The sequence below is a fragment of the Colletes latitarsis genome, chromosome 10, assembly GCF_051014445.1.
Source record: "Colletes latitarsis isolate SP2378_abdomen chromosome 10, iyColLati1, whole genome shotgun sequence".
Lineage (NCBI taxonomy): Eukaryota > Metazoa > Arthropoda > Insecta > Hymenoptera > Colletidae > Colletes > Colletes latitarsis.
The window spans coordinates 10435273-10723630 of NC_135143.1; the positions used below are offsets into that span (position 1 = coordinate 10435273).

Genomic DNA, 288358 nt, shown 5'->3' on the forward strand with positions numbered 1-288358 from the left:
AGGAAAAGAGAGAGAACCTCGAGGGTGAGAAGGTAATTCACGGTCATTCCTGACTGTATTGACCCGGTATCGATCACCTTCGACTCGATTTTACGCGATTATACACGGTATGGAACGTGGGTACGGGAAAAGTCCCTCTTAACCGGTGTCATCGTCAAAACTTTCGGATTCATGACACTTTCGTTCCTTCCATCAATCGAATTCGTGGGGCAACATAGAAGGGCTGGATGACAAAAACACTTCCTATCGAAGGGAACGACAATTCCCTTTCTTTTTACACCAAAGATACGGTGTAATTTGGGGGTAGAGGAAAATAAAGATTTGGGGTTCGGTGTGTACCTGCGCGTGCCTGCGCTGGCGCAAAATTTAAATCGCTTTCATGGAGAAACGAATCGCTTAAATTTAATTCAAAATGAAAAGTTATACAAACATTGAAAACTAAGCTATACGACGTAAAAAATGGTACAAAAAAAGAAAAAGATAGCAAGAGGACTGTAAAACTAAATATTGTGTACTTTAACCACATATGGGTGACATGATTCTTCACCGAGGAGCTAAAACAATTAATTCTCAAGATTAGATGTTAAAGGAAATAATTATAGATAGGACTCTAGAATTTTAACGAGTCCGTAAAAATAAGTTCAATAACAAATTATGGGTATGCTAGTTTCCAGTTGTCACAGTTGTTAAAGGCTTAGTTTGTTATTGTTACTACCCTTTGTGTCTAAAATTTTTCGAAATTTCTCTCATCCAATTAGACGGGATATTCAACGCGCCGCGGTTAATAAATTTAATCGTTCGACGACACAGCCGGGGCTTTGGTTCCCGGAATGATCCGCGTGACGCAGCTCCTTCTCAAGATTCTCGGTTCCGATCGAAAGCGTAGAAAAGGGAGGGACATCCACGTCGAGCGAGGACAAAACGCAGAGAAAGAAGAGAGGCGTAGAGCGCGAGGCAGGGCACGATTACTAATCCGTTGCTTGTAACTTGAACATTACGGGTATCGTTGTTTGTACAGCCGCCTGCTGGCTGCCGCGAGAGGTGACAAGGAGGAGGCCACCGCGATCGATGCATTTATGCATGACGCGCGCGGATCGAGCAATAATATTTTCATTCTCCTTTCGCCTTCCGCGGGCACACACTCGTGCCGCCGCCAAGAAGCAACCAGGAGGAACGCCGTACAAACGCGGACACAATGGAAGCGTGTACAAATAGAAAGCAAACCGAGAGGGGGGTGAAAAAGATGGGTATTTTTTAAACGCAGGTCCACCGTCAGCGAGATTCGGGGATCGAACGCTTTAGAAGGATTCAATATGGTGTGTTATTGTTTGAACAAAAAAGCGTTGGAATCGATATTAGGTGTGACACGAAAGGTGTGACTTTCGTTCGTAAAAAAGTAACTAGATCCGATGGAGTCAAAGATTCGAAGAAATTGTACGCGATATAGTGCTTGAAAAGGTGCAGCTTCCGTTTCGTTGTTTCCCTTGTTACGGTGGCTGCATGATGTATGACGAGTAGACAGATTTGAAAGTTGGTTCGAAGAAGTTGCACGTGATACGACGCTTGAATTAATATCCATCGTAGCACGTAAATCTATGACTTCCGTCTCGTTATGCTGTTCGCGACATTGTCCGTCGTGTGTATATAGAAACTAGATCTGACGCGATCGAAGATTTGAAGAAGTTGTACGCGGTGCGGTGCTTGAATTTGTATTGGGTTAGGGCGCGAAAAGGTGCAACTTCCGTTTCATTGTTTCCATTGTTACGGTGGCTGCATGATGTATGACGAGTAGACAGATTTGAAAGTTGGTTTGAAGAAGTTGCACGTGGCATGGTGGTTGAATTGATATTAGATTGTCGCATGGAAATGCGTGGTTTCCGCCTTGTTATGCTGTTTTGTGACAGTGTCTGCGTGGTATATAGAAAGTAACATATTTAAACCTACGAAGAAGGTGTCAAAAAACACCCAGGCAGGTTTTGAAATCCATCGATAAACGGGGAACGGATTTCCAATCGGGGAAAGCAACCTAAAATGCAAAGGACCGAGGAGGAATCGATGCTTGAATTAGGCCCCGGTAAAAACCAGCGATAAACTTTCTATTCCTCATCGTCGATGTTGCAAAGAACCGTTGTAACAACGGCGACGTATCGGTCCGCGAAACGAAACCGAATCCGAATACCAGAGTGGAGGAGGGCGAGAGAAGGAAAGTCTCGCGCAGACACAGAGGGATATATTAACAGGGATGCGGCTGGAGAAAGAAAGAAAATACCAGGTCGAGCCCAGGAGCCTCCAGAAAGAAGACAAAGGGGTAGCAGAGAATTAAAAGTATCGTGGACAAAGCCGCGGGACAAGACGCGGGAGCTCATTTGGTGTCTCCCGGTGAATGGGCGTTCATTATGATGCCTCCCGGACTAACAATCGGGTTCATTTTGTCTCTCCTGCTCGTGGTAACAATACTCGGGTGGGTGGAGGAGGTGAAGGTTACCGTTGGAGAGGGAGGAGGCAGGAAGGGGGAGGAAACGGTGCTTCTGCTACCTCGGGATCCCTCCGCCATCTTGACTCCCGCCGCCGATGTTCTTTTGTCGACTTCTAAAGCAGCCCCGGGGAAGAAAAAGACGGCGGCTTCGAGGCCCTGGGTAAGGGGAGGAAGTTACGGCGAACCAGGGAAGAAAGAGGAGGGCCGATCCGAACGGCGGAGGTGTACTACTAGGCAGCGTCAGAAAGAGAAATCGCGTAGAGTGGAAAACTGGGAACAGCGAGACGGACAGAGGCCGCGATACGAGGGGTTGGAAGTACGGAAGAAACGAAGAAGAGAGGAAAAGTCAGAGAAGTGGAAGAGAGCCCAGGCGAACGAAACTCAAAGCTGCAGAGGGTGGAAAAAGAATTTGGAGGCTGAGAGGAGCTGGTCCGGCGAAGGATTCGGTGAAACAAAAACGGCGAACAAAGGTAGAATGAAAATACAGATTGGGAAAGGAAACGGGAATTGTTCGGGGAAACTTAAAGGACAAACAGGGGACCGGATGGTAGACGAAAAGCGTAGAACGGAGAAGTAGAACGGGCTGAAACAGTATCGCGAGTTTCGTCCCGTTGTTCGCGATAATCGACCCGAATTACTCGACACGCTAAATGTAGAACGGAACCGGTATATACGCATAAAACGATGCGACGCATGAAACGATGGTTCTCGTTAGCGTCGAAACATGTCTCGGTTTTCCGTCGACTGTGAAACTTCCTCTATTCGACTGATTTAGATTTGTGTTTAATCGAGTCTTGAATATAATTGAGATTCGAGGTGACTGAAATTACCTTAATGCAGTTTTTCGTTAATAGGATTGGTTGGCCGAATTCCAAAGCAACGCGTGTTCGTAAAAGAATGTTGAAGAAAATATCGCGGTCTGAGTTTTCATAATATACGAGGGTAGTCTGAAAAGTAATGCACACATACTTGTAGAACATGAACGAAATAATCTTCAGAAGCGTGCTAGGTGGCATGTGGAAGTAACATTCCCCCTCTATATGCATGCACAGTTTGAAGGCCTTGCGTTCATCTACTGTATTTTATCTCTTATCGAGAAAGTGACTCCTACTAAGATTCATCGTCGTGACGATGCTGTTGATAAGTCTACTGTAAATCGATGGGTAAACAAACTTCGTGCTCGTGAGCCTGGAAAAGCCATAATTATTGATGAAACAGGCAGTGGACGTCTGAAGAGGCTCTGCGAAACCTGAAGTTTGAACCGATTCCACACCCTCTCGATCTTGCGCCTTGCGATTTTTATTTTTTTCCTCTACTCAAGAAAGACCTTAAGGGCACTCATTACATCTCGGACAATGAGGTGAAAGCAGATATCAAGTCCTGGATTCGAGAAAAGTCGGAAGAATTTTTCAGTGACGGAATGAAAAAACATGTTACACGTTGGGAGAAATGTGTTAGTCTTAACAGTGACTATGTTGAAGAATAAATATATGATTTTGAAGCTTAAGAATTGTACTTCAATGTACTTTTGGCCCGATCTTACTACTTGTTTTGGATCGTGTTCTACAAGCATGTGTGCGTTACTTTTCAGCCTACCCTCGTATATAATAAGGTGAGTGCATCAGCTTTGTGTTAGCTCGATTATTTCTTCAAATATGAATATAGTATTCCATATCCAGAGCACTATGAGCCTAATATGGAAATTTCCTATAAATTGATAATATTTAAGTTTTGCAAGCAAGTGAAATATGTGTATAAAAAAAAGTATTCTATATTAGGGCGACTGGTATACGGTCGAGGCCGAGCAGACGTCGCTGGAGCAACTATGTTATAATTTTTGGACGGATTACAAAAAGTTTAATGGCCAAACGATGAAGGCGGAACGAAAATTGCAACCTGCTTCGATTCGATGATTTCGCAGTGCCCTTCTTCTTATCGTTAGAGGCATTGTGAGACCAATATGGCGACCACCGACCACGCGCAAGGAGAATCACTTGCCGCGCGTCCTTTGGCCATGCTGGGCGGTCGGCAACGGCCACTTTTCGTTTTGTTTCCGTCGTCTCTGCCGTCCAATCGGGGACTCGACCGAAACTGGCCCCCTGAATCGCTTTCCTCTCGGACGGAGAGACAAAAACTGCCCTTCCAGAGGCACTCGTTCGGAACAGAATGGCGGCTACGGTTCCAACATCGATACATCGGTTACTCGACGAGCGTTTAACTAACAATTTAAATTTATTTCGAAAACACGAGATCGATTTAATAATATTTTTGGTCAACGAACCAAAATTAATTTATTCGGTTTCGATACCTTTAATCCTTAAGTGGACTCTCAATCTTAACTGAATTATTTTACTTAATGTTAATTCTTACCAACTTGGTAAATCAACTTCCCTTTAAAGCATTTAAATAACAATGAACTAATGGAGGATTACATAAAATTTTCAAATAATTACATTGATATATGTCAAACAATTATTATTTTAACCCTTTCCCATACAATGACGAGTCTGATTCGTTATAAGTTTCTGATGCCAAGTTTCACATCTTTACATTCGCGAGATATTCGTAAAACAAATCTATTCTTCTATATGGCCATTTTCCTTGTACGAACAAATTTAAATAAAATTAAATAGTATACATTTAAACAATTATTTCGAATCGTACGTTAAGAGGTTAAGGAGGGCCACAACAGCCCCGCTAAGCCACTCTTAAAGTTTAAGCATGGCAAAGCGTTTTATTTGTGTCTTAGATCTAATAGCATAGTCTCTATCGTCCAGCACACACCGAACAAAGAGTCCTCCTCGTGGCCCCGGGCGTAGGATCGCACCGGATGCTCCACACTGCGCGCGGAATATCTGACGTCGAAGATTTACGAGCACCTCGAACGGAAAAGTCTGTCGTAAGACAGAGAGGGAGACGGCGGTTCGGGCAACGACACGACGACTTTGCACCAGGTCGTTGCGACTTTTTCCCCGGCATCTGGCCGACCGAGCATCGCCATTTTTCTCCCCCTTTTCTCTACGCAGATTGTTCAATGGAGCGACAATGCGCCGGGCCGGTCCGCCGGTGGTCAATTTGTTTGAATGGACAACGACAGGCCGGCCCGCGCACAATGGCCGCGTTAGCTGTCAGGGGCATAAATCAATTTCGAGAAAACGTTCGAAGGTGGCACACGGTTGCATTGGGAAACGCCGGCGCGCCGCGGTTTTCGCAGTTCACGTGCGCGCTCCGACACCCTTCGTAACCCCCCGCAACCACCCCACCTCGCCCCTCGTCCGGGCTGGAAACCCGGGGAAAAATACAATTCACACTTCGACGCGCGCGTTTACGAATCTCTCGTCCAGAAGACCAGCGCCCGCTTTTCTACCGGTCGCGAGAACCACGGGGGACAATCGAACTTACGAGAGTCTAAAACGACTGGAACTTACACCGAAATCGAGAGAATACCCCGATTTTATTTTTGTGACACACCCTTACAGGACACTCGAGAATTCAGAAATTTCCATTTTCTAGATACACCACTTATTAACCCAATGAAAACTTAAAATTATGGGGTCCTAGCAGACCCTGCCTGTTGGGAGTCGGTCGAGCGCTTGTGAGAAGAACGGTCCATCTGGTAGCGAGTACTGGAGTCGATGAACCCCACAAAACAAATAAAAAGAAAGAAAATCTATGAGAATTAACCAATTGTCAACGTGCGAATTCATCCATTTATCATATAAGGTGCTTGTTCAGCCATCTTCTTAAGATCATTCTGTACCCAGGTTCGTTCCGAATAATGGAAAACGAAAATATGGTCGGTGGATATCGAGTATCGAAATTTCGCGGCATCGACGACAGAAGGATCGTTTTTTTTAATTAGTGGCCGCACCGCAGCGTGAAATTCCAATACGTTTCGACCGTGTACGCGGAAAAATGTTTTCAGACCGATCCGCGACCGGTTTGCGTCGGTTGAATTATCTGTGTTTTTTGAATCGTCGCTTCGACAAATGCCCGTGAAACATTTTTCGACGTTCGAACGCGCCTCCATCCGATCGTTTAATCCCGACGCGTCATTGTTCCCTGGGCGTGTAATGAAATTCAATTAATATAACGAGCCAATTAACCGCGTCGACACACTAACACGGTGGTCTGACTCATTCTGGAAAATGAGAAAAAAAAGATCGCCATACGACTTGTAAGCTGATGGAATTGTGGTATAAGAATTAACGAACGAATGTCACCACAAACTTTGTAAGAATTTAAGATCGAGAAAGTCGAGACTAAAACGTTTCTCGTCTTTAATTTAGTTTTCTTTTTTCTATTGCCGCTATACGTTCTCGATCAAAAGTAATGTTTTTATAACAAAAATCCCAGCTTTGAAAAGAAATTTGCATTCATATTGTCGTGGTATCGATTAACCATTGGGATTTTTGTTATCAAACAAAGAGCAGCCTCTGCAAGCTCGAAATGCAAGTTTCGCATTACTTGGATATCACGGATTCTGAATTTGTATTATTTATTCACTGTTGGTAACCAAGGGTAGTTTGAAAACGTTTTTGTTGGTAAGGTTTAATATCTGTTCGTAAAATAGAACCCTGCAATAGTAGAATGCGACATTGCCAAACTAGAAAAGAGTAAGACTGCAGCGCAGTCTATATTTCTTTCGTTATTCTGCAGATTTTTTACGCAATCGGCATTTCAGTTTGTGTGAAACAAAGTCCCATTACAGACGAGGTGTACGAGCTTTTCACCACAGACGAGATATACATGTAGACTTTCCACCTTATGGACTTTCGTGGCCCAATCTGACTGCTATACCGACCGTCCACTTCTCATAGATGGCGGTCAGTTGGGAAACTATACACTGAATTAGTACTGATGGGGAGACAGCTTCAGTGTGTGGATTAATACAAAAGGCAACCCAGTATTATGAGACGGCAGACCAGGGGCAGAAATTTTTCGGCGAAAAAAATTTTTTCAAATCGTTTTAAAAAAATTATTTTTAGCTGCGGGGGTCAATTACAATAATTTTTGGTTAACAGACATATCCCCAAAATTCTACGCACTTTCGAGAACAAAATTACGATGTAAAGTCCACTCGTATACCTCGTCTGTGAGAAAAGTGCCTAGACGTGCCAACTAACGCATTTTTTAGGTCCATGGGGTTCTAGAGCCCCATTACCATGTAGGTATCACTTGCAACCTTACTAACGAGCTACAGAAAACGATCACAACAGTTAAAAAGGTAGAAAATAAAATTAGAGGAATTCTTTTCTTCTTCGACAAACTGAAGCTGTACGGACCAGAGTAGTGCATCAATTGCGATTGAAAATTTAGTAACCAGAATTAAGTCGCGGTTGAAAATTAGCAATAGCCGTCTCAGGCACCAGAGGAGTTCAGCTGATGCAGCTAAATGAGCTACTTTGTAATTGTTGGATGCTACCCTGGAAAGTAAACGCGAAAAAATAATTGCAACACTAAAAACAACCGCAATAAAATTCATGATATTATATTTACAACGCGAGTAATTTTTATATTTCGCAACGCTACTAGAAACCGCAATTAGTATTTGTACGCAACTCTACCCTGGAAAAGCAAACGCGAAAAATTCTCATTGTTCGCAACACTAAATGGAACTTTAATATTACAAGTAAATTATTTGCAACTGTAACTAGACAAAGAAACGCGAATAATTCATACTACGCAACACTGATAACAAACCGCTATCAAAATTCTAATTCGCAACACTATCCTGAAAAAAAACGCGAAAAATTTTCATCGTTCGCAACTCTAACTGTTATCGTGATATACTGATCTTAATCGCAACGCTATCCTGGAAGCAAACGCGATAATATTCATATACCGCGACACTAATAAAATCGCGTATTAAATAATGCGCAACGCTAATTTTACTAATGCGTACAGCCTTTCCAGACTGCTTCGTGATGCTGGAGAAGGTACCATCTGAAAAACTACAAGTACTACAACTACAGGCGACAACCGTGACATAATAGGAACATGGAATAACTCTCCATCCTCATCCGAAGATGAAGATGAAGAACCATTTGTTGCAGCCCACTCTTGCGACAGTTTGTCAGGGCCTCTTCGACTCCCGAGAGTCTCTTCTTTCTTCGGCGGTCCTGCCAGAGCCTGAAACTTAAACCTACGCTCGAGATTCCGTGCAATACACAGTCCTCCAACGATTCTACGAATCGTTATCGGAACAGGTATAGAGAAACTCGAGCGGGACGAACGTTTCGGGGATCCTACCGCGAACGAACACGACCGCGAAGAGCGACTGGAAAGTCGCGCGATTCCAAAAATCGAAAGTAAAACCAAAACAAACGGTACAATCCGTTTGGATCGGCTAACGTTTCTATTCTCCAAAATCGAACTACAGGCACAGGACTTGTGGTAGTCCTGCCCTGACCCTACCTACTTACATCTAACACACATACCAGAAAGCAAGTTACCTACCTACCTAACCCTATATTTAAAAAATTGCAAAACTCATTCTCGCAAATATACGCTCCACGGTCCTCACACATAATGTCCGGGCGCAAAAGCCTACACTAGAGAGGACGTCCCGGGGTTCCTCCGACACCCGAACATTCCACACAACATTCACACTCTAATGTTTACGTACCAATACCTGAAATCAACCGACAAAGACTAGCGATCATTGCGTATTTGAAGTAATTTTTAAATAATAGAAGCTTTGATAAAATGTTTTTCTGCATTCTGCTGTTTAAAATCAAGTAATTAATTGCATCTACGTTTCATTAAATATTTTATGTTATTGTCTTTGAACATGCAAAATGTATGAGCAAGATGAAATAGAATTTACATATGTAAATTATATTAAAGATTTTAAACGACGCAATTCCACAGCCTAACCACACACACACACACACACACACACATGTGAAATTGCGTCGCGCACGATACACTAACTCAATGTCAGTCGCACATAAATATTATTATTAGGAATTTTTAGAAACTAAATCATCGTGCTCGTTGCCTTCGCTCACGCAAGTAGCACCTGGGCACTTGGGTGAGTTTAGGCAATGAACACGGAAAGTTATCCTGAAAATCCTGAACTAGAAAAAATGGTTACTGTAAATACTAGCGCATAACGAAATAGTATTTATATATTCTTTCTTATTTTATTTCTTTTACTGGACTTTATATTTCTGATAAATAAAAAGCAAAATTTTAATATACAATAACAATGAAAAGTTGTATTAGTCAAGGAAATTATTCTGATTAGAATTGAATTTTCTAAGACGAATGGCTTTACAATAAAATAATTTACTTTCAAAATGTAAGGAAAAACTATGGAAGGAAACTGATGAAAATATGTAACCCTTGAGCAATTCTGTTGTCAAAGCGTATTTTTTAACAATGAAAGTAGTACATAATGCATGTTACTTTGACTCAAGAATTTACCCATCGCGAAACGTCTTTTTGTACATGAATCGAAACATCAAATTTTTGAATAAGAAAAGACTTTAATGCCTTCGATAATAAGTCATCAAATTATATTTTCATATGAAGCACAAACAATATAAAAAACAATCAATATTACAAGTCAAAGTATTTATTTTTATGTTCTGACAAATTTCACATTATATTAAAAATCGCGAAGCACAAAAAGACCCTAGCCTGATCTATAAAATAAAACAATATGCATATGTTCCTATTCACGGGTATAAAAAATACCCGTGGTCACTACTCGCCAAAAATACTACGTATACAACCGGGCACCCGTGTTGTTTCGGACCTTTCGCCCTACAACATGATTGGGGCCCGGAGGGACAAAAATCACATGCGACTCACCAATCGTTGACTACGACGACAATGATGCTGCCCAATGAAATATATCAGCCCAAGTTATCTGCATGGTCCTGCTGGTTTCCAGGATGTAAGGATGAAATCCATAGTCTGTAAAGCGCAAGAAAACAATCATAATCTACTGTACAAATTATAGGTATACATCTAATAAATTAATATAAAAGATACAACGTTCAAAACTAATTAAAGGTTTCTGATCATTTGAAAAATTTTAAATCGTTGGCAAAATTTGAAAATATTATTTTTTTCTAAGGGTGTCTAGAATAAAATAGGATGATATTTACGTTTTTTATTTGTAGACTTTCGCTCAATATAAATATATTTCTGTTTGGTGATGCAGTGATACTAACACCGGCGTCGAGTATTTTTAATTTTTAAAGGAAAGATGAAAAAAGAAAGATTAAAAAAATGATAAACTAACGCGATCGAAAATCAAAGTCGGCGAAGAAGAGGCTCTACTATCGCGATTTCGAAAGCAAAGAGCCACGACGCTCTGGAAAAAATATAAAAATGCGCAATATACACTGACTCGAGCTTCACGTGTGCCTAAAGTATAAACGAAACTCTACTTGAAGCAACTGTGCTTTGAACAACAATCAACTAATCTACACAACAAACACTGATTCTACCGACCGCATTGCGCACGGTCACTAAAATTTCTGAAAAAAATACTGAAATAAGAAATAAAAAATAATTAAGTAATCACTCAGACATGTCTATTTATAGATTTAGTATTAAATTTGACCGATAAAAACACAAAAATATGTAAACATATATAGGTACAAACTCACTTGTTGTAATGAAGTTGATTTCCCCAATATTCCATTTTCAATTCCTTCCATTTGCCATTTCCAAACATGGCGCCGATTGTATGCCGATAGCGTCTCTTCCAGTCGAACTCGACAGTCAAAATCTGTAACAGCGATAAAACACGTATTACGATTCAATGCGTTAAAATAAATGTACCTATAACTTAATTAAACGTCCACTGAAACCGAAATATGGTCCATGAATTGTTAATTATGTTTACAGACTTCATAATTGACGACAATTATGTATGGGAGGAGCACGTACGAATCAGATCAAACATTTTTCGCGATTCCGATTGATTTGAACGTCAGAAACGTGTTAATATTCAACGAAAGCACTAACGGATAGTAAAGGAAAGTACTAGGAGCGATTTGGAATATTAAGATGGCAATAACTAAAAATTACGTACCGCATTAGATGCGAAGCCTGTCACTGCATCTCATCACACGAGTTTCCAGAGGACGAATGACGGACAGGAACGGACGCGTCTCCCGCGGGGCCCAATGGGTTAGGAGCGGGGTGAGATTGTCACGTAGTCCAACGTCTCGACTCGAAAGAAAAAGTTAAACCTTACATCTCGAATAAATGAAAATAAACAAAGTAAATGAATATAATAAATACAAAAAGATACCAGACCAACGATTAATTAATGATTTATTGTCTTTATATCCTTGTGACGTCACAATGAGTAACAGCCAATCACAGACGCTGTTTCAAAATGTAATATCGATCCGTTAAGCGACTAGCAGGTAACTAGATCGATTGAAATATATTAATTATAACTATAGATACACATAACGCATAAATATTAACTTTTAATCAAAAGTGCAACCAGATTCTCATATAAATGTTGCTTTTGTATATAGTATAATTTAGAAAATTATTTATTTCAGTTTTCACTAGATTTACATAAAAATCTATCTTGATTCTGGGTCGATAACATTGAGCTGGTTTTATGGTAAGAAGTTGGTAGTACAGACATAAACGAAATGAGAAATAGATATCCCAGGCGAACATTTTTGCGTAACACACAAATTAAGGGCACAGACAATGCATAGTGGAGATGTGTAAAGCAACTTTTTTTTCGTGTCGCGCGGACAAGGAATTTCTTAGCCCAGCTGCAAGGTGAAGTCGAGTGGCCGGCGGCTGCGTATATAAACAGAATCTAACCAAGCGTTGAAAAAACAACAAACGTATCAGATGACAGACTCTGGCTGACGAATGCTAGCAACGGTAAGAATAAAATTACTTTTACAAAATAGTGGAGAATACAAAATAAATAGATATAGACAAGCAATAAAATTCGGCAGTATTTAGTGGAAGACAGAGTCCTATGACGCAAAGGAAAAACATCGTGAAAAATGAACGTCTTTCTATATTCTATATATATTATTTGTCTATTGTTGTGGTAAAATAGTGATAATTAATGTATTTCAATAGATCTAGTTATTTCTGTGTCGATTAACTAATCGATATTCGATGTTCAAGCAGCGCCAGTGATTGGCTGTTACTCATTTTGACGTCACAGGGATATAAAGACAATAAATCATTAATTAATTGTTAGTATGATATCTATTTGTATTTATTTTATTTATTAACTTTGTTTATTTTCAGTTTTTCAGTTCAGGTTTAACCTTTTCTTCTGAAAAATAGATCGAGAGTCGAGACGGACTACGTGACCATCTCACCCCGCTCCTAACCCATTGGGCCCCGCGGGAGACGCGTCCGTTCCTGTCCATCATTCGTCCTCTGGAAACTCGTGTGATGAGATGCAGTGACAGGCTTCGCATCTAATGCGGTACGTAATTTTTAGTTATTGCCATCTTAATATTCCAAATCGCTCCTAGTACTTTCCTTTACTATCCGTTAGTGCTTTCGTTGAATATTAAGACGTTTCTGACGTTCAAGTCAATCGGAATCGCGAAAAATGTTTCATCTGTCTCGCGCGTGCTCTCCTCGTACATAATCGTCGTCAATTATGAAGTCTGTAAACATAATTAAGAATTCACGGACCATATCTCGGTTTCAGTGGACGTTGTATTAAGTAATAGGTACATTTATTTTAACGCATTGAATCGTAATATGTGTTTTATTGCTGTTACAGATTTTGACTGTCGAGTTCGACTGGAAGAGACGCTATCGGCATACAATCGGCGCCATGTTTGGAAATGGCAAATGGAAGGAATTGAAAATGGAATATTGGGGAAATCAACTTCATTACAACAAGTGAGTTTGTACCTATATATGTTTACATATTTTTGTATTTTTATCGGTCAAATTTAATACTAAATCTATAAATAGACATGTCTGAGTGATTACTTAATTATTTCTTATTTCTTATTTCAGTATTTTTTTCAGAAATTTTAGTGACCGCGCGCAATGCGGTCGGTAGAATCAGTGTTTGTTGCGTAGATTAGTTGATTGTTTTTCGAAGCACAGTTGCTTCAAGTAGAGTTTCGTTTATACTTTAGGCACACGGGAAGCTCGAGTCAGTGTATATTGTGCATTTTTATATTTTTTCCAGAGCGTCGTGGCTCTTTGCTTTCGAAATCGCGATAGTAGAGCCTCTTCTTCGCCGACTTTGATTTTCGATCGCGTTAGTTTATCATTTTTTTAATATTTCTTTTTTTATCTTTCCTTTAAAAATTAAAATTACTCGACGCCGGTGTTAGTATCACTGCATCACCAAACAGAAATATATCTATATGTATATAGTGAAAGTCTACAAATAAAAAACGTAAATATCATCCTATTTTATTCTAGACACCTTTAGAAAAAAATAATATTTTCAAATTTTGCCAACGATTTAAAATTTTTCAAATGATCAGAAACCTTTAATTAGTTTTGAACGTTGTACTTTTATATTAATTTATTAGATGTATACCTATAATTTGTACAGTAGATTATGATTGTTTTCTTGCGCTTTACAGACTATGGATTTCATCCTTACATCCTGGAAACCAGCAGGACTATGCAGATAACTTGGGCTGATATATTTCATCGGGCAGCATCATTGTCGTCGTAGTCAACGATTGGTGAGTCGCATGTGATTTTTGTCCCTCCGGGCTCCAATCATGTTGTAGGGCGAAAGGTCCGAAACAACACGGGTGCCCGGTTGTATACGCAGTATTTTTGGCGAGTAGTGACCACAGGTATTTTTTATACCCGTGAATAGGAACATATGCATATTGTTTTATTTTATAGATCAGGCTAGGGTCTTTTTGTGCTTCGCGATTTTTAATATAATGTGAAATTTGTCAGAACATAAAAATAAATACTTTGACTTGTAATATTGATTGTTTTTTATATTGTTCGTGCTTCATATGAAAATATAATTTGATAACTTATTATCGAAGGCATTAAAGTCTTTTCTTATTCAAAAATTTGATGTTTCGATTCATGTACAAAAAGACGTTTCGCGATGGGTAAATTCTTGAGTCAAAGTAACATGCATTATGTACTACTTTCATCGTTAAAAAATACGCTTTGACAACAGAATTGCTCAAGGGTTAAATATTTTCATCAATTTGCTTCAATAATTTTTCCTTACATTTTGAAAGTAAATTATTTTATTGTAAAGCCATTCGTCTTAGAAAATTCAATTCTAATCAGATTAATTTCCTTGACTAATAATACTTTTCATTATTATTGTATATTAAAATTTTGCTTTTTATTTATCAGAAATATAAAGTCCAGTAAAAGAAATAAAATAAGAAAGAATATATAAATACTATTTCGTAATGCGCTAGTATTTACAGTAACCATTTTTTCTAGTTCAGGATTTTCAGGATACCTTTCCGTGTTCATTGCCTAAACTCACCCAAGTGCCCAGGTGCTACTTGCGTGAGCGAAGGCAACGAGCACGATGACTTAGTTTCTAAAAATTCCTAATAATAATATTTATGTGCGACTGACATTGAGTTAGTGTATCGTGCGCGACGCAATTTCACATGTGTGTGTGTGTGTGTGTGTGTGTGGTTAGGCTGTGGAATTGCGTCGTTTAAAATCTTTAATATAATTTACATATGTAAATTCTATTTCATCTTGCTCATACATTTTGCATGTTCAAAGACAATAACATAAAATATTTAATGAAACGTAGATGCAATTAATTACTTGATTTTAAACAGCAGAATGCAGAAAAACATTTTATCAAAGCTTCTATTATTTAAAAATTACTTCAAATACGCAATGATCGCTAGTCTTTGTCGGTTGATTTCAGGTATTGGTACGTAAACATTAGAGTGTGAATGTTGTGTGGAATGTTCGGGTGTCGGAGGAACCCCGGGACGTCCTCTCTAGTGTAGGCTTTTGCGCCCGGACATTATGTGTGAGGACCGTGGAGCGTATGTTTGCGAGAATGAGTTTTGCAATTTTTTAAATATAGGGTTAGGTAGGTAGGTAACTTGCTTTCTGGTATGTGTGTTAGATGTAAGTAGGTAGGGTCAGGGCAGGACTGCCACAAGTCCTGTACCTGTAGTTCGATTTGGAGAATCGAAACGTTAGCCAATCCAAACGGATTGTACCGTTTGTTCTGGTTTTATTTTCGATTTTTGGAATCGCGCGGCTTTACAGTCGCTCTTCGCGGTTGTGTTCGTTCGCGGTAGGATCCCCGAAACGTTCGTCCCGCTCGAGTTTCTCTATACCTGTTCCGATAACGATTCGTAGAATCGTTGGAGGACTGTGTATTGCACGGAATCTCGTGCGTAGGTTTTAGTTTCAGGCTCTGGCAGGACCACCGAAGAAAGAAGAGACTCTCGGAAGTCGAAGAGGCCCTGACAAACTGTCGCAAGAGTGGGCTGCAACAAATGGTTCTTCATCTTCATCTTCGGATGAGGATGGAGAGTTATTCCGTGTTCCTATTATGTCACTGTTGTCGCCTGTAGTTGTAGTACTTGTAGTTTTTCAGATGGTACCTTCTCCAGCATCACGAAGCAGTCTGGAACGGCTATATGCATTAGTAAAATTAGCGTTGCGCATTATTTAATACGCGATTTTATTAGTGTCGTGGTATATGAATATTATCGCGTTTGCTTCCAGGATAGCGTTGCGACTAAGATCAATATATCACGATAACAGTTAGAGTTGCGAACGATGAAAATTTTTCGCGTTTTTTTTCAGAGTAGTGTTGCGTATACGAACTAATTTCGGATTGCATTAGTAATTGGATTAGAAATGTAGATATTATCGTGTTGTAATTACAATGAACCGATTTTGATTACTTTTAGATTTTCGATCTGTTATATTCCTCGCGTATACTTTTGGTGTAGCGTTGCGTACAGTCACTGATCACGTTTGTTTGTAGAGTTGCGACGTATAGAATGCCTCAAGTATAACACTGGTAGTATGTGCATTAGCATCACGAAACTGCCTGATGTATTATAATTTAAAATAAAAAATAGAGGATTTGCGGTGTACTTGTCAATGAGGTACATCTTTAGGTATATTAATAATCTTGAAATTCTGAACTAATCTTAATCGATTGATTACTTGAATGAAATTAATCGATTGATGCTCAATTCTGGACCGTACAGCTTTCATTCCGTTAAAAAATACTAAAATTTATGTAATTTCCTTTTCCGTCTCACTTCCTCTTATGTTTATTTCTAAATCTGTTGGTAACTAGAGCCCCAGAAAACTGGGCCGAAAAAATACATTGGGTAATTTTGAAGGGATTAAAATTCATTTCTGAATTTGTCGGTAACGTTGCGAATGATATGAAAATAGTAATGGGGTTTCGAGACCCTATAAAAATAGGTCGAAAAAATACACCTGGATCTACTCGTATACCTCGTCCGAGACAATACTCCAGAATCTTTGATGAATCAATGAGAATCGAAACTAACCTAGTGAAGAAGGTCTATATTTACGATGACCTATGCAAGGCGGATCGCAGCCAATTTGCTAATATTATTTAGTTTTTAATTAATAATTGCATTACCCAGCTAAGAGTGATACGATTATTAATTAAACGCTAAATAATATTACCCAGGTCTCACCACGTGGAGGTTGCTGCGAGTGGAGACCCAAAGAGAGATGGATGGAATCCAAGTTCCATCTATCTCCCTTTTGTATTCTTAGTAAACTAGAGAGATAGGAGGAAGCAAAGTTCCTTCGATCTTCTAGTTTAGTTATGTCAAGCAATTATTTCGTTTAGAAGAGGGATGAAGCTAGATTGTGGGAAACGCGACGCGACGCGATACTGAACCGTGCAGCTGATTTTGGGATCGAACCTACTGCTCTTGCTAACTAGATCTCTATAGAAAAACGGATGCTGCAACCCTGAATCGAGGTCTCCATTTCCCCAACGCAACCCGCCGGGAGCCCGAAGGACCCGACTTAGGCTGTCTGACATAGAGAGAGTACCTGAGACAAGGTCGACTCCCGCTGGAAGGTGTGCGTTTCCGCAGAATACGGAAACTCCACACCTTCCAGCGAAGAACCATTTTCCCTCGATCGAGTTACCAAGGGAAGGCGATTAGATCTTTCGGACTAGCCACACGGCCGATCACATGTTTCAATCGATGAAACAGTGGTGACCGAAGCAAGAAACGAGATAACGGGAGAAGAAGCTACTTGTTTAATAATTGCTTGGTAGAGCGCGATAATATGTATAATAAAGAAATCTTCGACGTTAATTTTAAAGTTCGCGATGAAGCTTATTCTAATGTACTTGGAATTATATGTCCCTCGGCGGATGAATCCCTCGGCGGATGTGGCGTCTTCCCTCGATGTCCTTGGAATCGATCTGTAATAGATCTGAGCTGAAACAAAAACTAATACTTGTATTAGTATTATATTAAGGAGAATTTAATAAACCCTAACCAATTTATCTGTGATTTGACAAGTGGAGAAATAATTTGTTCAGCTGATGTATCGAACAAGCTAAAAAATTCTGAAATATTCCTACACAGAATAAATGTTTCTTGATGGGTAGACCTACCTAAAGAAATGTACAAAATTTACACGTGATAAGGAAGTGAAAATATTAATAAATTGAACAATGTCAGTCAAAATATATTAAATACGCTCAGTCCAAACGACAGAACATTTTCACAAATAAAGTCAAAATAAAAATTCAGATTAATTGATAGACAATGCTGGTGAACTTAGCTGGCCAGTACAAATATTCTACGAAATGAGGAATATCTTGCCAAGTCAGATTCAACTAATACCACAAGTAATGAAATCGACAAAGCAATTTCGAAAACAAAATCGAGATAAAAATTCAGATTAATCGACAAAGATAGATACGAGTTCAAGAAAGAATTGGAAACAGAAACAGTGAACGATCGAAGGAAATACCCCATACAGAATGATTTTCTTTCAGAGTCTTACATGATCAACGTAACGCAACAATTGCCGAAATAATAGAAGAACCAGTTAATAGAATATCTCATTGTATGTCAAAATGGTGGAAACATCCACAGTAACGAAACGAAAACCGATAAATGCAATAAACCGAATTTTTCATCAAACGATAGTCAAAAATGAACGAGCAAGCTTCAAATCAGAAAAATATGAAAGAGAGGGGATATTTAAGCAAGACTCACTACTGGTCAGCAACTGGTTATCGTATGCTCACCACTGGTCAGCACTGGTCAGCACTAGTCAGCACTGGTCAGTAGTGGTCAATCCTGGTCCCCCCTGGTCGCCACTGGTCATCCTAGGATGATCCCCGGATGCCCACCAAGCCAGGAGGTCCGCCACCCTCGGACTCCCCCGAGAGAGTGAGACATACAAGTCTCCACATGAGCCTTTAATGTAGTGACGGAGGAGTGGGGCGAGCACAGCGTGTGTCAGTCATCTTAACCCGTCCGGTGGACAAATTATTTCACGAAAAATTATTATTTACGCATCCTGATGGGCTCTCTCATTATTCATATACCACATATTGTTAAGAATTATTTAAACTATTGCGTTGGAATGTTAAACAATGCTAAGTTTTATTTATAATTGTTTAATTCACACCATCGTCGAGTAGGTACTCTGTATGGAGTTCATATGCAACAATTGGTATTCTCGTAAAAAATTATTTAAATATTTGTCAAGATTTCGTATCGCACGAATCAATGATTACTAGCATTACCATCGCGAAATCGCGTTTTACGAGCAAAAAGACAGATTTCTCTTGCATCGCGAACATCACTCAGGAGTCAATCTTTCCAGTTCCTCGCGATACGTCTCGAACGAAAGTGCATATCGCTATCAGAGTGTATTATGATGTGTACGTAGGACTCCTTATCGATGCTGTTCATCTGTCGAGGTTACCCTATGTAGAAATCGCAATTGTAAAAGAAATACAATTAACAGTCCCAGCTACCGTTTTTCTTTTGATGCCATGCGAAACACACACAAGATATACGAATAGACCTTTCACCTTATGGATTTTGATTACCCAATCTGATTACCATACCGAGTTATTTTTTAAATAAATGATGTATTACAATTTAAAATAAAAAATGGAGGATTTGCGGTGTATTTATCAATAAGGTACATCCTTACGTATTTTAATAATCTTGAAATCTTTAAGTAATCTTTATCGATTGGTTACTCCAATGAAATTAATCGATTGATGTTCAATTCTGGACCGTACAGCTTTCATTCCGTTAAAAAATACTAAAATTTATGTAATTTCATTTTCTGTCCCACTTCCTCTTATGTTTATTTCTAAATCTGTTGGTAACGTTGCGAGTGATACGGATATGGTAATGGGCCTCTAGAGCCCCATGAAAAATGAGCCGAAAAAATACATTGGATGAAGGGTCTACTTATATACTTTGTCTGTGGTGTAAGATCTACTCGTGTACCTCGTCTGTAGTCCCATATATATATCTGCACCTTTTTTTTGGTTTTTTATGAATATCATTGGTAAGTTTACGTTTGTTGGTAATGCAGAAAATTCTCAACCGATAAGGGGGGCACCTGACGAATCTGTACGATATTGACTGCCACAGAAGAGCTCAGAAGTGAGATACTTGTCGATACGGACGGAGTATTGAAGCGAAAAAAGGGTCGTTTGTGTTTCGAAGAGGATGGAGAGTTGACCATTGGTCGGACAATGGATACAAACAGGATTTAAGGATCTGGACGATATTGTACCCCACTTGGCAGATATAAACTGAATCGTATTAAGAGTAAATCTAAGTATAAAAGGGAGCATCCCTTTTCATCTCTACTTGAACGAAGCTTATACTCTTACGAATTTTCTACTTATCGCTTTCCTGCATTCCAAAGTTTGTCTAATCAAGTATTTCTCGCTACATTTTCATTTTCAAGACGCAAACTTTTCAAACAGCCCTCGTATATTGTTGTTGGTTCAAAATAATACTCGACTCCAACAATTTCAGTCGAGTGTACCCTACTCTAAAAAAAGCCCTTGTCCAGATCATAGGCTTCCCTTGTCAGATCGAGGACCCTATCGATCAAAAGACAGCTAATTCGCGAAGAGAAGCGGCGAAGGGAAGGAAAGCTCGGCGTAGACGTAAACGACTGTCTGGTAATTTCTAAACGTCTCGCTGTTAGATAGTGACTCTAATGTTCCTGTATGGTATCTGCCGATTTGCTTCATTTCCGCACTCACCACCGTTAGCTATACCGTAGCACGTTCTGCTGTGGCATTTATGCGCAGCCAGTTTCTCCTGTTCGATGCGCCAACTTTATCTATCGCCGTGCCGGTAACCCCCATACTCTTTCTTCTCGCCTTCCTCCCTTTTTTCTCTTCTTCTTTCACGTTCAATTCAGATGCTCTCGAATAATTTAGCAAGACAAGATATAGAAAGGCAGTTCCGCAGCTATTTACGATGATTTTCTCTCGCGTCTTTCTGCAGAAAACAAAATACAATCGTTGGTACACGCGTCGAAAACTATTAAAAAGTAGCGACTTTTGCGACTACAAATTGCATCAGTTCGCGGATACTCGAATTAAACGCAATAGTATTTTTCAAAGCAAGCATTATATAGCAAGAGTTATGAAAAGGTATGGAGAGGAGGCACTTCATACTGAGCCTGCTAGTAGATTTATCAATAAGACAATCTTAACAGGACCCGTCGGTTGAGCGCTTGCGAGAGAGCGGCACCTCTGGTGGCGAGTATGGGAGGTGACGCCACATATTGTATTCTTCTACAGTAAGAGATCGTATTTAATGAAATTACTTGCGTTTCTTTCGGTGCAATTATTACTCTAACATAGACATATTTATGTTTTGTAGAAAAAGATAGTTTATTTATTAAGTAGGTAGTAATTATTTACTTATACAGGGTGTTCGGCCATCCCTGGGAAAAATTTTAATGGGAGATTCTAGAGGCTAAAATAAGACGAAAATCAAGAATACCAATTTGTTGATGGAGGCTTCGTTAAAAAGTTATTAACAATTAAATTAAAAAATTTCAAATCGTTCGCGAAAAAATTATTTTTGATTGTGGGGGTCGATTACAATCAACTTTGGTGAATAGACATACCCCCGAAATCTTACGCATTTTCGAGAAAAAAATTCAGTAGATGGACAAATTTTTCGGCGAAAAAAAAAATTCCAAATCGTTTTGAAAAAATTATTTTCGGTTGTGGGGGTCGATTACAATCATTTTTGGTCATTAGACATACCCCCGAAATCCTACCCACTTTCGAGAAAAAAATTCGAGTAGGTGTCAAATTTTTCGACAAAATTAAAAAATTTTAAATCGTTCTGGAAAAATTATTTTCGGTTGCGGGGGTCAATTATAATCATTTTCGATGAATAGACATACTACCGAAATCTTACCCACTTTCGAGAAAAAAATTCAGTATTGGCGGAACTTTAAACGTTAATAACTTCTTAACGAAGCCATCATCAACAAAATGATATTCTTGATTTTCGTCTTATTTTGGTCTCTAGAATCTCCCATTAAAATTTTTCCCAGGGGTGGCCGAACACCCTGTATAGAACTTTCGAGTTGGAGCAATAGACCTATTAATTGTCGTATCAAAGTTGGAAAGGCAATTCAATAATGAATTTTTTCCGTGGATCTTGAGAGAACTCCGGACGCAATTATCGCTATCATAGATTTTAATAAGACTGATTCTTATACTTAAGCTCGTACGGCATTATCGTAAGTTAAGGTCTCACGAGGATAACGGAAATGGAACTGTCGTAGACGTTCGCTTTCGAGCGTTCTTCGGGGTTAATTGCGAATCACCTTATTCCGCAGATTGTTGAACGATTTCTTGGATTCATGAATACATTTTTAATTTCAAATTCGATATGAATCTAAACATATATTATAAAATAATTCTCTATGCAATGATTAACAGAGTTTTCTTAAAAAGAATGTAAGATAATTCGAACTAGATGTCGTTGGAAATATTTTTTATTGAATTCTAGAAATTTCAAACTATTAATTTATTGAAAGTATATACAGCAATCACGCAAAGAATTAATTTAAATATGTTTACAATTCTATTTCGATCAACATTTTTTTCGTCGTTTACGGGAGATAGTTGCAAAGTCATCGATAGACTCCGTTGCAAACTTGATTGATCATCTTATGCTCGGCAATAAAATCGATAATTAACCTTTTTCACTACGTATTCGTCAGAGAACTTATTAGCGAAGCTTGTGCACTCTGTTCAAAAAGAATCTATTTAAATTCATGAAATACAGTGCATAAATGTAAATTATATTTACGAAAAATCTATCGTGCTTAAATAGAGTTATCACGATATTAAAAAATAACTAAGAAGATTAATTAAGATACCTATCCAGAGATCTTAAAAGGGTGCATTCATCCCAGGGTTAGAAACCCCTGAGTTACATGTATTTATAATTCTATGCTGACTAATATTATGCTTCATCAATTACATTGAAATCAGTATTCGATTTTACGAGTATACTTGACGAGCCGTACTTGTTCCAAAGAATGTGAGAGCAAGACTAATGATTAATATACATACGTATGCTGATTATTCGCGTTGGGTCGATGCACAAATTTTAGCAGACACGGAATGCGTCTAGATGCTTCGATGAAATTAAGAACAAGTTGCATTAATAATTATATATAGTCTTAATAGTAAAAGATTTCTTATCAAAACAGTATTTTTGTTTTTTCTGACCAAATAACTTTTTCAAGAATTTCTTATACAATTTGAAATACTTCTGTCGAGTTAAAAGCATCATAAAATATATCATTGCACAGAATTCAGCTTAAAGACCTTATTTTAGTTTGGCCCAAAGTAAAACGAATCGCGATTGCAATTCGAACGATTTATTAAAGGGCAGATTAACAATGGCGACTAATTGGAGGATCGTGTCTAAATAATTCCAAATAAAAAGGAATCACAAAATATTAAGGAGGAAATAGGGGTATCCGGTTCCGTGGAAACTGCGATCCTCTAAATGAACTTTTAACCGAGTACTCGCGATAGTAGTTTCATTACTATAGGCACTTGTACGGCCAGATAATACGATAATCTTCGGAAGAGCCAATTTTCACGAGCTCCGGCTCCGCTGCGGAATATAATGCAATAATATAAAATTGTCTCCCCGTATTCTGGAAAAAGGGAGTCCCTCGGATAACGCCGGCGGCTTACTGCAGCGCAAAGAAACGCGTTATTCCCGGGGAAGAATGAAAGGCACGGATTCCAATGAGAATCGAGTAAGAAGATTTGCCGAAAGATTTGCAGAATCGACGCCGGAGAAACGGAACGACGGGCACGGAAAAGAAAGAGGAAAAAATAATGGAAAATGATGGGAACGAGTAACGATGGGCAAATTTAAAACCGTGGTACGACTTGAAAGAACGAACGACGAGAGACGAAGCCTTACGATTTCGACATTTTTTCAATTATCGGGGCCAGAAAGGAAACGTTTAAGGTACTTTATTCGATAAGAGGAGCCTGACTTAAGGCGAATCCGAACGATAGATTCCCTTTGCGTTGAATACGTAGACGAAGGGTTGAAAACGTCTCGAAAATAAGGGAACAAACTTTAGAAATTATTTAAAAGATAAAGCAAATATGTAAAATTAATATCAATGTTAAGTCGAATGCCAATGACTTATATTTGCTGCGATGTGAAAGAGTTTCGACGAACTAAATGCATATTAAAGTATTTGTAGTAAAAATAATATCGAGCTTAACCTCTTCAGAGGCACGATCGAGTCATGGTTGCGCGCCTTCGCATCCCCCGCTTCATTGTGCGCGCGTTAAAACGCGCCACTTTTGTGTAACTCTCAATTCCCGATTGTCAGACTGACGAAGGATAACGAATAGTCCTGACAGGAAGAGGGCACGCGTGCTTTTTCACCTTTTCACGGTCGCGAGGGAACTCGATCGCGATTGGCGGTCGAACCACGGTTGTTAGAACGATTGTTTACCTTCCGCTTCTGCTAACTAATATTAAAGATCCCCCTCGTTTGCGTGCATTCAGGATCGGTTCGAGGGCTGACCGTGATTAACAATACCTTTGCCAGACGAATGAAAAAGAAAACGCGGCTTTTAAAGGCTATTTGAAACTATTAGCCCTAATGAACGGGATACTCGCATACGATTCAACGAACCTTTAATAATCGACGAACGTGGTAATTCAATTCTGAAATCGATATAGTCACGCGAGCGAAGCACCGTACTTGACGATGCAATATTGTAGCGACGATTGGTTATTATATCGTTCAGCTGCGTCACTTTCCTTATATTATCGTTATTTTTCTTTATTTTGCGTAACATTTCCGTTACGCAAATCCAAAGGAACGGATACGGGAATATTAAAATGGACGCGAAATTTAATTTGTTCGCTAGCCTTTGTTAACCCTCTGTAACTCAAATTATATTTGGTTGTTAAAAACATTTGTATAGAATGATACATTTTAACATGTTCACTGCAATGTTCACTGAAATATTCGATAATTCTTACTTTCATACAAGGTATAGAATTAAAGAAGTTAGTAGAGAAAGTTTCGATTAACTCTTCGAAGCATGCAATTTTAAAAGAAAAAATAAACATATACATATGTCAGCTGTTTGAGGTAGGTTAGAAAATATCCAGTAAGATGTATATACGCGTAAAATCGAGCAGTGAACATTTTTAATGCTCTGTACAAACATCCCTTCATGGATTATCAGAATTTCGCGAATGGCGTCTAACTCGATCGTGTCTTGACTCGCTTAAAATGTCTTCGCTGAAATAACAGCTCGATTCACGATGATCGTCCTCCGCCACGGTGCTTTCTGTAAGGAAGAAAGACAAGCTGCTCGACCGTTTATCTTTCCCACAGAAGGACTCGCGATAACGTTTTACTTATCGGCACTTCCGCAAATCGATTACACAAGACCAAGGTGGAAGGAAGGAGAGTGGTCGGGGTGACGATTACGAGACAGAAAACGCGGTAGGAAGACGTTTCAAAAGTTCCTACCTACGTGACCGGTACCATTCACGCTGTTTCAAATTCTCAGAATATCGTGCATCAACGAAGTTAAATATTTTTCTTCGAGCCATAAATTTTGAACACGGTAGAAAAAGAAAACTGAAATTGAACAATTTCTAAAAACCAATAAAATACGCAAAAAAGAATTTGTATGATTATTCCAGTTCTTTGAAAGGTTTAAATTATTTTTGTTATTACCATTTCTGTTTTTCATTAATCCTGAATCGAAGTTCTAAGCATATTTGCAAACGGAAAATTAATATTACCGTTCATATCGCAGTGAAATAGGCAAATATGAAAAGAAGTATTATTTCGATTCATGTCATCAAGCACCTATAACACACACAGTTTTTTGTATTTCCATTTTAATTGGCTATTCAACCGCGTATCCATTGAATTCCTCCAATTGGAAAAACGTATTATATTCTCAACAATAAACAATGTACTGTGAATTTAACTTGGACTATATTGTTCTGGGGCTAACCGACGACCAATGAATATAAATTACATTGTAACGAATATTTTCGGGCATTGTGAATCCTTTTTTTTATGACCAGTCACAAGGAAAGGGCTGATCGAATCGATAATTGGAAAAAGGGCCGTTGTCACGACAAACCAGTCGCAGACACCCACTCGCGCTACACATACGTATACGTACAGGGTCACGCAGATAAAAGGCTTATTCATACCCTAGTCAAAAGATTTGCATCGAAAAATGAGCACGTGAGTATGTGTACTTAACGTATGAATGTATGTATACGAATACCGATGTTAGGGTCAACTAATTGACTGATCAAGTAAAACAAATATAATACCGATGGGGTGAAACCCATAATTTCGAACTTATTACTCAAACTATATTGATATTACACAGGGAATCTCAAAAGTATTTTTATCAAAGACTTAAAACATTTCTTGTCAGAAATAGTTCGAGTTAATATTATTATATAAAAGACTAAAAGGAGGTTTAGTTACTTTTTAATCGAATTGTCAATTGAAATTTATAAAACGTAACTTGTCAATATATTCTTCGTGGAACAAAGTATTTTTAAATGCAGCAATTTTAAGAACAGGATAATAACGCTGTATTTAATGGGTTAACTCGGCCAGCAACAGGGCTGGTCTTCGCGAAAAGCAAGCTTCTTCCGATCGTAGCTTGGAAAGAGCACGGAAAGAGAAGGGGGGGAGAAGGATCACGATATTGCAGCTTGTATACCCGAGGCAACAGGGCTCATATCAAACCCGCGACAATGTCCCCCATAATGCCGACAGTCCGGCATTGTTCGCTATTGGCGTACGGATATCTTTGCCGATCGCGTGCAAAACCCTGGCAATCTCGAGGCAGGGAACGTCTTGCGAGGCACGTCGATATTGATGGACATCGGACGGACGTTTAATCGTTCGCCTTGGCCGTTCTTTCCTCGGCGTCGTTTATTTTCCGAGGTGGCCCTCGTTGTTGTCGCGCGCCGTCAAAATTACAATGGCCGATGGTGGCCCTCCCCGTCGCCGGGGGCTGTCGAACGCGCTCGAGAGACACCTTCCATGAACATTACCTCCAAGGAATTCCGAGTCTTTCGGGATTCCTCGGCCAGCCATGGATTCACGGATAACGAGACGTTATTGTAATGTCTGACGGATGATAAGACGCGACGGGACTTCGGCGAACCGGAGGGCTTTCCGTTTGGGGCTCCGTGTAATTAGGAAACGTTACCTTACTGAAGGTCAAAAGCGTTTTTAATAACACTATTTTGTAAATGGATTGACACGAATTCTAATATACTGACTCGTTTATGTTTTAACTCTATGTATGTAAAAACGTACGTATGCTTATAGAGACTTATGAAGAGTGTGTAAAATTTATTTTCGAAAAAAGAAATCCGGAATGTTAACCCCTTGCACTTGAAGACTTTTCTTCGACTACTAACTCAACACACTTTCTTACGAAATAGATAGTAAGTATCATTTTAAGACAATAATATCGTTGTGTGTTCCTTAGAGAGTACATCGAAATTCTGTGTTCGGCCACCCCTGGGAACAATTTTAATGAGGGATTCTAGAGGCAAAAATAAGACGAAAATCGGGGACGCTAATTTGTTGATTGAGGCTTTGTTAAAAAGTTATAGAAACATTTCTGGCCACACAGTATATTTTCGGTAAAGAATTTTTTTCTCGAAAGTGCGTAGGATTTCGGAGGTATGTCTATTCACCAAAAATAATTTTTCCGTGAATGATTTGAAATTTTTTAATTTAATTTTAATAACTTCTTAATGAAACCTCTATCGACAAATTGATATTCTTGATTTTCGTCTTATTTTGGCCTCTAGAATCTCCCATTGAAATTTTTCCCAGGATTGGCCGAACACCCTGTATTGTTGGCACGTCTATGTTTTAATTTTATATATGTAAAAATGTATATATGCTTCTAAAGGCTTACGAAGAATATGCAACTTAAATAAATCGGAGGTATGCTTCCATAAAATAAATAAGTCAATAAAACATCAACGTAAACGCTTGCCAAATAACGATCGATTTTCTGCGCATTCTTACGAAACGTTTCGCGTTTCCAAACATTTTCTACGGTCCTATTATGCTCAAATTGGAATTTCCAATTCGCTCGACAATTCCATCGCGTTATTATCGCGCGGTAAGAGCGACTTCTCGAAGTCTAATATCGAACCGTGGTCGCACTTTGAGCATACATCGCCTGTCGAATCAGCGATCGGCGCGGCTCGACGCCCGGGACCATTCCTCACAATTAGCGGCGATTCAGGTGCCGTTTTACCAACCACACCGGCCTTCCATTCGTCCGTCCTCCACAGTACTCGTCGGCCACGGATAATTATTTTCCGATTATGATTGATAATCCGGCGGCACGATACGCGTCCCGCGGTTATCTATCACCGTGAACGTTGTCGGCGGAATGTTAGTCATTGAACGGACACGGTGAATAGAATTTCGTGACTCGGGATCGTATTGGGGATTGATGCAATTGGCTGATGATAAGACCAATCCTTGCGTACACAGTGTCGCGTGTACGTTTAAGAGAAGTCGAAGTCGTTTTCTTTTCAGCCAACACGATGTGTAACATGGCACCGTTGCTCCTTTTCGTACCTCGAGACCGGAAGCGTACTCTTAAACCGTCTTTGGCTCGATTTGAAATTTGTCATCGTTTGATTCTTAGTATTTTTAATCGTTGGTAGCTCGAATAATCAAATTATACTCGTAGGAGTGTATCAAAGTTTGATCCAAAACACGGGAAAAGACTAATGACTGATGTCGACTGGGAAATTTTGCACTCAAGAGTAAGACTCTCCAGTGGATACAGCGTTAAAAGTAAAAGAAACGTGAGAAACCATTTTGCTGGCTCGTACGAAGTAGCTCTTATTTTCGATATCGATTCTCAAATGTAAATTTTTCAAATGTATATCAGACATAAGAGCTTGGACATACTAGCGACTTTCCACAACATCCTGTTTCTATAACATACTTGTCGACTCAATAAAACAGTGAAAGTGACACTCGACTGCTAAAAGACTGAAGAATCCTGAACAATGATGGACTCAAACGTTCAGTCGATCAAAAAAATATTAATTTATATTTAAGTACGTCTTAATAATATCTGTAAAATTAACCCGTACGCGAGATCCACGGTACAGGGGATTCTCGAAGGGCGTCAAAAGGTTTCTCATCCCTGGCCTAGCCCAACTCACGACCGCAATTCCCAGTAATCAAACCGAACTCTCCGCGTCGTCCTCAAGAATATCAAAGAACACTTTGAAGGATCGGTTCTAGCCAAATGGCGAGATAAGTGTACGTGCGTGGCAGAATGTGGGGGGTGGTTCACCCCGTGGCAGCGTTTATGATACATTCGAGTCACATACGACGGTCCCCGATCCCCGCAGCCGGTCGATGTATTCATCGTATGTAACCCGAACGGGACTCCATAAAATACTACCCTTCCACGCGATTTTGTTCGGCCGAATAAGTTATTGTAGCGCGCTCTATTTTGATACGGCGACGCCTGGCCGACCGGCCGCACTCTGAATACCGAATGCCGTGTATATATTCGGGCCAAACAAAGTGGAATTCGATTTTACCGGGCCTCGAGGAGCGTTCGTTCGCGCGATACGGACAATCGAGTCTCGTTTACGGGGAACGCCCTTTCGCGGATCTCCCTTTTTATCTCTCAGACTCGCGGCACAGGGTCAGCCGTCAACGTTTCGTTTATGTCGATCGGAGGGCGGGCATCTTACTTTCACAAATCTTCTACTTGCTCGTTCAAGAGAAGATTGATACACACCTTGGGTAAAAGTCAATTTGAATTTTTTTAACGAGGTTGAAGGATCGTACCTCTGTGACTCAAAACTCAATCTCTTTTTCATTTCTCGAAAGTGCATATACCAGGTCGTCCCATAAGTTCGCGCCGTTCGATATTTTGAAATTTAATAGAAAATAAACAAAATTTGTCAGTTTAGGGGATTTAAAAAATTTTAAACATACTAACATCAACAATTCATAAAAATTTGAGACAAATAGGTATTGTGTCAAAGCTTGAAGTTTGGAACCCACACTGGCTTACAGAAAGAAATTTTCTTAATCGTGCTTGAGCCTGATTGCATGAATATTTTTATTAGTGGATAAACAATTTGAAAATGTCGACGTTTTAATGAATAACGTTGAACTACATTTTAATAAAAAATCAAAGAAGTTTTGTAGCGAATATGTAATGACTTTGCCAAGGGAAGAGGATGGAGTTGTCGAACAAGAAGACGTTTACTGTTTTTAACAAACTTAGATTATATGTTTAAAATATTGATTCAAATTGTAGTACAAAACCCAAATTTCAAAAACTATACGATCGATGGGAAGAAAAATGCCTCAACTACATTTAATTGCTCGCTTCAACTAGGCAAAAATTCTTACACGATAACTATACTCGATACGACGTAATGCTAAATGAAAATTTCAATTTTTTTGGAGACACAGGCTACTTCTATAGAATCCAGCGCATATATGCCATGAAGCTGACGCAAAATCCGACGGCGTCTGATCTCGCGTAATAATCCTCAGCCTCCCGCGTCTTCTCGTCGGTGGCAGCTCCGTCGTTAAAGTATTTTGGCGCTGTCTCGTCGTTTCCTTGAATTTCGCGCTGCAACCCTCTGGTATCCGGCTGGATGCAGCTGCAACCGGTCGACAGAACGGCGCGATAAAAGGACAACAAAACGCCACGGGGCGTCGCGATTAACTGAAACAACCGGCTCGACAATGGAGTAATCAGCGAGCTTTTCGACGCACCCATTCCCGCCCCCGCGCCCCTTTCGCGCGCCCCCCTGTGCCTCTTACCATTCGGCATCGCGGGCCGCCGTTGTTGTCGCTTCAGCAATCGCAACGATGATTCCTCGCGCTCTTTGTTCCGCGACATTGTTTTCGTCGCTGTGCAGACTGGCGACGTGTCGTGTACGAAGGACTGGTTTCACCCGACAAATAAATATAACACCGATTCTCGAAGAGTATATGTGTTTCGGGGTGAAGTTCAGCTGGTTCAAAAACAATTCTACGATCAAAGGGTCGTCGACCACGCCACGATGTATTCGCGTCTCCAAGCTTCTTGTATCGATTTGTATTAGGGGTGTCTATCGAATAGCCGAAAACTCTTTGACACAGAAACAAGGTGGTTGAGACATTCCGTCTAAATCTTTCTGTTAAAGGATTATTTTGTTTTTTACAACTATTCGAGATCTAAGAATTCCCTGTCCAGGGGGTTCATGGACGAAATCAGCATGGAAACAAATACAAACACTGGTAATTGATCGAAGAAGAAGGACTCGCGAGAAAGAGGGAGGCGCCCACGTCGCGGCATCCCGAAATTAAGGAGCCGTCGGCGACGGGTCGCCGGAAAGCTGGATTGTTTCATTGATGAGGGAGCATTCAAGGCCGTAGTAGGCAGCGAGACCAAAGTGGGCAACACTGGATGACGAAGGAAGGGCGAACAGAAAGGGGGGAGGGGGTACAGTGTGCTACGACGTTTACGAGTCCGCTTGCAACCCTCTTTTGGACCATGCCGCGCGATGAATGGTATAATCAGCGGTCGCGTGGCACCCCACCGCCCCTAAGAGCGACAAAGACGATAACGGAAGGTGAACCAAACGGAAAGAGAACGACGACTGATAGAGAAATTCCCTCCTCGGTCTCCCGTGACTTCGGTATCATCGAGATCGAGAGAGACGAGAGCGTGGAAAAATCACTTAACGTACCTTACCCCCTCGACTCTTTTTTCGCTTCTTTTCCATTCCACGGGAGTTGTTTCTCCTTTTTTCTTTAACAAAGTGCCGTTTAACCGTACCGGTTCGAAACTTCTGATTGTTCGACGGATTCTTTATAATAATTAGAGACGGTCAGATTTAGTTAAAGTGAGATCGTTTTCACAGTATTTGATGTGTACGTTTAATACGATAATCAAAAAGTCTCGAAATCTAGACGAAGGCCCTGTGTCAATATTTACTTGATCTGCAGCCAAACCTAACCACAGATATGTTGGAGATATTCTATCTTACTAGAACCGAATTCAAATAACACTATCGTGCATAATTCTACAATATTTAGAAAAGAACATTAACGTAACAGGGTGTCGTATGAAGTATAATTAAGATTTTATGTCCGTGTAGCAAGTTCCCCCGTATCTCGTACGAAACTATAAATTATTACTTACTTTCCTTTGTTCGAAATAATATAAGTCGAATTTACTATATAGTAATCACTTCGTCACTGACAGTGTCTTTTTGTTTCATAATAAAAATTATTTCTTGTGGAAATACCACGAGACATTCTTCCAATAAAAAATTCTAAATCGTAACACGGTTAAAGGAAAAAGTTAACCGTCCTTTTCGATTCGCGTTAGAAACGGTTTCGGAAAAAAGTTTAACGCGCGATAGACGGAAGCGAATCAATGGCTGAATAAAATAGGGGGACACGAGGGTTCGGCTATGCGGGGATTATCGAAGGCAATCAGCTATTTGTTCTGTTATTAACTCGATCATAAATTCGCCGCGCGGCAGTGTACGAGCGACCACGTTCGACTGTCGTTCTGTCAGCGTTCCTTTATCACCCCCTCGTTACACATTCCCCATCGCTCGTAGGGCGTGAACGCGATTTTTATCGGTCATCGACGAGAAGAAAAGGCACGATGGAGGGCAGCGGCTCTTTTCACACTCTCCTCGACGTTACACGAACCCCTTATCTGTATACTGACACTTTCAATTAGTCACTATCGCCGGCAAACATCGCGCCTTCTTTCGCGAATTTCACATCATTGAATTGTAGCAACTCCCTACTTCGCCAAATACGTACATTTGCCATAATCAAATTTCACGTTTCGTGTTAATTGGAAACGAAACACTCGAAATGGGTAAATAATAATTCGTACAAATAGGTTGTAAAAATATTGTGACAATATGAATTCACCCCATTAATTTCAAAGTAGGTCTGAAAATAAGAGAAACTATATAACTACAGTTTTGCTTGGATTTCCCTGCGCTGTACAAATGTACTGTTTTTTTAGGACAGTTGAATATTTCGAAGCTTTTCGGAGACTTAATGGCAGGACCATACAGTCATTTCTTTATGGAAGTTGGAATTCGCTGAGATGTTGCCACTAACACACAGCCCTCTTGTCTCGTTTTATACCTCCTCTCTTTATCGTCTTATCATTGGAGACGTCTTCAGCCCCAGCCATGCCCCTGCGATCCCCCTCGGTCGCTTCTTCCAGCAAGACATTGCTAACGCTGATAACATTTATTTCAAGCAGTGGCCCTGCACTCTCCGCTTGTACATCGCGCGAACAAAGCGGGAAGAAATTCCTGTGTGTCGCGGTGCGGCTACAATCAGAACGCGACGATATGCTAACGAATGCGACGATGACGACGGAATAAAATTCTTTATTACGTAGCTAATGATATCTAACGCGACGTCGAGATCAATATGAATTATGTACGATACAATTTTTGGTTTTGGAATGTTTCATACGATACGAATTACATTTTTCACGAAGCAAGGATAAAAAAATGAAAGATTAATAATCGGAAATTAAAATTCAATTAAATGCAAAGTATAAATCATTATAAAATCTTGTCTAAATTAATTTGAATGGACGTTAAATGCGATTGATTTCTTGAATATGTCAATTGATAATGACGTAACACGAGATTGAATGAATAATAATAATATGATAATAATTTTATGTTCTAATAAATCACGTGTTAATCTATTATAATACAACATGATATATACAAATGTAATATGTCCATTCAAAAATCGTGAAGATTCGTGAGACGAAACTCTGCAACAAATTTTTTAAAATGGTGGAAGTGAAGCTTGACTTGATAAGAAGCAGCGAAGAAGCAAACATTTATCATGATACACTTTTTCTGTAATCATATGTATACTATAATATTTGTCGACGGTAAATATTTTCCCACAAATAATTCTAGAATAACACAATTTTTAATATTTTATTCCCACATTAGCAATCATGCTTTTCCACTTTTCTAACCATTATTTTTAATCACCCTCTACCATAATTTCCAAATTACAACTATACTTAAACAACTCGTTAAGCAATCTATATGGTATATATATAAATTACAGATACAAATTTTATTGAAACTGTTCTAAAAGAGAAGTAAAGAAACCGCAACTACTTATGACTCAACCCAATATAATATACAGAGTGTGGCGGGACAGGTGGTGCAGCAGAGGGTGATTCTACAAAAATAAATAGAAAAGAAAGAATAACATTGTTCCGTCTGTGGCCTTGTTTTCGAGAAAATCAACTTTAAAGAATCATCGAGTGTACAATAGAGTACGACTTGGATTTCACCACGAATAGAAAAAGTGATTAATGATCAGACGCGCCAGCCAAATGGTATTCAATCGCGCACGTATCCAACTAATTTTCAAATTCAATTATATCGAAAGCAATCCCTCGAACAAAAAAATGTTATTCGTTCTTTTCAACTTATTTTTGCACGTAGAATCACCATCTGCTCGGGTTGCACCACACGTTCTGCCATAACAAACATAGACATTGCTAATCTATTCCAATACTGTATCTCTTACTGATTCCACTGAATTTTGTATTTTTGTTTTTAATTAAGCGTTAAATAATTTTTGTCTTGTCTGCATTCGTAGAATTTACTAACAAAGCACCTTAAATCTGGGGCATCCTATACAAAAAAGGTAATCAATTCTATAATTCTAAATGTTGCAAAATAAATTCGTATACATACCCCAAAAAATTTTGTTAACCCCTTGCCTTACAATGACGTGTCTGACTCGTCACAAATTTCACAATCATGAAGCTATTCACTCGTCATCATATATTAAAATCAACACATTTTTCATTCGAGAGGTATTCGTAAAACGAATTCTTTTTCATGTCCATTCCGCGTACGAACAAATTCAAATAAAATTAAATAATATTCGAAAAATTATTTGGGATTGAATCGTACGCTCGTTAATCGAGCCTCTTACTCCAGGACCTCATCGATCGCGGAATTAGATCGCGTCCGCGCTATGACGGACCTACTCCACTTAACTCTGCCGAATCAATCCTGGGCACATTGTCTCGTCGAGTCATCAGTGTCCCGGATACAGCCTGACCATCGGCGGCCAGAAAGGTCAGAAGAAAAAAAACGGTAGTACGATAATCTGCGTAACAGACACACTCGTGGCCCGACCGGGTGCCAGGGACGCCGTAGATGAGAAGAGACGAGAAACGCGATAAACGGAGACGAGGCACCTCCACCTGTTGAACGCGCCTATATTCTTCGTCCGCCATGTCGGCGAAGGAGCCAATCGTGGGTGTCCATTAGCCACGGACCATGGTGGGAGAGGAGGAACATTTCTGGTTGGCCGATCCTTGTTTCCATCGCGTCCCACGGGGCTCCAGCAACTCCGCGAGTCCCTCGATTCCTCCCTGGCTCGTCCCAGACACGACGTCGGAGAGGTCCTGGCCGATCCTTGCCAGTTCTTCGTCACGGTATCAATCAAACAGCTAGTCGGGGTCACGGGTATTTATTCACGATAAACTCCAGCACGCGAACCAAAGTACCTGACAGTCCGATTTGGACGAGACGTGAATCTGTGAGAGGGTTCTGTGAGTGGTCAACAGAGCCAGAACAATGGAATGTGTCGGTCGCGCGAGAGTTTTGAGGTCGTGATCGAGGGAGGTGTGTTGCAGATCGTCCTAGAGTGATCGACGATCGGAGACACTCAACCGATCGCTTAAAGTTAGGTCCGAGCAATCGATCGAACTGGTGGCAAAAGGTCGAAAGGAAGGATCGTGCGGTGGTGGAGATCGTCGAGCACGTGATTGGACGAGAAGGGTGCTGTGTTTCGTTGTTTACCACCGGTCCGGAGGTGATTCGACGGCTAACGAGCATGAGAACAGTGATAGTTTTCTGTCAATGGAACCGCGCGAAGCGATTATTCTGTCAGGAGAGAGCGATTAAATAGAGATTCGTGGCAGAGGACTGGTTAAAAGAGGATCAAGGGACAGTCTGTTAGAGATGTCGTCGAAAACGCTTCACAACGAGCACATCAAACGGCCGATGAACGCGTTCATGGTGTGGTCACGCGGACAGCGACGGAAAATGGCACAGGAGAACCCGAAGATGCACAACTCGGAGATCTCGAAAAGGCTCGGGGCCGAATGGAAGTTGCTCAGCGAAAGCGAAAAGCGACCTTTCATCGACGAGGCCAAACGGCTGAGGTGAGATTTAAAACTTTTGATCGACGCGCGACGAATCAAACTTCCGTTCCTAATTAATTCCATGGCGATTAGAAGCAAAGTTACGAGGATCTTAAAGAGATCTAAGCATCTTAAACATTTGATAGGTCAATTTTATTTCATCTTTAAAAGAGAAAATTATGTTTTCATTTTTGATACGTCTATAAATTAATTAAATCGATACTCGATCTGAACAATAAGTGTATCCGCAGATCTTACAAAATTTCTTCAGTGAACTTTGCAGTGATTCTTTTCCTTTAGATTATGCGATACAGAATTAAACGTATACCCGAATATTCCCATTTCTTGTGGAATTATTATTAATGTCAATATCTTGAATTTTTATTTAGTTACCAATCCCTTGCTAGATCAAATTGCTTCTAAACTTTCATAAAAAAAGAGATGTTGACAAATTGCAATCTCTGTTTAAATTCGATTACATTACTAAACCACGTTTATCACGCATGTATAATATTTACAATAACAACGTCTGTATTCCACCCTAAAACTAAAAACTATACCCGTACAATAGAATGAAGGATTTAAAGGAAAGTAAAATATGGACGGTTTTTTTGCTGCATTAAAATATGAAGAATAAACTGAATATTAAAATTTTTTTAAACATCGTTATCTGAAATTTCAGCAGAGTAAAAAATATCGAAGTTCGAAACGCCTGTATATTCTACGAACGTTTATTTTCAAGGTTTGCAGATTCGTTTGACAAAAATGGAAATAGCTTGATCGCGCCGTATCGCTTTGAATCGATGTCCAGGATTTTTCTTTGCGCGCTAATTGCTCTTTAGTCGCGACCGCTTGAATGAAATTATCGCATCGAGGCGTATCTGCAATAACCGAGGGGTAGGGGGATCGAAAACGAGAACAGGGAGCCCTGTAGTTCATAATACAGTACATTGTTGCTAAAGCTAAGGGCGTACTGCGCTAAGCTAAGGGGTGGAATAGGGTGAACGAAGTGGTATTTATGGAGGTGGAGGGGACAAGCCTTTTATTACCCAACCCTGAATATTTAATCATTGTTATGAGTTTATTTAGCCCGACGAGCGATATACAGGTCGAAGAGATTTCACGATCGAACGATATTTTTATCGTCCCTTTAATTATCTCGTTCATCGAGCGGAATTAATTCGAAGAGAATTGTTCGAACAAAAATTGAAAATCTAATATCCAGTGGCTCCCATTAAACAATTGCAACAAGCATTACTGTAAATCCTAGATCACCCTAAACGTTGTACTGTTTCAAACGATTCTCAAGTTTGAGACGAACATTATAACGTTTTTCAAAATAACCTTTAAAAATGGTGAAAAGCGAGTCGGTTGGGTTGCAACGGTGAATCGAAAACGAATAAAGAGAAGCCAAACGCGGTGGAATAAGAATTAATTTAAAAGTACGACGCGCGAGAACGACGACAGAGTCCGGCTTTATATCAACGGTTTTTCCAAAGCAAAAATTGCCGGGTATAGGCAATTGATAGGGACCGGACCAGGGTTGAATATAAACCCTCGCGGAATCACCCGCCGCGACGATGGAGCCTCGTAAAATAAATAACGGAATAATAAAGTCGTTTCTTCCAAAGCGCGTCATTGTCGATTTGTTTTCAATTGCCAAGTGTTCGTTTTACTCGGTGGATTCCGTTTTCGAAAAATAAAAAGAGACGGGCTTGCCGGTTAAATGGGCGCAATGTAACGTTGAATCCGCTTTTCTGTCGATGACCGTGATCGAAACTACAACAAAAAAAGAGAGAGAGGAGAATATTCAGCATTGACACCTGGCCAGTGCCAGTCGACGTTCATTTTTTTGATCCATAACATTTTGCATTGAAATTCTCGCACGGTTTTCATATGTTACTTTTTTCGATTGTTGCACGGAAAATATTGTTATATCTGAACGAGATCGTCGGGGCACGAACTAGAGCATTGTACACTTTTAAATCGTTCACTACCGTCGGATTCCTTTGTTTTTCACTTCGAAATCGGAAAATCCTTCTTTAAAATTTTTATTTCGATGTTTAGTGCATTTTCCTCTCAAGTACTTATTTTAGTTGTACTCCCAGGAAATTAAAAATGAATGTTATTAATTTCTTTTTTGGTAAAAGTCGTTCCATTCGTTAAGATATGACATCTGAGTATATTCAGAATTTTTTTGAATACATATCGATAATGTTTACAATAACAACACTACTAAGAATGTACTTTAGTGTGTACAAAATCTAAAATCTTAGGCGCTATGGAAAAGATCGAGTCCATCCATGTATGTTATATCAATAACATAGTTAAATTTAACATTTCACAAAAACGTATCAACAATATTCAAACGCAACAAAAAGAAGCTAAAAGAAATACATCAAAACGTAAGACAAAAATATCAGAGAAATACAGAAATAGTTTTCCATTAAAGAACTTGCAAAAAGAAAACTATCCCCAAGAAATCAATTAAGAGTGTCCGTACTATCCGAAGACTGTCTCAGAGTTTCGGTATACGTTTCGTCCGCGGAAACGTATCTCAGAGACTAGATCGGTGATCGTTGCAGCAACTGCGGAGGGGGTGGAGAGGGAAGGGGAGTTAAAATTTCGGGGCAGAAGCGTGTAACGGCGAATCCGCTTTTCTGGCGGATGGCAGCGTGGATGACGACTTTGGTAACGGCTTCGCGCGGCAGCCAAGGGGGTTGGAGAGGGCAGCGCGGACGGTCGTAAAATAAAGAGGAGAGGGCCCGATAAAAGTGGTTCCCCTGGAGCCACGTTCCTGGCAGGAACGGGTTCCCCTGGAGCCGAGCCGTCACTGGCCCGACGTAATCTGTCCGTTCGTTCACGGCGACTCACAATGTGGCCCCCGAGATAACAAATAAAGCCCCATTGTCGCAATTGTGTGGATTTAAAAGGATTTGCGCGGCTCCTCTGCCGGCCCCTACCCTTCCCTCCCGCCCCTGGATCTCTCACCCTCACGGCTGCTCGTTGGCTGTGCCGCTGCCACTGCTGCCGCCTGTCCGACGATTCCCTCCTCCGACCCTCTTTTCGACGGCTTCTCCGCGCCGTTGTCTCTCGTTCTCGTTTTCGTCCGGCTGCCGCGGAAACCGTGGAAAGGGGGTCGAAGGAAAACGGGGGAGAATTAATACGGTGTTGCGGAAATAGCGACCGCTTTGTCATTCGAGAGTCTAAAGTCATCTTGGACACGGACTTCCGCGAGATGCAAGATGTAGATGAGCGTTAAAAGGTGAGGGATAACTCGCGAAAGAAGGAACCTTGGAGATTTATCCTTTGGTCCTCGGGTTGAGTTCTGCTGCAGAGGTTACTCGATCGTTTCTTGGAAATTTAGGGGGGTAGTCATTAAGATGTGGATGAGAAGTGAGGGTGAATCACGAAAGGAAGAATCTTGGTTTTTGGTTTATGTTAATCCCTTGTCAAACAATAACGAGCCCGACTCGTTACAAGTTTCACAATCATGAGGCTACTCACTCGTCATCGAGTCTTACATATTAAAATCAACACATTTCTACATTCACGAGGTATTCGTAAACAAATCTATTCTTTTTCGTGGCCATTCCTTCTACGAACAAATTTAAACAAAATTAAATAGTATACGTTTAAGAAATTAAATTGTGTCTCAAGGGGTTAACGTTCATGAGGCCACAAGATGAGGATACAGGATAAGGAAAACTCGAGAATAGTAAAACCTTAATTGATATTAGGTTTCTGAGAGCCCAAGTTGTGGTCAGTTGCATTAATAATCGTTGGTCACCACTTTACCAGACTAGTAGTATACTTTCTTCTTAATAAAATTTTGATCGTCTTCACTCAATTCTATTCACTCTTATGGTCATCTAAAATTGCATACTTGGTTCTCGTAGACACAAACCTACCAACCCATGATAATACTGTTGAAATCGAGAATATTGGCCTACCCCATTGTTATTTTTGACTTATTCGTCCAATCTCGAGTCGTTGGATGATTCTTCGTGGGCTAATCCGACGCGTAACAGAACGTTGTCGATGAGGCGAAAGGGATAATTATCAAATGACAAAACTGTCAACGGTTCGCGAAAGTCCGCCGGTCGTTGCGGCACAATGACATTTATGACGAATCGTTACACTAATGACATTCGCGGAGCACCGGCGGACAATCGTGACTAATTGTTATTGTTTCTTGTTGCGGCGGCCGCGAGCGCAGCTACCGCGCGGCTTATGTCCACCGATATGATATAACGCGTTGTTTATCGCACAGTTGGAAGTGGTGATGCTGGGAACGCCGGCCCTGGCGCTGGTAGCAACGATGCCCGGCGATGGTGGTGGTGGAGGGTTCCCAGCGAATTGTAAAGATTACGCCCGATGTTTATGCATTTATGCTGAATTATTGTCGGCGGGGCTTTACCGATGTTTATGCTGATTTACGCTTTGTGCTATCTGCCGGGACACATTGTCCCGGAATTATTATTCCGCTGCGTCACTCTCGCGGCGAGGAACCGAAATTTCGGATTTCGTTCGCGAGTTGGAAAATTTTCGCTGCTCTGCCTACCCCCCGGGCACCCCCGTCCTGGTCATCCGTGGCACCGTTCCCATCGCGAGCCATCATTTCGCGCGTCTCCATGGCCATAACACACACCTTGAGACGAGGAATCTTTTTCACTTCAAGACTTTCCAATTCTTGATTGAAATATATAATTGCTCTCGAAATATCAGAATCGTGAATATTCTTTTAAGGGAGGGTTTTCCTCGTTGATGCTCGTGAGCAATAATGAATTGCGTGGAATCTTTTTATCATAATACGACGTTTTGGTCTTTAAATTGTTTATCAGATAAAGATACCTATTACCCTTTGTTTACATGAGGAGCTATCTCCAAATAGAAAATTCAATACGATGAAAATATGCACGTATCGCGGATACCTATATTGAAATTTAGAAAAATCGTTCCTATCGTTGAATTAATATTGAGTCAGTTTTCTATTGTAAACACGAAAGAGCCCTGTGAAAGACTCTCTACCTTCCTGGTTTACTTTAGTTTTCGATGTCATCTTAGATAAAAGTATGTAAACTTGTGTAACCGACAATTCTTATTCTTAATTCAATACTTTGGATCGTGCAATAATACAATGTTCGTATTTCTAAAAAATCTCTACAATTTAAAAAACAATAATTGATGCAAGTCGTTGCAGATCGAAACGTTCGAAACGTTGATGCAAAATCCCTCGGCGAGGTACGTGAAATAATTCGAGTACTCATTGTGGAAACGTTTCCGGGAGAGATCCCCGCGAAACACGTCGCATGGAAAGGAAAAAAAAAGAAAAAAAGAGTTCCCAGCCGTGAAACACCTATCTCTCTCGCTTTCTTTTATCTACACGAGGCGAAGCATAAATAAGGACTGCGTTTGTGCGCCTCTTGGATACATAATGGAGTATTATGTGACGGAGATACCACGGGGCTCTGACTCTTCCCTTCCTCCCCTCTCTTTTAGCAGCCCTCCGATGTGTCGACTGTGCCTCCAGCCGAGGTGTGTGTACAAGATATTTACTACAAATACCCATGGTGGCCCGTATCGTGTCCTAGCACCACGATAATACGTCCCTTTGTACGGATAACGGTGTCGAGAGCAAAGTTTACTGAATTCCGAAGTGTCTCGTCGTGCGATTCTTCGTGTGATAACGAACAAGCCCGGATTATCGAAGGTAGATACCGGTGAAATTGTCTAAACGTATGCAAGAACCCCTCCTTCGTGGTGGCCGAAAAATTTTTCAATAAGAACGATACAACTTTCAATTCAAATAAAATCTTGGCTACGAAAGGTGATCTGGTGCTCGTTATTTTATGTTGATGTACATTTCTCACGCTTGCTTTGAGATCCTCAACAGTGTGTGGTTAAACAAGAGACTCAAGATTGCCTCGCAAGAAAATACCAGGTGATCCTCTTAAGAGATCAAGTGGTTGATTAGTTTTCTTACAGAGAAACAGAGATTTTTATGAATGACAAATAGAACAATAAGTATCGAGTAAAGATATTTTCTACCATAAAATACGAAGCAATTGGTCAACCAAATGAAATTCGACAAGCAACCCAACAAAAAGTTTAAAGGGGAAATATTTTGTTTCAGAGCCCTCCACATGAAGGAGCATCCGGACTACAAGTACCGTCCTCGCAGGAAGCCGAAATCCTTGGTGAAGAAGGAAAACAAATTCGGTTTCTCGATATCGCCCCTGATGTCCTCAGGTGAAGCCCTAGGAAACATATCGAGAGGTTTGCTGCCACCTTTGGCGCCCCCGTCGCACCACGCGTTGATGAGCCACGAGGACCTCAAGATTCCCCGTTTTTTCCCGCCCTTTCCCTATCCTCTTTACCCGATCCAGCACAAGCTGGGAGAGGAGTTCAACGGCGGGAAATTAGCGGCGGATTTGGCCTTTCAGGCGCTTTACGGGGGTGGCACGTTCTACTCGAGCCACCAAACGATGTCTTGGCCGAATCTGTCGACGGCGGCGTGCCTCCAGCCGAACTGCGGCTGCCCCAGTCCGCCAAAAGACCCGAAGAGGTCGTACCTGGCTACCAAATTGGAGGAGAGACCGTTCCCCAGCCCGGGGAAGCCGGACGACGACGGTTTCCCATCGGACAGAGACTCCAGCAGGGAGGAATCGCGGTACAGGAAGCTGGAGGACGACGGATTATTGTCGTCCGTGGACAGACACCAGGAAGACAGGTCGCAGGACCGTTTCTCTTCCTCCTCCTCCTCCTCACCGACCGAGCAAACGGAGAAGGTCGCTAGCGCTGGCCCGACGACGACGACGACGACGTCGACGAAAGTGGAGAGCGCGTTCTCCGTTCAGAATCTGACCTCGTCCAGCTCGAACTTGGGCGCTCACCGCGGACACGTCATATGAAGACCGCTTCCGGTTCTTCCGGACTTAAATTTCCGGGGGAACCTGATACCAGCCGGGTGGCCGACCACGGACTGGTGGAGAGTGCCGCCGATGCTCTCGCCGATCCCCCAGGCCACCGTCACGAACCTGAACGCGCTGGCGAAGGACGACGACGTCCAGTTCCAGGAGGATCAACAGAGGAACCCCAGATCGAGGAACGCGCACATCGCCAACGTCCAGTGATCCTTGGCGTCGAAAGGAGTCCGGGGAATGGAACCTCCTTGTTCGGTTGGAAGCGTGTGAAGTATCAGGACCCGAAAATCGTGAATACAAGGGGAGCTTCCGGCAGTGGAAATCGCTTTTGAAACGGTAGTAGGTACGAGTTACAGTATATAACAGTATCGAAAAACCCTGAAGCATTTTTTCATAATGGATCTTCGTTTTCGAGATATTTTGATTTAAAGTTTTGTACGCATCTAGTAAATTAATTATTTAACACAGTTTGGCAGATCGAGTTGTGGGTAAATTGGTATAACGGTTGATTACGAATCTGGAGGTAGTAAATTTAAACAAAATATTTTATTTATTTTTGCATTTAATGTTAATCCTATATGACATCAATATTAATTGTAAAACAAAAAACATACATTTTTAAAATAGCAGCATGTGTTGCATATATTTTTGTGTATTAGTCATTATCAAGTGAATTCTGTACTATATACAGGGTGTTCGGCCACCCCTGGGAAAAATGTTAATGGGTGATTCTAGAGGCCAAAATAAGACAAAAATCAAGAATACCAATTTATTTATGGAGGCTTCTTTAAAAAGTTATCCACATTTAAACTTCCGCCCATGCTGAATTTTTTTCTCGAAAGTGAGTAGGATTGCGAGAGTATGCTTAACGACCAAATATGATTGTAATTGACCCCCACAACCGAAAATAATTTTTTCAGAACGATTTGAAACTTTTCAATTTCGCCGAAAAATTTAGGCACCGACCCCCTGTCGATTTTCCTTAAAAATTCGTTTTTGATTTTTGATAATTTTATTTGACACCCTACAGAAAACTTGTCTAATACTTTTTTGTAGGTACCCATGAGCTCTACTTCGGAAAAAAGTTTCATTGAAATATATTCACAATTGTAGGAGTTATGGCTGTTTGAAAATTGGACTATTTTTATGGGGTTTTTCTCATTTTGCGGGGTCAAGGACCAACTTTTCGAATATTTTTAGAATTTCTACATATTCTACACTAAAATACGTGTCGTTTGCTTTTTTAAACATTAAAATCGTCTAATCCGTTCAGAAGTTATGGTGTTTTAAAGATTCGCATGAAAATTCAGGGAAGCATTTCTGGCCTCAAATTAGATTTTCGGTAAGGAATCTTTTTTTTTTTACAGTGCGTAGGATTTCGAGGTTATGTCTATCCACCAAAAATGATTATGATCGACCCCCACAACTAAAAATAACTTTTTCAAAACGATTTGGAATTTTTTTTTTCGCCGAAGAATTTGTCCATCTACTGAATTTTTTTCTCGAAAATGCGTAGGATTTCGGGGGTATGTCTATTCACCAAAGATGAGTGTAATCGACCCCCACAACCGAAAATAATTTTTTCGCGAACGATTTGAAATTTTTTAATTTAATTTTAATAACTTTTTAACGAAGCCTCAATCAACAAATTGATATTCTTGATTTTCGTCTTATTTTGGCCTCTAGAATCTCCCATTAAAATTTTTCCCAGGTGTGGCCGAACACCCTGTGTATATTCTGTATTATAGGTGCGTATAAAGCTTGAAATCAAAATATCTGGACAACAAAGACCCATTTTGAAGAAAACCCCTTCAAGATTTTTTGATACTAAGTATGCACTATAACTTGCACCTACTACCGCTTCAAAAGCGATTTCCACTGCCGGAAGCTCCCCTTCCAAGAGCAAACGTAAAGTGTTTGGTCCTGGACCGGTCGAAGGAGGCGTAAGATTAATCCTGCGAAGCTTGGGAACTTAGCAATTCTTGAAAGAGTATTCTGAGAAAAACCTGTTGCGTTATGTGATAATTTTAACGCTGTGTTTGGCGTCATGTTTTCTACAGTTGCGTATGGCTAACGGTATAACGAAGACGCGCGTCGCGAACGAACCTATCCAGGAAAATTGACTAATTCGTTCGAAATGAAGGTTCCCCGGAGAAGGAGGAGGCGAAACGAGGTGCAATCGCCGTCGTTCTCGTCGCAAAGAATTCGTTATGCGAGCCGTCGGTGGATAGGAAAAGCCGAATCGATAACTCACCACGGCCGAAATCCCACAAAGAGAGGCGAAAGGGTCCTTTCTGGTAAAGCGTGTACAGAGGCGGCACACGGGATGCCAGAAGAGTCCAATTTTGATGAGATAACCAACCCTCTCGTGGCACATATTACCGCGCACGCGAGCCAAAGCGGGACAGACACATGGGGACAGAAAAGAGTCCAGGCTGGCTCGCTGGAGAGGGAGGAAAAAAAACCTCTTCCAGCGGAGGCAAATCTCTTCTTTGGGACGCGGCCATGCGAAATAAGCCAAACGTTCTGAATGCTAACGTAGATGCGACAGCGGACCTGTATACATGCTATATACTCCCCCAAAACCCACCCCCATCGCGAGATGATTTCATCGCGCCGCGGTGCCCGGCGTCGCGCATCGATACTGCAACTATCCAATATTTTCTGTTTCTTTATTTTATCATTCCACTTCTTGTTATCGCGTTTCCCCCTTGTAATTGCTTACGCGGACACGCGAGGATTACGAGGGATGGACGGCACGCGAATCGGTGGAACACCGAGTTACGAATTTTTGGCGATTTTTGCCAATATCGAGAAACGTTTGTGATACATTATCGTGTTATGTATAGCTTTTTGTACGTTAATTGCGTTGGAGATTAAATTGTTTTTCGGTTTTTTCCTTTTTGAATTGAAACTTCGAAGCGTTTGTTATACGTTTAGAAATAACGGTGAGATTAATAGTCGATGCAAGCTGTTTGTAAAACATACTGTTAATTCAATATTCTTCTTTTTATTACTTCACGAAGAAGAAACGACAGAGAATTTTGAACACTTTTTTCGTGTGTAATGTTTTAGAATTTATTTAGATCTTTTATAAATTGCTTGCATCGATCCTAATTTTAATGTTTTTTTTTTAAGGATGTTCATTGTGGTCAATGTTTCTACGAATTTGAACAGGTGCTGTTGTTATTAACGTCGCAACCAAGAGTTAATATACAGAGTGATTCGTATGAAACGATGGAACACGTGAAAAAACCACCCTGTATATTGTTTCCCAACAAAGTTGCAAAGATGTTATCCCGTTTTGAATTCACCGTGAAAAAGAAACGAGCAAGATCGATAACGGCTAGTGCTACTTAACAAAAAAAAATTAACGAAAAAACGTCTCGCTCTACGAACAGAATGCATGTACGCAGGCTCGTAATCCGCGACTACGGAACCTTGAATAATCGGCCAGCGGTAATAGAGCGTTCGATTCGAGCAAATTGTTTGCATTCTATCTGCAAATTGTTGAATTCGTCGCGAACGCGCCGGATATCCTCGCAGTTTTATTGCAGGCGATTTTTTCCCCGCGATCGACGAGCCACCCGTATTTCCGAAATTTTTTTCACGGTTGTTTTGCCCACGCGTCAACGTGTTTCCACAGAAATTTCGACACCGACACGTCGACGAACGACACGGGATTTGTCAGCAGACCGGAGCGGAGAGACTAATTCCCCGCGGACACTTTCACTATAGAGAATGTATACTAAATCGTAACGATCGTAGGAAATCGGCGTGTCCCGCGACGCGTTGCAGCAACGCGACGGGAACGCACGACAAGTATAATATAATGCATATCTAAGGAATAGAAACATATCTTTCCAGTATTTACGTAAGTTCCTCGGCCACCGTTCTTGCCGTAAATGAAAAAAAAAACATGAAGATTGTAGCGATCGTATAATCCGTCGAATTTTCCATTAATCTCAGAACGCGGCTGCGTTAAACCCCTCCCCCCCCCCCCCCCCTCCCGACCCTGAGACGACATACACGTAATTATTGTTAATTATTGCTGTAATATAACGCCACGTTTGTAAATAAATTGAAACTTAATCGAGGAGCTTCTCTTTTATTCGGTCGTATACCAGAATCCTTTTATAAGGCAACGAAAAATATTTTTAAAATTAATTACAACGATTGTGACTAAGTTACTTCGCATTTAACACCGACATCGCGTACTATAACAATAGTTTTATGGGTTTTACAAGCTGATTACTCGAAAGATTATTTTTCTAATCGTTCGAAGAAGACAACGATGATTAACGAGTTTTACTAACAGTGACGATTCGATGTTTCTGCTTATTTTTTGTAACTGTCTCAACTTCTACTATTGACCTTTATAAAATGTTTAATTCTATAATTCGAATTATATTTTTAATTCCACGTTTAAATAAGGATCTTATCTCCTATCTAAAGACTACTAATTACCATCGTATAAATTCGCGACACGGTTCGTGGAAATAAGTTCTCGTAAACGAGTCCTTGACACAGAACTTTGAAAGGAGCCAGGTCGATCGGGAAAAGTCAAGTATATCTGGTAGATACCTTTCGAATTCGTAGGTCTAATCGAGGAGGGGTACGTGTAGAAACCGGCTGCAAGGAAAATCTCGAGAACGAGAGGGAGGAACCTCCACGCCTCCCCTGTCGACCCTCGAACCACCCCTCCGTTGCGTCGTGTTTTATTTCTGATAGCGACGCCTCCGTCGCCGCGGCGAGGACATTATCGCCACCGCGAAGGACCCTTTCTTCCCCCATAAAGGCAATCACGCTTTCTTCGTGGCAAGATAACAGCAGAATGGAGAGCCAGAAACGTCTCCGTGCGCACGAGCGAATTTCAGAACGATTCTATAATTCTTCTTTCGCGCTGGGAACGAACGAACCGATTCTTTCCTCTCCCTCCTACACGACAAGATTTTTCGAAACTCAACAAACATTCTCGCTCGATGAATCACTACCATAAAATAATCAATCTTTCTTCGTAATTGTTATTGGACTTTCCAGAGCAACCAAGATATTATAAGTCGAGACAGATCAAATTTTTGTCATTGTAATATTTTCGAACTCGTTTTTCTATCAAATACGTAGTTAAATATTTCCAACATTGTATATTGCTATGCACTATTCGTCAACATGAACGGTCAAACACAAATCTGTTTATAAAAAATTATAAAGACGAAGTCTTAATTAATGTAATTGATCAAAAGCTTCGTTCGTTTAGTGTATTATGTTACGATGAAAAGGGATCGAGTCGTAAAAATGTGAACGCTAAAATAATTTATTACCCTCGTCCCCAGTCTCCCCTACACGTGTCTTTTCCCATAAGCGTTATATTTAACCCCATTTGCTCAATAAACCTCGACGATTCCTCACGTTTCCACTTACCTTCATGCACGTGAAAGCGTCGAAGAACGCAACGTCGACGCTCTGGCACGGTTCCCCTGTAAAAATCCATCGGGGTCGTAGTAATTCCCACCTAGAAATGGGGAAGGGGGAGGGGGTGGAACGTCTCCGTGCTACGAGAAGTTTTCCACAGTGCGCACAAAGGGTGAAAAGGGTGGTTGGGGCGTCGACTACTGGCTGGCCAAAGGAGTCTAGGCGCTCTCCATTAGTATGCGCGGAAGTGCTGCTCGCTCGATTGTGGGAGGCATTGTCGGGGAAGAATGTCCTCGTTGCCGAGCTCTGTACCAGCGGAGACTGCCTTTGGTAAGGAGGCACGATTCCAAGTCAAATGTAATCACTTTCGAATCGAAACACCCACCGCGCAATTCGCGTCCGCCATTCCGCAAAGATTTTAAACGCCATAGATATGCATTTGTTGCGTCGAGTTTCGTTTCATTCAACGACCTCGATGATAGAAGCACGATATAACGTTTACGAACGTGCGATTTGCGAATATTCGCTATAACTAACGTCGCGATCTTTCCATGAATAAAAAAAAGTATCGTCCTTCTCCTTCAATGACGACTTTTACCACGTACAGTGACTCACAGATTCGTGAATTCGAGGATACTATATTCTTTATGTTTTTAATTAGTTACAGAACTACGTAGACTATATATTCTCTGTTGTTAACACATTAACGACGGGACACTTTTATTAAAACTTTCCTATACGATGATTTTAAGGATATAGAATTCCTTCAATATGTGTATACTAAAAATGTGATAAGTATTTTTGTAATTAATTTACTGAGATTTTCAGGAGTTATATGTGGATAATATTAGAATTCTTTTCTTCTGTTGTCAGTAATGTGTTAACACTAGGTTTTCGGATACTCGTGCATATTTTTATCGCAATTCGCTCTGTTAACAATTACATTAAAATGCAGTTTTTCTTTTAATTAGAATATATATTCATATCATTACATCAATTATATTCAACATAAATTGCAAACAAATAAATTTTGTGGATTCTATTAACGTTAAGTTTAAAACCTGAATGCGTTACATTGACGCGTTCCGTAAACCTGGTGTTAAACATCGGAAACGTTTAATTTCTTCCTAATTATCTAGTAACTTGCAGATTCTGGATGTAAAAAACATTCGAAGGAACTTCTACATGTGATCGTCGTTATTTAACTTTTATCCATTTAAAGAAATGAATAAATCTCAGGCAATAAAGACAGCTCTCGTAAACAGACTTCACAGTCATAACTTTTTAACGCTCGCCTGGCGGGCTCCGGATCCATCTGGATCGGAATCGAATGCAAAGAAACGCTGTGGTTGAAAATAAGACGACACGCACCGTCGGTAGACATGTTAATTGCGTCGGTGCGCAATTATATAAGCGCTTTTGTTGGCGCGAGCGGCACCCGAGAGAGGACCGTTGCGCATCGCACGAATCGTTTGATTGCGGAAAATGACGGGCGACGATGGCGCGAGTGGAAGTTTTGAGTGGGCGTCGGTCCTGGCAGACAATGAGGCATTCAGGGGTGGCATTGTCGGGCCGACAACTGCGTTACCGTAGACAAACCCGAAATCACCGGCGCTATCACCGTCCCAGATCCGATTATGCGAATAATAAAATGCACTGAAACGGGGGTTGCAACGGAGGCGGCAGAAAGAGGGTGGCGAGAAGTTTGTTAATAACATCAGTGCCGCGTGATCGGGCTGCGTGTCTTTTTCTTCGTTTACTGACTCGTTTGCGCGAGTTACTGATTTCCTTTTTCCTTTTTGCAAACTAACATTGACCCGGTGAATCGCGACGGTGGGCGAATCTGGTTCTGGGATTTTAGTTATCGCTAAACGCGAACGATCTTATATTTGTTTCGAATCCAGAATTTTATCAACAGTGCTTTCGACTAGGTGAACTAAACTGTGAGAGACGTTAGTTTCATTAGCTTGAACGTTCCAAAATAAATTAGAAGTTTGCTAAGAATTCGCGCAATAATTGTTTTAGAAGGATACTGTGACTTTTGCGTTCGCCAACAGAGAGGCACGCTTGACCCATAGCCACCATAAAAAATCTTAATCATATAAATATACGTATGTAAAACTATAGATTCTAATATGTATAATATATCAAACAATATGACGGCAAATGTGGTACGGTTTTCAAACTAAAACCAAACCGTGTAGTCAGATTTCGACAAAAGAATTTCGCGTACGTAAATTGCCACAATCTAACGATTAATTGATCCTGAAAGATCTTGCCAGACGTCAGATTACACGTGTCCTCGGCGGTGAATCGGCTCGCGAAAGTGGGTCGCGCGAGTGCTCGTCTGGAAACTGGGTAACAAGGACGGGCTGAACGCGAACGAGGATCGTCCGAAGGGTAATCGCGAACGGAACGCCGGGTATAATTACGCATTAAGGGTCGTCAAAGTCCGGCTGAAGTTGGTGAACTTGGTTAATTAGGAACGGTAGTCAGACGTCTGCCCGGCATTGTCCGGTACTGTTGACTTCCGGCCTCTTCTCGCCGCCTCCAAACCGGGCGGAGGGGCGGCGCGGGTTGATTGTTTCATTGTTTCCGACCCCACTGTCAAATGCCACCGCGCTGAATGGGGTTATTGTTGTTTCAGGCCGCGTTGCAGACAATCCGAGGGTTTTCGAGATCCACGGCGCCTTGCTGTTCAATGTAGAGGCACGTCGACTTCGAAGTCGCAAACAAACGTGTTACCTTCTATCGCGAGCTCGTCGGAAATTACCCTCGACGATCGATTTTTGTGCATTTAACGCGTTGCATATGGTGGCCACCGGTGACTGGCGCTTGAAACTTAGGATGTGTTTTTTGTAGATTTATGGTAACAGTATTGCTATTAGGAATTTTCGAATATTTATATTTTGGATACTATAATTTGAACAAATGATAGATATATCTCTAAATATGGAAAACTGGAGTGATAATTTTAACCATTTATTATACGAGACCTTCAACCATTCTGTAATTGTGCAATATCTGAAAGAATGGGTTGAATCGAAGTCTAAATGGCGCGATACCTTACGTGGACCATAAACCATTCGATATACCTGAAACGTTTGTGCGACAGAGTCATGTTGAATGTGATTTTCAGTAATCTTGCGTCGAAACTTCAATGTGAAACGGTTAAGAGTAAAATTTCTAGTACAAATACAGTACTTAAGAAAAGTATTTAATAATGATGTTATCGATCGGAAGTAAAGTAAACAATTCCAAAATTATCGTAAAGAGACAAATACGTGAAACTTCGATCGTCTTTTCTTAATTGCATTGTTTATCATACGATGTATTATGTTTATTCTGAAATTTTCTTTTATGTATCATAATATTCACAATTCTTTTAATTTCAAAAATAATTTGAACACTTTCTAACGTAATTCCTAAATACCTTCCATACAACGTCGTGACTATTACGCTTTGGATACTCGGTCGAACCCGATGCAAAGGAGAATCTACGATAAAAATGTATCCAGGTCCAGCAAATCGTTCGTTGTATCTCCGCCCTCCGATCGGCGGCGATTCCTGGTAACAAATTACGTTTTAAGAGACTTTCCTTCAGGACGCGGCCAAACAGTTTATCTCCATTCGTTCCCGGCACTTTCACGGCCGGTGGCGACCGCTTTTCGGTAACGTCAGCTCCCCGAAAACTAGTAAAATACTAGCCGGGGCAACATTTCACGGACGGATCTCCATGACCCGGGCCGCGGCCGATAGGATCGTCGCATTTCCCGTGGACGCTCATATATAAGGTGAACTTATGCCGAGCGTAAATTTCCTGGTATTGGCCGCTGCTATCTTATCACGGCTACGCTTTTCCAAGGCGTCGATAGACCATGCCAGACATTATGCGAAATTGAAAAACCGAAAGCGACCAGCGGCCGCCGCCCGGCGAACTTCCGGTCAAGATGAGCAGCGGCCATCGCGAGTGAGATCTATAAAACGATAGGGATTAAGGCGCTGGTCGTGAAAGGAACGTCCCTTCGTTATTCGAAGAAATTAATTTGTAAATAATACTCTTTCGTTGAAAAGAATCGAAATGTGGTTTTTTTTATATTTATATCGCATCAAATTCAACTTATAATCTGTCCCACGAGAGCGTGTCGACGATAATGATAATCTAAACGTATAAAGTGGCCAGCCTGATCACTAGATCAGAATCCAATGAGAACATTTGGAGCATCGTTGTTCGGTAAATCTATGCTAGTAATAAACAGTATCAAAATATATCCGAACTAAGAAATGCAATTACAACAGCGTGGGGTGAGGTACAAAACACAACATGACGAAGTATGAAAAATCAACTGATTGAAATTCTTAAAGTAAGAGAGGTCCTACACGCTACTATATTATTTTTATAACTTAATTCAATTGTATTCTCAGCGCAATATTTGTATAATTTGTTTAATAAGTGGATACTTTTTATAAAGTGGATAATTTTTCTAGTGGATACAATTTATTCTTCTTTGGTAGAGTATCGTTTCTTAACAAAATTTTAAATTTTAGTGGTTTTATAGCTATGACATGTAGTCTACCGACCGTGACTGGAGCAATATAGAGTATTAGTGGTTCGGACGTGTATTCGATTTACATAAAGTTTTTCACAAATAAATTTATATTTACAGAGATATCGCCGACACGCTCTTGTGGGACAGACTGTACATCGAAATAACTGAACTCGAGGACCACGCGTAAAGAAGTCGATCGATTAAAAATTATTTCCACGCAGCATCGCGTGCACCAGACGCCCGAAAAAGAATCGGTCGAAGTAAAGGAGGGAAGAGAAAAAGGAAAGGGTCGGCAGAAGGGGCCATTCTCGGGGATACTTCGTCACGATTTAACGCCATAAAAGTCGAATAAGGCCCGGTGCCGATGATGCCCCGACACCTTCTCCCGCGGATTGGAAACAAAATGTCGTAAAATATCGGTCGCGTAGAACGGTTTGTATGTTCCTCTCGGTTCCACGCGTTGTACCGGGTGACCCGAGAACGACGGATATAAAATCGCGGGGTTGCTCGCGCGGCGGTAAATATAAATAAAAATGGAAAGCCGGCCATAATGGCCGGTGGAAAGTATGACGCATACCTATACCCGCGGCTGTTTCAAATTGATATTTCGAAAGTGCCTCCCTCCCCCCACCGACGCAGCAACGTACACACATTCTTTCTCCTATCCTCGTACTTTCGTCTCTGTTCCCGCCTAACCGGTGGTCGCCTCGCTCTTTCCGGGTTCTACGATGTCAGATACCGGTGACTCCCGCCACCCCCCTGGCGCCAAACGCGACACCCTTTCTCTACTTTTTTCCGCCCTCTTTTCTCCTTCTTTTTCTCGCCGGTATTTCTGCCCCATGGCCCGACCACGGAATTGATTTTATTTCCTTTCGCCGATTCTCGGCAGACCCGGCTTATCGCGGCGCCTCCGCGGACTCCTGACGGCCAATTTCTTTTCCAAACCAACGTGGAAGGATCAGAGCCACTGTTCTGCGCGCCACTTCCGGCTCCTCCTGACCGCGGGATAAGCAGGACTGTCTCGCGAGACAGGATTTCGATTTTGATTCTCGAGGAGAGCCGTTCCATTCGGTCACCGATCTTTCGGGGATCGTTGAAATTGAGCAGCGCGACGATCGATGCGATCGAAGGGCACTTTCCAGTACAGTTTTCCCTCCTTTTTAAACTTACAACAGCCGAAACATAAAAATTGCAAGCATCACAGTAGCTCACGAAAGTATTCGAACGCTCCAATCTACATCGTTAACAACTAGAATGCACACGTTAGGTTTAAGTTTTCAAAATAAAATTCTGAGTAAAGCTACGTAGTAGTCTCGAGAATGTATACGTAAAATTGCAAACACATCTCACAACAGGTACAGAATTTACAGTGCATTTAGTGTAAACATACCGTTTTCGGTTGTCACAAAAGTATTCGAACACATAGATAAGAAACGTATTTCTAACGAATGGAATGTAAACGTTATACTTTATTCTATTTGCTAACGATGTAGATTGAAAGCGTTGGAATGCGTTTGGATCGGTAGGTGTAGTTACGAAGAACGTTTACTCCGAATAACCATTACGTAGAACCGATATTTTTCAAAGAAAATATTTGGAAGTAAGTCTGCGTGGTCAAATTTCTGGGTCGAGTCTCCCAAGATTAGAATTCTAATCGATTTCAGGGGCAATAGCACCGGCAAATTGTCAACGCTATATCTAGCATCGGCTGGGAAAGCAGTGATCCAAGCAAATCGCCTGACAAATATAGAAACTCGCGCAGCCTCGCCGGTCATTATCGTTTCTGTGACGATCCACTTTTGATAACTCGTTCGTAAATATGCAAACGGTTGAACGCCGCCAATCGTTTACGAAGTCTATCACTGACAATTTTTCGAAACGACGAGAATTATTGTACGTATCGGGCTATACAAATTCTCGTGATACTTATTTAACTGCTTATGGAATAGAATATTAATCGATGGACGCTATTCTGGACTCTCTGAAAGATTTCTCGAGCTACAAAAAATGAAATCGTAATTTTTGACGCATCGTATCTTTAACATTTTGACTATCAGATCAAACCCCTGAAATGATAATAGAAAAAATTATTGTACAACCTCCTTTCACGAAGTTACAATAATTTAAATATTGTCAAGTGTCCTAATACCTGTAATCAGTGTATTTTTAATGTACGATATTATGGAATTAAAACAACTTCCATGAGAATAGGGAATTCATCCCTAATGAGCATTAACGAAAATAAAATAATACGCATCTAATACCATTTAATGGTCAAAGATTTCTTCATTCAACGTATTGTTTGGGATTAATATCGTAAAAAGTATTTTCATTGGCGAAATTTCAAGGGGTACTTCATCCCCCAAATCGTTAATTAGCAGAAACAAAATAACTACGCGTCTAATAGCTTTTAATACCGCACGATTCGTGCTGCATCGAACAATACGCAATTTCATTCTCGTTTCCCTCGACGGATCGAAACGAAAAGAATCGAAGACCGTTCTTCCGATCGAAATGGGGAAAAGTGCATTGCATTCCCGTCGACTCGAACTATTTTCGAGATCACAATTAAGTGCGCGAAATAATATTGAAAGCACGCGCTAGCATTGAAATTACCCGAACAATGCTGCCGGGTTTGAAAATTTATTCGGCGCGGTTCGTAGGAAGGAAAACGAAAAAGGGGTCCCGCGACGATGCGTCGCGAGTGCAAATTATTTTTCACGCGACAACCATCCCCCGATAGAAGCTCAGGAATCCATGCACCAATGGATATGCAGCTGAGGCAAAATATAATGCAACGTTCGCTTCTCTCTTCTCTCCGCTCTTCTATTTTCCGGGGGCCAACAAAGGAAGGATTTGTCGCGAAGCGAAGCTTTGCTGGCGACAAAACCTTACCCCCCCTTCGCCCACCCCCTCTTCACCTGTCTATTCGTATGCTTTGTAAAGCTTTTAGCCCATTACGAGAGCGTATGCGTTTGGCTCGTCGATTGATGTAATGCTATTCTTGCTTGCGAGCATATTTATGCTCGCGTCTATTACTTCGGGCTCGATACGCGCGTACTTTTAATATTCGTCACTTAGACAAACCGTTGTATAAGATTCTTCAATAACAGATATAGAAATTTCAATCGAAATAAAATGAAAACGAAAATAATCTAACGCTGGTTACTTTATTTTTATGCAAGAAAAACTCTAATGGCGTCGAGTGGTAAGATCTTGCGACCAGTCGACAGCAACGTTTCTCTCGATTAATAAGTACTCGATCAAATAATGGTACATGTATTTGTCTAAAACGACTATTTTCCGTGCGTTGATTAATCCTAACAACGGAAACAACAACGAGCAACGAGCAACAACAGACTCCATTAAACGTTCGAGCGAGAAAAGCCAAAAAAGGGGTACGGTAAGGCAGCCACGGATAAAGTGATTCGCGGCAATTAATCTCCCTGTAAATGATAGCGTTTTCATTTTCGCTGATGCCCTCCGCCACTCGGCCCGGAGAATAATAATCTATCTTAAATAACCCGCGGGGGTTGAACCGACGCTGAAGGAGCCTTCATCGCTCGGTGCTCCACTGCAAGATGCTCCGACTGAAGTAAATGGCGAAAGCTAAAGTAATCTCGGCCAAGAATTCAATTACTGGCGGTAAGTATGGCCCGAGATTTAAAAACAGAAATTATCCTGTCCTCGCTCGTATTAGTTATACGAGGAGCCCTTTTCCAAGCGATTTTCAGTCGGACCAACGGTTAAACCAGCGCAAACGGTAATTTTAAAAGACGATCTGCGAGGCTCTACTTTAATTCATAGTCTTTAAGAATAATTGTCTCAAGATTCACTTGTAAACATTGTAATATACTCGATGTTTAAATGAAAAAAAAAAACGATAAAGCAGTTTATTATATCCCTTTGCACTCCACTGGCACCGCTATAGCAACAAACATAATACGTACCATGGCTCGATTCAAATTTTATTTGTGATAACACAAGTTGAATGTAAGAAATATATGAATAAAATGTTAATTATTTATACATTTCTGTCGAAAAGAGAATATTTTCTTATTTTTAAAAGAAACGAAATTGCAATGGTATTCATATTAATAAAGACTCTCGGAATTCAAAGAGGTATATTAATCTGAAAGGACGTGAACAGATGACACGAGGAGGAAACGTTATCGTTGGTGTCAATGATAGAAGTGTTTAGGCTGAGATCAAATGCGTATCGATGAGCGAATATTTAGGTTTAGGTTGAAATGCATTCGGGGGTTCTCCGTGTCAGTAACCTTTTTTTTATGATACATAGATAGGAGTCGAGAGGGTTTGACTTCGAACTTTGATCGAGAGAAGTCGCTTATGTCTTCTATGTACCTTGTGTCAAATAGTTTATCGTAATGCTAAATAATATAGTTTACATAGTAACGTTTAAAGTGTTCAAATCATTGAATCTGACCACACGCCTGTAACCAACCCTGACATCCTTACAAAACAGTATAAAAATGATTCTCCGATTTTTGTCCACGGGGGAACGCACTGCGCGCGTATGGGTACCGCACACGTGGGTACGCGGCTTGTTACAAAAGCCCAAGTCCTCCCACTTATCCCCGGGAACGATTAGAAGCCAGTTCGTCCGGCGAAAACAAGCCACAACAGCCGTGTCCCCGTCTACGTCCGGTCCTCGATCCTCGATCGTCGAACACTCGTGGAGGGGCTCGAGGCCGGAATAGGATAGGACCGAAGCGTGAAGAGGCAGTTATTGTGGGCGCTGGCGCGCGTCATTTGATCGCGCACAGTGGAAGCCAAGGCCTGTGTGTGCACCATTTCCCTCCTGCCAGGCTTGTCGCCCAATCCAACCCCCTCTTTCCCCTGGAACCCCTTCCGAACCCACTGGTTTTCGCCCGCGCCCCGCGCCTCTCGTCGAAGTTGCGCAACCCAGCCCGCAGGAAGGGTAGGTAGGTGGGCCACCGAGGGTGGAATTTACCCCGCAGGCCGGCCAACCTAATGGAAACAAGAAATTGCGGCAAACAGCGTTACCCACGCCTCGACGCCCCGTAAATATCGCGACCGAGAGAGACGGTGTTGCCGACAGCGGCGCCCCGTCAACGGCCTCTGTCCTTGTCAAAGGATCCGCTGGATCCGCTGCCTTGCGGGGGGAGGGTGTCCTGTTCGATCGCCGGAAGGGTGACGGACCACTACGCGACGATCTTTCCGCCCGGTTGTTCCACGATGATTTCGTGAAGACTGCGCGCGGCTACGATGATCGATTTAGAAATTACATTGGAGTGATTTGTTCGCGGATGATTGCAAAAGGCCATTCGATTGCAGAAATGAGCGACTGCATGAACAATATTGAGGGAAAATGAAATATGTAGTCGGTCGAGTACTTGTGAGAGAGGTACAGGTTGAGCATAGCCCTCTACTGGCGAATTCGGGAAGCATCGCCATAAGTTCTATCGGTCATATGTATTAGGGCACTCGATCGTATGTCAATATTTGGATTATTCTAATTTCGTGAAAAGAAGTCACAATAATTGTCAATGACCTGGGGTCATTTTAACCAGTCAGTTTTATTTCGTTTTGCCCCTCCAAAGATTCTAAAGATATTAAAATTTACGAATATTATTGGAATCGTAGAACTATGGGTTCTATGATCAAATCAAACTTCAATATTTAACTGTATGAATATTTAGTGTTTATTCCAAACGCGAAGATATATTCTTCTTATGAAAATCTCCCTTAACCTTCGACCCCCTCAAAAGTTGATGTACAATTTTTTCGTCATTTTATAAGCAGTGTTGGCATTGAAACAATGATCATAAGTATTATCCTTTTCTTCTGAAACATTAGAACTACAATAATAGGGAAGAGTAATTACCAGATTTTAATAAGTTGTTTCGCGTCGACAAATTATTATTGCAATTCTTCGAACGATTACTTTGCATGCTCGAAGCTGGCGATTGTACTTGCTATAATTTCAATGACTCCACAAGTTGCGAAGTAACTGAACGATTGCAACAATAAGAACGATACCGGAAGATACATACGTCTGTAATGCAGCTTCCTGACATTCGGTGTGTTCGAGTGGCGAGCACTCATTCTCGGTTAAATCGCATTGGCCGCCGTCTATTTATCTGGGTCTCTGATAATCGAGTTATCGGTGCTTTCTTTTCATTCGATTCAACCGACACCGAGAGGTATCGCTGACACTTCCGAGGGATCGACTGCTTCGTTTCGAGTGCAATTTATCAGAGAAACTCGCAGGGATACCAGCACTCTCCCTCTCCCTCACCCCCGTAGACGGAATCTTCGGTGTTCACGGGAAACGTTTGTTCTCCAAGCACGATTTTAGACAGCGCGATTTTTCCTCCGTGACGCTTCGATATCAAAATAATCACGGAAGTATTTATTCGTTAACAATTCCACTTTCATGTCTGACGTAATTTTCATCGATATAAATTAACACTGTAACTACCAAAGCAGTAACCCATTTTTAATTTCTAATAAAACTTGTAAAACTCGACTAAATGTTTGAAAATTTACCGTAATTTTCTATGAGAAATTGAATAAACATTTCAAAACAAGTTATTTTTGTAAAATTTTATTTTAACTCCATTTTTGCGTTAAATGTACTTGTATATGGGCCAATAATATTTCCCACTATTTGTACGAACAAGTTTTATTACTAATTACACTAAGTGACATTTCACTGTATATTGCATTACAGAAATACTTATGTTCGACATCGGATGGAAATATCGTGTACTAAATTAAATTGAGCTAAACGTATCACATGGACCAATATTTTCCACTATTTGTACGAACGACTTGTATCACTTTAATTATTCCTATTAAGAACCTATTTAGGAATACTTGAAAAAACATTTGATTAATTCGTGTAATCGACACTTCACGGCATATTGCATTATAGGAATACTTATGTTCGACATTGTACGTCGCGAAACAATTCGCTGAACGAAAGAATCGAAGCATCGACAAGAAGGAGACGCGAGAACGAGAGAAGGCGGGACCGTCGTAGAAAAAGGTAAACCCAGAATGGAAGGGAAACGCTGAATGTCGAGTTTTCAATCTGCCATTCTATCATTGACAATTTCGCGCAAATGGGATCACGGTGCAAGGGCGTCGAGGCGTGATCTCGGCGCACATTGGCGTTAAATAAGAGTAACCCGGCCAACACGGCGCCACGGCATAATTGCCTGTGAAATCACTAGATGGATTTTGCCTCCTTGTTCTGCATTTCCATCCTGTATTTTTGCAACGCCGCCCCAGCCTCCATCCGGCGGCCGCGTAATTCCGGGATCGAATTGCGGCCAACGTCGCAAAATTGTTTCGCATCAAATGCCGCGAATGTGATTCGCTGCGTGCACACCGCGAAAATTTTTCAATCTTCTCGCCCGAGTTTCTTTAATTTCAACGTTCGACGAAAGGACAGGGAAACGCGGAACGTTTGAAGACGAAAAGAGGAAAGACACATTTCTATACTCGTTAAAACCCGCCTTTAAAGAAGAGTTTCATAGATTGCAAAAATTGTTTCGTATTTAACGTTTGTTCCATGTGCTTCAATTTTCGAGACGATCGACTGAGTATATAATCCACAATTTTGAGGATAGTTTTTAGCTTCTTAGATCGTATGATTTAAATAAAAAATAAAGTCAGTATCTTCTGAGAAAATAGTGTGTAACGCTTCGTTTGGATCATGGTATATCTAACGATAACAAAGAAGCGTTTTATTAAAATTCATTGCAAAATGCGGTTCGTGGTCCAATTTAATTTTGTTAAACGGGAATAATTGGAACACAGGAAATCCTTCGAGAATGTCCTTTTCTTCCAAGCGGCCTGCGCCACAAAGGTGGACTCGTACTTTGACCAGTGAAATGCATTTCCGCGATTCGGTAATCGCCTTACCGCGGCACCGACCGCCGTTACTGCCTTATCTTGCACCAACCGTGAGATAGGGAGAAACAGAACCGGAAAAAGTAGAGAAAGAGGGAGTCTGATCGAAATATACTACCGTCTCGAAAATAGATTCGTTAACAATACGCCGCATACCTTGGAAAGAAAAATTGAAACGATTCTGAGTCGAGTCTCGACTGAGGAATTAAACCCACTGGGATACCAGACGATAAATTGATGCAAGAATGTTACCAAAAAGTGCAACTTTTCGTCGAGAAATGAATATTGATATCATACGATTCTCTATACAGGGTGGGGCAGTAACTATTAGCACCTCAGATATCTTGGAAACTATAAGTTTCACAGAAATGTTTGCTAAAGTAAATTGCACAGTACAAAGGGCGCTATTGGGTGGCGATAATAGTTTTTTTGCAGGTGGAGGTACTTCGGACATTTGAAGGTCACTTCCATTTTTTTAAATGGATCGGTATGTTTTTGCTTCCGTATCACGATAGAGGATCTTAAAACGAGTTCAACGACCTATTACACAAGGTCATTGAAGGTCATAGAAAGTAGAGAAAGGCGATAATACTTACGGTTTTGGTAGTAAATGAAACATGTTTATAGTAGGTGTTCGAAATGATGACCATCACTGTCAATGCACCGTTGGATTCTTTTTACGATTGATTGACTTGCAAGTCTTACAGCGTCAGAACTTATTGATGCACAGGCTGCAATAATTCGCTGTTGCATATCGTGAGATGTAGTTGGTACTTCTTTGTACACTTTCTCTTTCAGTGTTCCCCACAGAAAAAAATCTAAAGGTGTTATGTCTGGTGAACGAGCTGGCCACGATATTGGACCGCCGCGTCCAATCCAACGATTTCGACATTTTTCATCGAGTTCCCTTCGCGCAATCGATGAATAATGTGCTGGACATCCATCATGTTGATACCACATGGTTTGTCGTGTAAATAAAGGTAACTCTTCTAGCAAAAGACCCAATGTATCCTTAATAAAATTAGCATAGACGTTGCCATTCAAATTTCCATTGATAAAATAAGGTCCAATAATTTGATCACCTATGATACCGCACCATACATTCACAGACCATTGTTTTTGATGTTCAACCTGTCGCAGCCAATGTGGATTTTCCGCTGCCCATAAATGCATGTTATGCAAATTAACATTCCCGTGATTTGTGAATGTTGCTTCATCAGTAAATAAGACGATATTAAAAAAAAGCTCATTGTTTTGAATCTGACGTATAGCCCATCGACAAAACTCAACGCGATTCATGAAGTCGTTCCCATGCAATTCTTGGTGAAGACTAACGTGATACGGATGAAATTTGTGACGGTGCAAAATGCGAAGTACGCTCCTCCTACTAATGCCAGATTCGCGTTCAATTTGTCGCGAACTAATATGAGAATTTCTAGACACACTAGCGAGCACACCGATTTCCATTTCTTCGTTAATTACTCGTTTCTGGCGTTCACTTTTACGAACACTTAAACTACCGGTTTGCCTAAGTTTATCATACACATTTTTAAATGTTTGACGCGAAGGCTGAGACCGATGTGGATATCGTTCAGCATACAAGTTTTTCGCCCTTATAGAATTTTGTTGGCATTCGCCATAAATAAGAAGCATATCAATCTGCTCTTCAAACGGATACATCGTGCCGGATTGACCGATTTATCGATACTAATCTTATGATGTTTATCTTACTCTGCAAACTATTAAAGTGTCCTTCAAGCAGTGTTTATTCTTAGTGAAGTAAACGGTAAGCATTACGCATTCCTCTACTGTTGACAATACGTATGTTTCATTTACTACCAAAACCGTAAGTATTATCGCCTTTCTCTACTTTCTATGACCTTCAATGACCTTGTGTAATAGGTCGTTGAACTCGTTTTAAGATCCTCTATCGTGATACGGAAAACATACCGATCCATTTAAAAAAATGGAAGTGACCTTCAAATGTCCGAAGTACCTCCACCTGCAAAAAAACTATTATCGCCACCCAATAGCGCCCTTTGTACTGTGCAATTTACTTTAGCAAACATTTCTGTGAAACTTATAGTTTCCAAGATATCTGAGGTGCTAATAGTTACTGCCCCACCCTGTATAGCATTTCTTCAGAGAACTCGAAACACGAGACATGTGTAATATAACCAGGAAAAGGGTGATTCTATGTGAAAAGATAAGTTGAAAATGTATATTAAAATTTTATCGTACAATGCTTCGTTTTCGAGATAATTAAATTAGAAAATTTGTCGAGCACAAGTGGAACTGAATACGATGTGTCTGACGCGTCTGACCATTACTCGACTATCTCTACTTGTACTGGTATTTAAATCTTTCTTTCCACGTATCCCTTTCGACAGTCTAATGGAGCTCATTATGGTCTATCTCGCGAAAAGCAACTTTGAACTGCTGAACACAAATATGATACTTGACTCGAACAAGCGAATGACAAATATGGCGTCTATGAAAATTGAAAATTTCGTTACTCTTGGATAACCCTATATTATTAAGTCCACTATCACAAAATGCGTCCTGAAAACGTGTTGTCGACCCAGTGACCAATGTCACGAAGTCTGAATTTAAGATAAGGGCTGCCATTGTCTCGAATAATCTTGGTGAAGTTCGAACGAACCGACTCGCGTTACGTTGGAAGAACAAAACCTGGACAATCAATCGGGAAGAAGAGTGGCTGGAAGAAAGGCAGAAACGAAAATGCCAGCAGCCGTAACAGCCGTGGGTCTGCTTAGCATAAAAATGGCCAATTATCCGGCTAACAAGCCAGCCAGAGCGACGAAAACCCCGGAGAAACGCGGGGCTGGCTGGTCCTAACTCCGTTAGCGCCTCGCCTCCTGAAGAAGATTAGTTAGCGTAAATGCCGTCGGTTGTAGCATTTTTATTCCTGATTACCGTTTCTCGTCCTGCTAATCTCGTTACTTTGACATTCGAAAACTTGACTGCGACGTCTCACCGACTCTCGTTCCGCCACTTTTCTTCGATGCAACGAAGGTGGAGAAACCTACAAGCAGGAGGGAACCAAGAAGCATCGGTCTTCGCGTTCCGAAGGATACGCAACAATGCCACCATGATTTCTACGGGACTGAATGCCATCCTAATTCTTCTGGGTAATAATCGCGAGCACAAGTTTGTTTGCTTCCACGTTTACCCGGTGGCCCTGGTTTCCTGTATTACGGTTCTTACGATTTCCCTCATCCAAGCATTTTTATTCGTGCGTTTCTTTAATAAATTAACGTGGCTACAAAAGGAGAAAGAAGTGTTAAAGCTTGCGAATAATCACTTTGACTTAGAGTTAACTGTGTTTAGCTCTCTTTCATATTTCACGTCGCATTGTTTTTAAAATCTCATTTCGAAATGGCGTCCTTTTGTTTGGATATGCAAGCTTGGCCGTCCACCGTAAATCTGTTCATTATTATGAACTCTTTGCACTCGTATTTATATTTGAGAAGGCTACCAATCTTTTATTTATTTATTTTATTTGATATATACACACACATTTAAGCAGAAACTAAAAGTTTTGTAACAAGGGTCCCTGCAATGAAATACTAATGTAAATATATGTGTCGGAGAAACAACTTCATCGGAGATTGCTCGCGGTAAAACGTATAATGTCGCCTGTACAAGTACAAAGGGTTAAAGTCGGTTAAGTTCGAGTTGCGTTTACAAAAAAAGTAGAGAAAAAAGTTGCTATCTTTTCTGAACAAAACATCTTTGTAAGATGAGAGTAGTCATTCTCTATATAATTACCAAAAGCTACTATCAGCTGTGCGTACAGAAAAAATTATTGAAAAACATCTCGTAACGTTTTGGACACCCTCAGAAAATGGGGGACGAGACGAACGTCGTTGCCCCGACGAAGATATAATTTCTTTAGAGTCTACTTATCCAACCCTCAAAACTATAAACCAGAAACACATGTCGACGGTGAGGGGTCGGGTGGGAGGCTGGTTAACCAAGCAGAGGCAGCCGAAAGCTAGAGGCGGATGTCGCGCCGGGGCAAAGTTAAATTAAATCACGGGCGAAGGCAGCTAATATTGTAGTTTATCTGGCGGGACATTAGCGCGGTGAAATATGCGCCTCCTTCGCCCGAACTTAAAATCAAGATCCACCGAAGTTCAGAGCTCGCTCGCTCTTCTCCTACCGTCCCCTTCCCCTCCCCCTTCCTCGTCGCGTCTCTCCTAACGTGGGCGCGAGCTCGCGTCCTTCCTGCTAAGTCGCGCATGAAAATACTAATTATTATACCGATTATTAATACGAAAAGTTCCGTGCCGCTGTGCTGTTAAGCTACGCCTGGCGTGGAACGACGCCGCGGAGGCTGAGTTTCTTGAGAGACGCAGGCATCCGGATTACGCTTATACTCGGCTAAACGAGGAAAAGTGGGGCCCCTTGAGTTTCACCGCGTCTAGAATACACGGCTACCGCGCACATGCCTAATAAAACGAATATGGGAATAACACACCGCGTTCTTCTTTCGTGCCGCCATTTTAGACGAGGATCGTCCACGATACAAAATTGTTTTGTTAGAAAAATGAGTACCTTTATTACCATTCACACAAAGAAAAGCGTACATCTCGAGTTCAAACTCATGCTAACGTGGCTTTTTGATTTTTCATTATGTCTTCCGTAAAATTATCGTTCCCTGCAAACCTGGTGTAACTGCAACAAAAACAACACCGATGAAGAACGTAGACCCCATTGAACGTCTCGATAAACACTTACATTCTTTTGTACTTTTCCTTCTCGACGGTGGACAACGAGGGCTGGGTGGACCGGACAGAGTCGACGAGATGCTTCTGGGAAACGACGATGTCCTTAGCTTCGATTTTTCCGTCCTGCGATCACATCGAAAAAGCAATTAATTTGCCGGTTTAAAGCGAAACATCGTGTGTGTAAGTCTGCCTATAAACGTTATCGCTTATAGCTGAGGAGACGTGTTTCTCGCCCGCTAATTAGACGCACAGTTTGGATATTCGTGTTCTTCCGGTAGCTAAGTGCCGACGTAACTTCGTTTTCTCCGTAGGAAGTTAATTAATAGCCTCCCTGCTGTCTCCACAAACGCGACGCTGTCACCGTGTGCGCGTCGGGCCGATTATGAAGCATCAAAACGCAGATAATTTATTTTACCGCAAATATATTAAATTCGTAGAGTTCCTCGCAATCGTTTGTTATAAGCGGATCATTTGAATCAAACCCATCACTGTTTAACCCTTTCGAGAGTCTTTATTGATATGAACAACTAGGAATACCAAATGCAATTTTCTGATATGACTTTTAAAAATAAAAAAATAATTTAATATTATAGATAAATGAAACTTTAATGGAGCTATGCAAAGGATTAAGAAGAGAAACCCTCAAAATAAAGAGAATTTCTGCACCCAAGACAAGTTTTAAATTATGGATTCTAAGGTAACGAGGGCACCCTTGTTGGTTGCCATTAACGTTTCAGCGTCGCCATAGAACGGAATAAAGAACAGTCGCGTTTTTGAAATGTCACGAGACATCTTGGTATCAGGGCGAGACTAAGGATAGTAGGGGAGTCTGCCTTTCGATTTTGCAGGACCGCTGCAGGCCCTAAACCGTGTATCATTATAACGCATAAGATAATAACCCCCTCGACGTTCAGCGAGGCGTAGGCCAGGATGAAGTGGAGCGAGATGGGGGATGGCTGGTGCTCTCGGCAGCATGCGCTAATAAACCTGGTCTACGTTTCCTCAGTTATATCGCGCCACCTACCCACCTACCTAGCTCGGCACTCTATATACATAGACGGGGTATACACCTAACGATATTATCATCATTACGCACTATCTTACTTCGGAAGCTCCCTACAAATGATTCTCGGCCGGAGTCGTGCTAAAATGCTTTTCATTATTGCACAAGAGAGAGAAAGAGAGAGATACGACAGGGGGTTGCAACAAAACGAAACGATCGTTAGGAACAGGGGAGCCGCTTTCTAGCCACGTTCAGCATTCATTTTTCTAATTTTCCGGAGTAACTCGATTAATACGTCGACCGCCATGTCAGTCGAAAGGACATTTCGATTTATTCTGACACGATGAGTTGATCTTGAAAGATGGTCCCACATTTTCGACAACAGAATTTGACCTCTATAAGAACATAATTATGTTCATTCTTTTCCGCTGTAGGGACCTGTGCAACTCGAAATATAAACTAGTTTAAAACTCGTTGCAAAGGGAAGATTTTTATCTTTAAATTTATGGTTGTTTTAAACCATCTTGGATGTTTTGAAAAGTGGTAACTAAAGTAGCTGACCCTGTTATTATATTGAACAGTGTGATTTTTTAAAGAGAATATAGAGGTTGAGGAATAGATTGCTTTTTATTTGGACAAAAATTGTTTGTTTACTCACGGGAGCTGTAGCAACTGCGTCTTCGTAAGCTGACAATCTGGCCTGTGTGATCACAGCATTCAAATCTGCACCGGTGAATCCAGGAGTAAAATCCGCCAATTCCTTTAAATCTAACTCAACTACGTCCACGTTTTGTGTTTTGCAGAGCGCGGCTAAAATTTCCTTTCTGTCCGTCTGCGCAATTTGAAAAATTACACGTTGTTTTAAAACTTCTGGACGTTTGAACGATTTCTTTGTTTCTCAATAATAGCTACGTCTTTATTTATGTTCTCATTTAAGAGGGATCTTCTAAATCAAGAGGAAACTCATCAAGCCTAGAGATTTGGATTTCAGCGCAAGTAGAAAAACAGATTAATGATCAGACGCGTCAGTCAAATCGCACTGTTCAAATTCAATTAACTCGAAAACAAAGTTTCAATAATTTGCACTGTTATTAAAAACAAAACTATGCATTATATATTTCTCATACTATATCTCTTTCTAAATAATTGACATATATATGTGCATAATGAAAACGTTGGATAAATAAAAGCAAATGAAAATCTAAAATTTTGCATGCATTAATATTTCCTCCAAAGATTACAATGGCTCGTATTTGCTTTATTTTCACTCTTGTCAAACTAGAACGACGGAAAATCGAAGCCAATTCATTCGATGTTCTAATTGCAAATTACTAATACAGTTTAAATCGTTTTCAGTGAAACAAAAGTAACGGTATGAATATATAAATCGTGTTAAAATCATGAAATTGTATATTTGAGAACTGTACCGTGTCTGGTATTGGGCAATACAACGCCTTGTCGAGGCGTCCAGGTCTTAAAAGAGCTGGATCCAACAAGTCCGGTCTCGAGGACGCTGCGACAACTGCTACTCCTTCTCTGTCCTCCACGCCATCCATTTGCGTTAATAGTTGGTTCACTACTCTATCGGTCACGCCAGTGCTATCGTGGCCTCGTCTGAAATTGATTACAAAAAAATACAGTAAAATTAGAACGATCTATAATTATCGAACTTCGTCGTTACTTCCAGAAATTGACTCACCTCGGGGCGAGACTGTCGAATTCGTCAAAAAACAGAACGCACGGTTTAGCACGGAGAGCTCTGAAAATTACAGAAAAATATTAGTTTTTAAATGAAAGTATGCAAAGTTCGGTATTTTTAACGTATACCTTTCGAACACGTTCCTAACAGACTCCTCGCTGACGCCGATATATTTCGATAGCAACTCCGGACCCTAAAACGCCATCATGGTAGTCATTTGTTGATATTGTGTATCATGTACATTAAAACAACGAGCACTAGATTATCTTTTGCAGTTTTCATTTTGCCTCGATTTAAAATTCTATATAAAATAATATTTAAAGAAATTATATTTTCAACGGATACCTTCACGCTAATTAAATTAACACCGCATTCGTTGGCGATCGCCTTGGCCAGCATCGTTTTCCCCGTACCAGGCATGCCGTATAACAAAACGCCGTTTTGTAGCTTGATCGGCGCGTTCTTAAATATTTCTGGATACTTCAACGGCCACTGTAGAATTTCTATGAGTGACTTTTTCACCTCCGCCAGTCCTCCGATATCCGACCAAAGGTGAGTCCCGCCTTTGTACAATTGTATGCCTTGCAAAGACATCGGCGTACAATTCTTCAGGCCAATCGACACGTCCTCTTCCGTGATAGCGACGGGCGGCCTCGACGTGCCTTTTATTCCCGGCAAATCAACAATGATACGATTGTCAACGCTCGCTTATTGCCAAGATAAAATTTCAATCGACTACTGTAACCTCGATTCGTACAAAAAGAACGCACGGCGTTCGGATAGAAATTCACAAGGTGTTACAAAGTATGCCTATGCGATTATCTCCATGGCTCGAGAACGTAAGAAGGAGAGGAAAAAGGGGCGTGTCAAGTTTGAGCGTTTTCTTATGAAAACAAAAATTTACTTAATGCCATCGATATGTCATATCGATTAATGGCATTGATATCTAAATACGTGCAAACAAAATGTAGTATTGTACGATAGGATCACTGAGAAACACCATTAATGAAATATATTAAATTATATACAGTCAAAAGGTTGTATGAGACATTTTAAAACTGTTGTGAATCGATTTAAATAATATAGAAAATGAATATGTGACTTCACAATCGAGAGGAATAAGGTAGCTGAAGATTCTGAATATTTTTCGATTCGTTATCAATATATGGTAATGGTTATCGTTGTGACAATACTCGATGAAAATGTTTAATGGTTATAAATTGAAAGCGACTGCAAGAAATTTCGTTACCGTGACGCTTCCAAGCGGCGAACGCAGCTTTCTCCGCCATATCAATCAAATCCTGAACCATCCATCCCTCAGTCTTGTTTCCATAGTAATCCCAATTCACGTCTCCAGGCACGTACAACTTGTCCCCGAGCATTAATTGCAAAATATCGATTCTGTCCACCTGATTAGAGAGCACAGGTTACACCGATAAACAGAAATCGTACAATAACGCAGACGCGTTGCGATACCCTAATCTGTCTAATAGTTCGCTCGATGGTTTCCTAACAGTCTGAGCTAGTCTGAGTCCAAGAGGGGTGAGTCGCCTGGCGTTAGAACATGAAATATTCTCGCTACGTTTCGCGAGGAAAGACATTTACTTCGAAGGACTAATTAACGCGACCAAAAGCATTATTTTCAACGGGGGAAAAAATGTAAGATACCGAGATCTCGATCAAGAAACTGTATAAATAATTTTTGTAGATATAAAACAAGCGTAAAAAATATTCCTTCATTATTTACATATTTTATTATCTTATTCTTTAGTAAATTTATTTCAAATTTGAGAATAGAGTTGGTTTTTCAATGGCTGCAAAATAATGTCAAGTATTTCTACAAAGAGTGATATTAATAATGATATTTGTAGAGGATATGTCTGACAAGGAACCTTCGCGAACGGTCCGGCTTCGATTTTGATGAAACTTCGTACACTTATAAAGCAGCCAAATATAATCGACACGTATTTTTTTTTAGCTGCGGTAACTCGAGTTTAAGGGGTGAAACCACCCCTAGAAAGTTTTGGCTCGAAATGGCTACCTCGAATACGGAAAGACATACGAAAAAATTGTTAATGGGAGAGGCTAATGGTTTCTTATTTACAATAACATGGTGTTAAAAAATTTAACAAAATACAATTTGTTTATAACAAAAAAAAAATGTTATTAACTTAATTTTTCATTTTATTCAAATGTTCATAATGACAAAAAATGACGAGCATTTTATTCCAAATTCATTAGTATGTAACATTTTAAAATTGCCTTTTACAGTTTTGCAGATTTTGATGATTTACATCTTGCGCGTACATCCACTATAGTAGTAGCCGTTCTAACTTTGATTTTAATGAAGCACTGTAGGCTTGCAGTGCATAAATTATACAGTAACAAGTAACAAGTAACAATAACAGTAACAAGTTTCTTAACGGCAATGAAAAGATTAATTGTTTCTATTACCCACCTATGACATCGTGGCAAAGGTGGAGTAATTTATAAATTATAAATACATACAGTGTGTATAGCAATTACTCTATGTAGTTTCGATAATAGTGGTACTCGTCGAAAAAATGTTTGAAACATAAAGATTTCTTACACCATACACATTTACTTATTGCCACGTCACCACAAACATGGCATCTTGGTTCATTTTTAACAAAATAGCAGTACTCAACAGGATTTTGGAATGCATTTGGTTTTTCATCTATACAGGGTATTCGGCCACCCCTAAGAAAAATTTTAATGAGAGATTCTAGAGGCCAAAATAAAACGGAAATCAAGAATACTAATTTGTTGATGGAGGCTTCGTTAAAAAGTTAACAAAATTAAATTAAAAAATTTCAAATCATTCTGAAAAAATTATTTTTGGTTGCGGGGCTCAATTACAATCATTTTTGGTGGATACACATACCCCTGAAATCCTACCCACTTTCGAGAAAAAAATTCGAGTAAGTATTGAAATTTTTAGATGAAAGTAAAAAATGTCAAATCATACTAAAAAAATTATATGTAGTTACAGGGGTCAATTACAAGCATTTTTGGTGAATAGACATACCTCAAAATCCTACGTACTTTCAAGAAAAAAATTCTTTATCGAAAATCTAATGTGAGGCTATAAATGCTTCCTTGAAATTTCATGCATATCTTTAAAACGTCATAACTTCTGAATGGATTGAAGGATTTTAATGTTTAAAAAAGCAATCAACGCGTATTTTAGTAGAGAATATGTAGAAATTCTAAAAATATTGGAAAAGTTGCTCCTTGATCCCGTAAAATGTGAAAAACCCTATAAAAGTGGTCCAATTTTTAAACGGTCATAACTCCTACAATAGTAAAGATATCTCATTGAAATTTTTTTCTGACGCAGAGCCCATGGGCACCTACAAAAAAGTATTATATAATTTTTCTGTAGGTTGTCAAACAAAATTATTAAAAATTAAAAACGAATTTTTAAGAAAAATCGACAGGGGGTAGGTGCCTAAATTTTTCGACGAAAAAAAAATTTTTAATTAATTCTAAAAAAATTATTTTTAGTCGCAGGGGTCAATTGCAAGCATTTTTGGTCAACAGACATACCCCCGAAATCCTACTCAGTTTCGAGAAAAAATTCGAGAAAGTGTGAAATTTTTCAACAAAATTAAAAAATTTCAAATCGTTCTGGAAAAATTATTTTCGGTTTAAAATTAAAAATTTAAGTTTAAAATTATATTGTATAATTTAGTGCATGCCTACAGTGCTTCATTAAAATCAAAGTTAAAACGGCTACTACTATAATGGATGTACGCGCAAGATGTAAATCATCAAAATCTGTAAAACTGTAAAAGGCAATTTTAAAATGTTACATACTAATGAATTTGGAATAAAATGCTCGTCATTTTTTGTCATTATGAAAATTTGAATAAAATGAAAAATTAAGTTAATAACATTTTTTTTTTGTTATAAACAAATTGTATTTTGTTAAATTTTTTAACACCATGTTATTGTACATAAGAAACCATTAACCTCTCCCATTAACAATTTTTTCGTATGTCTTTCCGTTTTCGAGATAGCCGTTTTGAACCAAAACTTCAAGGGGTGGTTTCACCCCTTAAACTCGAGTTACCGCAGCTAAAAAAAATACGTGTCGATTATTTTTGGCTGCTTTATAAGTGTACGAAGTTTCATCAAAATCGAAGCCGGACCGTTCGCAAATGTTCCTTGTGAGTAGAGCCTTTTATTGGGTCAGTTACTGCGATAATTGCACGAACCTCGATGCTTGCACAAATATTTAACCTCGTTTATTCACAACCATCGCGGCCCCGCTATAATTACGTAAATACCTTCTCAAGATTCCGGATCGATAAAAGTGTCCTGAAGAAATTAAATCCTCTCGCTGGCCTTAATTTCTGGCCTATCTTGTTAACGCCAGCACACGTCGCGATGACTGACACGTAATGAGTTCCCTGATACTGCTTCACCGTGTTAACTAGCAAATCCGTGATCCTAGTGACAGAAAATATATACGATTTCCGGTCTTTTTTCAGGCAACGATAAAAAAATGCAAATATGAATAATACCTGGAAGCATTTATAGCGTCCGGAGTATTCTCTTCGTCGTTCGTCGACGCGTTTGTGATTGATTCTAGATCGTCTAGAAACAATATAGAAGGTTCGTAGTAGGCACACTCGGTCAGCACGGTCGTCAAAATCTTTTGAAACATCTCAGCCTTTTTCCCTAACGGAACAAAGCTTTCGTAATTAAAAAAGTACACTGCTAATAGGTTTCGGTATTAATGCATTATTAATAAGTATCACCTTTCAACGATTTACAATCGATCACGTGCGTATGCACGAAATATGGTGCATTTTGCAAAAACTGAACGAGTATCTTGCAAATGGTCGATTTGCCCGAGCCAACATCTCCAGCAATTAAAATGTTCTCTCGATCGTATTCAAAACCCAATTGCGTACGCAAGCCTAGACTGAGATCGAGCGAAAGTTGACATTCCGACAAAATGTTTTTCAAATGTCTGAAACATAAAACATTTTGTCCCCCGTATAATACAAAAATAATTCGAAAATGTAGCCCATCGTTATCATGTCAACAGTAAAAGTATTCATCTTATTCTTAATTAAATGAGGGGGATTAATTTTATCAACTGACTTTGTTACAAGAAAAACAATAATTTTTGAAAAATTATTTTGATCCTGTTAAAATGTTAAGTAAGACCATCTTCGATTATTACCTTATGGAAACCTTTCCCAACTGAGGAACCTCCCGATCCAACCAATCAGGCATTCGCAGATGGCTCTTCTCGTTCACCGATCTCGAGTGTACCCGTAATCTCTTCAAAATGGCCTCGTTTATCGTGGCCACTGTGCAATTTTCCGGCGAAATTTTTACCACGCACCGATTGCCATCATCTAAAACGAGGGCAGCGCAAGAATTGATCAGCAGCCCCTGAGTCGTACGCATTTTGACATAATTCTCGAAACTTTCTATTGGCACCGAGTCTCTCCACGAAAACAGTTCGATGGCAGATGGAACGACTTCCTGAGAAGATTCCAGCTGCCACAGACTCATCTTTCCTCCTATTTTCAAATCCAGACTGATCCTCAGACTGTCCGACACGTAGACGCTTCTATAAAGCGAACTAACGTTGAAGTAGTTTCTATCCAAATTGGAAGATCTCTCTAATAGATCCTCGAGGATGAACAGTCTGACGGTCAATTGGGCGGCTAACTTTGGCACAGAGAATTCATCCGTCGCGAGAAAACTAGTGGTGGTCGTGTCCACGTGTTGTTTAGCCTCTGGCACCTTCCTCGCGCCACAGATCACGAAATCATTTGCAAATTTTGGCGCCTGGCTCCTAGGCACGAACACGTGATACGGACAGCCCGCGATCTCGTCGAAAGCGTTCTTGTCAACGGCAGTCATCCTTGGCATCGGATGAACGCGATATATAGCTGGTTTCTTCCTTTTTCGAAAGCTCTGCAGCAATTCGTAGTTCCTAGCCGCTTTGTCTTCTTGCGCCTCGGAGTCGATTGGATCGACTCCAAACGGCAGAAACTTTCTGAAAGCGTCGTGCAAATTTTCTACGATGCTTGGGAACTGTTTGCTGTTTTTCGTCGAAATCTCTGTCTCGGTATTCGCTACTGCCTCCCCCACGTGCACCTCTGTGAACTGCTCGAGCCTTCCGTACCTCAAACTTGGCTCCAACGATTCTGTGGGAAAAGGAAAGTTTACTTAGAAAAAAACAATAATTTTAAATCTATTTTGTATTAGTCTTAAACAAGCTGGTATATTCCAAGACCTCATATTCTCACTTGCCTACGATAAATGTCACAGAGGAGAACTTCGATACCCATGCGACGACCGGCTGTCCTATCGCCACCACGCGAATTTGATTGAGCAGGGTTGATTGCACCTTTTCCATCTGTACTTCCTGCACAATGGCCCCCGTTTGGATTAGATAAGTTCAAAATAATTGAAAGGAATTTGTACGATTTGGAGAAACTTTGCAAAACAATTGTTATTCGAAAATTTCTTTCCATTTTTTACATCGTGAAACTGAGTCTTACTAGAATTTCCCTGTCGTCCGAAGTCCGGGGTACAACGTTGACTCGCGTTACAAGTGGTAAATCTTTGACTGAAGACACGAATACTTCGTCCCCTTCATTGATATTCAGACTTCTGGCAAACGTGGTGCCAAGGCATAATGTATTGGTGGGATTTATCCCTGCATTGCAGGACGTGTAATACGTTTTATTTTTATGCTCTATTACAATTACATTTTCCTGTAATTGAGAGAGATTACAGAGAAGTATAAAAAAAATAATTATACCGTCCAAAGGTAAAGAAAATATCGAAAACATTATCGGTAAGGTAGTAACGGTAAATCGATTAACTTCTTTATCATGAGCGCCACTACCAGTATTATCGACTTAAGCTAGAATACGACCTCTGCACTCCTAGCGTTTGAAATTAAAATTAAACATTTTCACAGTAAACAAAATCAAATTAACAATCAAATACATGTGAAATACTACAGTAAAAGTTAGATATATGCCCGAAAATTGGGATTCCAACCACTTATGAGTCAATTCTAATTATAGAAACAGCCCGAGTCGACTGTTGAACGTAGAAAAGGACAGCGAATGGAAGAAAAGGTGGTCATTCTCGATTGTCGAGTTTTATGGTATGTCCAACTTGTATCTTATCTAATTTTTACTTTATTCAAATAATTACAGAAAAGGAAATTTTGTTATTTAGCAGCACAAGACAATACCTATAAAAATAAATGTGGGTTTGTTAAAAAGAAGGTATCATCCAATGGCATTGATGATACAGTGGCATTCGTGTATATTCTGTAAGAGAGATTTTCTACATTCTCTGATTTTGTCGATTTTTGTAGTTCAATTAAATATAATTTACAATTACTGTTCTTAAACAGAGAAATCGTTCCAAAATTATTAATATTTTATAAGATCAATATTTCAATTCGTGTGAAACCAGCTTCCATCGAGTAGTCAATCTGTTATATACATCATCTATGGTGAAATGTATACGTTAAAAAAGACATCTGGCGGGATATTATGATATCACTGGGTCTACAATAAGTTATAAACAGCTGATGCCCCGATTGGTAATCGGATTTTCTATCTATGTATTGTAATGTAATACCTGTTTTACAATATACGTGCACCGAATTACGTGAAACATTACATTAGCACCAACCTTAGTTTCTAATTTACGTATCCAGGTGTCCGGCAAATAAACAAAACAATTGTTCACTGTTACATACTTGACTACTAGACGTTCACTCTGCATTCTTAATTGTTTATACGAAACTACAAACAAATGAAACCGAAACTTGGATTGCAATACACGGCGACACACGCGTACGAAGAGAATTTAGAATAAAATATTCGGTACGTGATAAACTCTCACAATATGTGAACAAATATGTTTAGTTAGGTTAACGAACACCGACGAATCAAAACACTTTCCACAAAAAGTTTTATTATAATGCAGCTGCTTGCCTAACTTTCCATCTCAACTTTTAAACATGCTAGGCTTTCGATTGTAAATGAATGACTAAATACAGATCAAAGGTTAATTGTTTATTAAAAATGTTAAGTACTTGCCATTTATATGCAATTATTTACAAACAGTATAATTATGAAATTGAACGAATCAAATTCAAACAATTCCTTGCATCATATGCGTTACATGATAATTTTGAGAAACATAAACCTAATGTATAATTATTATATTACGTTTTATCTCATTTTGTAGATTAGTTAAGCAAATTAATCGACTTGATAATGTTATTGGTCCAAAATTTGATAGTGTGCATTTATAAATGATATTCTTAGATTTAATGTACGCACAAAATAATTGTCATTAATCATATAAATTGTTATAAAAACAGATATGTTTTGAATAAACGGAGTAATGCTTGATTAAAAATTTCGTCGATAGGTGGCAGACGAAAATTTTTCCAAGCTTTTTATTGGTGTTCACAAATTGGAACGGACCAATCAGAGGAGGCACTAATAGTAACTGTGATATTTTGAACCAGCGTCAACTTCAGTTGCTCTGGATGGCCCAAAAGGAAATTGTAGTAACGTACTAGTGGCATGAGAATTCCATAAATGAGAAATCTCAACGTACCAGAGCAAAAAGAATAACTATCAACGCCTGTAGGTAAGTCATAATAGTTCTTTGACGTCGGAAATTACGGGTTTTCATACTAATATTCGATCTACAATCAGAATAAATCAGTGAGCATTTTGGGTTGCTTTTGCAATTGACTTCATGATAGTAACGAAAAATTTTTGATTTCAAACTATTTTATTATTTCCTCGTGCCCAGAAATTTACTTTTAGTGATTGTATTGATGGTTTTTAACATTTGTGAAAAAACGTGTTTTCGTGTTTCTTCTAACGTGTCCTTGACTTACGTTCCCGCGTTTTTTCTCTGTGACTGTATATCGTGTCATGTATCAAGCCAACGAGTAGGTTCATGTACAAAGAAAAAAGGTAAATTTGTTCGATTTATCACAGAAAGTACTCTTGATTTTGTAACGATTCGATCGACCGTTTAATGACGCATAATAAGATTGCCCTAACTGAAAAAAAATTAACAAACTTTATTGAAATATTAATCCCGAAGAATCATCTTCATCGTTGTTAAGCGGCCACGTATACACGACATACGGGCGTAAAATGGTATATTCATTACAAAAATAATACATGTTTCACTGCAGGATATATTATAGATAGAGTAATGTTTAAATGTAGGGTATTACTACTAATATTAATAGTCATTAGTACTTTAAGAAAATTTTGATTAATTTCAGAAATTTATTTTGTTGGGCTTTAGAGATCATTTTACTGTTTTCAAGAATTCATATGTTTTTAATTTACAGTGCAATATTAACCCCTTGAGTGTTACAATTCATTATCGAAATTCTATTCCCAGGTGATATGAATTTTTCATCAGTAGCATATACGCGTATTATAATAGGTCATCCCATAAGTAATATTGTTTTCTGACACTGATTATGGGTACAAGAAATTAATACTTACATTTATTATCAATCATTGATGTTTTGACTATCGCTTTGTATGACTTCACCTTGTAATATCGTCAGCTATTTTTTAATAATATATATTTTTATTGTTATATTTTAATTTACCTTTTAGTATGATATATCTCAAAGTATGGAGCTGGTCAGAATCATGTTCTATAGTATCTGAATTCTGTGCAAATACCTATAATACACAGTACATTGTTTCTGAGTCTAATATAAAATTTGCTTCATATTTTTTTACCTCCAATTTTATTATAAGAAGCAGACAGCATTATTACTCAAAGACTGATTTCCATAGCAATTGATTTCAATTACATTATTCATATTGAATGCTATCATCAAATTAATTTAATTTTAAATTTATTAAAGTAATGATTATACTTTAGTGGTGTCAAATTAAAAGTATTTAAGTGATTAATACTTCACTTTTTTCCTTGCTTAGGGGAAAACCAGAATTTTGTAATTTTAATCATTTATGAGAATGGCACCACCAAAAATTTTAAATGCACAAAATAAACAACAGAGTAATATTAATGCAACTAAGAAAAAAGGAATAACAACAAGAAGTCAAAATTCTGTATTAAGTAATGTATTACTTAAACAGCCCATTCCTGGGAAAGATCCCCGTTTTAAAAGAAAGGCTGAGGCATCCCCGCCAAAAGAAAAAACAACAAAGAGATCTGCATTAGGGAATATTACTAATGTATGTGTCGCTTAAGCATTTTTCTTTTCTAAAATTGTTTTCATAATGATTTTAATATCTTGTATAACAACAGGCCATTGGAAAAACATTAGGGACACATTCACATGAACCAAAGAAAGGTATAAAAAAAACAGTTGTCACTCAGACAAAACCCTTTATTCAAACAAGTTCTGTTAGAACGCTTGACAAAGCTCCATCAAAACTAGAGGTCATACCTACAAAACCAAAGCCAACACTGCGTGCAAAACCAATAAAAAAAGATGATGAGAAAATCGAAATGCCTAGTAAAATTGTATGTATAAGACGTAGTTTAGACTTAGAAAAATCAGAGGATAGTTCTTTATATGTAAGTGCATTAGAGGATGTAGAAGATGACAATGTAAAGAAATCTCGGAGTGGCAATATTCAGGTGAACAATTTTTAATGTTATGGCATATTTTGTTACATTGATATCTTTGTATGTACTTTTTAAATACTTGAATGAATATTTGCACAGTCTGAGAAAACTGAAAAAACAGAGAATAAAAATGAAACTAGTGAACCTTTGGTGTCTACAAAAGTTGAAGAGAAATCAATTGCTGCCCGTTTGAATGCTGCACCTGAGAGAATATTGCCTGAAGGAGTTCAATGGGATTTTGACGTGGAGAATTGGTTGGACCCATTTCAGGTCTCTCACTATGCGATGGATATTTTCAATTATTTAAAGGATCGGGAACGTTTTTTTATTGTTGGAAACTATATGGAAAAACAAGTATGCCTTTCACAGTGGATGAGAGCCCTATTAATTGACTGGATGGTAGAAGTTCAAGAATCTTTTGAATTAAATCATGAAACTTTGTATTTGGCCGTGAAACTAGTTGACTTATACTTAACAAAAGTAACAGTTGGAAAAGAAACATTACAATTGTTAGGTGCTGCAAGCCTATTTATAGCAAGTAAATATGATGTTAGTATTCAAATTATCATTATTTTTTACATGTAACAAGACTTTCTTTGTTCAATATTATTATGATTTGTGTAGGAGAGAATACCTCCAATGATAGAAGATTTTTTGTATATATGTGATGGTGCTTATACACAAAGAGAATTAATTAGGATGGAAATGAGTGTTTTGAAAGTAGTCGATTTTGATCTTGGTATACCTCTTTCTTATAGGTTTCTTAGACGATACGCTAGGGTACGTTTTACCGATAAACTAATTTCTTTCTATTACTTCTTTTCTTTTATGTTGTTTTTATTATATTTTATCATATTATAATGTATTATTTTTAAACAGTGTGCAAAAGTTTCGATGCCAACGTTAACTCTAGCCAGATATATTTTGGAGTATTCTTTGATGGATTATTCAACAATAATGTTTAGTGATAGTAAAATTGCCGCTGCTGCGCTCCTTCTAGCATTGCAAATGAAAGATCTAGGAGGATGGACACCAACCTTAGAATATTATAGTGGTTACAAAGTTGATGATATAAGAGATATTATAAATGTTTTAAACCAAGGATTACATCGGAAGCATAAGGAAGCTCTGACTACAGTTCGCAACAAATACAGCCATAAGTAAGTCTAAAAACATATTATCTTATTTAAAATTATATTTATGTAGTTATAAGCAGTTTGTAGCAGGTTGCAGAAATTTCACAAATATTTTCCTATATTTTAGAATATTCTTCGAAGTAGCAAAGCTGCCATTAAAAGATACTTTAGATATATAAATAATTTAAGAAAAAAAAAAAACATAGGTATTAGAAAACATGGTTGACAATAATATATAGGATGCCTGATTATTGTTAAGTAGCCTATAATGAAATTTATAGTAATTAAGATGGTCGCCGAGCGTTAAAATGTAAACCACAATGATCTTAATTTCTTTAATAATGAAATCGTAATAAGAAAAAATTTTAATTATCAATTAGCCATAAAGCATATGAAATCAAATGACTGCAGCTCAGTTTAAACATTATACACATTCAAAAGGATGACAAAATGCTGGTTTTTTTTGTTTTTTATTTTTTTTTATTTTTTTTTCTAGTTATTTATACAATATTAATAATCTTTATACTATTCTACAATCCCAGTATTTATAAGTTATTTTAATTTTTTTTTTATTTTGTTGAAAAATTTATTTTAACGCCACGCTTTTATACTCCACAACAATTCTTATAAGACATTGGTGTATCGAAAACCTTTTTTTTTTAATGCATGAAAAAATTGAGATTAATCTTTGCTCTCTTTTTTTTTTGCTATATATATATATATACACATATACAATACTATGGTACAAACTTATTGCCATAGATTGAATTAGTACGTACATACATATATGAATGAATTAAAAATTATGCGGCATCTCTGTGTTTTATTAATAAGCCGCGAGGAGAGTGTGGCGTATTGTTATGCATTGTTGTTGCACTTTATAGACTGATGATAATCTGTATGCCCCTAAGATATTTACATTAGGTACCAGCGAGTACGATAACTTTTTTCTTATCACGCAGTATAAAATTACCGGAATAGAAAAAAAAATCGTTTCCCTTCATCATACAAATGAAGAAACTTAAGAAATTAATTTACGTGAACAAACCGCATGAAAATAATGAATTTAAACATGAAAATCTATAACTCAAACTTTCTATTCTATACAAAATTTTATTCATTATCTTTAATCAATTCGTTATGTATATAATCTGATTACAATGGCACATCCATTTTTCAGACCCAACTCATGCCATAGTTACTATATAGTTGTGATTATTAATAAACATGACATAGGTTTTTGTTTACTAAGAACCTGTAATATAAATATATTCAAAACTTCGAACAATCGAATGCGTAAAAATTTTCTCACATAGTATTTATGCAATTTATACGCTAACAAACAAGTTACGTTAGAACGTCTAGAACTTTTATAAAAAAATATATATATATATCAAATTGAGTGGATAGTTGTACATACTGATAACAGTTGTCGATGTGTACATATTTCTAAAAATCAGTAGGACAAATTTAAAGCGATTTATTTATAATGGAAATCATACGAATAAGACTACAGTTTTAAGACCTATTGAAATTAGTTGGTGTATATAATGTCATAATATATTTTTTTTACTATCAGTGAATGTAGTATTACCTAGTGTTTTGTAAGTCGTGTGTATGTGAACCATTGTAAACGAAATGTAATTTAATAAAATCAAAAAATGATTTTAAATCCTCTGTATATAATAAGTATTTTTTACTTTATTCATTAATTGGAATTTAGTGTTCCTAAATTAAAGAGTATTTCATAAATAAAAAGTCGTATTGAACGTACTAATGTACATAAATCAATGATTTTAGAACACGAAAGTATAAAGGTTTTCAGAACATTTTATTATAAACTTCGATTGCATTAACAATTTTTATAAATAAACAATACATTTAATTATGATGAGAACCAGGTACTATAGTTATGACTATGTTATAATGCATTTTTAGTGCAAAGGTAATACTTCTCTGACCTGTTGTACTCAAATGTTATTGTCATTTTACATTCAACATTTATGACATGCAATAATTTATACATTCTAATTTTTAATCTAAAAAAATGTATTAAATTAAAATTCATTATTAGAAAAATAAAAATTAAATGCAAAATACGCATGACATTCTAATTCATGGATGTAATTTATTCTTTTAAATATTGAAATAAATTATACTGTTAAATACACGATTTGCAAGTATATAATTTATTTCTACCATCTTTTTCTATAGTAACAATTACATGTTACTTACAAAAGACATGATTAAGGAATACTTTAGCAATAAACTTATACATTTTTTTAAATATCACATTTGTTCAGTCTTTTCTACATTTGAAATTCATATAGTTGCAATAAATTAATTTTTATTAATTAATTTTATTTTCTGAGATTATTATGCCCTGACATTTCAAGCAATTGAATGTTTCAGACTTGAGGAATCAATAAATATATTAAATTTCCAAATTAAAAGAATATAATCTGTTCACTCATATAAATACAATATACAGATCTCTGATTAGTTTAAATATGCTACAAATTTTAGGCTGAATACAATAAATATTGTAAAAACATAAATATATCTAAAATTCTAAAAAATATAGCTTTTCGATATCAACGACTTACGTCACATTTTTCATCTTTCAGAGTATGAATTCGATTTCTATAAACAAGCATGTAATATATGATAAATTCACCATATGTCAAAATGTTTCTTCTCTAGAAATTCGTCTATCGTGTAAACGAATACAGCGTGGGCAGTCTGCTTTATTAAATTTTTGCTTGCACTCATTGTGAAAACATGCACCACACATTTCGCACCTACTAACTTTTGACAATTCCCATGGAAATATAACATCTTTGGAATAACATAATTCGCATACAAATCCCCTAGCTTGACATAACTAAAATAAATAAAAATCTACTTTTATTAAACATATAGATAGATAATATATGTAGACACAGTATTAGCATATTACCTCACAGCCTATAATATGCATGTTGCATACTTGAACTAATTCTTGCAATTTTACAGGTAGAATACCATACTTAACGTGTATTAAATCTTGAATAGAATACACATGAGGATCGCTTATTATATAATTTGATTCCTTTTTCAACACTTCTTGAACGCTAGAAATGTAAAAATAGAAGTCCGTATTCAAAATCGCGGAAATCCCCCTTCGTTGATTTCATTCAAATTGTGCACATTTTATCTGTGTATTCGTCATTAATTCCCATTATTAATTTTCCCCTAAATCTAAATCTATAGAGAGTTGAGCAATAGAAAATAGATCGACTTTTTACATCGATCGTAAAAAGTAATCGATTTTCTCTAGAATGACCCTATAATGTTAACCTAAATTAATGGCCCTAAAAAGTATCACGACTTTTTCATTATCGGATAAATCGAAAAAATGAACATAGATTACTCAAAATAATGGTAAACGCACTTTTCGACACTTTTGCTCCGCTCCCTATATGTTTGAGGGAAAACTGATAACGATTATGTAGATCTACGAATGTGCAAAAATTGAAGACTCTTCACGGAGGAGAGGGATTAGATTGATTTTGAATAAGGTTTATTTAAAATATAGTTACAAACATTTAAAAAGGAGGATTTAAATTCATACCTTGATGCAAAACGGCACGTAAATAAAAAGTCTTTAAAGAAAAATAATTGGGTTCGTAATAATCTTGTTCTATCTAATTGCTTTATGCGCCTGTAAAGTAGCGGATTTAAATCATTCACTTGAAACAATGGGTCTAACATCATTTGATCTAACAATCTATACGAAAAATTTGATACAGGATATCTAAATGAAAGAATAGTAAAGAATTAGAACGATCATACGGTACTCGATATGTAATGCACGTTTACTGAAATATTTATACCTGTTGAAATCCCATTTAGATAAAATCTTTCCTGGTATTAATGTCACTTGATTAGTATGACAACCAGTACAGAAATATCTTCCTAAATATTCACAATAACGAAATTTATTTGCATATTTTATAGCAACTTTCATTCCACATCCAGCACATCTATAATTCTGTTTAGCTATAAGAGTTCTCCGTCTAAATATACAGATTTAATGACATTTAATCAAGTGCTCACGTATGTACCACTCGGGATATCGATTAAATTTGTAAACTTACACTGGTGGTGGATGTAGTGTGAAAATAATTTGAGGTCTTGGCGGAGCCCATTCTATAGTTCCGCGGAGTGGAATTGGCTGTTCTGCTTCGTCTGGGTTAATTGGCCAACTTTTGGGCATTGGTAACAAGCTCTGTGGTGCCTCTTTTTCAGAAACAAGCCACTGCAATTCGCTTGCTCTTGGTAATTGTTTTTCGCTAAACCTGCTAATAAGTGACAAAGCTACACCTTCTGCAGACATACTGCTCTCAGTTAATGTCAATTCTGTTCCATGTACAAGAGATGATTGAAACAAATCTGCATCCGAGTATAAAGATGCCATAGATATAGATATCCCAGTATTCCTTAACTTTAGCGCATTTCGCTCATCATCTATTTCTAGATCTTCCACATCATCTGTAGAAATATTTTCCGATGGAGTATCAGATGAAGTTGATAAAGGGCTAACACTTTGATCAGTAGTAGTTGTATCTGTTTTCCCATCGCTCAATAAATCACGATTCCACGTTTTCCCTTTGCATCGCTCCTCTTGTCGCTGACGGCGTCTTAACCGTATTCTTTGTTTTAAATTATTTATTTCTTCATCACTTTCCTCGACTGCTTCTTCCACGAGGCACCACTGTTTGTTACATTTTACTTGTTCAATAGCAGCTATCATGGCTTCAGAAACGCTGAAGTGTGCATTTTCTCTGTCTAATTCGGCATTTGTTCTAGAAAATTGTGCGGAAGCTAAAAAGCTTGTCAAGCTTTGACCTTTTATTGGACGCGGAAAATATCCGATCGCCATAGGTTGAACACTACTTCCTCCATCTTCCATAAAACTTTTTTTTGGTGTTCTTATATCTTTTTGACCCTCAATTTCTAAGCTCCACGAACCACTGAATTCAGGTGCTGATCCTGATAAAAAAGAAGATTTTTTTCTTGGTTTTTGAGATATCTTGATTTTTGCAGAATCTGTCACAGATCTGTTTATATTATTTTCATTTGATATGAGAGATGGAATACTATATTTTCTTACAGTATTTCCTAATGAGTCTTCATTATTTAATGAATCACTGAATTTCTTAGTAATTTGATTTTGTTTCGTTTTAACTTTGAGTTTTATTTTTCTTAAAGGAGTTCTTGGCCTTGTTAATGATGTACTATCCACAGCTACAGGCACAGGCTGTTTTACATCAGTATAATCTACGTTAATTATTTTTGATAATTCAACTGGACAGATTTGAGAATCACTACTTTTGTTTGAGCTAGTGTCTGCTACTGTCAATGAAGAAGTAGGTGAATTTGTTCCTGGAATTTTACAATTTTTAGTCAATGTAGAAAGGCTATTCCAAGTCTTTAAAGGTATATCATTAACTTCTTTAAAATTTATTTTATGATGATTTTCTTCAGATTTAATATCATTATGTTGAACAGTTGTATTATCTGATGATATTCTTAATGATTCTAATTGACATTTTTCAACGTGCATACTTCTATCTCTAGCCATGTTGAAATTTGCGGTAGGAAAATTAATCGGATACGACGAAGATCGCTGATGTCGTCTGGGACTTATTTTAGGAGAAACCCAAGAGGGTAAAAACTAAAAGCGAAAATACTTAGATGAAAGATTTAAACGAAAGTACAGATTAAATGTAACTTCATCTAAATAACTTACCAAAGATGGATCAATTTCTGTAAGTAGTACAGGTTGACTTCGTTCAACTGCTCTTAAACATAATAATGTGGCTTCAGCTAAATTTTCTTGGCACAAAAATGCCCATGGTTCAAAACATGAAAGTAAGTGTTCCTTATCAGACAAAAGCCAGGAAAGCTTATGTGACAAAGAATGACTCTCCAAGCTACATTATAATGTTATGTACATTTAAATACATAATACTTTGAAATAAAATTAATATTTTTAAAAATTTAGCTAATCTGGCAAATTTGGCCAACATTGAAAAATAATTTTTTTTTTTTTTTTTTAATTTTCTTTTATATAACTCGATATAATAATTTTATGAATGGAAAGATTTTTTGTTAAAAGTGAAAATCAGCTACTAAATTTGATTGATTATTTGAACAAATTAATAATCTCAAACACATGTAATAGTTATTATGTTGAGGATTCCAAGAATATCCGGAATTCCCGAGAATGTCTCGGATTCTCGAAAATTCCGCAGTTCCCGATATTTTCAGGTTTTTTGATACTTCCAATAATTTAAAAAATCTTAAAACTGGTATATATTCCTAAATAGATACTTAATGGCAAATTAGCAATCGTGTCCCGAGTGATCCGAAATAAGTTTCTCCTATCTCATTTTGTATATCGGAATTTTGGGGGTTTTTAATTTCCGCATACCACTAACTTTGGATTTTCTATTTTTAATACGTTTATATCGAAAATGTTAATTTATCTAGTTTGCATATATGTGCAATGGAAGAAAATTATAATGTTATGAATTGTAAAACATAGAGGAAACACAACACTTCCGGGATTCTGAACATTCGGGAGAATCCCGGATATTTTCGGGAATCCCGAATATTTTCAAGATCCCATACACCCTTAAAAATTACAACTTTACGAAAATGTTGAAAAAAATCATTTTTAAAATTTTGGCTATATTAAAATTTTCCAAAAACTTAACTTTTACTTAATTACTTAAATAATAAATTAATTTGTGTGTATACCTTTTATACAACCATAACATATCTTTTTGTGATGTTATTCGTGCTGGTAAATTTGACAGATAATCTTCAACTTCAGATAATACAGGGGATACTGCTAAAGAGGGTTGTAGCCAATTTAATCCTTGAATAAAGATCCAACAATCTGGTTCTCCCTTGTAAAAAATGTTAATATCTTTTACTACAGTCAATATCAATATTATATTATAATGTTCATTACACCATTACATTAGTTAATAACTTCACATATAAAAATGTAAATAACAAAACATCTTCAATAAGAACAGAAACAAAACAACATTACCAACAATGTAATGAAACACTTATAATCTGATAGAATGTTATATCATATTGTAAAATTTACATTTGTATATAATACAAAAATATGTACAAACAATATCAATTATTGTTATCGATATAAATGAATTTATTTTACGATATGCAATTTGTGCAATTAAAGATATACGAATAATAATATTATCTTACATTTCGATTAAATATTCGACAGCCATGTTTGAATATTCGTTCCATTACATTGTGAAGGCGATTTAAACCACCGTAAACATTCCATACGTTCAAAACACCATCAACTAATAAACACTCTACAGTAGTTCGAAGACATTGTAAAAGTTGCCATTGCTCTTTAATACGGGCGTCTTCACACATATTGAAGAACGAAAAACATTCACTTTCTATGTGAATTTGTACTTTAATAATATACCTTTTGTGCCCTTAATAAAATTTCTTTCTGAATTAGTGGTCGTTACCAGAGAATATTAACTTATGCTGCTGTGGATATCCATTGAATCTTCTATTACTTCATTTTGAAGTTACATTATGACGAAAAATTTTACTATATATATTCGTACGTTGTCATTTAATGCACGTGGAATAACGTAACTCTATTTCCCTACATAATGTTACTAACAAATCATATATAATTTGTGAAACGCTCAAAACTATGTAATGCATGAAAGTTGAGTAACACAAGTGACACTGATTAATGTTAGGTTAGAAATTAATGTATACGCCCAAGTACGTAAACCCCTATAAAGTCTAAATTGTCAGACACATGAGTTGCAGTGGCGGCATCGTACGGTGAATCGCAAAAAGTATCAAATTTAGAATAAAATCGATAGAAAGTTTCAAATAAAATTATTCTGTAATAGAATTGAATGAAATATACTTTTCAATCGATTGTAAGTTTTATCCAGAACTGCTGTTTAATTCATTACGTAAGATAAATTTAACGGAACAAAAAATTCTATATGCGAAACAAAAAATAAAGTTCTATAACTATAATATACTATATTCATGCTTAAAAATGAATTTTGCTATTTATAACATCGCAAAGGGTTGCAAAAATACTACGTTGTAATTACATACATGTATTTCAGATCTGTACCCACAATTCAGAACTCTTCCACAGATAAGACATGTAAACTTGTACAATGGAAAAGAAAATTATTTTCATTTTAATATCATTCGTACATGGAGTTTTAAATAGCAATGATGCTGCGTTAATATAATTGAAAGTATTCCTTACTCGTTCCATCTAACTTATCAAATTATCCATTAGATTTGATGTACATTCTAAAAAGTTGAGGCCTAGTAAATTACAATTCGAGTATATACAATTGAATGGAAACAGAGTTCTTTAAAACTTGTGAAGAGATTAAAAAGATCATTAAGCGATCAATGTACAGTCTGTGACTCGAAAATTGCATATGGTATATTTTTCATGATGTCTCATTAAATCTAACATGTGTTGATAAATAGGCAGGTCTTAAATGAAATCCATTTTCCCCATCATGGTGATCAGGCAAAACTGTGGGGAGGTGAAATATTTAGCAAAATTTCCATCGATTTCCACATTCATTGCACAACACAAATGTAGTCATTGGTTCATCGGCTGAACGCGTTTGTACTTGGTTGTAAGTGCAATTGCGTTTTTTGCATTTTCCACATTTTAATAAATCAGTTTTTGTTCCCTGAACTGTAGCAAGTTGTGCATCATTGATTGCTTCCTTTTTAAATTGTTCTCTTAACTGTTTTATCTCGTCACTAGCCATTTCTTCGGCAGTCATAACGGCAAGTCGAGCAGGCGTTATAGCACCGGCAATGAAATTAGTTCGTAGAGTTGGATTTTTCGCATCGCGTAAATTAGCAACCCGGCTACGCACCTAAAAAATTAAACAAGATGTGGAAAATTACATTACGCATTTAAACAAAAACACAAATATATACGAAAGTTAACAATTTTCCTACCCTGTTTTTGTATCTGTTATCTGTATTTTTAAATTCTGCATAAATTGCTTCTTCCAATTCTTCAGCCAATTCCTCTGGACTGGCACAGCCCTCCATAGCATTTCCATCCACTCTTAAAGCTGATACTAGAAGTTCTCTACATTTAAGCCTAACAGCATCTGTTGTAGTAGGAGCAGGGAATGTTGATTGTTTTCTTTGAAAATCTTTATGAGGTTTTTCTTCTTTCATTTTAACATCACTTCCATCCATATTATCTTTATCTTTCTTTTGATCTCCGTCATCTTTACTTTTCTCTGATTTGTCCTCCCTCTTTTTTGAACTACTTGAGGAAGTAGAATCTTTTTCTTTATTGGATCCTAAATGAAAATATATATTAATATATAATTTCAATTCAGTTAATCATTTTTATTTTGATAAATTTATTTCCTTACCAGATAAAAATTTCTTCCAGTTTTTTATAAGAGTTTTGGATAATGATATAACTTCTTCATCTTTGCTTGATTTTCTTAACGCATTTACAGTCATACCGATACGTGTTTTAGTCAAAAGTTCTAAGTCAACAGGTAACTTTTGTAATATTTTAAGTAGTTCCAATGCTTGTTCCTGACCCTGAAATAAAAATATTTTGTTAGTTAATGCAAAATTATGTATACTCTAATAGACATAAATCATTCACATTTTATAATGTAAATTATACATAATATCATTTGATATTAAATCAATATGAATGATTTAGCCTTAAATATAACTATTTAATTTCAGTTTATAGTTGTTTATTATGTAATTTAACATATTTTTACTATATGCTTTTATTTTTAAAATGTGTATAGTTAACTTTGTTCAGTAATACAATTTGCACTGACAATGGACGACTTTATCTAAACAATTTAAATATATAGTAGGATATTTTTAAAATGTTAACAACATAATTACAATAGAATATGCAATGTGTACTGAAATCAATTTTAAAACGAGAACATGATTTAACCTTTGCAAAATTTCATTAAGACGTTAAAATTAGAATACTAGATATTTAAGCTCTACAATACGTTGAGTACCTTAGATAATACAAACACTAAGTATACATATAAAATCATATAAATGAATATTATTGTTTTAAACAAAACTTTTTAACGATAATATGTTCGTACATGATGCGCGTTTAGACGATATCGCGGCAATCGTGTTTTAACTTGAAAAAGAGCTTCGTTCTTGGTGAGCACTCTGAATGTGCCGAGCGATACACAACTATCTTTATTTTACTCACTTACTCACCGTCCCGTCGCCGCTCGACATCTTGTGTAATTTCTTTTGAATCCGAAGTACTTCTTCCTCGGCACTCATTATGAAAATTTAGTAGGTTTTACTCAAAAAACCAATATAAACACATACAACACACGGAGCGAAGGAACAACAAACTCCTGATATAACCGTGACTTGTGATACAGAGTTCAATACTGGGTAGCAACTCGAAGCGCGTTAAGGTTTATCTGTCGCGTGCGGAGGCTCTTTTCGAGCTTACCTACTAGAGGGCTATAAACAGTAACACATTCTCACAAGTTCTTTATGGTCCCTATAATTACAAAAATATATCTATTCACACGAGGATTTAAATAATAGACCTAATTTTGTAATTCTTCTCTTCCGCTCCCTGACATTTACCACAAACAAGATATGAAATACCTGTCACTTAATGCATTTTCGTATCATATAGTTTGGGGGGCTACGTGGCACGTAGCCCTCTTACCATTTTTATATCACATGCAACGTTACCAATCCAAAAAAAAAATAAGACCTGAGCGCTAAAATAATATTTCTAGAATGATTTGAAATTTTTTAATTTCGCCGAAAAATTTTCCTGTCGGTATGGTAGTCAGATTGGACCATGAAAGTCCATAAGGTGTAAGCACAGACGAGGTATACGAGTAGATCTTTCACCTAATGGACTTTCGTGGCCCAATCTGACTGCCATACCGACCTGAAAATTCGTAGGTGATTTTAGCGTCCTCTTCTCATGGATGGCGGTCAGTTGACAAACTATTCAATGAATTAGTATTGATGGGCAGAAAGCTGTAGTGTGTGCGTAAATACATGTGAGTTGACTATGGGAGGGATTGAAAAAGACAGTGCAGTATTATCAGACGGCAAGCCTGTGCCCAAAAGAAACTGCCCCTCCACTTACACACACAATGCACAACCACCTTGTATATGAGTTCTTGCGTTTCGTATAGCTTCGGGGATTCGAGGAAGGCGGTGAATGTGGGTCTATCCTTTTTGCTCTCACACAGCTGAATTCGACCTCAGGCATTTTTTACTTTCCGACCTATGTATGCGCAATATAAGCAAAATACCATGAAAATATGCCATTCGAAGAAGAAAATGTAATTTTCATGCATGATCGAGACCCTAGGAACACTGCTAAAAGTGTGAAAAATTGGCTCAATACTAAAAAATTTTCTGTTTTGGATTGACCTGCACAGAGCCCCGATCTCAACCCCCTAGAGAATCTATGGGAGTTACTGAAAATACGACTTCGGGATTCATATGACTCCCAACCAACTTCAATCACAAATTTGCATAGCAGAATTCAAGAACAGTGGGGACAAATACCTCCAGATTATTGTAAAAAGTTAATAGAAAATATGCCAAAGAAAATCAGTGCAGTTTTACAAGCAAAAGGGTTATGGACGAAATATTAAAAATGAATAATATATTAAATATTGTCAAATATTGGACGTGGTGCAAAACTGAGTCAATCTATTGTTCGTATTATTCATAAACAACAAGATGTTAATTACTGAAAGACTTTCTTATATTACTTCTAACTGTGATAAAAATAATTATAATGTTTATTTTTTGTTATTCTTTTATATTCCTAGTAATAAATAATGATTTATGTAAAACTTGTAGTCACTTATGCTCCTTACTGTATGTCTTATTGTACCGATTATCCGCAATGTCCGATTAACATTTATTTTTTTATTTCCTAGTCTTGAGGTATACTCCTTCAAAATGGAGCAAAATGTTAAAAAGATCATGCATTAAATTTTAAGAGGATCCTTGTAAGAAGGCTTTAATCTTCGACTTGGTCGTGGTTTTAATGGGTCGTTGGTTATTCGCTGGTCAACAACGATTAGGTAATGGTCATCGATGATCAACAGTGAGGTTGACATCAAGATCAAGGGTCCAGTGAAGATCCAGAAATGGTCAAGAGGTAGGACCAATCGAAGTAATGTTGTTCTCTAGACCAAGCGGTTCTTAACTCTTCACGTTGACACTGTCTCCCCACTCTTCGACTTCCCCACTCGAAGACTACCGCTGGGCAAATTCTTCAGTACCCCTGGAGCATCCAGGGGAATCGGGTCTCGCGGGCCTAAGTCAGGCCATTCGAGGAGCGCTGACCACTGGGGACCAGGACTGACCAGGACTGACCAGGACTGACCAATGCTGACCAATGCTGACCAATGCCAGGCCGTGGTGAGTAACAGTCAGAATCGGTGAGTTGAATATGATTTTTATTCCTCCGGCTCCCATGTCGCAGGACGAAACGTCCTAACCGACATGGATGACTGGTTGTATACGTGTTCTCTTTGGCAAGTGTAATGATCGCGTGAGTAGTAACACATGTATATTGTTTTATCTTCGGATCTTTTGCTTAAAATTCGAATCTTCTTGCATACCGCGATTTTTGAGATGACAAATGTCATAGTAGATTCAATTATTTGAAATTTGACACTCATTTTAAAATGAATGTATAACGAGTACATACATCAGTTTCTCTCGTCCGCTCGTTCTCTGGTTCTCGCTTTCCGAGATTATGTCTCGACTGAAAGGACCAGAGAGTTTTGCTCGATCACCTCTGTTTAATGGAATGAAACACGTGATCACCTGTGTAGTAGGTCTGATAACTCTAACCGCTTCAACCCCGGTGCAGCTTGGTTCAGCTTAAGTGGGGCCTTGGCGGAGGGATTATTCTCCTCTTTATCCGGAAAAGAGCATAACCGACGTCGAGAGGTCTTGATTCAGGTCCTTTCTCAGTACTAAGTCGGGTCCTTTTGTAATCGTGTGTTCTCTAGGACCCGGCGGTGTACGTAGAGAAGTAGAGTGACCAGTTTCAACCGTGACTTGCTTTTCTGATAATCAAGGCCGGGGGGGATCAATTTGATACCCACACTCACTGCACGCTATGAGCACGCGTCGCGTCGCGTCGCGTTTTATTTAAGCGTGCGATGTTTTTGCACGCCGCGATTTTTAGTATGACAAATATCGTACCGTCGATCGAAAGTAGAGTCATGATTCTAATATCTTTTACTTGTAATTATATTCATCTTGAAATTAGTGTCAAATTTGTAGTTTCCGATTGTTCTTTATATTTTTCAGTAATTAAATTCACTTTCATGATTGATTTTACGACTTTGGGTATCTTCGATATCGAAGATACCCAAAGTCTTTCTTTACTTATTAAAATATATCATTAGATTTACGTGCAAGAAGATATTTCGCGACGAATATATTGTAGAATCAAAGTAACATATATTATGTACTATTTTCACTTTGTCACTGCACTTGCCTGTAGTTGTAGTATCTGTAGTTTTACGAATGTCAAAGTTTTGTTTGTTCTATTTCTAATCTATTAAATAAATTTCTGTTACAGGGCATATTCCTATAGAAGTTGTAGGTTTACAGAAGTAAGAATTAAGAATTGTTACAATTTTGTTTCATATTGTTTTGTTTGTGTTTCAGGAAATCATCGTGGGATAAACACAAGATATAACAGAAACATCAAAGAAGTACATATTTTAATGTATTTTGTTAAATAATCAGATAGGTAGGATGTATATTAATTTAGATTTATAGTTAGGCAGGAGTTTAGTTGTTTGTATTAACTATTCTATTAGGCAGGCTATATTTTACAGGCAAATTCTTTCTCAGAGAACTCTTTTGTTGGTTGCGTTTCCGTTTATTGCTTCTTCGATCAACGTTATCTGTATTAACTATTATGTCAGGCAGGGTTCTATTTGAATAGAAACTCTCGTTTTTGTTCAAATACTCTCTTCGTTAGTTGTGCACCTTTCATTGGTTGCACTTTCGTTTGTTTCTTCTTCGACCAACGATCGTTGGTCACAGAAGATCTTTATTAATGGAGGGTGGTTGGGAATCGGTTAGGGTGGGTCTCTATTCGCAGCAACCTCCACGTGGTGAGACCTGGGTAATATTATTTAGCGTTTAATTAATAATCGTATCATTCTTAGCTGGGTAATGCAATTATTAATTAAAAACTAAATAATATTAGCAAATTGGCTGCGATCCGCCTTGCATAGGTCATCATAAATATAGTTTCTTCGCTAGGTTAGTTTAGAATATAAAAACGGAAAAACGGTATAAACCACAGATGCCAGACGAAGCCCCGAGTGTACCGTGGACACGTCTCATGGGAGTTAAGAGAGGCAGGCTCACATTTGCCATCTCGCTCTTGAACAACTGAAATCCGACCTCACGTCAACGGCATACGATTCGGAATCTCGACTGCCCAGGTATTTTTACTTGCCTTTCCTAGAGTTCATTACTGAACTCTGCAAATTACTCCTGGTATCTATTTGCCTCTGATGGCCTCTGATGACCAGTGCTGACAAAAGTACAGAACTCCCGACAACTTTTGACACCATACAGCGACTGTTACAGACTGCTCCTGATTACTGCTTGCCTCTGCTGGACTCTGCTGACCATCGCTTATATTTCTGACAACCTATAACGATTACTACTGACTTCTGCTAACCTCTGTTGATCTTTGCTGATCTCTGTCAGCGTGTGCTTGTCTCTGCTGAACTTTCCTGGCCTCTGCCGAACGCTACTGACCACTGCAGGTATTTCTGATAATGTATAACGATTAATACTTACTACTGCATGCCCCTACAAGTCTCTGCTTGCCTTTGCAGGTTTCTGCTTGCCTGTGCATGCCTTTGCTGGCCTCTGCTGAACACTGCTGACCACCCCTAATGCTTCTGACATCGTATAACAATTACTACGTGCTACTGTTCGCCCCTGCTGATCTCTGTTTGCCACTGCATGTCTCTGCTGACCGCTGCTGACCACCTCTGATGCCTCTGACAACATATAACGCTTACTACTTGCTACTATTCGCCCCTGGTGATCTCTGCTTGCCACTGCTGGCCTTTGCTGACCACCGCTTATATTTCTGGCAACGTACAACGATTACTACGACTCCTGCCTTCCTCTGTTAACCTCTACCAGCGTCCCCTGGCTTAAGCTGACCTCTGCTGACCACTGCTGACCACCGTTTTTATTTCTGGCAACGTACAACGATTACTACAGGCTACTGCCACCCTCTGCTGACCTTTGCCAACATCTCCCGACGTCAGTTGACCATCGCTGACCATCGGTGACCACTGCTGACCGTTGCTGACAAATTGTGACACGATGTAATATAATATAATATGTTTATATGTATTAAAGTGTTGTATAATGTAAATTTATGGCAATAAATGATATAATTTCAAAGAATTCTATGTGTTCTCATCATTTTTACCCTTCTTTTCCTATCGAAATCATTCCCTTAGTTATAAGACACTCCGAATCTTTTAAAAGTTTCTAAGTTCCCCGGAAAGATTTCAAATTTCGCGCCGTCAGAAATTTTTGCGAATTCCTGGAAATGACGTCATTTCTAAGAATTCCTGAAATTACGTAATATTACGTAACATTACATAATTTTTGCCGAAAAATTCCGGCCGGAGAAATTTTAAAAAGCTATTACGTAATGTTACGTAATATTACATAATGTTACATAATATTACGTAATTTTGCCGAAAAATTCCGGCCGCGAAAAATTTTAAAGAGCTATTACGTAATATTATGTAACATTACGTAACATTACATAATCTTTGCCGAAAACTTCCGGCCGGAGAAATTTTAAAGAGCTATTACGTAATATTACATAATGTTACGTAATATTACGTAATCTTTGCCGAAAAATTCCGGCCGCGAAAAATTTTAAAGAGCTATTACGTAATATTACGTAATATTACATAATGTTACGTAATATTACGCAATCTTTGCCGAAAAATTCCGGCCGCGAAAAATTTTAAAGAGTTATTACGTAATGTTACGTAATATTACGTAATTTTCAGGAATTCTTAGAAATGTCGTCATTTCCAGGAATTCGCAAAAATTCCTAGCGGCGGGAAATTTGGAGCGGGAAAGAGGGGTAAAAAATGATGACAATACATAGAATTCTTTGAAATTATATCATTTATTGCCATAAATTTATATTATACAAAACTTTAATACATATAAATATATTATATTATATTACATCATGTCACAAGTTGTCAGCGACGGTCAGCAGTGGTCAGCGATGGTCAGCTGACGTCGGGAGATGTTGGCGGAGGCCAGCTTAGGTCGGGAGATGCTGGCAGAGGTCAGCAGAGGCTGGCAGTAATCAGTAGTAATCGTTGTACGTTGCCAGAAATATAAGCGGTGGTCAGCAGTGGTCAGCAGCGGTCAGCAGAGGCCAACGAAGGCCAGCAGAGGCATGCAGAGGCAAAGTAGAGTCCAGCAGGGCCAAGCAGTAACAAATAGTAATCGTTATACGTTGTCGGAAGCATCAGGGATGGTCAGCTGTGGTCAGCAGAGGCTAGCAGTGGCAAGCAGTGGCAAGCAGAGTCGAGCAGGGGCAGGCAGTAGCAAGTTGTAATCGTTATACGTTGACAGAAGTATCAGGAGTGGTCAGTAGCGGTCAGTAGAGTCCAGCGGAGGCAGGCAGAAGTCAGTAGTAATCGTTATACGTTGTCAGAAATATAAGCGGTGGTCAGCAGGGGCCAGCAGTGGCTGGGAGAGGCTAACAGTAGCCAGTCGTAATCGTTATACGTTGTCAGAAATTCCAGGAGTGGTCAGCAGCGGTCAGCAGAGGGTAGCCAGTCGTAATCGTTATACGTTGTTAGAAGTAACAGGAGTGGTCAGCAGCGGTCAGCAGAGGCCAGCGGAGGCTGGCAGACGTCAGTAGTAATCGTTATACGTTGTTAGAAGTAACAGGAGTGGTCAGCAGCGGTTAGCAGAGACCAGTGGAGACCTGTTGATGGGAGGTCGAATATTAGTTGTTCAAGAGCGAGAAGGGAAGTGTGAGTCTTTCTCTCTCGACTCCCAAGAGACGGTCCGAACTTACTTTGGGCAGCTTTGGTGATTGGAGAAAGAGGGCATATGTCATTTTGTCTTTGTCGACCCTCCGGGTTTTCGCCAGCAGAAGCCAACGAAGGCTGGCAGAAGTTAGTAGTAATCGTTATACGTTGTCAGAAATATAAGCGGTGGTCAGCAAAGGCCAGCAGAGGCTGGGAGAGGCTAACAGTAGCCAGTCGTAATCATTATACGTTGTCAGAAATTCCAGGAGTGGTCAGCAGCGGTCAGCAGAGGCCAGTGGAGATCTGTTGACGGGAGGTCGGATATTAGTTGTTCAAGAGCGAGAAGGGAAATGTCGTGGAATAGTTTTTTATTTTCAACGATAGATGGCGCTCATTTTTCGACCTCAAACCCTCTGGTGCTAAAACGCCCAAGTTTGTCGTGGAATAGTTCGTATCGTCTACGCTAGTTGGATTTCTCGACAAGCTTGGGCCTTTTAGCACCAGGGGGTTCGAGGTCGAAAATAAGCGCCATCTATCGTTTATAATAACAAACTATTCCTCGATAAATTTCGGCGGCTCTGTCGACTCCCACGAGGCGGTTCCAAATTACTTCGGGTAACTTTAGAGAATCAAGAAAGAGAGCATGTGTCAGTTTGCCGTTTCCCTGTCAGTTTTTTGGCCATACTGGTCTCTACGGGCTCCTGCATGCCACTGCTGACCACTACTGACCGTTGCTCACAACTTCTGACATGATATAATATAATATAATATATTAATATATATTAAAACATTGTATAATGTAAATCTATGGCAATAAATGATATAATTTCAAAGAATTCTATGTGTTCTCATCATTTCTACCTTCCTTTTTCTCTCCCCATTATTCCCTTAGCTATAAAATACATGACACCTCTTCGCAAGGCTGCCAGCATTTTGGAAATGTTCCGGACACTTTGGAAACCCGGATGGCAAAACGCCCAAGTTTGCCGTGAAATAGTTCGTATCGACCACGCTAGATGGATTTCTCGACAAGCTTGGGCGTTTTAGCACCAGAGGGTTTGAGGTCGAAAAGTAAGCGCCATCTAGCGTTGAAGTCAACGAACTATTCCACGACAAACTTGGGCGTTTTAGCACCAGGGGGTTTGAGGTCGAAAAATAAGCGCCATCTATCGTTGAAAATAACGAACTATTCCACGACAAACTTGGGCGTTTTGCCATCCGGATTTCTAAAGTGCCCGGAACATTTCGAAAATGCTGGCGGCCTTACGAAGAGGTGGCATGTATCTTATAGTTAAGGAAATAATGGAGAGATGAAAAGAAAGATAAAAATAATGAGAACACATAGAATTTGTTAAAATTATATCATTTATTATCATAGATTTACATTATTCAAAGCTTTAATAGATATATGAATATTTATTTTAAAATGACTGTCAAATTAAAAATAATTGAATCTACTATGACACTTGTCATCTTGAAAATCACATATGTGTATAAAACAATATACATATGTCACGGGTATGATTCATACTCGCGGTCACTACACTTGCCAAAGAAAGCATGTATAAAACCAGTCATCATTATATTATACAATGCTTGAGTAATACAACCCAGTTAGTTAAATACTTTACGAACAATTTGTACACCGATGATTTGAACAAGAGTGACGATAAAGGCACGCAAGGTCAAGTCGTGCAAGAGGTAGCTCAAGTAATTAAAGCATTCTGGCGAGGACAGTACAAGAGCATCTCTCCTCACGATCTGAAAGTATAAATTTTATCTAAGAAAAATGCCTGTCTGTCTAGCAGTATGAATTAGAAAATTGTGATTCTCATATTATTATTGTTAGATCGCTGTGGGGCAATATAAATTGCAATTCGAGAATTACGAGCAACAAAGATTCTCTGTAATTTCATTTTCTGTCTCACTTCCTCTTGTCTTCATTTGCGTAACCTGTTGATAATGTTGCGAGTGACACGAAAATGGTAATGGAGATATAGAGGAAATACATTGCATTTAAGGTCGATCATTAACAAGCGATATTTGTAACACTGTTGTTAAAAATTTTATTGTCTCAAACATCTGGTACTTTACGGTAGAAATAGCCTATAAAAAATTGCATAACATTGATATATCCAGTATGTTACAATTGTTTCAATCAGAAATTCGTCATTTCTGAATCTTACGAACTAATTACATTGTCAGAGATAGCACCAGTAAACATATAAAATATAATATTAAAAAGTATACCACCGACTGCAAACCCGTTCGTAATCAGGTTCGCGCGTAGTTAAGTTGTAAGTACATTTTACGTTTCGCGTTTTGTTTTTTTTTACAGTCGTTTCCGTCAAGTATCTCCAAACGAGTCGCGAAAATCTCCTTCGACGAGAACCGTGTCTATAACGTACGATCATCGGGGAAACCGTCCATAAAAATGATCGATCGCGTATCAATAGTTTGTCGATTAAAGATATTAGCACTTTCCCTTTCCGTGTTGTGTAAACAACGGTCACGTCTTTTTTATTGCGTTGATCGATTGCCAATACGGTGTAACCGCGTGCATAGTCTTATCACTTTTAACAGTAGCCGATCCCGTAATGTGTGAACTGTTAATCGTGGTCTGCCATTGGATTCCTTCTTTCGGAGTTCATTCATTATTTGTATTGGCTTTTTAGTTGCGCTCGCAGAATTTTCCCGCTGGCGTTCTTTGGTATGTCTTTCACGAACGTGACACCGCCTGAAACGATAAATTGATTATCAACCAGTCTCGAGCTTATTGATCATAATTGACACAGTAATGTCCGTCAACAGACCGAGGTGACTCATATTGCGGTTCAAACGCAATCAAACGATGTTATCTACCTGTCTGTACTTTATTTGATGACAGATATTAACCCACTGATTCTGAAAAATTCATAATTTTCACATCCCCATTCGATGATTCGACGTTTTTTTTTTTAAAAAATAACTAAGAAGGGCTGAAAATTGAATGTCTAGGTCGGGATATCCCCTTGGGAAAGACGTGATGCAAAATTGTTCACCTTGGAGTTCTTTGTAGTCTGAAACTTTTCCTTTCATGAAATTCTTAATGTTTTCTTCGGTCGATGTCGATCCTTTTCTGGTCAATATGTAAGCTTTCGGTACTTCGCCGCATCTCTCGTCTGGAACACCAACCACAGCTGCTTCCACCACGTCTGGATGCATTCTTAAGATTGCTTCCAGCTCCGCTGGTGGTACCTGATAGTTTGCAATCGAGGAAGAATCAATATTAGTAAACCGCAGATATTCGTGCAAGTTACATTCCATTGCATAGTGAATTTTAAAATTTATTTTTACAGGTTCCCAATGCTGGAACATATTTTTCAACACTCAGAGTTATTCTTTATAACTCTTGTCCTATTTTATACTAATACATCGTTATAGGAATAATGGGTGCGTCAATGCTAGAGCGACTCATTTGCATCGCGTCTATTGCCACTTACAAGAAGAATGTTTAACTTATATTCCACGATAGACGGATAAAAAATAAAATAGTTTTTGTTTTCATTAGAAATGATTGCATAACTGACAAAGAGAAACACTTATATCACTATTAGGAAGAGAAATACTGGAGTTTATATAACAGAGTTTTTGTTAGGATATCGTAGACTACGCGTTCGGTGTACAAAGCTATCAGTAAGCTGTATTTACAAGGAAAATGTGGTCACCACCGATTTTAATAATATTTTGCAGGCTTGTAGATAGAAAAGGACAGAGTTAAATGGAATTTCACCTGTTGTTTCAACATTCCGCATCTGTACACTACGTTAAATGCGCATTGTCGTCTGACTTCTAATAGAAAAACGGAAACCAAGCTATAATGCAGCGTTGCGTTGTTAAAACCAATCAACTAGTACAGCGTAAATAAATCGCAGTAGAATCCCATTTATCGGAACGAAATTTTGAATGAATTTCTATGACTGTATTTTACGTACGAAAATATGTACAAAACATATTTATATTCTGTTGTTAGATAATGAATTAGTCGTAACGAATTAGAATCGCAAGCAAATAAAATTAATGTTCAATGTTCGAAGGATTTGTTTATCATTTCCATGGTGAAATTAACGTATTTCAAATGTTTCTACGTATCGGCCTTTCAAGTAGATCAATCATTTGCTCACAATGTGCTAAATTTAGCGAAACTCATAGTTGCCAACCGGATCAACGCAAGAACTTGAACCGACCACGTTAACAAGTTCGAAATAATTCAATGCGCTTCTGCACCAAAAATCAAACGTTTATATAAAGAAACGAGAGACCGTTGGCGTAGGATTAATTTAATCGAACAACGCGTTAATCAGAACCGATATAAAGCTCACCTGGAATCCCTTGACTTTGATCAACTCTTTCAGTCTGTCCGTGACATAGAAATCCATGTCATCGTCGCAGTAAGCAATGTCTCCGGTCTTCAGCCAGCCACCTTCGACGATCATCTCGTTCGTGGCGGCCTCGTTGTTAAAGTAACCACTCATAACGTGAGGCCCTCTGACCCAGATCTCACCGGTCTGTCCAGGAACAGTGACGTCCTCGTTGGTGATCGGATCGACCAATCGTAGATCGCAACCGATCACGTTTTTCCCGACGCTACCTGTCTTTTGTCCGGTCACTTCCATGCAAATGGCGGGGGAGGTTTCCGTCAATCCGTATCCTGCGAGACGAACGCACGAAAATAACACAAAATTCGAACCTTGCAAAAAGTCGAAGCTCAGTCGACAGAAACGTTCGATTTACCTTGACAGAATTTCAGTTTGTCAGAGTCCATCTGAAACTTATCGTAGAATCTCTTGACGTCCGCTTCCGCCAATGGCGCCGCCCCTATGATAACGTGATGCATGTTCTTGAAAAATTCCTTCTTTACGTGCGGCGTGGCGTTAAGGAATAAAACTAGCGGGGGTACGACGCACAGACCAGTCACCTATAAATAATGTCCCAAATAACGCGTCCTCGACGTCGCTTCTCTCGTATGGTCGATCGTTCGAGACGAAATTTACCTTGTATTTTGCTAGAATGTGGATAAACTGTTCCGGAACGAATTTGGGAACACTGATTAGTTGCGCTCCGGTGGTTAGGCGCGGCAGCGCGACGCTGTTCATACCGAAAATGTGGAAGAATGGTAAAACTAGAGGCACTACTTCTTGGAAGTCATCTGCAAAGAGATCCGGTACAGTCATCTATCCGGTTCACACTCGACTCGATATCGAGGAAAGACAATATTCGAAAATTACTATTTTTGGTACTCCATCGAACAAGGACAAACGTGATATAGGTTGCCACAGCATAATCGATGCACTCTAATTTCTTTGGAAAGTATATTCATTAGGGAAACAATTTAACAGAATAATTAAAAATATGTATCGAGGATGAGTGGAGGAATGTGAGAGAAAAAGCAATTAAGAATCTCGTGCAGTTCCGGAGAAATTCAAGCAATATTTCCCTCTATATAAAAGCTTTTTTTTTTTATTTCGGGTTTTGCGTCGCATCGACCTATTTTAGTGACGATTAGGACCTGTTTCCTTCTTTTCTGTCCGGTCATATGCAGTGGTAAATGTTGATGTCCTTTAAGTAGTTTATTTTATATTTCTGTCTTTGGGTGTTGTATCTTCTGCATTCGAATAGTAGGTGATTGGTTATAATAATTTTCATGCAGACAGTGCACTGTGGTTCTGTTTTCTTAATTAGGCATTCATGTGTGAGTTTGCAATGACCAGTTCTAAGCCTGACCATGATTATCCTATCTTTCCTTCTCATATTGTTGCTAGGTATTATTTGGAAGAAGTCTTGGGTAACGTCGTGTGTTTTTATTTTCTTAGATGTGGTCCATATTTTATTCCATGTTTGTTGTTCGAAATGGCGTAATTCAACGATGAGGTCTTGGTGTGGGACTTGTCTGCCGATGTTATCTGGTGGAAGTGCTGTTGCTTCTTTGGCGGCTGTGTCAACTGCCTCGTTTCCTTTGATTCCTTGGTAAGATGGAACCCAGGCTAGGGTTATTTGTTTGCCGTTATTGATGAAGTCCGTATAGGTATATTGGATGTTTAGAATGACTTCATGTTTGGTTTCGCGATTTATGTTTGCTATTACCATGAGTATACTCATTGAGTCGGTGAAAATGATGGAAGGTTGGACATTGTGGTTACGTATGTAGTTAAGAGCTTCAAGTGGTGTCGCAGACGATGACAGCTCCTACTCCCTGGTCAGTCTTTGATGCATCAGTGTATATCGTTTGGTGGTTTGGGTATTTGTTGTATAGTTGTTGAAAGTGAAATCTGTGTTCTATGCTGCTTACTTGGTTTTTGGGAAGTTTTGCGAGGATCGACGTTGGTTTCTGGCGTTTTTAGGATCCAGGGAGCTGTTTTCTTGAATTTACATGGAATAGTCGGTGTTGATATAATCACAGTGAAATTATCGTATTTGGCAATTCTTCCATAAAATGGATTTGGAAGCTTGGGTTTTTTAGCTTGTAGGTGGGTATATCTGTTTGTAAATATGTTGTTGTATGTGGGATTATTTGGGCTTCTTTGTTCTAATGATGGTTATTTTGATCTAAACAATATGCTGTTTATTAGACTAGTCCTGTAGCTTCCAGTGGCTATTCTTAGAGCGGCGTTATGAATTGAGTCGATTGTTTTCAGGGTATTAGGTTTAGCCGAGTTATAAACTATTGACCCGTAGTCGAGTTTGGATCTGATTAAAGTCTGGTAGATTTGTATGATGATCTCTTGATCAGCTCCCCAGCTATAATTTGCCAAAGCTTTTATGATGTTTTTTTTTTGTGCATGTGGTTTTTAGATATTTCATACGTGGTCCCCACGTTAGCTTATGGTCAAAGAGGAGTCCAAGTATTCTAATGCTGTCTACTTTTTCGATTTCAGTATTTCGTATGTAGAGATTAGGGGGAAGTATGGTTGTCTTGCGTTTTCTAGAAAAGATGGTGTATTTTGTTTTTTGGGGGGAGAATTTAAGTCCTGACTTTTCGGACCATGACAGAAGGTCGTTGATGCTTTTCTGTAGAAGCGGAAACAAAAGTTATTTCGCCAACGTACGACAGGAAAATCAAAACAAGCTGTCTTCGGAGGATGATCTGTTTCTAAAGAATTCATTAAAGAAATCGTGTAGAAATGCAACTAGAAGAGTAGGTCTCAATTCCAAACACGTAAACGTGCACCGTCGCTCATAAATATGAGAACATTTGTTATAATTTCAAGAGAAGAAATCGTCCAGTGATCTTTAAAAGTTGAACCTTCTATTTTTACATTTCTAAGTTGAATTTTCATGGATATTCATTAGGATGTCTGTTATGGGAAAATAGTTTTCTTTTTCAACGAGTACCAACGATCGTCATTTTCAAATATTGTCCTTTAACGGTAACAAAAAAAATGTCCTCACTTGTCGCGTACCGGAACATCGTTCCGTTTGCAGTTTGGTCTGTCATCTCCATGTTGGAGACCAAATTTCTGTGTGTCAACATTACACCTTTTGGCAAACCTGTCGTTCCGCTCGAATATGGAAGGACCGCCATATCGTTCACAGATACATGCGTATGCTTTAAGGGAGGTAACGTTTTGCCTCGATCAACTAGATCCTGGAAGGATTACAATGATTTCAATTTAAACTTCAAGTCTGGAATCCCAAAACCTGAAATTTCTTATCGTCGAGTTTAATGTTTCTACCGTTATTTTTCATTTATAATTTAAACACGCTATCATTAAAGAAACTGTTTAAAACATATTTGTAAAAACTTTAAATTCAGCCTTCGATCGATCGAAACATCAATGAACGTTTGTTTAACTCTATAACGACCATTGTCGTGTGTGGGTAACTTCGTCGGCCAGACATTATCTGCCGCTGTCACGTGTACGCAATTGTACTGTTTCGGTCGCAATGTCATTTATTCAATTTATTGAGTTTGTTCAGGATAAAGTTCTGCGTTGTACGTTCGTTACAGTACGCGATAATTTATGGTTTCTTGCGAGTAATAACACTCCTATCATCTTTGTGCAGTGCACTTTAGTCCATGCAAGTCAGTCGGTTTAGAAAGTTGTCCTAAGCCGTTCGATTCAAATCGATTTATGCATCGTTGTAGTTACTAGTTCGTCGATTTAAATCCACGCGAGTAAACGGCAATTTTCGATTCACATAAATTCATAATTCCGAAATATAATAGCTTTTGGTGAAAGATTTCGGGAACAACGAAAAAGTATACAACGAAATATATAAATTAATAAAATTGATGTTTGCAGGGCTAATGTTAGAATGTTTATAAAATGTTGAATTTGAAAATTGCGGGATAAAAAGATAGCATTAAGATGTCTGTCTGATATACTGAATACTACTCACGCTATTTATTTCAACAGAATTTTAGGAACGTGAGCGTAAATATTGGCGTTCGCGAGCAGTTCAAAATGATAACACGAGCAGTCTATTTACGCTTATCAGTTGCGTGTAAGCCATTCGATAGCAAACTATCCATGTTTAAAACCTAAATTTGTAATGTTTCATAGAATTTTAAAGCTATCTGTTTGCCCCGTACTGTACTGCAACGTGTAGTACGGATAACTTTCAGGGCACACCTTAAATGGCACGGTGCCTTCCGGGACGGGTCCAGTACCATCCTCGATAACTACGACGGGTGCACCAGCTGGGAGAGTGGCTTTCGAAACTGCGAGTACATGCTGGGAGATTTCTGCGACCGTGACGATCGCCTTTGCTCCGGAAGACAGCAGTTGCCTTTTAATTTCGTCTGTGCAAAGCAGTCCGTACCATTCAATGGAAACCAGATATGTAAATGAGATTGTGCGATGCGATTTTGGAAAATAACTCTAACAGAACAGACGACGTAAGCGCAATACATCGTAAAATCCATTCCCATAACAGTCCCGTTTAATGGTTCGACTCACACGAGCATTCTAATCATATTTGTATCGAATAATAATATAATTGAGAGTAATTATCCAATCGTGATGAAATTGCAATAAAGTCAGATTTTTAACAATTTGTTTATAGAATATCGAAATGCAGAGTTCACTCACCGGGCGTGTAGAACGGATTGACAGTGGTAGCGATCAGATCGGCCTCCAAGATGCCGAGAAAGGCTAAAATAGATTCAGGATAATTTGGCACGATCAGGGCCACTATGTCGCCCTTTCTCAGACCCATGTTCAGTAAACTTCTCGCGATATAATTAGCAGTGTCCCTCGACTCGCTGTACGTGTACTTCTTTCCGGTCGCGGCGCATATCTGCAAAGGCATCATTGACTCCATTACAATAATGATCACTGGCAATCTTCCTTCGTGGTAATTGCGGCGAGACGATTCAGGTGACCGTCACACTTGTAGAATTTTTCAAATTACTACTTCCCGCGCTCGACACCCGCTACAATAACGGGTTCATCCCATAGGAAAATAATGTCGCGAAACAATACGTATAAGTAGACTGCGGATGTTTGCGCGCGTGAGATATGCAAAGAACGTGCGATATTTATGCAACTAAAATATGCACGCACAGTGGCGGACATATACCAGCGAATAATTACATTTTTATTTTCTCTACTGATGTTATATAAAATTGTATCAGCGACACGAAAACCTGAAGATACTTATTTTCAAATCTATACTTTGTGCATGCAATTGCATTAATTACTGGACAAAATTTGAACGTCTGGGTTTAAATTATTTTATTTTTTATTTCGTTAAATAATTCTAGTAACAACTACAAGGAATGATACTTGTTTTTTAAACTACATGGTTATTTTTAAAGTATATATTATTATGGGAAATTATACGTATTTATAGCTGAAACTTTTTCTTCCTAATTTTTGCAGTAATAGAGTGTACTAGATGATAGAAATGTACAAGTATCAAGAGTGCATATAGCTATCGTGTTTGAGCAATAAAGTCATTGCGTTTACGAGGTGTGCCACCTTTACGTCGTGGAGTGTAACGTCAATTGCTAGCCATATCGTGTCAGACATTTCAGTTAGCCTTCGAAAGGCCTGCAATTAAGTAAAATTACTCTATACTAACCACGTTACGTCTATTCCGGTTCTGATCTTTCTTACTTCTTGCAATAAATCATACAATTTACACTCTAAACTGAATTGACCGCGTAAATAGAGGACTCGTAAATACACTCTGATTGTATTTTTGTCCTAAGTTTAGGACGACGTGTACGCTGTAACTCGTTAAAATGTGTTTGTTCATTTTATTCTAAAAACGCATATCGAGTAACAAGATTCATATCACTTGGCATTCGTTTGTCTTATAAAAACGTGATTTTTATCGATTTTAAATAACATCCTCTTCGACAAAAGTTCTGTAATTATTTTGGCCAGTATATTACCACGAAAAACTCCATATTTTTCTATTTTTGTTGTTGTTATCTAATATGTGAGATTGCATAACAGTAATTGCTTTTGTGAAAACGTACCAAGGCAGTATGGTTCCCGTAAATATCAACGTTCTTCCATACGTATTCATGAATGAACATCTCCGGAGGCGTGAACTCGCACGGCGAGGCAAAAATTCTTTTTCCATTTACATCCTCGATGATCTTAGGCTGCAGCTGAGTGGAGGCGCATCTCACGGACCGGTTTAAAACCTTCGACGAGCACTCCGATGCCTGACCCAGTCTTCGTGCATAACGGAGGATTTGCCTGACGGTAGTCATGGTTCGAACCTTTCGATAGTTTCACCGATGTATTTTAAATAATTCGCAAGGGACAATTGCCAACTGGAATAAAAAAAAAAAGAAAACCGTGGAATTAGTACGCGTGAAAGTCACTTTCTAATGGCGGTTAGTGCATGTGGGATGCATGATAGTATGTAGGACAGCCAACCAGCAACGAGAAAAGAAAAATGTTTCCCGATAACGCGACGGGCGTGAATGTGCAAATGCACACGACTGTGCATATACTGGGTGCTTCGCACGAACAGGAGTAACTAAATATTAGGATCGATTGATCTTCTTCTGATTATATTTTTCGAGATTTAAAAGTTTCTTCTTTTTTTTATCATCAATAAGCAATAGTTAAAACGTATCTCGTTTGACAACTCCTTCCCATTTCCTCGACAAAGCCATTATAAAACGTCGATTTTTCATTGAAACTTTGGCCACTGAAGTTATATTATGAACCCAAATACCGTCTGTGTATGCTTTTTGAATTAATATCGAGATGAATTCAACGACCTGCAACTACGTGACTTCAAATGACCGCGAATGTAACGAAGTTAAACGATCGAAACGGATACCATAAATTGCTGATATCCGTTCGAAATGTTACGTTCCGTTGAAATAAATACAGGGTGTACTAGTTTTGCCCCACAGAACTTTACCAACGTATTCTACAAGCAAAATTACGAACACATGAGTCTTTTAGTTATAATAGAGCATGCAAGAGCCTATATTTATATAACATCATTTTTCTTAACTTTGCTTGCAGATCTGGGACACCCTGTATTTACTGAAAGCCAGTTCTAAGTAATTTTATGCACCATTAAGTTTGCTTCGATATCAGTTGGGGCTAGGCACAATGATTAGATTCGTTCGTGCAGTAGCTTTAACCTAATTCTAATTTATCAAGGGATTTAAAAATTTTGTTCGTTATTTGGAAATAAAATTTGTAAAACCGCCACGAATATTAACGATACTTATGAAATTTGACAATCCATCATCATCGACAGTATGGTAGGCCATTGTCCATCGATTAGGAGGTTGTCAATATCATCGAAAAAGATTCGAGTCTGACTAGGTGCGCTTTGGTTAAGCAAGATGAGGCTAAACCACGTAACATTTACCAAACGTTAAATTAAAAAATTTAAAATAAACTGATTAAAATCATTTGGCAAGAAACCTTCCTTACTGAACGTAGGGACCGGGAAGTTTAAAATAAAACTCGACTCGGAGAGTGCGCCAACCAAAGTCTTCATCGTCGTAAAATTAACTGGCCGTCCAAGACCATTGAGTTGCTACCCCCACTACCCACATTTCGTTCTGCCATCGTTCTAGTTTTCGTTTCTTCGCCCCGAAGTATGCGCGCGGTTGCTCCGCGTTAGAACAGAAAAAAAAGATGGCGCGTAAAAGTAGAGATCGCGTTTAGTCCGGTTAATAATGGGAAACTGCGGCCTTGGACGTCCGCTCGACGTCCATCCGACTATAGTATTCTTGCGAATAATAATGTCAAGGACGATTCACCCACGATAGATAGCGACGTGCTAACCGTAATCAGCTCAAACAAGAACGTAACGATCTTCCGTCCTATCGGGTTACCCTGGGATCGCCGACACTGTTTTCATCGACACGATTCGACTGACATCGACTTTCGACGTCGAATTTTTACTTGCTAATATACGTGTAGATACATCGTTATCATCGTAGAATACATAATGAAAAGAATTTGTAAAAATTTTTGTAGACAGATCAGTAATATTTACGTTTAGTCTGTTTGCGTGAGTTGTGTCTGAGATTTTCAAAAACATGATACTTTTAGCACTTCCAAAATTAACGAGGACTGCCTTTCAAAATGGCATACGGATTTATTCTTATAGATAAAAGTCGAGCGACATTAGATTGGACGATCTTGAAGTATGGATACATTGATAACACTCTCGTGCAGTAGCTCAGGTATTTCTATTGAAAAAGTCATGAATACTCTCGATTCGTAGATAATCAAAATACTTGAAAGTTGACGACCTCAGCTAGTAAACAGAGCTCGCGTAAACAGACTAAAATGTAAATATTACTAATTTATTTCTACATTGTTTCGAGAAAACTGGAAACGACCTATGTTTACATAACAGTTTTTTTTTAGTGCCATTGAATGTCGTCCGTGTGAATGCATTTTAAGCACATTTTTGCATCAGATAATGCAAAAAATATTATAAACTGGTTATACTGCGGCATATTCTTTCACACACATGATTCAAAGTCTCGAATGGAGCGACCATAGTGCTACATCACGCTCGTACCGTAACCGGTCACGCATGAACGTATCAGGTTTACCAGTCCAACGATTTGGTAGACTGGCAAAATTGACTTCGTCGATGCTCTTCGATTCTATTAGCCTAATTTTCTTTCTTAGAATATCTGTCGTTTTAATGCATCATCCATGGGAATGCATAATTCAATGGACTTTTCAGTCTTTGAAGTTGTATTCCTGACATTATTCTTGGGTTTTTCCAAACAATCGCAACAAGGCACTCCGATGGATGAAAGATAAAACTAAAAAATAGTTTCCAAAATAACAGAGTTATATGTCGTACTTAAAAATGCATATATTCTCGCACGATAGTTTGCTGTCTACTCTACTTGGACAAAGTGTGAACAGCGGAAGTAGAAATAGTGAGTAATGGACAGACGCGTGAGAAAAATCCTATTCGATCGCACGCGTATCCGAGAAATTTTCGAATTCAGTTATCGTGGAAACGAAGTATTATACGGACAAATTTTATTTTACATTTTCGACTTATTTTTTATATTGAGCTACACAAGTTACGTGGACCACCCTTCTTGACAATTTTCTTCATGTAAATGAAATTTAAGAAATAAAGTGAAATTACTCGTTAGCTATTAGATTTAGAGCTAATGAAGGTCAATACTTTTTACTCAAAATTCGATATTCTTCCATATTTTCATACAAAAAATACAATATTCTATTTAAAAAAACAAAGTTGACCTTTAAATCTCCGAAACGCCTACACCTATAAAAAAAATAAATGCACTACATAATGTACTCCTTTAAGCCATGCAACTTTTGTATGCAAAATTTTTTCGTGCAACGCATATTTTGGAAGTTATCGAGCTGCACAAGTTACGTGGACCACTCTGTATACAGGGTGTTAGGCCACCCCTGGGAAAAATTTTAATGGGGGATTCTAGAGGCCAAAATAAGATAAAAATTAAGAATACCAATTTGTTGATGAAGGCTTCGTTAAACAGTTATTAACGTTTAAAGTTCCGACCGTACCGAATTTTTTTCTCGAAAATGCGCACGATTTCGGGGGTATGTCTATTCACCAAAAATGATTGTAATTGACCCCCGCAACCGAAAATAATTTTTTCAGAATTAATTAAAAATTTTTTTTTTCGTCGAAAAATGTAGGCATCTACCCCCTGTCGATTTTTCTTAAAAATTCCTTTTTCATTTTTAGTAATTTTGTTTGACGCCCTACAGAAAAGTTGCCCAATACTTTTTTGTAGGTACCCATGTGCTCTACTTCAGAAAAAAGTTTCATTGAAATATATTCACAATTGTAGTAGTTATAGCTGTTTGAAAATTGGATCATTTTTATAGGGTTTTTCTCATTTTGTGAGGTGAAGGACCAACTTTTCGAATATTTTTGCGATTTGTACATATTCTCCACCAAAATACGCGTAGTTTGCTTTTTTAAACATTAAAATCGTCCAATCCGTTCAGAAGTTATGACGTTTTAAAAATTCGCATGAAAATTGGGGCAGACATTTCTGGCCAGAAATTATATTTTCGGTTAGGAATATTTTTCTCGAAACTGAGTAGGATTTCGGGGGTATGTCTGTTGACTAAAAATGCTTGCAATTGACCCCTGCAACTAAAAATAATTTTTCCAAGACGATTCGAAAGTCTTTTTTTTCACCCAAAACTTTCAGCACCTACTCGAATTTTTGTCTCGAAAGTGGGTAGAATTTCGGAAGTATGTGTATTCACCAAAAATGATTGTAATTGGCTCCTGCAACCGAAAATAATTTTTCCAGAACGATTTGAAATTGTTGAATTTAATTGTTAATAACTTTTTAACGAAGTCTCCATCAACAAATTGGTATTCTTGATTTTCGTCTTATTTTGGCCTTTAGAATCCCCCATTAAAATTTTTCCCAGGGGTGGCCGAACACCTTGTAGAATATATTATATTTAATTGCAATTAATTACTATGTATTATTATAGTATCATAACAACAGACTTAATTCAAATACAAATCTGTCGTTAAATCCAGATTGTCGAAGCATTTGTCGACGAAACGAGTTGTCAACAATCTCGGGTTAAGCCGTGGCATCGACGTAACATTTGCATCGAATTCGTGTATAGTAATCAACGGACAAATCGTCGGTCGTCAAACCGAGGTTCAAAGTACGCTCACGGTGTTCTTATCGAATTCGACGCACCTTAGTCATACGCACTGCTATCTCGTTGGACTTAAATATTTACGAACATCAATTCCGCTTTGTTATCAAAGAAGATGCGGGACACGAGTCATCTTTAATGACTTGCAATTATACGATGCGTAACGTTTTTCCATTTAACTCGGTTCCGCAATAAGTTGCGAGCTGTGACGCATCGCCTCTGCAATCAACACAATAATTCGTAACCACTGTTTCTTATTATTTTTAAAATTCCTGTCGCCAAAAACACTTATTCCGAAGCGGTGATTGCAAATGGAGAATTTTTTGCGCGCCAAAATAAGGAAAATCTGACAACAGATGTACCATGGCTCATTAATATTTAAATTTTCTTTGAAAATGTAGTCGGAGATGAGTGAGAACGATTCCATTTGTCATCAACTGACATAATCTTTGAAGATACGATTAATAGCGATGTTTGACAACTTAAATTTTCTTTGGTGGTAGCGAGTAATTTATTGCGTTACTATAACGGTTGATAACAGAGTGTCAGTGAAATGACTACATAAATTCACTTTTTGAATAGTAATTGTATTGATTTATTATTAGATCATGATGTTTCAAGATCTTACTACACCGATATTTGTAGATAAAATACTTTTGCGTATTTAGATACTGTTTAAATAGTTAATTTGAAACGAAAAGGGTTAAGAATCGTCGATCCAGTTTATTCATGCGTATAAAATTAACTATCAATTAGTCTGTATACGTTATCTTTGTTCCCTGTAATCAGTAAAGCAGGAAATTGATGTTAATTAGCTGTCGAGTAGTCTGCAACATAGAGAAAACTCACGACCGCTATCGCGGATGTTCGTTGGAGCGCCATGCAAGCCAGTCGTCTAATCGTGCCACGGTCTTAAATAACATTCCGCGTAAACACGTCTCTAGCGGAAGCGAATTAGAATGCTGAAGGAACGTTCGATATTCATAGAAGCATACTGAAATTGATTATCGATCGATACATAAGGTTAGCTAATTCTAACATTGTCGAGCCTATTTTCATCATAAAAGTTTTGGCTGTTTTCTCGCGATAAAAAAGTTTAATGCCAGTTGCAATCGCAGAGAAATAACGAAGATCATAAAATTCGATAATTGTTCAAACGATCGAATTAGATACTATTTTTTGAAAAAAGCGTACTTTTCGCTAATTTCTTATATATGAAAAAATTATAAGGTTCCGGACAGACAAATTTCATCGTAATTGGAAGAACGAAGTGCATATTAAATAAAAACGAACGTAACGCAAAACCACGATTTATGGACGATTGAAAATATCGATTTTCAGGAAGATTTAGGATCGAGTACCTTCGACTCTCACAATCAGTTACGGACGCGATCGAGCAGCGAAATGTACCGGCGTCGCGACGTCGACCTTATTCGATCGTTCCTGGCATCGATAGGCTTATCGTGGATGAAACAGTTTCATGGATCGCAATAAATTCGCGACGATACAGTTTGCGGTATCGTCGTCCGCGATAATCGTTCGATCCTCGTTGCACTTTATATTGGTCGCGGATAATTAAACGATCGAGGGCATCTGCCGTCGAGATGCAGACGTTTCTCAATACGTGACGTCTTATCGCGAAAAGAGGACAGCCCGACCGGATTTTGTGGAGAACAGAGTCCACAATTATCGCCCCCCTCCTTCTGCAGCTTGCTTCGGGAGGAATAACCTGTTGCACTCGCGGGAACGATGCGTTCGAAACGGATCTCAAGACCGAACACCTAACCGTGACCGGTCCGAAGGAAAAGGGAATGCTCGGACACAGAATAGGTACAGAATAGACCAGTGGTTCTTAATCATTTTTCTCCCCGGGCCCCTTCGAACGATCTAATAGAGCTCACGGGCCCTTTTTATGCAACGTTCCTCGGATCGACATTCTTAAATATTAGTCAAATCGATATTGAAAGTCCTGACTTGTCCAGAACAAGGATAAGCTTCTAACAAAGATCAGAATCCTTCAGAGCCTATTTTAGTTGTGATTCTAGAAAATTTTTGGTCTCTAAGGTCGACGAGTTTATTCTTGGCTAGGTCTGTGTCTTCTACAAAATTTATATCAGAGAATTGTAGATTTGCGTGCAATTTTTACGTCAATGAGACTTTTTCCAGACGTTTGGAAAATTTGTTTTTTTGCCAAAGCATGGAAAGTATAAAGTTGATATTTTTATGAAGCAAAAATAAATATTTAAAATTTCTATGTGCAATTCTCAGACTCCCAGATATCTATCTACGGGCCCCCTTGGGGTCAGCGGACGGCAGATTAAACACCATTGGAATAATCCTATCGTCCAATGCAGTGGTTCTTAGCTAGAGTAACCCAAGGGGGTCGTAAATTTATTTTTGGGGGTCCATGAACTTGCATATAGAAACATTTAATATTTATTCCCGTTGCATACGTTATTGGCATTACGATAGCTCGATTAATTCTCGTGATATTGGTTAGATTGACTAATTAGTTTTATTAATTAGGTTAGCTTTGCCTATTTTTCATTTCGTAACACTATACACATTTAGGTTGGGTACGCGGCTATGACACTCGTACAGGCGGTCATCAATTGAGATAAAAGTTGTTTAAAATCTCGTCTTTTGATTTTTTCAAACTCGATCAATATTTCTTTTTAACGTCCAAGTAGAGACTTTTATGAAAAATCCGGAAGAAGATGAACACATATAGGGCAAATCATTAAACTATTTACCGGAAACATTACAACGATAATGACGAAAAAATTAGTTTAAATACTTTATTGATAATAATCAAAACACTATTCAATGACGTGTGAACGAAGACCTGAGGATTTTCAAAGCTAAAAATGTTCATTTTGGATCTACACTCTCTCCCTGTAGCCAAATCTTGTCTCGATCGGCCAGTAGTGTTTAATTTTTGTTTCATTTTTTAATTCAGTGTTCATTCTGGTCGCATTTTAAAAAATTGACTACTACCAGAGCTATTACTAAATTCTTCTGAGCGCTAGGTGTCAGGTTATGCTCGCGATTCATGTCTCTTCAAACAAGTTAAGTGAAATATTAACATATCAGCTCATCGGAATACATTACTATTAATCAAGGCGATTATTATTTTAATAAACGGGCAGAAATTTAATTAGAAGAATTAAACTGCAATTTTCATATTTTGTATATATTTTTGATCCAAAAAAATGTTTGTTTAAGACCTCATTTAAAATAAGATATCAAATATACGATTTTAACAGGCACCGCACCATTCGCGGTTAAAAAAGTCAGAAAGACATTGCCCTAGACCAGAATCGAATAATCGAAACGATCGAACACGATTTCAGAGTCCTGTTCGATCTCTGACAATAAGCGATGCATTTATAAGAAATGGCAATCCTGCACATGCTTGTAGTGGCAACCCTGTAAACACCGTAAGAGGAGAGGCATGTACGCAATGATGGTTCGAAGTAGGAGCAAGGGAGTCGAAAAATTACGCGTATTTTCAGTTACGCAGTAGGTCTTTACGAATCGACTTTTTACGGTGGTAATTCAGTTCGCGCGACACGAAGGCCCATTAAACGATCTCTTCTATATCTCGTGAGTGACTCGTACAACGGTGTAAAAATTTTACCCTGTGCGAGACGTATGTATGTACTCTTGCAGTCCAGGTCCCCCAATTTGTATCGCGTCGTTGTCGTTCACTCGACGATCACGGTGAAACGTATCGAGAAATCTGAACGTGTTCGAAACGCACTGCGCAGATTCAACCGGTCGACGGATGCACTCCGTGTGACCCTTCGAATCGTCGTGTTTCTCCCGCGACTTGCTCGTCAAACACGGAATTCCACGACACTGGGACAGAAGAAACGTGCCAACCGTGCTGGTTCGCGTGTTTCGCGCTACTGTTTTCACTGGCAGACTAAGGGATACTCTGGCAAACCACTTAACTTCTACGCGCCTCTAGATACCAGACCCCCTCCACTGACCAACCAGCGCGCTTGCAAAAGAGGCGTATACAAGATGCTCGCAAAGAGTGGATTTTACATTCCCGAGGAGAGCTATTCGTGTACAACGAACCCCGCTAACGTATCCTGCATGCGAATGAAGATATTGCAATCGGGCCCCGCCAAGCCGACATGAACGCGCGGATTCCAACGACACGACGTTTATCTTTATTTGAAAAAAATATTGCGCACAATCGTAAGTCAACCGCCCTAGTTATCGACGTATGTTTTGTCATCGGCAATCTGAATGATTTACTCCATTAGACGGGGGAATCCTTCGTGGAGGCAAAGCCTCGACGCTCGATTCCGTCAATCGTATAATTGCCATTTATCATCTTTCCAGACGTCGATTTAACGCTAAAAATTGAAATCGACGCCTGGGAAAATAATTTTTAATCGATCCAGGACAACTGAATCGTGATACAACGTGTATCGAAATGAAACTCGATTCGAATTATCGTTATTATAAGGATTTGAATACTTTGTAAACAAGGAAACTGTTCGCGTAAAGTAATCGTGCCCGATTGCGTCGGTCCTATAATTAGAATTATTTATAATCTTATGGTAGAATTATTTATAATTTTTGTATCATGTGTGAATAAATATTACGTAAAAATGAAATCAGCAGAGTTTCAAAACCTGCGGTTCCTGTTTTGAGCTTTGTTGTACGAAGTTTGATACTATTCTAAGGGGTTGGGAGGTGGCAAGTCTCAACGTGATAATTTAATTTTATTTTTCAACCAGACAGCATTCCCATTTGTAAAGTCAAGGAAATTTTAGAAGTTTTCAATGATTCCGAAATAAAGCTGTTTTAAGTTCTTCCTCATTGACCAAAGAAATGGGTCGTATTTATTTTACACTTTACAAAAAATATTTAATAACACTAGAATCAGTAAGTAAATATTTTTTACGTAAGCATATAGTTTGGTACGATAAAACGTTGTCTACTTACTGTCTGTTAGGTAATTAATTCCTCCTTGACTAAATAAGACTGTAGAGACTCACCGCCGAGACCACGCTAATACATATTCTCTACTCGAATGAAAAACACGAGAATGCCAATTCGCGAAGTCGTGGTCGGATGCACAAACAAACACCATACTAACCGTAACCTCGCGACAACTTTTGATTTTGATTCCCAGAGTAAATAAACTTTTCGTCGATCGTGTGAAATGATAAACATGTATAAAAAGTACCGCGTAAATCGAAGAACCAATGTGTATAGAATGTACACTCTCACGCAAAACTTTTGAGACACTTGTTCATTTTAATAAATTTTTAAATATATATTTGTTAATTATTGTAATTATATTCCTTTATTCTTTCGTATATTTATTTAAATAATAAAAACATATTTAAACTGTTGAAAAATGGAGAAAATGAGGAAAAAATGCCCAAAGTCAGAAACAGAACTGTGGAATATTCTGTAAGATGAATGGAAGATATACACGAGAAAGAAATTTAATTTTCTTTACCAAATTCTAATTTTCCAAGACCTAAAACGAAAAGAAAACCTAATTACGAAATTGTAACCAATTATGTCGGTTAATCGCGTATCCTTCCTAAGTCATTAATAGTGTCTATTAATGACAACAATGACTAATAACTACTTTCAAGTTAAGTCGTTTACGATCAAATTGTAGTATGTTCTTTAGTCATTATGTCTATTAATTTGTTCAAGAGTTATACATATTTATTCTGTTATTTTATGTTTACCTTTGTATTTATAAACATTACTCTGTGTTCGTGGAATGTCAGATGACTATACAAAATTAAAGAATGTAAGATTGGATTTTACATGTGAAATTAGTATAGTTTCGTTTCGGTTTTGTCAAGAGAACTCGTTAATAAGATTTAGCAACGTGGACTAACAATTTAAGTACTACGGTGAAACAAGGTCCAAAGTTCACGGTCGCGTATTACTCATTGAATAAAGAGAAAAATCATAATAAAAATAAATTTAAATAATATTTGACTTGGGATTATCAAGCATTTCTTTTTATTACGTTTAGAGTTCAACATATTGAATTGCAATGCACGACTCACGCAAAAACACACCGCAATGACCTGTCTGAAAATTCTGAATCTGATGAGATTAAGAAAACAGAAACAAATAAAGCAATTTATTATCAAATTAGCTAGCTATTAGTGGCTATTATTCTACATATATACGTTTATATTCAGCAAAAAATTGTTTGGTCATGTTTTATGTATGAACATATTTTAATTCCTACGGAAAATGCAACATCTCTCATTTTACTACGTAATGGTAGATAGGTTTACTTTTTTAATCTAGAAGATTTATATCTCTAGACACATTTATTTTCACGTGACTTCACAAACATGCGATAAGAAATAACTTTTTAAGCATTGTATAAATATCGTAGACCAATAAAAAGAATCGATTTATCCAAAAAGAAAGTATTTCTTCGCGTATAGTAACATGAGGGACAATCGAGGGTTCAAATCAAAACATACGAAATCATTTGGAGCAAGTAAAAACATAAATGCATAATTTCGAGGAAACAAAACAGTCGTAAAATGCATCGACGAAATAATAATTTAATTTTACTCTGGTGGATACGATTATGCTTTGCACTTACGCGGGAAGATTACGTTTGAGAAACAGTGACATAATTGAAACACGCGAATATCGTTCCTCGGATTACACAATCGATACGTTATTTGCCGCAGGAAGAAGAACAAAACATTCGCGAAAATCTTGTAACGTCGATGAAGCAAAACAACCTACGTAATTGCTACGATTCCGTGCAATATGCAGTTATCGGGGTCGCCGCCCCACTTGCCATCTGGCGACGAAATTACCATCGGGGAAGAGCGTGGTCGCTTATCGTGCGTCGACAAAACGACAAACCCCACGCGGGTGGACCTCGACCGTTGCGATATTTATTTACGAACATCGCGGAAGAGAGTTCGATCGTCGATACGAAGGTCCGGAACTCGCGTTCACGACCCCGACAGTACGTTATGCGTCGATTCAAATCATATTTTTACATTTCTGCACGCCATTGCACTTTACTCCGACGATTTACAAAAAACATCATGACTGAAATATTATACTCGGAGTGAGAGACCCAATTAACGCGACCGTCCTCATTAGAGTGAATTCTAATGAAGAAACAGGAAACAATTCAATTATTCGAATTTAAGTCTTTTACTGCGTACCATTTAATAAAAAAAAATGAAGTTATAAATGATGATTGTTGTTTTCTATAATCGAAGATGACTAATTTAAACACATACAGCCGGGTTTTAAATCAACGGATATTAAAAAGTGTAATCTTGATGAGTAGTGTAGGCGTTCGATTAAATATCAGATTTTTTTTATAGATGGAGATATTTGTGTAAATTAACTTTTTGCCGTATTTGCAATTGCCACATTACGTCGACGCGTTTGCGCGTCATCGACGCCGACGCCGACGGCGACGTTCAACGTCGCTGCCAGGGCCGTACTTCTTTTCCTTGGTGGAGTCACAAATCCACAATTAAAATTATTTTTTAACTATTTTAATTCTCATGAAAGCTATAATCTGCTATGATATTTTTCTGCAAATACAGAATTAGAAATCGGTAGGTCTGATATACTTTTCGAACTAAAGATATAATCAATATCTAAATTTGTAATCCGTAGATCGGCTTGACCTCTTAAAAGTTCAACACAAATTCACTTAGTCTATTCTTTGGTGTCTGCTTGGATTTAGAAAAGGTCATGATATAATTACATTAATCACTGGTATAATAATCACAAATTTTATTACCTTATACAAAGGTTACTTATGTGCATGCCACCTTCGCGTGTTAAGATCTCAGACTTTATCCTCATTTTTTTTCAAAATCAATTTTTTGGAGCTGATAACCCTAACGATTTCGACACTAATAAATAACAATTCATAAAACTTAACGCGCAGACAATTAGCGAGATATCTCTTACCGCTTCTTTTTTATCAAAAAGATTGTGCTCCATTTTTTGTAACATTTTACTTAAATACTTAATCGTTTCGTTGTAATCTCTTCTATAGTTGTGCAGAGCGATTTTCAAATAAACGGGGTTCGTCATGCTGAAGCTAACTATGGGTTTCAGATACGTAGGATACAATTTCGTGGGATCGATGTATTAAAAATACTTATTTCGTGAACTTCGTTCGATTCCTCGTTTATTTAAATTATATTTTGTTTCAATTTATTTAAGTTTCATTTTTATTAAAAAAAAAAATTTGACTCCTGACATACAGAAAAAGTATTTGGATTTAGAGTTTCGAGGTTTTCGCGAAACTAAAAATCAATTTTCGATCCACCTCTGAGCAAAATTGCTTTAAGAAATCATTTCATAGAAAGATATAAAAATTCGAATCGCGCTCCGGCGCCCCGTGACGTATCAGCCCTGCGCACAAAGATGACGACGCCATGTCGACGTTCATCCCTGTAGTTCGTCCACACCGCAACCCCCGATACGTCTCCAGTTGACCGTGAATCGCGAGTGGTGTATTTCAGCAAAGAAACCTGGTAATTTTTCAGCGAGAACCGATTTCGTCGGAGCCGGTCGCTCTCGCGAGGTGAATCTGGGCTATGAATGAAGACCCAACCCTTCCATTTCGAGGTAATTAAGGGGGAACGTTTGACTAGCGGCTCGTATCGGCGAACGAGAATGGTCATTCTTCGTCACGTCAACGAGATTGCGTCATTACGAATCAATTTTTTGGTCGCCCCGTCGAGATTCGGACGGACGGCGACCGATCGATTTATCAAGGAGCCCCCCGTCAGAGCGGAAGTGAACGATGACTAAGATTATCAGAGTGCGTGAATATTCGTGGCTCGGTGTCCATGCGACATTGTATTACGACGTATACGCGACTCATTGTTTTTCACGTTCTTCCGTGCACCCACCGATTTTCTCGTTTAAAACTGGCACGATCGCACACACCTTCATGCACATTCATACATCGTTCGACGATCGAACGAACGATTAAAAGTGAACGTGTCTTTTACGTTTCGCAGGTTTTGATAGTGTTACTATTGTCCGTGATACCCTGGCCAGGACCAAGCGTGTTTAAAATATCATGCCCCCGCGATCGGGCGACCGTGGTGAGGAGGATCGTTCAGAAGGTAACGAGGCCATTTCCACGTACCATTTTGCACCGTAACATAATTTTCAAACGTGTTCTAGTTATCGAACGCCGTGTATAACCCAGTTTGTCGCGTGCGTCGAGAAAATAGATACGAATTGATCCGTGCACGCGGCTGGGCGACACGGTCTCTTAACCTCTGTCGAGATTTCAGAGATGGATGCCCATTCTGAAGAAGTATCAAGTAGAGCTGCCTCTGGAGTGCCCGTTCCACGAGAGCAGAGACATTTTTCGGCCGCAACAACGGGCGAAACACCAGCACAGACCGTCACAATGGACTTGTGGCCTTTGCGGCAAGTCTTTCTACGCGGAGAAACACCTGGATGCCCACTTCGATAACAGACACAAAAGTAACGTCAACACGGTGAGCCATCAATTATTGCATTTTTGCAGCCTACAAAATACAAGTTTTTAACATGACGTCAACGAGGAAAATCAAGTAACTGTCGTTTTATCGAATCGGTTGAAGAACCGGTTATTAATATGTACAGTGGGTCAAATGAGTCTCCGTGCATCTCGTATCTGCAGAAGTATCGTATTAAACAGAATTCCAGTCAAAAGTCTCTGTAAATAAAAATTAATTTAACTCAAACAGTCAAAGTTTTGCATTTCATTCGCATTTTGGTCTCGAGTACTTTCTTTATACATTTTTGAATCGATGCAACTAATTTTGCTGCCGATGCAAGTCGAATTTTGTTCCATTATTCTAATAATGCTTATTAGTTGTTCCTTGCTTTTAATTGTATGATTTCCAACGCGTCTGCCCAGTTCATTTCACGAATGATTAATCGGATTCATATCGGGCGATTGAGGGGGTGTATGAAGCTGATTGTACACATTATGTAACAACCATTTCTTGACAGACGTGAAAATTATCTCTTTAGTTGTTTAAACAAACGTATTGATCCATAGTGCATTCAATAAATTTTATATTTTCCGCTTCTATTATCTCAAAATAGTATTATTTGCCCCACTGTATGTACGATCGCTTATTAGCTTCAGTATCGTAACACATAACTCTATCTATTTCTTCTCGTTCGAACACTTTCGAATACCTTCATGCTTCTATTTCAGTAAATATGTAAAATACTATCGGATCCATTACTTTCAGAACTTAAGTTCAACACGTACATCTTCGTTGTTTAAACTTTTAGTATCGAGCGTTAGAATACATTCGTGAACCACTGATAAACCTCCAAGTCTAATTATAGTTGCAAGAGTTCGTTTACTAAATACTCTGGAAACGGTACGCGATACGTTTACAAAATTGAAAGAGCAAAAGTTCGTACTAAGGTAAAGAAAGATCGATCGGCGATCTCTACACAGTTGCGTTTCAACTCTCGAGCTTGTCGCGATACCAGTGACGTCACGCAAAGTTTCTGCATAGCGTCGCACGAACAGAAGCGTCGATATGCAGTGCCTTAGAATAGAGGAAAGATTATTATTACACTCTTTCGTAGTTCGAACAAAGTTTTTTTCCCCCGTTGGAAAGTTACTATCCGCGTCACGACCACGCGAGCAATTAACGTGCACTCGGCACATTTTCTGTGCCATCTTTCCTTTTTCAGTTACGTGCGATGTAGGATACTTCCTCCTTTGCCTTGCACGGATTCGTACGAATAAGGAAGATCAACGTGATCAATCTCCCACGCGGAACATACCGTTCAGAAATACTAAAAAAACCTTCAGTTTATATTTTTGATCGTGGAAGCATCCTTACAATTAACTTAGGAACCATAAAAAGGTTAAAAAAGAGCGATTTAAAAATATCCGATTTATCCAAACAGGACGTTCAAGGTAACCCGGTTATCGAACAATTATTTTCTTTTCTTCGTGCATAATTTCCCAGCGATTCTTATTCGTCGACTCATTTATTTCTCCACGTTAAGAAGGAGACGACACATGTGTTACGATACTGAATGTGCTCTGTGAAGAATGCCCATGGCGGTGGCCGACATGTAAGAAAAATAAAAGATCATATATTACCGTTGAAACGACTCGTTTACTGCTTTCCCTCGTCGATCTTCGATCAACGGTAACTAACCATTTTTCTAATATCGCCTCCAACGCTGTTAGGTTGTAACAGGTGAAATGTTGGTTGTTTTTTACGTTAAGTATATACTACTTCATAAACGGTACTCTTTGAGACTTCTGGGTACGCGTTGTGTATATTAGAAAAGCCATTCCAACGTATTGCAGAAAATTTCACTTGAAGCCGGATGATACAAACGCTGGTGTGTGTCTTGCGGTTCTTATCTATTAAGGTGTCTAATTTATTACGTGATAAATTAAAGCACGATGATCTACGGTTTTCTGTTATCGTTCTTGAAGTAATTGCATATTTGTACTACGCATCGTGCTGATTCTCTGGAAGCATAAAAACACGGATGTTGTCATAATCGTTGCATGAAAAAAATGATAATCGCACGGTGCAAAGACTGGGCTATATATTGGGTGGATTATAATTTCAATTATAGAATTATATTTTCGTTTCCAGCAAGCTTCGATTTTGTTCATTATTTATTTAAAAAATAATGTAAAGGATTAATGTAAATGCAAAGTATAAGTAGCAGTTTGATCTGTTGACTTCTAATTCGCGCGTGTTACGCTACATTAATGTCTTAATCATCGCAGTTCGCTCATCGCTCGTATAATTTTCTTCTTTGAAGATGTCTTCTTTACTATCATCCGTATTTGCATGTATTTCCTTCATTCTCACATCGATGAACGATCGTTTAACCATTATTGCTATATTTATAACTCATTGTAAACTCATGATAAAAATATGCTTCTTTACATTGTAATACTGGAATAGAACTGTGGTCTGATTCTGAATTTGCTAATTATAAGTTTCAGTTTAATATCGTGATGAATCACGTAACAAGGCAGCCCTTTTTTCTTCCCCCTGCTATCTCGCTCACTATAGAATACGTCTATACTAAACGAATGCATGTAGTCTCTCATCAAATACAGCCTCTCATCGTAGAATAATAGAACATATTGATTTGAGGTTCAGGGTAATATTGAAAAAGTACTGTCGCCTTTAATCAAGTGTCGCGGACTGTATATCGAGTTTCAGGTCACGTTTAAAAATTTCATCCATTGTACTGTGCGTTCGTAAGAAGTTGGCCTGCTGTTCGCTTGCTCCGCCTATCCCCCCCCCCACTTTCGTCGTTTCCACCAATAGCGACGATGCTGTAGCGGAGTGGGGATCCAGGCACCAATCAGATCCACATTCCTTTCGCTTGCCAACGTCTCGCGGACGCACAGTACTTGATTCGATCGAATCGATACGAATAAAAGTGATTTCAATTAAACTAAAGGCGGAGGACGCGGTGTGCCTCGCGGACTACTGCGACATCATGAGGTGCGACGTGCTTGGTAACCGTGATTTCGAGAGTTCGTTGGTGGACGACGAGGCTGGCCACCACAGCACGGACATTCAAGTGTGGAAGGAGAACACGGAACAACGTCCCACCTCCGTGATGCCGTGTAACACGCGGGGACTCTCCAGATCGTATCCGGTGGAGAAGTCCTGCACGATATCGGGCGGCGGGGCGGTTACGAACATCCAGCGTTACTGTCATCGCGAGGACAGCGGGGCCTTAGAGAATCATCGGTTACCCGGCACGGCGTACCACGTCGAGATCGCCGGACCCGACAACAAGAGCAACGCCTGCGAGAACGAGGACGAGGAGGAGGAGGAGGAGGACGAGGAGGAGGACGACGAGGAAAACCTCGTGGAGGCGGCTCTGCCCGCGGTGGACAAAAAGCAAAGACGCAGAGGGCTACACCTCAGGAAGCTCAAGTCCAACTGCAAGCCAGAGGAGCTGCAGAAGCTCAAGCTCCAGTGCGAAGTTAGTTGAAAATGCATGAATTTTTTTTGTCTTCTTGCATCGAAATACCAACGACGGGCAATCTTTTTTAGGAACAATACAATTTATTGTAAAAGGCAATAAATTCTTCTTTCAAGATCTTGTTACAAATTGATACATTTTAATAATTTTATGCACGTATGTTAGAGCGAGTTTCATTTTTTGCGCGTGCTAAAGATTTTGAAAGAATTTTGAAGAATCGATTGCTCTTTATAATAAATTACACCCACCAAAATTGTTTCTTTCTTTTTGGTCCAAATGTTTTAGCACGCTCTGTATGTGAATAATCGGAACCGGAGGTTCGCGTACAGTTGGGATAGGTCATGAATTCGTTCGAGGAACCCACTTTTTTATCTCGAGTTAAGACCCGTGACGTGTTCGACGAGGAAAGTGAGCAAGATACACAAAAAATTTGCGCAATAACGAGCGTATTTCGTATTACTGGCGCTGGGTCGTCGAACTTCAGAGATACGACTCACGTACATCCGCGTAACGACGATTAATGCAAACAAAAAATTTTGATATTTTTTAATAACCATCGCGAAAGTATTATCGGTAGATTGGTGAAGTTTTCCTTGAGGAAAGTCCAAGCGCGTTATTGTACGGTTTATATAGAGGTTTGGACGAGACTGTGTTCTCGGAGTAGGTTGAACTCTCAAACGGGCCTTTAATTACACAACTGCCGACGGAGTTGGGCAAATTTTCTCAATTAATCGTTGCCCGCGGCTTCGTGTGCGTCGAAGTTGTTTTTGTCGATTATTGCTTTCCTTTTTCTGTCTATCCTCGTCAGAATTATGACGGTTTAAACAAAATCGGTTTGGTAGTTTTTAAATCAACCCAAAAAATAAACAGAAAAATGTTTTACAAGAAGTTTCTATTCCAATAAACATTTACCAAGAACAATTCCAGGTTATTCCGTATCTTAGAAATTTTAATTCAGTAAATCTTTAATTGAGAGTTGAAAGAACGCAAAGAACAATGATGGCGATGATTTCGTAGTATTCTTAGCGCAACATGATGCAAGAAGCGAGATAGTACCGTATTTTTATCTGCGCGTACTCGATAAATTTACAAAAATAATTTTATTGTCAATAATCTTAGGAAGATTATAAATATAAATGTTTTTAGTTTGCACTAGCGTCTGTTACGATTAGCGTGATACGTCACTTTGAAGTTTAATCCGACGATTTTTGTGTTTGCGGCTACCAGTCGCTCCGGAAAGAACACATAACAATAGTGAGGATGATTCTTGAATGAGATAAAATTCTTAAACGAGAACACTTCAGAGACACTCGAGTACTTGAATATTTTACCGGTAAAGTATCCGGATACTCGTAAATCAAGTTCTTCACATTCATCTTTTGCTTGTAAACTTTCTTTTCATTTAATATTTGAATACACGAACAATTGAACAATGATAGCCGAAAACTCATACTTGCATTGCGAAAAATTATCAACGTGAAATAAGAGAGAGTGAATGATTTGCACGTTTTTTCCCCTCCAAGAACCCTAAAAACAGGGCGTGGCGTTCAATAACAAAACCATTACCAATGTTGCAATCGTTTAGTTATGACGAATTCCAGGAAACAATACTTCAGTCTGATAAACGTTCCATTGGCAATACGTGATGTTTGAACATATAGATAAGAAATACGTTTACAAAACGCTATCGACCGTCTCTGTCTCTGTTGATCACACAAAAAGCAAAACACTTTAAAGCATTCGCTGCGATGAAGGCATATTTACTTCCTATGCAAGTTCTTTCTTTCTTTTGGGGTGAAAACCTATTTTCTATCGGTACTCAACCACGTCGAATTTAAATTTAAAAAAGTGTTACACTTATATGGAACGCTGACGCGGCCTTTTGGATTTAACCTTTCAACTGCAGGAAGTTGGAGAAACAATATGGCGACGTTGGCACGTCCATTTATTTCAATCGCTGCAACACGATACATAAATAGCATTTCCGATGTCGGGTCAATGAAATCGACAAATGTATCAGACCCAGCAAAATTCGTACAATGTTGCTCAAAAGTCTCGAGACAGTTTCTAAATTAATTATGTCGTTAAAAATGGCAAATGTTCTAAGATCCTTGAGGGACTATATACGTTTACGTTTTTTATTATTCAACAGAGAAACGTGGTGGTTATAAAATTAATTACTTTACAGCAAAAAATTATAGTTTTATAGCTTTGGATTTGATATTAGAATAACTAAGAAACTGTGAAATGTTTCGAAGAAAAATGTAAAGGATCCATGAGGATAATTATGAACATCGTAGAAGAAATATACGCTAAGTAGTATATTTATAAGAAAACAATACTCAAATAGAGCTCTTATACGGAAGCATTTTATAAGATCGAGTGCTCGATTAGGAAAATATTGGACAATTTTGAAACCAAGGCACCACAATTTCTTCGCTAATATAATAATTAGCAATTTAAATACAAATTATAAGAAGATATAAGTACAAACCATGAAAGATGACAGTGCAAGGTCTTATAGGCTACTAATGAATGTCTAGACATTATCGCATAGCTAATTATTGCTTGCGATCAAGACTGTGAAACTTTAAATAAAATTATGCAAAGTCATGAAACAAAGTTCACCAACAACAGCATTATTTCATTATCGCATCCAATACTTTTTGACGATAAATAATTCGTGCTCGATGTGCAAACGCAACTTTGGACATTGTATAATACGTATCCGTGTTTGGCACTGCATTTTCGAAGGTTATTTGATCGAGTCATACTCTTTCGAAAAAACTTTAAGAGGTTATCGATATTTTTATTTTTAACGAGGAAAGTTTTCATTGTTAAAGGATATTCGATACGATGCGCGAATAAATATCTACTTTCAAGAAAATGAATGTCCAATGCACGATGGTCACGTGGTTAGAAAATGTCATAATTCTACAGTCGATGATTATTGGAAACACAGATACGATCCGTGTCCTTGAAGTGTACTGTTACCAGAGTTATATCTCCGATGAACTTTTCCTGTAAACACACTAGTTATGAATAATAAAGGACTTCATGCATGGAGTTTCGTGTTACAAAAAATTGATCACGGTTATAATCATTTCTAATTGAGAATCTGAATGTCTAATATTATGTGTTAACAGTGCATTCGAAATATTTTTTATCACCTTCCATCTGTTCGATTCACTATTGCCAAATCACGCTACAGCGTTATCGTTACATTTGCTTCATCTATTTCGTAACAGTAAACAGAAACAAACAATACAATACCGTATCTAGAAAGCCAAAACGATAAATAAATATTTCAAGAACTTTGAATATATATTCTATTGCTATATAGCAATTTATCAGTGGCTATAACCGATTAATTTTATATATAAATTTAAGAAATTGCGCACTCCGTTACGATGCATTTTTTACGTAATATCTTTCGTAAGTAAGCACTTGAGACAAGAGAAAAATTAAGTTAACTAAAATACTTGTAATTTATGGCGAAGTAATCGAATAATTCAATTATTTTCTGACATAAGCGATGTTTGTTTATCCATTGGGAAGGAAGTGGCCTAGCACTGCTACTGGAAAGCAAACGAAAATTGTTTTGACAGCCATAGCAAACGATTCTCAGATAAGCTATCGACAAAGCAAATGTAATTGCGGTATTAGTAAGATAAGTGTATAACTCAGTATGTCGCAAGACTAATCTCCAAAGAGACTAATACTCGATTCGAAAATGCAGTGATTAGAAGCAAACATTAACGGGTGTGTATATTTAGATGTGAACTTAACGTAATTCATTTTGTAGAAACGAATTCCGAGGGGAACACGAAACAAACTGATTAACTGCATGAGGTTAAAGAGTAGGTACACAATTTGCAGGAACCAATTCTCGTAAAACGCTTGGTCCATTAAATATTATTCCAAAAACTTGTAATTAGGATGTCCTCGTAGTGCGTTGAAAAGACAAATTATTTGATTTAAATTTCCTGTGATTTAACTCCTTGATTGCGAACGACTTTGACGCAAAGGCTTGTGTGGGGGGCCTTTTTCACTCATTGAGCACATACAGAGTGATACTAAAAACTGGGATAACGTGCAGCTTTTTCTATACAAAGGCACAAACAATCGAAACAAATAAACAATTGAAAAACTTGCAATGTGCAATATCTACATTTGCATTTGTTTTTACATCAAATAAAATCAATTATGATGTACATTGAACTGATATTAACCAGTATCTGAAAATCAAAAGCACCGAGGACGCAAATTTATCATGAACTCAATGAAACTTCTTCAAAGTAAATCGTTCGTCTGTCACTCTTAATCGTGATCATTGATGGCACGTAATCTAGAACGATACATATAATTTTAACACAAAGATCGAGTACTTAGATACAAACGCAAAACAGGAGATATCTTGTAAAGTATTACGTTTTCAACGATCCATACTTTCATATTTTTGTACGTAAAATAGCAAGAAAAACTGATTTGTGTCAGACACATAAATAGATCGTTTAATAAAAATTTATCTAGTCTAAGATGGTCCCCGTTGTCAGATTCAATATTTCCTTGTATCAGTCGTCCGTATGCTTGCTTGGAAAAGTTATATCTTGTTCCAGTTTCTAGAATCACTTTGCATGCACGCTGAACGCTCAAACGTTTATGATAGTTAATTGATCAATTGTGCGTCTGTAGGCGTCGTTCTCAGTGAAAGGGTTACAACGCTATTATCCATACTATACATCAACAAATAATACAGCCTTCAATTGCAAAGTATCCCAACACAGTATTGGAAAGAAATGCCACAATTATCGTCTTACACAATAACTTGATTGTGGCTTAGCAGTACGTGTACAGGGTGAGTCGTAATTCGTGGTGCAAATTGGGTAGATTCGCAAAATTGTATTCTTTTAATTAAGCTTGAATGCTACGAAATGGGAAGACGAAGCCTCTTGTGCAATTTCGTTTCCGAGTGGCAGAATCTAGCTGACCCAATTTGTACCATACACACCCTGTATATTCGATGAGTAAAGGTTTGAAGTAGAGTACCGTAGCATAGATTAATATAATACACGTTTAATTGTAGATAATGTCGTTCGATCGTTTCAATAATACCCTTTGACGCGATACCGTTGACAGATACTCGTTCGCGATTGCATTGCTGGACTTTTGACGAATCTCTCGATACGAGATTTCCAAGAGATCGAAGGTACGTGTGACAACGATTTTATTTATGACCATGCGTTTGATCCTTTAAATAAAACAAACTCTTGTCGCATACAGGGGAGCTGAACCGCGCAATATGCTGGTACCTTAGCTGCGACAGGTATTGGGAGGACACGAAAAGGCAACAGAGGCACACACCTTGGTACCTGCTCACTATTTTTCTGGTCGTTCTGTCCTCGTCGGTTTATGCATGCTATTACGTCATTTGGATCCTGTTCAAGTACGTACGACGAGCCACGTTATTTCAAATCACCGTTAAGCAACTTTATCTCGCGCATTATTTACTCAAACGAAGAGATAGGCGAAATTATCGCGTCCAATGTAATAGATAAATAATAACTCGTGCGATCGCGTAATGCGTCTGAAACATTAAAAACATTTGACAGAAGTCGAAGGTTCGCCTTACATAATTCATAGCCACTCGATATTATTAGAAAATTTGTAACGTCTATAGGATTCGAAGATTTATTTTAGCCAAAACAATAAAAGGACATGTATGCAACGAAATATTAAAAATTTTAAAGTGTAGAAAGAAGTAGACATATATTAATATCGCGTGTATTTACTGTCGGATTCAATATTCGTCGCAAACAATGTACGATAAATCTTAATAAAATCTTCAGGCAAAATTTTAAAACATTTCTTTAAATATTACTGACCAAAGACGTTTACGATCGACTGTAAATAGAAACATCGACGCTATCGTTAGACGCGTACGATATACGCGTTATCTTGACAATTGACACAACGCCACGCGAAAAATACGAAAGAACTCGGTGTTGTTCTGACGATCGGCGTCGCGCGTCGTGAAAAAATCGTTACTCTGCTACGCAATAGAGATTTTCATTGTTTCAGTTCCGCAGACGAGGACAGACTGGACGGTTCCGGGAGTCTGGACTACACGGACGGAGAGCTCACGGCTACGTCACCGTTGCACGATCCGAATGGTCCTGGCGAGGGTAGATCCGGCGAGAGGAGAAAATGCGACCCGGGGGACAATAGTTTGGCCGTCCCCAACGAGGATATGCCCGACCACTACATCTACGTAGCCTATCCACCCGAGCTAAAGCGGCGATTACTGGAGAGGTAAATGGAACGCGAAAATATCGAGCGTCGCGACGCCAAACACGTCGCATCGAAATGGTACAGCGATGCTCCTGGTTACAGCTGCTACAACAGAACCACTCGACTCTGAACGACTCGGGGGGATAGAAGGTTGGGCAGACATTCGATCCGGAGACACGACAACCACCTCGATCGATTCCACACGTCGGGTCCGCGGCTGACACCTTTCTTAATTTTCCCTCCCCCCCTTGACCTTCGTGTTTTGTATACCAACTGTGGGAATAAATTGCAAAATGTACACGAAAGACGGCTGTTTTGCTTCTGCGGGAGCGAACAAATTCGGATATTTACAAATCCCCCCCCCCCCCCCCCCCTCCGGAGTGGCAATTATAATAACAACGTCGTCTTTATTACGCCATATAACACAAAATACATTACACGGGAGTCGCGTCTCGTGATTTATATTACCAAACGTTGCGAGAATGAGTCGCATTTTCTATTATTGAGTATAATGTCTTTTAAATTACAGTTCGGACGTTCGTTCCGGGCGCACGATAAATTCAGTGTCCAACGATGACATAACATAATCACAAATTAAATCGATGTTTTCAAATTTTTACGGTAGAATACCCTTTTAAGCCTAACCTGGAGTGACAATGCTATTGATCGTAACGCGATAAACGACCTTTCGTACAGATTCCAGGCCATCTTAGAATTCTAAGAATCATCGAGCTGACCGAGTCGTTAGGAGATTCCGTCCCTCTAGACCTAATACACGAAAACGACTACTATTTCTTTCTGTCTCGCGCAAAAAGGCAAACGAGAGGCACGGGAGGTCGCGACGGGCAATATAATACGTTTTGTTGTTTCGGTTTTATTTAAACCACTAGGCTCGATTCAGCGTCTAGAACCAGTAAGTCATCTTGATGGCCCCGTCCGAGTCCCGCTGCGTGTCCATCACGCTAGATTGACGAACCAATCGACGCACACTTGCGTTGCTGGGTCTCTGCTGCTCCTCTAATATTCTTTGGGGCATCGCTACCGGCGGTTCAGGCACCTCGTGCATCTCCACCGTCTCTCTAACCGATAGGTCCTCGTAGGACGCGGCGGCGGACGAAGGTCTAAAATAAAAAGGAATCAACAGAGAAAGGTGAACGAACATAATCGAGGACGAACGATGATTTTCCTCGAACGGTACCCAACTCGAAATTAGCCTTCCCAACCATTCCTTTATCTAGTAAAATATCTCGATATCTATTAGTTTTATTAAAAAATATTTCAGTGAGTTTGTTGTATCTGAAGACCCTGGTCAAAGAATAAAATTGTCCCAACAAAATTAACTACCAAGTGGTCGACGTGTTAATAAAACTCACTACCCCTATGGTGATGGTACAACTTATCGATTCTATAAATCGACAAAGTTCTTTTAAGATATTAAAAACTTTAAACGCGAAGAAGGTGTTAAAAACTATGTGCAAAGTTTCTGTTAAACTGATGACCCGAAGAGATCTTGCACACTCTTGTAAGATCGAGACCAGGTCAGTGGATTCAAAATGTTTGAATTCAGTATCGCTTGACGTCCTTCGACTTACTCGGGAATGCAAACCGAAACGGTAGACTGAGAATTTCGACTCGGGTATCGTTATAGAGAGTTCGTACTTTATTGGAACGCAACGGAAGCAATCGGCACAGGTCCAATCCTTCCCGAACAGCTCTCCTTCCTCCACCGTTTGCGGCAACCGATGATGCAGAGTCTCGGGTAAACGCAACCCGGACAGTCCGCCAATCACCGATACGGTGCCCAGTATCACAAGGGGCAGCACCAAGTTCTCCTTACCCTGCACGAGAATGACGCAAATGATCGTCTGGGATCGTCTAGCCACGGCCACGGTGTCGCGATAAGCTTATTTACGATCACTTACTAGATAAGTAACAAAAGGAATGATGATAAGTCCGAGACCACTGATGTAAGCAGAGAAACCGATCGCTACGCCGCGCAGTTGCGTAGGGTAAAGTTCACCGGCGAACGGATATATAATTAAAAAGGAGGCCGATATCGCGGATTTCGATAAAAGGAATAGAATCAACGTAGCCACTACAGCCTCTGAAAGAAAACACGATTAACATTTTGCGTCAGTAGGGGAGGAGATTCCCTCTGTGGGTTACACGCTTCGAGCTCGGTGATAATCGCTATGACCCATGGTGTTCGCGAGTTTATCGTTTCAGTTTCTCGACACTTTATAGCTTCTATGATTTAGCTGCGCACCAACGCCAGAAGTTCGCAACATTCTGTTTTTGAATCTTTATAATGTAAAAAATAGAAATATTCGATAATTCTATTTTCCTAATGTTCTAGGATTTTCTATTTTAGGACGTTCTATTCCTAAAATTCTATTTTACAGAAGTTAGTTGTAAATGGCTATGACCACCATAGCAGTCAACGTGTTAAATGTACAAACTGCCAAACGTGTTTCGAAATACGGGACTATGCACAGAGTTTACACTGTCGTTGTGAAACGAGTGAGTATCCCTAACGTTTCGCGAGCATTGCAGCTAGCTTCATTAGAAGGTTAAGTGACACACTGATATAGTCACTTGATCCCCCGATGAACCTAGCTGCAATGCTCGAGAAACGTTGGGATATTTCTTCTAGAAGGAAGATAATATACATATAATATCATGGCTTATATCCGAAAGTCTGATTAGTGAGAACTGAATGACACCGGAGTCGTGGAATCTAGAAATTTCTGATCAAAGACTATGCCTAGAATGGTCCATCGATGGTTTTATAATCTCATTATACTTTTTCCGATTATAAATAACATCGAGCTCGAGGCGTCAATTGATCAGTCGAGTTTGGGTACCAGATGATAGGAGAACCGTAGCAATACAGGAGACCCCAGCCACAACCATGCACAAACAAAGTGGCCATCGGCGACCCCATCGATCCATCACGACCCAACAAGCCATGTAGCTGGGAATTTCCGCAAGGGACGAAAAGAAAAAGCTCAGGTGCTCTTCGTTCCCCAGAGCTGGACCGTAGTACGACAAACCAACGTACACCATGTTGTTGGCAAACCTACGCAACAGAAACATGGTCAGAGACAGGCATTTGTCGCTCAGTAACTTATAAACGAATCTAACGTACCCTATGAACCTTAAATTAAGCTGAAAGATGAAAAGAATTACTGTTGTTCTTGTGCATCTTCCTTTAACGTTTTGAATTTTCTAAATTAATGAAATTAATATTGGCATGTTTAATTTTTGAATATTTATGTTGTTGAATTTTGAACAAATCAGATGATATAATAAGGGAGAAAAAAAAATTTAAATTGAAGTAAACGAGTAAAGAAAGCAAAATAAAATGACAAGATTCAGCGATGTTTCTCAAGTTCCAAAGGACTCCAATTTACTGAAAACGCAATAAGGTAGCGTATCGGGTAAATTTGATCCGAAGGAAAAGTCCATAACAAAAAACAAATACTAAGATAACCCAAATGAATAATGAATGTACAAATTAGTCTTAACGACGCCATTCACAAAAGTTTCGAGAAAGTGATTGAGTTGTTTCGAATCGTCTTATCAGGCATAATTGCGTATGTCGATGGGATCGTCACGAAATGACATGGAATAATGGGCATGTTGCGTCTTATCGGATTTAAGAGATATATTGATCACTTGAACTTTGATTTACCAATTTAATGTGATCAAACAAGTCTTCAGACGCATGTTTGGCGTCTTAAAGAGCGAGAGAACACCAGGCCCGTTGCGCAATCTTTCTTCTTCACTTTTGGACCGTGACATCATCATTCTTTGTCGGAGTTTCTGGGTGAAAGAGATTGGTAACTCTTTCCCATTAACTTTTGCGAGCCTCTCGAGGATATCGTTCGCCTCCCCAAGGCGACCTTTTGCCAGCAACCATCGCGGCGACTCTGGCAAGAACCTGAAACGATCTTGGACGTTTCAAAATGGCGCCGTCTAATAAGGAAAGTCCAAGACCTACGGGACACCGATCTGTCACTTTGTATACTGATAGATTCCGAGTATAACATTATAGGGTTAATCAGGGTAAGATTCTTGAAGGTCTCGAAAGCCTTGAATGGGAATAACTTCGAAGAGTATTGAGTTTTTTACCCTATAATGCTATACTTTTACAAAGAGGGTGTCGAAATCTATTAATATACAAAATTACAGTTCTTGCACTCTCCTTGTAAGCGTTAGAGAGAATGTAGATCATGAATCGAAGACCACTACTCACCACCAATAAAAGAAGTACAAAAGGAAGGGCGCACTCGTGGTGACAGCTAGCGTTCTCCAGTCTCTTATTAAGTAGGTTACGCCAGCCAGCATACACAGACCCATCGTGTAAAAGCTGCAAGTCATTACCGTCACGAACGACCGGTAATTTGGTCCAACCAATTCCAAAGCTGATACGGAAAATTATAGGAAAATTAGACAACGGTATTTTCCGGATATCGACGTTTTAACTTATACAGATCGTTCGTCTACTGCTGGTAAATATTTTAAGGAGTGATTCTACTAACCAAAGTAAAGAAAAAATTGTGTCATTTTTAATCCACGGAAATAATTTCTGTAAAGTTTACTGAGAAAATTTTGCGAAAGTGTACTGAATTTTCTTTTTGAAATGTGTAGTGCCTCTGCAGATTAGCCTCTTATCGTTTGGTTGGCGTAATAATTAATGCAAGAACGTATAAATAATCAAGAGATAATTTCTGTTTTGAAATATAAAATACAATTTACGAAACAGAGAGTTAAGATATGATATGCAATTACGAATAGCGTTATTTGGAAACCCAACGAGTTTTTGGAATCGAAATCGCTGCAGAATTGTTCGGTTGAGTTTATTAAAATAAAGTTATTGGATTAAAAGTATAAATTTTATGAATACAGCAGTTAACGTGTTAATATAATAAATTGTTCCAATAATCGTAGTACATTAGGGGGTGGAATATCTAGCTTAAACTTTTAAGTTTTGGGAATATTCGATTTTAACAAAATTAATATTTATCGAAGACGATTCTTCCTATTCTGTGATTTTCCATTATTACTAAAAATTTGAAATGCAAAAATTTATTGGTTTCCCTACGACATTATACAGTTTTATTTGCTGCCATCCTCCATTGTAATTTTTTATTCATTTCAAATAAACTAGTGTTCCAAGTACGATGCACATCCTCTAATAATGATAATAATTATCTTATCTTTGTTTATGACACCAATCTAGTAAAACCTAGTTGGTCGAGAACACGCGTATCCAACAGACAACACATTTAAAATTGTTTTCCTCGATATTGGAGTGTCGTAGAGAAATATTTCTAAAATGTCGGTTGTACTACAATTTCTGGAACACCTTGTACAGGTTGCTCGATCGTCTATCGTTTTAAATAATTTCACCCACAGCTGCTCGAACGTATCGATAAAATTCGAACGCTTATTCGTAATTGCCTGTTTCGAGCCACCTACTTTCCCCAGACCTGAAAATGTGCAAACGTGTCTTGAAAACCAGTCGCCGAGCGTCATGTCTGAAAAAGGATCTAATTGCTGTTGCAAGCGAGCTCTTACATATGATGAAAGGTATCTGATAGATGGCCGGTATGGTCAAACCGACGACCATCCGCGTGGCAGCCCAGGTCCAGAAGCTGTTCGATATCGACGTTAGAAATCCTCCTGTGATCAGTGTCGCCAGACACGTGAAGAAGGATAGTCTTCTGCCGATTCTAAACAATAGAAAAAAGATACACGATAAAACGATTCGTTAATTTCGAGAACAATTAACCGACAAGAAGAGTCACGGTTTGAATGAGCGTCAAACGAAACGTTACAAGCTCCATTCCTGGATAACTAAAACATTTTAATGTTTGATTAAGTGATCTTTTCTCAGGACGACTGAGAGATGGAAAAAGAGGGTCCTAGATTTTTGCAAAAATTAATTGTGATTCTGTTTCGTAAACTCGTATAATTCAAATATGCATAATTTGAGTTTCGACCAATTTATAAAACGCTCATCGGACCGTAATCTTTTAGCGACCATTTGTGAGCCGGTTACCTGTCGTTTAGGGTACCAAAGAGGTACACCCCTATCGGACCACCCGTGTTCAAAGCAACCAAGCCAATTGTCGGGTAAATCGCATGGTCGCACACTAAGTTGAACTGCAATTCGTTAAACGGTGGTATTAAGCATCGAGATTCAAGGTAGGAAGGACGCGGGGAAATTTGTTGAAAATAAACGTACGTCGATAACAATGGAAGACGGCGTCTCCGAGGTCTCGTACTCCCAACCATGATCGCACGGAACAACGGGCCACGATGTGTTCGGTATAGACAAGAGCGGTGTCACGACAGAAATATTTTCCGTCGTCCAATCGATATCGTATCGTGTGCATTGACTGTACGTTTCGTTGTCTTCCTAATTACGAAATTTATTGTTACAACAGGGGAATAAAGTAGAATGTATTTCTAGCATGAATAATAATACTCTACGAACAATAGAGGGACGAAAATACGCAAGCACGAATAAGGACTTCTCGAACAACCTGCTCCCTTGACATACAGAATCTATCTATGGATTCGACAAACTGCGATACGCTAAATGAGTATGAAGAAGCACGAAGAATTGATACGATTGGGAACTGGGTTAGTTTCAAACCTTTTCCTAGCTTTCTCACGATACCTGCGTCTACGAATGATCGAAATTAAGAGGGTGTTCTCGCTGGGAGTAGGACAAAATAAGATTCTTACTAATGAAAGATTGAAATTATCGTTGATCGAATGGTAAAAGATGACACTCCTAATGAGAATGGACCCTAGGATAGTCGATCAACAAGATTACAGAGGATCTTAAGGAGCGTCGATCGATTCCTGACATCTAGAAGCCCTATTGCACCTGACTGATCGGGATCGCGAGTTTCCTTCTACGCGAGACGTCCAGGTTTTCCAATCCTGGCACTTTGCACCAGTGGGGAGGCGTGTCGGCCATGAAGAGCTGATTAAAGGCGCAAAATCCACATGGGAGGCACGCCGGAAGACACACGAGCCAAAGAAGCTGTTTCTGATAACGACCGAATTCGCCAACGATAGGCAGAAGATCGTCGAGATCGAAACCGTCCTGCGAAAAGGCTGTCTCTTAATCATAACGATCGGCGATTCGAACGCGAATTAACCCGAATTACACCGTACGAAACGAAATCGGTCGTTAACAATGGACACAAAAGAAATGGATTGTAAATTTTGAAGAAAAATTTTCAAATCGTTCTAAAAAAATTATTTTCAGTTGCGGTGGTCAATTACAATCATTTGTGGTGAATAGCCATACCACCGAAATCCTATCCATTTTCAAGAAAAAAATTCGAGAAGGTGTAAAGTTTTTCGACAAAATTAAAATTTTTCAAATCGTTCTAAAAAAATTATTTTCGGTTGCAGGGATCAATTACAATCATTTGTGGTCAATAAACATACCCGCGAAATCTTGCGCATTTTCGAGAAAAAAATTTATTACTGAAAATATAATACCTGGCCAGAAATGGGTCACCGAAATTTCAAGCGAATCTTTGAAACACCATAACTTCTGAACGGATTGGAGGATTTTAATGTTTAAAAAAGCAAATTACGCGTATTTTGATGGAGAATATGTAGAAATTCTAAAAATATTCGAAAAGTTGTTCCTTAACCCCGTAAAGTGCCAAAAACCCGAGAAAAATGGTCCAATTTTCAAACAGCCATAACTCCTACAATAGCGCATATATTTCAATGAAACTTTTTTTTGAAGCAGAGCTCATGGGTACCTACAAAAAAGTATTAGACAACTTTTCTGTAGGGCGTCAAACAAAATTATTAAAAATCAAAAACGAATTTTTAAGAAAAATCGACAGGGGGTAGGTGCCTAAATTTTTCGACAAAATTAAAAAATTTCAAATCGTTCTGAAAAAATTATTTTCGATTGTAGGGGTCAATTGCAATCATTTTTGATCAATAGACATACCCACGAATTCCTACCCATTTTCTAAAAAAAAATTCAGTACGTGCTGAAAGTTTTGGGTGAAAAAAAAGACTTTCGAATCGTCTTGGAAAAATTATTTTTAGCTGCAGAGGTCAATTGCAAGCATTTTTGGTCAACAGACATACCCCCGAAATCCTACTCAGTTTCGAGAAATAAATTCCTTACCGAAAATATAATTTCTGGCTAGAAATATCTGCCCGAATTTTCATGCGAATCTTTAAAACGTCATAACTTCTGAACGGATTGGAGGATTTTAATGTTTAAAAAAGCAAATTACGCGTATTTTGATGGAGAATATGTACAAATCGCAAAAATATTCGAAAAGTTGGTCCTTCACCTCACAAAATGAGAAAAACCCCCTAAAAATGGTCCAATTTTCAAACAGCCATAACTCCTACAATTGTGAATATATTTCAATGAAACTTTTTTCTGAAATAGAACTCATGGGTACCTACAAAAAAGTATTGGACAACTTTTCTGTAGGGCGTCAAACAAAATTACTAAAAATGAAAAACGAATTTTGAAGAAAAGTCGACAGGGGGTAGGTGCCTAAATTTTTCGTCGAAAAAAAAAAATTTCAAATCGTTCTAAAAAAATTATTTTCAGTTGCGGGGGTCAATTACAATCATTTGTGGTGAATAGACATACCACCGAAATCCTACCCACTTTCGAGAAAAAAATTCTTTACCGAAAATATATATGGCCAGAAATGTTTCTGCAATTTCATTTTCTATCTCACTTCCTCTTGTGTTCATTTCTGTAACCTGTTGGTAATGTTACGAGTGACACGAATAATATAATGGGGATTGTATACATATTTTTTAATGCATCAATTTATGCAACTCGTCATTCCTGAGACAGAACTACTGAACCACTGGCGAAGAATCATTAGTTTGGAAGATATTTTAATATAACCATTACAATTAAAATATCTCCTAAACGACTGATGTTACATATTCGCCCAATTTCTTAAACTCTGTAGATGTACCGACTATCCTCCTCTAATAATGTAAAATCCCCGTTCAAATAACTTACTTCATCGTCGGTGTTCGCGGTTCCTTTGCCGTTGGTGGCCTCGGCAGTCTGATAATCATCCAGGTGCTCCATTCTCGTGCACTTTGGCCACGTCCACGCTACCGAAACCTCGCCGATACCTTAGAAAAGCGTTACGTGACGTGTATTAGCTCCCTTCCGCGGGCAGTTCGACCGACGAGCCATTCGTTCCATCCTGGCGTATCCTCTTTCACCCTCGCGATCGTGAAACGAAGATGTTCACCGAGGAGCGGTTTCGTGGGCAGTAAAAAAGTATTACAGATAACGGTACCAGGCGATAAATTGAACCAATTATGGTAAAACACGAATCCAAAACAAGTAAAAAGGATTCGTTTTATTGCAACCGACCACGGTACCGAGGTTCACCACCCCCAAACCGCTCGACGTCGATCACGCAGAGGCTGCGTTTCGAGTGTTATTCCTTCGTCAGAAATCACTTGTCACATCATCGTTTCAGAAAGAATAATAACAAAGAGGACAGGGATTTTTTACAGAGCGTGGAAAAGCAATGTGCAAATTTATCCGTACCAAGATGTACCGTGCGTCACTGTTCTATTGCATTCGACGACGAATTATCGCAAACACCAGGCGTCGTGCGAGTTACTCCGGGATTTTTATGACGAAAACACCGATATTGTTCATCTCCCGGATATAGTACATCAAGCACGCGGTATCCCAGCTTCCGTTCGTTGTTCGAAAAGCGTGTCAGCATACGCGCTCGCGACTAGTTTCACGCGCGGAAAACGAATCGAGGAAACGCGAACGCGGGCGCGTGCCACGGGGTGTGCCCTTCTAATTCAATTGGGTTAAGGGTACTTAGAGGAGATTAGGAACACTGCTGACACACGCTGCGTGGCGGCCGCGATTCACTTTGCGAACGCGCCGCGTGACTTTTTGCGTCAGCGTGATAACAATCGAATGTTTTTTTCATCGACGCCCCCCTCCCCCTGTATTTTATTCTACGTTCGACATTCTTTTATTCCAAGATATTAGTTTTCGATCCCAAGTATCGTCTTGGGTATCCTCCTGGTGTCTGCAGAACTTTCGTAGTTTCTGTATCGTCGAATCGCGAATCGAATTTGTAATAGTTGAAACCTTTGCTATCGAAAGAATACCAGAGTCTCGAATCTTTTCTACCCTTTGCACATGAATAAATAAATGGAAAATGTGCCCAAATATACATAAGAGAATATCAGTTGGTCTTCACGATGGTGGTATTTCTTTGTAACAGGATATAGCGAGAAAGGACGATTCTATATGAAGGGTATTTCTCTTTTTAAATTGTACGTTCAAATTGTAAAACACTAGGTGGAAGACGACAAATTATTATAGCAATTCTCGGATAACTGCGAGTCATTTTCGATTGGATAAGTGAACGGTAGTCATTCCTACTACTAATAGGGGACTCCCCTTGATACACTGAGAAGCTTAACGTCACGTGGACCGCGTAGTGTAGCTTGATCTGGACTCGAATATTGGTGCGATAATACATACATATAATGCAAATATCAATTTATTTTTGTTTTTTTTTTTAATGAAACTTTCACCAATGTATTTATGGAAGTTTTCCGATTAAAATAAGACCAAACACGATATAATTTACTTTTAACTTCCTTGTAACAGAGTATAAGATCGTGTTCGCGAGTGCAGTCAGTATTGCTTTGGTAAACCACGTGGTAAACCGATTGAATTAAAAAGTATGAAATTTACTAAGAGCAAACGTTAAAAATATTAATTGAATTATCACAACGTATGTAAATGAAATAATTTTATCGAAGGAACGAGATATTGCTTTTGCTATCGAATTAATTTGACCGTGTCTGTGTACATAATAAAGGCGTAACGTTACTAATACGTACGGTTACAAATATAAATGTATACAAGGTTTCAAAAAATTACACAGAAATGAGGTCGTAAAGGAACATATTTTTGTTGCATACGAGCTTATCGGTGTTTTTGTAAACGAGCATGACATAATATATCGGTATAGTACGAATATTTTGTGTATCGGTTGAAGTCCCTAATTGCAAGCAAGAAAAATTCCAATACTTTTCAACGTTAATTGCATTTTCGTACGATATTGAAGATCACGAGAGTTCTTGGTATCAGGAGACGTACGGCTTCGTCTTAATCCGAAATAATTTAATTAATGAGTTAAAACTGCACGATACACGGGCAATTGTTAGTTTCGTCGTTTAACGTTCGATCGAACGATAAATTTGCTGCATTGTTAACATAATTACAAGGTGAACAGTTCCTGAGCAAAAAAAAAAGAAATAAATAGCCACGATGCAAGAGCGACGACTGGTAATAATGGCATCACTGCGTGTGTACAGATTCAAATTGAATTTATTCTTGGGCAATGTTGTTTTTTGTATTTTTTGTCTGTCGAAGAACAAAAGAAAACGAAATTCGTGAAAACGTCACGAGGAAACAATTCGCATTCCGGGGTGATCGAATCTTGTCGGACGAAACGATCTCGCTTTTGACCCGGTGTACAAAGATTTTGCAACGAGCAATGCATTCCGTGTTGTCTTTTTTTTTGTAATTCTGAATTTTTTTTGTTTTTTTTTTTTTTTTTTTTTTTGTTTTGGTATGTTTCTTTTATTATTCTATCAAGACGACGAATTGAAGTTGCGATGTAGCAGTCGAAATGATTCGATTAATCGTATGGCACTGTCGCTTGGCGATTCGTATAATCGTTCTTCTTGCACACACTGACGATGCCAGTAGGTCGCATTAATGTTTACGCAAATCGAACGAATCCGTGAAACGATAAACGCGACGAGATATGGGATTGATCGAGAGGGGGGAGAAGGAACGAGAAAAAAGCCGAATCATGGAACGTGTTTTGTAACAGTTTCCCCTCCGACTAGCTTCTTCCGCGCGATCTTTGAATTTCAAATCGTTTGCACGTCGCCAGATCGGATCTTCGGCGCGCGGAGACATTAATGCGACCGTTCCATACGTTGATACACGCTTTCCACGAGTAATCGTCGTTCCCAGTCATTCCACGATCGCTCTGGCATTCGGATCAAGCGATGTAGCCGAAGTCACATAGTCGTTGTCATTTGTAAATTTTCGCAATGAACACAGGCTTCGCAAACCACACGACTCTGACACAAAACCGAAAACGATATAGAACGGATAGGTAGACCTATTTGCGCTGGAACGTGAGCATGGCCGCACCCTCTCCTGGTTCTATCGTTTTAAAGCGTTCGACCGTGGACCAAAAAACCGTACCACGGCGAACTCGCTTTGTGGAAGTCTTGTTCGATTTAACAAAATAAAGCTTCTTCGCGATTGTTCGGGTTTCATTTTGAGCATCGTTGTCTCCTCCATCGAACGTCGCGCGAGTGAGAGCTGTCACGATCTTGTATCGAGAGAAAAAAAAAGAAAATAATCCGTCGAGAGAAGTTTTCGTGGCATCGCGACGCGTTCAACGCTTGGACGACGAAGCGAAGGCGATCCATTAAACTGATATTATACTTAACACTGCGTGCACTTTCAGAATACTAATTAACAACTGTATATACCCCGTTGGGTAACGCCATATTAAAGTGTAATCGTGCGCAACCCCGTCGAGAACGCAACCGGTATCCGTGACGCGTATTTTTACGCGTCCTCGTCGTCCAAGTGTTAAAGAGCTACCGTTAAATTTAGGATACAGGAGGAGACCCATCGAACGCGTACGAGAATAGGCCTTGATTCGATAATTTGTCAATTTTTGACAACCAGATCGGAAATTAGGCGGTCGACTTAAACATCGCGCGCCCCGAGGAAATGATTTGGAGAGGGTGAGCAAATTACATGTTGCAGGCTAAGAACAAAAACACCATCCAACACTCGTCGTTTATTATTGTTTCTCTCTCGCGCTCTCTCTCTCTCTCATTTCTTTTTTTTTTGTTTTTGTTTTTTTTTTTAAATCTTTTGTTCGTTTGTTGCAACCCACGTTTATCGCCCGAATTGTTCACACGCGTAAATCATAATCGTTGGTCCGATCGTCGATCGGCGGCATTCGACAGGCAGCATTCTCTCTCAGCATCGCCACAAAAATTCAATCTTCTCACGCGCTCGTTTTATTTTCTCTTCATCTTCTTTAGCATCTCTCCACTTTTTTTTTGTTTTTTTTTTTTTGGTTGTTTTTTTCTCGTCTATTTTACTTTTTTTTTTTAGTCTTTTGTTTCGTTAATTAGCTTAAATCGCACCGGGGTGTGCGCGGCGACGGCGATCGAGGAAGAACGCCCGGAAGATTTGACCGCGCGCGTCGATCGCTTCCGTCGCCGTGCAATCACTGACGCATTTTGGAACAACACAACAGCTCTACGCGTTGGCCTCGTGTTTCGCGATTCGATCGTTTAAAAAATATTATCGAAAATATTGTCTCGTACGTACAACGGCAACCGCGGTTCAAAGAAGAACGGAGAACGCCTGTACAATCCCCGGCAGTATCGCTGAAATCTCTCTCGAAAAATAATTCTTACGTGGATCTGCGTGGACTCGTGGATTCTATTTCAGCGGTTCGTTTTTTCTTTTCTTTTTTCTATCACCCCCAATCGTGGAACGTCGGTTGTTTCTAGGTTTGCGTGTTTAAAGATTTCAGTGACCGCCACCAACAGATTCCGATTTCCCCCCTTGAAACGGTAATTATGTTGGTTCTCCGAACTTTACCGCGTCACGATACAAAATTTATATAACTTTTTTTTTCCCCCTCCTTTTATTTCATTTTATTTTACCATTCTTTTGCGTTTCTTCGTTTTATCCCTTTGTTCGCTTTTGCAAAATCGACGATTTCGTCCCGTTCCCGCGATTCACGACGAATCACGAGCCAACTCCCTCCGTCGTCCCTCTGTCACAAGATCCTCTCTAACATTCTTTCTTTCTCTCGTTTTTTTTTCTCTCTCTCTCTTTCGCTCTGTTACTCTCTCTTTCTCGCTTTGTTGCTCTCCCACTTGCAAACCGACAGAACACACCCATCAGTAAATTGCGTTACACAGAGCACATCATCACTGATACAGCGTAATGCACACGCATTTTTTAATATTCTTATATACCTAATACGCTCTCACGTACGTTCTCTACGAAGCATCGCACGCACTCTAGGAGTCTCGACGATGAAAAGGCTAACAACTAATAGTTCGATAAGATCTTATCGTGTATGAGTTTCCATCTTTCCGGGAGCGTGGCTCTGTCGGTTCCTTCTCTATCTTAATTTTTTTTTTTTTTTAATCTCCCAATCTAGCGATCGGTCAGGAGGGCCTCGGACGATCTCGAGCTACGTGTAAGATACGTGTGCGCGTTAGGCTTGTAGCAGCGGGTTCGATTCGATCCGTTTCACCGGTGAACAGACAAAAAATAATCACGTCGGACAATCGGGGCAGCGAAATGATCACGGGGGCTCGAGGTCGCGAGGACTTCGACGATCGCGAGGGGGTCCAGAGTCGAGAACGACGACGAGAGCCTCGCCCCCTTCAGGGCAGAACATCGACCCCTCGCACACGAGAGTCTCTCCAAAAGATCACAGTCGCGTATATAATATAACTTTTTTTTTTCTTCTTATTCCTCTCATTTCGCTTCGTTCACTTGTCTACTTCCGTCGCGGCACGACCGTTTCTCGCTTCCCTAGTTTCTTCTAATTTTCTCGGGCCCCTCTCCACGACCGATTTCCTACCATCGCGCGCGTTTCTCTCTTTTCCTCCCTCCTACCCTTCGGGCAGACCTGATGAAGCGATTCGCAACGTTTTCTCGTGGCTAACAGCCACCTCGATTCGACGCGACGATTTACCTTTTCACTGCTAAAAAAAAATGCTCGATTCCAATTTTGACAAAGGCCGATCGAACCTCAACGTGTGTTTACAGAACAAGCGAACAACGCATCGAGAAGGTATTACATGCTCGCACGCGGGCAACCTCGGGCTTGCGGACCAGACGTGGCTCGTTTATTTAGGGTTCACAAGTTCTAACAATATACATTACATGTATTACAATGTCGTTGCGATTTTATTATTTATTTAATAGTACGAGTTTAAACTATTACCTAAATTCGGCATTCTTCCGGCGGTTTGGCCCGCCGCCCGAAACAGGTTGCCGATGACTGTCGATTATTCATTAGATCGAGTTCGGTTGGCTGCTCAAGGTCACACCCTAAGTTCTAAATCGCGACTCTCGCTTTCACGCCATAACTTTCTATTTCACGCGTCGATCGCTTGTGTCGCGCGTATACACTGTCGTTCAAAAGTTTGGATCTTTCCATCGTCATTCTTCGATCTTCAAAATAAATGAACTATTAAAAATATTATCCTTAACACGTTTTCCTCGTAAAGGGATATCCCCGACATTTTTTCAAATTACGCAACAAATGGAAATATTCGGTAGTTCGAGTATTTGCTATTTTATGGTATTCCTGATGCCCAATGACATTATTGAAAAATTTACAAGTATTAACACGTTCACTGTCCGGTCTCTTAGCGGCATATGCAAAACCATGGTGCTATGACCCGCATATGGATCATAGACAGTGAATGTGTTTGAAGCGTCGGTCACCGGTGACCATCATGGTAACGCGTTGAACGTGAATTGTGCATTATTTAAGTATATTTTGAGAATGACAATCATAATTATACTTGGATTTGTAACATTTTGTCGCTATCGATTCTTAACCTGTTCGCCATAACTTTTTCGATATACATTATTTTTTAAGAACACTATGTATAATAGCATTCAGTGTAACTTTTTAATACGTGAAACCAATCTGTATTATATTTCTTTTTGTATTTCTCGTAGTCCTATAACATTTGCGACAAAATTGATATGCAGATCATTGTTGCTTAACGGAAGGGTACTATCATTTGTCTTTGAAACAGTACGGAAGTAACAACTAGATAATTGATGGTAAACAGTCAGCAAAATTTCTTGGAAAAGAGTAATTTATTGCAAACTTTCCGAGTTTTTTAAACCTGTTACTCTTTAGAACAGACTATGATCGAATGCTTTTGTTAAACGACAGTGTATGTATGATGCTAATATTCCAGTTATGGTGGAAAAATATAAATAACGCTATGTGGAAATCCACCGGGTATTTGAAGGGTATTACATATTGGGAAAAATTAGTTTTGGAAAGTTAAATTACCAGAAAATCTAGGTCGATACCTAGAAAATATGAAATAGACTTGGAAATCAACGTGTTAACGATTGATGTTCACCGAAGGTTCGATCAACCATCTTTCTCAGGAAAAATACTGGTCTAAAACGCAATTGATCAAACCTGAAGATGGAACTAATTATCGTTAGCACTGATATCAGATAAAAATGGAATCAAACTGTACAAGTATCGATACTATTGCAGATCAAAAATAAAAAGCATAATCGTATCGGTACGAAATAAGCAGTTGCAACATTGAGTAATTACCTTCATCAATTTTTTGCACTATTTGTTCCATACCAATCAGATTTTGTTTCTTATATCCGATATTTATAAATACGATAAAATATCCACGTTCGCTCTGTATCGTATTTGATATCGATCAAGGTCTTCAATTTCGATACTTACAGATATTTCCCGTAGTAAAATTATTTGAATCGCTCGAATATTACTTGATATATTTATATCAGTATCCGGGGATAAAGGATGAGAATTGTAAGAGGTCAAGAAGATAATACCTAATCGTTATGATAGGATAGGGAAACTTCTGTGACCTTGAACGGCCAATTAATTTTGCACCAACGAACTCCTGTGCAAATCTGCCGCGTGTATCATATACATCGCGTCCAAATTCTTCGTTGTGAAAGGGTGAATCGTGCACGCAACGATGGGAATAATCGCGTTAAATCGAAGTGCAACCCTCGATCGATTTGCGAATCAGAAAGTACACAGGCGAGCGATCGAGTTCTTTTGCAGGACGCGGAAAGACGCGCACCGCTGTCCTCTTCGTCGTGGTTCCTCGCTTTTTTTCCTCACACGCACTTTCATATCCTCTCCCGCTCTCCCTTTCTCTCTATATATACTCTCTGCTACGTGGAATGTAAATGAAAAAAGGATACTTTGCGCCTCGGCGTTTCTTCCCTTTCGCTTTGTGTATTTGTTTGTTTGTTTTTTTCTTTTTTATTTGGATTCAGACTGACTATTTTAGTGGACCTATATGGGGTTCAGCGAGGACAGTGACAATGTCTGATCGCGATACAAGACAAAGCTGTTTCGAGCAGATTCTGGTGAGTGGAAGACACCGTGTGTGTTTCGTTGGGTGGAATTTCGAAATGATACTTCGCACAAGGAAAAAAAAAAAAAAAGAACAATACGGATAAATTCGTGCGAACGGTAAAGAGATCAAGGGTTTTAGGCTCCAGTCTACGTAACCAGCGGCTCGTCGAAACGATTTCTCCCCCCCTCCCCCCTTCCCAACCCCATTGTTGTTTGAACCTTTTAAAAACTAGATCGACCTTTTTTCCCTTACACGCTAAGTTTGGCAATATCGATCGCAACAGTAAAAAAATTATATATGTATATATATATTTATTTATACTCAGACGTGGAGCAGACACTTTTCTTTTATTTTATTCTTCCTCGATATGTAAAATCGTAAAAAAGATAATTAATTTAATAAAAACTCTTTTCAGTTAGTCGTCTCTCATCAATTCCCTTTTTTCCCCCGTTCTTTTGGTTGTCTCTTGTTGTTGCGCCAATGTTACTTGTTTTCCTTCTCCGTTTTGCGTTTTTTTCTTTTTTCTCGAAACACCGTTTTCTTTTTTTCTCTGCCACGATTCGGGTGGTTCTTTCAAACGAGTTACCGCCCACCACCGTGCATCACATACGAATCTCTCGCGGCGAACATCGATATACGAATTTCCGTTTTATCGCGTCTGTACCTAAAGCATTGCGTGAACGAGGCGTCCTCGAAAACGTAGTAGAATGGAAACCGCTATAAAAACAATCGAAAAATCACGAAAGAACGGTCACAGTGCGCTTCCGCTGGCAAAAGTATTTGGAATGCATGGCACTACCACAGCCACGTTTCAACCACGTGACGTAACATCGTATTATATTATTAGAGCGACCGACCGACCGTCCGCTTAATCTTTCGCGTAAAATGTTGCTAAACGCCGCGGCCTCGAGGCCGAGGACGCGACTGCATAATATGCGAAGTCGGAACATGCCGAAGAGAAAAAAAATCGCATTGTCGAACTGTTGTAGTGTTAAGTAGTAGTAAGGGACAGTGGCACTCTTAGTTGAGAAAACAAACCGGTCATGATCTACTACAGTTTCACAGTTAAGAAGTTTAATAAAGATAATCGTTGTGTTGTTCGATAATCGTTGAGTTGATTGCATAAAGTTCCTAATGATAAAACACGAACAACGATCCCGAAACGATGCTCCTGTTTCTCGTACGGTTACCTCGGGATCCAATGAAATTTCGTGGTAAAAGGATTATTATGTCCGTGTGAATGTGTGCGAAAGCAAAAGTATCCTAAAGGTCCGTGACCCTTGAGCGACAAGGAATTGTAAATATCCCGGTTCGATGTCCGTGATCTCGACATAGACGGGCAAAATTCTTATCTGGACGAACATTTCGAGCAACGAATTCAAGATAAGGTGACTATTTTTCACGCGTAAAATGTTGCCCGTCCAGAAATATTTCTAGAATATTCTTCCGGCACGGTACTTTGGATTATATCAATTACCTTTCGCGTTCAACAGGGTCGATCGATTTACGCGATCAACGTCCTCGTTTTTACGATAATGGAATATGCCGTGAGAACCGAGCGGGCCAAAAATCGTTCGGTTGACCTACGACGAATTCGATCGTGTAACACTGTGGCGAAGCAAGTGACGACGACTTCGACAATATTAACGATGCGTGAACATCCTTGAAAGTACAGGAAGGATTAACACGAATGCGTAGAGAAAGTGTCTCATTAAGATGCACGACATCGTTTAAACAATGGCAGTGCGAAACGCTCTGGTTCGAGATATTCCATATCTCGTCGACGACAACGCGGATCGCGTAAGAAAATGAATCATCTACGCGCAAGGACTACGTTTTCTAAGGGGCTATACTCGGGGGGCTGGGCACTCGATCATTTTTTTTTTCTTTTTTTTTTTGGTTTTTGGTTTCTCTTGTTCACGAACTTTCTCAGGCCGGACGAGGACTTCGGTACAACTCAATAACTTATGCCAGCAAAATATTAATTTTAATAAATCAACAGCAACGGACATTCACATACGGGGGGGAAAATTAACATACACGTCATCATACTACAACTGAACATTTAGATTCTCGCGCAGCACGATCGGACCAGAGGTCACCAAGTTATTCTTCGAGTCTTCTCGATCATTTTGCAATCACTCGACATCTCTAGCGCTCTCTTATCTTCCTTTCTTTCCCTCCTGCTTCACTCACTCGCACGTCACTCAACTGCAACGGCATACAGCGACGATCATCAGCAGCGTCCCGACAACCATTTGTTTCGTTCGTTTTGATTGCGAATCACGCCTACAATCACACGGCAATGACACTTCCGATTCCTTCAACGAGCGATTTCGATCGTTGAGCAAGAAATCGAATAAAAAAAAAAAAAAAAAAAGATCGGTCACGCATCGTTGACAAGGCTTTAGGAGGGCTAGAGCTTCGCAACGAATGAACATAATTGCTTTCTCACAGATTCGAACGCCCTTTCATAGTGACAACGATTTTTATTTGTACCAATCTCTCTCTTACTCGCTATTTCTTTCGCGCACACATACAATTAAAAAACAAAAACATTCTCCCATTCAACTGATACCAACACTCAGCTCCGCAGTCTCTCGTGGTCTCCCTGTCGCATTCTCTCGTGTCCTCTTCCGTTCATCCCTTTCTCTCCCACTCTCTTTCTCACTGGCCACGATTCACCGTCCGTCGAAGTCGTCCTTTCCTCAGGTTCAACTTCTCAATCACGCGGGTAGAAGCCCCGGGCTCGTTATCAGGCATACTTGCATCACCGGAACATCTCGGCAGGCTTCTTGGCCTTGGCTCATTCATTGGCAACATCCACTTGCACTCCTCATCATCCGTGGTCTCGGCATCCGGCAGGCAGACAGGTATCTTTTTCTCGACCATGGGCTGCGCTCGGCGCCGGTACTCGAATACCGTCGCCAGACAGGGACACGTGCAGACTCATCACTCCATCATCGTCATCGCTTCGGAACGCTCACGCACATCCATCAACTCGCATCCGCACCATCCAATCTTGTTGTCTTTGTATTGTGTTTGATAGCTTTCTAGTCAAATCAAATTGCACGAGAGTACAACCGTGGGGTGATCTGTAAACAACAAAAGCGAGCCAAATATCAATAACCGTCGCTCACCGAGTGGTATATAATACTTTTAGATGGGCTTTCTGTCGAACGCGTAGCATGCCTACGCATTTATTAGAAAAGGACTCTAAAAATCGACGAATAACAGAGTAACAAACGCAATTTGCTACGTTGACCCCGCTTCCATCGTCACCGCCCATCCCTGTGTGTCTTTCTTCCTCGGTACTTATGTCTGTACATCCTTTTTCTTGCATCTCTGACCTACTGTACCATTGAAAATATCTTTCGAATGGATCGACTCGATGGGACGAATTATAGATACAAAAATAGCGGAAAGTAAGTACCGTTACGTGGAAGAGGGCATAGCAGAGAATGGATGAATTGATACAAATAAAAAAAAAATGGTTGAGTACATTCACCACACATCGTTCACACGAAAATGGTCTAATGTAAGAAAAAAAAAAGAACAAAAAAGGAAAAAAAAAAAAGAAAGTTAATATAATAATGGAAAATATACTCACCAACTAGACGGGGAGTTAGCAACACTCTTGAGCTTTCGAATCTCTTTGCCTGCCCAGATTGCCAAGGTTTTGGTTTTTTGGGTGCGTGATCGTCTAGCTTTATTTAATAGCTCGACGAGCGGTTCAGTCTCGACCATTGGCAACAATTTTGCCCCGAAGACAGTGACTAAATCACCGAGCAATCCCACAGAGGTCGATATGTTGCCTTCAGAATGTTCACGATCCTGAGCTATCGTGGTGATGAACTGAATAATAAAGGGCACGTGTGGCTCCACGAGAGAAACTGCAGCATCTGGACAAGAATTTGCCATATCCCCGCGAAAACCTTGTACTATACCAGTGTAAGCCTCAAGAACACCCTCGCGTAGTTCATTCAGGTAATCGATCATATCGTAATCGTTCCTGTCAACATTTGCTTGAGAAGCCTGTGCTAAGGTCTGCAGTACCACGTCCAGATATTTCTTGAATTCGGGTCCGATACTGAGAGCCATGTCACCAAAAACAGAGAAAATTTGAGGCTTCACGGAACGATGAACCGTGTTGTTTCCAAGATTCTCGAGCAAAAGCGTCATGATCTCGTCGCAGTAAGGTAGCATTTTGTTCTTCAAAGCACGACAAATATCGCCAGTCAGACCCACGGCTGCGCAACAGACTTGATACTCGGCGTGATTCTTCAAACCGAGACAGAGGTACGGTTTGAACGCGTCCATGTATTTCAAGAAACCTTCTCCTAACACCTCGACCAGGGTCGAAACAGCCATAAGTGCATCCTCCTGTACACCTTCAGCTTTGCAAGAGTTCGAATTAAACATGGATAGCAACGCGGTCATTATCACGTCCGATATTTGTGGTGCGTCCTCAGGAGTAACTTTGCGCAGTACAGATTGTAAGGTAGCACATAGCAACGACTGAAGATCGTTGTATTGAGCCCGATCGGTATGAGTTTGGATATGTGTTTCCATTTGCAGTACCTGCTGCAATCTTTCCAAGATCACCATCGTCGTCTTCTGTACGGTTACGTAACAATCGCGCGGGGAGTTCTTGACCATTTCCATTAAAGCTTCGTACGCAGCTGACCTTAAGTTTGCTTGAGCGCCATCTGGACGATCCGTGGTTTCTAATAATCTCTCAATGATGAAATCGAAATATTGAGACATGCAATACGTCTCCGGCTGTTGCGCATCGTCGGTAGCTTCTGCAGACTCGTAACTGGCTTCCGCAAGTCCCGTAAATGCCCAACAAACGTTCGCTGCGACACGAGGCTCTGCCTTCAAACCGTTTATCAAAGCTTCTAACAAAGGTTTCAAATACGTCTCGTTGATTGCTGCTTCTGGTATGATCTCACAAATTCGACCAAATGTCCATGCAGCTGTATCTCTCACAGCGACGCTACTGTCGTACATCAGTTCGATGAGCGTTGGCATAGCTTGTTCTACCAATGGTTTCACAGTTCTAGGATCTAAACCACCAAGAACCGATCCGAAAGCTGTCAAAGCAGCATCTCGATACCTCCAGTCTGCACTCTTAATGTTGTCCTTGACAAATGGAAGAACAAATGGAACAATGGCATCCTCGCAACAAGAGGATAGTAACATCAAACATACGCTGGCCGCTTTCGAAGGATTCCAATCATCTTCGTCATCGAATTCTTCTTGTTTAGTGAGTTTCTTCATCAATACAGGTACCAGATACTGCAAAGCCCCTTTCGCATAATGCCTCGAAACTTTAGCCGGTGGTCGACCTCCTTCGGAAGCTTCTCCTTCTTCCACAGACAAATCTACCTCTTCGTCCGATACATTTGACCAAAACTCAATTCCTTGCAGTGCAACCTCATCGATATCTGACTTCATGGCTTCCAAGGTGATAGGAAATAGCGCAGGAGCCATGTATGGCTCCATATATTGATAATACAAAGACATAATTTTTACAAGACACTGTAAAGCAGCTACTTTAACTTGTGTGTTTAAAGACTGTGTTGCCTCGCAAACTACCTCCATGATGAAATTTCTCTCAGACTGTGTACACAAAAAATTAACTTTTGTAATTTCCGGTATAACCTAAAAACTGCAAACAATATTTTTTCGATAATACCAACCTCTATTTCAAAATTCCCTTTGGTAAATTCTAACGAGTTGTAGAGTGCGCTTGTAGCTGCGAGACGAACATGATTTGAAGTACTAGACCCTTTCATGCCATGAATAATTGCTGTGAGAATTTGATTAGACTGAGGTACCAAAACATCGCTTTCTATATCTTGACAAATGTAACCGATGGTTTCTAATGTTGCCTCTTTCATTATTTCTGTGTTGTTTGGGTTTGCAACATTGTTGACTAGCAGCTGAATAATATCGGTCCACTGACCAACTGGTAATTCTGCCACTGCAACGTATGCGACACATTGCGCAGCAGAACTTGGCCTATTATTCTCCGTTCCAAGAGCTCCCAAAATCTATCAACAAACCAATATAGCATTGCCCATAATGTTTATTACTTTGAATTTTATACATTGTAGTATAATAAAACTTCAATTTATATCGAAGTTGTAATTCAAGTAATAGTTATCTTACATTCTTTTTGATGAATTCCCTGATTTCTACAGGGATTGCAAGCCAGCGTTGCTGATATTGGTATTTTAATAGTACATCTTTAGACGTAAGTTGATTTTTGAGCTGAAGACCTGCAGCCATACGAGCAACTGGACTCGCAGCGGCAGTAACCAGCACGCCGCTGAGTCTTTGCATAAACTCATGCTATAAAAATGTAAAATTCAAAATAATCTTTGATCTTACCCATTCAATCTAGAGGCTTCCACCTATATGATTAAATAACTTACGAGATTAGATTGGGCTGCTTGTTCCAAAAAATTCTGAGCTGCTTCCAGTTCATTTTTATCTGAAATCGAAAGTGAAAATAAATGTATATAACATCATCGATTGTGTCGCTTAGGTCGCGAATGTCACGCCGCTTAAATTCGTAGCGACGATAGAGGTTAGAGAGACACGATGCACTCCTACTCGACGTGCTAACCGACAACGGGAACGTGTAGTATGAGTAACCGTCATATAGGACAATAATTTTCCGACTGCGAACAAAGCCCCTAGCAACAGCCAAGCGAAGTCCAATACGACATATTATTATACAAATGACGTACCCTGATAAAATAGTAACGCAACGATGTCCAAAAATTTTCAATGAATCGACAAAAGTACAAACCAACAAAGATACTGAGCGCTGCACGAATACACCGGAGGAAGCATAAAAGGGACGCGCACGCGGCAGGACTTTACTTTTGCGAGCAAGGTCGCGAAAACGACGAGGAATATCCGTCGATAATCAGTACTAATATCTCTCGCAAAACAAAACCGAAAGCAAGGTCAAGGCAAACAAAGTGGCTGAGAAAAATTAGTCTCCATTCCATGATGTCGTCAACCTGAGTCGGATTAATCAAATAGCTCACCTGACGAGACGGTCCTCTCGAGAACCTGAATCAGTTGCACCGTCGTTGGATCCATCTGCATATTTTCGGCTGTTTTTGGCTATCGATTACTGTTGCTATACGTATCTTTTATGCCTTGATAGGAAATGTCTCCTTGTCACGACCGGCGAACAGCCACATGTAGCCACCACCGAATCAACTGGCTCGACGACGTACCCCCCTTCTACCCACTTCCTGCCAGTGCTCGGTTTCTGCTTCCTTCCACAACGTGCGGCGTAGTGATATCTGCGCTCTTTGATATTCTCGCGCGTACGACGTACAGACAGTCTTCTTGATCGTTGAAACAAAACGATAATACACGAGTCGCACGTTACACCACCGATTGACCAATGTACTCGGATCCCCGGTGGTTAAACTGGATCGCGTGAACGTTGCAATATCGCTGTCACGGATATCACGTTTCTCGAGAGCGATCGTCGTGTCTCTCCGAGCGCGGACTATTTTCTCTGCACGCCGTGCGAAATTTGTTCCGCGCACGCGCACTCGTCACCGTGCACGCCATCTGCGCCCGCTGTTAGCGTTACCGCGCACGCGTGCTACGGAAAACCGTTATTGCGGGCAAATTTTAAAACGATCCATCGTTTTGCAGCTGCACGCCGCCATGCGAATCGCACTCGCGCGCTCCGTTTCGCACGCGACGATTGTTAATGGAGCTTCATTATTCCGAAGAATATGAAAATCTGTCTTTTAAAATGTATGTCGAGCATTACAAGTTTCTAGTATACATTTAATTTACTTTTTACTAGGTTAACTACGTTTTAACTAGGAACTTTGTGAAATTAATAGAGACAAATACGTTGCAATGCTTTTCAACACATCACTTTAAATATTTTACTTGAAACAATTATACTAATTACAATATTTATGGTGTACGATGTTAATATGGTTTAAGAATGCAATGAATAAGATTTCATTTAATTGTTTCATTTAAAATTTTTACAAATAACGAATATATATCAGTAAAACCAATAACTACAAGATGCACGCGAGCAACGAGTAATACAAGGACGCCTCTGCGTAATGATGTCCGTTTCACGACTGCTTCTTTGACTCTTTTGACTGTATTTTGTGCGGAATAAATTTAAAAAGAAAATTTCAATCGATCACAATATGTGCTAAGGTTGTAATACCAGCACTTAGAAGTCTTCGGGTACTGGAACTGGTATTGAGCACCAGGTGTTCGTTATGTTAAGTCCCAGGACCCTTGGCGACCGTTAGATTCCCTCGGGACTATTGACACTGGTTCATATACCTGTTCCGTTGTATACAAGCTAAAGGAGGGTTACAATGTCGAGAAAACACGCCGGGATACCGAAACGGAATAGAAAATTAAACCGTCGGTTATTTTAATAGATTTAATGAAACGATATACAGAATACATTTGCTTTCGTAATGCATCGCAACGCATCGTCCGCGTGCCTTACCATCTATATCACATGTCAATTTTTTTATTTATAAAATATAATGGTCATAATGTTTTCTCTCACGTCATGCCTTTGAACTGCTTTCTTGTTCGCATATCGAAAGTATGTATATACGTATGTATGTATATGTATATACATGCACATATATATATACACATATATATTTCTTCATTTATTTATATTTATATTAAACGTTATATTTATATATTTATATATGTATATATATTATTTTTTATTATATTATATTATTCAAGCGAGAGGGAACTGTGTGTGTGTGGTTCGGCACAGAATCACAGCGAATCAGGCCGCGGAAAGAATGTTTTTCGTGAATGTGCGCGCGTGTAAACAACTTTAATAGAATATTTTACAATATTAAGAAACGTGTAACATTGCTGAATATCGACGGTCGTAGGTGTGAAAAGGCCGGTGATCGGAAAACTTCCCTTGCAAGTTTCTTTTTATTGTCGTCGCCGATTATGATTGCAAGGAGAATGATCGGTACGATCATCGGCGAGCTAACGGTCGATTTCGATTTGCACCTCCTTTTCAATTGTACGGCCGTCAATACGTCGACAAATCGATCGACATTTTTCTTTTTCTATCCACATCATTCCCTTTATCAGTTATCTTCTTCGTCTTTTGTTCTCTCGCGTTCCGGATCCCTTCGTAGATTATGGATGTTCGGATTATTGCATCGATCGATATATTTTGAAAGAAGAGTGCTCGCGTGCGTTCATTCTACGAATGTTTCCCGCGTGATTGACGACCGTCAGAGTTTTAGCCAGCACTGACACACACACGTTGTATAGAAATTTATGAATTTACTTTCAACGGTGCAACGTCTACCACTTCCGGCGTGCGGATGTGTATGTATGCGTGTGCCTGTAATCGTGCATTTTTATTATTACGCTGTATCCGCAGATATTCGTACGGCGGAACATGGATCGATCGTTGTAGAAATGTCCGTACGAAGACGAGAATCCGACGCTCCGGGTCCTTTTTCGTCCATTACATTGGACAATTTTGTGAACGTTCGATCGGGTCGGAGGATAATCATTGGCAATGGCGAATTTCTGACCCCTTGACGCGTTCGATAACGCTTCCCTGATCAGTGGACGGAGAGGGAACGAGATCCGATCTCGAGCTCGCTTCGAGAAGTCGAATGCGATCAGGTGTGCGACGGTCGATCGATGAAAAATGATTTATTAACAGAAGAAGAAAAAAAAATCTTCGTAAAAAAAAAAAATGGAATCATCCGTTGATTGAACATTTATTGTTACATCGAAGGAAGAGGATAGTACACCTAACGGAATTGGCCGTTTGTTCGTTACAGCGTTGACAGTTAATTGGTAACAAAAAAAAAAAAAAAAAACATTCGGACGATCTCGTTCTTCGATCGTGATATTTCTACGCTCCGAACGATCCGAGATTTCCTTTCGCTCTATCTGTCCTGTCTGTCTCTGAAACCCCGTCTCGCTTTGTCTTTTTCTTTTCTCGTCTATTTAATTACCCCCTTCCCGTTCGGGAAGGCGCGCGCGCGCGAATTATACATGCTTGCAGCGTCGTAGAAAATAATACATCGTTAATTAGCGTCGGGTCCGGAAAAGATCCGGCGTAATCGATACCGGAACACGTCAATCACGAGTTAATTGTTTCCATTCCAATAGGGGATTAGAAACGGTCGCGACACTTCCTTTAATTTCCTTAAGTAATAGGAACAAAAATACCCCTCCTCTTTGTTCGCAGCGCGGTCAAGTACCAACGAATTTCACGAATCCGTTGCGCACCCGTTAATCGCAATTAGCCTAATAGCACCGTTTAACTTGACGAATTACCGCTGTCCCTGAATCTGATCCGGACTCGATTCGCTCTCTTATGGACGCGGTGGAATCGATCGGTCTGTCTCATAATTTTACCGAACTTTTTCTGACTAATTAAAAATTAATCGTTAGAGATTTTCTTGGGACCGTTCGTTTCCGCCGCGACGTATCTAATTTCGATCGAACGGGGAAACCCGTTTCGAATTCTTGTACCTTGCTTTCGTGCCGGGCATTTTGTTCGTTTTTTCTTTTCACAAACGTGGCCTGTGTCGACGAAGCTCATTCGCGCGGAGAAAACTATCCGTCGACTCGTTTACGAGCGTCGAAAAATAAAATTTCTTCGTATCGTCGTCTACGTAGAGATCGCGCATGGAAACGGAGAATTGTTGCTACGCGATAAACAGCACCGAACGAACAGTACAAAAAAAAAAGAAATAAAATAGATCGATCTTTCAGAGGAACCATGTGTTTTGCGCAGAGATCGAGGTAGAACGGCGCCAGATTCGAGGAACCAACGAATCCCGGATGGATCCGTTTGATCTCGATCCGGGCGACGTTCGCAGCGAAGCGTCGAACATTTGCGGATATACACGGCATTAGAGTAACGTATACACACGTAATTATTTAATACCTATTGTACACATACATGTATTTTAACGTGTTTCTGCATTTCTCTTTACAACAACTTCCTCCGTCCGATTAGGTGCACGCTAAGTTAACGCTGTGGTGCTCTCGATTATTCTCGTATAACGCTGTATCGGTTGAATCGGTTTATCGGGGCTGTAGTTTTATGGGTCTACAAGTAACATACACGCAAAAGAGGAAAGTGCCATTGTCGAAGTATCGGATTGGCCGTGGCTGGAGACCCGTCCAGTGATCGTGGCCAACTCGACGACTACGAGAACTGACCCGTGGATCCATGGATCGTCCAGTCTCCTCGAGTCTCCCCTGGATACGTGAATACCGGAGAAACTGCAGCGGCGATGAGTGCTTAACGTTGACGGTGATTTCTTACGCATTTAGCGGGGGCGAATGGTAACACAAGGTGGTGGTAAGAAGGTAGCAGATGGTAACAGTGGTATTAGCGGCGATGATCGCCGTAAGATTGTAACGCCTAGCGGTAAGTAAGTAGTAAGTAATAGTAGTAGTAAGTTGTAAGTAATAGTTATAAGTAGTAGTAGCGGCGCGGTATACGTATAAATAGGACTTTCTACGTTAGTTTGATTAAAAATAAATGTCATAACGTAATAGGTAACTTTATGCCGGGCCCGCCGTCGACGGAGCCGCCGCTGATCGACGACGACGACAACCGGGGACGCGACGTGGCGCGAATTTTCGCTTTGTTTTCGTCCCCGTTGCATCGCTCGTCGCGGTCTGCGCGGCAGATCGGCCGAGACCGGGGGCCCCGTTTCATTCTTTCTTTCCCTTAGCTGTCTAAAATCACATTAACGCAAGAGTAGTGGTAAATCGGGGCCGGGTGAATCCCAATCACGCGACTCCGGAAGACGCTCGCGCGTCTACAAAGATGCTAAATCAACGTCGACGGCGGGATGGGAGCGGGACAAAGCACCGATTAGCCTCCAGAGCTTAAGGACACGCGTTTCGTACTCGTAACGGACACCGAGGGCAGGGAACTGAGAGGATTCGACGGTTCTTTAGCATCGTCGCGACGCTTGAGCGCGATCGTAGCCACGTTCTACGTCTAAAAACTGTCAACGCGGAAGAGCGCGACGTTCGAAGAATTCAGAGATCGGCTCTTCCGTCGTTGCTCTGATATGTTGCGAATCGTCAATGCGTTTTTCTTTTTGTTCGCCTCACCGACGGATAAGTACATTTGTTCATCGTCGAGGCCCGGACGCAACAGCGACGAAAGAAACGTTGGTGCTCGACTCGCGGCGGCGTATTGTACAAAGTAGGTAGAAAAGTGATAAAAATTCGTGTATGCTTTTTTTTCTGTTTTTTTTTTCTTGTTTTTTTCTTTCTTTTTTGTGCAGATTTGCAAGAAATATATAGCGTAGCCTTTAGACGAACTCGCCAACGCGGAGGACCGCACCGTCGTTCGTGCGCCCCCGTTTCGTCAGAACGAGCGATTGTCTTTCGTACGAGAGTGGATCTCGCCGTTCGTTTCGTCGCTGTTTCGCGTACCCGTGGACTCGACGATCCATCGAGGATCCGAAGACGACCATTGCTCGCGGGCGTCCGCGATTTCGATAGCAATAATAGTCAATTACATTGTACAATGTTAAAGTAGTAATAGCGATAATAGTAATAGTAACAATAGTAACAGTTGTCCCCCCTTTTATCCACGCATCACGCGAAATCACGCAAAACATTCGCTCGTCCGTAAACGCTTAGGGAATTTTCTCTTAAATTTAACGTCGAAACGCGTACTCCGACGTTCAATCGCACGCACACACACACCGAACGTCCAAATATCCGCGTTCAGGTTCGCGGATCTGGCCCGTGGAACGACGACTCGACACTCGTGATAAACCATGTGAGGATACACGCAACGAAGATAGTAGAAACTACGTGTACGTTTAGAACTAAGGAAACTTAATCGTGTACGCAACCGCACGAATTCTCGAGAGTGAAATTGTCCTACGCGACGACGGCCATTGTTCCTTGGCCCCGGGGAGGCGATTTAGAACGGCAAACTACCGACGAACATCGTTTCGATCAGCGGCGGCGCCGGGACCAGGTCCTCCAGTTTCAGGTAGAAAATACGTTGGAGGCCCTGCACCGACAGGCTCCTCAATTCTGGTAATTTTCCTAACAGCCGGGACAGGTAGTGAGCTTTCCTCTGCGCCTCGGCATTGTAGGTAACGTGATCGCGGAGGGACGAGATGATTTTCATTTGCAGCTGCTCCATGCGATGAGGCTCCTTCAGGCCGTACCTTTCTGCAATTTTAACATGCAACCATGTTCATTATATGCCTGTTGCACTTATGGGATTACAGGTATTTTCATTTATCAATCGTATGATTTAAACTTGTCAATAAATCGTCGATGTTTATTTTAAAGAAATCGGTTAATCTAGTTTTTAATATATCGTGATTTTAACCCTTTGCACTCGTATATTGCCATATAGTCGCCATCCTGCATTTTATTATTATACATATATCTACATTAGTATTTCATCCTTCGTAATAATAATTATTTAAACTATGTTTATCGCATAATTAAATTAGAAATTTATTGCAAGAATCATTTTGTTGCGTTCAGAGTCGTGTATCTTCGGCAGTTTTGCATTTTTTACAAAGAATTTTGGTTCATACGACGCGTAATACTATTATGAACAAAATGTAGTTCAATTTTTTATTCTAGATCAACACCATCGATATATGGAATAACATTTATTATTACATCCAAAGTCGGTAAAACGTAACGAAAAAAAAATATTTGTATCTTGAAATGTTAAAGAACATATGTGGAAAGTGGCGAAAAATTTCATCAAGCCCTTATGATGTAAAAACATTGTCAAATATCACTTCTCGTTTTACCATTTGACATGAGTCTCCACCCTTAATTGTGTGTGTACATATAAAATAAAATAAATAAATAAAAGATTGATAACTTTCTCAAATGTAAGTGTGCAAAGGATGCAACTATCAATTTTTGTTGGCAATTGCAGCAGACTGACAAGGAGAATTTTAACGATATTTTGCAGGCTCGTAGATCGATATGTACCAACAATCATAGCCGGAGTTATAGTTCGATGTATGGATATAGAAATCGGTTAATCTATTTTTTAAAATTCAGTAGGCGCGAGTCGACTTTGTGATTTTAAAATAATTGACTCGAGTTTAATAATTTTTGTTGGCAATTGCAGGAGATTGACAAGGAGAATTTTAACGATATTTTGTAGATCGGTATGTACCAACGATCGTAGCCTATAATCCGATATTTATGCAAGAGAAATAATTACATATCCGTTTATAAAACAGTTTCCAAATTTGTTAATTCCAAGCCGGTCGTCGCGTTGCAATCGGAACGAGTTCGCGACAGGATTTCTATTCCGATTCATTTCCTATCGAACCGACGGATCGATGGTTGCGTGCAATCGAATTTCTGCGGCTCGATAACGCCCGAAAAGGCGCACGCACACGAGACGCGCGAGGAAAATCACGGCGACGTATCGCGTGCGAGCCACGGACGATCGCGGTTTCTTTCGTCGTCGCATCAATAACTAACCGACCAAAGGGTAAATAATTTATCTCGCAGACGGTCACGCGTAATGGGGTACGATCGGAGGAAGACGAAGTACGAAAGCAAATCGAACGGACGATACCGTGCTTATAATTTTAATTAAATCGCAAAACAGTTAAAACGGGAATGGAGTCGTGGTTCTTGGATTAAGTTTCGATCGTAGACTCACCAGTAATGAGGGTGAGAGCGCACAGACAGGCGAAAGCGCTGATGTCCACGTCGAGTACGTGGAGTGCTTTGCAGAATTCGAGGATGCTGTGAAGCCAGTCGCCGAAACTGCGTTGACATTGCTCGAGCGCCAGGACCACGCCGTTGCAAAACGTCAATTTGGTGTCCTCCGGTTTCGTACGATACGCCAACCGCAGAACGAAGAGCTCCAGGCTCGCCGATTGGAAAAGCAACTCCTGCGGGAAGGGCGTATTTGAACGATTCAACGAGAATCGAATTGTATTTAATTTCGATTAAATCTTTCACGATCCTTCTAACGAGGAAATGTTATTCTCACTATCAGCACGAGGTTACGACTAGACAACCGGCCAGTCAGGCCGTCGATTAAACGTGTCGTTGTCTCGTCAAGATTGACCTTTTATAAAATGTACAAGCTATTGATCTGTTTAACGAAAGCTTGTCCGCGTATGTTGTCCGGAGATCGATACGTAATAAACAATACACCGTAGCTCATATTTGCTTGCATAGCGACGCACAGAAATTATTTAATTACCTGGTCCTCCCGCAAGAGATCCGTGAAGCCGGGTATCTTGTCCGCGAAATTTCGAATCACGTCGATGGAGGTGGTGAGAAGATTGTAGAACTGTTGCGTTTTCTCCGCCTCGGTGATCGGTAGATCGCCAGGTCTGGGCTGCCGGTACTGAGAGTAGTCCAGGCTGGCCTGATCGGGCGTGGTGTCCAAGTGTGCGCGCACCAAGGCTGTGATCAAGGATACAGGAGGGCTCGGGGGCGACTCCTGGGGCGATTTCGGCTTCGAGGGTAACCTGCCTCGACGGCCCTTCAAAGAGTCTGTCCTAACCACCTGCGAAACGAACGTCTAATTGTTTTCAACACTGTCGTGGCTTGGACACGATCTAGGAAATACGGAACGAGAAGCGTAGGGTCAGCCTAATATGGAATATTTAATCCAGACCTAACCCATAATGAGTAGACTACGGATTATGCTATATTTTTACTAATAGAATTAATATACAGTCACTTAGAATTGTACACCTAGCGATTTAGTCGATTCTCATTTACAAATCGTAAAATTTACAGTAAATTACTAAAATACAGATACAGGCATAGGGTCAGTTGCTCTAGTATGGAATACTTTTTATAGATAAAAACTTAAATAGTATGAATTCATAGGAAATTTTATGCTCTTTTGACCGGTAACAGTCAAATTTAAAATATAATAACGGTTCAGGAAATATTTACTGTTTTTATCGAGATCCTCATTTTCCATATTAGGCTCATAGTGCTCGTAATACGGAATACTGTACGTGCCCAATATGGAATAGGTCTAACCCAGAGTGCAGTATAGTAATCTATCTTTGAACGATATCTAAAGACCTAAAGGTACGAGATATCTTTGAGATGTGAATGACAGATCATGTGAGAAAAGAATTTCCAGATCACGAATCGAGTCAGGATTCGCCCTTCTGTACATATGAGATTGTTTATCGAACACTGAACGTGTCCGTGTGTTTACTATATTTGTGATACAGCAGGGAGGTAATCCTAGGCTCGGGATACGCGTTATTCGATTTTTATTAAGCGCAAAGTCTGTAACTCACCTCTTTCACCATGCCAACCATGAGGCACTTCTGGAAGCGACAAAATTGGCAACGATTGCGTCGGCGTTTGTCGACGGGGCAAGCTTTCTCGGCGAGGCACACGTACTTTGAGCCCTTCTGCACGGTCCTCTTGAAGAAGCCCTTGCAACCTTCGCACGTGCGTACACCGTAATGTTGACACGCTGCCGTGTCGCCACAGACCGCACACAATTGGCTCGGACTCGGCGGCGCTCGTTCGTTGCTTGCTCCGCTTCCGGACGAAGGAGAGCTCACGGAACTTCCGGTCCCGCTACCGCCACGCGCTTTCAACGACTCTGTGCTGCTACTACTGTTCACAACAGAAACGATCCTTTGGAATTTTTCGCTCTAATCTCGAATAAAATGGGAATTGTACACTTTGCGATTTATCCTACGATGTCATAGGATTGTAATTTTGGTATAGGTGGGAGTCTAACACCTATTACAAACTCAAGCACACTCTCTTACGAAATACTCCAAGCAAACATATCTTTTTTTACATTCTTTGCTTATGTATTTTGTCCTAAATTAAAACAATAATATCGTCTTTCCTTAGAGGGTACATGCAAATGCTGGATGTCCTTCCAGAGGGGTCAGCCGAGTGCAAAGGGTTAATTGTTGAACGAAACTCGTTTCTAGAATTAACTCTAAATGAAATTGTTTAAAGTTGAGTTTCCATTAGTCGAAAAGATACATGTATTTAATTTCTGTCTGGAAACCTGCAAAATTTTATCGAAAGACAGTTGGAGGAACATTGAAAAACGCGTATTATATCTTGGCAAAGGATATTCAAGGAAAGATGCCTGTACGCGCGCGTTTCTGTCGAGACGTTCGATAAAATAATTAATCAAAGACTGGTAAAAAACATCACGATTATTCATATTAGCTAACAATTTATCGCATGGATATAAAATGTTTACATCATTGCAGTACGCGTACGCGTGGAAAAAGTTCCAAGGATTGTAGCGAACTAGCAAAACACTGCGGTAGCTAATTGATTGAATTACACAAACGAGGAAATGGAGATCGCATTTGACGTAAGAACCCATTAGCATGCGACCCGATTAAACTCCGAGTCGCGTCGTCATTGATTACAAGAACGTAGAAAAAAAAATTACATTAACGTAATAAATGGGTCGTAAATAGTTCAATTGAATCGTGGAAACGAGTTTCCTTTTTTATATTGGTTTTCAGCTTGTATAATACTCGGGTGCAACGCAACGAAAATGTGAAACGAAGCGTGTCGAAGCACGGGTTAATTATTTAATGATTTAATGCCCGAAGCTGTTTGAATAACTCCGCGATACCCTCGTCGAGTGACGTCGCCTCCCGTACTCGCCACCAGAGGGCCACGCTCTTGTCTCTCTCGCAAGCGATTGACTGACCACTCTGTTCCTATACAGGGTGTTCGATCACCTTTGGAAAAAATTTTAATGGACGATTCTAGAGATTATTAACGGTTAAAGTTATGCCTGTAGAACGTTAATAGCTTTTTAACAAAGCCTCGATCGACAAATTGGTATTCTTGATTTTCGTCTTATTTTGGCCTCTAAAATCGTCCATTAAAATTCTACCCAGAGATTGTCAAATACCCCGTATATAGGCTCCTCGACTGATTACCCAATATCCCATCGTCTAAGGCTAAAGTCGCAGTAAATGCACATTTGTGCGTGTTCTAATGTTACGTTTGATCTGTTTTGTCAGACAAGAGTGAACATATTCATATTCGTCGAAACGTAGTTCTCGTACGAATCTACTGTAATCTACTGTAATGACAGCCTAAAGTAGGGGCCTGCTAGGAAGCCTTCACTATCTTTTCTCGCTTCCCCCATCAGCAAAGCAGCGACTTACCTCACGGACTCTGACCTCTGCGTAGGCAAAGATGCCCTCCGCGACCGGGACGTCCCGACGACAACGTTGTCGACGTTGGGGCAGAGATCTGTGGGTGCTACCGGGGTGGCACCGCCAGTTATGGTCGGTGGTGGTCCATAGACCATGGGGACGCTGACGGTGGCGCCGTATGGGGAATCCTGTCGATGATTCGACGGAGACGGGACCGCTGTTGTCGGTGTGGGTGCCGTCTCCGTGGCGAAGTAACCCTGATGATGATGATGGTGTTGCGGTTGAGGAGGGGGCGGTTGTTGTTGCTGGTGGGGATGATGGTGATGATGATGGTGCGGCTGCTGCTGCGGTTGTTGCTGGTGATCGTGGTAGGGCATCGTGGGCGAGAACTCGGTGGGATAGTGACCTGTGCCGCAGGGATACACCGAGTTGTCGTAACAGTCCTCGTCCATTTTAATGCCGAGGACCTGGAGTTCCTGTCTGGTGTACCGCGGAGCCGTGTAGGTCTCTTGGAAGCTCGGCAAGGGTGTTGAGCTGCGTCAGACGGGATCAAGATTAAATGTCAATGGACCGTTAACCCCTCGACCCGGTGAAATGAAATGCCAGTCGCGATTTTTATCTGTCTCTACTGTGCCGAAGACGATCGTTTCGAAGGCGAAACGTCTTCGTCGAAGCACACCGCGAGCCGTAAGAATTCGAATCTCGACTCGCAGAAAGACCAAGTCACGAGTCATGTTGAACACCGAGGGAAAAGACGTAATTGTCTTTGGAAACCGATCCTCGGATTATAAATATTGTAGCTCGTTAGAAAGGGTCTCCTATAGCGTAATTTACATCGTTAATAGACCTAAATGGGAACACAATACTGTTTACAGTATCTGCTAAGATATTAACCCTTAAGTGGACTGTTTACTGTGGTAATAATCATTCTCCTTAACCCTTAAGTGGACTCTTAATCTCACCTGAATTATTTTACTTAATGTTGTTTTTTACCAAATTGGTAAGTGAAAATCAACTTAATACATTTACGTACATTAAATCCACCTAAGGGTTAACAGTAAAAGTTTCTTCGTTTTGAATAGTATTTTCCTAATCTAGAACCGACTCTTGGCTAGCTGTCTCTGACGAGTATACTCGTACGTTAAAAGTAGTTACAATTTATTTGAAAACACAATTGCAACTTCCAATTTAGACTGTAAAATACCAACACTCAGCCAACCGGTTAAACATCGATCTTCGAGACGTATGCAAGTGATAATAAATAATATTATGGAAACATTGTGGTGGACTCGATAAGATCCTTTCCCCTGGTGTTCCTAGTATTAGAAACGTGTATTTATTTCGAGAGACATCGATCATACGTCTCTTCAGAGTTGCTCGATGATCGAAAGTTAGACATTCGATTCTACTGGTGATAGACGAAAAGCATGTTGAAAACAATGAATGGATACCTAAGCGAATCCGCTTGAACGTCTTCGGGGAGGGGTGCTGCCGTTGGGGGCTGTTGCGGTGGTTGTTGATGATGCACGGCTTGCTGGGGCTGTGCCGACTCGTCGGCGGTTGGCACTCCTTGCGGATTACCCAGTTGCAGTTCCGGAAACGGGTCCAGTTCCTCTGGCAGGCTTCCCGCATCTGCAGGATCCGTGTACGACGCGCTTAACAAATCCGCTAGAGTGCTACATCCGAAGGGGCTCTGGAATCAGACGTTCACCTCCGATTGAAAACAAGCCGTTGCAAACTATTTCTCAACGTTGTTAACACATCGCAGACGGGCACGTGTAATTTTTAAAAGAAAGAAACACACCATGTATTTTTATTCGATGTTTCAACGATATAGGAGAGTTTAAAAGATTTATAAACCTTTTTAAAGCTCGTTAATCTATTATCTACATTTTACTCGTATCAATCGATCGATGTTCAATTTTTATTTATTTATTCCAACTCCATAGCCGAGCAAACTCACATTTGTAAAAATATTCTAAATTTTCAGCAGCTGGTGCTCTCACTCCCTTCCGTAAGGGAAACAAACCTTTCTGACGCACTTTTTAAACATCTGTTTTCAGATTTATTTTCACACAATAAATAAAACTACAAGCTAAAAGAAATTGTATCTTAACAGCTACTGACTTTCTTCATATTGCCCTTCTCGAAGGGGTGTAGCCAAGATGCAGAACGTTTACGAAAAATCGTAGCTTCGAGCGACCAAGAAACTTAAGGGAGTATTGCTGTCTAGGCTGTCATTTCTTCGGCCTCTTTTTGTGATTTTTTTTTAACGATAAGTAGGTTGTTTTGTAGTGACATTTTGCAGATATATTTATTTGTCTTATTGGTATGTATAGTATTTTTTTCATCAAAAAATATTAAAAATTGCGAGAGTTATAGCTTCTTGTTTAAGAAAACGCATTTAAACTGGCTTACATGATATTTCAAGATCTAGCAAACCGATTGACTTCAAATTTGGAGAGAATATTCAGCAGACACGCCTTTATAGCTGGAACTAGAGATTTAAAAAAATATTGAGTTTTACTATTTTTTTTTGATACGCTAAAGACAAAAGAGCGATTAACAAATAGAAATTCGAAACTTGAAGCGTCGCCATTTCTTTATTTATCAGGATTTTGACTTCTCCCTAGTTCCTGCTATAACTATAACCTTCCTTATGAAGATACTTTAACACCCTCTGTTTCAAATTATCCTGAATCCTGGAAGCCACTGGAGCACCTTTTCCAAAAGAGCCATCAAATAAGAAGTTACAATTCCCACGATTTTTAATATTTTTCCATGAAAAAAATATTGTACATGCTTATAAGATGAATAAATATATCTACAAAGTCTCACTACAAAACAGCCTATCTATCATTAAAAAAAAAATTACAAAAAGGGCCGTGGAATTGACAGTCTAGACAGCAATACCTCTTTAATTTCTCAAAACGACTCCCAACAAAGACATTTTTTAATTTGACCAAGGTAAAGCGAAAACGATAAAGGTGGAATAAAAATATAATTACCAAACTTAGAGACAAATCGCAAAGACGACCTTCGACCCGGCCTCGTGGTTATCCCCCTTAACGGATTTGCTCGATATTTTCTGTGGCATCTTTACGTTTAGGGGTTAAAAAAGTCCCGAGGCGGGCTTGCAGCGAACGAGGCTACTCCACGCACTCGCGACACGTTCGTCGAAACTATTCGGCACCGGAAGTAGGAAAGGAACGCGAGCCGGTCGGACCGTCGCGAAATAAGAAAGCAACTGTTCACTTTTTCCGTTGTTCCGACGAGGTCGAACAGCCCTCGGAGAGCCGTGCGAGCGGCAAATCGAAGTACTCGACTGCAAGGCGGTAACATTGTTCGACCACAATGGCAGCCTGTGTCGAGACATCGATGTACAGTTGAGGTGCGCAGTGAGGACGCCGGAGAGGACTGGCGAAGCGAGCCGGTATCGCGTGTTGTCTATAACTCAACGCTAGACAGCCTCGCTTGAGATTTCTACGTCGAAGCGTCGAACGAAACCGCTTCTCTCAAATCCCTTCTAACGCAACGTCGATACACTCGCCGGTTGTCCCTGAACACAGTCCGTTCCACGCGATTCCATTATCCCCGGACGCATCGTTGTCGAACACCGACAAACCGATGCCCCGGACGGCGATGTTTCGTCCCACGATCTATCGCGTTCGCGATTGTTATAAATAATACGGGGCCCGACAACGCGTGCCGCGAATATCCGACTGACATTTAGCACGAATAGATTTCAGGTTAACGCGAATCGACCCGTGGGTAACTATTACGTGTAGCGAAAAGGTTCCCTGTTTTGTTTAGCAAACTTCGCTCTATACTCCGAAGAAATCGAAATAAAACGTTCGTTTATTAATCGACGTTCTTTATTTTCTATAACGCGTTGTGAATAACGCGAGACGGAGATCTCGGTTTCGCGTTGGGTTTTGAATAGAAGGTTATTTCGATTTTAACCCTTGAGTGGATTGGGGCAAGTTTAAACTAACAATTGCTTAATATATGTCGATGTAATCCTCCATTAGTTTATTATTTTTTAAATGCTTCGAAGGAAAGTTGATTTACCAGTTTGGTAAAAATTGACATTAAGTAAAATTATTCGGTTGAGATTAAGAGTCCACTTAAGGGTTAAACGATTTTGGAAGTAAGTGATATTGAGGGTTTTTAGTGGACGCGAGTACGAGGTTCGTCTGATCCATTTGCTAAAATTTGCTAGAAACTGAAATCCCCGAAACGAGGACACTTGAAAAGTACGCTAGAAGAATTATCGGATCTAAGAAGATAAAATTAGACAAGACAAGGAAAGTATATAATCTTGTTCTTAATAAAGAAAAATGCAAACTGACATTCACTTACGACGACGTCGTTTGTATCTATATGCGTTTACCTGTGGCCCAATTCTAATATCTAAGACCTTCATTATTTGTAATAATCCTGAATAGCAATCGTTAAATTGAATTGCGGCTAAATAAATTGCCAGTTGGGCTACTTTAGTCGTATATTGGTACATTTCATTCACACCACTTATCGCTCTAGACTAAATACTCTTCACATAGTTATCTCGATCAAAATACTTCCCATTCATATGAAACCTTTACCATAGCAGAAATAATAAAAGAGTTTCAAATGAATGTCTCGAAGTAAAGAGCAGTTAGTTTCAAGCGTTACGTGTATTACATTTTCTACTAAATGTTCTCTAACTTTGTCATTTTTTCGAATTTTACTTTAATATATTAGGGTGTCATTTTTCAATCCGTCACAGTGGTTTCCCCCCTCAAATATTAAACGTAAACATAGAAGTCAGTATCCCTGAAGAGGATCCAGTATCTCCAGGTAAAAAAGACAGGTGAAGATTCGGGAGGACGAAAGATCGATTCGAAGGAAAGTCGCTGTGGATCGATCGTAAACCGACTGGAAGGGGAGAATGTGGAAAAAACATTCGCGAAGGCGGTGGCGACGGGAAGATATCGAGAAAGGGAGGATGGGGGGTTGGGATATTCAATTTGCCAGGTTGGTTCCGCTGTTGGGCTGACATTTCGTTCATCGCTCCCCCGAGAACCCGCGATCGAAGCCTCAGCCTTCCATGACCGCGGCACCACGGCCTTCTAAACGGCCTCCTGAAAGCACCGTGTCTCCCCTTCTTTTCCTCGAGCACTTCCTCCAAGCAATTACGACACCGCCGTCGCGAGGGTCCGGCGATTTCGCGCGACGGCCAGCCGAGACCCGGCCACGGCTGTTTAATTACGCGCGACGGTCCCTGGCGATTTGCGAGAAACCGACACGGAAAATCAGGATGTCGTGGAAGGGATAGAAACAGGTAGGACGACACTCGAGATCCGGGTACGTGGGCAGGAATGCAGATGGTGCACGATAAGCGAACGCAGATGACGATCAAGAACCGCTCGGGACGTAGGAGGGCAGATCTTGTTACAGGTCGAGCCTAGACACGCGGGGTTCGAAGTGTACGGCGGATAAGATACTGAAATAGTGAAAGTACCGAGCAGACTCTAACCACGGGATTCGATAATTACCAGTTTGGCTGTGCCAGACGGCATAAATTCCAACGTGCTAACAAACAGACGGTTCGCCGGGATAATCAGTCGACATCGATCGCGATATCGTGGTATCGCCGGGCACAGAGGTGGTCGCGAAAGGGATGGAAATCTGGGTTGGACTTTCTGGAATTTCTAGTAGGGTAATTTTTGAGAAACTGGGATTAGTTGAAGTCCTTTTGTAAAAAATGGTACACCAAATTGACAAAACTTGAACGGGGAACTTGATTAACCAAATTCATTAACTTCGCTTTTTTAATTTTTTTAAATTTTAGTGTTATAACACTCGATCGAGTTCTAACTTTTTATTATCATTTTGACCGCTTCGGTAGTTCTAGTGTTAAATCGTATTTTAACAATCAATAAATCGTGGATGCACCTCTATATTCCGGAGAGAAAGCGGTCCAGTATGGAATGGCGTTTAATAAGCGAGAGAACTTCAGTGAAAGCTAAAACATAATTGTCGGCAGGTAAAATTCTCGCCGTGGGTTTTTGGAATTCAAAAGAACGAAGTGGCCGGTGTAGTAAAATTGGAGAACTAAAATAGGATCCATGCTTTTAATTATCTATAAATAAAATATGTTTAACAGCCCAACTGAATAGTTTGGAATACAATATCTCACATAATGTGACAATGCTCCACAGTTTATACTTCATTTTTTTATGAGGAATATAAAATAGACAATCGTCACACATATGTGACACGTGGTAGCAAACATATAGAACTGCAAAATCTTCTCTATTGCAACTAAATTTCTGAACTTTGAACTCATCTTTTCCACATCTGACATCAAAATACTCTCTCGGTAGTACACTGAAGTAGGTTTCGAAAACCCCCAAACAGGACCTTATATCGCAATACAAATAAAAAAATATAACATTTCTCGACAAAAAATTGAGTCAATCTACCATAGGCTCCTTTATATCTCCAACCCACAAAAGATTGTTTCCACCATGAAACGCTCCCAACCAAAGTTTGTGTGAATAATCTTGTCGTATCTTCGACCGTTCGACATTTTCACTTTTTCACTTAAAACTGTTATACTGCGAGTAAACGAGGGTACGTTGGAGATTCGAGCTCACCTGTGTCTGTAGAAGAAGCATACTTGACGCTACCGTGAAGGCGGTGGTCGTCGTGGTCGTAGAAGAGTGATTCGTGCAGGAGAGAATCGGAACAGTGGCTGTTGCTGGCCGCTGTTGCCGCTGGCGATGCGGTTGTTGCTGCTGTTCTACGTCGTTTCGCGTAACAGCCACTGCACGCTGGCTACCGTTGCTGTTATCGCTGTCGCCGTTCGGTGAATGCAGCTGCCCTGCAACAGAAACGGACACCTTCGAGCAAATTCTTCTTCCCTAAACTCTCGAACTCGATTTCTTCATGAGGATCATCGCTTGGTTTCCTTGTTGCTGGGAAAATGAATGTGTCACTGGAGGAAATGAATTGTTGCTGAGAAAATGAATGTGTTGCTGTGACACAGCACACCATTTTCCCAGCAACAAGGAAACCAGACGAATGAACTTCTCCCAGAGACTATCAAACTTTGTTTCTTAACGCCAATTCTTAACGTTGGACTTTGAGCTTCCTCGAGGAGTTCATCGCTTGGTTTCCTTGTCGCTGGGAAAATGAATTTGTGCTGTGTCACCAAAACAGTTCCAGAACAGCAACAAATTCATTTTCCCAGCAACAAGGAAACCAGACGAATGAACTTCTCCACGTCGCGCCAATAATCGAAATGGTCGCCCGCAACGGAACTGATAAAAATAGAGGATGAATGGTAAACGTTCGCGTCCATCGAGGACGCTGTTCTAGACTTCTTGAAAAGCTGACTATAAAATGCATACGTTCATTGTTCGCTGTGAAATAAAACGGGTCGCGGTCCCGTTCAGAATGGAAACTTTCCGACGTGCATCACGCGCGCTCTGAATGTACGCAACAGACCACTTCCGCCGCGAAGATACCGCTTCCGTCAACCCCCGACAGGCGAAAAGGAAATTTCGTTTTGCTATAGAAAAAATTCCCACGACGTACAATATCTACGGTGCCCGGCGTCCATGGTGATCATCTCTGCGATCGATTCGTTGCCAAAGAGTTACCGAATTTTTCGAAATACGATCGAATTTGGTTCCAACGGGCCAACGTCGGCCTGGTAGCATTCCGATGGAGCTCGAAAACCACTTTCACTGCCTCGAACTCCTTTCCCGATCGTTTTGCTATGTATCTTATCACTGTTCGGGACTTATTAGTGGAGCACCTAGTGGAGGACCAGTCGTCGACTGAGGTCCTCGACGTCGACGTTTTGTCCTATATAGGGTTGCTTCGACACCCCCGGGGAGACATGAAATCATTGGCATTTAAAATACTACCTAGTCCTATATGGACAGCCACCGTGCCCCCTCGATTATTATTACGCGATATTATCCCCAACGCCCGAGGGATGACTATGCTCCCGTCGACAAGGTCGGTGATTATGCTTCCTTTTTCGATACTTCGTCCACGAAATATGAACGTTAACACTTTCGCGTTTAATTGAAATTTTAATTGTTTCGAATTATGTTATTAATGTGTACATTTTTATTTTTTCTATTTTTATTTTCATAAAGGAATACGTATGGTTCTACTAAATTTTCTAGAGGAGGAATTAAACATTTTAGTCGGGTCTTCTTAACATGTTGACTGCCACTAAACCCCCTCAAAAACTCCGTTTTTAGACAACTGGAAACTAGAATACCCATAATTTATTATTGAACTTATTTTTACAGACTTGTTAAAATTCAAGAGTTCTATATTTATTTATTTTGTTTAACATCTAATCTTGAGAATTAATTGTTTTAGCTCCTCAGTGAAGAACCATGTCACCCATGTATGCGTGGCAAATATTGTGAATTAGTTTAGTAGTTTAAGTAGAAACTGATATAAAGCATCAGACGTACACGTCTGATTACTTTATCGAATCTCTCGTCATCAGCTAAAATGAAATTATTTTCGCGACTAGTTTGGTAGTTTAACTTTTAAGTGGATTATGCAAGGTTAAACTAATATTTATTCAATGTATGTAAAAGTAGTTATTTGAAAGTTTATGTAATCCTTCCATTAGTTCATTCAAATTCAATTTGGTAAAAATCAATATTAAGTAAAATAATTCAGTTGAGATTGAGAGTCCACTTAAGGATTAAGTAGAAACTGATATGGGGCATCAGACTTGCACGTTTTGTAGTGACTTGGAGAATAATTATTTATTTACCAGTAGGAAATAAACAGATCGGTTTACATCGTCGACGACTTACCGAATCTTTCGTCATCAGCTAAAATGAAATTATTTTCGGTGCCCAGGGATCGAACGATACCAATTTAGAGAAAACTGAAACGCGATACACCGGTAAACAGATGCGTTGCACCCTATAGGGTTGTCCCGCCCTTGCGTCCAGGAAGATCCGACTTCGTGATAGTCACGGTACACCTAAGTCGATTTAATTTCACAATCGCGAACGTGAACGGACCACCCAGTGGTTATCGCGTCGTAAAACGCGCGTCGTGCCCGTTGCTGCTCGTAAACGATTCCCGCCCGTTGATGGATACGACAGGGGTGCAGAGGGTACGACTCGATTAGACACAATGGCCGCGCCGTTACGGCGAATTAAAGGATCGACGACGTAGAAGAGGAAGGTCGGGACCCTCGACGACAACGAGCCATGCAAATCGCGCCTCCCGTCGAATCGGTGTTCGCCGTAAATCCGAATGTAGGCGAGCAAAAGCGATCCCCGGGAGAGCCTTTCCGTAGGAAAAGTCATAAACTCGCGCTCTCTCTCTCTCTCCTGCCTTTAACCTTTCTTTTTCCGCGACGGTAACCTGTCGGTTGGTAAGGTGGTCGCTGCCAATTAAGATACCTGGCTCCCAAACAATGAGCCCTATCAGACAGCGGTGATCAGCGGATCCGCGGAGGAGAGGCTGCGAGAGGCAACCGATCCCACCTACGGTCGCGCATACTAGAGGAAAGAGAGCCTGCACCTGAGCCGGTGTGCACGTGCACGGAAGGACTCGATTAACTCTACAACGCTAGCCGACAGCACCGTAGGCAGGGTAAAGGTAGAGTGAGCCAGGGTAGGGTAGCGAACGGACGAGAAAGAGTAGGGTTAGCCGAACAGCGTGTGCCAAGTGGATTACAGCGGTATACACGTCCCTCCCACGAACCACGCCTCTCCACGTGCCACCACGTGCGACCACGCCGTGCTCTGCCGCTTCCTCCGTTCCTCGTCGATTTGCTCTCATGAATTAACCACTCTTTCCCTTCTCCCGTTTCTTCTTTTGCTTCCTCGACCTCGCTGGCTCGGGACTCCCGGTCGTTTTAGAGGCCAATGATCACTCTCAGGGGCCCCGTTCATTGGTACCACTTACAATTAGAGCAAAGTACGATGTCACTTTTCGAGTACCGCGTTCAATTTGCTGGATGCACCGTTTCGTCTCCCGACTCTTCATTTTGTCTCCTACGGTGTATTTAAATACACGTGTACTGAGATTTCACGCGTTGAAGATCGGATTTGTCACGCGTGTACACGTGTATTTAACCGTTAAGTGAACTCTCAATCTCAAATGAATTATTTTAGTTAATGTTGATTTCTACCAAATTGGTAAATGGAAATCCACTTTCCTTTAAAGCATTTTAGAAATAATGAACTAATCGAGGATTACAGAAATTTTCAAATAATTACATTGACATATTGAATTTTACAATATCCACTTCTATTCTTATTGTTTCTATTTTGAGAAAAAACTGGAGAAAATTTGGTGTCAAATTCTGGTTAGCTTCCGATGAAAATAGGAGACATATATATAGCAAAGATGAAAGGGAAGAATCTTTCGTTTCCACTGTCTTCGAACAGTCTAACAACATCCATTAAAAATAGTTAAATTTTAGACGCTTGCAGTTCCGAAGCTACTAGTGTTTTATCCATAATTAAGCCACTGTTGGAAGCGGTAACCCTTCCCCTTTAAAATGGCTTTTGGTTTTTGTCGATCCGACTTTCCGTTTTGGAGATATCGTAATTTATATGAAGAGGTAATTTTTTTAATTCCCCTACGATCGCTCGCGTCAGCCTTAGAATAGCTTATTAACGCGCATTAAAAATACTAGAACTTTAGATGTGTGCAGTTCCGAAACTACTAGGGTTTTATTAATAATTGAGCCACTGTTGGAAGCGGCAAACCTTCCTCTTTAAAATGGCTTTTGGTTTTTGTCGATCCGACTTTCCGTTTTGGAGATATCGTAATTTATATGAAGAGGTAATTTTTTTAATTCCCCTACGATTGCTCGCGTCAGCCTTAGAATAGCTTATTAACGCGCATTAAAAATACTAAAACTTTAGATGCGTGCAGTTCCGAAACTACTAGGGTTTTATTAATAATTGAGCCACTGTTGGAAGCGGCAAACCTTCCTCTTTAAAATGGTTTTTGGTTTTTGTCGATCCGACTTCCCGTTTACGAGATATCGTAATTTATGTAAAAGGTAATTTTTTTAATTCGGCTATCTCTGTCTTCGTCTAGCGGAGTCGGACCTCCTTGTCGCACGTGCGTCGTGCTGACCTACCCCGCGTACGTGACTGCCGTGACCTAGTTTCGGCGTAGTATTTCCAAGAATTTACTACGCACTGTTTACTATTGTCGCGCGCGCGATATCAATGAACTCGCGAGCGCAACAACGAAACGTAAACAAACCCTATCTCCGAAACTAGCCATCGCATCGACGCGAAACTAAAATCGCTATATCTCCGGAACTAATGAAGCTATCGACTTGTACAAACGCTCATTTTAAAGGGCATTTCATCCCCTATCCGATGAGCATATAAATTATTATTATTTATGCTGTCTTCTATGTTTATTTTAACATTTACTTTGACTCTGCATACTCAAAGAAGTTTTACCAGTTTCTATTCATTATACGACTGGTGTGCGATACAATTGGATCATAAATTGTTTATTTAATTGAAAATGAAGTTAAATTTGTATAAAGGATGTCTGCATAATTACTATGCTATTTTTTCGTAAATAATCGTTTTCTTCGGAATTAATTACGGTAAAAGATTAATAGGAGATTAATAGTTGCGTCTGCAGTAATAAATTCCATAGTATTTATTTGAATGTATATTTAAAAAATTTTTTAAATTATAAATATTATTTTCTCACTTTTCACTGCTTTTAGTTTTATGGAGTTGATCGATTTGCCAAGTGATTCAAATGATTCTAAGTGATTGGGATCCTTCGTTCCAAAAAGAGGGCTATTCTATTTTCGGATTTATTCTGCACGATAATTATATCTGCAAGATAAAAACAGATGTTCGTACGATTTCAACTATTTTCCACTCTGTCAATCATTTTAATCGCGTTCGCGACAGTGCAGTGCGTGATTGCAACCAGCGGTACGGTTACGTAACAGGTAAGATCGTTATTTTTTTTATAAATGACCGCTGTCATTAACCGTTCCGTCCTCGTTGATCAATCGACGTTTAAATATATATTGTATAATGTTTATTTACAGAACTTGACTGCACTTTTGGTTTCTTCTCTTTCTCCTCGATCTAGTCAGCCAACTTTCTCGAGGCGTACGGGTTTAATGGTCGCTGTAGCGGAGAGTTCGAGTTCGAGACGAAGTCTATTTGGGGTACGCAGATTACAAGATTGATATTCGCTAGTACATAATTAAACTTGATGCTGGATGTTCGTTCCAAGTATAGCAGAGTTCCGTCCTTTGTTCCCATATGTACCTCATCAATTTACGTTCTTAACCATTTTAACGTTTCGAAATTCTTTATAACTATCAAATTAGAACAAATCTTCCGATTACTTTAGATGAATGAAAGTGCACTGTTGCGTTCATTTTTCTTCCTCGGCCTAGCTTCTATTGAGGTCTTCGAGGTTAATGCTCACTGTAGCGAAGAGTTTGAGTTAGCCATGTGTGCTCCAATAGCTTCGATAAGGACCTGTTCCTAAGGATAAGGAATTGTAACGTTTTCTGATCGACAAAAAACCAGATACTAATGGAAAAATAATGACAGTGGACCCAATCGATTAGATATTACTCTTCATTATCGTACAGCAATAACGCGATTCCGATGACGACAACGTCGTGATGGCCTCGACGATCGCGAGATTACCTTTCCTCCCTCCCGTACCCTTCCATTTTTTCTCCTATTTGCCCGAACCAAATCCAAAACGTTCGCCTCCGCGACTCCATTTGATTTCATGTACAAACACCCGACGTAACTAGTTTCGCAAAGAGAATGTAGGAAGCCTTTAATAGCTTATTGATACAAGATACACGGAGAACTGCGTCCTCCGTTTGTACGTTGCTTGCTAGTTTGCCGTGGAATTAGTCGCAAAACCACGCCCGTGATCGAACTTTCGCGGAAGGAGAAAACGCACATTGTCGCGACTCGTCAAACACAGAAGATTCTACTGTTTTGCGTAACACCGCGCAAGGAATTCTGCGGATTCGAGGGTTGCGAAAGAAGTTTGCGCGACGATAATATCGCGAGAAAGCGTCTCTGTTTAACCCCAGATTATCGAGGCGAAAAAAATTGTGCAAATTCAGCTCAATGTCGTTTCGAATCGCTGGTTTCTTAAAACATGGCGAATTATGATATGGGAGAGCTAATTTCTTCCCCCTCGAACTTAATGCGTTGCAAATATAGAAAAATGTTTTAACACATTGGAAAAAGGAAGCACTAATGCCATCCTTCGTACATAATTAGTACACCGTGACAGGTCATTATTCATACACACACACGCAGTCATGCATAGCTCGAACAAGAACACATTAGTTAATCGAATTCTTACCTCAGTAAGAATAACATCCAAATACAGAGCAGTGTATTTATCGTTATAAATTGCATTTATTAACCAACATATTCGCACCTCTCAAAATAATATAACATCCAACAACATTGACTGCCACTAAAGAGCTGAAAAAATTAATTCTCAAGATTAGATATTGAAATCTATAAAAATAAGTTCTACGACAAATTGTGGATAGTTTCCAATTGTCTAAAAACAAGATATCATTTACCTAGACAATTCGAAGGGTTTGGTCTAGCAGTCAATATGTTAAAAGGAAGCAAATGGTACCAGATGGTGGTAAGGAGTAGTAAAGGATCGATATTCTATCGTTTTATGGAAAACGAGGAATAAAAAAAAAATTTTGTTATTTTACTTTCGAAAACGAACAACACGTCCTTCGCCAATCGTATCGAGATCCGTGTACACAGAAGAGACACAACAAAGTTTCCAGCGAGTTTGCAGCGAGGAGTGTGACACGCTCGATCTAAGTCACGCGCGAGACGAAACATGGCGCGATTTTTGTCAAACGTAACGGCCTATTTATCCGTTCGTATTCGCTCAGGAAGCGAACGTTGACGTCACGCTTCGTACCATCGACCGCCCTGCGTTCGCCATTATTAGACGTGGAATTCTTATAAATTACTAGCTAATTGCAACGACCGTGCCGCGAGCTTTTACGCCGCATCGTGATAATTGATATTCTTCATGAATAATTCATTCTATCGGTGGGGGGGAAAAATCGCGGACGCAGACGTTGTCTATTTATAAACGGATTTTTGCCGATGTCGTCGTCGTTGGCTACGGCGTATCGACGGATTGACTCGTCTCGTGCTCGCGGCACACCTAACTGCGTTTAAGTACCGAACGACGACCGCGTGCGTGCGTGCACGAGAGAAAGTGGGACCTGATCGTGTCTCGGAGCCATACGACACATAATCGTGCACCGAGATATCTTCGATTCAAGCTCGCCTCAGTTCGCCCACGCGAGCCAGACGTATCTCCGGCTGAACGATCGTAATTAACCCTTTCACTGCTAAGTAGTGACAGTCCCGTGCCGGATCGTCCTCGGCTTTCCGCTCGAACACTGCGTTACGGAACGGTTTCTGCTCGCTATGGAACGTTTTATCGCTTTGGACTCGCTCCTTCTGCGTCCCCGGATCGATTAAAACCATCCAAAACATGGCAGACGATCTTTCAACTTTTGGCAACTCGATTCACCTGTGTCACAAAAACAGAATTTTCTGATCTTTTTTAGATCGTTACGCTTCTATTCATCTTCGGAGAGAATATGATCGAGAGCTACGTAAATAAAAACTTGCCCGTCGAGGTTCATAAAAATATTTAGCGATCCAGAGTCCACTTGGTTTCCCAATTTCGAAGTATTCAAAGCAGCGTTTCTTTTTCTAGAATCGAAAGGTGACAGTCCAGGAGAAACCAGTTCGAGGATTAGGTCGAACGACTGCTATCGCGCCGATAAAATTGACCATCGATATTTTTCTTTTCTTGGCCGATCACGTAACAGTTAACAGTTCGTGTCGCGTGTTTTCCACGCTCCGGGGAGAGCCGAGTGAATCAGGGGAATCGACGATCCCCGGGATTCGTAACGCAGGTCAATTTGAAAGTCTCCAGGTAGCGGAGCAGTCTAAAACTGGTCCGGCGTGTGCAGGTTGCGCAGCTTTCTCCTTCGTTGAAATTTAGCGAGAGATTGATGACATCGTAATTAGGTTCGCGAAAAGAGGCGCGCGCGACTCCTGAGTCATCCTTGCTGTCGCGATTACGGCGATCGTTTCCCGGAGCGGCTGATATGTTATTTATTCTCACTTATCGTCTCTCCTCGGCGATCCTTGGCGGTCCCATTCACCGAGATCGTTAACAGGATCGAGTTATCGCCTGCTTCATAATTCGTCGGCTTCGTTCGCGCCGATCAAAAGGAGGAATGTTGTGTAGGATCAAGATGTACTGGCTGAATAGACGGGACGCTAATCGTTTCGTTAAACGCGTCGACTGCCAGACCAAAACCGTAAAATTGTTTACGAGACCAAAACTTAACCCTTTGCACTTTTCTATCGATCACCTACTTAATAAACTAACTCAAGCCCGCTTTCTTACGAAATAGATAGTAAATACGCCAAGCAAACATATCTTTTTTTACAATCTTTGCTTATTTATTTTGTCCTATATTAACCCCTTGATATACAATTTGATTCTAAATAATTTTTTAAACTTATACTATATAAGATTTGATGAGGAGTGAGTAGCCTCATGATTGTGAAACTTGACATCAAGAACTTGTGACGTGTCAGATTCATTATTATATGGCAAGGGGTTAATGCAGCCTGGTTTGTCTGCCAGAGTCCAACAAATTTTTTGTTGGATGTCCTTTCAGAGGGGACAGCCGAGTGCAAAGGGTTGAAATTTGTCGTATCCTTACTTTCGTAATTTCTGTAAAATTTACGAAGCCTGTTTAGATTTATTTTCTTTAACATTTCAACTTGAGAATTAATTTAGTTCCATTGTTGCAAGTTCTATCACCCATATATGGATGACGTGGCAGTCAAAGCGTTAACCCTTTGCCGTACGATGACGAGTCTGGCTCAGTCGTCGTCGAGTCTTGTATATTAAAATTAACACATTTTCACATTCACTATTCGTAAAATAAATCAATTATTTTTCGTGGCCATTCCTTGTACGAATAAATTCGAACAAAATTAAATATGCGTTTGAAAAATAATTTGGAATTAAATCGTACGACAGGGCGTCTGATTCTTGGAGATTGGGTCATTTGGAGCAAAGAGGATTCGTACGCGTGTATGGTCGACGAGGTGGATGTGACCCAAAGGAGAGAAGAAGAAGAGGTCGCGAATCACGGATTTGTGAAAGTGGCAACCGGGACCAGGAAATCCAGGCGAAACAAATTGTCCAGATACCCTGGAAAGATTAGATACGTTCCCGGTGGATTGACCTCTCTCGATAAAAGATTCCCCGCGCGGCAATAAGAATACAAAAGCCGTTTCAGCTCGCGAGCCGTGGCGGCTTGCAGTCCGGGTTAGAGTGCGGCTTACGGTGTCGAAGGAGGTGAAAGAAGAGGTTCGACGTCGGTCGGCGAGGGAGGAGAGGCGTTGCAAGCGAGTCGAAGCGAGAAGGAGGATACGGAGAGCCGCTTGCGACACGCAGGCTCGAGCAGCCAGCCTGATAGGTAGGTAGGTAGGTAGGTATATCGCCCCCTGACCCCGAAGAACTACCGTGAGACCGGCTTAGCTCCGGCCGGAGCACTCTCCTTTGCTCTCTCGGCGTGCACCGCGTATGCACACACGTGCATACGTGTGCATCCAGGCGCCGTGGAATAAAGAAGTGGGAAGGGTACGCGGCGTGACACCACGACCAACAAGGAGAAAAGAGAGGAGGAGAAGGGAACGACACGACGAAGGATGTTGTGACTCGTGGGTGCAGCTGCAATGCGGCCCCGCTGCATTCAGTGGCGCGCACAGGACGCTCCGAGGGCTTTTCGATGGCACGCCAGGATTATCCTGCCTCGCGAAGACACGCTGGAATGAATTTCGTAACCGGTGGAAGCATGACTTACGCTCACGGGGATTGTTCTCGTGTGTCTGTACCCCCTCCCCCCTCCTTTGACCGAGCACGCTCTCTGCTCCGGGAAATTTGCTTCTCCTTGCCGGGTACCTTTGACCCCGTTGTTTCGCCCGGATCACCGATTCACCCCGAAACCCGTTGCTACGACTTATTGCAACCCAAACTTTCGGATGGTATGGGTTAGTACGAGAGACTAGCAGATTTTAGAATTTTTGTGTGGTATTTTGTTTTATTGATACCGATCTTGAGTGTAGCAGAGTTTTATGAGAAGTAATTAACTACAGAATAACACTTTTCATTTATCTTCAAAGACAATGTAAAGAAAATTCAACATTTTAATACGACAAACTACCAGATTTTAGAATTTTTTATATGTCATTTTATATAATTGGAACCAATGTCGAATATAGAAGAGTTTTATGAGAAGTTTGTGAGAAATGTTTTATGCACATGTTCATTGCCATTTCACGCATATACGTTACTTTCTTCAGTTGAAAATCTGAAATCTAGATATACGATAAGTAAAAAAATGTCCGCATATTGAAGTTTTAGTATTTCCGGGAACCTATATAGTAATTACAAGAACAAAAACTATGTTCAAACGATGGAAAGTTGCGTGTATCACTAATAGATACATTATATAATATAAATAATGACTATACAAGCTGACGTGTGGGAAGCAAAAAAGAAAAAAAGATAAAAAATATATATAAAAGTCAGATTATGAGATCTTAGTTTAGGTTCGAATAAATGTGACGAACCCTATGAAGAAATCTTCACGGCAGGGCTTAACTAGTAGTACGAGACGGAAGTGCACAGACTTGTACTCTCCATAGATTCTTAGGGCCATATAATAAAGACCATTTTATTACATTCGATCAATTTGATAATCTCGATTGTTTTGACACTCCACTTGTTTTCATATACATTTATGACACCTTACTCATTTTCTATATCATGTTTCTTCCTCTCTTTTCCGCACAAAATGGATCCAATTCCAATCGATCAAGAATATCAACAAAATCTGAGTAGTACAAGATTTTCCAAATACGTTCCTTGACGATGCCAGTAAAAGTCACCCAGCAAAACGATGGCTGACAGTTTTTCAGAGAAAGTCCTCTTCTTCTGGCAGCTGTGATCGAAGGCTAATCGGAACTGTAAGCGATTCTGACAGATAACCGTAGAGAAGATATAGATATACATGTTCTCACGGAGTTTAATGACTTTTGGATATCCCGTATTGCTAATCGCTGGATAGGAGAAAGTGTCTGCAATGTCGATACGGGGAACGACGGTGCGATCAGTTAACCATGGTGGCAGTTGTCTCGAACTCTGATGCAGAAATGTAAAAATTATCCTCGTCACCAGGATACCCCCGCGACATCCAGGCGAAAGTTTAGTCGTAAAGCTTCTTCGAAAGAATTCCGTCGCTGATACGTTCCCGCGTATCCATCCTTCGTTCGTCGATATTTGGACGGGTTGGCGCAGCAGTAAATTATCGATGAATCGCGAACAAGCGAACAGAGAGCCGAGATGACTGTGCATAAATCACAGGAAGCTAGAAAAATACCGTACGGTAATTGCAGACCGTGGAATTTTACGAGGCTCGTACACGAAAAGAAAGACGAACACTGGACGGACGGGCAACTAGCGACGAAACCGAACGATATACTCATTAATACTGATACGTATCGATTCTTGAGTATTGCGTTGTGGTACCAAACGGATATCGAAATTCGATGTGTCTGGTACCAGCAAGACGTGCTCGAAATGTCGAGTATCGTGGTCAGTTATTGTCAGAATAAATATTTGTTTAGACAGCAATTTGAAAAAATATTATTCGGTGTTCGTAGGTGTTACAAAGTGCAGGCTTATTTGGACTCTTTATTGTCACTTACTTTTTTATAATCGTCAAACTTGAGATTGATACCATAGTCGCATGTTTCATCAAGTCTCAGAGTCAGGTCGGACCCGTTTTTCTAAGAAGTCAAACTTTATTATCTAAAATTTGTCGTGACACAGATGCACAGATTAATTTTCTGTCAATATCTCAAATAACACTTTTTCTCCTCTTACATAGCATTCATATAGAAATTAGATAATGCATGAATTTTGTAAGTAGTATACCTCTGTATGGCGTCTATTGTATTTACGTTTAGTAGCAATTTGTCATAGCTCATTGTTATATAGTTTATATGATTTTATATTTACATATATTGTATACTCATGTCTCTCTATCTTTATATACAAGGCGATTCACACCTGTAGGTAAATAAATAAATATTTCAAGTATATCCCTCCCTAGGCGCTAGTTGTTCGCTACCTTCAAAACGCGCGGATATAGAGCGTAATCGTCTCGTTCGATGGATCGATACCATCGATCTCTGACGTCGAATCGCCCAGCAACCGAGCCTTTGTCGTCGTCGACTTTTTCTTTTCTCTTTTCTTGTTTGCTCGATGAAAAGAAAAACGCTTGGACAACTTTTTCTAGGCATCTCGCGCGAGCAAACATCCTGCGCGCGACTCGAAAGAATAAGCAAATAGAAAACCAGCCGGGCAGCTGGCACGGCATCGTTGCAATTATATTTCCAGTGGCGCATCGCGGTTGCGAAATTCGACATAATTTCGCCGACGAGGCCTACGATAGAGAAATAACGTGCAGGTGGCACCTGTTCGAAAATCGCGTACGACGAGCGGCGCGCGTTGACAAGGGGATCCACCACTGTCGAAACAAATGGCGTGTAGGACAAAATGGCCGTACGAAACGGCTCCACCCACATCCTCATCATCGCATGCGTGTTCCCAAGCACCAGTATATCGATCCTTCGGTTTCCTTCGCGGAGGAACGGGGAGGGAGGCGACAGGGCATCACGCGAAACGCGTGTCTTCTCCGAGCATCGAGATCACCGAGACGCGATCCAGAATTGCCCCGATTTAACGCGAAACTCCGTGAATTTCGATCGTTTCCATGAAACTGTGAAAAATTGTCTCGGATGTTATACGAATAAAGTATCTAAATAACCGGTTCAATGGAACAAGTATCACAATAGAATTTTTGTTCGTCGTCTAGTACTCGAATAAAATTGTCTCCGACAGTATTTATTTTTTTATTATTTTACTCTGGTATTTCAGTTTAAGGAAACTTTATGTTTTTGTACACCGCCAGAAGTGATTGATACGACTATTATACGCTATACAATAAATAATAAACGAAATTAAAAGTATTTACTCGAATAATTGCGACAGTTTAAAATGAAAACATTCATGGAAATCATTTGTTTTCAGAGTCGTTACGCTAGAGTCTTTCTTTAAGGAAAGTAATTTTTATTCAATCATCTTGGGATGGACGAAAGAGGTCGGACGAGTACGGATAATGGAAAACCAGTCGTTTTACTACCGCACTGACGCAACGTCCTGCAACAGCATTAGTTGCATATCGCAATCGTTGGAAGATCGAATCCTTGCATAGGAGAATGTTATTGCTTACACGGAAATAATTACCGTATCGATGACACGGCGTATACGCAGAATTCTGTACCTTTAAACAAATTTTATATATTATTACCTGAAAAGGATCCTCCGCGGAAGAATTAAAACGTCGTCTTGCGATAAACATCTCTGATTCTAAGATTCATCGTTGCTCGTAAACATAAAGAACGAGTGAAACTTTTTATTAAAAGAATATTTATGTATAAAATATTCCAAAGTTAAACGATCGAACTGAAAAACATAATGTTGCGTGAACACAGGTTCTGGAAACGATTTATTAAGAATTAGGTTTAAACGTAGGTTGCTCTTCATCATTATGCAAAACTATTCTTTATATTATATTATAGATTTATGCTTCGTGCACGTGCGTAATAAAAACGTTTGATAATAATAATAATAAAAACTTGTAACGAAACAATTAAACGCGGACACAGTACCGGGTCCGATGTCGATTTATTACGACGTAAACATGGATCTGCGATGCTTATTTAATCTGTTTATTCTAGTTATGTTCGCCGATTAAAATCACCGAAGGTCGTGTAGCCCCTGAGATCACTAGACTTTACACTGCTAGACATTTACCTGCCGAGAACTGTGAAAGCGATAGCGTACCATACAAGAGTAAATTCGTGACATGAATTAATAGACAGAATCAATTATGCGTACATTGAACTAAAACAAGATATACGTGGAATTCGTACGGTGTTAAATGCAATCTTTCAACAATTTCATAATGAATGTATGTAACGCGTAGATTCAAATTGAAGGATTATATAATCCGACGCGTACGAACGATCGAATACATATTATTTTAAACATTTAGGAGCACAATTTCGTTCTGTGATAAAAGAAAAAGGAAATAAGAATTTAAGCCTGAAATTTTTTATATCCAAGCGAGACAAATTTATTTGAATATCAATATTTAATCTTGAATTACATTTTCTCTAAATATTAGAGGAATCAAATAACATTATTCTTCAATTTGACATTACAAACCGTATAACGACTTTTGAAATATATAAATATTCAATATAGAATGATAGTAAAACATTTTCACGTTTTTTATATAATATTCGTTTCATATTTCTATTTACAGAACATACTGGAGGCGTTTGAACATCGTGTGCGGGGTGAAACACCTAAAATTACCGATCTGAGTTTAAATCGGTACTGCTTACTCGTAGATGGACCGTCTTGGTATTTTACTTTTGTGCTGCTAATATTTTTATTAGTTCCAAGTGGTTTACGATTTATATGTGGAACGACTTATTTATACATCTGCTTCTGCAAACGTCTATCTTATAAGTCTTGCTCGATCGATAGGGGCATCAGTAATTTCGTTCCTGCAAATGATTCACGCGTTACACCAAACATTATTATTAGTCTACGCGAGACAATACTATAAATTTGAATATCTCTGTAGAAAAATTAATGAAATGAAATCTGTATGGGTCGAATATACTTCACAGATTGGAGAGTAAACTTTGTCCTTCTAAACACATATTCTTTTTCACGGCAAGATCACAGAACATGTTTAATTTTTTCCGATCAGATCTGTTTGCCTTCGGGGAGAACAAAAAAGAGAAAATCTAGCGTTACAAAGATTTACTAATAATTTACTTATAATAACGTCTAAAGTCGGCAATGTTTTGATCGATACAAATAGGCAAATATAAAAAAACAGTTTTCTGGTTCTCCTTCGATGACGAAGGACTTATTACGATTTAATACGATTACCTTCCTGACACCAGAGCTTCGTCACGTTTTTTATCGCTTCGCGGACAACAACAATATCCAAACACGAAAGAAACAAAATTCGAGTCAATATCAAATACACAGAAGCTCCGCTGTATAAAAGAAAATTGCAATTTATTCCCCTGTTAAAATTTGTCTTTTCGTACTACCATAAATCACGTATATTTTATCCCTTCTTTATGATGAATAAAGTACTCAAATAAATGGATCAAATCTAGTAGTTTCATATCCCTTAGATATTCAAATCGCCAATATTAATTCGCAACTTCACCGATTACTTCCGCGTCATGATATTCAAAATATTTCCAATCACTTTTCTCTCAGCTTCGATTTTTATTACGTGTTTTTATCTCCCTACGAATTCACATTTGTAGCTCGCAAAAAATGGCAACTTCGATTGTTTCTATCCAGATTGTTTACGATATTTAAAATATTTCCAACCACTTTTCCCTCAGCTTCGATTTTTATTACGTGTTTGTATCTCCTTTCGAATTAGCGTTTGTAGCTCGAAAAATGGTTCGCGTTTCCGATAGTTGCGATTTGGAGGATGAAAAAATCACCTGGTCAGAAGCGGTCGGATCACTTTCCGCTCGCGCGACGTTTTGCGCGTTAAAATGAAAAAGAAACAGAGAAAAGGAAGAGGCAAATGAGCGAGAGGCGAGCGTGTTACAAGACGATACGCGACGATCGGTTCGAAATCGAGCGCGCATCCTGCGAAACCGTCCTGGTGGACAGTTACGCAAGAGGCCACGTTTGGCGCGTCCGCTCGGGCAGGTTCGACCGGTCTTAATTGCAATCAAGCTGCCCGGGCAACTTCGACTTCGGAACTAGTCGGTTTGGGGTAGAAACGGCCGCGAGAGGCGCGCTCTCGATGGGCGAATATTAATAAATTATTTTCTATCGGCACGTGTCGCGCTACCACTTTTCGTTCCGCGAGTTACGTCGAGACACCGCTTTCCCCCGTACCCCGATCTACGTGAAAAACTGGTCCATTTGCGTTCGTAAATGGGAGCTTTACGAGTCCGGACGAAAGCGACCGGTGTACTCCGCTGGAGCACACGAATCGTACATTTTCAACGTTTCCAATCGGTTCCGCCGGACTGAGATATCTCGAGATGTCTCCTGAGGTAAACAAAACTCAATATTTGCTTTTAGATAGATGAGAAAGGTTTTATACAAGGTACTGTAGTTAACAAAAATGTAGAAAATATATTTCGTATTCTCAACTCGAGCAGATTTTTAGTCGAGTCATACATAACGATGGTTATTACTGGTAATCACTTTTAGTACAGTTTAATTTTTAGAGAATTTATAATACACGATTCTCTTTTCCCCTGATTGAGATATCTGGAGATATCTTCAGAGATAAACAAAACTCAATATTCGCTTTTAGATAGATGAGAAAGGTTTTATACAAGGTACTGTAGTTAACAAAAATGTAGAAAATATATTTCGTATTCTCATCTCGAGTAGATTTTTAGTCGAGTCATACATAACGATGGTTATTAGTGGTAATCGCTTTTAGTACAGTTTAATTTTTAGAGAATTTATAATACACGATTCTTTTTCCCCCGGACTGAGATATCTGGAAATATCTTCAGAGATAAACAAAACTCAATATTCACTTTTAAATCGATGAGAAAGTTTTTATATAGGGTTCTGTAATTAAGAAAAATATAGAAAATACTTTTTTCGAGTAGATTTTTACTAGAGCTAACGATGGTTATTTCTGGTAATTGTTTTTGGTATATTTTAATTTTCAAAGGGAAATGAAAAGAAAATTTACAAAGTTTCTGTTTTGCAACTTTTACCTGCAACTGGTTGCAAATTGTAATCCCGCGCGGAGTACGGGTTAGCGAGCTAGTACACTCTAAAATTGTATGCCAGTGGTGCACAACCTTCCCCGCTAGTGGGTCAAACACAATAAAATCACATTTTCCACTGACCAAAATCGATTTAAAAATGTACGCGTTAAACCGAGATCTGTTATTCCGTTTCTGGTTTCATTTGAAAACTGGCCCCCAAAAAATGTTTGTTCGTCAAGATACTCTGGATTTCGTTAGTTTCACGAGGTTAAAGAAGCAGGCGCGAACTAATTCCGGAGTCAATGTTTCCATTCATGACGGACAGATACAAATCTTAAATTCGCTCGTTAACGCGCTCGCGGACAGTAAACGTTTTAATGGACAGGTGATTTACGTCGAGTTTAAATACACAAAATAAAATGATAATACTCGATGAACCAGTTAGCCATTGCAGTAAAGTGCGTAATAATTTCAAAAAATAAAAACTATATAGAATCGAATGCACGGTAATGTGGCTAATAAATTTGAATGTTATAGCGTTCGTGTCACTTTGCACCACAATGAAAACGAATACTACAGCGTCGAGAGTTAATAGATTATAATTTACGAACGAAACCCAAACAGGTACTGAATGAATTTAAAATTTGTATACGTTAGTGAATAATATTTACGTTTAGTATTGAAATTCGTTTTGGTTTTATTCGTATTTGGAATTGAAAAACGGCGCTTGAAAATGGCACTCACCGAAATATTTAGATCGGAGTCGGGGCTAAGCGTGTTTCTATAAAACAGAAATAAAACAAAGTACAATTGCACCCTCGTACAATTTCTCAGACTGAAAAAATCGAGGAAAAGAATCGGAGAGTCTACGAAACGTCCACATAATAAATTTGTCGTTACAGGGAAGCTTACAACTACTCCGTTTGCCAAAGAATTGCCATTATTTCGGGGGAGGGGGGTAGGTTAAATCTTAAAAATTTCGAAAACTTTGCGTTACCAAGAAGTGAAAACGACTCGTTAGAGCAGCGAGCACAAAGCGTGCTGTAGACTTTTTCGAGCGTGTACTTTCACGAAGCTCGGTTTCTCAGCGTCTGTTAAACCGTTCCCATCTGCGTAATTCCGTCTAAGACTCACCGATAGATACACCAAAGCACCCCGACGACTCGGGTCTCCCAGCGACGAGCGATCCTCGACGGAATCAGGCATCTTCGGGGATCGTATAATTCACGATCGCGACGTTCTGCCGGCACACTTTCCACGAATAAAATGTATCGTTCCGCGCGACAGATGCTGGATGAGACGTCCTCGGATCGTAGCTGTCCTCCGCGCTGCTTCGATCCAAGGACGACCACGATTCCGTCGTCCTTTTCGATAAAACGTGGCGCGTCCACGTGGTGCACGCAGACCGTTCGCGAATTTGTCTCCCAAAAACGAAAGCCGTCTACGTTCTCGACGATCCGGCCTGCCGTAAACTCTCTCAGGTGTTCGTGTTCGTATGGATCTCGTGTGTTCAAGCGTGTGTGTTTCTGTGGCTGTGTGGGACCAGCGTCGTTTCCTTTCCCCGTCGCGGCGTACGGTACCGGTTGCTCGTCTCCTCTCGCTCTCGTCGTCGAGATACCGATGATGATGTACGCACGCACGAACGTTGACTAGGAACGACGCGTGTACTTTCATCGAAATCGATGCAGGAACGAATCCTCGGACTGCTGTCGAGAGAAGCGAGAAATCGACTAGGACGATGAGCGTGGTTTTCTAATTGTCGTTGTTGTAGAACTGCTCGCGGGGAACCTCGATGTCGTGTCAATTAAGAGGCTCTTCTACTGTCGAACGCATTTTTTTATGTTCTCTATTGGTATTTTTTTTATAAAGAAACTATGCATATATATTTGTGACTCTTTCAGTAATATTCACAAATTTTTACAAAGAGAAATAGTCAAAATTAGTGGCAGCACAGAGCCTCGAAAAAGTGTTCTAATGGCTTCCACGATTCAAACCGTTCTATTTGTCTAAGTCAAAAAAATGAAAAAGATTCTTAATTAGGATACATTTTTCTATAGTCGGTACTAAAAGGACAGAAAACAGATGATAATTAAAAGAATGGTAGCATTTTAAAGTTGAAATATCGATTTGTTTTTTGTTTTTAACTTTAACGGGCTAAAAAAGAAAATAGAAAGAATAATGATTTTGACTTCATTGTAATACGAGCTATAGCGACTCGTGTACTGAAGGTACACGCCCTTGAGACATCATGGAGGCCAATTCAGAAAAGATAGTTTTGAAAAAAACGCATTTAAATGGAAAGATCTGGCCGTTTAAATAGGTATAACTAAATTACTATAGCAGGTATTTTTTAGTGGTTTACAGTAGAAGACACCCTTAATGTTTCAACGCCGCGATCGGCGAATCGACCCTTCAGTCCGGGACGCGAGAATATGCACATAGAAAAAGTTGATTATCCATAAATTCAATTTCCAATATTCAACTAATATAACGCGCGTATATTTGTTTTATTTTATTATAATTTTTACGATAAAACGAACGTCTCAATGTAATATGAAATTTATATAAAATGATATGTACATATTCAATGGATTATTAAAGTTCCCTACGATCTATTAGCTTCTTCGGATCGAATCAGCGTGCCTGACAGATGCAAAATGTTTAACATTTTGGTTCCGATAAAATTATATAGCCAGTTACATAACATTATTCAGATTTGTACGCTTCGATTGATCCCCGACTTTGGTTTTCGTGCTCATAATTATACAACCTTGTTCGCGAATGTAAATGGCGGCGAATATACTCGTGCATTATCTGAAATATTTTGGATAAGAATTGGAATAAGGAATGCCAGTAATGTCGCTTTTTTTTACGCCAACGTGGGACGTGGATTTATGTCACTGACTGTAAGTTCGTAGAGAAACGTGGGTGACTGGTTACGTTAATTAACGTGTTCATCCATGCCGCCCTTTATTTTCCAGGAGGGTGGATACGAGTGGCCGGTGACCACGAGATATTTAATTAAATGCACCACAATGCGTTAAGACACGCTGCTCAAAATAAATAAAAGATCGTTCACTCGAACGCGGTAACTGAAACGTTTGTTAAATGTTTTCGAGGTACTTTGACCTTAATTGCATCGCTATATTCGTATTAGAAGTGCACGATAACTATATTCGCGTTTTTCTTTTGACGAGACGAATTAATATGCATTTAACCCACTTTTCGTTCCACGTACACAGGATGTTTCCGATGAAAAAAAGTGGCTCGTTCAACGGTTTAATATTGCATATGATTTTAGATCGGATATTTATACTTTCCCATTCATTTCAACACACGCGAATCCGCAGCTCAACAGAATGGTATTTTTAATTCGATGAACATGATACTTTGCACTCGAGAATAGGAAATTAATTATTACAAAAGGCTAAATTTAAACGCTGTATTCGCGATACGAAAGTAAACAGTTGACATTTGCAAAAAAAATATAATGGAAACAAGGGTTATTTTCTCAATTAAGAAGCAAAAATTCGCAGCGAAACGTTTCATTTAAAATCGTCTCATTTTTATTAACGAAATCGTTGAAATTCTATATCCGAGTCTAGCATTCAAAATAAACGTACCGTTTAAATGAAATCTTTAATGAAAAAAAACACGGTAAATCGAATTACGATCGAATCCAGTTTATTCGTTAACCTTTTTATTCGTTTTTTAAATAATACTCTAACATACTTCTCGTTCCGTTCATAACGAATAATAATTGATTTCTCGCGGTAAACGCGTTGGCAAATGATTGTACAAATACGATCGTTCCGCGAGAACTAAGAAAGATGTATAGGTTTTTGTGTAAAACGTTCTCGTAAATGGTCATCCACCGGCAGGCTTGCCATAATTGCCGGAATCGTCGTTCACGTAACGAGGAGCCTCGCTATAGATCCGCGAGCAATAACTTATGCAAGATCGCCGCGTAAACAATGCCGGAAAAACGCTCGGCTGTTCGAGTCGCTGGCGGCACGTGCGACCATTTATCTCGTCGACGATCGACAAAAGTTCCGGGGTGCGAGTCGCGCCATCAATTACGCGATCCTGTAGGTTCGCGTCTGGGCAATCCGTTCGACGACGTCTCGTCTCGTGTGATCGTCAACCAGCCATCCTCGGAGGACAGGACGGATCCTCGACTCGAGTCGACGACTTGAAAAACCACCGACGAGATCCTTATCGGTTCAATCAACGCCGCGAGAGGCTGTAATCGTGCTTCATCAACGCTCGTCTTACGGCGACCTAACTTTTTATTCTCGATCACAGAGAGCGAACGTTCCACGCTCGTAAGTCGCGGAAATTTGTAATTAAATAAATCTAAACGTCGACTGGAGGACTCTACTCTGAAAACGTTCGAGAGGAGAGTCTGGTTTCAGGTCGCAAATCTCGTTATTAGAGACTGAGATGGTGCTTTGGATCTTTGGATGATATATGAACCATTAATCAAATCGAATCGATTAATTCTACTTTCTGAATTTTTTAAAATTTAAAATACTTGATGGGGTCTTAACTTTTTATATTCGTAATAAATTCTCTTAATAACAAGGATAAACAATAAATGACAAAATTTTGTTGGCCATCGAATAATAGGATGAGTCATTCGCGAGACAACTTGATTAACTCCAGTTTCTTAATACTTTTTAATTTTTTTCTCGAAAGTGCGTAGGATTTCGAGGGCATGTGTATTCACCAAAAATGATTGTAATTGACCCCCGGAACCAAAAATATTTTTTTTAGAATTAAATAAAAATTTTTTTTTTCGTCGAAAAATTTAGGCACCTACCCCCTGTTGATTTTTCCTAAAAATTCATTTTTCATTTTTAGTAATTTTGTTTGACGCCCTACAGAAAAGTTGTCCAATACTTTTCTATAGGTACCCATGAGCTCTACTTCAGAAAAAAGTTTCATTGAAATATATTCACAAATGTAGGAGTTATGGCTGTTTGAATATTGGACCATTTTTATGGAGTTTTTCTCATTTTACGAGGTCAGGGACCAACTTTTCGAATATTTTTACAATTTGTACATATTCTACACCGAAATACGCATAGTTTGCTTTTTTAAACATTAAAATCGTCCAATCCGTTCAGAAGTTATGACGTTTTAAAGATTCGCATGAAATTTCGGGGAATCATTTCTGACCGGAAATGACATTTTTCGTAAGGAATTTTTTTCTCGAAACTAAGTAGGATTTCGGGGGTATGTCTGTTGACCAAAAATGCTCGCAATTGATCCCTCCAACTGAAAATATTTTTTTTTAAACGATTCGAAAGTCTTTCTTTTCACCCAAAACTTTCAGCACTTACTCGAATTTTTTTCTCGAAAGTGGGTAAGATTTCGGAAGTATGTGTATTCACCAAAAATGATTGCAATTGACCCCCGGAACCAAAAATATTTTTTTTAGAATGATTTGAAAATTTTTTTTTTCGTCGAAAAATTTAGGCACCTACCCCTGTCGACTTTTCTTAAAAATTCATTTTTCATTTTTAGTAATTTTGTTTGACGCCCTACAGAAAAGTTGTCTAATACTTTTTTGTAGGTACCCATGAGCTCTACTTCAGAAAAAAGTTTCATTGAAATATATTCACTATTATAGGAGTTATGGCTGTTTGAAAATTGGACCATTTTTCTCGGGGTTTTGGCACTTTACGGGATTAAGGAACAACTTTTCGAATATTTTTAGAATTTCTACATATTCTCCATCAAAATACGCATAATTTGCTTTTTTAAACATTAAAATCGTCCAATCCGTTCAGGAGTTATGGCATTTTAAAGATTCGCATAAAATTTTGGGGTAACATTTCTAGCCAGAAATTATATTTTCGGTTAGGAATTTTTTTCTTGAAAACGCGTAGGATTTCGGGGGTATATGTAATGACCAAAAATTATTGTAATCGACCCTCGCAACTGAAAATAATTTTTTCAGAACGATTTGAGAATTTTCTTTTCGTCGAAAAATTTCACACCTCGAATTTTTTTCTCGAAACTGGGTAGGATTTCGGTGGTATGTCTATTCACCACAAATGATTGTAATTGACCCCCGCAACCGAAGATAATTTTTCCAGAATGATTTGAAATTTTTTAATAACTTTTTTACGAAACCTTAATCAAGAAATTGATATTCTTGATTTTCGTCTTATTTTAGTCTGAAGAATCTCTCTAGAACTCTGTATTTTGGCCTCTAGAATGGAAAGAATGCTAGACTGCACGCCGATCGACATTTATTATTTCATCCAAAGTCGATAAAACGTAACGAAAGAAGAATATTTGTATCGTAAAATATTAAAGAATATATATTTAAAGTGGCGAAAAGTTTCAACAAACCCTTATGCTGTAAAAAAATTCTCAGATATCACTTCTCGGTTTACCATTTTACACGAGTCTTCTTCCTTAATAAAAATATGAATTTGCATAATACCCAGTCTATTCATTACGGGCTGTACGATATTTGACACGTTACTTTCACACTTTATATTATATTTTTTGACTAACAAAATTTTCTTTTGACCATGGATATAGCGGAACGTCGATTACGTTTGAAATTATGGTGATACAATCGGTCGTCATTAGCGACATCGAATTTTTAATCGACGACGGGTCGCACGGGATTAGACGCGAAACAGGCGATCGCTGGGAGGCGGTCAGGATGGGGATTTACGATTGAGGTTCGAGAAGATCGCGGCTCGCGATACTCCGTCGAGCGTTTCCCACGAGCATTTCTTCGACGCGGCTGGCCATGTTGCACAGGCAATACCGCCGCGAAGAAACCTGTCCGACAGAGTTTCTTTTTGATTGAACACACACGCTTTACCCTAAGTGACCCTATTAGTCGGCGGTTATCTTCCTCGTGACGGGCCGCGTAGACGCGGTGACCCCGGTAAATCCTTTCTCTTCGACGTGTCGAGCGGTTGCAGCCTCCTCGCGCAGCTGACTCCTCGAGGTGCCAAGCACGTCCTCTCGCGCGTACACTAGCGCGTGTCCCGAAGACGTCTCGCGACGCTGATTTACACGCCGACGACGCGAAGATTGAGGGTCCCGGTCACAATGCATGATCCTTCGTTAAGGGACGACCCTTCCAACGGACTCCGTACAGAGTTGCGTTACCAGCCGCTTTTACCGGCAATAATTTTCTCCTATTCTCGGTACCGATCCACCGGAGAAAGGATAATGGCGTTTCTTTCAAGCGATCGTCGCTTTCGATCGAAATTAAACGAACGGTCCACCGGCAAAACGTAAACCGAAACGCACTAACGGCTTATCCGTCGATGTCAATTTTAATTAACGCAACAGACTTTATGGTATACGCGTGAATATCGGAATCGTGGCGTTTTATCTAGGAATTCCAGCAAACTTCTCGATAAGGATAGGGATTGATTCGAACACAAAAGAATCTAGCTTATCTTAATAGGTAATGTTTGAATTTTCTTGGATTTAAACTTCAAACGTTATTGGACAGCGGTACGATAAGACTTGAACTCGCGTAGTGGGATAAGCTAGCGTTCCTTTGGGCAGATCAATCGCTAGAGACTTGCTGGGGTTCCTGAATAAAACGTCAAAAGGATCCTGTGTCGCGTGTTAATTATTAAAATCCCTTTAAGCACGGGGAAATAATATATCTCGAACAAAACAGGAACGTTATATCGAAGCAGGGTGAAAGGACGTGGTTGGAATAAATATAAATATCCACAGTATGTTATAAAATTCCTAAAATTAAGATTGTAACCAACCATGAACCTAGCACCACAATGAGTACGAAGGTGTTGGAATAAAATTAAAAATCAATGAACAAGATGTCGCAAAAGACGAGCACAGATCCATCCAAAATACTTTAAGGAAGAAGAATTCGACTGAAAGATTCAAGAGGATAAGTGAAGACCTGTTACAGTGAACATTTAAAAGAAAATAGACAATTTCTCTCGAACGAACGTGGAGGTGTCAAGACTGGCCCTGACTCTAATGATATATAAGCATCAGAGGAAATAACGCCATTGTAACGGAACACAACGTGCACTAATACAGCCTCCGGTGCAACATTTTTCGAATATAATCGTTTCAATCGCAAGGAATAGATCAATGAAAGCACGTGTATCTCTTTCGCAGTCTCGGGGGCAACTGCTACCAACCAGTTTGTTGGTTGACGACAAGATCGCCTATCTCTGTTTATTAACATACTCGGTGGAAACATTAAATAACGTAATACGACATCGTGGCATGTAATACGTTTATTTTGTCTACGCGTAAAAGGTGCAATATGTCGTTTACGATGCACGTGACACGCGGCGTATACTAAACATGGCTAGACGCTTAAGAATGCAGCCTGCACAGTAGTCAATTTTTCTTTATTTCGATTCCCTATAATTCAACCTTTGCGTCGAGACAAAAGTCGAGAATATATTCGACGTAAAACATCGAGTAAAACATAAATAACATTAGAACTACAAACAATTATAGTGTATTTATTTGTACCAAAGGAATCAAAGTGATAGATAATTGTAGAAATGTATAATGCAATTGGAAATAAACGTTTATTCATTCTCTTATAGAAAACTGTAGTGCAAAATACAATTTTTATTGGAAATTACGAACGGGTTTTGATCGCTTCGGTGCTTCTAGTATGAAATAAGAATTAGAATTTGAAATATAGAACAGAGTGCAAATTTTCAAGCAGGCGTTGAATCAATTCGTGTAATTAAATTGTTATTCTCGAACTCTTCAACGTATAAATGTTTAATATGCAAGATATATGTAACATTTAAGCGTTGAAATATTCTGAAAATAATCGATTTTCGAAACCGTATCAAAGAATCGGTTCTCCCTTCCTGATGTCTATTAAATCGAAATAAGTCGCTCGAAAAGAGAATTTTGGATGTATTTATTTTCAATTTCACGCGTCTGTGCGTAGTTTATAATATGCTTCAATCATACTTTAACAAACATCCTAGGTGTTCAGCTTCTATCAAATTCAATTGATCAGATTTAAATTTAAAATTGTTGAAAAGTGACAGAGGCGATGAAAATCGCTTAAATCGAAAAGGGAGTTTCGGATGTACTTACTATCAATTTCACGAGCCTGTGTGTAGTTTATAGTATGCTTTAATCGTATTTTAACAAACGTTCTCGATCAGATTCAAATTGAAAATTTTAAAAAGTAACACAGGTGATCGATACTCGATATTTGGTTTTATTCGAACGATCGAAAGTTACGAAAAGTGACTTTTTTTAATTCTCGTACGGCGTCGATTTGCCATCCGCGGCCGTGGTACGAGCGTGGAAAATAAACGATCGACGGGCCGCGTATGGCGATACGCGTAATGGGATGAGATGGATGGATCGTCGATCAGCAAAAAGGCCAGACCTAAGGAAGAAACCTCGTCGCTCGGCGGCCTTTCTCGATTCGACTCGATCCCATCCGCGCGCGCGAGGCGTCCATCTGGTTCTACCTGTCGGATGTCGCAAGCCGGTAGCATCGGGGCTCGCTCGATTAAGCGATCAAAGATCGATTAAGCGATCCGGTTTTTCCGACGCTGTTTTCTAATACTGTTGGCCGCGGAAACCCAGGCTGCCGGCCACGAACGGGCCGCCACGATACCGTAATTGAAATCGCTGACGCCTGTTTGCGCGTAACGACAGCGTGTCCGCTGGTTACATGCCGGTTTAAGGATAAATATGATAATGCGCTCGGCTAGAAAGCGGCCAGACGCGGAATCGGCGAGCGGTGATCGATTTTTCCCGCGACGCCGACGTGGACGATCGACAGGGCCCCGGATTTCGAATTTTTCCGCCTTCGAGACGAATCGAACATCCTTGTTTACATGCACCGGGTGAAATGAAAATTTCACGAGCCGAGGAAACGTAATGACACCGGTGACTCGGTATGGAAATATATCTCACCAAATATTTAGCTTACACGTCCATACATTTGTTGCTTCGTGTAGGGGAGAAAATAATTCAAATGTCGTATTTCTTATTTGACGAAACTTTTAAAGTGGTCTCCTGGCTGAGAGATTTTGTTTGCCTTTGTTGGGGAATTTTTTTCTATGAATCAGTAGATTGTATGGTTGTAAGATTTTGCACGTATATTTGGTGACGTTACATGAATACACGATAATTTTTTCGTAGAAAAGTAATGATTATTATGGGAGCTATTATGTAACGTTCTTCAAAAAAATGTAGCTTTACGTTTGCAATTCTGTTTCTCTAAAACGAACGGATCAGAATGCATAGTAATTAGTATGGATAGCTGGCTAACGTGATATCTCCCTTTCTCAAGTTTTTTTTACCGGTTTTGGAGCACACGATACAAGCGATAAGAAGTTTAGCGTTCGATTCGGACCGATCAAGTCAGGAATTACGCGAAATCAATGATTTATACTTAGAAAGGTGTTTATAGCTTTGGAAAAATTCTAATAAATATAAGTAGAAAATTTGAATTTGGCACATCAAATAACTTATTTAAAAATCATCTGACATCACCCACTTTTTAGAATTCCAAGCTAGACAGATTCCTGAGGTTATCGGATATTTTCCTGATCGTCGGTGGCAAAATAAATCTGACGAACTCTATATTTATCAACCGCTTTATTGAATTTTTAAAGTAACGCTCCGTCACGGCGCGGCGCTAAGAAACGAATAATTAGAACCGGACCTTTCCGATTATGTTGCTATTCTAAAAATGCCAATTGACATAATTTTACTTTATTATTAATTGCCTTAACTGGTGATTATCCAGACGTTATTAGTAGTCTGTCAGAAGAAATAGAACATATGGCCCAGTTGCGGCGATGCTCGCTTCGTGACAATCCGTACAGTAGAATGGATAGTCACTGGTCAGACACTCGTCCCTACGAAACATCGCGGAACTGTTAATCTTGTATGAAACTATTCCAAGGAACGTCTTCGAACCAGACTGAGGTCGAACGAGACTGTTAAAATTTTTAGTGGGCTCGGACATAAGAAGTTTTCGACTGCTAACATGTTTGTTCTAAGAAAATAATTATAAAATTCTTTTTATTCCATTCATTTCAAACGGAAGACTTGGATACAGAATAATATTACTCGATTGAAACGGGGCAAATAATTTATCTAATATTAATTAAACGATCGACTGAATGAAGTCTTATTGGAAGCTAATCTGCCATAGTAAAGTAGCAACATGTTTCGTTGAAGCCTTAATGATACTCGATGCTGCTACAAATGTCAACAAGTTCATCTTTCTCATACCAACTTGTTGCAATGCCTATCTGATACTTCAATACAATGCTTGGAAATTGCTACGTACTAATGATTATGTCATTCGATTGATCCCATCGTTGCCTATAATCACATCTTTACTCTTTGAATGATCGCCGTCAGTGTTGTTCAAACTCATTAATACAACCATTAAAAAAAAAATATTATACAATTTGACACAATCTTTTCAATAACGTTCGTTGAATTTAAAATATTATTGGGGGTGGCTCGACAACCTGTTACTAAATCTTAAAAATATATACTTTAATATTGATCTATAATATTAAAGAATATTATCGTCGCTCGTGTCTTTAAAATTAATGTTTGAGGATCAACAAGTGAATCGACTGAGACAAGATCTTAGGAATATGAGAAATTTATATTTCTTTCGCAAAATTTTTAATGCATACTTTTAACATATGGAATAGAAAGTCTTCGAACCGAACCAATCAATTCACATAAAATACTTAAAACGCTGCTTGTTGGCCCCCGCCATGCTTACTATTCTTACGGTTATTTGTTTCGCAGAGCAATAAACGTTGCAAGCGATTCAATGAAGTATTAATTTCTACAGTAATTAAAATTATTATAATTTAACTCCTCGTAGTCTGAAACTCGCTCTTTCTACAGTTACGTATATCCCGAGATACTCGAATATGGGAATCGAGTAGAAACGAAAATGGTAGGCGACGCAAGAAAAAGTCTCGGGCGATAATCAGTTTCAGAATCTTCTTCGACGATGTCTACGGGCGAAAACAGCTTTCACAAACGTGAATTCGCGGACTGTTGCGACTCGAGAGGATCGCCTCACGGTTCGGACGCGAGTCTTCTGCCGATCTGGGCGAATTCGAGTGCGGAAGTCGACGAGCAGGTAGACGTAATCCGACGAATATCGTAATAGGTACCCTAATCCCATCCAGCTTTCTACACCGCCCGCGGCGAGCGATCGTTCGCGCGCGAAACGCTCGCACACCACGAGCGGAACATGCTTCAAGGGCCGAGCATTTCCCATGGATTGTTTCTATTCGATCCCCCCCCCCCCTCTCACGCAATTTACATACGTATTCGTGGTTCCATACGCGTGTACGTACAAAACGACTGCGTGCGATTCGAACGGATCGAGATGCACCGATCGAAAGTACCGTTTCACACTTTCTTCCTCGTTGTTCCCGCACCGCGGATTTTGCAATAGGAAATTTCCAATCTCTCCCGTCGAAGGCTCCGATCCGCGAAAGGCCAGTGACAAATTCGACCACGGGATCGGGAGGGGGGACGAATGATTTATTCGCGGGAATAAATCGAAACGCTTGAAACGCATAGACAGGGCGACTTCGTCGCTGCCTCAACGTTTCCATTTATAATTGTTAATGAATACGTTCCACGTCGAAGAATTATTCATCGATCTTCCCAACTGGACACTTTCCTTTCTCCAGACTTCGATTATTCATCTCGACTCTGGGTTTCTCGTATTCTCGATTACGCCGATCGTCGCGAGCGATATTCATCCGCCATTTCATCCGATAATTCGTTACAACACTTTTACGAATAAGCGCCTGACAAATTACTGTTATTATTTTTTAAGTTTGTTCGTGCAGGTTGATATGTGTACGACGATGTATCTCTAAAGCGTTATTCGTTATTCGTGGAGAATATAGAATTCATTCGTAGACTCGAGGAAATCGTTCAAACCAAAATGTACGATGATGTTTCTCTAAAGTGTTATTCGTTATTCAGGAATGAAATTCAATGTATTCGTTGTTCGTAAGGAGTATAGAATTTATTCGTAGATTCGAGGAAATCATTTGAACCAAAATGTACGGTGATGTTTCTCTAAAACGTTATTCGTTATTCACGAATGAAATATATTCATTATTCGTGAAGAATATACAATTTATTTGTAGACTCGAAAAAATTATTCGAACCAAAAGGTAGACGAATATATATTTTTAGTTGAATAATCATCCTAAGAAAAATTTATTCGAATAATCCTGAAACGCAGAAATTTGAGCCAAGCGATGGAATAAGTTAATAACGTAACAAATTGTAAAAGAATTTTTAGAGATTCAATGAAGTATCATAGGGTTGAAATTTACAAGAAAATCTCATTACACGTTTTGATATATTTAGTTTCAGGTTATTGACCCTACGGCTAGGTCTCAAGTTTGTATAAGTAGATTTGGTACGTTCGAGTATTAGCGTTACTTTTGAAGTATAGTTTGAGATCGATCAGCGTGCATCGGGGCATTTACATAAGAAAAATTGCTAACAAGATCGTTAATAAAAATAAGAAACAGTGGTGATTCTAGATTAGAACATCGTGGAACGCCTGACGACGCACGGAAATGACCAGAATAATGATTAAGAAATTTAACTATGTACTTGTGACCTGACTTTCGTATAGCGTGCACAGCCAAGATCAGAGATTATTACGAAAACAAACGAAGTATAACTTGTTAAAAAAAATGTTGTGGTTAATATTCTATCGTGGTTTCGCGGCGTAATTTGATTATTTAAGAAACTTCTTCGATGCGATTCGTGGTTGTCTAACAAGATCACGTAGTTCAAAAGAAAAGGATGAATTTGAAAGGAAAAACCAGTAATTATCGAATAAAGAAAAGATAAGAATGCAATACGATATAAATAAAATATAGTAGGGAAAAATGCAAATTTTTTTTTGTTATTAATTCTAGAAATTAGGACGCAAGAAGTAATTTCTTTGGTAATCAGGAAAAAATTGCTGTGTTTTGTCCCAGATTTGCTGGCTCCTCGATATGATATTTATGTAAACCCTGTCTCAAACACGATTAATCATTCGTAAATGTCTTACATGCAAAGAAGTCAGATGAAAGTTAACGAAAGGATCTTGATCGTGCCGAAGAAATTATTTCCCAAGTACTAATTTGTAGGATAAATAAGAGCGTCTCGTTTGAAAATATAAAACAGGGTTTCTCAACGAAAATTACGTCTTTTTTACCAACAACGACCGACTTTCCCTCGTTTAAAATTTCACGAGGGTTAAAGTAAAGCACAATCGTGACTACAAACCTATAAAATCAAATCAGAGACTCCATATCCTATAAATAATTTCTGATAAAAAATATTCAGGACAATCCATATCTCCGGAAACGTATTGTCATCGAACCAAATTATTAACGAGCAAACTATTGGGAAAATTTCTCGTCGTAGGTTCTTTATCTACCGTCCAACGGGGGCTAGTTTCACAGTCGAACACGTAAACGAATTAGGAAGTCAAAATTCGATCGTCGTCCGGATTTCCCGTCAGAATTCGATTAAGTCAAGGGATCGTCGATCGAAAGCGATGTCGTAACTCCGCCGTTGAGAGGAGAGGTCTCTTAAGAAGAAACGTAGGAACAATGGATCGACGTAGAAAGCGAGGCTGCTCGACGATCTCACTGTTAATTTCGATATGAAGAAAAAAAAATTGAGAAAGAAAAAAATGTAAAAAAGAAGCGCACCCTCGACTTGGCCACGAACGAGGTAACGGGATACTTAAACGTTCGCAACCTCCCGAGCGTGTTTGCTCACGTAACTCGCGCTAATGATACGTTAAATCGCCACGAGGGAGTAATTGCAGGAACGTTGATCGCATATGCAGCAAGTAAGTGGCTGACACGTACGTACCGATACGTGATATGTTTCAGTGGTCGCGAAACGTACTATCCACGACGACCAGTCGACGCTGTTGCGTCGGTTATCGAAGACAATCGGTCGTCAGAACGCAGACAGGGCGTCTGCTCGACTCCCGCGGAATTCTTCCGGCACGGTGTAACGCGCTGAACACCGTGGCGATAAACTGTCAAGGTGCACCGGTTTAGCCACGGAACTTACGGTTCCCGGCTGTAATTATTAGGAGATCCGACACGCGTGACTTAATATTGTAACAGCTCGCAACAGGCGTATCTATAAATATCGTCTTGGTGGTTGCATACAACAGTGGTTTCCAAACCTCTCGCGAAAGGCTAAAAAAAGGATTTAAAAAAAGAGAGAACTTCCCCGAAACGTGCAAGTAAAGAATTTTAGATCATCAGAGTGTAGACGTTTGTGCAAATTTTTATGGAAAACAGATAAAGCAACGGGGGCCAGAATAAAAATATATTTTATGATCAGATGATACTGGAAATACAATTTTATTTTGCACTTTTGGCATAGTTATGAGATTGATTGTTAAAATTTTGGTTTGCTTCGTGCAAAGCGATTATTCGTCCCCCACAGAGAAAAAATTGACGTAGGAAAAATGTAATTCTACACGTTAAATTTTTATAATAAATATATTGATTTGAATTTTAGTTATTTGTTTCGCCACGATGCGTGGCAATATTTCTTTTGCGTCCCATTTGGATCGTCCCACAGAGATCGAATGATCTATCTGTGTCTTGCCGAGGAATCCAACGAGGTATGTCCCAACGATCTATTATTTAGTCAGAGCTTCGAGAAGCTTTGTCACACTACGATAGAATATACAGGGTGTCTGAACTCTACCGGTATCTTCTGGAGATAAAAATAAATAAAAAGTATGAATTTTGAAAGAAACGAAATTGTACTTATTGCAATTAAATTAAAGAGTATAAATGTGCCAGCGATATTTATTTAAACGAATTGTGTTGACAACTAAAGATCGTTGGATGTGATTAATGTATAATCTGTTGGCTACTTATGTATTCATACTCCGATTCAAGAGTTTGATCATTCATATTAATGTAAAATTGATATTGTTGGACAGCTGAATTTATTATTTTAAGAGTTTCCTGTCTATTATTGCAATATTAATCTCTTTCATTCTACCGTAGGTTAGGTAAGTATCATATTTAGGTAAATATTATTTAAGATATGGGATACTGTTATTTCAGAAAATATTTATTTTCTGAATGTTCACGAATTTCTTTATAAATTAATATATGTCACAGGATACATTTCGTTAATTTTTAAATAATTATTTCCTTTTCAATTCTATATGCAATTTGCTTGCGATATTACCTTTAAAAATGGTAAGAATAACTTTTAAAATGGCGTAAAAAAGTTTAAATTAATCTGTATAATACAATTCCAAATGAATCGTATATTTGGAATGACAGATATAATCTATTCATTTGATTCTTAATTCCACGATCGGTCCATTTTTAAATTAGACAAATTTTACTGTCAAAAATACCTCCTTATCGAGAGTTATAATTACTGCAAGTCTGTGCTCGCCAGACAGTTGCGCGTTCTATTTCGAATTAGAATAAACGTATCTTGATACTCGTAAATTTTTCAATAATATCATCCATATCAGTAATACTCCAAATATTTCTATAATTTGAAAAAATATCAATGATATTCCTAGACAGCCATACCATCAAATGACTAATGTGTTGGAACACGTTCACTCAAAACATTCTTCACACTCGTACCTCCTTAATAACAGTGAAACATGCAGTACTATTAACTATCAACCACATCACCCTCGATTGCAGGAAGTACGATCAAGTCAGAAGAGACCTCAAAATCATGGACAACATCACCGAGGCGTCCACTTCACCCTCGTTCCAGGACACACTACTATTATTCTGCAAAACCATTGAAATTTTAGACAATCTATGAAGACTACGACACCACCCTCGCTAATCCTATAAATATTCCTCCACAAGTTTCCAACCAAGTAACTACCATAAACAGATAAAGCCAATAATAGTCGCTAATAACCCCTGTTATTGATGGGACTCTAAACTCATGAAAGAAAATATTCTTTCTAAGTCAATGAATAAATGAAAATAGAGTTGCCAGAGTTTTTGCTCTACGAAAGACGCGCGAAAACCACGTCGAACGCTCGAAGAACCCCACTGTGACGCGTAATGGTACGATAAGAAAAGAAACCAGTATGCCATTCTAGCGTTAAGAACCGATGCCTAGGCTTTCTATCGCGGGCGAAATGCAATATCTAAGCACTCAACGCCAACTCTGTTGGCGCTTAAAAGGTTCGACCCGAAAGATAATCATCGTTCGGCACAATGCAGACAGTCTCGAGCGCGGTTTGAACCCATCTGACACGATCGTAACGCGATGAATGCGAACAGATAGAGGCTCGTGCATCGCCCGGCAAATTATAGTCGCCGAGCGCAACTTTATTACGAAATCCAAGCAACGCACGGCGTCAGGGCGTGAGAGACTCCAACTTTTCATCCACCCCGTTCCTATTATCGAATTTCTCCAACGATCGAACGCCAACCATATCTGACCACGTCCAATTAACGCATCAACCAGCGTTATTATTTCGTAGACACCATACCACCGACGGAGTCCGCTTATTATCGCATATCGTCCGCATCTGCGTTTAATATCGTAATCACCGTCCAGCCATGTTCCTTATTGCTCGACGCGTTATCGCCGCTTTTAATAACAACCAGTCGTAAACGATAATCGCCCTTTCGTTCGCCCGCGGTTCTCGTAAACAGTCGAAGGGCGGCAATTTTCCAGCAACTTAAAGACGATCATTGTGCATCTCGCTAATCCCAACATTAAGAATTGTTTGTTTTTGGGGGAGGATCCTCGTTAAGAAGGCGGTTCCGTGATTACTGGAATATCTTTCTTTAGTGAAACGTTCGACGCAACTGCTGATGTATTCTCTCTTTGACGCGGAATTGAATTTTAACTCTTTGGATCTCCAAATTACGCAAGTCTTATGTCTCCAAGAATTCGTAAACAGCTATTTACTTTACGTTATCGATAAGAGATAATTTCGAAGATCCATTTTTCTCGAGTAAAATTGATATTATCGATAAGCTGTGGAATATGTTTCGAGGATCGCGGGCGCTACGTGGAAAGGACGCCGATTCCAGTGTCGGCAAAAATACGAAAAAAGGCTTCTAGAAGCGACAACGAGACTCCACACGGAGTCAATGGAGCGCAATGAGCAAAGTCGGAACCGGTTGCAATCCCCGTGTAATTGCCGCGAGTAAATTTAGACGAGGCGAGGAGCGAACGAGCAAGTTAGCCGGCCGCTGGCCACTTTTAAAACCGTTCGCAGCTGCAAACGCACCCGCCTCGCTGGTACCGCGATGCGGAGGTGGCTTAGGTATTGTCTGGCTTTCAAAAATTAACCAGGAAACAAAATAAAGTGCAATTTTCTACGAGGCTTAAAGGTTGCTCGCATTTTCCTCAGATTCCCTCGATTCCGATTCTTTACGACTCCAACCTGTTCCTCGGGAACAAAGCAGCTTCTCGATATCTCTGTATCTCTGTTATTGTATCACGTGATTTGTTGTCGATATTATAAATTCTAGGAGTAAAATATTATCCTAATAATAAGACAGGTAAACAAGCTAGACTGGATGACAGAATGCCTCTATATTGAAACGAAACCTCTCCATTTTGTTACATTATATTTTATCACTCCAGAGTCTTCTATGTTCTTCGTGGAATTTAACTTTTTAAGTTGTACAGGTACCAAGAATTTATGGCGAGCTCGTGAAATAAACCGTTTTTTATTTATGAAGAAAACTTTGATGGAAGACTCCAGCGCATCGTTAGAGTCGGAGCCACCGTGAATAGTGATCAAAAAGTTGTGGGAAATAAAAAGATACCTAACGCGGTAAAACAGAGTGGAAAACAGGAACGGAAAGGTGAAATTGCAAAGGTGGGGCTTCGAACGCCCTTGGAGAAGGTTGTTCGAGAATCAACAACGAAAATCGATGGTGAAGCTGGCGGTGGGTCGCGGCGAGGATACGCCGAGCATAGTGAAACGGTTGAAGGTGAAGGACGAGCGTTGCAACCGGGTGATACGAGTATTCGGTAATCGTCTTCAGTGATCGTCCTTGCGCATTCGGGAGAAAAATCGATGACCAGACCCGACTCGTTACGAACGTAAAAATTATTGCTAGATACGAGTTGAAATCCAATTTTCCTGTCTATTTTGCAAAAATAAGCTTAGGTCTCGAGATAGTTTCCTTTCTTCGAATTTTATCAAAATTTATCTTTGGGTCACTAAATTCGAGCAATTGTCGTAAGTTATTCTAATATTCACCACAACTTCACCCTTTGAACTCTGAGACTTTTCTTCGATCACCTATTACTAACTCAAGCACACTCTCTTACGAAATACTCCAAGCAAACATATCTTTTTTTACATTCTTTGCTTATGTATTTTGTCCTATATTAAAATAATAATATCGTTGTAAGAGGTACATCCAAATTCTTCGCTAGATGTCCTTTCAGAGGGGACAATCGAGTGCAAAGGGTTAATAATACATAAGATATTAGTAGTTAATTTGTACAGACTATAATTAATGACCCAGTTTTGTCCTATTACTCCTGACATTTAATATTAGTATGTAACCCAAAGTCCAAACAGAGTTAAAATGAAAAAATCCTGTTAAACTTGCACCTGTCGTTGTAAGTTGCATCCATTAAGCTTCGAATAGCTGTAAAACTATACCAATAAATGAAAAATAAAAAAAGGATGCACCGAACGATAGAGATCTCTGAGAGCAGAGGAATTCTGAGACGCGATCCGTGACATTTTCAGCCGCGTATTTTCACTCGATGGGAAATGTTAAGTCAGACTAGCCGTGGCTCCTGAAGAGCCGCTTCTGGAGCGGTTGTTTAAATACCGGGGATTCCGAATGGAACGGGATTCCGTTTCTATGTCACGAACCATCGGCGATCCATCAATCGCGAATCGAAACGAGGTGGCTGTCAATGGACGTCACGGTTCATTCAGCGTACTAATATTTAACACATTTATTTCGAGATGCAGAACAGGCAGCAGAGAAGTCGATGTTTCTTAATGCACGACGCGCACGATCGACTTCGGATGAGTTAGGGGGCTCATTAATCAAGGGAATCAATGCGAATTAAGAAACGCGACGAGCCGGCTGTCAAACAATTTCGCGAAATATCGTGCGCCATTCTCGCGAGACGACGCGAGTTATTAGTCCCATTAATCAGCCGCAACCTGGCATTAACGTTAACGAAGAAAACCGACGCGCGGGAACCTGTTGCTGTCCCTTCGACGAGTTAATATACGACGAATCTATTCCGCGACCGGGAATTTTCCCACCAAAAGTTCTCGGAATTTCCGTGCCCTTCCATATACAGAAACTGTCAGTCACCATTCTCGTTCTACAACCCCTGGCAGAAAGTTTTCAATCACACGAAAAAAGACAGTACCGAAATAGTTAATTCAACACACGTTTTACTACGAAGAATAGAATGTAACAGTTTAGATTGAACACATACTTTTGATATTTCCAAATTACACTTATAGATTCGCATCCACCCTTACAGATGGCTTTACAGTTCACTTTCAATAAAATCAATTGCTCGTGTTCGCAGAAAAACTGTCACGTTTTACGATTTTAAAATGTCATTGCATGTAGTTAAAATCGATTAGGAATACAATTTCATTTATTTCTCTGCCAAGTTTTCTGATATTAACGATAGAATAACCCATCAAAACGGCTGATTCAGATTTTTACTCGAAGTTGAAAAAGCCGTTTCTATTTTCACGAGTTTCTCGAGATTTATGTTGACTTTTGTCGAAATAAAAGTACGATTAGTTATACGGGATAGTACTTCTCGGTGTACAGTAAATCTGGAATGGTCGCTAAAAGTAAACTGGCGTTACTCGGGTGTCTCGTATACAGGTTGCTGAAAAATTAAGTGCCATAAATTTGGGTGATGAAAGAGGTGACCTTGCAGCCAACACCACAAATCCATCCCATCCGATCCATCACGCCTGTCACGCAGCAACCGAGCTTCGACTTATAGTTCCTTTGCTCAGAATGCTTGTATTGGCAGTGGTGGATACAAGGGAGGGGGGCTAGAAGGGCTCGTGCCCCTCCCCTATCGATAAAAAAATCTATTATTTGAAATTTAATCGTTTCGAGCGATCTCTTTGCTCGTTCGACTTTAATATTTCTATTTCCGTGTGGAATTTTTGAGGGTACGATTTTCAAATTCTAAAAAGATCGAAATTTTTTAGTTTTAGCCTCCTTTTGTAAATGTGTGGTTCTTAGTTTTTCAGCGTCCTGTACAGTGTACCGAATACTTCTCTCTTCTAGAAATCTTTTCCGACAGCCTCTGCCTATATTTGGAACTCATTACCGTCTGACATTAATTGCATCCTCGTCTTGTACATCATTTAAACGCAAACTAGTTAAATACTCAGGGCCCTAACAACAACCTTTAGAATTACTTCTCTGTTTAGCAACACATTACTATAAATCAAAATTAAACTAATGTGATGTAATGAACTATTTTGTATTTTATTGTATACTAATATTTTGTGTGCCTTTAGAGGATATTATAATCTTAAAAAAAAAAGAAATAGAAAGACCAATATATTTATCGATGTTACACGAATTATTCTTCGACGACGATGTCTAGCCTGTGGCATCGTCGAATCGCGTAAAGTTTCTGAGCATCTCTGATTAAAAAGTACAACTTCAGTAATGTATTCGACGAGAATGGCTCACCGAACACGACTCGTGGATCCTAAAGTATGGAGAAACTGCGTGGTATTCTGTCTTCCGCCTCCCACTCTTTTCAGCGTTCGTTACCGAGCATAGATCTCTGCATTCTTGCAGAAGGTGAATTACTCGACGAATATTTATAGAAATTGTTGAGCATCCCAACAGTGAAAGCGAGCCTAATAAATGATCTTGTTACACTTATTCCGCCTCTCCCTTCGTCCGTCTATCCACGATTATTAGAGCTTCAACAGGGCGAAGTAATCGTACTGGCTGGCCTTTGAACGGCGATTTAATCCAGTTTACCTACACATAGGTATCGATCGCAACACCTAATCGCGTCTAAAGCAGGGTTTACCGAGTAAGCCTTACTAATGAGTCTATCAGCAACCTCGGACGAAACGCCATCTTTAGAAAACCATCCGTTCACAACGCTTATTAACACATTACCGACGGGAAACGAGTATTCTCGTTTTACGACAAATGTGTGTTTTTCTAGTAATTCCTCCGATAACACAAGAAAAAAATTATCCATTTATTATATTATAATACAAAGATTATGCAAAATATTATCCACGTATAACTTTTGAAAATTTTAATAAACTATATTAATTACAAAAACACTTACCACATTTTTAGGATACACATGTCGAAGGAATTCTATGTTATTAAAATCATCCTATAGTAAAGTTTTAATAAAAATGCCCCGTCGTTAATGTGTTAAGTTGCGTTTCGTAATTCGTGCGGACAGCCCATTCTGAGGGGAATTCTGAGGGTTGAAATTACAAATTGACTAAAACACTGTTCGAAGAAATTACAAAACAACTCTACGAAGATCTCTAGCTTGTACAGTATTGCAAACTACTCAATATTATGCTTAAAATTTATTAAGAATATATTAATTGATTGCAGACTCGTTGTTTACTCGCACTTTCATTCAGATACCATTGCTCTACTGCTAATAGATATTCTGTATTTGTCGATTTTTTTAATGTATCTTTTGCGAATTTTAGAGATCGGATTAATAATCTCTTGTAATCTTTTATTTTAAACACTATCTACAATCATGTGTAAATCAATGAGTTCATTGCCCGTAAAATAAATAAATATTAAGAATTCACAACACTTTGATAAAGTCTACTACCTATCGCCAACAATTTTCGCGAGAGTTTCAATGCAATGTGATGAAAGTATCCCAAACTATGTTGCTTCAAAATTTTTCAATTTAACGTTTTGCAAATATTGAAATATTACCTCAACGTATCAAATTCAACGAAACAAATATTAATTTTATTGATTTACACAGCTCGCCTGTATTGACCTAAATATTGCAGCGAGTATCGCCATTTTCTCGTTATCATCAAGAACTTCTGTTACAAAATGTACAGGGTGTTCGGCCACCCCTGGGAAAAATTTTAATGAGGGATTCTAGAGGCCAAAATAAGATGAAAATCAAGAATACCAATTTGTTGATGGATTCGTTAAAAAGTTATTAACAATTAAATTCAAAAATTTCAAATCGTTCTGAAAAAATTATTCTCGGTTGCGGGGGTCAATTACAATCATTTTTGGTCAATAGACATACCCCCGAAATCCTACTCAGTTTCGAGAAAAAAATTCCTTACCCAAAATCTAATTTCTGGCCAGAAATGTCTGCCCGAATTTTCATGCGAATCTTCAAAACGTCATAACTTCTGAACGGATTGGACGATTTTAATGTTTAAAAAAGCAAACTACGCGTATTTTGGTGGAGAATATGTCCAAATCGCAAAAATATTCGAAAAGTTATTCCTTGACCCCGCAAAATGAGAAAAACCCCCTAAAAATGGTCCAATATTCAAACAGCCATAACTCCTACAATTGTGAATATATTTCAATGAAACTTTTTTTTGAAGTAGAGCTCATGGGTACCTACAGAAAAGTATTAGACAACTTTTCTGTAGGGCGTCAAACAAAATTACTAAAAATGAAAAAGGAATTTTTAAGAAAAATCGACCGGGGGTAGGTGCCTAAATTTTTCGATGAAAAAAAAATTTTTAATTAATTCTAAAAAAATTATTTTCAGTTGCGGGGGTCAATTACAATCATTTTTGATGAATAGACATACCCCCGAAATCTTGCACATTTTCGAGAAAAAAATTCAGTACGGGCGGAACTTTAAACGTTAATAACTTTTTAATGAAGCCTCCATCAACAAATTGGTATTCTTGATTTTCGTCTTATTTTGGTCTGTAGAGTCCCCCATTAAAATTTTTCCCAGGGGTGGCCGAACACCCTGTATATGAATTCGTATAAATTGAGAATCACAGTTAACTCGTACGAATTCACATCGACAAAGTAAAACTTGTTTTTGGAAATGTAATGGCTCTAATCAAAAGTCGAATTTACTCCATCGTTTGTATTTTCTGTCATATTAACTTAAAACAATGTTTTAAACGTATAATGGAATTTTATGAAAAACATTAAACTTCTTCTCGTTCGACAACTCCCTCCCCTTCCTTTGGCAAAACCATTGTATCGTCACCAAAAAACTTCTTTGATTTTTATTAAAATGTAGTTCGATGCTTTTGATTAAAAATTTACACTCTAATAAGCCTGAAGATTGTTGTATTTTATTTCTTACAAGGTTCGATTTTATCAAGAAAATTTCGTTCCATAAAACAGCATGGATTCCAAACTTCGAGTTTTGACACAGTATCTATTTGTTTCAAATTTCAAAAATCCCCTGAATTTGCAAATTTTGTTTGTCTTCTATTAAATTACAAATTTTATCCTCGTCAATTTCAAAATATCGAACGGCACGAACTTACGGGACGATCTTATATAATTAAAAACACTTAAAGTAACAAGAGTCAGAGTATTTAACGTTTCTCTATTACATATGTAAAAATTCGTTTACGTGGCCATTTATTATACGAGTTTCTATAAACGGTTGATAGATTTATTACCAAATCCAGTTTTAAAGATGACCATAAACGATTGAGCGCGAATAATAAATGACTCGTAACGACTATATCCAATATAATTGAATTCGATACCGCGCTCCTAATTCCCAATAAATTCGAACAAATGCTAAGTAATAACCGGCGTACCTCCTTTGCGGCATTAAGCGTGAACGGCGAGGCTCGCTCGACATCGAACGCGTTAAAGAAGCGATCAAATAATTTATCGTCCAATAAAATCAACGAGCCCGGCGTACGCAACGGAGCAAAACAGACGGTAGTGGGAAACCAACATAGAAAAATAACACTGCGCCCACTTTTAAATCCACGTCGATGGTCATAAATTACAAAAGTCCCTTTGCCTTTTCGCTTTCCCTCGTAAAACAGAGGCGTATCGGTTCTCTCTCTCGATGGGATCCACCGATCGACAACCGAGATACGAAGGAAATCCGCTATCGCGGAACCGCTTTCGGGGTCGATCCCGTATCGATTTCGATTTCTCCTTGAAATTTCTCTACTGCCGGTGATCCCCCGATCGCGAACGGGATAGGAGTCACGTTGGACGTGGTACACAAGTCGGTAGAGAGAAACAGAGAGAGAGTGGGAAAAATTGAATCGAGAAGGAAAAGAACGCACAACGATGGGGACAAGCAGGCCCGAAGCGTGAGCCAGCACACGGTAGCGTGCACGTGTGCGTGCGTGTTGGCGCGACAACGCGCTAGATAGGATCTCTCTGGTTGGTATGCGCCAGAGCGAGCAATACGCGACACCCATACCGTGGTCGGAAACGAGCTGCAGGTTCCGTGACCCCGAAACCGGGGATACGATCTCCCGTTGATACTCCGCTGTCGGGAGGAAAGCTCGACTACGATCGCCTCCAAAGCGAACCTGATTGGCCCGATAGCCATCGGGCGCGATTAAGATTTACTAGGGGCAAACGACACAGTTGTTAACGCTACAACTACCGATCGTAATTTCTAATAAAAATTCTAAAAAATTTAATCGACTGGATTTTTAAAAGCTGTACTACTTTATGACAAAACGAATAAATATTTACTTCCACAGCATGGATACGCTTCTTCGAGTATCTGTCGTTTTCATTTCTTTGGTACAAACAAATACGAGTACACCATATGTGACGGTTATTCTAGCGTTAACGATCTTGTCCAATTATTGGATCTATCTAAAAACGAAAGAATGTTAGGAAACTGTTTACTTAATAACGTCTTCAAATTCATTGTAACTTTGTTTTGAATACATTTGTATTAATTTGTCACTCACGATTGATATTATTAATAAGTCAATTTAAAGTATGTATATTCACACGAAAAACCGTAAGAAAGAAGCTCGTAATTCACAGATGATTTAAAATACATTTAATTTACTGTTATGATATATGTACATGATTGCATGCTCTCGCGAGACTCGACCCCACTATAGTCAGTCCGTTTACGGCAACGATGTGATCAGTAAATAAAAAGAAATGCGTGCAATGGTTTCGTATCTCTTAAATTTACAAAAAAAAAGAATTTTCTACCAAATTATTCTTGAAACTTTATTATCACACCTCGAAGCACTTCAAAGCGTAGCGTTAAAATGCGCGGGAGTCTCATCTCAATTTTCCGCCAAATTGCACGGAAATGACCTAATTTTAATCCTGGAACTGCTCACGCACTAGTAGTATTGTAGGGAGGAAGGGTCATTAACCCAAGAATGGCTAAAAGAGGGGTCTTGTCGAGCCCATAAATCAGAAATTCTTTAAACTACGCTGTTTACACCGTATAAAATACTTCCAAAATATTATTCATCGTTGTTTATATATTTTTATTCGACGAGAATACCCTGCTAAATATCGTATAAAAATTAAAAGCGACGGGACGAGCGTATAAAAATACACAACTGAGCAAAAATAAATTTTGGTCAGGATTTTGTTTCTCTAATTAAATACTATGAAGGGAAGGGTTTTTAATTGTTCGTTCGATATCTGTTCGAAATCATTTTTAATAAAAATATTATGCTCTAAAAATAACGTGTATTGATGTACTATAAGTACAAACTTTTCGAACGCACGGTTCTACTGGAATAAATTGTCGAATTGCCATGAGTATTTTACGACGTTCCGATTTGCTATAATCCTTTAATGGATATTAAACGTTTCATTACGAACACGGGCGAAGAGTGTATATCGCACTAGTTCCGTTCAATTTACGGGAAATCGAATAAAATTAACACGCCCGGCGAGGCCGAACCAAGGTGACGTGCTTTCTATCGGTCTTGAGGATACAAATGCCAGAGAGATTCGCGTTCCAGGGAAGAAAGCTTCAATAATGAAGCGGGACACATAATTTTCTGACGCGAAGAATGAATTTGCTATAAAAGTCCAAATCTTCTATGGTCATCGAAGTCCAATATTTACTTTCAAAGATTTTTAAGGAGATCGAAGTCTACACAGAATATTCCAGAATTTTTTAATTAAACTCAGTATGTTCTACAAGTGTAAATAAAAAGAAAATATAAACATAGATTTGATAATGAAAAGTTTTTCATCCCTTTAGTGATTTTCGAACGAAAGAAATCGAAACTAAATTTTTTTTTTCCAATTGTTGTGATCAATCAAATCGTATAAACTATTTTATAGCACCTGATATTAGGAAACGATTACTGTTCACGATTTTTAATGAACATTTACTAACGCGAAAGAGTTTCCTGGCAATAGAATGCCACGTGGTTCGGTAGTTTTGATATCAAAGTGAATTAATTATGCTTACACGTGCCACGCAAGTATCCTTTTACCTACCCACGAAACAGGTATAAACTAATTAGTTCTGGTTTGGGAAGCGCACCCGCGTCGCGACGCACGGTTTCTCCGTTCTCAGTGATCGTTAGATTGCTGATTTTATGCACTCAGTATGTTACATAAACCTAAATACAGGACCTGTGCAAATAAAATTTTTATAAATTGATATAATAATAATAATACTAATAATTTATTCTGCTGTAAATGCATATGTTCTGCATACATTTCACGTATGATTTCAAATTCGTGTACCTCAGTGTTTTTCAAGCTTCGCCTACAAGACTTTCGGATCTCCTGCAATAGAATTAAATTATCGGTTTTTTAGTATAGTATTTAAAATTTTTGCATGAAGCAATGCACAAAAATAACGTACACGTTTGACTGCTTTTCGAATATTTTAACGCTATTTAATAATACATTAATCCTTTTATGGAACACTATTAAGAAACCTTTATTACGTACTTTATTTACCTACAAATAATAAATTAAGATATTTCAAAAATAAGGATCGAAATTCCAATTTCGTTTTTAATCTGAAACAAAATACTACTGGAAACATTCGTTTTGTGTTCCTTTCTTTCGTTCACGGATCTCAGTTTGAGAAACGCTGGTGCGCGCACCGTGAGTGCATAAAATCTGCATAGCAGTGATCAGAAACGCGTATTAGAAACGCAGTCTCGTAACAGTCGAACCGCATCTAATTATCCAGAGATGATTGCTAATGACTGGAGCTGTAAGTTTCGAGGCAAGCGTTAATCGCTTCACCCTCGCTTCGACAGCCCGGCGTGCATTCGATAATACCGCTGCAGGCGGGTGCATCCGCCAGCGCATAATTGGATGTAAATACGGGCGTCCGATCCGATCGAAACGGCACACATAAATCATCGATGAAAACGCGCCACGATAATCTGTAGAATGGCGCCCGAGCTGACCACGTCGGTGCGTTATTGGCGAAGAATCACGATCCAAGCGATCTATACGAACGCCCATCAAGCTCAAATCGGCATTCCGTTGATGAACATAAATAAATTCGACACTTTACGAACGATTGGTTGCTGCCAATTTTCCCGACCCTAAATTTAAACGACGAAGTCGATCGCATTATAGTCGATGTTTCGATAAAAAATAACTCGTTCCCTTTAAAAATGTGAATATTAATAATTCTTTCATTTCACAAGCATAAGTATGAGTATGAAATGGGAAACAAAATTCCATCAAATGCTTATGGTGCGATATTTGAATTGCTGTTTCTCGTGAGTTCAATGAAAGGAATATTTCTCTTACTAAAAGTTAATTCAGAGAAATGTATTATGAGTCTTATCTAAATGTAAAAACGAAGAAATGCTCTAAAGATTACCCTTCCATTTTTAAAAATAGAACATGCTTTGCTCAAACGATAGATGAACAAAGACTTGTTAAATTTATTTGGAATCGTATGTAAAAGGTCATTGATACTTATAACTGTACCGAAATGAGAATCGTTAATTTATAGTATCGATTGAATAAAAATGATTTAATCTATCCACCGCTGTCTTTCGTTACAGTAAATTATCCGGTTTCTTCTCGTACGCTGCGCCTCATTATTTCAATCTTTTATGCGATTATCGTTCACTCCCACATCTCCTTCCTTTAAACAAACGACCAAAAGGCCCATCTTGAATAATCCCACTTTATTATAACCGAATGTTCCTCGCAAACATCTGATCGTAAATCTTCGACACCCACAACTCTCTTCTTTTCGTTCCTTCTTTCTCTTTCTCCCTGTGCCGTTATACCGATCCGATCCTCGTCGAGTTTATCTGGCCCGCAAAAACAGGGTCAAAAACAAATTTATAAATCTATACGAACAAAATCAGAATTTAATTGCTGTAAATGAAACTTTATGTAATCTTTTTACCCAAATATATTCAGTTGTGCTTGCAATCCAGAAATCAATTAAAAAATGAAAATTTTTCTTATGGGAAATACTCCGATTGTTGTGCCAGTTCTGTTATATAATTATTGAATAAATAAATTTTATATTATATTCGATTATAATACATTACTTGATCTCCGTCTTTGTTCAAAAATTGGCAGAATATGATATACGGGGCACGTTCGTAAAATAAGAGTCGATCGGCCATTACGACTAAATAATTACGGGGGCGGGGCTACGCATGCGCAGATAGCTTCAACAAACTCATTAGGCAACCACATTATCATCAATTATCCGCGCGTTTCGTGACGAATGAGAACGATTTAAAATGAGCGCGCTGATAATCAATCCTGCCAATTGTGAGTTCATTTAATTATTCGATTTCACCGTGTAAAGGGTCATTATGCTACTGAAATTCACAGACCAATTGCGCCAAGTTTATAGCCGGTCTGCCACGAATGGAAGCAAGATAAGCAATGATGCAGGCCAGTAAAAGAAGGTCGATCAAATCTGTATAATTGAGAATGTCAATCAATTATTTTTCAATGAATTTTTCCAAATTTCTCTAAAGAATAGGAGAAAAATAATTATAATATATTTTGTGTTCTGGTCATTCTACACAGTCTAAGGATAATACACATATTCTACAATTCGTAGGGAACCAAATATGGTTAATTCGATTTAGAGCTACTCTCTTTCCTGTTTCCTCTCAACACTTATCTTTCAATCTCTATTTTTCGAACTATTCATTCGATCTACTAATAAAAAAAGATCATGTATGTTCTTAATAGCAACGAATCTATTTGCACGCGTAGATCTCGCCCCGTATCGCGATAAGACATTATCGTTAATATGTTTGCAACGAACATATTTCGCAAAACTACCGTACGACCTCAAAATCGCTTTATACGGAAAGACCCGACGAACCATCGACGCTGAAACGAAAATTATAACATTAACGAAACGTCGAAGTAGGTCAGGCAACAGAGTGCTTCTCTTTAACCTGTAATTCAGAAACTGAAGCCCGAACCGTTCGCGTAACATTGTTTCCTCGTTTCGTGCATTTACCCTTCGACGCAACGACGAGTAATTAAGGAACCGAGCGGGAATTTACGCGTGGGCGCGCGACGTCGACGGGCCAACGGAGATCGGTGCGCGCGCCCCGAAGATCCATGGATCCTCCGGCGTGTAAGTTAACGAGCGAGCCAGCGACGACGCCGCGAAGACACCGGTAAGAGGATTCGTTCGTACACAAACGGCGTAGCGTGCAACCAGCGAACGAACGAGTGATTTAGCCGCTTAGATCGAGGTCCGCATACCGAACGACTGTGACCGACTCAGGACGGATCGAGACCCCGTTGGGCCTCGAGGCCTCAAGGCCGTCGAGCTCGTAAAGCCAATTCGTGCCTCTCCCTCGCTCGCTGAAGCGGATTTTCATCGCGCGCGACGAAGACGAGAATCCACAACCTGCTGCAAGCACGGAGCTTCACGGCACTATCTCCGAGAAATATTTATCGTTAACGTTAATGTTTGCAAATCGTTGCCTTTAATGCCGGGAAATTGCGGGTCTCCGCGTCCTCTCTTTGTCCCTTCCGACGGAACACGTGGCAAAATCTTGCAAGGAGATCTTACTGTCGTGGAAATTGCTTTCGAAAAGATAGCAGGTGCAAGTTACAGTATATAGTACGTTAGGTTTCTCCACAATGGGCCTTCGTTTTCGAGATATTTTTATTTCAAGTTTGGTATGTAAATAGTAAAAGAATTATTTAAACTTATTTTACGGAACAAGATTTGGTTGAGTCGGTAGAGCGATTAGCTACGAAGCTTTTCCCAGCCGAGTTACTTTTCTTCTTTCATTATTTTGAAATGCAAAAATGTATTTTATTTATTATGTATACATGGCATGTACACACAGCAGTAAAATAACATTATATGTCGCATATATTTTTCTATATTAATAGTTCGTATCAGTCATTCGTATTGTCAGTATTGACATTTATAAATATAATACTATTTGTGTATCCTTGTATTAAAAATTTAATAAATAAAGTATATTTTTGCATATAAAAATAATAAAAAAAGAAAGTAACTTAAGGGGTGGATCGTCTCCCGTTTGTCAGAAAATTTATTACTTGCATCTGTAGAAGGAACTCGATTAGAAATTAGTTCGACTGAAACAAACGCGTCGACGCGAATAAACCGCATCCAGCGAAACTTCTTCCTATAACTTGTGAAAATAATTACTTGAGAAATTAACATAGGATTAACCGGTTAATCTGTTGTCAAGGAAAACAGGTGCGTAAATTATCGCGTTTATGATTTTGATCGGGGAATATAGCATGCAGATTTCCTTTCATCCAACGATGAGTATTATGGAAATTTACTGTTCCGTCTCTAGTGAATAAAACAGTAGATAGACAATGTTGCACGGCGATAGAGATCTACGGGAATCAAGTGCAAAAGTTAACCCTGCGAGGTAGATTATTTCAAGGAGAAATTAATAATAAAATATAACTGTACATCGCGGCTGTATCTAACGTACACTTACCGTTAGATCTAATTCTATACGTTTGTTATCGTTTTATATTTTTCATTCGATTCTCATTTTGCTAGTGTATATTAGTTTGGTAATAAAAAATACATTATTATTATTATCTTTGTTAAGTGTCTGTACTCATTGGGCATTGGTACCAACAAAACAGTTGTAACATGGTTCAGGAACTTACCATCAAGATTAACAGTTTTAATATTGTCATTCATTTTTAATAATTGAAATATCGTCTTATTCAGGAATTCAATATATCGAAGATTTCACTTTCACTTTATGCACAATTCTTTTAGAGCGACTGTTAGAAGGAAATACAGATCCTAGATTGCTTTTAAACAGAAGATACTGTTCTCTCATGAAACGTAACATTTCCTCAAACTACTCATTGTATTTTACATAAATAGTCAAGACGAGGGACACGTATTCCAAGCTACTTCTACACTATTTTAACAAAAAGAAAATGGTTTCGTGATACTTGTATTGTGATGTTGACGCCGGGAGTTAAAGAATGACAGCGATCAGCCATTAACGTCGATCGAATTCGTTGCATTGTCGCCTTCTTCCCGGTTCCCAGGAGCGCTAATTTATCGGTGTCGAACAAGTTCAGACCGCGAGAAGTCGCCGTTTCGCAGATTCGCGGGAAAGATTGCGTTAGAAAAGCAGAAAACGCGCGCGACGGGTAAATTGGGGGCACCGTAGCGGCGCGATTCCACGAAATTTATCTGATCGGAGTCGCTCGGGCAAATCAAACCGCCAGACACACGCGCTCGACCGCGGATCACGAGCTGGAAAACAGAACGACAAGACACATCTGATAAATCGCGTCGACACTGGCCGACCGAGCTAACGCGCGATCTGTTGTGAAATAATCGGACACGAGCCATTGCAACGATCGTACCTCGACTTTCCTGCGATAGACAGCTCATACGTGTGTTTCTGCGAACCATTTTTGCTGTTCTTCGAATATATCGCCACGGCAATTTCCATATATTAATCTCTCTTCGAACGACGATCCAAGTACTTTCAAGAAATAGAATATTATTGGAAATAATGCATCTGTATTATTCCATTCGACAACTTTATTTGAAATGCATGCAGGAGAAGTATAACGATTGATAAATTAATCGGCACGAAAGCACTTTGTACGATATTCTTGGAACCAGTCCAAGCAAAGCTGCAGCAGAATACAGGCACGACTCTGTGCTTCTTTTATTTTATAGAAAGAAAAGTACGTGTGTTGATCATCTTCTTTTATCAGATATGGAAAGTGTATATTTAGATTCTGTTTCAACCCTTAAGAATTACTACTTTCCTTAAGGAGATATCTTACATCCAGCAAAACCAAAATACGTTTGCGTTTCTATAATCGTACACAGTAAAAGAAAAAATCTATAAATCGTCGTACGTAGTAATATCGATAGCGCGTATCCACCATTTTCTTCGGCGTTGCATAAGCGTCGTCCAACATTAAAAAAAGAAACTTGCGATTCTATTCGAGGAACCGAAATTCCGAGAATTGTTTATCACGTATGTATTCCTCGGTCGCGAAAAGCGCGAAATAATAAACGCGATTTACAGCGTCCGTTCGAAAACACCCCGCGGATCGTGAAACAAGGGCAACTTTAAAACATCGTCTGTCACCTAGTTTTCACCCCCCTGGTTTCAGATGCTAAATTTACCCGGCGTCTCCGGCGTCTCCGCGGTTCGTCGAACGAAAATCACACCGACGACAAAAATCGCGACGATCGCCGATCGACGAAAGCGAGAAAATAAAACGCGCGAAAGAACGAACGCATCCCCGAGTTTCCACCTGTTAAAATTCGACGCTCGATACCGCACCGGTCTATCCTCTTTAACCGGCGGCCTTGCTCGCCCCCGTTAAACAGACTCAGGTGCACATGTACACGTAACGATCACACTTGCACCCTCCGTGTGGGTCGTCAACACACAGTCAGTCGAGCAACCTCGCCCTCCCCACTGCCACAGTCCTCACCCTTGCACAGCTGCTTTCCTCCCCTTTCGACCCGGCCCTCCCTCCGTCCCTGCTCGACCGCCCAACTCCCCCTGAACTAGGTGACGTCATACTGCGACGTCGTCGATGACGTCATTGTTGTACCGCAGTTCCGTTCATCGATCGACACCCTCCCACCGCCCCCGCCGTGGCCGTTTCAGGGGCGGAAAACCGGGTGACCCACGTTGCCCACGCGCCCGCCAACCGTTTCCCGCGACATCAAAGAGCCACCAGGTTTCGACAGCCTTTAAACGCGGTCTCGTCATCCTTCAAAGGATCGTTCGACGCCGGAAAATATTTACGGTCTCGGTTCGAAAACAGCTGCGCGCGCACGCGTCTCGCAAAGGGAGATTCTCAAGCGTGGAGATTCGATTGATCGACGCGTCGAGACCCATTGCCAACAAGATCGTTCAAGGATACTCTATTTCGCGTCTTTCGAAGAGATAATATTTCGGGGAAAATCGGTCCCGATCAGGAGGGGCTATCGAAGAAACTTGGTCGCCCCGGTGTCCTTGACTCCTCCCGCGGAACTCGTGTGCCTCGTTTAACTCCGTGGAATTATACTTTTCGATTCCGTTGCTCCTCGCGCGGCTCGAATAACATTAGAGCCGCGATTACCATGCGCTGTCGCGAACGTTAATGAGTCAACTTCCAGCCGTAGCCGATGCAACGTTCCGTACGATCGGAGAAAACTATAAATCACCGCGTCAAATACGATGGAATAGCAGTAGAAATTTATCAGCGGTATCGACAGTGGCTAATCGACAACATTTCAAATAACTGTCCCGAGCATTCTCCGGCGAGGTCACGGCAAGAGGACGACAGCTTTTTTGCATGAAAATTAAATGACGTGTCGCTGTATGCGCCTGGTAAGGTAGTTAAACCGACGTTAGTCCTTTCTATCGTAATCGAACGCTTTGCACCTTCGACGAGGAAACGTCGAGATTGAAATTCCAACTGTAAACTGGATAAATAGGTCAACCCGATAGGATAACGCGAGACATCGAAGATCGAATCTATAACGAGGGGAATGTCCCTGTATTAGACAAACGTAATAGTAGCTATCGAGCAGCGAGCGTTATCGAATATTTTTCGGTAACAAGGCCGCACCGTCTACGCGTATCTAACGAAGGAAAGTATTTAATTCGTGCGTTCATTAAGCTATCCAGGCTACCGCGTTAATCAATACAGAGCTCTCTCGTCTGTCGCAACAACCACCTTGTACGGTACACTCGATGCTTTCGTTTTGTGGACGTATCGAGGAGGATTGAAAATTTTTTCTGCTTTCCAGTGAAAGTACAAATCCTTCGCGATGAATCGTGCGCGTCGTGAAACGATCGTTTCCACGCTGGTCGTTCGCTCCGGCGCGGCTCCACTATTTTTCTTTCCTAAGTCGCGTTGCACGCGCAAAAAGTCCCAGTACGAACACGTGCACGACGCATCGTGAACGACCAGTCCCCGACACAGCTGCGTTCTTCCTCCTCCTCCTTTGATAGTTCTTGCATTTCTACTTGATGACATCACACAGACTCACTTTGAGGGGGTCACAAGTGCCGTTATATTTATGACGAGAAAGTACAGGAAGGACTCGCACCCACATATGTCCCTGATCGATCAACGGCTGCGTTGCAAATTCTTGAAAAATTCATTTCAGTGCTCACGTGACACCTCGACCAGCGATATACTCTGATTCCCAACGAGCAACAATTTTAGTTCGACTCGAGGAAATGTACAGATTTTTGCTAAATTCGTTATTTACTCGTGCTACAGTTACTCAAATTTCGTATTTTACCCAAAGTCCCTGTAGATTCAGGGATGAGTACTACCAAAATGGCGAATTGTCAAATAATACATTGTCTATAACTGGTAATTCAACATTTCTAAGAGTCAGTAACCTTAAATATTCAATTTTCGAGAAGCAATACCCAAAACTATTCAATATTCAATCCATAGTACTTGTAAATAAATCATTTTGCAACAGTGATATTTCCAAATATCTAATATCTTCAATCTAAACACTAAACAAACGCAAAGTTTCTACCATAAATATCTAGTTCAAAGCTACCCGATTTCTAATAATTAATACAGGTAAATCGGTCAGTGATATTTTCAAGCACCCAATTCTTAACTAATAGCACAGACAAAGAAAAGCGACAAAAGGAAAAAAATATTTAATCCAAAGGCTGCAAATAGATAACCTCCAACAAGTCTCGTCAACGAGCAATACTTAAATAACTACCCTAAAGTCATACTCCGAAATACTTTCTTCCAGAGCAATGACACACCCAAACAGCTAATCAGCTCTTCGTTATCAAACGACTAAACGAGTAATTAAGCCACACCCCAAATACTATCTTATTCAAAATAATCGAATGTCTGATCTTCGACAAGCAACGCTCAAACAACAAACCCAAAGCCAGCTCTTAAATGCATTCATAGCGATTGATAACACTAAAAAATATTTAATTTCCAAATAGCAAGCCTGCCATAAACAAGCAACATTTAAAATAACTAACCTAGAACCAGCCATGCTCCGAAATAGTTACTATCTTCCCAACTAACACACGCCTTCCGATACGTATCGATCACAGACCGATCGCGTAGGGTCTGACTTCTCAGTAACTGTCAAACGTCACGAAACCCGTGCTCAGAGGTCAAAGTAACTAGGATTTCTGCTCCGATTGGTTCTCTTTTTTTTTCAAAACGCATGGTCCTGCAACTGGTCCTAGACGATCGATAGAACCTCTTTTCACCGGTCGGTCATTCACCAAAGACTGGCACCGGGACCGGTATTTACGTTTCGACGGCGCTGCAAAAAGCTCGCGTCAAAGCACGCGCGCGATGCGTCGTCACAAGTCTGTTTTGGCACGAGTTACAACGTACCCCTCTGCCCCCTGCTGCATCCAATCTCGTTTTTCGCCTCGACAACGTCACGCGGAACCCAGTCGCGACGTGCTAATCCTGAGCTTCGCCTGTTAAATTTAACCACTGCCACGCCGACTATTACGCGAGCTGCGAGCAGGGTAATTTTCGCGTGGCTAGCGACGGGACCGATACGCTGCATATCGACGGTATTCGAGCAATTCGATATCAGATGTACTCGATAGAAGATACAGACAGAGGTAAATCTCGTGTAATCGGTATCGAGTTTCCACCATAGTTTTTAGGAATTATAGACAACGAGTACAAAATTTATTACCCTGCAGCAAATATGCAACTTCAGTTTTTTTACCATTTTTATATGTTAAAAAAAAATTCTGCATCGTTTGGTGCAAGGATAATATTTTTTTCCATATTCGATCGTAAAGCAACGATAAATCGATAAATTGTGTTCTTTATTGTTTGGCAAAAGGCAACCATTTTTTGCTCGTTTCGATACTTTTGTACGAGTAATATAAAATGGTACTTTATGATCGGTATGGTATTAGTACCATCGCTCGTCGTTGTTCTCCATTGTTTGGTTTCGATGGCGTTTCCCGGAAACGGATTGCACGACGACGCGTCCGTGACACCTTCGCAAAAATTACGGACGCCACGTGACGCCCGCGTCCCAAGGTCGCGACCAGAATGCGCCACTCCTCGTGAATGAACGGTTACTTTTCGTTTATAAGAACCTTATCGCGCCTAACGGAACGCGTATCGAATGCAATTTGCTCGAGAAAATCAATTTCTGCGTAGAAGATTATCTAGGAATACGCCATTACAGATTAGTTAAAACCAATCGTGTGTTAAATGATTATGGCACGATGCTCAATTTGTCATACATCATCTAACTTCAATGTTAAATTAATGCTGCTAATTATCAACCGGAGAACCCAAAAATTAGATTTGAAGCGATAAATCCACTCGATCGTCTTTGTCTGATCGCGAACTCCTATTTCCACTTATTTAGAAATTTTTTATGGGAACTATTGCATCATTCAAAAACCGTGTATTTAAACTTCTTTAAAATTACCTTTCTAACCTTACTTTGATTATCATGTTCTACTACTTTTTATATTAATTGAGACTACCCGTTTATTGAATAAATAAAAATAAAATAAATTATTTTCTCTGAAACTTTATAGATCTAGATCATCTAGATACTGCAAGTTTTGTTATTTTTTCTACGAATACTATGAAATAAATAATATTTGCTTGCTATTTTATAATTTTATAATTTGTAGAAGCTAGCATACTTGAGAATAGCAAGATACTATCGAACGTTGAACAATTAATCTTTCGTTGACCATTAACAGAGATACTCGTTACTCGTTACGAATATTGAAAAAAATATAGGGCATAAAATAGGAAGGAAATATCGCGTGCGATAGATCTGTTCGCCAAACTTTCGACAGATCGATAATTATTTCCTATCGCGATCGGCGCTCGCAACAGATTTCGACGTATCTGTCGTTGTTTCGTGCACCATGAATCGCGGGCGTTATCGCAAACAAAGCAACAGCAGAGTCACAACGATAAACTGGGTTAAAGTAATTGATCGGATCCGATCGATTTTTATTACTGTAGCGACGACGAGGGGGTGCGTGGACAGAAATATCGAGAGTATCGCGTTCGACTGTTGATCAACAATTTCACCGTCGAGCCTAGAATTTTCAGGCAGCCTCGAACCGCCAATGCCAACAATGTACTCGGGACCGTTCTACGGGAATCGATAGGAAAAATGGGGGTTCGAAATAGACCCGCGAATCGATAGGAGCTATCTGTTACCTCATTTCGAGCAAACGGGCCATCCGGGGGCTAGATTTATCGTGAAGGAATCGCCGGTGTTCCTCGTGTCAGTCGACACGCGGGACGCGTGGAAACTCCATCGACTTGGTATCGCCCCACGGTCGGCGAAAACTTTCGCGAGCACTCGAAACTTTGGTAGCGGCGCGCGGAGTTCGCGGGAATCGTTCCACGTTCATCGCGTCATCGTTCGAACGTCAGACCGAAACGGAACGGTCGCAGCCCGATTCCGTGTAAACTCGCGACGAAATTGCGCCGCGTGGGCACGACGGTCGACGTTGCTGGCCAGAGCAGCGCGCCGGTGACGCTGAACGTAGGAATACGCGTCGCGAAAACTGAAACGAAACTTCCGACGGTATCGACAGTGTCCGTCGCCAACGACGACCACGACGGCCGCAACGTCGAAGGAGGTGGCGAAGACGGCGACGAGGACGGCAATGCATAACGCCCGAAATAGCGTCGTCCTTGGCGGTACGCGTGACGTCGTAATGCCGTCGGTCGGTCGATGACGGACGGGGGCGGCGTGATGACGTCAGAATTAATGCCGGAGCCTGGCAGCGTCGCGGCGACCGCGGAGTTTGCGCGCGGAACCGTCCGCTCGTGCGTCAAGTTTGAATGAACCCAGCGCACCGTGAGGGAATACCCGCGCACCTTCCGGCCGTCCTATGTGTATTCTTTCACAGGTAACGTGGACTCTGATCGATTAAATAGACACTCGGCTATGCAAATCGCACAACGGATTGCATCTCTTGTGACGCAGTCGTACCCGGTTATAGTCGACGCCGGTGATTTTTCAAGGCGCGTTTACGTACAGCTGCGCAACGATTCTGACGCGCGACGGGAAATCGCGTTTCCCTCTTGCAACCACGAGACACGGGAACAAAACATACGTTAACCCTCTATGGGCCGAATTTTTCATCAATATTGTTATTGGTTATCCCAGAGATATTAGAAAATTAACACGTTGACTGCATTTTACGTGGTTTACGTATTATGTTGAAATATTACTTACACCAGATAAGGTGAGTTGTATAAACATGTTTAATGCATTTTTCATATAATTTTTAATGCGTGCATGTTTAATGCAAATTATTTTTGTATGTTCCATATGGCGTTAACTACTTCAAACCATTATAGTAACAATGGTGTTATTGAAAAATTTATGAATATCAATCTTTCCTCTAATTATGTATTTTTACTATTGGTCGAGTGTTAAGACGTATACGTCGTCTTGTGATAAAAACAAAAATTATTTAGTAAAATGTTGGTATACTAGGGTTAAATAATTGTTAACCCTTCGACGAGCGAGCTTTGCTTGGCTGTCTACGGTGATGATTCTTAGAATGAACGTTGTTCTGGCAGGTTTATTTTTCGTACAGCAGAGGCGGGTTTCAACATCGTTGATTTAGTTAGAATTTTGAAGCGAGACACATTCGTCATATACTATTATATTACTAAATAATTTTCTCATTTACGTTCCACAGTCGGAACCAGTAACAAGTTTTCTAGTTTCCCATAACATGCCTGTGACTCTTCTTCCTTGGCGAATGCGTAAAAAGGAAGTCTATTAGTCAGCTATTAGGCTATATTTCCCAAATAGACACTACGCTCGCGGCGTATGCCATCGATCGATAAGCTGTTATTGTTAAACGTGGGCGGAGCCCGAATTATTGGCTGCGAATTTCCCCGAATATCGGAATCGATCCCACGATCGATCGACGACGGATGGAAATTATCGCCGCGTGGCGCGTGTCAAAACTCGCGCGAGGAATACGTTTCCGCGGTTGAAATCTATTTCAGGTGAAACAAGGCCGTGCGTCAGCCGGCCGCGTTACACATTTTTACTCGGTTCGCCCGAATTACCATAAGCCCCACGGGCATGCGACCGCCGACGTCGAAGACGACGTCGCATGCATCGCGTAACGCGAAAACCGTTACTTCTTTCCTTTCCATTTCCCCGACCCGCGGTCCGTCACCGTTTCTCGTATCCATCGAAATCGAACGAACGCGCCGTGTCGATCGATATATCCGACGTTAATCAACCGGTGCTGAAACACGACGAATTAAGTCCTCCCGGTATTTATAGCGCCACCGTCTGACTACTGACCCTTTCACCGCTGGCACGCGCGTTCATATGCATCAACGTCACTTATCGATTCCAAAGTCATTATGCGCGAGTCACAATCTCATTACGCGGCTCGAGTAATCTCTCGCGTTCCCCGCCAGAAGCGCAATCAGGTTTTCGCCGGGGCGCTGAGGCTGCGTCCGCCAGTATTTTACAATCGTCGCACAACAAAACCACGATCACCGAAAACTAACGCAAACATTCAATTACGAAACGCTTGAAATCAATTTTTAACCAATAACGATACTAGATATATGGATTTCCGTTTACGATCGTATAGGGGTAGTTTCTTACATTTGGTGGTTTCCTATTTTTTATTTTCAATATCGGTAACGATACTCTTTTAAACTGTATTTATCTAAGTATGAAGCCCGAGTTCGCAAAAATTAATTTTGCAAACCGAAGCATTTCGTATCCACGTGTGATGGAATATTGTTTTTAATAAAACTGGAATAAACCCAGTCACCGATTGCAGTTGAATTTTAACGAAATCGACAATTTATGGAAAATGTGTTTCCGCCGTTTTGGTCGATTTTTTGAACGTTTCTTCGCGCCGCCAGACATGCGCGCGACGAGCAATTTCGACGTTGCGCAACGCGCGATCGATCGACGTTTATCGACGAGCAGCGGTTTACAATTAATCGTGATTGCAACGGGAATTCTCCTTGTCTTGCGGGCGAGTGGTTCGAGGCGCGCGTTCCTCTCGTAAACGTTTGCGTTCGACGAAGGTTTCGTCGCTCGAATCACCGCGCGGGAACCAATACATAATTGAAGAAGCGGTATAACATTTATGCAATATGAATCGAGTGGCCCGCCCACTCTGCGCTGTGTATTTCCACCCCCGTTCCTTCGGCCCCGGCGGTGGTCTCCGTTCGTTTCCTGATCGCGTGTCTCTCGTCGGAAACAACGGGCCATTCCCGCCCACGCAAAACCGCAGCTTCATGAAAAACACAACGCCGCGATCGAGCACCGTTTCGAGCAACAACCTGTCATCGGTTACCTCCGATTCGACGCCTTGATGTCGACGCCTTTGAGGATACTTTCGATCCGATTCGATTACGATTATCTCCTTCAAATAGAATTGTAAATACAAAACAAGAGCCCAGCGTACGTACGTGCAGAATTTTGTCGCGAGTTTCTTCGTATTTTCGGACCGAGAGCATTTAAAAATATCGAGGATATAATAAAACAGAAGTTACAGTTATGTATATAGTTCAAGCCTTGCTTCGAGAATCGTTTCTTTCGAGCAACGGCATGCTTTTCGATCGTACGATGATTCAACAATGATGATGACATCAAATGCAGACGAGCGGAGTATTTTGCATCCAAAGACCCCAGCATGGTACTGCAGAGGAATGCAATTCCTCGCAGTAGATGTTAAGAAACCATAGATCATCGTACTTGAAATTAATATTTTTTGTTGTGCAGTTGCGACTTCATCAATTGAGGTTTTGAAACGTGCAACGTTCTTTAATATACATGTACAATAATAGAGAAAATACGATAAAACATGACGTAGTTGACAGCGGCAGATCCAAAAGCCTTGCTTGAAAAGAGGTGTATTATTTATTAGAACGAATAATCGCGTTCTTAGTAATTAGTAATTTATACAAATGTAATGTAAAGAGAATGGATAAATGTATTTGTTTAGGATTACGTAACACCAAGGGGGCGAACGCCCCCCTAGCCCATCTGGAATTTACTATTGATAGTTAATTACTTTTCGTGTTCATCTATGTAATTACTACGCTTCTTTCTTATTGTACGTACAGTCCTGTCATTTTAATGGGTAGACTATTGTTATTATTATTTTTTTAATTTTCACGTACCGCACGCATAGTCGATAGTTATGGGCGGTATACGTGTATCGAGTATCGGGACGCGGAAAACATAATACACTTCCGCCCAGCGCCATCCAGTTACAGGTTCAGAGCCGTACGCCCACGCGCTATAGATCGGGCCGTGTGAAGACTCCATACGTTATAATCATTAATACAATGAATTCCTTTCATTTTTAATTTTATCCCCCTACTCGTTTTTAAATTTCTTAAGCGATCGAAATGTTATATTGCTCGTTACAAAGTTTAATAACAGTTATACACACATTTTAGTACACAAGTATCCAAGTCGTTTCTTCGTTACGATTTTAAACACGATCGAAATGTTATATTTGTTTCTTTAACAAATACAACACTTGGAAATATTTTGTTTTAAAAAATACTATGCAATAGGTAATATTCCTATGCATATGATTATTTCATAACGTAATATAATATATGCCCAATTTAATTTAAATTTTATATTAAAAAAGGCAAGTTTTAATATCACAAAATGTACAAAGTAAATTCTCATTCTTTGCACTCAGAAATTATTTATCGTGAAAAGCCAATGTTAAAGTAGAATGTTAATTACGTACAGTAGAATAAACTGCAAAATATTGTGCAATATTTCTAATACGATTTGAGTAATAGAAAAATTGCTAATAAAGAAAAAACTAGGATCCAATGTTGTATTAATACTTCGAAAGACATAATGCGACGAATCCAGCGCATCCGCGATGTTATTAACGAAGACTGTTGACACGAAAACAGACAGAGTGAATCAACTGATTATTAAGGGACGTCGCGACGGCTGTCGTTTACGAATTTGCATTCCCAAGGTGCGTACGTTGTTAGACGAGACGTCGCGATGTGGACACGATGAATCGTCGGTCGTTCATCGTACTAGCATGTCGAAAACGTGAAAAGTGTAACGGCACGTGATGCACGGCGTCTTCGTCGTTTCTTTAGCCGTCTTTGTGTCCCGGCCAAGTAGCCGCGGATCGCCCGCCTCGTACGTATATTTAGTTTGCCCAGTAAAACAATGCAATTGGCCTCTAGGAAGCGCTGCACGTCCCACGGGCACTTGCCGTCAAAATACTATTCAATTTTACGAACGATCTCGACTATTCTCTTGTCCACTTAACCGACGTCGTTCGTCGCGCAAATGTGCAACCTGCACTTTATGAAGTTATAACGTTAGATCGTAACGCGAGTTTCGTCTGGTAGGATCTTAAAAACAATCCACGGCGTATGTCTCGTCTACCGGCTATAAAGAAGGCCAGCCGAAGATATTTTCGTCTGTCTGACGTTTATCAGACGTTTGGAAAAGACGAAGCTAGTGCTCAAATGTCCGAAAACGAGATTCGCCGTTTAATCTTTCGGATCGAATCGATTCTATAAATAAAAATATGTATAATTTTAATCGATAAAATATTGATTTCAAACGAGGCAGATTCGCATAAGAAGGGAAAACAATATTGCGAAACGCGTGTCTGGAATAAATATTCGCGAAAAGTGACTCGCTGTATCTTTAAAAAATATGGTAAAATTATGAAAACGATGGATCCGAAAATTGGGGTAAATAAAGCTAGTAAATACAGGGTCCAATTCTGTAGGCGAGGCGCCCATGAACCTAATTCCCGTCTTGTGGCAGCAACCCGATATTACGCATTACCCGACATTACTCCGTTACCTCATGATCTTCGTGACCCACATCTTATATTCCGTGTTACCGGTACGATAATTATTCGTAATAAAATGAATTATACTTCATTATTTCGCGCAATAATGGACGAAGATTTTATCGTCGATTGCGCATGCCGATCAAGCAGGGGAATGGCGCGCGCACGGTGTGTCGAGCGTTTAAAAAGAATTAAGTAGTTAGAGACGTGCCAGCTCAGACGGCTGACTCGATGCACGTCCCGCTAATGTCCGAGTCTGATTGCAGCTAACTACTTGCGTCGTGAGACGTCCACCACGCGATTACACAGAGGCTTATTAAAGGGTTACGACAACGAACAACTGAAAAAACGATAAATTTCGGAAAAAGTTTTTTTTTAACACGTATAAGTAATTCTATCGAATCTTTATGTACCACCTAAAAAGGCAAATGCAAACTAGAAAATGTTAATTACTGTAAATATTACAATTCAATTCTTTCTTTCTATTTTTCAACTCTTCGTATTGATTTGCAATCGAATATTCGATCTGTTATCCTATGTTTGTTTAAACCTTTTGATTAGAATTCTGGTAACGTTTCGACGGAGAATATCAGGACACCAGACTGGGAGGTAAGGTCACTTTTGCAATATACATTTGATTTCGATAATTATTTTTATATTGCAATCTATTGGCACGTTAGAGATTCTTCAGGGAGACAATTTAAAAAGAATTATTAAGAAATACTCGCTTTACGACCACTCGGAACATCGACGAAAAAAATTGTTATGGCACGATAATTTGCAATATTATCGTTATCGTCTGATTGTAGCTTTCCGTAGGATAGATAATTTATAACAAAATGGTTCTTTCAATATTTGTTCGTTACTTTTATATAAAATGAAAACAAACGAGAAACGAGGTCGCGATCCGACGATAAACAGTGTATATCGGAATGTACGCCACAAATTTTGACAGCCAGTTCGAAAAAACCCACTTTCGAGGTAAACGCGATAAAATCTGCCAACCAGTGCGCTAGAGGAAACTGAAACACTCTCGAGAATATGTTGGTACTTTGTTATTTTTTCGACTATCAAAATGAAACTTTAGATGCATGTTCTTGATTGGTTAAAACTTTCAAAGAATACAAAAACAAATTATCGATTTTGTCGACGCGACACTCGGTCCCTTTACATTTGCCAGACGGCAAGCTCGACGCTCTCCAAAATATTTTATAACTTTAGCTTCTTTTATTAATTTCAAAGCAAAACTTTTGGAACGCGTGTAAATGGTTTAAATAACAAATTGATCGCATTACGTAGAACTCTAAAATCGAAATAATAATCCTAAATTCGAACGTGAATTCCAACACGAACTGGATTATTTCGTAATCAGAGCACGGGAGGTAACGATTAAAATTGTAAATGATATTAATAATTAAATTTCCCAAACAGGGTGACATCGTCGATCGACAGTAAAAATTTTTGCTTCGTGCAAAGCAATTTTCGTCCCCCCGTAGAGACTAAAATGATATCCTCCGCCGTGAAACTTTAACTAGAACCACGATTATGGCCTTATCGTGCACTTTTGCAAACGGGATCGTCGATGGCGTCCGCTCGCCGGTTTTCCACGGTGAGAAAGACCGCGTTCCCGAAGCTCTCGCCGCGACGCCGATCGAGACTGCTACCCGGGGACCGTTCAGATCTCGCGACCGATATCTTTATCAGCGCTATCCCTTCCCCCGGGCCGGCTCCCAGTCGTCGAGTGCATTTTCTTTTTCTGCTCCCCGCGTCGAAACCCGGCGTATATCGCAATCACGTGCCCACGTAACGGTCAGACTGACAGCCGATCGACTATCGATAGCGAAACGCCAGGACTTAACGGGGCACCGCGACAGAAACCAGGCCCGCTGTTTAACGCGCGGAAGTCATAAGCCGTTGATTTACCATTGTCACGGCCGTTACTCTCGCGAACCTGACAATCGGTTTTCGCAATTCGAGCGCACGGGCCACCGGGTTCCTCGACCACAATGCAGCAGAACCGGTGACCGCACCTGCACTCGCTCCACCGTCCGGTTATATTTGTTCGTTCTCGTGCTCTCTTCTTTCCTGCGCGGGCAGGTCTCGTGCGGGCCAACTATGCACGCGGAAAAGAAACGCCTGCCTTGCACTCGGCCGACTGCCAGACTATATTTACCTTAACGTGCCGATTACACCTGTAAAGAGTCCTATCGGAACGGCTATGCCCGATCGAACGTGTTCCCGTGCTCGAATATGGAATCTGTCGCTGGGGGTCCGGAGGAAAACGGGCGCGGATGAATAATTTAAGCTCGTCGAAACGACCCGGCACCGAAACGCTTCCTCTCCGTTAAAAGTGACGCGCATCTTTTTTATTTTTCCATTTTCGATCGGTTACGACGACGATGATGGTGCATGGTGATCGATGGAATCGTTGCGGAATGAAGGCAAATGACAGCGAAATGTCCGTGGAAAGTGATAGGAAATGCGAAAACCGAGCGTCAGTTACAATCGCTGTTTTTGTAAGAATCAGTGTACCGTTGCGTTCAAAGCGAGTTCCAAGCCAATCGCAGAGTCGCAACCTTTACATCCTTTTTCGCGGCTCAAATCGATTGGCTAAGGTGAAACGTCGAGAGGGGAGAAATCGTCCCTTCGCTCTATCGTTCGCACCTCATCTCCGCTTTTTGCTCGCTCTTTCTGTTTTAATGCCATGCCCATTAACCTTTTTCGTTATCCAGCGAGAACGCACGCGACTTCGTCGCGCACGCTATTGTCTTTCGGTCTTCTGCCGGTTCGAGACCGTTTAAAGGTCTCTGTAATTATTGTTGATAGAATAAAGACGGGCAAATTAAGGGGCGATCACAGTCGCGAGACTAAATGATCCATCGATCGAAAGTTACCATTAAGGCACTCGATGCAGTAATTAGCGAAACGAAATAAATAACATTTTCTACGCAAATATCCTAAAATAAAGTAGTATATAAAAATCTTCAATTTTAAGCCTTGAACATATATATCATAAGTTTACCATTTTGATTTTCATTCGTGACAGTATATTTTTAGTTGTGACTTTTGAATTTTCTGAACCGTATATATCGAACGAAAGAGCCGTGCTTTATGCATCCCTGTTCTACTTTAACTACCGAGGAAGAGCTAATTTTGAGAGCTTCGTTTATACAAGTTGAAACATAAAATTAAATAATACTACGCGGCACATATTTAGACAGTAAGTATTGTTTATTTTATGTTTCGATTTATTTAACGAAAGTTCGACAGTTCCTCGCTATGTTTTAAATTATTCCAATATAAAGTATCCTATAAACATCGAAGGACGATTAACCCGATAAAATAAAATTCATGGAACAGGTTACCCGGAATAAAAAGTTACAAATTCGTTCGTTTTCGATAGCTGGCGTCGTTTCGAAATGTCCCGCCATTTTTCGGCCAAAACCTCAGCCCCGTTCGTCCGCGTGCAAAACTTTCACAAATTTAACAAGCTACCAGACTCGCGGCTCTCGCCTGGCTCTCGGTCGCAGCTACGGAAACGCGATCGATTAAAAACTCGTACCGTGACGAATTCTACTCGATACGATTCCACCCATGAAATGGACGAAAAGAAAAGTGCATCGCTCGAGTGACCAAACGTAGGATTCGGTCAAAACAAGATCACCCGAAGGACTCTTCGCGTCGGTCGATCCATTTCCACCGTCACCACCACCATCACCACCACCACCACCTTTAACTACAACCTGACAGCCATCAGCGAGCATGTGCAATCCTTCGTACACGATGGTAAACTATACAGGACGGTCCCAAAGTCTTTGCAATTTTTTTTTTTTTTATGACTGACTTACACTTGTTCCAATGATCGTGGCGTTGCGTAGCGTGATGCTCGAGGTTCCGATGATGGTCATGGTTGTTGTTGGTGTCCGCCGCGATGGTGACCTGGTGGTACGGTGTAGTCGGCAGATGGATCGTCGTCGATCGATCTCGTTGATCGTGATCGCGATCGTGATTGTGATCGACGAGTAGATGCCTGCCGGTCGTGGCACGCTGGTGGGTGGTCGCGGCACCGGCCGCGGCTGCTTCCGTGGCCGTATCCTCGACGGTACGCATCGCACGTACGATCAGCACTCTCGCGCCTCGTTTTTGCTCGTCTCATTCACCAACCAGTCGGGCAAACGGGGCCTGGCTATCTCGACGTGTCTCTTTAAACGACCGCGCGCGGACGATCGACGGCCGCGGCGATCGCGACCATCGTCACGGAACGATCTCGCGCTTTTTCTATCCCTTTCGCCTCGTTCACGGTGGGCCTTTCTCGCACCGACCGGTAGAACGCTAATCGGACGACCGATTACGTGAAACGTTTACACGTGGTACTGGCGGCCGTACCGCGACAGGACCGATTTTCTTCAGTTTCTAACGATACCTTCGATGATGATGTATGTGTCCGTGACGCGAAAATAAGGTGGACGAGAAGTCGACGATGAACGGACGGGTGAAAGTGAAAGGGGATGAAACCAGGGAACCGCGTCGACGAAAGCTCGCAGTCGATAATTCTCACGGACCTGTAAACGCCGGTTGTACCAATCAGCGGAACGTGGAATTTCTCGACTGTATCATTATCGACGCGGGGCAAAAAATCGTGAAGCGGGACAAGAAACGAAACGTACGTGCTCTACGATCCACCCGAAAGGCGCACACACACAACTCACCCACAACACATGGAAACAGAAACAGAAGCGATGACGACACACGTGTATCACCGACCTGTGTGAGTCGTTGTAGGGCTAGACGAAGCCTTCCTGACGTCTTCGGAGGTCAGCGCTCCATCAAGGAGCCCGAACAGTTCTGCCCTGGGCACTCGCATGCAGACTCCTGATCCCGTACGTCGCCGAACTTCCGGTTTACCGTTCCTCCGTCGACATCGCGTCTCTGCTCGGTTCTCGTCGTACGCGTCTCTTTAAAATCGAGCCTGTGTAGCGATCAGCTGACGCGCTCCGCGATCCGCGTGCTCGGTTCCCGAGTTTCGAACCTCCTCTGTCTGTTGAGCACGGTCAGCAGGAAGCGGTCGGGCAACGTAGCACGAGACACACCGAGTCCCGTACGCGGAACCACGCGCGCTCCAACGCGGTAGCCTCCCTCTCTCCCGTTGGTATCACGCGAAACTCAAACACAAACGTCCTTGGCTACACCACTGGGTTTTCTTCCTCGCGTGTAATCCCAAGTTTTCTCACTGGACGCGCGTTCCACGACCAGCCGTGACGGTTACGCGATCGCTGCACGCGGAAGAGCGAAATCACCGGACGGAGAAAGAGTCGAGAGAAGTGGACAAGAGAGCGTGGATAGACGTGAGAGAGAAAAAAAAACAGCACGGACGTTTAGCAAGAAAGCGACACACTCTCGCACGGGTGGCCGGCCGCCGCGTAACTGAGTCCGGATCGCGCGCGTTCCTCCGCTATATTAAAACCGTAGCGTGTGTAGCGACGGCGGCGAACGGCGAACGGCGCTAACGATGACGTCACTCGCGGACGTCATAACCCGGGACACACACGACAGCAGCCGGCGGATCGATGGACCTGGCTCGAGTGAGCGTCCCTATTGGCCCACGCGGCCGATGATGCCGCTACAATGACGTCAGCACGCCACCCAGCCACCTACCAATCACCCGTCCTCCCACCGCCCGACTAACCAACCCCACGCAACCCAACCCAATCTAACCCGACCCGACCCAACGGCGGCACGCGGACCACCGTTGCTGACTCTTCTCCTTTTTCTTTCGCTTATCGAGCAAGCGAGACGAACCGCGGCTCTCTTCTATCCACCGTGTACAATTCTTATGCCCCTCTCCCACATCTATCCAGCACACGGATCCGTCTACGTTCCACCTTCGGATTATTTCCATCCTCCGATGTTCCCTTCTCTTTCTCCGTTCTGCTCGCTCCGTTTGGCCCGTTTCCGTAGGATCCGCGCGCTCAGAATGTTCTCGGGCCGTGCGCCACGCGTTGCCATCGACAACGTTCGCTTCCGAATTATTGATGAACCGCGGATAAAGATGGACCGACGAAGGCTGACGCGGACATTGTGCTGCCCAACGGACCAAAATATCGCCTCGACGACGTCGTTTGTTCACCCTCGTTATTCACCACACCGGTCCTCGCGAGGATCGTCGACGCAATCCGCTATGACGTACGATTAATTTTCACGCGTAATAATTGGTCGTCAGCGAACGATACTAGGGTTGGTCGGAAATCATAGTACGACCAGAAGAGAGGTCATTCTTTGTGAACTTTATTATGACATATTTTTGGGTACTGGTTTTACCCCCTCTTCGATATAACTCCGTAAATAAAAGGCGAGTATACATGAATACTATTGATTTGCAATTGGTCTAATAAAATGTGACACTATCGTGTTAATAAATTGTTTTCTTTTAACAAAATACATTTTCTATTACAATATCACTGTTAATGCGTAGCCTCGAGTGGAAATATATCGTCTCAAATAAAATCAATTATTTTGGAATGAATTACGCTAAGGTTTGGTAAAAATTATATATGTATAATTGTGTTACCAAGAACTTTCATTGAAAGTGATCCAAAACATCCAGGAAATGTATCATCGATGCAACCGACATCACGTGCAGTTGTAGAACCGAAAATAAGTTCTAAATAACATCGTTGTTCTATACGCCTATCTGCCGCCCACAGGAAATCAAATAGTGTTTTCTCTAGATATACAAATCATGCATCCTTTCTAGAATGCGTATAAATAAATCTTAATTTACGTTTATTATAATGTGGTTTTTTTCGTTCAAAAAATTAAAAAATTTTTTATGCTTCGTTTCAGTTCGGACAAAACTGTTCCTTGAATTGGTAAAAATACGAGTATTTAATCAATAATAAACGTAACAGTATAAACGAAATATAACCAAACGCGTAAGCATTTTAAGATTATCGATTTATAATTATAAAAAATATTTTTGTAGCGCAGAAATTTTTTTTTTTAAGATGAATCTCGAAAAGTTTGAAAACCGTTGGGTATTAAATTGTTTCCGATTGGTTTTAAAGGAGAATTCTACCATCTCGATAAACGTGCGTTCCAAACCGGTCGTACGCGTTGCGATTAATCGCAAGAAGTAACGAGACAATGTTGTTCTTTCGATGCAACGAGACAACCTCGAGTTACAGGTGTTCCTGGACGCCCGTAGGCGGCACCGTTGAAGTATTCCAGAGCCGAGGCAAGAATTTCACACCAACGTTGCTTCATTCTTCGAGCCAGGAGCTTAATGAAAGCTTCGTCGTTTTATAAATCAATTTCTATAATTAATGCTAGAGAATGAAGCAGCAGCACCAGGTAAACGAGGATAATCGATACGAAGGGATTTCACGATCGGTTGATACTAATGCATTAACGTTTGCCACGTAGCGCGTGGTAAAATTGCAAACGATGATATTATTACCTTGCGAACGTCGCGTGACGGTGAACTATTGTTAATTCTCGAAGCAGTCTCGCGACACGATTACATCGATGTAAACGATGTTTACTCGCCGAGATCCTTTTCCTCTTTCACGCAAAATTGTGATACAATTACAAGAAGAAAGCATAACTGTACAGGATCGATTTTTTTGGAGTAGGTATCGTTTCATTATTTCGATACTGGAACAGAATTAATATAGAAATTGGGTCGTTCTATATTTATTTTCTAAACGAACCAAGAGGAAATGAAATCAGGTGTGAAATACCGAAAAGTAAATAATTTACAAGATAGAAAATAAGTCTTGTTTAATGTTTTATGCTAAGGCGACAGGGAGTTCGATCCTATGACCGACTGACTTTAACGTTGCAACCGCAAAAAAGAAACTGTTTAATATTAAACGTACTTATTTCAAAGTAATATATCTTGTAAAGTAATCACCGTGGTTATCTGTATTTTAATAGTGTTAAACGCAGAATGACTGGAAGAATCGGTTTACGTAAAAAAGTACGCGTAAATCTATTACGAGAAAAAAGTACAATTACATCTAACAGGCGCCTCGATCTTTCGTTTGTCTTCGAATGAAAAATGTCGTCGGAAGAAGATAGATAGCATTAAACTATGTATATATTCGTTGAAAAATTTACAATATTCTAGAACAGTGATTCAAGAACTTCTAAAATTCTTACTGTAATTACTTGTGATTAACAACTGTGTTCATTTAAGAATATTGTTTTCATTATGGCAAACAACAAATATTTTGCAGGGAAATTGGACAACGTACGAATCATAGCGCGCCAATTTTCTACATTAATTAGTATATGTAAGCGTTCTCATACATAATAATCATTTACATCATTACTTTATTACGTTTTACATCATTCATAAATGATTTTCATAAAAATTCGTTAACATCTGCTTTGAAAAAGTATCCTGCTCTTTTATAAGCAGATGCACGCCATAAATTTAAATGACTGCGTTTGTCGATCCACTATAAAATATTGGCGTTATAATAGTCCGTTTATATCAAAGCTGAAGAATCATTTAGTATCGAAAGTCTGCATAAAATAATTGATTTTTTCAGTAACAATTCGATATAATTCGACGTTAGGGAGAATAATTAAGTTGTTGGATTTTCGGGGCCGATGCAACTCCGTGATATATTCAGCTTACACCACGCAAGTTATCTTCGCGGTATATCACGGAGTTTATAAACAGACTTAGATTCAAACTAATTGTAAGATAATTTTCCTGAACACGTAACCCACTGCAGCAGTGTTTCCCAACCTCTCTAGAATCACAACCCCCCTTTTATAATAATCAAATAGAAAAGTGTGTGGTTGACAAAGTGCCTTTTTCTATTTAATTACACCATTACTGGAGATTTATAAATCTCTACGATAAATTAGACAAAAAAATAATTCTTTAACAAAACCAAAATGTCTTTCTCATTCTGAGAAATGTGATATAATCGTCATAAAATAAGAAGAAACGGTATAACTTTCGTCTTAATAATTTTTTAATATTTTTTTGTCGTTTAGGATGTTATTTATGGTACAACCGAGCGAGGATGAATCCACGTGAAAAAGTAAAACGAAAGGGAAGGATAAAATTTTGTCTTATCGAGCTTTGTTTTCAAAACAATTGTGTTTGAAAATGTATCTGGGACGCGTGCAACAGAGTTCGACTTGGGCAGCAGTGCAAGTAGAAATGGTGAGTAATGGACAGACGCGCCAGCCAAATCGTATTCCATCGCACACGTATTCGATTAATTTTCAAACACAATTACCTCAAAAACGAGTCTTCGTACGAACAAATTTTATTCTACACTACCAATTTATATTTTCATGATAAATACGTTATAATTAAAAAATTATAATAATTATAAAATAACGTAATTTACGTTAAAATTAAAAAAGTAAATGAATTTTCTTTAATTCTAAATATTTTACCCATTTTCCCCTACAAAATGTGTTTTATTATGTAGGTTTTATACTTGTTCCTAATTTAAAGGTTATTGTATAAAACAATTCCTCGAATTGTTGCAAAATTTCAAGCCCTAATTCCATCGAAAACTCAAGAAAATTAAAAAGTTACCCGTATTCCTTTTCCGGTCACATAAAGGTTAATGTACGTACCTAAAAATGAACCGTGATGTTCTAGAGTCAAGACGTAGATACTTATCAATAGACTGCAAATGGTTACGCAAATGCATATTTTTATAGAAAACAGGTAAAGCAATGAAACCTGCATAGAAATATATTTTATAATTAGACGATACTAAAAGTATAATTTTTATTTTGCACTTTTTGCATAGTGCGCACGTTTTGCATATTTATGTTTAAAAACACGTGCAAGAATATATTGCATATGTTGCTTACCGCATACATGCGGCATATATTATATGAATTATCTATCTCTTTAAATTAACAATATACAGGGTGTTCGGCCACCCCAGGGAAAAATTTTAATAGAGGATTCTAGAGGCCAAAATAAGACGAAAATCAAGAATACTAATTTGTTGATGGAGGCTTCGTTAAAAAGTTATTAACAATTAAATTCAAAAATTTCAAATCGTTCTGGCAAAATTATTTTCGGTTGCGGGGGTCAATTACAATCATTTTTGGTGAATACACATACCACCGAAATCCTACCCATTTTCGAGAAAAAAATTCGAGTAAGTGCTGAAAGTTTAGGGGGAAAAAAAAGACATTCAAATCGTTCTAAAAAAATTATATTTGGTTGCGGGGGTCGATTACAATCATTTTTGGTCAATAGACATACCCTCGAAATCCTAACCATTTTCGAGAAAAAAATTCCTTACCGAAAATATAATTTCTGGCCAGAAATGTCTACCCGAATTTTCATGCGAATCTTTAAAACGTCGTAACTTCTGAACGGATTGGACGATTTTAATGTTTAAAAAAGCAAACTACGCGTATTTTGATGGAGAATATGTACAAATCGCAAAAATATTCGAAAAGTTGGTCCTTGACCCCGCAAAATGAGAAAAACCCCATAAAAATGGTCCAATTTTCAAACAGCCATAACTCCTACAATTGTGAATATATTTCAATGAAACTTTTTTCTGAAGTAGAGCTCATGGGTACCTACAAAAAAGTATTAGACAACTTTTCTGTAGGACGTTAAACAAAATTACTAAAAATGAAAAACGAATTTTTAAGAAAAATCGACAGGGGGTAGGTGCCTAAATTTTTCGACGGAAAAAAAAAATTTCAAATCGTTCTGAAAAAATTATTTTCAGTTGCGGGAGTCAATTACAATCATTTTTTGTGAATAGACATACCTCCGAAATCCTACCCACTTTCTAGAAAAAAATTCGAGAAGGTGTGAAATTTTTCAACGGAAAAAAAAAATTTCAAATCGTTTTGGAAAAATTATTTTCAGTTGCGGAGGTAAATTACAATCATTTTTGGTGAATAGACATACCCCCGAAATCCTAACCATTTTCGAGAAAAAAATTCAATACGGTCGGAACTTTAAACGTTAATAACTGTTTAACGAAGCTTTCATCAACAAATTGGTATTCTTGATTTTCGTCTTATTTTGGACTCTAGAATCCCGCATTAAAATTTTTCCCAGGGGTGGCCGAACACCCTGTATAAACACTTGTATTATGATTGGATATTTACACGAAATTTGCAAGGAAATACGTTCATTTTTCAGCAGCATTGCTTCGCATTGAAGCGTACCAAAAAGTATTAAAAAACATACATCTGACATCGAGAGAGCGTTATTCTATGCCGAACATTTTAGGAATATTAAAGAGGTTATTAACGGTAAGTGACATAACGGACTTACATAGGTTTGAATAAGATTATATCAATTTTATATTTTATGTTAATAGGTAGTTTTTAAATTTGAAGGAAAAAGCTGCAATTACGACCGCATAAGAAATATTCTAATAAAATGAACTTCTGCAAAAAATAAAATGTTAACAATTAATACTTAGCATCGAAAATATTTGCACGTTTCTCTCGTATCTTTGCATATATTCCATGCACAAATCTCACATGCTTTTTGCATATTTATCGCGCATAAACGTCATTAAATCGATATTAATTGAGAACTATTGTCGCCATCTATTACCGGCAAATTACCAGGCAACGCGAACGGGTCCTAATTTCCGCCCCGACGCGCTGTTTCTCCCCCCTCGCCACCCTTATTCCGTCGATTTCGCGACCGTATGTCGCTCGTCCGTCAATGGACGCATTGGATTGACGTCCGGACGCGCGATTAAGCGCACGCGGAAGGCTGACTTCCTTGACGAACACGCGTCCGGAAGTATTGGCAATTAACTAGATATCTTCTGGAATTCTGTGCCCGATAACTACGTCACGACGCCACCCTCCTGCGCTGCCCGTTCGACGCTTGTACGCGCGCGTGGGACGACGACTGATAGAGATGCCGGCCGCGGGAAACGACGCTGATCGAACGAGGACGGAACGACCGAGGGATGAAAAGAGCGGGCGGCGCGGCAAAAGAGAGACGGAACTACGATTCACCGTGCCGAGGGGTGTCGACGTCGCTCCGCTCTCTTCCGTCTTCGACTCCACCACCTCTGCAGCCTTCATTCATGCATCACTCGAGCTACCCCGCTGGTCCCTCCGCTTCCAGCGGCTCCCGTACCCTCGCCAACCACTGTGACTGGTGCACGCGTGGCAGAGCGGAGGCGTAAGCACGAGCCGACGTCGGCCCAGTTAATCACCCGTAAGACGAGCTCGCTTCGACACGTGACGAGACAACAGAGACCTGTGTTCGTGTCCGTGTCGAGCGGTGTCGTGTCGGCCACCTGTGAAACGAGCGCTGATCTGGAAGAGGCGAGAGAGAAGGATAAGGTCGTTCGATCGGTTCAGACTCTTTGGCGAGAATTCAGCCGCACCGAGAGATCCCTCCGTGGCGGATCACGGTAGGCCGACATTGTGGAAACATGGCCAAAATACGACGCGCGACGAGCAACCATGAAACTTTACCGATGCATCGACACTGTTAAAGAGAAATTGGATGAGAGCTAACAATCTTGAAACGATCGTCTCTTGATTCGGGAACTTGAAGAACTACGAGCTACGACACTATCATCTACGATCTTGATGAAGCTAATGTGAATTCTAGCCAGAATCTACAAGTGGACGCCGACAAAGTGGTACTTGAATTTGACTAAAATTTACAAATTCGATATTAGAATTCTTTTCTCGAAAATGCGTAGGATTTCGGGGGTATGTGTATTCACCAAAAATGATTGTAATTGACCCCAGAACCAAAGCTAATTTTTTTAGAATGATTTGAAAATTTTTTTTTTCGTCGAAAAATTTGGATACCTACCCCCTGTCGATTTTTCTTAAAAATTTGTTTTTGATTTTTTTTTTGTAGTGAACACAACCATGGGTAATGTAATAATACAATTTTTTAATAAAAAGTAAAATATATAAATTTCCTACGCTTTATTCGTCAATTATTTAGTAGTGACGTCACTGCTAGATGCATACGGCTGTACTTTTTTGTTCATGTGGAATATAATCCGTAACATTTAATAGTCGGGGTACTGTAATTGTTATTTATGTATTAGTATATTCAGTATTATTCATCGATATAATGAATAAATATGTAATAAAAAGTTACGTGTAGTAATAATTCTTAAAATGAACGCGTGATTCGTAAGTCATGTTTACAGATATGTTTCGAAAAGCGTGTTGAATAGATGGTACGATGGTGCTTCTAGAGTACAACGCGTTCGACGTAAATTTTTATCCAGATAGGTTAGTCGCCCCGGCATCGGATTTACGGAATAACGCAGTACAAGCGTTGGCGGTTACAAATCCTACCGTTAGAACTCGAGAACATCGGTTACACAATGTTCCTCGTTCCACTGTCTCCAGAGCACTAAGAAGAAATCGATTTCACCCGTCATATCTATTTACATCGAGCGTTAAGCGACAATCGTTTTAATCGTCGCCGACTTTGTCAACAAGCTTGATCGTGCAACGTGCCGAAATCCAATTTTCTTTCGATAAGTTTTGTTTTTTAACGTAGCCAGTTTTAACCTTCCGAGTACCGGACTACGCAGCCTCTGCCGGAGTTATTTCTGACTCACACTGACGTTCCGCTAATTCTAAGACTAATTAAAACAAACTGTTATTTATTATTATATCATTCGTCCTACCACAAGCAGATCCCATTAAAGTAGATTTGTAGATATTATCCGACAGTTTTAAGGCTACTTTCCTTAAGTTGACGAAGTTATTGAATTATACAAGAGACAGGTTCGAGCCTTTACGAGCACGATTCGAACATTTAACGTAGATAATCGGCTTTGGGCTCTATGTCGGATGTATATAGCCGACTCCTCGGCTTCCTGGAGTCTTACCATTATCCAAAACTCTGATCTAATCATGTTGTATATTACGATAAGCTGTATGTTTCGTATCAAGCCGCTGTTATACGCGATTATAAGAATTGTCACAGTGTACAAACGCGGAATCACGAAGAGTGCCCCGGAGGCTCGGAGTCGTGGTGCAGCTGGTAGCGCGTAAAAGTCAATGGTAACATCGAACTAGAGACTAGAAACACGACTATAGTCATAAGGTAATGCCTTACAATGCATTGCCTGAGAATCTTTTAGAAAGTGGCCAACTTGTATACGGAAATCTCAGCATGTTACTTTGTTGGAGCACTACAAGATTCACTCAATAACGAAAGCTTCCATAACATGATATGAAAAATCGCGCTTGTATTCGATTGGAAATTAACAAATATCGACACGATCTTCCAAAATTTTGAAGAAAAAACAAATGACGTCGTCGAATGTCGACAGTCTTCGTTTATCGGAAGATTTCACCCTTGAAAACGAGCATTCCAAGCGGTCGTATTAAGGGGAACGTCCCGTATAGTAGCGTGCAAGCGAATGGCACCTTGGTAAAAAAAATTAATTGCTTAGTAAAAGATCCAAGGTCACGTAATATTTTGGACGAAATGCTTCGACGACCTCCGTGAAAGATAACGATCGACCGTCCGTCGTTCGCGCGTTTGATTGTGAATCCGTTCATGAAATTTAAAGCACCCCGGTGTCTGTCAACCGAGAATCGAGCACTGATCTAGGATAGCCCGTAGCGGGTAAGGTCATCCGATCGATTCGCAAACTGGAATCTTCCGGTGGGACGTCGTGGGCGAAGGTCGCGGCGACTAAAACGTTGATGAGTTTTAGCGAGCGTTAAAAGAAGAAAAAACTTGTTTGCCTCGACACGCTCCAGTGACACAGTGACGAACTGGATGATGGACTCAGAATTTTTAGAACTCCAAGGAAATCAACGAAACGGGCGTTATCCAATCGTCGATGAATATGCAACGCGCCGAAACGTTCACTGCCGTCGGCTACGCTACATCGACGCTTCATTGGGTCTTCTAAAATCTTGACAACGATCGCCGTTAATTGAAAACAAAAAAATTCATTACACGATACTGCTATCAATTTGGAAACGATTCGACGCTTCTGAGAGTTATAAACGCGACAGCTTGTTTTCACGATCACCCGAACAACTCGAATTATTTACTCATTTTCTTTAATAAGCGCCCCGGCTTGTCGCTTTGTGCCGCGCGCTTGAAGATCATTGTACCGTGTAACGTTGCTCCAGAACCACCGCGGCGCGTAATTTTTTATTAGGTTGTAGGATGACCTTTCTCCCGTATAATGCGCCGCACGGTGGAAAAGCACGGGATGCCAGTGAACCTCTCTCTCGTCGCATCCCTTCCTAATATCGCTTTTCACTCTCGGCGCAGACTTCCCGTTACGCCGGCTCGCGCTATCCAGGATCGATTAACATTTTTTTTCTCCCCTCCACCCTTGGGATTATTCGCGTACGCGACCGTTGCGTAACGCGACGTCGTCGGAGACAAATCGACGCCGTCTCTTTGGAAATTCGAGGCGCTGCTTGGCCTGCAGCACCCGGCGTCGTCCATCACGCTCGTCGCGCGCGAACCACCGAATGAGTTCCTCCAGTTTCATAAAATTCGTTTTACGCCATCCCGGTCCAAGGCGATTATTCGAAGGTCCGCGGACCGCCTTTTTTTAGAAAGTTGCTCACGATAAACCTCGCCTCGAAGCAGGACAAAGAGGACCCCGTTTTCTACGTCGATTCGTCCTGAACGTGCGCATCGAACGATCCATTTTGCAACTCGAGCTGCAAATTTGACTTACGAACAACTATCGTCCGTACGATTACTTGAACGATGATTGGAGAATGTATGGGGTTGTTGAACGATAGGTTGTACAACGCGATCGCGTCGAATATACCATTGTGATGCTGTTTTATAGCTTTCCTTGCATCTTATCGTAATGATTCACCGTGAAACATGGTTGAAAATTTTCAATATAGCGACTGGATAAATTAAAGCAACCATACGAAAGAAATGCACTACAGAATGTACTCGATATGCAAAAATATAAGAAATATTTAAAGTAAGGTACGAATTATTATATTTAGGGGTTGAGACAACCCTATACAGAGCTCTCATTTCATTATTTCTATTAATAAAAACATGAATTTATATAAAGATTGTCTAGTCATTATAGTTTGAAAAGGAGTTTACCACCACAGTAACGTGTAACCTTACATATGTTTAACATTTTAATTACATAATAAAAGATGTGTATGTGTACATGGGGTACAGAAATTTTTCTCTCTAGAGGAGTGGCTTCTAACAAGTTTGAAGACCACTACTGGTAGAATAGATCGTTATAAGTGCGGTCTCTATAAATTGAGTGTACTAAGGTTCACAAGTTAACTGGTGCGATGAATCAGATGAGATACTTTGAAAGTACACCGTGGTTCACTCCACCCAGCCGGATGAGGGTTAAACACTTGACGGTGTATATTACAGGAGCTTCGTGCACCTTACATTCCATAAATACAGTAAGACCCCACTTAACGCTACTTTGTTCAACACTGTTTTGCAACAACGCTTTTTGTACCTCGTACGAAATATACGCTTTCAGTTATGGGAACGTAGGGCTTTCAACATTTTTGAGTATGGGGCATATAACATTTTTAACTTTTTTTATATTTTTTATATTTCTATTTTTAAATACCCTGATAATTATAATTCCTAGTCTGTTATGTGTTATTGCATGGTCTGTTACCATGTATTTATCACTTCCTAATTTTTCGTTCGGTATCTGTAGTATTTTATTGGTGAAGTACTATCTATTACAATTTATTAATTAAGCCTGATTCTATATATTGCTTGTTTTTCCATTTCATTTAATCAGTAACGCCTCTCTTAACATCTTGACTATATATGGGTAACAGAACTTTACACTGCGGAACTGAAAAAATTAATTCTCAAGTTGAAACGTCGAGCAAAACAAATAAAACAAACTTGAACATGGCCACAACAGATGATATAAATTTAAGTCGTTTCTTAATATTCTTTCGCATTTAAAACAAGTCCAGTCGCTCGTGGGTGGTCAACGACAGTACCGTTTAGCCCTGCAACGCGCGGAACGAGGAAATCGAAGCTCGTTACCGAATTCGAGAGCTCCTTTCGCGAGAGCGGCTCGGTCCATCGCGGAAAGAAGGATGTGGACGTAGAAGGAGACAGCAAAATGGCGGGAAAAAAAGGAGGAGAAAGAGGAGAAGGAGGAACCGGTTGCTGGTATGGGTTCTCTCGCAGTCAGGAAGAACCGGCAAGGGTGAGAGGTTTTACAGGCGATATTACGCAACGGTCCGGGCCGCGTGCACGTCGGGTTAACACGACGAAAGGAGAGTGTCGCGCTGATATTCGTGCAACGAGAGTTTACGCACGTTTACGTACTATTTATAGAACCGTGAACGTTCACCTTTTAATGCACGAAAGATCCGGCGAAAAGGGCGGTCGCGGGGAGGGAAATGAAGAACGATCGTGGCCGTTTAATCCGAGCGCGACACATTTTTCACCGACCGGGCGCGATACAGCATAATTATTATTTATATCGTGCCGGGCATCCGTTTCGAAGAAATCGTTCTTCTCCGACGAAACGAATAATTACGATACCCGGTGGAATAAATTTTATTCAAAGAAACCGGCGCGCATTATGCTTCGACGCGTCGCTGCAAATTGCGTAACGTTCGCGATTGAATTTCTAGCGCGCGACGAACGCGTAAAACTTTTTAGACATGGCCGCGTTTCAACGACAAACGATCGCCGGAACTCGTCGCGATCGAACAGGTCGAAGATCGATCGCGAACGGTTTTTCTCCCCTCCTTGTCGCTTTAATAAGAATAATGCTCGCAGACGTACGTAAATATAATTACGGAGCTTACGCAATTCCGTGGTCGCTTCAAGTTGCAGTTCAGGACGATGCTGATATTCTGTTTACGATCCGATCGCGCACCTAGCGCTAATTGCAGGCCACTTTTAATTGCGTACCCCATGAACTTCCACAGCCGTATCGTTTCATGGCAAAACGATCGATCGCGTGCGCCGTATCGAACGTACAGTGCGATTCGATCTGTGCAAACCGTTTCCAGTTAGTAGCAACGTACTCCTCCGATGTGTAGAAGGGAATTTAGGTTAATACGACGACCGTGGCTAACGAGAATTGAAAAATTTACGAGATAAAATAAAATCGTTGGCGAAATACAAATTATAAACGAACGTTTATATTGATATTATTGGAACGTATTGAGAAACGATCATATTCTCGTCTGATGAGAATCGCAAAGAAAAGAGGCTGGGAGAGAATCAATCATCTTGTAATTTAACCTTCCGACTGGCATGCCTAATACTTCGACGCGAACGAACGCGTGTCCTCATTTTTACGACTAGTATTTTATGTTTCAGTATGTCGTAACTGTAAAAAATAACTGTAAGCGAGCACAAAATAAATTGGGTAAACTAATAATAAATAATTGTATTGAAAGGAGAAGGAAATTGATAACCGCTTTTCCAACGCGAAACAGAAATTCTCGTTTCTTTCTAGTTTATTTTCGGTGGGTTCCAGTTGGCATTATTTTTGCCGAATATTCAGCAAAACAGATGCTTGTGTAATAACACTTGAATTTTCAACCAGGGAAACTAGTTTCCTTACAATAATCGTTTGAACGTTAGAATTTGCATATGAACCAACTGGTTGTTTGCCGTGGTAAGTTCACAATAACAACTGTCGATGCAACTATTTAACCGACTAATCCGGTTTGTTTTGTAAGAGAAAGCTTGTACTTAGTATGGAAGGAAAAGATTAGTCGCCTGGTTATTCCAGAAAAAATTGTAAATAAACTATTGGAAGATTGAGTATTTACAAAATAAACGAAATTAAGTCACAAATAAAAAATTAAGTAAAATAAGTAGTCGCTGTTCGAGGGTTAAACAAATCCTATAACTGATCAGCAACAGAAAAATATTATTTTGTCCACGAAATACCGTTTCGCGGACAACTGTGCAGCGACTGGCTGTAAGTCACCCCCTCGTTCTCATTTCTTCGCATAATAATACTGCATCTTGATAACCAGAATTTATATCATAATTACAATTTTCTGTTTTCAACTGTTTGATTATTTTACTATAAAATTTCCACTGCCTTATTTTTTCAATTTTAAGAAAAATTACACTCTCCAATAATCTCACTTAAAAAAAAAAATTATACTAGAGACAACCCAACCTCGAAACGTGGTAGAAAATACAATTTTTTTAGAAGAATTTTATAAATTGTACCAAACGACAAAGAATAGTTGCGTTCTTTATAAATTTAACTATGTACCGCCACCAGTTTCTTTGCACAACGTCGCGCGCACGTTCTCCTTGCCGTTTCTCTGTCGCGGCAGTTAACTCCCCTCGCTCATAAATCGAGCTTTAATGCTATCTTTCTTTGGCCATGAATGAAAATGCTAATAAACCAACGTCGGCCAAGTATCGGTGGTCAATAATGCCTTCGCGCGCTTGAGCGGCGCACTTTCATTTTCACCGCAACACCACCAACATGTCTCCCCCTTCCCTACCCCCTACCCTCTCCCTCCCTCCCTCCTCGCCCGCCGCCCCACCCGGGCGCACGATTTCCAGCGTACGACAGAGCGCGTGGGCGATGGGTCTTTAACGGAACCGCACGTGTAACATTGTACGATATACGCGAACCAGCGCACGCTGGAAGCTGTCGAGGAAACACCAGACGGAAACGGAGGCTGCTTGAATTGTTTCGCGAAACGCTAAACGGGTAACCGACACCTTCGCGTGGTCCCAGTCCCATTGATTACTCAGGCTTACGATCAGGGTGATCGTAAAGTTCTGTTACGAATATATCATAAACATGGATATAGACTCGTCGAGGTTCTAAACTAAGCAAGGCTCGATCCTCGAGGATCAAAGAAGGTCATTATTTGGAGTCATGGCCGTTTCATGTTGCAGATAACAATACTCTATGTATGTTGCCGCTGTTCTATAACAGAATTTAATTTTATGGAGCGGCAAGAATTTTTGCCAAACCCGGATAACTGCAAGGAACACGGTACCGAAATCTCGCGGTTATAAAAGCACGGTTAATTTTTTGTTTCCAGAAAGACGCAAGCCTTAATCTTAATCTTAATCGGTAGTTCGAGTAATTAATAAAAAATGCCCCCCCCCCCCCTCCTTCCCTCAAAGAATGTATGAATAGTGAAACGACAAAAATGAATTCCGCACCCTGCTGTGAAGTTATCTATCAGCATCTGTTTATGGCTTGTGATGGGAGAACAAATGATTATCGGTGATTATATCGAATCATTTGGTCCTTTTAGTATTACAACCTGTTATAAGAGATTATTCTATAGATAAAGTCTGCCATCTCCGAGTTAGAATAGCGATACATCACTTATAATTACACTTCAGTCACCGTACGCGAGCGATAAATATTCTCCACCATTGTATAATTATTGACACCGATCAACTAGTCAAACGACTAAATAAAGTAAATATTTAAACACTGAAGCTGATTACGATAAGATAATCTTCTGTTTTCCTGCCATAGGCAACTAAATAGACGCCGATAACTTAGGATATTACGAATAAAAATTCCCTCGTTACTTCGAAAAGATTGATCCGCAGACCTGTATTGATTACGCAATTTTTATCGAGTTTAGTGTGTACTACGAGCCTTGAAAGTTACGAACTACCCTTCAAAAACTTTCTTCTATATTTATTTAAAACACTCGACGGCTCTACCCCTCGAACAAAGTACTTCAAAATAATGGTTAGATACCTTTGAAGCACGTATCATCCGTTTAAACAAATAAACAACTCCTAATAACCATACGTCGTAAAACTACTATTTATCGAAGAACTGAAAATGATTTTGTATAGTTTAACGTGTTATATTCCTTAAAATGATAAGTACACGTAATCATGAAGCGAAGAAAATATAATTACGACAGTATATTAAAATATAAATTTCTGTTCTCTAAGAAACACTAAAGCTTAACATTCTACCTCTTTTCCGTAGTCCCTTCAAATATTCATGAATGGGAAAGATCTATCCTTTTATCGCCGACATACTCTCATCTCTTATTGTTAGAAACGCGCAGATACTTTTTTGCAAGCGCCCACTGACCCTATTTCTATTTTTATCTGGTGTATAGAGGTAGATAGACTTTTTTAGGCAGCCATTATTCACGAGAACCAGAACGGTTATAACTGTAATTGGTAGCAACAATATTAATAGCGTTGCTTCGCATAAAAAGCACGATGACGCAATTCCACGTTTACCCTCTCTATTATATTCTAAGTTGTGTCAATAAAACGATCAACATTACGAATCGTAACCATCTGCTATTAGGACTCGTTGATTCACTTCGTCCGTTTCATTCATGCTGACAGTTTGAATTAATTTGCCTCACCGATGTTGCGCGTCATTCCATAGGCTTATTTACCTTTACAATCATACTGATTAAAAATCACGTCCATATGTTCCGCAAGAAACTGCTACTATCTAACTGTTGCGTCATGATTCTTCCGTGACAATTCTAAAATCGTTCATTATTTTTGTGAACGATACAATGATACAAAAGAACACTTTTACCGTGATTGATTATCGAGTCAGGAATGAGCAAAGAAAATATTCGAAGTATTCGTCTCGTGCCTCGATACATATACAGGGTGTTCGGCCACCCCTGGGAAAAATTGTACTGGGAGATTCTAGAGACCAAAATAGGACGACAATTAAGAATACCAATTTGTTGATGGAGGCTATGTTAAAAAGTTATTAACGTTTAAAATTCCACCAGCATTGAATTTTTTTCTCGAAAGTGCGTAGGATTTCGAGGGTATGTCTATTGACCAAAAGTGATTGTAATTGACCCCCGCAACCAAAAATAATTTTTCCAAAACGATTTGAAATTTGTTTTTTTCGTCGAAAAATTTAGGCACCTACCCCCCTGTCGATTTTTCTTAAAAATTCCTTTTTCATTTTTAGTAATTTTGTTTGACGCCCTACAAAAAAGTTGTCTAATACTTTTTTGTAGGTACCCATGAGATCTACTTCAGAAAAAAGTTTCATTGAAATATATGCGCTATTGTAGGAGTTATGGCTGTTTGAAAATTGGATCATTTTTCTCGGGTTTTTGGCACTTTACGAGGTTAAGGAACAACTTTTCGAATATTTTTAGAATTTCTACATATTCTCCATCAAAATACGCGTAATTTGCTTTTTTGAACATTAAAATCGTCCAATCCGTTCAGGAGTTATGACATTTTAAAGATTCGCATGAAATTTTGGGGTAACATTTCTAGCCAGAAATTATATTTTCGGTTAGTAATTTTTTTCTTGAAAGTGCGTAGGAATTCGGGGGTATGTCTATTCACCAAAAATGATTGAAATTGACCCCTGCAACTGAAAATAATTTTTTCAGAACGATTTGAGAATTTTTTTTTTGTCGAAAAATTTCACACCTTCTCGAATTTTTTTCTCGAAAATGGGTAGGATTTCGGTGATATGTCTATTCACCACAAATGATTGTAATTGACCCCTGCAACCGAAAATAATTTTTTCAAAACGATTTGAAACACATGAAATTTCAGGGGAATCATTCATTCACGATCAGACATTATATTTTCGGTAACGAATTTTTTTCTCGAAACTGAGTAGGATTTCGGGGGTATATGTATTCACCAAAAATGATTATAATTGATTCGCGCAATCAAAAATAATTTTTTCAGAATGATTGCAAATTTTTTAATTTAATTTTTTAATAACTTATTTTAGCCTCCAGAATCTCCCATTAAAATTTTTCCCAGGGGTGGCCGAACACCCTGTATATAGACTAAAAATTGATAGAATTTGCACAGAAAATTAGAGGTTTCCATAAAAATGATACAACAATGTAGCAACTTAAAAAAAGGAAACATGGTAATTCTATTAAAAGTTTACCCCTACCTCGTACGCATTTTAATTCGTTACAAAAAACTTTTCCATCGTTCTTGGCGGAAAAGCCTATTTTTTTTTTCGCTTTTTCGGTGCAAATGGCCCACCGTGCGACGTTGGTTGTTCGCGATTCGCTGGACCAGGACGCTCCTCCGTTCGTTCCTCGTCACTCTTCCTGTCTGTTTGTCTCGCTCGTCGCGCGTTTCTTTCCCTCCGTGGTAACCCCACCCTCGCGATCTCTCTGCCTCCCACCACATAGATCAGAGAACGATGGGCGATTAGCGCCGCGTGTGAAAGGGAAAGCGAGCGGTCGGCTTCACGGAGGAGGACGATCGACCCGGCACACGATTCGAAACGACTCTCTCCTCCGTACGTAATGTATTCGTCGTCTCCCCTGCGCCCACTCCTCTCCCTCCTTCTCTTTTTCCCCGGATCGGCCATCTGTCCGTCTCTCTCTTCCTTTTTTTCTCTCCCAACGGCGTGCACCCCCCGCTGCTCCCCTATCACCCGTTACCCTCCCCGCGCACCCTCTGGGCGCTGGACCAACTTTTTAGAGGATGACTTAATTGCGAAGTTACCGCGGTGCCTCTTTCTTCTTCGTTTCGAGGATCGCGACGATGTGGGTCACGATTCGCCGAGGAAAGCCACGGATTGTTCGGTTGGCTCGTGCATATGCCGCGCGAATTATATACAGGGTGTGAATAAGCTACGGGCACACGTGGACTCTAAGGGTTGTCGACTGTGGATTTTAAAAATCGACTTCCCGGAGTGGAAAGAAGCTTCGATTCGCGGACACGTTCACTTTCTCTTGCCGTTTCGGCGTACCTTTCATGCTTCGAATGCTGCGTCACGCGCGTACAGGTACAGTGACGAGCAAAATCGTAAACACGCGACGGGCAACCCCGCCGCGATGGTGCTGATAGCAATATGATGTTTCGAAAGAAACGAGATTTAAATTGGAATACGAAGATATTATAAAAACGATCTTGACTATGAAAGAAAATAATGCGAGGGTATTTACTTAATATTTAAGTAAATAATGCCTCGCTTTTATCGTATCATTTGTTTTCATTCCAGCATACACGGCGTCATAAACATTACCTTACAATAAAGTGTTATGTGTCCCGTGATACATTCGTCGCATAATTTTAATTACCGTTCTCGTGCTAATGAGTTTAAAAAATTTGCATTATTATCGCATCGTTGCGAGATTAACGTTGCGCATTCCCACTTTTACTCGACACTGCACATGCACATCTCTGACACGTTACTAAAAGACGGGGCCCAATTACAAATCATATTAATGCATTGGCTTACTTCGCCGCGACTGTGAAGTCATTTGTCATTTTATCAACTGATAACCAGCCGATGCAGTTGCTTTCCCACAAGAAAGTATGCCAAAGGATATACGAAAATTTTCCTTATCTAACGAACATAGTATCTTTGATAAATAATAGTAATTACGTGCATATTTAATTAAAAAACATTTGTAATTTAAGGTGGTCGAGTTAGGTAACTCATACTGCACGTTTCTAGTTTGGAACTCGATTGTTCTTCCGCGCCAACGAACCTTATGTATTTAACTTTCATTCAATATAATCGATTATCTGTGCTTTTGAAACGGCTAATCAGCACGTATGATAGAGATTCTACTTTAACCCTGATTGGAATACCGCGAACGCTCCGAAGGACCGCCAAGGAGATTGTACTTTGTTCGAAGAGCACATCGCCGCCAAGAATTTGAAATGCGCTTAACATCCTCGAGACACGCGGAGACAGCTGTTGTTCGTATTGTCGCTGAGCGTCGTTTCCACGATTTGCCCGCGCTATCAACGACGATGATCGACCCGAAGACGCACGCGGAATCCTCGTGAAAGAGACACAAAGACGAGATCGTGAGTTTCATGCGTACGTCCACCGCGCGACGCTATGTTTCCGCGTTGCTATGCTAATGAGAGAGCGTCGAAGACCGAGACCATCCTTGGATAAGCTTCGATCGCTGAAAACCGCTCCAGCGACGAAATCATCCGCGAGATCGAAACCCAGGATCCACGGAGCCGGCGTGAATAATGAAATGAACGAATTCCAAACAAAATAATATTTTGAATATTTCAACGAACGGATTCGGGCAGAATATACTGACCGTGCCGAAATCAATGGTCCTGGGCTATGTATAGTAGAGCAAACAAGCGTTGGCAAGCAACAGTCTAGGAATTACCGAGGATAAATATGATTTCGAGCTAACGAAGCGTGACAATAGTTTCGATGCTCGTCGACAGAGGGCTACGCTCTCTCGCAAGTATCGACTATTGAGTGTCATGACGTCTAAAACAGGTTTGTCTCGATCATGAGTCTACTTAGCAGGCCCAGGACGTGACATCCTCTCCCTTTCCACTTGCTATCTCGTTTCCAGAAATTTCTATCAAGAGTCTTTCTATTAAAAAGTCTATATTCCACCCTAGTTCTTCCTTCTTGAGTATACATTTGTAATTTGATCTGCTTGCCAAGTACAAAAAGTTGCTTGAAAAGGTGTTCGATACGGATACTAATAACTATAACTAACATGTTTATGCAGCGAAATTATCGCCCAATAATTTTAGCCAACCCTGTATAAAGACGCTTCTGGCGATGCATTGGGATTCGTGATCGATATTATTTAAAACTGAAACTTGAGACGAATATTAAATGTGCTCTGACAAACAGATTCATACATTTCTGACGTTTACACCTACGCTGTCTGTGAAGGGAACCACATACTGCTTGACCTATTTGCCATCACAGCTCTTATCTATGGATCTGTTTACCGTTATCAATCAATAGGTTAACCAAACCATCCACCTAAGGCAGAGCCTGCTAAGAAGTATCTTCAAGTCAAATTTTATTCCCGTCTTCTAAAACTATCTCTGCAACTTTGAATCCCGGTTTGGTACAGGTATATCTAAATTAACATTAATAGAACAACATTGATATCAATTAATATCCGAGAACGTTATTACGAGGAACGTTAAAAGGGGGTTGGTCCAATTTAAAATAAGTACCACCGGCACAAAGCGATCGTTGCGGAGCAAGAACGAAGAGAAAACAATCTTACGGGTCCCATATACACACCCACGCGGCCGTTTACCCAACACCAGAAGACAAAACAACCGATTGAAATCGCGACAGCAATTGTTCATTACGATCTGCCGCGGTAGTCTGTCGACCGCAAACGATCGACCCCTAGCTTTTAACCCACAATAACACCCGGGTTCGTAGCACCGCGGCTTCCTAGACGGTCTCTCGCCAGCCGGTTAACGTCGGGACGTATCGACGATTTTCTATCCAAGAGAGCAACGGCTCTTCCCGGTTGGCGGGAGCGCGGTCACGATTATAAGGCCATATAGAGAATCGACGGCTAAGTCGCGGAGGTCACACGCGGGGTCGTTCGCGGATTGTACCGCCGCTGGGATCCTCCCCGCCCCCGCCTTGAGTTGATCCACGAGGAGCAAGACGGGAGAAGGAATCAGCCCTGTGGGAGAGTCGATATACGAGCCGCCAACGATCGCCGGTCTCGCGTCTCTCGATCTGTGCAAAAGTCGTTAACGAGTCTCCTCGTTATCTTTCGCCGTGGATTCTCTGTGTGCACGCGCACACGTATTCGCGGTAGGTAGGTTGCTTAGGCGCGCAACGCCGATCGTGGGGAGAGCAATGGAAAAAGGGGGAGGAAAGGAGGGAGAGAAAGGAAGGAATCGGCTTCTGAGGGGTGGGGAAGAAGGAAAGAGAAAGACGCCAGTTGGACACGACGCCGTAAGAACCGCGGGAAGGTCGTCCCCCTTCAGCCTTCGAAGACACACAGGTACTTTCTCCCATAGTTTTTCGGTGTCGTCTTCTCTGCATGCTCCCTACACCGGAGCGGCACGCTACAACGCCTCCGCTCTACACCGACCGTCAGGACCTTCCTTGTACCCGGGATTGTTTATACCTCCTCGGACAGCGGTACGTCGCCGGGGACCACGCGATTCAAGACGAGTCTGCTCCTTGTTTAGGTGGGTCAATGGTTTGCTCGCGCGGTGAAACTCTACCTGGTCGGTTCGGAAATATTGCACCGCGACCGGGAGAGGGGAGGAATTTATCGTCGGCTGCGCGGATACCGTTATCGACGATCCGATTTCGCGATTCTGGAAGTTGAATGGGGAAGAAGCGACCGCCGGAGAGTTCCTGTCGTGGATCTTCCGCTGGGCTCCTCGTGTTCTCTCCGTGTGTACAACGGACACTGAGAAACTGTAAATCGCCGACAACCATCGACTACCGAGACCCTTTTAAAGTCCCGTCGTGTTTCGAAGACTCGCCAAATCGAACGAACAGTGAACTCGAGCGGATCTACGGTCACTGTACCGCGACAGTTCCGATTGAACTTGTTTCTTAAAATTGTCGTGAACATTCGTCTTATTAGGAGGACGTCTAAGAAAATGAGAAGCTACTTTTCCAACCAAGAATTTATTCGATATGAATGCATCTAAATGACGAGAAAAGTAAAAGTGCAATACAAAATCATAATAAAGGATAATGGTATAATAATGATTCATGAATTATTGCTCTTCCTATCCGCAATCTCTCCCCCCCTCCCCCCCCCCCTCCAAAAAAACTATAGAAAATAAACACATAACAGCTAAAAAAACGTATTCAAACGTTGTATTCAAACGAACGAGTACCGAAATCCAATTATACGAAAATTAAGTACGATTATACGAACGAATAAACAACGAGGGAAGGGGGTACTAAATGGACTCCTATTATCCGACTGATCCAGTTATCCAATATGTCTTGTCCCTCGACCGTGTCGGATAAATGGAGTTTTACTGTACGTATAATACTTGGCATTTATACGTACATATTACACGTTGCGAACATAAGATACTTTCTTTCAACAATTGGAAAAAGAAAACAAAAAACGGATTTCTCTACAAAGGTACAACGTGTTCGATTCATCTGGAAACGTGTAAATATCTAAAAAAAATTTTTCAGTCGAAAGTTGCATGATGTCAAAGGAAACATATCATGCTGATGAAAATTTATGAGAAGAATGAAAAGTTGTATTGGATTCTTAATGTAACGAGAAATATTCTCACGAGTCTTTGTAATATTTGCACAGTGTCATGAATTTCTTTGACCAAAACGACTAAACATAGAATTGGAACAAAATATGCTGTACAGAATTTGGACAGAGGATTGAATAGAGAAAAAAACCATAAATGATTCGGTTTACTTTCTTACCTGAATCTACAAAAAAAGATTCATACGATATTAGAATATGAAAGAGAAGAAAAGAACCGGATAATAATTTCCACTTGAAAGGCTGGCTAACCATGAACAAAACGAAGTGATGACAACAGATTTGCCTTTCACAGACATTAGAATGCAAAATTAAATATACAACATTCTTTGATAACATTCGTAGATATATGGGAGTTAATTAAAAACGAATTACCGAAAAAGTATCCATAGATCTGTGAGTTCTTTATCCAGGGAACTTACTGATTCTTAATTACAAACTAAACTAGTATAATTGATCTTTCTAAACTGTGTATATACAACGTTCGATAATTCCCTGTTTTTCTTAATGGAAAATTAATAGGTCAATCTTACGTCGATTTCTTGAGTCATTAATCGCGTGAATTATCAGAAAAAGTTCCATTAGATGTTTTATGTAGCGTGTAATTTATGCGCGAGGAGATTATGCATGTAAGTAGACAATTCTTGAACGTACGATTTTCGAAAATATAAATAAACTCTGGAAAATTTATCGTTTGGTCTTCGATTTAAATTATGGTCACTTGAACACATTTGTTTACTTCTTGACGTTTTCTGACCAAAATTCTATTTTTTATCAACAAAAACGTAATCTAGATTTTACCAATTAATATAATCTTATGTCTCTCGTTTCAATGTTATTTTTCGATAAAATTGATGCTCACGGTTTCGAGAACGACCTTAAAACTTCGAAGTCGAAATCTCAAAAGAAATACAAGCTCGCTCTCAAGATTAACTTAGTCTATTTTGATATACGAGAAAGCTGCTAACAATGAATTATTGAAAAATTTATGAAGTCTAGACAGGACGTTTCCAGGTTTTTATTATATTTTTGTTGACAGTGGCCGTTTTGAGCACTTCCTGTGAAAAGGTGCGTCCCTTATTATTGAATTGTAAAAATGACTATAAATGGAAAACATTGTCTGGGGCACATATTTATACTACCTTCTTTCTTTCTCTTTGTGTTCTCGATCTATCAACGGCGTGGATTCCATATGCCATAACAGAAATAAAAGAATTCCGTAAGTTGCAATAGCGAGAAACAAATTTTGCTAATATCTCATAAATCGAAACCGATCAGCAATTTTTGTCAAAGAAAAAAGTTGTTCCTAATAAAGTCTTTTATAACGGTATTTGAAATCTGCCTAAATTCGTTAAATAGTAGACTAAAAACATTTCCATCTGTTGATAGAAATAAAAGTTCTTTTAAATTCTATAGATCGCAATAGTGAGAAAGAAATTTTAATATCTCGTAAACCAAAGCCGATCAGCAATTCTTTCAAAGTAAAAAGTTACTCGAAATAACGACCTGTGCAACATATTTAAAAACCAGCTAAATTCGTTGTAGAGCAGGCTAAATTTCCCATTTGTACGTTTGTTTTGTTGAAATCGGACCTCTGGTTGTCTAACAGTACACTCGGTCTCTTGGCAATATCCGAGAAAAGGATTTTAACGTCGAAGAAATCTACGGTCGCGTGACTGAACCGTAGGAACTGTTCGTCTGTGTGCGTTTTGACCAAAGGAGGGTTTTAAGTTTCCGTTACGCCACTGTGTAATTTCGCTGATTTACGATCCACTCGAGACTATCGCCCGTGCGTTCGATCATCCAGCGGAGAACAAAAGGATCCGCGACTGGTCGCCGTGGCCGCCAGGACAGGGGAAAATGGCAGAAAGCCCGCTGGCGGTTGCGTGAAATCGTAGATATATAGGTTTATCGTACGCGGACGAGGAGCCAGAAGAAGGCCTAAGGAGAAGACAAGATGCGATCTCGTCGGTGGTGACTCGCGGATGCACGTAATACGGGTTTCATCGTGTTTGACGGATGACTAATGCTGAACCGCCGCAAACCAGCAGCGCTCAGCCGAGCCTACAAAGTCGTTAACAACTTTGCTTGGCCTTGGTCAGGAATAGTTAACGGGCTGAACGTTTTTTTTTTCTTTTTTTTTTTAGATTCCGTATCTACTTCCTGCTATCCACATTGTAGACTGCTGCCGGCGGTTTGTCATTGTCTCGAGTGTTTATCCAGCGGCCAGCGTAGATTCATAATTGTCCCCGGGGTCCGTTTCATGTCGTTCGCGTAATTTTAGACTTACGCGCCGTTGGACTTTCTTTTCTAAACGACGCCGCGTACGTCGACCGCGTGCTTTTGCCACGCTAAATAGTCACCGGGGACGTTTTCCCCGATGACTCTCGCGCGCATCCTCTTCGAAAACGTGCAATTTATTATTGCAATAGTTCAGCGACTTTGGCGTTCGAACGTTCTTTTACGAGCAACGACAAATAACGTGTATGTATCGAATAACGAATCGCGTGACTACAGAAATATATTAATCTTTAATCGTTTGTAATGAACGATCTAAAGAGAGAGTCTCAGGGGGGATCGAGTCGACTAATCTTTTGATAAATTGAGCCGCGATACTCGAATATTTCGAACGGCTTGATCGGGAATTAGTTCGTGAATTGGTTACCGCTCGAATCGTCTGGCAGAACACATGTCTCCATTGACATTTTCTGTTTGTAACGCGAACACTTTCGAATTATGTTCTAGCAATGTAATATTCGCGATTACTGAGGTTGCTCTTTCGACGCTTTCATAGAAAAATGTGACACGTCCGACGGAATGATTACTCTATTGGCATGTTTACCAGATCGATTCATAAATCATTGGATATTCTTGTTTAAATAAATTATACTCAAAGGAGACGCGTAACCGTACACAATAAATATTAATCATCTACAAAAGTACACCTTGCGTGATTTTTTCCTGTCGCTAAATTAATTTATTACTCGTACAGTGTCAATTTCAATATGACCAAGTTAGTTAAACTTTCTAACTTTCAGAAAGCTGTCCTCGCCTCGGTATAAATGTTACTACAAATTTTGTTAATGTTCGGAACAGCCTTCGAAGCACGATCTTCCTGTTTGTGCCTAAAATGATAGTTTAATTCTTGACAAATGACATAAGCTAATGGAAACTGCACTTGGAATTTTATCGCTAGAAATGATACTTTGAACATTCTCAAAGAGTCAACCGAACACCTTGATCCGATTTTAACCACACTAAAGAAATGACATTAAAATCTTATACTTATTCAACAATAGAACCCTTATTGATAAATACTAAGTTGGCATCTTTAACACGATTTTTCACTAAGGAGCTAAAAAACTTAATTATCAAGATTAGATGTCAACGAAAGTAAATTTAGATAGAACTCTTGAATTTTAACGAAGCTGTGAAAATGAGTTCTATGACGAATTGTGGATGTGCTAATTTTCAATTGCTTAAAAACAAAGTTTCGTTTTCGTAGACAATTTGAGGGTTTTGGTCTGACAATCAAGTTAATTGATGCTGATGATATTTTACGTTGTAAAATATTTTTCTTTCGTACGAAAATGCGTAAATCTCGCTCGAAGGATTATAGATCGAAACATTGTGTAATTTCTTGGAACAAAGATCGCAAGTATTATCTGCTCTCTGACCTATTTAAGCGCGAATACCCCGTTCGATATCGTTCATTGACGAAGGTAAGACTTCTCTCCGAACAGAACGGTACGCAATATCCCGTGCACTACTGGATACCCGGACCCCTGCGCCGGAGTCCACGTCTCACAATTTCGCAACCAGCGTGTCAACGTTTATCGATTTAATGTATATTACAGCGTTTCAAATGTTCACGTCGCGAACAGTTCAAAGCAGCTCCGCTCCGAGCCAGACCGTGGGGTGCATTCTACGTTAAGTAATATTACTTACTAGTCTTGCCAATTACTTACATTAAGTAATCGTAAGAGATTCCATGTGCACCGACTTCTGATCGTGCCGACGCAGAGACAGCGGTAATTATGCGTTTACGAGGACGCACGTACCTACCACTTTCGCCTCTCTAATTACGGCGGAAGATAATCTTTAGCCGGCTCGATTAGAATCAAACGGGACGAACAGGAAATTCATAGACGCTCGACTCATCGATTGTTAATCACTCTTGCGCGCGACGGCCGTGCAATATGTCCCGACATCGCGACACGTAATTGTAAAATCACTGTTTACGTCTGCGTTCATCGGACTAAAACGCGTACCATCCATTCTGCATCTACCACAACGTTTCTCCGTCGAAATCTGCTACCGACTGTGACCAGACATTTTCTTTTGTTCGTCGATTAACTTTAACATGCGGAAAACATTTTTCCCTGGTGGTTTTACAACATCCCCTTAAAATTGAATGATAATTATTACTATTGTTTACTATTGTTCGGTGGAAAATAGGATGAAAATTAGTTTCGAATTGAACAAGTCTAGGACATCACGGTTGAGTACTTTTGCAATTTTTATGACAATGGATAAATTTTGTGAAAAAAGCAGGTTGTTCCAAGGGTAATTTTTAGTAGATACTCTCTGCGTTATAATAACGTAAGAATTTGCTTTATTAATCAGAATATTCCTTCGTTAATAATATATTGTAAAGAGGATTACAAAAATATTGCAGTATACTTTAATCGGATCTCAACTTCATACCTAAAAAAAAACTTGTTCTGAATGTCATCTAAATAGGACACTGACACTTAATTGGGTAACCACTTCAGGTGAAACGTCGGCTCTGATACGTTCGCGTATTTTCTGCAGTATTTCACGACGTGTCTTACACGTCCAGAGCCATGTACTTATGTATTATAAAATATTACATAAACCTACGAAACACGAGACTGCATGATTATTATATACACCCGACAGAGGGTAAAAATAATCCTCGGGAGGCGTTGTATTGTTTGCTGTAACAAAAGAGGCAACAAGCCTGAGACGATGAGGAAAGAAACGAAATATTACTATACTTCTCTGAACTATTGCCCTGCTTCGAGATACATAATTGAACTTTTAATGCCTTTTCCGTTGTATAACGTATATGTTACACGTTTAAATAAAACGATCCCTTTTACTAAAGCAAAATGCATTCTCCAGTTCAAAACGAAACAAAAATAAAAACTACTTAACCACCAAAAAAGAAAATTAATCTTTTGCGTTTCAAATAGTTGGACGATGAATCAATCGTCGATTAGACGGCGGATGTAGCCGATAATTAATTTATATAACGCGGAACTCGCGCGAAGAAGAAAGCGATGTCGCGAAATGTTTCTTCGAGTGGCAACATTCGCATTATCTGCGCGCGTATCTTGTTCAAGGAACAATATAAAAAAAGAAAAGGATCGACAAGATATGGAAACCGTAAAGAAACCGGCGAACGAAATCACATTTCACCCTGATTCATTCGCGACATTCTCCGTGGCAGTACACGCTATCAGATAGAGTCGATAGCGAGTGGAACGGTACTACATCATGATTTTAACACTTTTCCATATCGCAAAGCAACTGGAAACACATAAACCCTGCGCAACGGTCGATAAATTATATTCTTCGGATCGCGAGCGTGTCGTTAACGCGAAACGACACATTTTCTACCCGGCGCGTTTTAACGCCGCGCGCCGTTAAAATCGCCCGGCCGCCAGGTTTCCTCGACAGCTGGCAACAGTTTCTCCTACGCTTCTGAAGCATTCTCATCGCGAGTCCTCGATCGGTTCTCTCCTTTTCTCCGGAATTAGGTATCCTCGGCGAACGGTGCACGACCTCGCTGTCCTGCACGTATAGGTCGTTTCACCTGTCACCTGCACAGAAACGAAAGAGAGAGGACGATCGCTCCGGGCGACGAAGGAAAGGACGCGAGGACACCAAGATCGACCGGAATCGGGGATGTTTCAGGCACCTCTGAATCATTCTTCCTTTCGCGTTTGCGCCATTCACAAAAATTCTTCGCATAAAAATCGTCCAGCGCATTTCAAATACTGAATGAAAGAATCGAGAAGTGGGTCTTTTTTATTTTAACGCAGTATCCAGTAAGGGTTATTTAAAATAATTTTTATTTCAGATTTTTATTCACCCATTAAGAATTATATTCGAGCGTCTATGATAAAAAAAAAACTACTCTCTCGATTCTTCTCAAATTCATCGTGTTCATTTTATACACAAGATTAATAGATTATTAAAGTTTCCTAAATTTTTATTTCTCGTTCGTTTTTTAGCCTTCCACGAAATCGACGCGACCATTCCGTAAGATCTAAAAAAAGATACACGGTGAATCCTTGAGTTACGTGGTCTGGAGTTACACAACTGTGCCTTTTATATGTATATTGTGTTATCGAGCATTATATATACGATACATATCTTGGCGTTTGAATGTATTTTCTTCTTTCTTTTGAAAAAAGTTAATTCTAAGGACGAACGTTGACGGAAATAAATTCAAATGAAATTTCGAGGGAAATAAACGGTGCGAGAGTCCACGACCGCGAAATGATCCGTTTGTTACGAAATCACGGTACGCCGACGCGAGCACCGGGCAATTTCCATTCGGAGACGAACAATTTCCATCCGCGTGTCGAGCCTAAACGGAACACAAGCTCGCGTTTCACGGTAAGTTCGGTGCTGGGGTAAGACCTATTCTCCGGTATTTCGATATCGTGTTCGCGAGGCTGCCTTGCGTGGGACTGGGTGGAAGATCGCGGTGATTAATGGCGATTAAACGGAGAGAGAGCTCGGTATACCTCGCCGGGATCCAGCGTGTGTAGACACGGCTCTAGGAGCAACAAACAACACCGAGCGTCGCACCCTTGCGTGGCCCGCGAAATCATTCTACGCGGTATGCGTATTGTATGGTAATACCGCCCGTGTACCTACTCCAATATTTATTCCCCGCAGTTATAACGCGCTTTTACTCCAACCGACGCCATCTGTCTTATCCGCCGCTGCGGGCTCCTCTCCTTGATCTATAGATCCGAGAATCCGTCTATGAGAACGTCCCCGACTACGGAACAATATTTATGCGCGCTTCGCTTTCTTTGCACGCCGGTGCATGGCAATTTTTCGGCCTGGGTTAGGTCACACTTAACCCTTCGCGCCACGACCTAATTTCGTTCCACCTAGTCCACGTGCATGTCACTACTTTCACTGCTATCGTACACCCATACTTCGATACTTTACCATCCAACGTTCCTAGCGACATTTTTACAAGTTAAATGCACCCAATTTTTATACCAACTCGATTAGTAACAGTTTGGTAAAAACATTATGTTTTTTTTATTTTCAATATATAAGTTAGATGTCTTCAAGGGGATATTGTTTTTATTTTAGCTGTTGACCGAATAAAATATTTTACTTTCAGAGCTATTTGCTATTCTGAAAGTTCTAGACCCAGCAATAGTTCCATATCAAATTGAATACACACGTCTGTCAGCTTGTCGAAGCTAAACAACAATATTCAGTGTATAGGAACGTGTCAAACTGTGCAATTTACAATTAAGCACGTGTTACCGCGCGAAGAGAAAACACTGTCTGGAGTTTGCCAACTTTTCCAACTTGTAAGATCCCGAGAGGCTCTTACGATATCCTAAGAGGCGAAAGGATGCGTTATCACTTATACACGGCATCCTACACGCAGCACGTGCTCGAGGGTGAATTTCTAATAGTCCTGCAATGACATGCACGCGTCGCAAACAAGCGTGTACACTCCAAGAATGCCAGAGGCGCGTTTACCGTGCAAAGCAGAAAAGATAATGAGCGGAAGGAATGCGCGTACGATTGCCCGTTGCGGATTAATCGCATCTCTATGCACACAACGCGTTTTAGCTCTCGTTTATTACTGCTCCGAAGCATTGGAGCGTCCCATCAAGAACCGAATTGGTGGTAGAGCGTAGGTGTCATCTTTCCAGCTTTACACACTACATGTCCAAATCGCTTAAACTCCGTCAATTATTATTATTCAATATTTACGCTGATAATTCATTATTCATTCTCGTTTCTTAATAATTTAAAACTCTGGTTTTTAGATGGGAAAAGAATATCTCTAGATATTAGTCAAAAGTGGTCCCACTGTGAACGTTCCATCGCTTTTTGAAACGAAACCTTGCAAATATCTGAAATACGTTATAGTAAACATTTAGGGGTGGGGAGAGTGAACCCTCTAAATATAAATATTCTTTTTGAATTCTTTTGTCCAACAACTAATAGAATGGATTTCGTGATGAATACTTTCCACGTAAAATAGAAATTACGAAAACTATCGATACCTATATAATATGTCACAATTACTCTAACATGGAGAAAAGAAGATTAACAGCGGATCTCACTTTTATATTTAAAGTTGTGAATAATCTTATCGTGTGTCCTGCGATCTTGGGGGTCCTTAAATTATATGTACCTGCTAAACATCTGAGAGCAAGAAATCTCTTGTACAACTGTACCGTACTACTCGTTGGTAGGGCAGAGAAATTGCATAAATAAATTATGCTTAGCCTCGATTGCTCGCTGCAAAAACATTCGTTTCTTCAACTAATCGTTAATCATCTTTTACAATTATTCTTGACGTCGATCTCGTCTCATATTTTCTATAAAATTCCGTATTCATTCGTAAATAAAAACATTAAAAATTGCTTGCAAGGTAGACGACGATAAAAGAAGCGTGTTCGAAGTTTGGTTGCGATATCTGTGAGGCAAACTTTCTCAACGCATGCGATCGCGTGGTCGATGCGTCTACGACGATCGTCGAAACGGATCCGCGTCTGAAGCGACCCGATCGCGCATCTGTCCGCGACGCTAGATCCTGTTGGCCCGTCTTTTACAGGAACGAACGAACGGCTGCATCTCGACCGAGCGACGAGGACGGAGACGGCGTCGGTTGGCAAGGGAGGGAAAATCGCGGAGGGTAACGACGGAGCGACAGAGACGAATAAAACGTAGAGGAGCGAAAAGACAACGAGAGATCAGCGGTGGTGCAGCAAAAGAGCCCGAGAGGTGAGAGGCGAGAGGATTGGAGGACAGGAGGTGAAGGGCCAGGAGGGGAGTGGGTGAGCCGACCTCTGACCCCGGCGAGGGGGCAGCGGGGGACCTTGCGGCAACCGTGCCGTGCCGGCATAGCTCGGGCATAGCTCAGGCATAGGCATAGACATAGGCTTAGCGCGGCATAAACTAGCGTGCTCGCCGCGACTCGCCCGCCTTTCACTTCGAAGACGAAGGCGAACGTATATAGAGACAGTACCCGCCGTGGGGAGTGCCTCGTGCTATTATCATATTATGGCCAATCCGGCGATGCCGTGCGACGACGCCGGGCGTCGATCATGCTCGAAATCCCGCCGAAACTCCGACGGCGTCCACCTTCGATATATCGCGAGAAGGGAACGTCGAACATCGCGTCGTTCAAATTTCCCGCGCTACCGGGGAACCGCGAACAACGTCCAAAGCAACGACCAAGATCGATCCTCCTACGCAGAAACGAATCTACGAGAGACATAGCGACGGCAGCCGGCTGAAGCGAACTTCCCGGTATTTCTCACACTTTTCAATCTCGGAGAACGCCCGCTCCCCGTGGGAAAAAGACCGCAGTCGGTCGAGAGCAGGTCCGGTGCTTTTCCCGCCAAAACGAGGGGAACCGGCGTAACGGAAAGCCTCAGGTTCGTCGAGAGAACCGCTCCGGGACGAAGGTACCGGGATTATGCGGCGCTAATCGCGGCGTTGCTCGCGCGAGGGCTCGACGATAGCGCGATACGGAGGTCGTACCGTTGCAGCGCGCGTTCGACCCCGGTACTTACCGGTACTACTCGTGGCGAGGACACGGACGGTCGGCGATGATAGTACAGAGAGTACCGCACGGTGTCGAACGCCTGGCTCGCGGCTCCCAGGACCAGAACGGGACGGATAACGCGGATAGGACAGAGAGGGAGAGAGAGAGGCGAGGACAGAGAGTGTACCGGTGAGAGTGCACGGCCGTAACGTACGGTACGATACGGTCGTGCCGGCATGCCCGTAGGTCGACCCGCAACGCGACGTGTAATTATCATCTCCCAAGGGCCTATCCCACGCTATCCAAGTTAAGTGGGACACAAACGATTACTGCGTGAACGATTAGAGAGGAGCAGGGATAACGGGGGTAAGGAGCGCAGGACCTAGTCTCTCTCTTTCTCTCTCTGAGAAAGGCAACATCCGAGAGGATCATTCTATTGCCAATGAATGGCAAGGTTCCGAGGAAATATTCCGTCCATCGACTCGAGGGAAATGTAATTTGTGCAAGAAACGCGGAAGCGACCCACGAAATGTGCCAAAACGAAACGCAGACTAAATGGCTACAGTCGGAGACGAAAGAAGATGGATAATTGAAATATCGAGATTAATCAGAATGGTATATACAGTGCGTATCATAAATATACCAACCCGTCTATATTTAAATATTTTTACAGATTAGGAAAAGATTATTATGATTCAGCACTTTAGAATAATGTATACTACTATTTAAGTAAATAAAACGAAGGAATTATAATACTTTGGTGTATATAATAGAAATGTTTATGTAAAAACCTAAAATACTAAATTTCAAGCGTTTCATTAATATAATATACCAACCTATAACATTTTTATTATGTTTCCAACAATTGGATTATGTTTTCTTTTGTTGACGAACGAGAAGAGGTTTACTGTTTTTCATAAAATTCCATGATACGTTTGAAATATTGCTTTAAGATGTAGCATAATACTCGACGCGTACATATAGGACGACTTAATATTTATTAAATTGTTAATATAATCTTTACTTAGTTTCAAATGCCAACTGCATTTTGCTAAAAAAAAATCTATCCTGTTTTTCTGCTTTTCCAATGGGACATCTAATATACACCATAAATTTTCAATCCGGATTCATATCCAGACTCTCGAGTAACCATTAAAGTAATTTTATACAGGAATCCTCCAAAAATTTCTTAGTTTTTTTAGCCACTTGCTTGAGGTCATTATCTTGTTGTAAGACAAATTTCTTTTATAATATCAATATATTTTTCTCTATTTATAATCCCATCTATCGTTACTAAAGTTCCAATTCCACTAGACCTCATTTTCTTAATAAACACAGAACGTTCTAGTTTTATTTTAATACTAACCAATCACACAAATGTACTGTAAATTGATATAAATAAGTTGTCAGCCGAAAATCGGCTAACAAAAGTATTAAATAAAATGCTTGTCACGACTAACAAAGCATATTTATTGTCTTTTACAAGAAACACTACATCGTTTGATAATAATAACTGACAGCTAATTAAAAAACATCATGACAAGCTTAAATGAATTTCATCGCTCGTATTCTACGCCTCCAGGAGCAAAGTTATTTCTTGAATTCCTCGAATACTCTTTATTATAAATGACGTTTAATCGTTGGCTTTAATTTTCTCAAACTAACGATGAACAGTAAGTTTCGAGTACTATTATTTTTTAATACCTATGTTATTGCATACTATTCCTGTATCGTGGGTTATACGTTGAAGTATTATAATACATTTCTTACATTTTACAAGTAGATCATTTCATAGACGAGTAGTTTAACAAAGCTAATGTACGTTTACGCGCGTGCCACGAGGACCACAAAATAAATTATTCGACCGTAAACAATTACAGAGGAATCGATAGAGCGAGATCGAGAATAACTCGCCAACTTTTACAGCTTAACGACGTCCTTTTTTTTTTCAACAACACGATGCGCATCCTGTTAAAAGCTTAATTACTTGATTAGATCTTAGATAACCGCGTGCTGCCCAGTCACGATGCGGAATCCACGGTTCCAGGCGAGATGCACGAACACCCGGAAACGGCGAGCAAAATGGCACAGAAGCGATCGAAATTAAATCCGATTGTGAAACGCCGCGCGCAACCCCGTCGCGTTCTCTGAAAAAGTCGCGGGAGAGCCTATCTGCCGCTGATGCAACATGCTATTTATTTTCGACCGTGTAAAAGTAACGCACGTTCGAGCGAAACCGAACAATAAGATCGTTTAAAGAATATCGGAGCGGCAACAACGGAGGGCGGATCGAAGCACGGCCGAACAATGTGTAAGCGTTCGCCACTTAACGGTTCTCAGAATAGCGTCATCGATGGGACTTTCGAAGTCTCTAACCCTTTGGGTGTTTACGTAACACTACCGAAGATAGGCGTACACCTAGAGCAACGTGAACGAGCCTCGAAACGATCTGTGCGGAAAGAAATCGCGAAAACACTTCCCACGTGCGTGAAACGACAGTGACATTGACACCACCCTTCGTGTCACTGATATCGCCGCGAAATCGCGTGACGTAACAATCACGATATTCGCGTGTCGTACATGTTATCGAAGCCGAGTACAACGGATAAAGTAAGCTTTCCGCATTTTGAGCATTGCGAATGCTCACGATGTGGTTTTTGTGCGGTTAGATTCCACGATTAGACGATTGGTATCGCTATAATTATATTTGGAATTAAGGTAAACGATCCAATTATTGAATTATTGTCGTCTGAAGGATCAACTATGACTACACATTGCATTGTGTCTTCTTCGCCCTGAGCCTGCTAGTGTGCACTCATCGTTAAGGCAACCCTAGCAGGCAATAGGTGGTCGATCGAGCACTTGTGAAAGAGAAAGGTCGAGCGTAGCCCTCTGCTGGCGAGCGCAGGTGATATCGCAACGATCTACTACTATGTTTGGACTACAAGAAAACAAATAATACTACTCTCGAAATCACTATCTTCGTTTACGAATTAAATAATTAAGAAAGAATAAAGTGGAAAATATTACTAATATTATTTATTCCCCGATTTCCCTATAAACACGACACTCCGCGCGTAGCGTACGATTAGATCTGGATTAAGAACGCGTTTAGAACGGCTCTGCGAGTGATCGTAAGAACAAAATTCCCGCAATAAAATCGTACAAGGGCGTGAAAATTATCGGGCGAAAAAATTTCTCCCGCATAATGCGTAATAAATGTATTCAGTGGTGTAACGTTGGGCGCAGATCAATATCGATATTAATAGCGTACGCGAAAAATAGATTAAACACTTGTTGAGTAAGTAAAAAAACGTAGCAGAGATGCGATTAGAGCATAGATGACCGAGCCGAGTTGCAAAACACCGCACGCTCGCCGCTCTGCCTTTCGTGAAAGTCTTTCGAGCTCGCGTTTGACACGAATATCGTGTCTAATTACAAGCTCGGTGGTACGGGACGATTGTTAAAGAACTGTGATACGTTTAGAGCCGACGATCGCGCGACTACGGTAGGTGGGAACCATCGGGCAGAGTCGTGCACAACGTTGGTGGCCGCCACCCGGCTCAACAGACTAGAGTCACCAGATTTCCTCGCGCTCCGTTCGTTTACAATCTATTGTTATTTATAAGCGAATCTGCTGGCTGTCGAAAGAATTTGCTGACAAACGATAGGGCCATATACAGGGTGTATCGTAACGCGTGGAACTCATTTCAGTCCAAATATCAACGAAGAAAGTTCGTAGAAACGTGTGCCCCGTTTCACATTCTTCCCAAATTAGAATCATTTTAATAAATTGAACTAGATCATGTACGTTTTAGACATTTTTCTATCAAAATTTTTCAATAAACATACACCTGTGTCGTAGAATATACAAACTTTTCTTTAAAAACAAACATGGCGACCATTCCTACGCCAAAGATAAATTGGATTTACGACGTAACTTCAACCGGATCGATCGAAATGGAAAATTAAAACCAAAACCCGATGTAAATGCAATGATCTACCACCGCGAAGATGGAACAGATTGTTTTACACGCTACGAATTCGTTATCAAAGCCGGAGGCTGGTGCGGCTACCGCGAATTTACCCGATCGCTGAACAATTTTCTATCAAATAAACCAAACGGACCGTACAGGGCGAACTCGATTTACGTCGAAAAAAGCATACCGGACTCGATTTAAATAATTTCATCCAGCGTGCGTAGACTGTATCGAACAGAACTAGTTTCGTTATTTACGATCGACTGACTTCTATTCGCCCGACCATTGCTCGAAAGATGATATACGACGGTCTCGTGCTGGAGACATGTCTGATAACGGTACTTAAGAGACGCTCTGGATCGGCGTAATTATTTAGTCGACACGATGACGAATTCGTGCTCGTAGATGTCGCTTGTGTTGGTCGTGACGTCATAAGGTATCCAGATTAGAACTGGTTCAATAATCTCGTCCCGTGGTAACGTGTCAGAATTAATAGTCTCCGCGAATAAAGCGTCGTTGAACGCGTTCGGTGCATCGTTCGCGGTGAAAAAATGATATAGCGTGACGCGCGAACGACGCGTAAAAATTCCAAGCGCGGTGGAGACAAACGACTTTCGCAACGTTCGATTCTCGAATTCGTACGCGCAAACATCCGATCACCGAAACCAGCGGGGAAAACTTTTTCTCTATACACAGTGTTCGGCCACCCATGGGAAAAAATTAAATGGGAGATTCTAGAGGCCAAAATAAGACGAGAATCAAGAATAGCAATTTGTTGATTGAGGCTTCGTTAAAAAGTTATTAACATTTGAAGTTCCGTCTGTAGAACGGCAATCTGCGAACAGCTGCGCATTGTTTGCATTTTGAATCATTAAAATATATAAAATATATTTTTGGAATTTCCAATTTAATTTAGTTTGAAACATTAAAATCTTTCAATCCGTTCAGATGTTGTGGTATTTTAAAAATATATATGAAATTTCGGTGACCCATTTCTAGCCAGATATTATATTTTCAGTAATGAAATTTTTTCTCGAAAATGCGTAGGATTTTGGGGGTATGTCTGTTCACCAAAAATGATTGCAATTGGCCCTCGCAAACGAAAATAATTTTTCCAGAACAATTCGAAAGTTTTCAATTTTATCAAAAAATTCGTCCACTTACTGAATGTTTTTCTCGAAAATGCGTAGGATTTCGGGGGTATGTCTATTCACCAAAAATGATTGTACATAACCCCTGCAACCGAAAATAATTTTTTTAGAATGATTTGAAAATTTTTTTTTTCGTCGAAAAATTTGTCCACCTATTAAATTTTTTTCTCGAAAGTGCGTAGGATTTCGGGGATATATGTATTCACCAAAAATGATGGTAATTGACCCCTGTAACCAAAAACAATTTTTCCAGAATGATTTGAGACTTTTTAATTTAATTTTTTAATAACTTTTTAACGAAGCTTCAATCAAGAAATTGATATTCTTGATTTTCGTCTTATTCTGGCCTCTAGAATCTCCCATTAATATGTTATATCGATACCTTTTCGATTTTTATCCTGGTATGTTTAGCTGAAACGAACCTCCCATTTCAGATGCTTAATAAAAGAATGCCCTGTTGGTTACTTCTTCTCGATAGGAAAAGAGGTGTAAAAATCTGTTCGAGATCGTGCAACGATTCCACTTTCGTTTCGCGTATCGCAGACGCATCCGTCTTTCTCTGTGTCTCCCTGTTTCTCTCGAGGAAATAAGAATATCGGAGCATCCCATGGCGTGAAGGGGTCGAACGGTGCACGTGGTGCGCCGCGATACACCGTAGGCAACTCGCGTCCTTTTTCCCGCAGCGCACGAAAGTTAGAGACAATAGGTACGTGGGCGCAGCATCGCGAACCCTAACCTTAGGTGATCCCATATTCCGTTCTCTGCCTTCTCTCCCGTATCGAGACGTTCCTCCTCCGTCGCTCTTCCAGCCGATTCGCGTCCACGTTCTCGCTCGCTCCTCTGTCCGCGCGGCCGTTTGTGTTAGACCGTGGCGAAGCTATCCTCCTCCTCCTCTCCCCCTCGCCGCCACGTTGCGCCTTACCTCACCTGCACCTTCTCAGGTATTTCTCTTTATCTCCGGAGTGGCGAGAGTGCCGGTTGCGAAATCCCAGAAGTCTGCGCCCGGCGTGCGCGCACGCTGCGCTATGCAGCCGCCTCGTGGCGTGCCACCGATGCCAACACGGGGAGGGAGCTATCAGGGCCAACGATCGTAACCCTCGGAAAACCCGCGACGAGGCGGATCCGCGATGCTCCCGACAGCTTTCCATGGGAAACCGATGTCTACGTACACCAACAGACAAAATGATAACGCTCGAAACCTCGCACAGTATCGAATAACATTATAAAACACTTGATACATTGTTAGATTTTCTTAGTATGTAAAAGAAGAAAATAATCATTAAAACCTCGTACAGTATTGGACAAAAATGTAAGACACTTGGAATACTTCTAAATGTAAAAGAAGAAAAGTTGGATGGTAAAAAATGGCCATTTTTGGCCCCGCTTGGAAATGAAAAATTCTTGCCAAGGAACCAAAAATGTCCGAGAAACGATGGGAAAGTAGTGACAGTGATCGAACTGACCTAAACGTTAAACTTCCACCTTGATACTAGAACTATCAAAGAAATTAAAAGATAGATACTCAAAGAAAGGTATAATGCAATAGAAATAAGTGTTTATTCATTTTCTTATAGAAAACTAAATTTTCAAACATTCAGTCGAGTAAATTTTTTACAATTTTTATTAGAAATTACGAATAGGTCATTTTGACCACTTTGGTAGTTCTAGTGTTAATCTTCTTCGATTAATGAACATTCCTCGAAATAATTTTTGAGGAAATTAGTTCGCAAATTAAGCGAGGATTGATATCGAGTATACGTAATGGAAAGAATGATATCAAAATGTCTTTTTTATATGAAACTAATAAGCCCGTCATGAGATATGTACCTAGAACATATCACGAAAGGAGAAACAGAGATTTCGTAAAGAAGATACAATTACTCTCCTACTCGTACTCATACACTATAATGCTGATGCACTATAAATGAAAAAACACTCCTGTTTCTTATGAATTCTCAATTTAATTTTACCAAATATCGTTTACTATATTCTGTTACTTCTATTTACGAAGTAGTTTTGTTTCTTTTCGATATTAACCCAATTACAAACTCGATAGAAAGGTATATTATAAACACTACATAATAATGCCAACAGTACGCAGTGTTCCCATCCAAGTACTAACTGCGCCCAACGTTGCTTAACTTCGGTGATCGAACGAGAACCGGTGCTTTCAACGTGGCACGACCGTTGGCAAATTTTCTTTTTAATTTATTCAATGTACGAAAAAATGAACAGCTCCATACTTAAGAAACAAGCTTTTTTCATTTATAAAATAACTTTGTTCTTGCATCACTTGAATGATCTAATCAAATGTTCTTTTGGAAACCGTGCACGATAGATCCCAAGCTACTCGAAACCGAAATGAAGCAATAGATTCTTTTAAGAAACTGGATTATTGCCACGATCATTAGTCAAATTGCACAATCCAGTGACGGCATCGATCGAAGAACTGAATTTACAGAGAAACGAATTCCTTGTATTTCTTTTTGCCGCATTTATGTTAATTTGTTCGGAAGATCGCGAACACGCTATACGATCGTTGAGAATTTGGTTTCTCTGCGGCAGGTGGTTCATGACGCTCTTATTTCTCGGACCCCCAACGGTGCATATGGCTCTCCAGAAGTTGTTAGATCGACCACTGACGCGATATGCAGCTTGTTATGGGAGAGTCCAATTTCAGTCTTGGCAGTTGAAGTCTTAACAATACCTTCGTAAGCGGTTGGCGTTTTGGACACGAGAGGACAGGATTCGTCGACGGTCTAGTTAGCCTAATCGCTTGAAACAGTCGGTTAACCCGATAGATAACTCTCCGCGTTTCGATAACTCAATTGCCAGAACCATAAACCACAGATTTAATATCGTTTCAGCAGATCGTTCGTTCGATTTTTCTTCCCTTTAAAATGACTAACACTACTTGGAATATTTGTACGAGAAAAGGTTAATTTTTTAGTTTCTGAATACAGTAGAACTATCAAATTCTACGCGTTTAGTTCTTCCAAAGTATCTCTTTGATATTAAAAATCTCAACCATTCTTGCGCTTCCCAATAAATCTTTGGATCATAGTAAGGATCGATTCTGATTTCCTATTGTGTTATTGGGATCTGATGGGGCAATTCAGTTCGATTTCATTCAGAAGTATAACAGTTTGCCGATCAAACTCTAATTGAGTACCCCACTTAGGATCCATCGAGCATTTCGATATGGTTCTGATTGGATTCAAACACATTTCTAATTCACTAGTCGAAGAAAAACTTCAGTATATAATTCCAGGATTAACTATATCGTGTATGTATAAATCTTGACGAAGACCATTATTTACTTTCCCACTTGCGTACAATTATATTCACACGATAGTGCACTTGATATCTGCTATTACTTTAACAAGAATCAATATCAAGTAAAATAATTCAATTGAGATTGAGAGCCCACGTAAGGGTTAATAAAGTTTAGTTAACAATAATACTATTTCGATTAATCTCCATCGATAGCTATTTCCTACTGTCCACTTTTGTCCCCGATCGTATCCTGCAAATAACTTTCATCGCCAGCCAGGAAAATTGGTCAATTTCTACCGTTGTCTTTTCCTCGCCAGTATTAAGTGGCTCCTTCACGGAGATCAAAGCTCAATTCGAAGTCGACGAATACCAGGATACAGGCTCGTTGATCTTTCCACGAGCGAACATCCGAGTCCCGTCGGTTTCAGGAAAACGTGCACGAATATCAGTGGCCAGGGATGTTGCAGTCACAAGGTACCAGAGATTCCACTTTTGCCGAGTGAGTCACGACCAAGACATTGTTGCAAATGCAACACGAGGGGTTATCGTGTCAATCGGGGTGCCGGTAGAACTTTAGCCGCGTATTTGTCACGGAACCGCGTCACGGCCAATCTCTCCTCCGGTAGTCATGAATTCCTTAACGCGAGCTAAATTCAATCTCTGTTGCGAGTTCGGTTTCTCTTTCCCCTCTTCATCCCCGTTGCATAACCGTGGCCCGTTATCCGTCCTCGACGGCGCGCGAGCCGCCTTATTTAGACTATTTCGTAGCCGCGGTAATTCGATTATCGCCGATCGACCTGGGTAATCGCGAGCCACGACCAAAAGGGTGGTCCGTCGAATGCGGGCCACGGGAAAGCTATTCCGTTGCGTATTAGATTTCAGGTTGGGAACACCTCGATCGGCCATTCTCAGACAAAGGCGCTGGAAAACCGGCCGCAAAAGTCAAGCGGCTCACAATGCAGCGGCACTTCTACGCCCGAACGCACGAAACTACCATTTGTCTATGTTATTGTTCCCCCGAAAGATCCATTTGGCTCCGACACGTTTTACGCCTCGGTGTTCGATCGTTTCACCGAAAATTTCGCCGATTTCTCACGAACGGCGCACGTCGTTGCGCAAATGCCACGACACCGGGCAGAAACCAGCGCTCGATCTGCGGGGGTGTTTGGATCGAGACGAATCGATGATCCCCCAGACCGCCGATCACCCGTTACGTTCCGCAAGATGCAATTGTGCAAAGGTAACGATCGGTTTTCTTTCCGCGTGGAATGCCGCGGAGAAGGTGCATTCTGAGCGCACCCACCGAGCGCGCGGCGCGAACCGACGCGTCGCGCGACGCGAGAAGGACAATGATACAGCCAACGATATAGAAATCTCTACGTCGAGCACACGAACGATTGTGCGGATCGGTGGTGAGATTGCCATTGCCGTCGCTAGAAGAAGGAGCGAGGATGATCGCGATAAAGAAACAATCGAACCGCGTCCCGCCCACGGGTCCGCCAACATTCAATTGTGCCTTTTTCCCTCTCTTTCCTCTCTCGTTCTCTCTTTCGTTCGGACCGCGAACGCGTCGTGGCTCTCTTAACGGTACAACCCCCGCAGAGAACGGCCCCGCGAGCTCATTGTTCCAGACAATTCGAACGGTTTTTAATTCGATGAGAGATAATCCTGTTTTATTTTCGACGTGTTCTCCAGTTGACGCTGAAGAACGGAAACCGAGGCCCATGAAGACGTACCGGTCATCGAGAGAGGAACAAAATGCTTTCTGACAGGCAGAAGTAAAACGAATTCCATGGATTATGGCTCAGATATAATCGTAGATTAGTCTGTTAGGCAATCTGGACAAAACATTTGATAACCGGACATAGCATAAATTCAGAACGTAACTCCTCAAAACAGTTCTTTGAAATTGAAAACCAGTGCACTACACATACAAAATATAAAGATAATTAAAAAAGTCTGGTACCAGGTGCCATCCGGTTTTAGGAGAACTCCCATTAATCCTGTTTTATTTTCGACGTGTTCTCCAGTTGACGCTGGAGAACGGAAACCGAGGCCAATGAAGGCGTACCGGTCATCGAGAAAAGAAAAAAAGGTTCTCTGACAGGAGGAAGTAAAACGAATTCCATGGATTATGGATCAGATATAATCGTAGATCGGTCTGTTAGGCAACCTGGAAGCTGGACTGTATGATCGAAAACATTGTCGTCGCAGCGTGCTCCTAGTGTCGCTTTGGCTCGCGAGCGTAATAACAAGGGAGAGCGGAAGCGGAACAATTGAATCGGTTACTCTTCTCCGACGAATAAGGATCGATGCTGAAATTTATGATCGTAAGAGGGATACGCGCGTGTAGCTGGGATAGCGGTTACTCTACTCCGTACCTTTCTTTCGTAAGTGTAGCCTTTACTTATACCATTTCGCGTCGTTCTTCAACCAGAGTCTTTTCGCGTATAGAACAAACTCGATCACGTTTACGAACAATAGAACTTCGAACTGGCGCGCAAACGGTTGAAAATACCTAAAACTCTGGGACTAAACGTGTACCTTACATACGTGTAGTTAACAGTTTATAACCCCGCATAATCATAGACCTCTATTTGTTAAGACTGATTTCATGTTCTTACTAATCTGTATCATTGAGACCTTAATACGATAGCATTGCTACCAAACAATCCGTTTGTAACGACTATTAGATCCAATTACTCCCGCCAGGACGAATATAATGGGAAGATTGTAGCAAATGTCTGACTATTGTTACTCGGTGCGCGAGTAAATAGCGATACGTTCTTTTCCATCCTTTCGATCGGTGAATAAACATTTACAGTTTTTCGTTAACGTATAAGATTTTTGACATTTTATTCTGGTGTTAATAAAAGGTACATGTAAAAATGAAAGAATGGAAATTAATTGAATAAACGTGAAAATTCATCTTTGTTTATCTGTATACTTGCAGAATATAATGTTTTATTTCTATAATATGCCCGCCCAAATTACTTTTCCAAAATACACGTATGACAAGTTTTTTTTGAAAACGTTAGACCTAACGTACAAATACATAATTCATATGACCCTACATAATTGTATGTGATAACAATATGGCTAAAACTAAAAATTAACTGTTAAACGTCGTTTTCGTAGCAGTTAAAATTGTACATGTAACGCGTTTGACAAGAGAAAAATTCTTTATCTATAAATGTCGCAGAAATTCGCTTTTCTTATTAGGAGGGCGTTTTCCAGAAAGGTTTTGGCGTCGCTACATTACATTAATATTTTTTTTAACACTGAACTGTAACACACGTAACAAAAATAAATATTTACCACTGATAAAAACGACTCTCTTCTGTTCAATAAACAGTATATAATATTTCTAATTCAAAGAGTGTTATCAATATTAGTACGTTTCATCTTGCTCCACTTCCTCTAAAACTGTTCGCTGGTGTTAAAATTCAGCAGGACAGTGTCCTTTAAAACCTTTCGTTTGATAGAACGGTTTAGCCTTTGCGTCAAACTTTCACCGAAAGTAAACCGGTATTTATATTGACTTCGTAATTGTTCGTAAAATTCTTCGATGAACGATCGGTACAAGTCACGCGGGTTACGTTCAAATGTTCTCGTTCACGTGAAGCAAACACCACCGAATTCTGTGGAATTGCGATTCCAACTATTAAGAACATTCTACTAGCGAAAGAAAATATCGGATCGAAGAATAGTCGGGGAACTTCCACCGGATTGAAATCGTCACGGATGTCGCCGGCGACAGGAAACAGACTTCGCGTGAAATGCGCGGCCATTAAAGCGTCAAGTTGGTACCGAGAAACATTGACAATATTATCAACTGTGTCGAAGGCTGCTGTTGGTCGGAAGAGAGTCGAAAATAGCGATCTTCGCGACGGCATCCCTTGGTTCTTTTTAAGGGATTCGTCGAGCGTACGAATAACGTCGATAGTTAAACGAAAGGGAACGCGTTCCTCTCCGCCTTCCAGTTGTTCTTCATCATTATCATCATCCTCCTCGTCTCTGGCGTCTCACCCCGACGGCTCTTCCGCCGCGAAGAGACTTTCGAAATCGACTAGTCGCGTTCGATTCGTGCCACTCGCTCGCTCCTCACGGAGCATCGGCGTTTTCCGCGACGTGCAAAGGTCACCGCAACAGGCCGCGGCGCAGCTACGTTCTCGGGAAAGAAGAGACGCGAGTCACCGGCGCGTACTCTTACGAGGGGAGGTCAGGTAAGGTAACTGGTAACCCGGGTCTTCCCTCTTGCCTCTCACCTTCGCGTTTTATGTTGCAAACTAGTACTCGTCTTTAGTAATACTCGATGGTACTTGGCGCGCAAGCTTCTAGAAACCTTTAGTTGCCTGAACGATAAACGCGTTTACCAATTAGCATTGTGGACTCGATCCACTAAAACTTCCACCGTACTCTGGGCCCGACAAATTGAGAAGATCGACGCGTTCGACCCGAAAAACGTTACTGTTCATAGTCCACCTAATAATCTGAGCTTCTGAGAGATCGAAAGAGGCTTGGGTCGAAGGCAACATATTACGACAAAGAATCTTTTTTGGTCTAAAAAATAATATTTTTCGTACAAAGAGCAACTTTATTGCACCTCAGCCTGAATCTACTCATTCAATAATTCTTAATTGTCCGATGAATTTGTATTTTTTCGCCATTTTTAAAACTGTTATTACAATTCGTTTGTCAGGATCGACGAAGAGTCTATAAGAAATCGTACTAAAAACACCAACTACTTTCAAAACGTTAACGTGCTCGTTTAAACTTGAATGAACCGACGAGATACTTGCTAAAGAGGTTCGTCTATGATTTTCGGAAGGTATACGGCGTAAGATGGCAAACAATTTGCGATTATACGACCTGTTTCATCCCCTTCGGACGATTATGCTTTCCGTCTAGCGAGGCAAGAGTCGATGGGTCGAAGAAATAGGGAGTGAAAAGAGACGAAGGGAAAAGAAACGACGCGATATCGCGATGCAATCATCGCTCGTTGGAACGACGATGAATCTGCATTATTGAAAGTCAGTATGAACAGAATACGCCAGAGCAACGAATCTCTCGCGTGTACCGCGGGGTCGGCACCGTCATCCTCGTCCTAGGCTACATCCTACCCAGTTTGCAACCCCCCGCTGACCGAACGCCTTTTTCGATACCGATTATTGCGCCGATCGCACGTTCTTGATATAAACAGCGGCTAGGATAGGCTCTTTGATGTGGTACGAACGCGTGGGAACGCCTTCCAGATACGTCTGAAGGCGTTTCTTTTCATTCATTCCCACGTTTTCGCGGCAGCAAATTTACGAATATTCCGGGGGGAATTATTTGCAATTTATTGTAAATATTTTAACGAAAACATTCCTATTTATCGACCGTACGCGAAGTTGGACAAATTCTATTCGCGCGTAACAAATACAAATTTTAGATTCGTTTGTTTAATTCGTTTATTTTGATAAATAATAATTATCAAATTTTAATAAACTGTTTATTTTGATAAATAAAGCCATAAACAGCAGCCATAAAGCAATAAATACTTTTAAAACAAAAGATTAAATTAGATACGTATAAATAGATATTTTATAAAAAACCTGTAGGCCAATCATCCCCAAGGAAAGTTTAATTCGTGTCGAATGGTATCTATTATTGAACACTACTTTTGGTTTGAATTTATCGCTGCTGGAAACATTATTTTTAAGTTTCCTCGCAAAGCGTCAACTATCAGTACATTTACCAAATTAAAGAATACTCACTGAAATGGTTAAAGCTATTTCTTGAAAATTGACGGAATTATTAAATTACAAGAAAGATTCCAATCTCTTCGAGCACGATTGCAACGTATGAAGCAGATAGCCAGTTTTCTTAGCTGAATAGCAGGTGTATAACTCCTCGGTTTCCGGGAGTCTTATCACTATCCGGAACTCTCATCTAACCATGTTGAGCGTTACGATGAGCTGTTTGTTTCGTAACACGGATCGGTTATAAGAATTGTCATGCAGCGCGTTAGAATTTCGGAACTAGGTCAACTAGATTTCGAACTATTAAAAGAAAATATGCTTCATCGAAAAAGATGAATAACTATCGATCCATAGACGCGAACTAGAATAAGAACTGACAGAAAACACGAACGGACGCACAGCAATTTGGAACACCTAAAATATTTATTATTGCATAGAAAAAAAATTTAGACAATCCATTCGGAAGTCCATAAATACGTCTACGAAAGTTTACGTTTGTATTCAATAAACCTTTTATTTAAAATATTCCAATGATTATCTAAGCAATCGCCTTCTTAATGGGAATGCTTCCATAAACGGAACGTAAACATCACAGAGACCACGTATCGCGTAGAATTTATACGGAAATACAAATGGCGCGGTATACACGTAAAATATGAAACGCGGTTAGAGCGTGTAGGATTGGTGATACCGGTGCAACAACTTTCT

The 288358-nt window shown here is 40.0% G+C and overlaps 10 protein-coding genes and 1 pseudogene across 25 annotated transcripts; 3 read left to right on the forward strand and 8 right to left on the reverse strand.

Moving 5' to 3' along the window:
• The first annotated feature begins 35917 nt into the window (after positions 1–35917).
• On the forward strand, positions 35918–43317 carry LOC143346694 (uncharacterized). Its single transcript, XM_076775044.1, has 2 exons — positions 35918–36287; positions 42403–43317. Exons 1-2 carry the CDS (start codon positions 36085–36087, stop codon positions 43178–43180), a joined length of 981 nt encoding a protein of 326 aa, XP_076631159.1. The 5' UTR covers positions 35918–36084; the 3' UTR covers positions 43181–43317.
• A 21563-nt stretch (positions 43318–64880) lies between these two features.
• Pex1 (peroxisomal biogenesis factor 1) lies at positions 64881–76529 on the reverse strand. Its single transcript, XM_076773977.1, has 15 exons — positions 76226–76529; positions 75070–75285; positions 74819–74933; positions 73734–74712; positions 73303–73517; positions 73066–73222; positions 72829–72991; positions 69765–69924; positions 68861–69177; positions 68644–68708; positions 68516–68575; positions 68244–68430; positions 67475–67648; positions 65824–65936; positions 64881–65760 (listed from the first exon to the last, which is right to left on the reverse strand). Exons 1-15 carry the CDS (start codon positions 76316–76318, stop codon positions 65688–65690), a joined length of 3087 nt encoding a protein of 1028 aa, XP_076630092.1. The 5' UTR covers positions 76319–76529; the 3' UTR covers positions 64881–65687.
• On the forward strand, positions 76203–82143 carry Cycb3 (cyclin B3). The gene is made up of 8 exons (XM_076773980.1): positions 76203–76419; positions 76973–77197; positions 78529–78789; positions 78863–79198; positions 79286–79735; positions 79811–79966; positions 80066–80346; positions 80450–82143. Exons 3-8 carry the CDS (start codon positions 78562–78564, stop codon positions 80499–80501), a joined length of 1503 nt encoding a protein of 500 aa, XP_076630095.1. The 5' UTR covers positions 76203–76419; positions 76973–77197; positions 78529–78561; the 3' UTR covers positions 80502–82143.
• Positions 82144–82275: 132 nt separating this feature from the next.
• Rubicon (run domain Beclin-1-interacting and cysteine-rich domain-containing protein rubicon) lies at positions 82276–88178 on the reverse strand. 3 transcript variants are annotated; one of them, XR_013080379.1, is made up of 9 exons: positions 87613–88178; positions 87130–87281; positions 86117–86300; positions 84462–86041; positions 84198–84380; positions 83936–84118; positions 83282–83435; positions 82929–83206; positions 82276–82361 (listed from the first exon to the last, which is right to left on the reverse strand). XR_013080379.1 is itself a non-coding variant. In XM_076773979.1 (9 exons), the coding sequence occupies exons 1-9, from the start codon at positions 87790–87792 to the stop codon at positions 83006–83008; spliced, it is 2634 nt and encodes an 877-aa protein (XP_076630094.1). In that variant the 5' UTR covers positions 87793–88177; the 3' UTR covers positions 82444–83005. The 3 variants fall into 3 exon arrangements, 2 of the variants coding, with proteins under 2 accessions (XP_076630093.1, XP_076630094.1); XM_076773979.1 differs by lacking the exon at positions 82276–82361 and having other exon boundaries at positions 82444–83206; positions 84462–85749; positions 85933–86041; positions 87613–88177; XM_076773978.1 differs by lacking the exon at positions 82276–82361 and having other exon boundaries at positions 82443–83206.
• Positions 88179–88530: 352 nt separating this feature from the next.
• Positions 88531–90979, reverse strand: Tfiis (RNA polymerase II elongation factor). 3 transcript variants are annotated; one of them, XM_076773983.1, is made up of 4 exons: positions 90453–90561; positions 89826–90003; positions 89395–89750; positions 88531–89309 (listed from the first exon to the last, which is right to left on the reverse strand). In XM_076773983.1, exons 1-4 carry the CDS (start codon positions 90489–90491, stop codon positions 88974–88976), a joined length of 909 nt encoding a protein of 302 aa, XP_076630098.1. In that variant the 5' UTR covers positions 90492–90561; the 3' UTR covers positions 88531–88973. The 3 variants fall into 3 exon arrangements, with proteins under 3 accessions (XP_076630098.1, XP_076630096.1, XP_076630099.1); XM_076773981.1 differs by lacking the exon at positions 90453–90561 and adding an exon at positions 90670–90979 and having other exon boundaries at positions 88533–89309; XM_076773984.1 differs by lacking the exon at positions 90453–90561 and adding an exon at positions 90662–90977 and having other exon boundaries at positions 88533–89309.
• An 8867-nt stretch (positions 90980–99846) lies between these two features.
• Positions 99847–116605, reverse strand: LOC143346391 (uncharacterized). The gene is made up of 10 exons (XM_076774447.1): positions 116301–116605; positions 107995–108297; positions 106598–106805; positions 106139–106308; positions 104955–105150; positions 102560–102714; positions 102300–102483; positions 101888–102216; positions 100568–100763; positions 99847–100263 (listed from the first exon to the last, which is right to left on the reverse strand). The coding sequence occupies exons 2-10, from the start codon at positions 108232–108234 to the stop codon at positions 100181–100183; spliced, it is 1761 nt and encodes a 586-aa protein (XP_076630562.1). The 5' UTR covers positions 108235–108297; positions 116301–116605; the 3' UTR covers positions 99847–100180.
• A 4488-nt stretch (positions 116606–121093) lies between these two features.
• LOC143346853 (uncharacterized) lies at positions 121094–132270 on the forward strand. Of its 5 annotated transcripts, none has more exons than XR_013080519.1 (8): positions 121094–121291; positions 121690–121797; positions 121972–122181; positions 125141–125674; positions 130814–130883; positions 130958–131120; positions 131764–131986; positions 132068–132270. XR_013080519.1 is itself a non-coding variant. In XM_076775398.1 (8 exons), the coding sequence occupies exons 1-8, from the start codon at positions 121265–121267 to the stop codon at positions 132093–132095; spliced, it is 1359 nt and encodes a 452-aa protein (XP_076631513.1). In that variant the 5' UTR covers positions 121094–121264; the 3' UTR covers positions 132096–132270. The 5 variants fall into 5 exon arrangements, 3 of the variants coding, with proteins under 3 accessions (XP_076631513.1, XP_076631511.1, XP_076631512.1); XR_013080520.1 differs by having other exon boundaries at positions 132080–132270; XM_076775398.1 differs by having other exon boundaries at positions 131756–131986; positions 132080–132270.
• An 82-nt stretch (positions 132271–132352) lies between these two features.
• Cart (Carcinine transporter) lies at positions 132353–141130 on the reverse strand. The gene is made up of 11 exons (XM_076775394.1): positions 141018–141130; positions 138870–139091; positions 138219–138392; positions 138033–138136; positions 137549–137703; positions 136224–136392; positions 135660–135908; positions 134830–135044; positions 133888–134069; positions 133625–133803; positions 132353–133086 (listed from the first exon to the last, which is right to left on the reverse strand). Exons 1-11 carry the CDS (start codon positions 141087–141089, stop codon positions 132870–132872), a joined length of 1938 nt encoding a protein of 645 aa, XP_076631509.1. The 5' UTR covers positions 141090–141130; the 3' UTR covers positions 132353–132869.
• Fs(2)ket (Importin subunit beta Fs(2)Ket) lies at positions 141023–156776 on the reverse strand. 4 transcript variants are annotated; one of them, XR_013080518.1, is made up of 8 exons: positions 156301–156776; positions 155677–155735; positions 155411–155593; positions 154939–155292; positions 152844–154858; positions 150882–152328; positions 146641–150841; positions 144927–146599 (listed from the first exon to the last, which is right to left on the reverse strand). XR_013080518.1 is itself a non-coding variant. In XM_076775392.1 (6 exons), the coding sequence occupies exons 1-6, from the start codon at positions 156359–156361 to the stop codon at positions 141073–141075; spliced, it is 2736 nt and encodes a 911-aa protein (XP_076631507.1). In that variant the 5' UTR covers positions 156362–156776; the 3' UTR covers positions 141023–141072. The 4 variants fall into 4 exon arrangements, 2 of the variants coding, with proteins under 2 accessions (XP_076631507.1, XP_076631508.1); XR_013080517.1 differs by having other exon boundaries at positions 144927–150841; XM_076775392.1 differs by lacking the exons at positions 144927–146599; positions 146641–150841; positions 150882–152328 and adding an exon at positions 141023–141136.
• A 900-nt stretch (positions 156777–157676) lies between these two features.
• On the reverse strand, positions 157677–241230 carry Hr38 (Hormone receptor-like in 38). Of its 5 annotated transcripts, XR_013080396.1 has the most exons (9): positions 239613–240489; positions 174081–174307; positions 168891–169132; positions 167449–167973; positions 165580–165907; positions 164514–164822; positions 163962–164196; positions 159901–162484; positions 157677–159847 (listed from the first exon to the last, which is right to left on the reverse strand). XR_013080396.1 is itself a non-coding variant. In XM_076774368.1 (8 exons), the coding sequence occupies exons 1-8, from the start codon at positions 240626–240628 to the stop codon at positions 162228–162230; spliced, it is 2223 nt and encodes a 740-aa protein (XP_076630483.1). In that variant the 5' UTR covers positions 240629–241230; the 3' UTR covers positions 157677–162227. The 5 variants fall into 5 exon arrangements, 4 of the variants coding, with proteins under 4 accessions (XP_076630483.1, XP_076630481.1, XP_076630480.1 ...); XM_076774368.1 differs by lacking the exon at positions 239613–240489 and adding an exon at positions 240529–241230 and having other exon boundaries at positions 157677–162484; XM_076774366.1 differs by having other exon boundaries at positions 157677–162484; positions 165580–165904; positions 239613–240490.
• Positions 241231–280715: 39485 nt separating this feature from the next.
• LOC143347278 (5S ribosomal RNA) lies at positions 280716–280822 on the reverse strand (annotated as a pseudogene).
• Between the last annotated feature and the right edge of the window lie 7536 nt (positions 280823–288358).

What these genes read in the sequence shown, in the direction of transcription:
- LOC143346694 (XM_076775044.1), top strand. Translation starts at nt 36,085, where the DNA reads ATGTCGTCGAAAACGCTTCACAACGAGCACATCAAACGGCCGATGAAC. An exon ending in GACGAGGCCAAACGGCTGAG is followed by an intron (nt 36,288 to 42,402) that starts GTGAGATTTAAA and finishes ATTTTGTTTCAG; the next exon opens with AGCCCTCCACATGAAGGAGC.
- Pex1 (XM_076773977.1), bottom strand. Translation starts at nt 76,318, where the DNA reads ATGCAGAGTGAACGTCTAGTAGTCAAGTATGTAACAGTGAACAATTGT. An exon ending in CTCTGTGACATTTATCGTAG is followed by an intron (nt 74,713 to 74,818) that starts GCAAGTGAGAAT and finishes CTTTTCCCACAG; the next exon opens with AATCGTTGGAGCCAAGTTTG. An exon ending in TTAATTTAATTAGCGTGAAG is followed by an intron (nt 68,709 to 68,860) that starts GTATCCGTTGAA and finishes ATGGCGTTTTAG; the next exon opens with GGTCCGGAGTTGCTATCGAA.
- Cycb3 (XM_076773980.1), top strand. Translation starts at nt 78,562, where the DNA reads ATGAGAATGGCACCACCAAAAATTTTAAATGCACAAAATAAACAACAG. An exon ending in CATTAGGGAATATTACTAAT is followed by an intron (nt 78,790 to 78,862) that starts GTATGTGTCGCT and finishes GTATAACAACAG; the next exon opens with GCCATTGGAAAAACATTAGG. An exon ending in CTCGGAGTGGCAATATTCAG is followed by an intron (nt 79,199 to 79,285) that starts GTGAACAATTTT and finishes ATATTTGCACAG; the next exon opens with TCTGAGAAAACTGAAAAAAC.
- Rubicon (XM_076773978.1), bottom strand. Translation starts at nt 87,792, where the DNA reads ATGTGTGAAGACGCCCGTATTAAAGAGCAATGGCAACTTTTACAATGT. An exon ending in CAGAAATTGATCCATCTTTG is followed by an intron (nt 86,042 to 86,116) that starts GTAAGTTATTTA and finishes TTTCGCTTTTAG; the next exon opens with TTTTTACCCTCTTGGGTTTC. An exon ending in TGCATATTATAGGCTGTGAG is followed by an intron (nt 83,207 to 83,281) that starts GTAATATGCTAA and finishes TATTTATTTTAG; the next exon opens with TTATGTCAAGCTAGGGGATT.
- Tfiis (XM_076773981.1), bottom strand. Translation starts at nt 90,738, where the DNA reads ATGAGTGCCGAGGAAGAAGTACTTCGGATTCAAAAGAAATTACACAAG. An exon ending in TGTCGAGCGGCGACGGGACG is followed by an intron (nt 90,004 to 90,669) that starts GTGAGTAAGTGA and finishes TTTTTATTTCAG; the next exon opens with GGTCAGGAACAAGCATTGGA. An exon ending in ATAACAGATACAAAAACAGG is followed by an intron (nt 89,310 to 89,394) that starts GTAGGAAAATTG and finishes TTAATTTTTTAG; the next exon opens with GTGCGTAGCCGGGTTGCTAA.
- LOC143346391 (XM_076774447.1), bottom strand. Translation starts at nt 108,234, where the DNA reads ATGACTACCGTCAGGCAAATCCTCCGTTATGCACGAAGACTGGGTCAG. An exon ending in AAGGCACCGTGCCATTTAAG is followed by an intron (nt 105,151 to 106,138) that starts GTGTGCCCTGAA and finishes TAATCCTTCCAG; the next exon opens with GATCTAGTTGATCGAGGCAA. An exon ending in GATGTTCCGGTACGCGACAA is followed by an intron (nt 102,715 to 104,954) that starts GTGAGGACATTT and finishes ATCTCTTTGCAG; the next exon opens with ATGACTTCCAAGAAGTAGTG.
- LOC143346853 (XM_076775396.1), top strand. Translation starts at nt 121,265, where the DNA reads ATGAAGACCCAACCCTTCCATTTCGAG. An exon ending in ACAAAAGTAACGTCAACACG is followed by an intron (nt 122,182 to 125,140) that starts GTGAGCCATCAA and finishes ATTAAACTAAAG; the next exon opens with GCGGAGGACGCGGTGTGCCT. An exon ending in GTCATTTGGATCCTGTTCAA is followed by an intron (nt 131,121 to 131,755) that starts GTACGTACGACG and finishes TCATTGTTTCAG; the next exon opens with TTCCGCAGACGAGGACAGAC.
- Cart (XM_076775394.1), bottom strand. Translation starts at nt 141,089, where the DNA reads ATGGAGCACCTGGATGATTATCAGACTGCCGAGGCCACCAACGGCAAA. An exon ending in TCGCGATCCCGATCAGTCAG is followed by an intron (nt 138,393 to 138,869) that starts GTGCAATAGGGC and finishes TTTCGTAATTAG; the next exon opens with GAAGACAACGAAACGTACAG. An exon ending in TCAGATACCTTTCATCATAT is followed by an intron (nt 136,393 to 137,548) that starts GTAAGAGCTCGC and finishes TTTCCGTATCAG; the next exon opens with CTTTGGAATTGGTTGGACCA.
- Hr38 (XM_076774365.1), bottom strand. Translation starts at nt 239,874, where the DNA reads ATGCGTACCGTCGAGGATACGGCCACGGAAGCAGCCGCGGCCGGTGCC. An exon ending in CCACGATCATTGGAACAAGT is followed by an intron (nt 174,308 to 239,612) that starts GTAAGTCAGTCA and finishes TTTCTGTTGCAG; the next exon opens with GGCAGCTGCATTCACCGAAC. An exon ending in CGCTCTCACCCTCATTACTG is followed by an intron (nt 162,485 to 163,961) that starts GTGAGTCTACGA and finishes TTAAAATTGCAG; the next exon opens with AAAGGTACGGCCTGAAGGAG.